The 221,536-nt window shown below is 40.9% G+C and overlaps 7 protein-coding genes across 13 annotated transcripts; 4 read left to right on the forward strand and 3 right to left on the reverse strand.

Moving 5' to 3' along the window:
• Positions 1 to 4,049: 4,049 nt before the first annotated feature.
• On the forward strand, positions 4,050 to 10,562 carry LOC122867739. 2 transcript variants are annotated; one of them, XM_044178903.1, is made up of 6 exons: positions 4,050 to 4,539; positions 4,691 to 4,790; positions 7,466 to 8,198; positions 8,375 to 8,468; positions 9,832 to 10,033; positions 10,181 to 10,562. In XM_044178903.1, the coding sequence occupies exons 1-5, from the start codon at positions 4,515 to 4,517 to the stop codon at positions 10,020 to 10,022; spliced, it is 1,143 nt and encodes a 380-aa protein (XP_044034838.1). In that variant the 5' UTR covers positions 4,050 to 4,514; the 3' UTR covers positions 10,023 to 10,033; positions 10,181 to 10,562. The 2 variants fall into 2 exon arrangements, with proteins under 2 accessions (XP_044034838.1, XP_044034839.1); XM_044178904.1 differs by lacking the exon at positions 7,466 to 8,198 and having other exon boundaries at positions 4,388 to 4,539.
• A 2,749-nt stretch (positions 10,563 to 13,311) lies between these two features.
• bhlha15 (basic helix-loop-helix family, member a15) lies at positions 13,312 to 15,568 on the forward strand. Of its 2 annotated transcripts, none has more exons than XM_044178804.1 (2): positions 13,312 to 13,475; positions 14,200 to 15,568. In XM_044178804.1, exon 2 carries the CDS (start codon positions 14,260 to 14,262, stop codon positions 14,827 to 14,829), a length of 570 nt encoding a protein of 189 aa, XP_044034739.1. In that variant the 5' UTR covers positions 13,312 to 13,475; positions 14,200 to 14,259; the 3' UTR covers positions 14,830 to 15,568. The 2 variants fall into 2 exon arrangements, with proteins under 2 accessions (XP_044034739.1, XP_044034740.1); XM_044178805.1 differs by lacking the exon at positions 13,312 to 13,475 and adding an exon at positions 13,504 to 13,932.
• Positions 15,536 to 31,438, reverse strand: tecpr1a (tectonin beta-propeller repeat containing 1a). 2 transcript variants are annotated; one of them, XM_044178803.1, is made up of 24 exons: positions 31,281 to 31,438; positions 29,484 to 29,723; positions 28,708 to 28,890; positions 28,479 to 28,601; positions 28,104 to 28,223; positions 27,434 to 27,608; positions 27,244 to 27,344; positions 26,757 to 26,858; positions 26,484 to 26,632; positions 25,121 to 25,728; positions 24,390 to 24,535; positions 24,061 to 24,216; positions 23,641 to 23,790; positions 22,904 to 23,061; positions 22,506 to 22,736; positions 21,853 to 21,949; positions 21,592 to 21,671; positions 21,402 to 21,458; positions 19,814 to 19,988; positions 19,296 to 19,431; positions 19,027 to 19,119; positions 18,783 to 18,889; positions 18,217 to 18,336; positions 15,536 to 17,864 (listed from the first exon to the last, which is right to left on the reverse strand). In XM_044178803.1, the coding sequence occupies exons 2-24, from the start codon at positions 29,706 to 29,708 to the stop codon at positions 17,715 to 17,717; spliced, it is 3,642 nt and encodes a 1,213-aa protein (XP_044034738.1). In that variant the 5' UTR covers positions 29,709 to 29,723; positions 31,281 to 31,438; the 3' UTR covers positions 15,536 to 17,714. The 2 variants fall into 2 exon arrangements, with proteins under 2 accessions (XP_044034738.1, XP_044034737.1); XM_044178802.1 differs by having other exon boundaries at positions 28,479 to 28,604.
• Positions 31,439 to 32,821: 1,383 nt separating this feature from the next.
• Positions 32,822 to 56,967, reverse strand: baiap2l1a (BAR/IMD domain containing adaptor protein 2 like 1a). 3 transcript variants are annotated; one of them, XM_044178759.1, is made up of 14 exons: positions 56,697 to 56,967; positions 55,180 to 55,255; positions 54,885 to 54,971; positions 46,987 to 47,048; positions 45,610 to 45,681; positions 45,219 to 45,353; positions 41,945 to 42,097; positions 41,708 to 41,851; positions 41,040 to 41,163; positions 40,714 to 40,927; positions 38,070 to 38,129; positions 37,830 to 37,974; positions 34,923 to 34,963; positions 32,822 to 34,781 (listed from the first exon to the last, which is right to left on the reverse strand). In XM_044178759.1, exons 1-14 carry the CDS (start codon positions 56,745 to 56,747, stop codon positions 34,709 to 34,711), a joined length of 1,437 nt encoding a protein of 478 aa, XP_044034694.1. In that variant the 5' UTR covers positions 56,748 to 56,967; the 3' UTR covers positions 32,822 to 34,708. The 3 variants fall into 3 exon arrangements, with proteins under 3 accessions (XP_044034694.1, XP_044034693.1, XP_044034695.1); XM_044178758.1 differs by having other exon boundaries at positions 37,830 to 37,977; XM_044178760.1 differs by lacking the exons at positions 54,885 to 54,971; positions 55,180 to 55,255; positions 56,697 to 56,967 and adding an exon at positions 47,426 to 47,471 and having other exon boundaries at positions 37,830 to 37,977.
• A 1,697-nt stretch (positions 56,968 to 58,664) lies between these two features.
• tmem130 (transmembrane protein 130) lies at positions 58,665 to 64,136 on the forward strand. The gene is made up of 8 exons (XM_044178762.1): positions 58,665 to 58,791; positions 58,874 to 58,956; positions 59,032 to 59,203; positions 59,292 to 59,437; positions 59,848 to 59,932; positions 60,495 to 60,697; positions 62,619 to 62,716; positions 63,314 to 64,136. Exons 1-8 carry the CDS (start codon positions 58,784 to 58,786, stop codon positions 63,443 to 63,445), a joined length of 927 nt encoding a protein of 308 aa, XP_044034697.1. The 5' UTR covers positions 58,665 to 58,783; the 3' UTR covers positions 63,446 to 64,136.
• A 2,469-nt stretch (positions 64,137 to 66,605) lies between these two features.
• On the reverse strand, positions 66,606 to 72,749 carry nptx2b (neuronal pentraxin IIb). The gene is made up of 5 exons (XM_044179497.1): positions 71,682 to 72,749; positions 70,780 to 70,999; positions 70,085 to 70,329; positions 69,675 to 69,854; positions 66,606 to 68,203 (listed from the first exon to the last, which is right to left on the reverse strand). The coding sequence occupies exons 1-5, from the start codon at positions 72,117 to 72,119 to the stop codon at positions 67,973 to 67,975; spliced, it is 1,314 nt and encodes a 437-aa protein (XP_044035432.1). The 5' UTR covers positions 72,120 to 72,749; the 3' UTR covers positions 66,606 to 67,972.
• An 8,109-nt stretch (positions 72,750 to 80,858) lies between these two features.
• On the forward strand, positions 80,859 to 163,836 carry LOC122867527 (transformation/transcription domain-associated protein). Of its 2 annotated transcripts, XM_044178429.1 has the most exons (73): positions 80,859 to 81,006; positions 81,569 to 81,752; positions 82,544 to 82,593; positions 82,879 to 82,989; positions 83,420 to 83,524; positions 83,818 to 83,901; positions 84,392 to 84,448; positions 84,620 to 84,745; positions 85,277 to 85,354; positions 85,802 to 85,890; positions 86,479 to 86,575; positions 87,209 to 87,347; positions 88,026 to 88,104; positions 88,771 to 89,005; positions 89,113 to 89,449; positions 89,605 to 89,702; positions 89,862 to 90,056; positions 90,227 to 90,418; positions 90,510 to 90,675; positions 90,804 to 91,060; positions 91,491 to 91,691; positions 92,979 to 93,130; positions 94,915 to 95,114; positions 95,391 to 95,608; positions 95,766 to 95,963; positions 96,182 to 96,442; positions 96,696 to 96,857; positions 97,247 to 97,343; positions 97,727 to 97,848; positions 99,996 to 100,166; positions 100,869 to 100,937; positions 102,113 to 102,133; positions 102,682 to 102,801; positions 103,481 to 103,600; positions 103,781 to 103,945; positions 104,188 to 104,369; positions 104,966 to 105,164; positions 109,309 to 109,437; positions 110,497 to 110,763; positions 111,222 to 111,428; positions 114,432 to 114,590; positions 115,070 to 115,207; positions 116,575 to 116,685; positions 117,472 to 117,618; positions 119,456 to 119,669; positions 119,921 to 120,049; positions 120,939 to 121,088; positions 122,650 to 122,849; positions 123,321 to 123,442; positions 125,519 to 125,732; positions 126,009 to 126,188; positions 126,490 to 126,636; positions 127,033 to 127,152; positions 128,763 to 129,050; positions 129,492 to 129,629; positions 129,959 to 130,071; positions 130,922 to 131,057; positions 133,335 to 133,526; positions 136,092 to 136,287; positions 137,038 to 137,156; positions 137,310 to 137,456; positions 138,600 to 138,700; positions 140,730 to 140,931; positions 142,516 to 142,677; positions 146,940 to 147,030; positions 147,351 to 147,556; positions 149,250 to 149,511; positions 154,804 to 155,029; positions 155,351 to 155,568; positions 156,490 to 156,674; positions 157,702 to 157,905; positions 159,624 to 159,818; positions 162,551 to 163,836. In XM_044178429.1, the coding sequence occupies exons 2-73, from the start codon at positions 81,653 to 81,655 to the stop codon at positions 162,833 to 162,835; spliced, it is 11,553 nt and encodes a 3,850-aa protein (XP_044034364.1). In that variant the 5' UTR covers positions 80,859 to 81,006; positions 81,569 to 81,652; the 3' UTR covers positions 162,836 to 163,836. The 2 variants fall into 2 exon arrangements, with proteins under 2 accessions (XP_044034364.1, XP_044034365.1); XM_044178430.1 differs by lacking the exon at positions 102,113 to 102,133.
• Positions 163,837 to 221,536: the final 57,700 nt, after the last annotated feature.

A 221,536-nucleotide genomic window follows, 5' to 3' on the forward strand; every position in this document is an offset into this window, starting at 1 on the left:
TAGTCCCTCATTCGTCCAGGAGTGTTCTATCGTAGAAAAGGTTTCAGTCGTAGTCATCTGGACACTGTTTTCAGAATCAAGACGTTTCGGCTCCCATCCGGAAGTCATTCTCAATTTGTTTAAAGGACATACATTTTTTTAAACATTGCTATTGCTTTGCCTTTATTTTTCCAAACAAGTTTCACAGTTTGTGTGCTTGTGTGTGAAATCCTCAACTACTTTAATCTTTTACTTTATTATCCCCACTGAGGCTTACTGCTACACTCTACTGCCTTCTAGTGGTAGAACATTGCAATGACTAACCAAATAAAATTTTTGCTCTTAGTTGTCATGTTGATGGATCTCCTCTTGTATTAATCTATACATGCAGAAACTGAAGAAATAACACATTTGTCCTATAGATCCATCAATATTTAGGTGCAGCAGCCCTTTCCATCAATGTAAGTGTAACTCTTGAACATTTATTTGGCCCTGATTTGATTTTTCACTTTGAAACCGCAGCACGCACCTCAACACTTTAATTTTTATCTTTCAGCAGGGTCTTGTTCTGCCTGGTCAGACACACTTTCTGTAAACAAGATATTTATTTCTCCCTCTGTCATGAAATGGATTCTATATGGTGAATGATGGAGTAATAAATGACTCTCAGTGATCCCATGTTCTTATAACAACAGGAAATTAGTAAAGACAGACTTTTCCCCCCACCTGACCATGTTCTCCCACCGACACAGACCCACACTCACACAGCTCTCTCTCCTCCTGTCTCTGTCTCTCCACACCTTTTCATACAAACACACACTATCCTTCTCTTTACGCTCACACACTCACACTTCTCCCAATATGGCGTTGCCCTTGGCAGCAGTTGTGCTAGTTCAGGCGGGCAGTGTTCCCAGGTCTGGACTGGGGAAGAGCAGGTGTACTGCTGTCAACAGAGGCTCATAAATACTCCGCCAGCGATCTGAGATGGATTACACATTTATGTCATCATATTAAAGACACTCTGTCAGCAAACACCTTTAAGACCCTATAATCTCCCGCCTAAGAGAAAAGTCTTTTCTCCCTACAAAGGGAGTTTATGGCGTGGCTCACCGCTGTGCAGCACAGCGAGTGCTGATCTGCAACAAATTAGTCATTCAATTCACAACCAGCTGGCTTCTGTCATTTAAAATGTAAAGGCTGCAAAGTTCCCCCTAAGTCATAAGCTTAGTTTATGTGCTTATGACAGAGGTCATTACAGTTCTATTACTGGTGAAGCCACCTTGAACAAATATGTACACAACAGTGACATATTTACCACTCTGTATGTTGTCATCTTAGTGTCACATTTCACTTCCTCTCAGGCCTTCTACTCTGCAGCCGTGAGACTCTGCTGTGTCCAAATAAAGGCTGAAATAATGGCACTACCAGCGTCCTGACTGGATGTTTCGCTTCCCCATATTACCCATAGAGTTTTGCAGTGCCCCATTTCTCTGCCATGGGACAGTGACTTTAGAGACTGGAGCTCCATATGTTCCTCCTCAGGCCTCGAGCATGGTGTATTCTGCATGCTCAGAATAAGCCCAATCATCTCCAATTACCCTCCTCGCACGGATTGTTTGGTGTCACTCGCTGTCTGCCGGCTGGATAGGATGATTCTGCGCCTGCAGTGTAAAAGGATAGTTCTACACTTCTTTTGGCACGCACTGTGCACGTTACAGCTCAATTGGAGCAGTAAGATGTAGCGGGACCAACCCAATTAATTAGAAAATTCAAGCTGAAGTGTCACCTCGGTGCTTGGGCTTGTTCTCACCCTCTTTAACACAACAGACACATTCTTTATTCTAGTTCACCTGTTGATGCCCGTGAGGTCAGGTTTCCCTGTAGGCCTATGTTGCAGGGAATTGTGGGATTGAGCCAGGCAAAAGAGTGTTGGATCACTGGCTGGTTGGAATCCAAATTAACCAGCTTGATGGCGTTCAGCACACCTCTGGCTAAAGGAGCAGAGCAGATCAGTGGAGAAATGATATGGAGTGCTTTATCCTGCTTACATAAACTACAGTAGATAATAAAACACAACTATTAGGCTTCCTCGGCTTCTACCCAGTCAGTCAGAAGGCCTGAAACCAAAGATGTATCACTCTTTCATCTGATATTTGGATGCAGAAGTTGTCGAGATATCAGATTATGAGCAACTCAGATAGCACACATCAATCATTACTCCAATGTGAAAATAGAAAGTGGAACAGACCTGAACAAGCTCACATTTTGTGCCAGCGAGAAGGCTTTCAGCTCAGCGACTGTATCACATCCTCATATGTACTGCTAAGTCCAGTGAAAAAAGAGTTGACTATACTGAAACACTGTACTGTAAGCAGTCAGAGTGCCCCGGCTGACCTGATATGGATCCATGGGTGCAGGTTGCTGGGTGACGCGATGCCTCGGAGGACGACTGTACAGGGACGAACTGGGAGGAAGGGAGAAGGTAGCAAAAATGAGGAGAAGAAGAGAAATGCAATCACCTTCCTCATTTGGAATGGAAACACCATCTGTCCATCTCTACTGCTCTTTTCCCATCTCTTTTGCTTCAGTAGCCTTCTTTTCTCTTTCATTTCCCCTCTCTTTGAAAGCAGAGGTGGACTGAATGGTGACATTGTTGCCTCCTGGGAACAACATCCTGATGCTGTCTGGGTGTAGAAAGCAGAACTCCAGCATCAGTGATTTTGTTGCCAGGGGGAGGACTATACCAGCGGGAACTTCCTAATACATGTGGGTACTTGGAAGTTAAATGATGACAATGATGATGATAAATAATATTACAGTACGACTGACAGCAGCAGCAGCAGAAGTAAAGGATCATGGTACAGCAGCAGTTAGTATTAGTAGTAGTAGTAGTCATTATAATATATAACAGTAGTAATGATGTAGTATCAGCAACATTTCTGTTTCTATTAGTAAAAGTTGTAATAGCTGCATCAGTGGCAGCAACAAATGTAGTTAAATGTGTACATAGCAAGCCAAGTATTTCATTATTATATCATAACTTTATACTTATTTGTCATTTATATCTCTTAGCCAAATTTATGAAGCCTCATTGCCTGAGAACAAGCTACAGTAAGAGCTGTGCTGCAGTTCTCTCTTCTGCCTCGGTGCTGGCTACACCTGCCTGCTATTCTGCTTTCAACCTCTAGAGACAGACAGAGGGGCTTCCCAAACATTTAGCCCACACATACCATATAAACTCTTAGAACCCACAAAACCATATCGGACCAAGGTTTTGTTTTACTTGAATGCAATTGTATCATAAATCGGATCATTTTAATGCTAAAGAATTGAAGACATTCTGTTTAGTACACAGCAATAACGTTATTGTGACAACAAAAACAAACTAAACATATCACATTACATTAAAAATGTAAAACAATCAGTTACAATTTTTTTTTAGATTATGGTCTTCCTTTAGACTGCACTCAAGTCAGTTCTAAGATGTATTCAAACTAAATGATATTCATCATATCAAAGGTGGGATGAAATGACAAATGGCAAAATCATGCATTATAAATCCTTAGCTTCCACACAAAATGAATCTAATTTGATCAGCCATTCATATAAAAAAAATTATAAATTATTGTGATAACTATTTGTATTTATTTATGTACACAAAGGACGAGAGAGCCGGGGCACAAGCATTTCACTGTACTTGTACGTGACAATAAGCTTGAACTTATTGAAGACCCACCCAAGTTCCACTTTGGGAACCACTGATCTCCATCTCGTCATATTATTTGTCTGGTGAAAACAGACTCTGTCAAGTTGTATGTGCAGGTAATGTTTGAAGAGGTGAATCCTCAAACTTACTGCACGTGGCTTCCAAACCTTCTTAAACCCTCTGAAATGTGAAATACAGACACAAGACCTGGGCCTAGACATTATTTTAATCATATCAACTCACCTGTCTCTTGAGAGTAATTTAAAGCCAGTTTCCAGAGACTTCCAGCGAATGACAAATGAGAAAAAGAATGGACTTCTTTACAGTTTATACTGTTATGGAGTATGCGCAGGAGTTTCAATGGTGCTATGGAATCATTTCACAATAAGGCATAAGTATCAAGTGGTTATGAGTAATCAGTAATTACATTATAAATGGTTAATAAACTTCTTTTTATAAAAACCTCCTCTTAGTTCAAACTGTGTATGAAAGAGGTTGTTATGACTAGGAACAGTAACTGTTGCCTATGTCAAGGTGACATCCGCTCTGCTGTGAATCATTCAGGCAGTTGTGTTACATTAGACCAGATAAGTTATTGATCCCCACAATGCACTCTGCCGCTGCAGAAAGGCCAGCAGCCTCCAGGGAGTGTACTGTATATTTGAGCTATTTGTCCTCTACTCCCCTTATTTTATCCCCCCTCCCCTCTCATTCATTCACTCTCTATACCCCCCCCCCATCGCTCTATCTCCTCTCTCTGTCCATATGTTTAGCTTGTCTCTTTCGGTGCCCTCAATGAGGTTTCTGTCGCGCAGTAAAAGCCAGGGGAATGAGTGGAGTTCGCAGAATGCAAGGTAGGAAAAAGAAAAAACATGCTGGTGTCATGCATGGCGGATGCAGAGAGATTAAGCGTGTTGCAATGCATTTTGCAACGTAATGGTGCAGGAAGGTTTTAAAGCAATGCATATCAGTTGATACACATGTTTCCTCTCTTTCTTTTTACAGAGTTAAAATACTTCAGGGATGGAGCAACGTTGGTGATTTCACTGGATGGTTTGAATTGGCTTTCGAAAAGGAGACGCAGTGACAAGGGAATCAAGAAACGGTATCATTTAGATTTTTAGCACTGTGACTGATGGCCGCTCTGTGTTTGTGGTGGTGGGACTTGAGGTTGTCTGTTTGTGTATTGGCTGTTTGGAAAAGTTATTATAATCTGTCTTTCCCCAGAGCCCCTCCACCTGTTACACAGTGAGATGTTAATTTACCCGAAACAGGGCAGATTAGTGGTTTCACGGCCTACTGCATACGTGTGTGTTTTTGTGTGTGTGAGACCATTCAGTGGTGCGTGTGTGTGTGTGGCTGTGTCCTTTTACATCCTTAACGTCACAGCTGCAGTGAGTCAGCTCCTCTCTTCCTTTCCTGAGTCACTCATCCAGCGGTTGCTTGGTTACTGCAGAGCGGCGAAAGTTTCCTATTGCGTCTTTGTCTCCGCGGATGGATGGGCCCCGATATTTATTCAGGCTCAGGAGTGAGTGGCCAAATAATGTACGCGTTTGTGTGCATGCGTGCGTTTGTGTACACGTGTGTGCGCACTGTTTCATCCAATGGGCAAAGGCTGACAAATCAGTTTGAGTACATCCTGTTGTTAACAGACACTGCAGTTTAAAATGTCCAATGAATAAAGACAAAGCATTGAAATGGAATTATATTTGTGTGTAAGAGGAGATTATCTTTAGACAAAGCCTGCATATCATCTTTTGGTCAAACTGCCCCAACAACAAACATGGTTGTTAAATTCTGTTGAACTGGTGGCTCCATGTAACAGAGCCCATCTCATAACTCAACCTTGACAGGCTCCATCCCCAAACCAGCCAATGTACAACCAAGTGCTCTTTGGCCAGGCACCAAACAGTCACTTTAAACATGTAAGCAACTGTGGGCATAATAGGCTACTTAAAAAGGCATTTAGTGCCTGAATACTAAATACCTCATTCTCAGTGGTACATGCCAACTGACACTGTTGACTATTGACACTTACAAACAGCATGCCGTCCAATGACAGTTACCACATCTCCAGGTGCCATATAAAACTGGTATCTTATGTCATTATTATATTGGCAGATAATCACTCCTCAGACATAACAGTCACTTACACAGTTCCCTACTGTAAGTGGTAACTAAGTTAGCTAGGCAGACCAAGCTAAATATTAGTCACCTACAGCTAACATAGTCAGTGTAGGCTGTTAGACTCAGACAAGGTTTGAATGACCAAACAGTAATTTTAATCTTATATGTATTTGACCATTTATTTAGGTTTTGTTAAAGTGGTCATATTATGGCTTTCTCCCTTTCCTTTATTGTGTTATATATGTTTTTGTGCATGTAATAGGTTTGTACGGAGCCCCCTAAAGGTAACAGCGAGAATTTTTTTGAGGACTGCTTTTGCATTCCCTCGCAAAATGTTTTGCGCTACCTTGCAGTATTTTTGCGTTATGTAATTAGTGAAAGTAAAATTAAACGAATTCCTGGATCAAGAGGATTCACTCGGTAGCTAAAGCGGAGCGTTCAAGACTTTTTTGAAAATTAAACCATGTAAACCTATTCTGGTAAAACCCCAAAATAAAATTAGGAACCTGAAAATTAGCGTAATATGACAACTTTAAATTTAAATCTCTAATAGCAGATTTTCTTTGGCCACTTGGGACAGTGGAAACATTGTGAACACAATATTGACATATCATCACATTTTAAGTTGATATGGCGAACTTGTTAGCAAACATGCTATTTTACACATCTAGCAGTTCGAGCAACATTATCAATCAATTGGTGAATGTAAGTTCAATATTCAATCTCTTTTAGCTCTGTTTTTGGTCTCTACCAACTCCTGAGGGAAATATCTGACTCTTCAGCTGTTGAATGCTCCACTATGTTCACCAGTTGCTAACTGTACCTGTTTGGTGTTGGGCAAGTTATGTATAGGGTTTTTTTAAGAGCTTTTTCACTGAAAATAGCTGCCCACTTTGGCCGAAAACAATGCTATGAGAGCAGTGAGAGTGAACCAAAATGCGAAAGTTGTGGGCTAGACAGCTAAACAATGAGCTGAAACTCACTATAAAGCTGTTGGTAATTATCACATTATAATAACAATATTGCTAAAGTCATACATCAAGTATGATTCTGGTTTAACACAACTTGAGTGTTATTTTTGTAGTAGCCATCATTTCTACTGAGTATGATAACTTTGTACTCACCAAAGTAATTGCTGTAATCTATGAATGCCTCTACATCGCTGCAACGTAGTCCGACGGGGCAAGAAACATGAGCGGTAAAACAACCAGACAAACAAGGCAACAGTTTTGTCAGGTTACCTTTTTAGCAGAAAATGTGCACACCCAAAATATCAGCAATAATCCATCAATGAGCTGAAAACCTGTGTGTGCACATAACTATGGCAAGTACAGTAACGCTAGTTTAAAGTTGAACCAGTGGGCTAAATCGAATTCAACCACCATTTTCAGTTTTATCATTTACACCTGTGCTTGTCCTACTGTGACATGTCAAAATGTCTTCAGTGAAAAAGGCCTTTTACAAATAAAAACAATGGCCAATACTAGTTTTAATATGTTGGAATTATTCGTTAAGCTCTCACTACTGCTGCTTATCATACTGAAATCTATGATGATGTTCAAAAATAATTAGATTTCCTTTACTTGTGATGATGAACAGAACCAATTTAAATACAATGGAGTCTCAATGAGTCATTGTGAATCACTCATACAGGGATGAAGAGCATCAGTTGTTGATGCCTTCCGGTCAGATTATCCAGGCTGATGAGGAGCTGCAGCCGATCACCTGCGTCTGTATCCTTGATCAAAGAGGAAGTGCAGCCACTCAGTTATGGAGGAAAAGTGACCGCAGATCAAGCTTCGTAACACGGGCACCACCCTTCTCTATCCCCCCTCGCCGTTGTTGTCTTCCGGAGGAGCCCACACGACATTCAACATTCACTTCTTTAGCTTCTTTTGTCTCAGAGTGCCTGAAGGAAACCCCATGGACAAGACTTATTTTAAATATGCAGGACATTTTCAGTTTGATCAAAAAGAATTTAAACATTGTAACCCAGCAGGACACTGTTACAACGAATCGGCATACTAGCTTTTTAATTTTCTGTGATGAGGACATACCGCTACAACTTTTTGGTGACACTTGCCACACTGAGGATTGTAGGATGTCTGTACAGGATGCTGGTTGGCATATCAGTGATAACAACGTGTTAAGTGATTTGAAAAACCCTACTGCCCACTGGCCCCACAGTCCCAACACCATCATCTCTAAGGGGATTCAGCATGAACTGGTTACAAGAGACAATTTGAACACATGCAACTTTAAAAGTCTTCTGAAATCCTGTCAAATCTACGATGCTCCAGGCGTATTGTCTGGGATAGACACGAATGTAAAAAAGAGGAAGAGTGTGTCCTTTGATGATGATGTCACAGTCTACCTGTTTGATCAGGTACTGTTCACCTTTTGCCTGTTTAAGTGTAGCTTGGTGGGTTTTTGGCTTTGTTTCGCACTGGGTATATGAAGGTTAAATACTTGCTGATCATTCTACTAATCCAAACCAAGGCCATGACACTTCCTTTGTTTCCTGTTTAATTACCACTGACTGTCCACTGTTACTGTTCTTAGGAGAGACCCACCTCGGAGCTGTACTCTGGGTCCTGCACATCTCTGCCAAGCAGCTATTCCTGCAACCTGCCGGATGTCACATTGGAAGACAGTGGTACTATTTTGAAGGACTATACCAGTGATTTTGCATGTTTTATCCCATTAACTACATATTGTGTACTTAACATTACTGCTGACCATTTTGCACTGGTGGAAAGTAACTAAGTACATTCACTCAAATAATGTACTTAAATATTTGACTTTTTACTCAACTACATTCATTTGACAGCTATAGTTACCAGTCCATCCATCCATCCATCCATTTTCTACCGCTTGGTCCCCGTTAGGGGGTCGCGGGTGACTGGAGCCTATCCCAGTGACTTCGGGCCTTAGGCAGGGCACACCCTGGACAGTGGCCAACTCGTCGCAGGGCGAACACAGACACAGACAAGGACAGACAACCATTCACTCACACATTCATTCAATACGGGCAATTTAGAGTTATCAATTAACCTACACATGCATGTCTTTGGACGGTGGGAGGAAGCCGGAGAACCCGGAGAGAACCCACGGTAACACGGGGAGGACATGCAGACTCCACCCAGAGAGATTGTGTGATGTTGGTCCGGTCCGGGAATCGAACCCACGAACCCACGATCTCCTTATTGGGAGGCAGGAGCTGTAGCCGCTCTGCCACCGTGCACCCCTAGTTACCAGTCACTTTAGAAAATATGATGTATTGTTATAGATTAAACCACCCAACAGTATATTAATACAATTAGCTACACCTCGACTAGTTAACAGTGAAATGGTGCTCCTTTGATACTTTAAGTATGTTTTACTAAAAATACTTTAGAGTATTTTCAAAGTAACATTTTCAATGCAGGAATTTTTACTTGTATCGGGGTATTTTTACAGTTTGGTATTGCAACTTTTACTTAAGTGCATATGATATGCCATTTTCCAAAGCATACCATATGGATAACTTTATTTTCCTTTCTACCAAGAAGTCACTGGTTTCAGTTTGTTTCAGTATATTGTGCTTAAATGAACATCTGCCTTCAGTATTTGGATGTATTTCTGGGTGATGTTGGAACAAGATATCAGGAGGGAGTATTGATCAAAGTTACTATTTAAAAATAAAGACAGTTCTTATTGAAGGATTGAATATGTTCAAATCTGTGATGGTTTTATTGGTTGGAAATATATACAGTATATGTAGAAATTAAATTTTTTTTAATAAATAAGATAATATTTTGACACTAAAACTTGGCCTACAATGTGGAAAAGTCATTTTTCATTTGATTATGTCACAAACTACTTCAAACAGAAAGTCTTCTGACACTGTAACAAGATCAGGGTGGGACACTACAAGGGTTAATTAACTTTAAGGTTTGTAAGTTCTGCTAAACCTGGATGCTGCAGGCTATTGGCACTTTGTTGTCACTAACTGTGTGTTTGGTTGGTTTTGCCTGCAGGCTTGGAGTGGGAAGACGACTTCTCAGCCTTGGACTGCCATTTTCAGTGTGTCAGACACTCGGTATCTCAGCGCTACCACCTTTCCCTGCCAACACAGAGCTGCACTGCTCTGTCCAGGCCAGAGCGTTTCTTTCTGTCTCAAACCTTCCTGTTCCTCACCCATGTCACCGAGTCAGACCTTGAGCCCTGAGATTAGAGAGGGTTAGTGACACACACATACACACATATTGAGTTGTAGGTGCTGATTTTTATGGTGGCAGCCTTTCTATCAAATCGTCTGCCTTCAGCCAAAGGCCATCTCATTGTTACCATGGCCTAATGTGACATCCACACTTGTTTTTCTTTCAGACAGTCAGCCTTGGCCTAATGGAAAAACTGACTAATCGCCCAGATCTCGTCCTCCTCACCTCTAACTCATCTCCCTCCTCTTTTATGATGAGTCAGGGATTTTAATGGCTTTTTTTTCTCTCTCCGCTCCAAATGGATTCAATGCACCTGCCGTTCATGACATCACAGCCATGCAGGACTGTGTGACAGTGCATTCAGCTTTCACAGTTGTTGGTATGACACGATCACTGGCTATGATGTTCTTAAAACAGCCAGTTGCATAACAGTGCTGGTACCTTTCCAGCTGTAAACCTCTTTGGAAGCTGCCAGCTTGTGCCCTTGGACCTGAGCTGTGAAATAGAAATGTTGTCAATTCCAATAAATTTCATTTAATAAATTGTCATCTGTGTCTGAAATTCCATTTTATCTTCAAGTTGTTGTATTCAGCAAATTCCAGGTTGATCTAGGAATACAAAGAGTATATGTTGTTTATACAGTTTGTTTTGCTCAAACAGAGCATGCTTGTGGAGGCCCTGTTTGCTCGCCTCATTACTGAAGTGTATTCAGCTCAGAATTTATCAGTGGCTGTGACTAAATAAACAGTGTAAGCCTTAGGGCCAATGGAGGCAGAAACTGAACAAACTAAAAGTAATAGATAATGTTTCCACAGAGCCAGCATCAGCAAGGTTTGGTTGATTAGATACAGTGTACCTATGGAGGAAAGGAAACCTGGCAGGAACAGTCTCACTCACACACACACACACACACACACACACACACACACACACACACAAGCTGTTCAAGGACACCAAAACCAAAAGCTAAAAATGTTTGCCACTAAGAGCTGGGAGCTTCACACCTGTACATTGTTATTACACGTTCATGATATTCAGTGTTAATGTTACTAGCCAAATTATACTGACGTTCTTAGACTTCATTCATAAAATACTCCTGTGTATTTTTAACTGTAGGCTACCATAAAGTTTCTTTTTATTGTAAAAAACTTCACAAATTTGCTATTGCAGGTTTTCCTTAAAGCTAACGTGCCACTTAGCCTTAAATGTGTTGCATTGAAAAGGAAAGCATCTTAATTATTTAACACTACTCTCTATTGTGGCAGTAACTGAACAAACAAAAATGAATTCATTAACATTTCCCCTCTTTAATTCATAAAATATTTTACTTACTGTTGCTACACTGTTACTACATTTTCTTGTTAAGCTGAGCTTGCTAGCTGCTAGCTTACGTGTGGCTTTTCTTCAGAGTCTCAACGTGGCTCCTAAACTTCATGGTTTTGGTATGAAAAACTAACTTAAGAGGACATTTTAGGAGCGTCTTTTAGTTTAGTTACTAACTTCACGAACTTCATTGTAAAAGTAATGTAAACATGCATAGGAAGAACTCTACTGCGTTCAGTCTGCTACCATCAGCAATAAAACCTTTGTTGTTTTGAATATTAAATGCATTTCTGAAACATTTAAGAAGAAACATTGTTAGTTATTCCACACAAAGTCAGATATCAACAAATCCAAATCAAAATGGTAGATACAGAGAGCAGTATAAGTCTATAATAGCTAATTTTCTAAAATGTGTTTAAACCATTTGGTCTTTTTACTTTAATTTTAAAACAAGTATCCTCTCTTTAAGTTAGGAGTTTTGAGAACTTTACTTTCAAGTATTCCATTTAATCTTAATTGTAAGAAAAGGATATTTATAAATATTTTTTGTAGCTTTTGATAGTTTAAGAACAAATATATGGGAAACGTGCTATAAAAGATGTAGAGAGTTTAGAAAAGCTTCAAGAGGCTGTGTGGTATTTCTAATTACCACCATATAAAACATGCCGTGAAACATCATTTAACTATATGAATGGCCGGTGAGTATATCTCACTGCCATGACACCACCCGATCTCTACTCTGCTATCACAGAAGGAATGGGCAATAATCCAAACTGCTAACAGTTGTGTTTGGGCCCCAAAGTCAAACAGGCAAGGTGGAATTACTAACACTAAGTGTTGAAGGGGTGTGATGGTGATTATTCAAAAAGGTTAATTAAGTTACTTATGTTCTGTCCTTATATGTTTAAAGGTTAATTAAGTTACTTATGTTCTGTCCTTATATGTTTGGTATCTTTGTTTCAGTTTACAGTAGTTCAGGCACTAGACGGCATCTAGTGATCGAAGTTTAAAACAGTTTGTCTGGTAAAAAGTTAAAAATGTGACAAAGTTTAAATGAGACATTCAGGTGTAGCCTAGAGGACTGTATTCAAATGAAGCAGTGGAAGGTGATAAGCCACAACGGAAATTACATTAACTGCTTGGAGTTAAAGGAGGACGAGGAGCCAAAATGCAGTGTTTCTGACTCTGGTCTCATTTTACTCCTTACAATAGACCAAGAAAACCAGCTCGCTTCTGCTGCTTCTAACTGAAGAAAATGTTTACATTCAGCTGAGGAACAGTGAAGAATAAAATACTCTTCTGCACTTGGGACATGTACTTTAGTATTGTGGTAGAGCAGTATGTAGTAGAGTGGTACAACGGCTCATGTTTAAAGTAAGCAACACATGACCAAACACTTACAACATTTGTAATTTGAAACAAAGACATTTTTTCAGCATATTACAAATGGAGCCCAATATCAGTTGTTCTTTATAATTAAATATTGTATAGAGACCAGTTGGAAGCCATCCACCATCTATATCACTGAGGATACTCCCTGACAGCAACTATATATAATGGAAGGAAAACACTGAAACATTGCATTTTTTGTATATTTTATGCTGATTATCGGAACAAAAGTAACTAAGAACATTCACTCAAGTACTGCCCTTACTTATAATTTTGACTTTATTTGAATATTTCCATTTTATGCTACTTTATACTTCTACTCCACTTAATTTCCGAGGGAAATATTGTACCTTTTACATCTGTACATTTATTGAATAGCGGTACTTTTCGATTTTACACACAAAACATTTGCTCAGTTTCCTTTCTTTTCTATTGCATACAGCCCATTTTTGCACAAACGCGGTAAGAACACTGCAGTTGGTTTTTAAAGCACATCGTTTTTGTAGTGTTGTGACATTTGTGCAGCGCTGGAGGGAGTGGGCTGGCTCTGTGATTGGCTGAGCAGCGCTACGTGTACATCAGTCAGCTACAGGTAGCTCACATGTGACAGTTTTCTGCGTGTGTGTGTGTGTGCGTGTGTGTCGGCTGCACGGCGACGCTGCGCTGCTCTTTGCTTTGAATGACCGGCTGCATGGTGACGAGTTTTCTGTAAACACTCAGGAGGAGGAAAATTAGTTTAAAGCTCCAAGGTAAGGCTTTTTATAATCATGTCGTCCTGTTTCATTGACTTTCATAGGCACAGTGTATCATTTAGCCTGCTACAGTGAATGAAGCTGACTTTAGTTTATCTCATATCAGCCGCAACACTGCCGTTGGGGTGATTAAACTTGGGTTAGGGAAATAAAGAGGGAAGGGACGGTGATGGAGAAATACCCTGGAGTCTATATGTCTCTAACTTATGTAAAACAGCTTTATCTTATAAGTTTCCGCACTGGCACATTCGTGGTTTAAAGACATTTCCTTTGCTTTTGAACCCACTGTGGTAAATTCACAACTAAAGCTACAGCACTTTTCAGCATAATGACTGACTTCAGGAAGTTCATTCATCCATAAAGCATTTGAAGCTAAACATCTACTGATAGAAATTAAGCTAAAGAGCACTGGAGGTGAATTAGCAGAGTGCTGCTGGCTGGTCTCCGTGTTTTTGTGAGTGTAACCTTGAAATTGGCATTATCGCAGGGCTGTGGAGATAAAAGAGGCGTAGATTAACAGAACAACATCATGGAGTTTTCACACTGCAACAGGCTGATTAGATACAACAGGATGCAAGGCTGTTTGAATTGGAGGGAATTATTCAGTAGCTAATTTGGTATTACTGGCTGACTGGGAGAAGACTGTATAAAAATACTTTCTATATTTCAGAAAAGTTCAGCTTTTTCTTCCTTTCTCTAACATCCCCGTCTTTTCTTCCAGGCCTGTTGAAGCTGTGAGATCTACACTGTCAGAGAGAGGGCAGGTGAAAGAGGCAGCAGGATGAAGTCCAAAAGGAAGGCTGTGAAATCATCTAGGACGACCTGGTCTGACCCCGAGCCAGAACTAGAACCGGACACGGAACCAGAACCAGGCTCCAGTGAGCAGGAAGGCTCAGAGGCCTCAGTCCGGATCGGTGGCTCCTGGAGGGGGTCGCTGAGGGGCGGGAACGGAAAGCGTCAAGGAGGAGTGGGTGGAGGCCGGAGGCGCAGGCAACGCGGCTCCAGCAACAAGGAACGCAGCGTCCGGCGACTAGAGAGCAATGAGCGGGAACGCCAGCGCATGCACAAACTCAACAACGCCTTCCAAGCATTGCGCGAGGCCATCCCCCACATCAACACTGACAAGAAGCTGTCCAAGATCGAGACACTGACCCTGGCAAAGAATTACATCAAATCCTTAACCAGCATCATCCTGGACATGTCAGGGGCCTGCCTGCCTGCTGGTGGGGTCCCTTCAGAGGCCAGCGCTGCCAAGCTGCTCCAGTGCTACCAACAGCACCTGGAGGAGGAGGGGGAGGACGATCTCACCCAGTACCTCACCCACGTGCACAGCTTCAGCCAGCGCAGCTAACAGTGGTTGCAAGGTGGTATGGAGACAAGGAGAGGCTGTCTCTAAGGCAGAAAGAGGTGTAGACTTTTAGGGCCAAATCTCAAACAATCTCCAGTTCTTACAGGCGCACTGCTCTGGGATCTGGTCAGAAGTGGTGTTCTCTGTTGGAACTGGGTCCAGATCATAGTCCTCTGACCGTAAACCCATGCTTGACCATAGCAAGAGGTGAGCTCTCTAGAACATGCCATCATGCAAAATATGGAATGATATGAGGAGCATTTGCAGACACAAAGACTGCAGACTGGACAGTGAAAACGAGATGGATCGTGGTTATGAAGAGTGAAAAGACTCATTTGTTGTTGTGCTGAAAAAGGAATTATTTGTCATCTTCTATGGTTTGAGCCAGAGCAGGAACTTGTTCTCTTTTGTGTTATCTTGTGATCTTCTTGTTTTTCTGTTGAGAAACCTGCTGAGCGTAGCCTGTAGTCATAACTGTCACATCTAGGAAGAGAAGAAAGGCAGGCCTAAATATTGACATGTCGAAGCTAGAAAGTGTGTTTGCTCATGAGGACAATCTACAACAATTTGAGAACACGATTTACTTGTCTTCTTACAGGTTGTGCACCCATAGCTGGAAGGCCCAGATGATGTTTAAAGTGTCTGTTATTTGACTTTTGTGCCTCGAGGCAGGACACTGTAGTTAAAAAGATCAGGAGAAGAGAAACTATTTGAGGAGTATCAATAAACATTTATTTATTGACAAGGACTGTTATTTTGACCATGCACAACACTTGAGAAATGTACTCCACAATGTCAACAGCACTGATGTGTTGCACACTACAGTAACATAGTATGTTATTCACAGATAATACAGACAGATCTCTGTACACTTTCAACATTTACAAATGTTGCATCATATTCAGACAGTACATTATGATATGGGGGAATTTAGGCAGCTGTTAACATAAATTAATGCCTGAACAGATGTAATTAATCCATGTGTGGTTTATGAATATTTATTAATGGAAAACTGTATTTTGAATTAATTGATCTTTGTCAAATGTACAAACACTACTCCACCTTAATATATTACCACTATAATTACTGTATAATACTTATACTATAATAATCTTATAGATTTCTAACAAAAATATAGTGTTTTTTTTTTAACATTTTCATTTCATTCTACAACCATCAGTCCAAAGGAAGTAGATGTCATGCAAATGCAAATGTTCTCCTGAGAAAGAGGAAGGTCCAGTTTTAGCATTTCAACCACAAGACTTTTACAAGTAATCCACACTTGTCCCTTATTTACAACACTAACCATTGCAGATACTCCATGACAATAACAAAACAACATTAAAATCTTTATAAAACATCGCTCAACTGTTTGTACAAGGCAAGCAACAACCACCACAGGTAAATTAAGCCAGAGCATTTGCTACAAGCTGGCTCAAAAAAATAAAATAAAAAATAAATAAAGAAATCCCACACCAACTGTACTGAAGTCAGCGGGAAAACCTCCAAATAACCTGAAATAAAGTGAAATAAAGTGAAGTGATTTTTATATTTTAAGTTCGAGTCTTAGTTGTACCATTACAGGTCCAGTATATAGGATTTAGTGGCATCTAGCAGTGAAATTGCAGTTTGCAACCATTTGAATACCGCTCGCCTCACCCTCCCCTTCCAAGCGTATAGGAAAAACTATGTTGGCCGTGAAACTCGCGAAAGGCCCTATCAAGAGCTAGTGGTTGGTTTGTCCATTCTGGGCTACTGGGCTAATGAAAACACGATTCTCATTTTCAGGTGATTAAACACTAATGAAAACATACTTATGAATATTGTATTCCATTTCTGCTAATACCTCCTCTTAAATGTTGCATACTGGACCTTTAAAACAGAAGGCTTACAGACAAGTATGATATATATATATATATATAAATAAACACACACACACACACACACACACACACACACACACACACACACACACACACACACACACACACACACATATATACTGTTGCAACCATTCAGCTACCAAGGTGCTCCAAGTATGTTTTGGGGTGCATGCCTTGATTTGATTTACAGCCTATCACACTTGGGTTGCTTCTCACACAGGTTTCACCACATTACCCTAAATTGGATTTTCTGGCTCCAAACAATTGGCAGGATTGTTGCACACAATAAACCCAAATTTAGGCTTCAAGAAGTCCTTTCAGGAACCTACGAAATTAGAAACCAACAGGGGATACACAGATGCTGCATCCATGTTTTTCTGCAGTCTGTGGTATAACATTTTACAGCAGTGTGTCAGATCAGCAGACAATAGAAGGAGCTGTTTCCAGAGTAATTAGGCTTCACTCTGTTGTGTTAACAGACTAAAGTACACTATTTTTTTCCCTTTTTAAAAAAACTCATAAAATATATTTTAAAAAACATCACCCTTCCATCTTCACCTTAGATATGGTACCAACAGAAACATCAAATCTTGATGAATAAATAAAACAAAATGCATTAAGACCATCAAGTTCAATGTCAGTGACAAAGACAAACAACAATGGCAAAAGAACGAGACAGAAATACCGGTACTGAGGAGATGAATGCTTGGTAATATGAACAACATTCAGATCAAAAGACTAGAGGTTATCTTCAGACAGAAGGAGACAGGTTCAGCTCAGCATTTAAGATTGTTCTGAATGTCCAAAAGTCACAACTTTCTGTTTCACTGACAGCAGTGATGTGAAGACTAAAGGCTGTCCTCTAGAGTCTTGAGTTGAATTATCATTTCTGCTCCTCCAATGTGAAAAGTGGAAGTGCTTTTAAACAAAAAATTACTACAAAGGAAATATGGTTTAGGATGGCTATGTATGTGTGCGCCTTTATTTGTATGTTTATGTCTGTGTCTAGCATCCCACAGCATCGCCGTTGACCTCTGTGTTCCTGACAGGGAGGGGGCTCCGAGGGGCTGGGGTGGACCGGTCTGTTAGAGAGGGAAGACAGATGCGGGGTGGCTCCATGGAGTTCCCTCTCACTGTGATGTGGTCCCATCCACCCTAAAAGACAGGCACTTATGTTTGTAGCAAGTAAACCTATTTACTATCTGGCTTTAAGCACAAAATAGGATTGAAAAGCCTCCTGCAGGACAATCCACCATCAAAACTATCCCACTTAACATCTCCTGACAGCCCGCAATCTGATTCAAAAACATTGTATAACTAACATTACTGCCTACATCAGGCAAAATAAAATATTTAAGACTTTTGCAAGCAAATTAAAATACTTTTTAATACCTTCTAAGGTCTTATTTTGAGGAAACTGAAGTCAATGCTTTTTAAGGCTTTTCAAGACATGCAGACTGTGAACACTGTATAACAGTCTTGACAGATAGTTTCTTTGGTGCCTTACCCCAATGCCGTAGTCCCACGACTGTCCTTTAGGCTCCATAGGTTGGACTCCGAGTCGATGACACACTGTTCCACAGCTCAGACTGTGGCTGCCCTGCACCTTGTCCGCTATGATCCACACCTATACCCCCACAACAACAAAAATCACCCACCCAACATCATCACCCACCCAACATCATGCAAGTTTATAACCTCAAAATGGTATTTCTTGTGACGATTTTGGTGGATTCATATGATGATACATACATTTCGAAATATATTAATTTTGAGAAATATATTCTGATCATTCGCTAAAGTCGCATACTTTCACATTAGAAGCTCCGAATAATAAAAACACAACTGTCAAGTCTGAACTTCAGTACCCAAAAATGACCACAATTCGTACCACATAGAATATCAAATCGACAAAAGTGACATCACACACAAAAAAAGGCTCAGAACTGCTGATATACCCAATATGATGGCTATATCATCCACATCTATCTTTTACTTCAACGTAGACAGTAACAAAAGGTGACCAAGAGTGAAAAAAGTTCAATATTGCTGTAATGACATCCTGGTACTGACCTGGTCCAGAGGCCCTACGGAGACCTTGCGTACATTATTAGAGATGTGTTCCCAGGAGGAGCCCTGAGGGTAGCTGGGGGTCACACCCTGCCGGTACCACAGGTTACCTGGACAGGAAGTAGCCACATCAGACACATGATCAAAATATGTCAAGAAACATAAACATCAGATATATCAGGTATCTGTTTATTAAAATTAATGTTTGTATAAATGTAAGCTGTAAATACAAATGCAATCGCTTTACTATTTTCATCTACTGTGTAGACTGATGTCCTCCCAACAGACACCTGCTTCAGCTTCTGTTTGGATGGGGAGGGGATGTGATACCAACAGTCTCCTGCAGAGGGAGACACACACATAATGTATAAGTGATAATCATAATAGTTTGCAGCATCAGAGGCTGACAAGTTTTGTTTCCTGATCTCTACTCATTTTTAAGTATTCAAATGTGACTGTGGCATGAATGATATTCTCCATTCTTCCACGCAGAATATCACGGTTTGTCCCACTGACCTGCTGGGCTCTGTGTAGAGACAGATCCCCTGTAGAAGGCAGAACCGTCCCTGGCGATGGCCCAAACCTGGCTAGCAGCCCCGATGGAGATGGACTTGAAAGGCTGGTCAGTTCCCACGTGGAGCCACGAGGATCCCTGAGTGACCAACAAGAGGATGTTAGAACAAGTACCTCCCAAGTACTTTTTAAATTGTTTTTTGGTGCAGCTACACTGAAAACATCTTTGCCTTGTCCATGTTTAGCTACTTATCAACAGGAATTAGACATGTCTAATTGATGTCCTCCTGCACTCTTGATTCAAAGTCATGAATGATAACTGTGTCAGAAAAGCCTCCATGAGGGCTAAAGATAAGGAAATAATTCCACACGCTGTCCAAAGCCAGGAAGGACAATGTGGTACTGTTCTGCACAGTTGCCATGAGAATAGGAAAATGGCTGTGAATGTTTATGGGTGACTCACAAAATGGTGGTTATCCTGTTCATGGGGTACCTGCATGCGTACAGTAAACGTGACTCACAGTAGGTGTCAGAGCGGTGACTCCTAGTCGGCAGAGGACGTCTCCCTTGTTGCTGATCGCCCACAGAGGAACCACATCCACGCTGCTCTCAGCCGCGCATGGCAAGATGGTCACATCACTCAGTGGTATAGGCGGAATTTCTTGCCAGGGTCCTGTGGTGGTCAATTTACACTTCCTGTGCAGGAGGAAAAACACAATGCTCACAGGTGCCCGTCATTGCAATATCTGCAGCTAAAGATGCTGCTGGAGTATGAGGTGTGGCAAAAAACTAGGGCCCAGTTCTTCTAACTCAGGCTAACATGCTTATATCAGGCTAAAATAATCCTGTTTATTCTCATCCAGAGACTTGAAACCATGATCACCATTCATATGATTGGTGATCATGGTGAGTGCTGATCATGTGATTGTAGTTACAAGAGGTAGATGTTTTGGGAACCCTCCCAGAATGTACTGGGGCAAGATTCATGGACATTTTGTTCTACATTATGCTCCACAATGTTTCCACACTTTCATCACTGTTAAATATTAGATATTCCCAGTGAATGTGGTCAGACTACGATTGATGTTGGGTGCATGATTGGTGGGGGTTCCTGATGGATGTGCAAGAGAAATGTCAGTGTGCAAAGTGAGTTCTGCAGTTAATCATTTAATTTAAAGTTTTAGTGTTCAAAAGACAAATTCCCATTTTAGTGTCAAATGAAATGCCATATGTTCTGGTTTCTCAAACTACATTTGGCTAGGTTCTAGTGTACAAACTTTTATTTTGTTTTATATTTTACTGTTAAGTCAGGTAACTGTTCATTATGAAAATTTTACACCAGCAGATCATAGTGATTTCCTGATAACCTGCAGAATTATATCAACACTCTTTCAATATAAATCTAAGAAGGCGAGCCAGTTGTATCTGAAAATTAGTTCACGTGTGGGTTTCACCATAAAACATCTTGGTCATGATCCAGCTAACTTTCAATAAGCTAATAAATCCAGACTTATGTCAAATCACTTAATAATAAGTTATCCATGTATGAAGAATGGGCCCCAGATCTGCATCTAAAATTAACCAGCCAATCTGCCAGAAAATCCACTGTTAAGAAGCCAACATGACTAAATACTCATGTTCCAGGGCTATGGTCACCTGTACCTGAATTGAAAACCACATCTGTACATTATGATACAATCTAATACAACACCAAGTACTATCCACAATTTGTGAGGCTTGAAAAGATCAGTGATTGTAGAAGATGTTCATTCTTCTGTTTTCAACACCACAATATATACCAGTCACATATTCAAAACTATTTAAAGATCTATAGTAAAAAACTTTGTGATTAGCATGTTAATACATTTAGCTAATTATTGCCTACTGTTTAATCCTAAAATATATTTTCCCACACTGACTAAAGATCAACTCCTGTCAGAACTCTTTATTCTGAGTCTCTGCTCTGTCTCCTCTGCTAAGTCTGTGTTGACTTTTTAAAAAACCTACACAAACACACAAACAAAAACTGCAAATGTCAAGTTCACTCTGTGTACCTGCTGAACAAATATACTGGAGAGAATAATATGCCAGTGTTGCTTTTTATAGTACCTGGCCCATCGCCTGCGACGCACAAAGTCCTTCATCGTTTTATAGCCATGATATGACCTGCATGGAGAGATGGGGAAGAAGGAAGAATTACAGGAAAAAATAAATAAACAAAGGTCATAACTATGAGGGCAGTATAGTTTGAACCAAGGGACACAGCAGGTGAGTTGGAGGAATGGAAAATGAAACCTACGCTGGAAAATCAGCTGCATATTGCCAGCCTTCTCTGTCTGTCCCCCCAGAGACACTGTAGTCAATAGCCCAATCAGACACCTGAAAAGGGCAAACATGGGAAGTGAAAATCTGTCAACACATCTGTATGTTTGGCTACACACCTTGTCTGTGATAAATCAAGACCAAATATTTATAGTTTCCGGTTAATCTGTGCACCACAGGACTGGTTTCAAATCACCACAGGGAATTTCCTAGTGTCTGTGTATGTAGCCGTACTTACCCATGTCCACTGAGGGGAGGCAGGTTTCATATTTGTTTTTGTGCACTCATGTAGTCCTGATGCATCACTCCACATGTAGCGGTCTGTAGGTAGCCCTCTAAAATAAACCAAACACACTTTAAATGAGTTATGAGTGACTTCAAAATCAAAAACATGTACTTCAGTTGTGAGTAATGTTTGGATTTATTTGTCACATTATAGTGTTATAGTAAAGGTTTAGATGTTAAGAGAAAAAAATGAAATGTGATAACACAGTTTCATCAAACTGCAGTGACAGGTAGACTTAGAGAGTGGCTTTTTTTTTTTTTTTACAGTATTTGTCACATTTTTATTTTCATGAGATGTTAAGTGTAAACAGTAAAAACGGAAATGCGTAGTCACTGCAATTTCACCACAGTTCTTAAATGTGAAAATCCAATTTCAAGACTCCCCGGTGTCTGTAGACACTCAACATATCATACATCCAGCCATATTAGCCTGGACATTTCTGTGCTGGAGACAATGCAATTATGCTACCAAAGAAATCAAATAGTTCAGCAACAGATTCTACTGACAAAAACTAGGCAGATGTATTTCATAGATGCAGGCTGTGAAAGTACAAACTCCCCTCTTTAACATGAGCGTCAGCATTGCCTGGAGCGAGTTCACTCTACCTGTTGGTGTAGCCGGTGACAGGGTTCCACCTCTGGTTCTCGTAGATGTAGACACTCTTGACATCCGTCTGTGTGTAAATGTTGTCTGTGCTGCTGGCCAGTCCCTGGAAGAAACCTCCTCCATAGCCCCCGGTGTAGACCCAGGCAGTGTGGTCGTAGCCAATCCCCCACACTATGCCAACACTGTTGCACTCCACCACACGTAGGTGACCTCCAACCTGCTGCCAGAACCTGCGAAAAGGAAATAAATGCTTCATAAAGGCTGAGTGATTTATGAAAAAAAAAAAACAGTGGCAAATATTAGAAAAGAAAAATTCTTAACAATTATTTATATCCTTATCTATCAGAAGTTTAACATGATATTTTTTCTCCTGCACGCGAGTGATGGTTAGTCTTACATCTGGTCACAGGGTGTGGGGTAAGGCATGGCCTCCAGACCAGGAGAGGGCTCACTGACAAATATGTCTCCTTTACAGGTGATGGACCAGATGGCCTGTTGGGAGGGAGGACCATGGATCCCCCTGGAGTCGCAGCACGACACACTCAACAATGCCAGCTAGAGACCAGGAGAGAGGTGAAGGCAGACAGATTGGGTCAGAAAGGGAGGAAGAGACAAATGAGAAGTGATTAGAAGAGACAGAAAGAAGGCAATAAAAAGGAAATGGTAGAAATATGTGTGCATATCATTTGGGCATTTAGAACACCTAGAAGATTGGTTACATATGTAAATCTAGTGTTATTTCAATACATTAGAGATGTCTTCAGATAGTCCCAGTTGGTTCTAAAACCTTTTTTTCCCCCAGGGCGAAATCTATGCAGTCCATGAAAGCAAATAAAAAATTGTCTGCCTTTGCACATGAACACACAAATTTATTATGAGGCATTGATCATCAAATGTTTTATGCCTCACTAATGCCTGGTGAAGCTCCTTGACTGAAACACTGCCTTATAATGAATAATTTTTTAGTGCAAATACAGACTGTGAAATCACAGAAATGTTTTATTTTTGTATAATACACATCTTGACATATGACAGCAAGAGATGGGCTACAGTGTTTCACGTCAGATGAGATAAAAAGCAATATGGAAATAATAAGGTTTTTCTGTAAAAATGCTGTGTAGTATCCATACAAACCCAGTCACGCATCTCTAGCTCTGTGGCTGCTGCCAATCTGATTGGCCACCTCTGTTTGGTCCGCTCAGGAGTGTAGATGGCAAAAGTGTGTTTGGAGTCATTTAGCACAGGAACCAGGATGGTGACCTCGTTGACGAAGGCATGCAGGTACTGGAGAGAGTGACAGCAGAGAGGGATGAGGAGGAAAAAGGAGATAGAAAGTTAAAAAAGTAAATAGAGGAAGAAAGAAGAAGAGAAAAGCAGTAGTGAGTGCAAGAGAGGAACAGCAGTACAGATTAATTTGTATGGCTCATTCCATTGCTAGATGTGTCAATTGTGTTAACAGGTGCAAGCATTGTGGCAATCTGACCTTGACACTGATTTATCACAACAACTATTTCCCTCAAAAAGGCATATGAAACATACACACTTCTTCCTCACCTTCTTCTCTTCATAAAAGTTGTAATAGACGAAAAGGATGCCATCCTTGTTGCCCTCTGGTCCTGAGAACTGCTCCAGGGCAAAATGAACATCTATCCACTTATGTGGCTTCCAGTCTCTCCACCACTGCATGGTTCCCTTCTTCACCCACACAGACTGCATTGTAGATAAGTGTTCAGGCAGACGAGTGAATGAATTAATGATAAATAAAAGAGGGAGGAAAGACGTAAAAAACACACACAAAGACAGAGACAGAAATAAGTAGAAAAGAACAAATATCCTGAAGATCAAGTATAAATGCTCCTGCTGTTTTCCTATACTGTATTTACCTGTTCTATGGCTTGTTCATAATGTCTGAAATGATCCATCTCTCTTTTGGTCCTCTCACTGAGTTGCTCAAAGATTTGTTTCCGCCAGGCTGCCGTCTGAGCTGCGGTGACAGACAGACTCATGGACTGGACTGACTGCACCAAAGCTGGGAAGGACATAAAGGAAAAATCAATAACTGATAAAAGAAACGGAATCATGCTAGCCTTGACTTTGGAGCTAAGATGTCACATGAATATTCACTCTATTATGTGTTCTGGTACTCAGATGTCATTGAATAATTATGTTACACCACTATCAACATAGTTTGTGTCTAGTTAGAGCTCTCTTTTATCTCCAGAATGGCCTAAATTCTTTGAAGCCCCCCCCTCCAAGCATATAGGAGAAACAACTGTGGCCGCGAAACTCATGAAAAACACAGAAGGCACGAAAGGCCCTATCTAGAGCCAGTGTTTGGTTTGTCCATTCTGGGCTACTGTAGAAACATGGCAGCCTCTGTGGAAGGGGACCCTCTCCCTGTAGATATAAAGGGCTTATTCTAAGGTAATGAAAACACAACAGTTCTTATTTTCAGGTGATTACACACTAATGACATGCTTATAAATATTATATTCCATTTCTGCCAATAGCTCCTCCTAAAAGTTATACACTGGACCTTTAAGCTAAAAAAAAAAGTAGTCTGATGAGTCTAACAGCTCAATCAATTACCAGACAGCTATCTAGTTTAACTCACATGAAGTGTTCAAAGAGCAGCTGAACCAGTTGAGTTGGGAGTGACTGTCCACAGAGCAGCCTCCTCCACTGACCCACGCCCACATTGGGTGCTCATCTGCTTCATACGGGTCCTCCATGGCCAGAGTGTATGTGGCCACTGATGACAAGCTGCAGGTGTCAGCTGTGTCCAGTAATGCTCCTGTCTGGGCCTGCTGGCCCTGGGCCTCCTCCAGATCCACGTTACTCCACTGGGGGTCAAGAGGACCTCCAGACTGGCTGGGGGAAATAGCTACACCAGCACAGGGAGCTTTGACCTCTCCTTCTTCGGGGATGGTCTCCTCCTCCAGAACAGCTGGACCGGCAGATCCACCTTCTGTTGATGTCTTTACTGGTTCTCGGTCAGAGACGAGTTCAGAGATGAAGCTATCGCTGGTGACTTTGGGAATGCAGGGTTTGGGGGTCTCAATAGGTTGGTCAGAGTGGTCTGTGGGGGCATCAACAAAAGACTCTGGGGAGGTGGAGGTGACGAGGCAGCTGGCTCCATCTGTAGATCCTTTCTCTGTGTCTGATTCCACATCACTCACTACTGACTGAGCACGCACCTCACCACAGAAGAAGCATCCAGCACTGTGAAATGGAAGGAGAGAAAGAGAACTGAATGAATTTATTAATTTCCCAGCAAACATTTTAATATTGCACATGATGGCCTGTACTGTATGTACGTCTGTAATCTACTGTAACGCTAGTTACTCTATTAGCGTTAACTATACACTTGATAGTAACTGAACTGACTACTTTCGGGATGTGGGTAAAGCAAGAGCACTGGACAGCTTCATTTGTGTAACTTGGTCCACTAATGTTTGTTTCAACAGTAGCACAACTGAACACTAACAACAAACTTGATACATCACTTCACAGTTTTACATCATATCACTCCGCCAAAATTAACCATCACTAGCCTTACAGGTAAGGTGCACCGTATTATGTAGTTTCTGATCTAACTTAAGGAACATACAGAGTATATGTAGTTACCATTAATTAAATTATCCAAATTCTCTTAATAAACCTGAGAAAAATAAGGTAATCTACAAAATACATCTTCACAAAAATAAATTTCATCTTACATAATTCCCTCTCTTCAGATGAAATGTCTTCATTTCAAAGGTTATGAAAAATAAATATCATCTTACACTACTATAGCAGCTTTATGTGATTATGGAACCCTAATTACATCAAGTTAAGACTGTTTGCAAAACAGTTTGCAAAAGAATCTAAATCATGTCATGATATTATATTGTTAATACTCCCTAAAATGTTGACTGAAATCTGTCTCTATCCATGTGTTTGTCTAAGTGTAAGTGTGTCCACTGAGGCCTCTCCACCTCTGCAGGCTGTTTGTGCTGGCACTGGAGTGGGATCGGTCTCCGTCCCGGGGGACACTGATGGCCTTCCAGGTTTTCCCACTCAATTCACTAGAGGTCACACCTTGTCGAAAGTACACCGCCCGATCCCCACAGCTGATAGCGAACACCTACACACAACAGCAACAGGTTGACTAAAGCTAATGCTAAAGTAACCAGCAGAGAGGAAGGTACTTGATATGTTACTTCCTAACAGTTTTACGCAAGATGTGATGTAATGTGGCTGTAATTCACCTGGTCATTGAGTCCTACGTTGATCATGATCATTTCTCCCACCATGTTGATCCAGCCGGAGCCACAGGGGTTGTGGGAGTTCACACCGCGTCTGAACCACACCTGGAAAAGCAGGAGAGTGGGGAGAAAACTGTTCTATAGCATAACACACATCTGTTTATATACTAAGGTTAATGACCAGTTTAGGCTTAGTTTCCCAGAGTATTCCGTTCCTCTTTGCTAGTGCAGTTTTCCTGTTACATTGGCATATTGTATAGGTAAAAAACTTTTAGCTTTAGTAGTAATAGATAAGAATTGGGAATAACTATTGTGAATCTATATATACACACAGTTATGTAAAGGTAAATATAGGAATGTAAAACAATATGTAATTAACAATTAAGGAAGATATTGGATAATGGTAATAAAAATAAATCGTGTATATATATATTTTACATGTTTTCAGTAGTATTCCAATCATGTAGTGCATCTTTAAGAATTTTCTTACTTTGTTGTCCTTGGTCAAAGCCCAAACAACGTTGAGTCCCACGGCTACATGTGTGGCTCCCACATCAGGACTGGGAGAGTCCACCACCGCCCAGGAGGTACCTGACATGCAGAAAATATTGTTCTCAATACAGACAATAAACACGATCACACACAAACCACATCCTCCTCCCACCAGTGAGCCGGCATACCTTTGGGGCAGTCTCGGCCGATGCCCTCCCTGACAATGAGCTGCCCCTCCCACAGCACTGCCCAGACCAGATCCCGCGGGCCACAGCTGATCTGGACCACCTCCCCGGGGAGAGGCACCTCCTCCCACAAAGAGCCCTCGGGATTGTGGTGATAGATTCCCTCTCTGAACCACACCTGGGTGGAGAGAAAAGGAGGGTTAGATAATCAAGAGTGATAGCAGAACAGTAAGTGAGTAAAAAAAAACTATTTGCATCAAGAAATGCAAATACAGTTGTTTATCTGATGTGACAAGACTGTGTGTGTGATCTGGCTATGGGCAATAACAAGGTCAAAAAATAAAACACAAACACATCCTAAGAATGAGTATAAGTGTGTATATAACACAAAATCTTCAAATCCATTAGACAAATGAATGACATTAGATACAGTTAATAAAGGTTCTATTTTACAAAGCATGACAGGTTTTATGTGCTGCATGACAGCAAAGGTTTAGTATACAAATACCAGAAAATGTGTCGCAAAATGCATGAGAGAAAAGTAAAATGCTGTTTTCCCACACTGTCACTGACTTATTTTGTGCAAATTACAAACTAATCAAGATTTGAAGTACATTGCCATGGATACATAAGTCTAAGGTGTGTGTTGCGTGTGTGTGTGTGTGAGCTGTACCTTGCCCTGCAGGGACACAGCCCACAGTGACAGCCGGCCTCTGGGCTCCTCACTGATCTCCCAACCTCCACAGCTGATGTCGCTGAAGGGATCTGGCAGAGTCATCTGCTGTGGGGGGATCTTTCAGCACACACAAAAAACTGAAAGCTTTACACACACATTTTAACAATTTATTTATGTCCACATAGAAGAGAAGAGTACACTCACAAGATCATGGACCAGTGGCATAGGTCTTCACAATACAAAACATACAGCAGTTCTCAGGGGTATAAGTAGCAGCGTCTACGCCATATATGACGGCTTCCAATGATAACGGAGGCAGTACACTATTTTGCAAGCTGCACCACACAAACACACACAGTGTGTAACACCCACCTTAGCCCAGGTGTCCATGGCTTTGTACCTCCTGTAGCGGAACCATCGCCTGCGACGGACACAGGAGTTCCACTTCTTATCTTTGGTGTAGGTGGCGGGAAAGTCAATGGCGTAGGTCCATCCCTGCTGATACAAACACCTCAATCATTTAACACAAGGCAGGAATAGAAAAGACAGACACTGATGCTGAACTAGGGAGATGCAAGCTAAACAATAATTTAACACTCACCCCTTTCTCTGTGGGCTCTCCCTCACAGTTTTCATCCACGTACCAGTCGCCCTCCCACTCCCAGCTGCTTGAGGGAATCCGGTAATTGTCCAGAGGTTGGTGTTGCAGACCCGTGACATCACTCCACTGCCAGCGGTCGCTTGGCAACAAACGCTCAGAGAAACCATCAACAGGATTCCATCGCTGACAGAAAGACAGAGACAGTGACGGCATGTTAAAGCACACACAGGGTAAAAACAAGGTGCTCTAGTGGCAAAGAACACTTTTGTTGAGATGAACACTGGAGAGGAAGTCACAAGAACAGCCACTACAGAGTATTGACCTAATGCACATAACCTGACACAGCTGTGTGACAACAACCTGATGGTCCAAAAAGTTTGCAATCATTCACAGGAAGCATGAATCTAATAGGTATTTTTTTCTGCCATTTGAGTTCCACATACAGTATTACTTTCACTGTATCTGGTATTTTGCTTAAAAACTGGTTCAACGTGCTTCTAATGTGCTTGTTACACACACAGCTGACAGCTGACTGGAGTTAGCAACAGAGGAAGTGCGACACTGCTGTATGAGGATGTAGCACTTGCTCTTTCAGTCACTCAATCACACAGTACAAGGGGAACTCCTTATTCACTTGTTTAGTGAAAGGAAAAATAGCATGGCTTCCTTTCTTTCTGTATTTTTAACCTTGACTCAAATAACAATAACTAATTTTTTTTCTCCCAGAAGCAAACTCTGTGCAAACAATGACACCATAATTGGTGGACGAGACCCACTTGATTCTCGTAGGTCTCCTCCTGGTAGCGGACTGGCAGGTCAGAAGCGTGGACATTCACATAGATGTTGTTGTCACAGGCGATGCCCCAGCAGCACTGCTGAGCTGCCGTCACCCGCTTGAACTCCATCTGGGCATCACGGCACTGCTCCCACTGCTGCCCCGCTGTGGACAGGCTGTAGACCCGCCCGTACACATCCACTGCCCATAGCTGGGAGACGGGCATGGTCGCACAGGGAACCTGGGGAACAGGGGGAAGAGAGTTGGTGACTGTAGATAATGTAGCTTTAAAGTTACAAAATGTTTTTCTCCGCAGTGAATGACAATATCAGGTATATCATCTGTATCCGTTAGTTCCAGTATGTCTTTGGAGATAATATTCACAACTAAGACACCATTATTTATTGCTGCATCATTCCTGTATGTCAAATGAAATTATTCAGGATGTCATGTGAATCATTTAATCGTGTTATTATTTGTTATAATGAATCCAGCAGCGTTGGAAAGGTTAAGAAGGAAAGAGGCTGACAGAGAGAAAGAAATAGATTTAGTAGGCCAGAGAGATAAATAAGAAGCTGAAATGTTATGATGGAGAGAATTAAGTGGAAGGATTAAATTAGCATCTGCAATAAAATAACATACAAAGAAACACACATGAACACAGGAGAAACAGGAGAAAAGAACACATAAAAACGAATGACCCCTGCAACCCAGGGGTCATCAGGAGATCTCACGGTATAAGACAGTGCAGCTCTCCAGGACATTAATGCACTCAAAGGATGCATGTGTGAGGGCCACTAAACCAAAATCTGTGCTTCCTCTTCCCTGTGCAAAGACCAGCTGTTGTCAGAATAGGTTTTTTTCTGACCAGACATTTTGACTTATCATTGCAGGAAAAGCACTGGTGTTACTAATAACATTAAGATGACACTGTTCTATTCAAGTGTCCGAGTGAGCCATGACAGTGAGCCAGCATGAACAATACCAGGACCCTGAGAGCAGCTAAATGAAATCCAGCCATTGTTAATGTAATCATTTCCATCTGTTCTCTTCATACACACACACATATATATATACACACACACACACACAGCACAATATGTGTATTGTATATGTGAGTGTGTGCCCATATAACTTGGGTAAGCAAAACAGGGATGAAAGCATTACCTCTATATCAATGCTAAAAGTCCCACTTAAAGCAGAGCTGTACACATTAGTTGTTTGTGTTTGTTTACACCACTTTTGCTCCACTTTACTGATCCATATTCTACTACGGCATCATAACATTTAAGCCTTCATGACAAATGTGAAATGACAGTTAATACAGTAAACAATGCAAGGGTTGCTAAAAGCTTGCTCTAAGTGGTCTCCATTTCACAACATTGCGTAAGCATGGATGCTGCTGCTAAAAGGCGTATCCTCTGTCACCTATATTAAGCTCATGTTGACAATGATAATAATAAAAAATTAGATATCACCTAGGCCTACATACACACTGAAAGTACCGACACAACGACGCTACAGTAAAATAAACAGCAATATGTTTGTTTATACGTGACGTTTGTTACTGTATAACAATGTAGCTGCATATTAGCATTGTGCCAACGACACGAGCTACAAATTAGCCTTAATAGGTAATATACTGCAGGTGTGTGAGAGAGAAATGTAAGCTGTAATGCTCTAAACGTACGCTGTACAGTAAAACCAGCTTTAGCCCTTAACTCAGCTTGCTTTTGGCGCAGGCTTACAGGCTTAGCCCTCTAGAAATAGCAAATTAACAGCGTTCAAACACACCAACCTTGAGTTTCCTCTCTTAAACCGTGAAACGGCGCAGGTGGGGTGTCACCGCTGTTCATTCACTAAGTAGAAATGAATGAACAGCTGTCTAAATCATTATGTGTCCAGTAGGTAACCTCCGATAGTCACATCATAACTTCTCTCCTACGTGAAACAGGAAGTGCTGCAGTTTCTTCATTCCTATTGGCTGTTTCCGTGGCAGCAGATGTTTGCAGCTTTAACGTCCAGCAGGGGGCGCTGCTGGCTCATATTTCAGACGTGAGGGTGGAAGACTTCTAAAACTTCAAGGGCCCCAAGTACGAATAGACTCATTCAGTGGTGGAAAGTAACACTACTCGAGCACTGTACTTCAGTGCAGTTTTTAGGTGCTTGTACTTTACTTGAGTATTTCCATATTTACAGTACTTTATACTTGTACTACACTACATTTCAGATGGAAATATTGTACTTGTATTCTGACTATGGTTACCAGTTACTTTGATTTTACACACAAAATGTTATGATCAGCTCATAAAATATGATGCATTATTAGAGATCAAAACCCTTGCGCACCCACACAGGTATTTTCAGTCATATGGCTGATTAGGAGTTTACATGAGGTCATCAATAAGAATGATAAAGTTGTAACTTATCCTGCAACAAAGCTAACAATAGAGCTCTGTGACCCTGAAAAATAATAAATTAATTAATCTTGTTTTACAAGATAATAATTTATGCCCACAAAATATTATGAGGTTAAAGAAAAATCTTTCAGGAGGTTGGGAGTGCCATAATTTAACACTCTGAAAGCAGACAGACAGAAGCAGTCACATTTAACTCCATGGGAAAAAACAATCAGCTGTGCTCCAGGTCAACCTTTGTTTTAGATTTAAAAAGGCACACTTTGGTGTCAAGTGTGCTGCAGTACATCTGTTGGTGCAGTTGGTGCTTGGTAAGTGTTTTTTGTTAACAAGTTGCACAGTTAGATGCAGCTTATTAAATGTGAAATTAAAAAGCCAATTTTAATGCTCACAGCCTCGCTAGAAAATAAAATGATAACATGTTGAAATAAAAAAATGGGAAAAGAATTTAAATAATTTTCAGGCTGGATGTAAGAATAAATTCTAAACATGAGGGAGGATCTTATGAAAGTGTCTTGCCACTGGTTTCAGATCCCTGATGTAGGCACTCCTTTCTCCTTTTTATCTATTTTTATAAGTTATTTATTATGGATCCTTAATGCGTCTGATTTTACAGCCCACACACCTAAAACAAACCTCGCTTTTCCTTTAGATATCTCTGTTTCTCAAATAGTATTTAAACTGTATATTACATTTTTGTATGGCAATTGGTTCTACAATATTCAACTATGACACACAGAGAGTAAAAACAGGTATACATTTTCATCCCAATGTCTTCCACAAAATATACAACAATGTGAGGCGTTAACATTTGTCATATTGGAAATCATAGACAAAACCACCATCCTTGTATCTCAGCTGAATGAAACATAAAACAACATGTTACGGAAGCCAGTGAGAGGAAAACGCAACTCAACATTAATTATGCAGAGTTTTACTTTACCTTGTTTTATTGAGAAAAAAAAAAAGACTACATTGGTCAACAGTGGAAAGGTACTCTGAAGAAAGCACGAGGCAATAACTTTGTCAGTATGATGGGTTCACTTACACACTTAACATCAGTGGGTCTATGAGGATCAATAAACTGTTCCATCAATCAGTTCCTCATTTACATTTACATTCTGTAAAGCAAATACATGACAAAAAATTTCCTCACAAAACAGTTAATACTTTGTAGATTTCAGACAATGACCCACTGTATTCATACAATACAAATGTCTACTAGTAAGGTACATTTTTATTTTGCATAAACTGTGCACTGTACACAGAATCTACATTAAACAGCAGTGAAACCATGAGGAGTGAAAAATATTCCCATCATCAAAAGGTCATTTTGCCCATTTAAAAAACATATCAGCAGTTAAATCAAAATCAGTGTGGGATCATGAGCACAGTGGCTATTGTATTGAAAGGGGCACTTTCATAGAATGAACTTCTGTATACATATTTTATTTAAATATCTCATACAAACTTAATGTATATAAATAGCCTTCTCATTTTAAACAGTGACATACTGTTTTGCCTTCACTCAAATGACAAACCCTTTTCTCAACACGTCACTCTCCCTTCATTCTCACAACCGTTGTATATCACAATGCCTCAAAAAAAAGAAAGGCAAAAATAATTAACAAAAATAGAAATAACAATATATTTTTTGGCAAGTCAGGAAGACAGTCTGGGTGCTGGTCTATCATTTACATCTGGATCTCTTCATTCTGCATTCAAACACTGCACTGACTGCAGTACAAACAAGCCTGAAAAGACCTTATGACACTGTCTGAGCAGCTCTTTTCCTCTTACAGAAACTATCTTAAAGGGACAGTTCACCCCAAAGTGAAGATTCAGGTTTTATCTCCTTGTTAGCATGTTAGTAGAAACTCTTGGTATTTGTGGGACCATCAGACACACAATAAGCCCCAAAAGGTTGATCTCTGCCTTCTATTACAATGCTGAAGGCAGTTTACATCTTCAAATACAGTAGACCTACAGGCAGCCAAAAGACTCAACAGATGGGTCCCCCTCTTTTTTGATTGTCTACAAAACACTTGGATTGTGGTGGAAAGATGTTTTGAGGAAATTTGGAGAAACTGGAAAGTTTTTGGTTTTTACACTCCCATTTTCAATTAGCTTGGAAGCTCCTTTCAGTACTTTGGAAGAAGGCTGAGATGAAAATGTTTACAAGTTTTAATTATTTCCTGTATTAATTCTTAAAATTTTCATGAAATCAAACATCATTTTTGCTACTATAGTATATGGTCTGCATTTTTCTGCAATAGCCATTTAATGTATTTACATTCAGTAGTTACCTCTCTATATCCTGTAGTAGTTTTTATTGGTAGTGGCGGAGTCTGCCATTCCCGTGCTGGATTCCGATTGCCTATGCACAAGGGCCTACTGCCATTGCTTCACTGTTCAACTGCCAAAACATGGGGCGGCTTTTATTGTGAAGCAGCCACAGGAAACACAATGTATTTATCAATTTGTTTACAACTTTCAGAGATTAGACAAAGTCAAAATTTTGGGGTGAATTATTACTTTAACACTTAATTTACCACAAAGTACTTTCTTTGCACTACAAAACTTTTCAGAATTCCTGCTTCTCCATGTGTTGATTATGCAATGTTTCCCTGTTGTGGCTAACGTAAAACACACTGGCACAGTAAAACACACGAGCAGACTGGTACTGAGAGAGACTAGCATGCAGGCTGGTGAGATGTCAGGTTGGGGTAATATTCAGTGTGTCGCAGGGGTCTCATGTTGCATGATTCCCCTGAAGGCATGACAGTGGTGAAAATCCTCCTCCTCTGTGTTATATGACTGGCGCTGATCTGTCATTCGTGACAGTTGGTCTCAGCTTGACCGTGGCGAACGGATTCCCTCCTCTGCAGGAAGCGAATGGGAAAAAAATCACAATGCTGGCAGTAACATCTTTAAATTCTTCATCATCTGGTTGTCAACCAATGTTTTATTACACAAATCTATGAAAATCTGTGAGTTTTTACTAGTTGTGTTAGATCACTCACCCTAGAAAGGGAGCCTTTGCAGTCCCATTGACTAAAGAAACCTGTTGTCAAAAAACACAGAAGAAAAGAACCTTAAAGATCCAGTGTATGAAGAGAAATAACACACAACATTCAGCACACACCACAACAGTCACCATTTATCGACACCCTGCCTCCAGCTGTTAAGGAAGTCAGTGTTGCCAGACTGGTTTGATAAGATTTCTCATCATCAGTTGTCCCCACTCCCTCCTTCCTAACCGGCGCAGTGGAGCTTTGACACATACTTAAGCTACAACCTCAGACCTCACCGAGTCTGGAATCTAGACAATCTAGAAAGGCTCCTCTTTTTCTCTCTTATCGCCTCCACAGAGCCAAGTGAGCATTAGGGACGATAAAGGTAAAGAACATAAACACCTGAGCTATGTGCCCTGAAGGCAACTGTAGCACATATTTGCTCAGAAAATGCTGTAAAGAAAGGTTTTAGGGGCACTACAGCAGGTAATATATATGTCAGAGGAACTCAACACATGAGTTTATAGTTTAGGGTCTTGTTTTCATTTTAGAGCAGATAAGAACATGTAGCTAAACTAAGATTTTATCATTAATTTATTCAGTGTGCATGACAAGAGCTGATAAAGAGAGATAATTTGCTATAGTAACCTCAATTAATTTTATTCTATTTTTCAGATGCAAATCTTTATAACTTACCTCTGCTATCAAGCTTGTAGGAATGGCTGTCATTGCATTCATTACTAATTGTAGAAAAACATGCATTACCCTGCTCTTCTGTTAGAGAGCAGACAACATCCAGACGTCACCGAACATACAGCCACAATTAGGCTTCCGAGACTTTTATACTCAGCCTTCCAGGAAGTACCTCCTCCTAGAATCGCACTCAACATCTCTTATATTCCTCATTTAAGAATAAATCATAAACATAACAATATTTCAGCTTTCGTTGATTTCCTGGCTGTAAAGAGCTCAAAACATCCTTGTTTTTTCCTCACAGATACAAACATTTCAAGTCAAATTGCCAGAAATATGTAAATGTAATTCAGAACATTCAGACATTAAAAATATATATATATAAATAAAATGCAATTTTCAACAATTAAAACTTTTCGAACCACTCTAATCACTATCAACACTTACTTCAGGATTAGTGCTGTTTTCACTGCAAACAAACACTGAATTAAAAAACAATACCTATAGTTGATCCCAGAGTGCTGGCAGCAAGTCACATAACTACAGTACTTAAGCCAATCACTGAAACTGAGACACCTCAGTTTAGGGTCCCTACAGGAGATTTGAATGCTGCCTGAGAGGCTCAACTCAGCGAACAAAAGTCCCCAGAACAATGGTGACAAGGTCCACCTTCGCCCCACAGCCACAATAACAAACCTAAAGAGCACAGTCAGCCTTCTGCTCTCTGAACAAATCGTCAAAAGGAGGGCAAGGACTTATTGTATGTATAGTATGCATGTATGCTATAGGAATATGAGGATGAGAAAAAGAAAAAGTGAAAAGCACTGGGATTCCTCCTGTTGGGAAGGTATCTCCCTCACTGTGGTTTATTTCATGGTAAAACCCTGAGGCAGCAGATACAAAGGACACTGAGTACAGACTGAGCAGTGAGGAAGGTGATGATGAGGGAGAAAGAAGTGTGCCTGGGATTGTCTGCTCAGCTACTAGTTCATTCTCAATCAGCTGACAGTGCAGGCAAGAAATTAAATGGTGTCTGTACCGTCTTGTCCTTTGTGTCTCCCTCTGTAACTCTCGCCTTCTCCTCAAATCTCTCCAAACCTGGCTGGGAGCATTTTTCAGATGTCTTTAAAAAAAAAATTGAGCCAGCCACTCTCTGGTCTGTTTTACGCTTTTCCTCTTTGTCTTACTTAAGTCTGTATCAGTTGCAAAATTGCAAAGAGGCTCTTGTAGAATGCAAACGTAACATCTTTAAGGCCCACACATCCTTTTGGGAAATAATCATCTGGATAAATATATTTCCTCAAACTGGTTAGAGGAATTGAGGTGTGTTTCTGGCTATGTACGTTTTAAGGGTGTGGAGGCAATGACTATGCAGCAAGATGTTGATAAGACATGATTAGCCAGGTAGTCAACGTTTGACATGCGTGATGACATTTTGTGGTTTGGCCGTGCAGTCAGGGATGACTTAAGTAAGGCAATAAAGCTATCCTATCAGGAAACATAAGACCTTTTCTAAAACACGTGATGGCCCACTGCATAGGCATTCAAACATGGCAGCTATCTAGCACAGTCCTCTAAAGTTAGCCACACAACCAGAGCACAAGTGCCTGGCCCAGAGGCACATCAACAATGGCTGAAAAGAAGAGTGTCTTGTATACTAGTTGGATTTGATCTGGTCAGAAACTGGTCACAAACTCATTCCTGAGGTGAAGAGCACGTTTTTTAATAACCAGCATGTTTGAATTTTACAGGTCAGTACCTTCACATTATAAAAAAAACAATACAAGAGTAGCCAAACAAATGATGGATTAAAGGAATAAATAATGTCAAGTTAACCACATCCATAGAATGGCATTCGTTTCGCCACAATCACCAACAGGACAGCATCTCATCTCTTCTTGCGAGACCGTAAATAGTGTTTGCTTAAAATTATAGCATGTCAGTATGTTACTGGACCAAACCACCAACATTAAATCCATGTTAAGAGTAGTCTGTTTTAGTTGTTACGTACTTGGATTCAGTCTGTTTTGATTATCCCTTGTTTTTTTTGGTCCTATGTTTTCCCTAAAGCACTTCTGCACACTGGTTAAAAGGTTTTTTGGTAACTAGGAAATTCAATACCTATAATTCCTGCAACATTACATCATTAAACTGCACACAGATTTAATAAATAAAACTGACGATATATGGTTAGTGCATACTCAGTCAGGTGCTGATACTGACCCTGTCCTGTGGCGAGGGCGTTGAGAGGACCACTGGACTAGAGGGGGCGTTGTCACTGTAGTCTGGTGGTGGCAGCAACACCGGCTCCTCCTCCTGCTCTGGCAGACTGGCCACACTCAGACTACGCACCGGCGTGCCCAGATTGCTGCTAAGACATATGACATAAAGGTTCAGCTATCGAACATCAACTGTAAAACAAATCATTGATTCACTTCCCAGCATATTGTAATGTTTTCTTACCTATTTGATATCACTGGCTCAGTATAAGGTCTGCAGTAAGATGAGGGAAACCAGCCCCGCCTAATAAGAGAGACAAACACACCACAATATCAGAAATATCATAAAAAAAATTTATATAAACAGTCATACTAGATTTTTATTGTTCATTCATTATTTGGATACCCATTAGTTGTTATCTTCCTGGGGTCCATGTAACATACATATAGCTTTATCTTATATTAGCTACAAGTTACATAAATGATGCCCACTCTTTAAAGGATGCGTTCAACATTTTGGGAAATATGCTTATTCGCTTTCTTGCCCAGAGTTAGAAGAGATGATTAATACCACTCTGATGTCTGTATGGTAAATATGAAGCTGCTGCTAGTAGCTGGTTAGCTTAGCATAGCACAAAGACTGAAAACAAGGAGGAAACAGCTAGCCTGGCTCTATCCAAAAGTAACAAAATCCACCTACCAGCACCTGTAATCATTAATTAACGCTTTATATATTGTTTGTTTAATCTGTAGAATCAGTAGTGTAAAAATAACACTTTCTGGTTGTATGGGGTTTATTTTCCAGATTATTTCTTGGTGGGGCACAGTCATTTCCTGGGGTCTCTCAACTTGTATGTTTTATACTTTGTAGGCAGATTTTGTTACCTTTGGACAGATCAAGGCTAGCTGTTTCCCCCCATTTCCAGTCTTTAACCCAAATAATAAAACTCTCTGAGAGTATCAGATGATGTACATCAGTATTTTTTAGCCTGGGTGGGTTGTATGATAATAACGATCTGTTTAAAAATCACTTCTGCTAAAATGATGAATGCCACTTATATATGTTCAGTTGCTGGACAATAATTAGTCATATAAAAGAGTGAGGGCAAGAAAACCGACACTGACTTTCGCCATTCTGTGTGCATTCAAGAGACTGCAAGGAGATCTGTGTTTGGAGGGTTTGTGACTTAAAATAGTCAAGAATCGCTGCTACAGACAACACACTTGAATCAGATGCACATACCAGACATAAAATATATGACAGACAGACAGATTTAGTTCACTAAGACTCAAAAGTTGTCTCCAAGTCACGCCTAGAGAAAAAGATGGCTTATGAGATGAGACCAATGCAATGGATTTGTTGCTAAGAAACAGAATGTAATGTGATTTATCACAACATGTCCTCTTCTTGACAAACTGCCACTGACTGCATTAAAACCACTTCAATTCTCACACACACACACACACACACACACACACACACACACACACACACACACACACACACACACACAAGGAGCAGATAAGGCTTGCATTAATTTGTTTCAAAGTGGGAATGAAAAAATATTCGACACAAGCTCTGTAAGCACTTTGTAATCCTTTCGCCTGCATTATGAGTCCTAATTGATCTGGTGAGGAGCTGAAGATGACTGTAATTACACAGGCAACTCAAAGGCTACTTTATGAATTTGTGCCGCTGTAGCAACATATACAAACATGACTTATTGTACATAATCATTTTCCAACCTGATAATTTGAGCAAACAAAACACACAAAGCTAACAGGTGCGTTGTGTGTTTATATAGGAGAATATTAGGCAGGGAAGAATTTGCTTTAACTTAGAAACATTTTCCCTCTCTACAAGTTCACCTTCATTGCTTTTACAGTTGACATCATCATCATCAGTTGTCAGGCTGAAGAAAAACCAAGGATTTGTTTATTGTTCAGTGAAATATAAAAAAACAGATGTCTCTTATTTGTGTGTGTGCACATGAATTTGTTTGTTTGTGTGTGTGGTGTTGCTGAGCGAGCGAGCAAGAGAGAGAGCTTTACGTCTGTCATGTTAAACATATCCGACATACTCTGTGTTTCTAGGCATGATGTATTAGCACAGCAAAATATTCACAAAGCAGAAACTAGCACTGCTAAACTGAGTTATGTGAAAAACACCTGTGTGTCAGTGCTGATGCATAATTGTTGGAATGAAAGTGCATTTTCTCTTGTGGGTGTGCCAAAGGTTGTATCTAGATTGCATTTAAATCAAGTATGTGAGGGAGGGATTTCACAATAAAACATTCTATTCCATTTTCCCAAGTTTGTATTCATTTCTTTAACACATTATGTAAGACTTAAAAAAACCCACATATTCTATCCAGCTCTTAAGGTTAAAGGATAACATAATTTTATATTTTTGTTATTATCAACAAATCCAAGAAAAAGATGGTGATTGTTGGAACAGTGGAAAGACAAACAAAGACGGTTTTGGTGAGTTTTATTTTTTTCTGTCCAGTTTGAATTAAGTGTCTATTAAGATGTTCAGCGAGGTAAAAGTATTGTTTTTATCAATGGAGTCTGGTGGCGATATAACGGCTGTTTCTGGTTAAACAAAAAGGATCTAACTCTTTTACAAAAAGGTCTAGGACAAAAACAAGGACTTTTAGTGGACGTACTTTGACGGGCACATTTGTCCCCAAGGATTACGTTGCAGCCTGTTTTGCGACAGCCTTTTCACATCTAAGATTTGTTGACAATAAGAAGAAGTATAGAATCACCAGACTTATCCTTTAATACCAGAGATGCTGAAATGAATAAAAAGATGGGTAAACTATGACTCATCATGAGGCAAAGAACCACCAAAACAAACAAAAATCATTCAGTTAAAAACATACTGCTGTGTCTTCTCCAGCTCTCCGTACAGCCAGCCGTCCTTCTCTTCTTGGATGAGCAGGCTGATGATGTCGCCGTCGTCGAAGCTAAGGAGTGTGTGGTTGTTGCCCGCTGTGTGGGGAAAGATGGTCCTAACTCTGGGCTTCCTGCTCACATTGAGACCAGACGACTGGGATGTCGACCGGGACAGGCTGCCCTCTCCAAGACTGCCCTGGTCTGGAGGCAGCGGATGATCACAAAGAGATTAGAGATAATATCAGTTAGATGCCACAGTAATTTGTGGGAGACAGGTATTTTTATGTTTGTGTTTCAGAGAAGCCATCCGTACCTGAGTTGTGGTCTGAAGTAGAGGTGAGTGGAGATCTCGGCTCTGGGTTGAACATGTTGGCTAGCGGACTGATCTGTGCCTTTAGTGGCGGTGCTGGAGGAGGCACCGATGACTCCATGTTGTTCTGAGAAGATGAAGAAGAGTATGTTTAGCAGATGCAATATGTGACAAAATATGAGTTGGCAATAATTAAATTATAACAAGCATTTTGTCTGAATGACCAGGGTAAAGTCCTTCTCAAGGCAATGATTTGTAAACAGTCAATGTAATTGAAGCGTATTGTCTCACTCCTACGCAGCAATAAATAGCCATGGCCAAAAAACATTCAGTGGACTTTAAAAGAACAACAAGCACATGTAGGATTTCCCAGCCAAATAAGGATAGGATCCATCAGATAGCAGCACCTTTGTAAGATAAACTACAAGCAACAAGCTTTTATACACACCTTTTATCTGAAGCATCTTACACGAAGGTAAGTATAAAAAGATAGTGATGAAAAGCAACACAAAGTAATAGATAAATGAATAAAGCTCAAAATATAATATTCTAACATGTAGCCTCATCTCACAGAGCACCTGTGTAATTTTGATGCCATGTTTGTTTATGGTTTAATACATGAATGAATACATACATGGGCATGAATCCACACACGACCAGCTAATACTCACCCTGTTGTAGCGTTCAACCAGCGGTGATTGTTCTGGAGTGGTGTACAGCCCCTCTATCATGGTCATCACTGTGTCCGGCACCTTGGTGATGTCACTGCACTTTTCCTGCCAGCTGGGCAGATTCACGGCCAGCATCTCTTTGGCCTGGAAACACCAGAGAAAGGAAGCGCGCAGGTGTTAAACAGTCCATAAAGGAGGGGTCTGACCGTGCAGGATTACCTCTCTGTCCATGCTTACTTTCTCATGGAAGTTGCCAATTTGATAGGAGAACATGCAGTGTTTGTCCGCCAGGAAACAGAAGCGTCTCTTTTCTTCCAGTAAGGCCTCTCTGCAGCCGTCAGTGATGAACTTCTGCATGTCCATCTGGCGCGACGAGATGGTCTCCAAATACTGCAGACAGTGTCATGGTATGGGATTAATAAGTAGTCAGGTTTCAAATAAGCACTAACATGGGTGATAGGTTGTATTTTATTATATAGTATGGAGAAGATTTTCAACAAGTGACCACAAAGTGCACCTAAAATGAAACCAAGAGCAAGGTGTTTCGCTCAGCGCTTCATCAGGCTCGTGAAAAAGTAGAATGATATTGAATGAATAATTAAAAAAATGATAGATAAATGATAAAATAGAAATCATAAGCAAAAAATCTAAGTAAATTAAACAGAAAAATCCAAAGTAATAATGACAATAATAATAATAAATAAGAAACGAAAGGAAAAAGGAACAAATAAAATAAAAAACATAATAAATAGTAATGATAGGAAAATAATAGCAAAAATAAAAATATTACAACATGAAAAATATAAAATAAAATAAAACAATTAAAAAAGATTATAAATAGAAATTATAGGAAAATAATATAAATTAATATAAATAAAAATGCATTTATTTATTTTATTTTCCCTTTCTTTCTTTCTTTCTTTCTTTCTTTCTTTCTTTCTTTCTTTCTTTCTTTCTTTCTTTCTTTCTTTCTTTCTTTATTGTATTGAATTATTTCTAGTTTGTGTAGCTCTTGGGTATTTTTGTATATTGTATTTAATCACATTTGCACTGCTAACTATCTGTTGTCTGAAGTCAAGCCTGTTGTACACACCTGTGTCACTAATTAGAACACAAACTGTTGTTTTCACGTAGCCTTTGGTGAGCACATAAGCCTGATGACGCATTGCTCTCATCAGCGTTAATGAAACATCCTTGATCATATTTTTACGGGCTGAGTGTGCAGTCACTACCACACACACTTGTTTTTGTTTTTTGACTATATGTTCATCTTGCAGTTGTCAGCACCTCCAGCTCTGCAGTGACTCTACAGTTAGGGGGAATGTGCTGCTTTAACACTGACCTGCGTGGGAAACTGGCTCTTGATGGCTCTCTCTGAGTAAAAGCTACCTCGGCGGCCACAACTTAATGTTTGTGTGCTCAGGTCCAATTCACAAATCGAGGCACTAATGAGCTTTGTAATCAAAGCCTCTGCACTTAGCGACAAGTTTATTTGGGCCCGCCCTCTGCTCGTGGATCGATCTTACCGCAGTGGGAAACCAAATTGGTGTGCTGAAAGACACACCTTCCCCACAGAGAGGCTGAGAGCGATTCTGCTTGTCAAGCAGAGCAAATGGGCGACTGGACCTGACATAAGGCATATCAAACTCTTTAAAATGACTTCTCAACCCACCCCTCCATTCCTTTTATTCTACACCCACTCCCCCTATCTCTCCTATTTTCCCCAGGTTGTCATGGTGACAGTAAAGCAGCCTGTCTCTAAGGGCTCTGTTGAAGACCCTCCTCTACTGTCTGATCTCATTTTCTCTGTCTTTCTCTCTCTCTTTCTCTATGACAGCCTGTCAGACGCTGAATCAAGGCTCTTCATTTCCCATTTTCACAGCATACAATTGTCCAGACTCTCAGCGAGAGGCGGAAGAGCAGACACACAGGGCCGAAGTCATCATTGGCAGCACTACACATGAGAAAGCTGGGCAGTTGTAGCTCCCTTGTAGTCCACCGGTGTCAGTTTATCCGATCATGAAAAAGCCACTTCCGAGAGAGGAGGGGCCCCAGTCTTAGCTTAGACTGCGAGCCAGGCTCAGGCTATTAAACTCCACCCAGATAAGATGACTTATTGTGCAAGTGTCTTTTAAAAGGTGCCATTCAAGTGCTTCTGTGTGTCTAAACAACCCCTTTTACAACCTGCAATCTTGACTTTTCAATTAAAGGTTTTGTTCAATGATTCTCTCAAAAACAAGCCAGGCTTACACATCATCCATCATCAAAGTGAGGCCATGAAAAACAGTTGATAAATTAAAATGAGAGGCAGACAGGAGTTATTAATCAGGCTTTGCAGTCCCTCCTTCATCTCACCACATTGAGTTACAAAGCAAATCGCCGTCTGAGGTGTTAAGACTGCTTGTTGGTAGTGGACAGAAGGACATAAACACCCGGCAATGTGCAACACACTTCAGCCAGTATACTCCGGCTCACTGAACACCACACAACAAACCTACTCAAGCAAGGTCAACACTGACTATTAAAACTTCAATGCCACATGTGTGTACTTCTGTTCGCTCAGCGGTGACACTTGTTTTAGCTCTGTTTGTCATTTTAATGTGATTTTTGAGATGCAACAGATTGGGTTTTATGAGACCACGCTGCTGTTTGTCCACATCTGCTTGTCAAACTTGAGGATAGCTCTCTCTGGAGGGAGAGCTTACTTACTTAGGAACCTGTGTTGCAGCCCTACCAGCTTGAACATGCTTAGTGCACCGCCCATACTGTATGTCCTAGAATATATATCTAGTTACACTGGAAATACAAGTTGATCTGTAACCTCTGACTTTTTAAGGAAAACTTACATTTTTGGTTTCCAGGAATGAAACCCTGAGGTAACCATTTGGTAAAGATTAATCCCACTTGCTGTATCCAATACAACCTGGATCTCAGCTTGGTGTGAAGCGGTGTGTGTGCCTACATACATGTGAGTATTCATGCATTTGGTTTTTCAAATTTGAGTGTGTACGTCTTGTAATAAAAACACAATATTCCATCTGTGGCTGAACACAGTGAGCCGAGCTATAATAGTATCTTTCTACTAAGTGTAAAAACAGAGAATCTGAACAGGCGTGGTGGCACCTGATGGTTTTAGTCCCTTGTCCTATCTAAAAAAGTGTTTCTTTAAGGTATTTAGTGTTTGAACACACACCGCAAATGTTTTTGATCAATGATGCCATGCTCTTATGTAATACTAGAATACAACCGGAAAGCAAAACATGGAATTTTAGTCTTAGGAAGCAACATCATCTTACATGCTCCACACCTCCTCCTTTGCACTGGTATGTGATTATCATGAGAACAATCTTGGCCACACCGTCGCATAAATTATACACTTGTCATATTCTTTTCACAGGCATCAGAGCATAAGCATGCAACAGCACTATACTTGAAAAAGCCATACAAAGTATTAGACACACTATGTTTTGCAGGGAAGGAAAAATTGGGGTCGGTTTGGTTTCAGTCTCACCTCGTTCTCTTTGATCTCATACTTGGATGAGTGCTTTCCTTGGCTTTTCCTCCTGAGCTTCTTCAGGTCTGTCTGAGAGCGCTCCAGGGAGTCCTGCTTCAGCTTGTGCTCTGTCTGGTAGCGCTTGAAGGTGGCCTAAAGTAGATGTTTGACAAGAGAGGCATGAGACAAGTGAAGGGAGGAACTGATGAACAGATGAGCAGTTTTCATTAGACAAATGTTCCTCAGATGCACAGAAGCTGAAACAATCTCTCTTTTTTAGAGTCTAACTGGCAAAATGAAGTTTCGCATTCATGAAATAGGTTTGTATTATAACTCCTATCAGCAGGAGGAGGATAGGTTGGTGGATGCTTGCACTGATGGAATATGAGGGATGCATGAATACACTTACATTCATGTATTTAACATCCATCTCTGTCTTCTTCTCCAGCTCGACAATAACATCTCTGTGGAACCTCTTGAACTGCAGAAAAAGAGAAAACACACACCTCAAATCTGTTGCAACATACAACATCCTGCATGCACGCTGTTCTAAACGCAACGTAGAGTTCAGTCACATGGTTCAATGGCAACGTTACGATAAGAGCGGAGTGACCTGGTGGAATGTATGATAATGGGTTTCTGAGAGGATGAGATTCTACCCACCAGGGATGGTTTATCAGCCTGTTAAGGTTAAAGATTTACAGCTTTCCCCTCTCGTATAGAAATTACAATCAGACCAGTTTTCTTACATCCGACTGAGTGTTGTGTTTCAGTTGTTGCCGTATTTAAACTGGCGACACTTGACTTCAGTTTACCAGCAGGTATCTAAAGCATTTCACCCCGAGGCAGCAGGGTCAGGAATGACTCTGTGGATTTTCCACTCCTGTCAAACTTTCTTTCACTTTTTGTTACAACAATTTCAAACTCTCAGAAATGAAAAGAATGAGCTCAAAAGTTAGTAGAGGTTACGTGTCCAGAAACGACAGTGTAACAAATGGAAAATCTGTCTGATAGATAAGAGTGTTGGTGGCCACATAGTACTTCTAGGAATGGCAATTTTTCACTTCTACCGGCTCTACAGGTGAGCACAAAATGATTTTAATGACATAATTGCAACACAGGAAAGTGTTGCAGTTATGTCTCTTTGTCTCTTTTCATCCTTCAGATCCATTATGTTCTTCTCTTCTCATTATGTTGCCTTCATTCTTCTGATTCAGGACCAGAAATAATGGCACAAAGATGAATGAAACTACTTAAAGAGCTGTGGGCTTTACAGAGAGAAGACAGAGTTATCCATTGAAAATCCAGGCTGGTCATATTCAATATTTTTTGTATTGTCAACAAATCCCATGAATATACAAAAACCTACAATGTGTTAGTCTGTCTCTCAATTCTTTCTGACTTCCCTACTATTTCTGTGGCTCTCAGCCCCAAGACAATTCATTCCTACTGAAGACATAAGTCTTTAAAAACACATTTTCTTTTAAATATTTTGGCAGATTTGGTGCATTAGTGAGTATTTATGGCAGCAGGATGGTGTATGCAGGATCAAATAAATAAACTACAGTTCCCATGTTCATAGTAATGAAGGCACAACCTCATTTATGTGTTTTTGACAACAATGGACATCAGTGGCTCAGAGGAATAAGGCTTTATATCAGGCTTTGGCTACACAGGATATACTTGTAGGATCAATTCATTGTTGGTTTTGGTCTTTTTATGGGATTTGTTTGCAGTAAGAAAAATATAGAATATCACTGAACAGACACACTTCAAGGCTACTCACATTCTTTTCCAGTTCATTATGGACATTCATGTGGGCATCTGCGATCTCCATCAGAACCACACCTAGGAAGACATCAGGTATTTCTTTTTAGTATTTCAGAAATCATTACAAAAAAACGAGAAACTTGTTTTGAATGTATAACTCAAGGGAGTTCAAACTAATACTTGAATACAATAGATTTATTCGCTTTCTTGCTAACAGTTAGAGTTAGAGAGTGGCACATAATCTCCTGTTAAACCACACCGCATTGTTTTTACACTTTACACGGTTTTTGAATAGATTAAACAAACAAGATGTAATGTGTTAATTAGTGAGCATTATGGGGTGCTGGTATGTGGCTTTGTTACCTTTGGACAGAGCCAGGTTACCTGTTTCCCCCTGTTTCCAGTCTTTGTGCTATGCTAAGCTAACTGGCTGCTGGCGGTAGCTTCATATTTACCGTACAGACACGAGAGTGGTATCAATCCTCTTATCTAACTCCTGGCAAGAAAGTGAACAAGCTTATTTCTCAAAATGTTGAACTATCCCTTTAAAAGGAGGTAACAGAGAGCATTTGGAAACCAAACATCCAAAAGCAGTGTATAACAAGATGTAGATTCAGGTGGAGATCAAATATATGATCATTTCTGGAAAAAAGCCATCAACAATAAACACTTTCCAAATTTCCTGTATAAACGCAACCTGTTTTTCATAAAGCCTGGCATACACATTTTACAGATGACTTATCTCCTTTCAATATTTGAACAGTTGTCAATAAGTAATCTCAATGAAACATTCTGTTATTGTGCAGTCAGATACAGAACAGTCTCCATTCATAGACAGGCTACAGCGTAGATAGAGCAGCATATGACATGAGACAATGGGAGTGAGTCAATACTGTAAACAGAAGTAGACAATTGTAGCTATGCAGTTTATAGTGCTACCTCTATAACAATAGGGTGAAATCTAGACTTTACTCTAGGTTTACTATAGGACAACCTGTAAAAACAGTATTGGACATCATATCTGGACATGTGATAGCGTCACTGTGAGGGAAAAGAGCAAAAGTGAACAACCTGTAAGACTTTCAACACCTTCAGTAGTAAGTAAAGAAAGCACAGTTGTCGGGTTCCCTTTGTGATTTTTAGGTGAAAATATCTAAAAGTTGCCCATGTCAGCACACTCATACACATCTGACCCAACACCTGACATTCCTCCCTGCACGCCTCCACTCAGAGCAAACAAATGTAATAACCAACTGATACAGAGCTGTACTTCTGTGATCCAGCAGGCAGCGTCCAGCTACAACAACATTGCCCTCTGAAGGTCACCAGAACTTACTGGTAAATGCTGCCTTTGTGCTTCGACTGGGAGGGGTGGCGCTGGGCTCAGGGGCTGTTTGTACAGCCCCAACAACAGAGTGCGTGGGGTGGAAGGGGGATGCTGAGAAAGGCCAGGAGGGGGTTCAAAGAAGCTGTTGTATACCTGCAGGTTTCACCTTTGGGGTTAACAAGGTGTGAAAGTAAATGACAGAAAGTTATCACAACTCTGTATATATAGGCTGTACTGTGAATCATGAATCATGAAAAGAGGGTGAATTGGAGTTGAGAGAGACAGAGTATAGTGTTGTAAAGAAGTCAGAGAACTGATGCTTGTAGGCTTTCTCTCCATGGAAATAAGGTGTGAGAGCTGAGGTGTAAAAGTAAAAGTAAAAATGGATTCTCTCTAGCTAACGTGTGAATAAGAGACTATGGAAAAGAAATACCTGGCAACACAAACTTTTTAGCATCTACAGGGCTGAAGTGGACAGCTATTCAAGTTCATCACCTTAAAAGAAAAACATCACAGGGCTGCTTTTTTTCTTATCTTATCCTATCGCTGTCTGTTCCCGGTGATTTGTTCTCTTTTGAGGATTTTGAAGTGCCAAGATAATCTAATCTCGCCTCAACGATTTCAAATATACAATGCCATGCTCACATGGATTTCTACGCAGGTTGGTGCAGGGTTGATAAAAGATCTGTGGAAAACGACACCATCCATGATTCACTCATATGACTTGTGATTCACTATTATGAAAACTTTGCCTATGCTCTCCTCCACTTCCTCATCCCACGCTCAAATTTACCATAGTGTATAATGATTCAGATGCTGTAGCTCACAACTAGATAAGATGAACTTTGACCTTTTTATCCAATGCATGTAGCTTGGTAGTCTGAGCTTTAAACCTGGCTGAAGACCAGGGGGATAACACATTCATAACCCAACAGTGCTGTTGACCATAGGTCACAGTGAAGGCATTTCTTTTGGTGTTGTAATAACTAAGTTGGTAATTAATTTGCATGGGTTCTTTGCAACACCTGTATGAAATGTCTGTTTTACAAGAGTGCTGATAGAACGCAGAGCAACGCCTTTGACATTCTCAACAGGTAATGCCATTTATGAGCTGGGAGTGCTCTGTGCCAACTCAACCCCTGGCTATTTGGTGTTAGATAAGGAAGCTGTACAATATGAGATGACGTTGGCAGGGCAAACACTGGCTCACCTAATTCCACCAACTTATCTAACTGACAGTCCTTCTTCTATAGTGTTTATTCTTGTATCCAAGTACAAGCACCATCTGAATTGGCGCTGAACTTGGCAGTGCAGGCTGGTCATCGTCTTGTAGCAACGCTTCATCGCTGAGATGCATCACTGGGCTTGTCCACGCAGGCTTGCAGTGTGTGTGTGTGTGTGTGAGGAAATGCGAGAAAACCTCCTATGTGACTCAGGATCGAATGGTATCTCAATTACACACATTCCAGTGCAGGTGGGGAGAGACTGTATTGCGGTTGCCATAGATTAGCTACTCCCTTCCTGTTATCATATGATGTCACTGTGATCAACGGTAAATCCACTGTGGTAGATGCACATGGAGAGGTGAATGTGGTTTAACTCCCTCTGGACTTAGTGTTCATTATGACACAGGTTGCTCCAAAAGAATTCAGATCTTAGTAACTCCTCTGTCATCCCATGTGGGGTAAATTAATATCCTGTCATCTGATGGGAACATCCCTATCATCATAAAAACTTCACAACTCCATTTTTATGATTTTCACCTAGTTGAACCAAACCAACCACATCTTACAACTCCTAGGACTTAGCACACCTTTGCAGAACTTATTGTATAAACAACCAACCACTGCATCATGATATGATCGAAAGCTCCAGATCAGCTAATAAATGAATCTTGATGTGAGACTGTTTTGTAAACTGCTGTTTTCAAATTCAACAATGAACTGAGACTTAAGCCAACATGGACGAGAAGTCCTTGAAAAGCTCCAAAAAAAAAAAATTAAGGTGACATCTTCAAATATCTTTAGTTCAACCAAAAGTCCAGTATCATATTTATATATCACAAAGATGTCAGGAACCAGAGCATATTTGGCATTTTATTACTACTTTTGCTTTAAAAATGACCTAAACGATTAATCGATTATTCGACAAAAATTGTCAACTAGTATTTGTCTGTCAATCGACTAATCGACTTATTATTTCAGCTCTACTGCACTCAATTCACACACAAACACTAAAAGACCTGTGTACAGAAGAGTGTATGTGCTTAGAGCACTTTGGACATCACTCTGCAGTCATTATTACCAAACAAATATGCCACCTTGAATATTGATCATCCGTTTATTACACTGATGATGAGCAAAAGTGACCTTGTTTGGTTTGCATTAATTTATTATTGTTTAGTTATTTAAGCATCTACTGTCATTAAGCATGTCTACTGTGTTTGCTGCAGCTCAATAGCTGTGACAGCTTCCTTAACATAGAGTGATGACCTGATATTGCACACAGCACATACCATAATTTATTACTAGAACACATAAATAATAGTTAATACAACTGAAGGCAAACCTTAAAAATAACCTTAAAAACTTAGACTTAAAATGTGCGCCTCATATGTTCTTTATGTGAAGAGAAAACAAGTTGGTCTAAAGTTTTTATGGACAGTGATTTACTGGTTGAAATCTATAATAGCTGATAAACGACTTCAGACGCCGAGCAAGCAAAGGAGGATTCAAAAAGAATCATGGGGTATTTTTGTGAAAGGACTGAAGTGTGACAAGGTTTTAGATGCTCCAACATCACGATTTATTGAGCGTTAAGTGAGTCTCTGGTCTCTTTAGAGGCCCCTTGTAGAAAACTCCCAGTGTAGTGGAGAGCCTTTAGTTAAATGGTGGATACCGGACGAGGGTGTTTGAGGTCTGGGATCATTAGAGAGCTGTGGAGTGTGACGAGAGGAGTCATAACTGACTGAACAATGAGTTGACTATTTGAAAACAACCTCCACCCTCCTCTATTTTACTTGTTTTAAACAGTCTATACTACGCTTCTGGTGATATTGTGTCATGTACTGATGATACAGGCAATACTGTGTGTCAAGTCTAGAGAGTTAAATAACCAGATGTTTCAAATGTCACAAACGCTTATTAACCATAACTTCAACCTCCCCTGAGAAGAAATGGCTCCTCTCAAAAGCCAAAACCTGTTACAGAAGCTATCGGCAGAAAACACTAAACGGTCTCTCCGTTCTGAATCCTCATTCTCTGAGGAGAAAAAAAAAAACACTGGCTGACATTAAAAAAATTTTCATGCTGACTGTACTTCAATATTTCCAAAAACAATTTCGACTGAGACGTGACAAACAGCGCAGAGAAAAGGTGGAAGGGGTGGGGATCGTGCTTTCTCCTGTAACATTTTCAGTCCCTCACTACCTGCTGCTTTTCAGAGTGAAGTGGCAACTCCCTGTGGAGTCCAGTCATGTGCTAATGCACAGGAAGGTTCTAATTGTACACCCACTGAAAACTATGACTTTTAAATATACACAGTGATATATGGCACACCAGCCACACTACCATGGCACTGTATTATAAATGAATGACGACATAAAGAAATCTATTTACTGCTGTCAAGCTATAATCAGCTGTGATTTCACATGTGAAACTAGTTTTTGCTAAACCGTGGCCCCTGTGGCCTCAAAAACTAATGGCACATTCAGTTTTCTTTAATTTTCTCAGATTCTCTCAGACACAGGTTATAGGCTTTCACTCATCTGTGCATACTCTTTTAGGTTTCCTTCAGGCAGTGTGACATTTGACTAATAGTCTTTCCTTATTACGCGTACACTTTAACCTCCATTATAGCATCAATCTGAAAGAGAAAATGTGGACAAACAGTAGTCCAGGAGCGGTATGAAGTAAAAGCCTCAGGTAACTTTCTGCAAATACCTGCCAACCACTGTGACGCAAATGCTTTTTACCCCAGACCATTCACCGAGGGAAGAAAAGAAAAAAAAATCACTTCAGAGAAAAAAATTGATTGGAGAACTAGTCATAACAAACAACACACTAATGTATTTGGTCATTCTTGACAGTGGTGCAGAGTTGGAAATTATGCTCAATTCTTTGACTCTTATGCCTAAATCAAGATCTAAATCGAGATGGAATGAAGGTTTAAAGATTCACTAGAGGCAATAATAAACACCCGTAAATCCTGTATTTACGCCATTGTTTATCCTTGTCTTATGTCTTTTGTTTTGTTACATTGCACTATACTGCCTGGCCTACACAAACAGACAGTAAAGACTGGCAGTGGGTTTGGTGAGGCAGATGGAGGAACAGGGGATGATGAAGATCAGTGGTGGGAAGACAGTCTCCTCTGTCTGTCTGTTTGTTCAGCGTGTTTGCTACTCTGCTCGCTGCACTGTGTGAGAGAATTCACACCGTCTTGTTGTCGTCTATTCCAACGTCAACGAATGACTGCCGAGCTGGGTGTTCAAGACTTCATGTGCCTTTTTACTAGAAGTCATTTTAATGTTGGGACGGATTCTTATGATTGGGGCAACATTCTCTGACTCCCTTTGTTATTGTTTTTGGCATAAGGTAAGATTGCAACAAGTTCAAATTTAATGACATACATGTATTTTTGTCTTAAACCAGAAAGGCTTCATTTTGGAAATGCAGCAATCATATGTTCAAAGATAAAGATGGTGGAGCATCTAGTGTGGTATTTGTAAAGTTGTTTCAACACGTTTTTGCTATGCAGTGAAAATGTCACCAACCAACCATGTAACATGAACATATTATTTCATGAAGCAATGAAGTACTGACATTGTTAACTGACAGGTGCAGCCCGACAAACTTGATCAACATTGCATAACAGCAGAGTATGGAGATTGTCTCCAAGCTGTAAATGTTTCACTGCACCCTGCCAGATCAATAAAAATTCTATCTCAATTTCAGGAGCTTGATTTTTTGACAATGCGGCCCATTTAGTATTATGAAATGTATTCGTCATGGTTTCATTTTCAGACACTGACTCTGATGTGATGATCAGCTATGCTTCCTTTATTTACATTTTCACCAAACGTGACAGACACACCTAATCTCATTCAGACAGTAACAGCTCTATTAAAATCACCTCACCTATTGTGACATGTCATCAAATTTTGTTTATGACTGGAAGAAATGCAAATGCCATGTAAAAGAAGAGAACTTAGTCAACAATAAATCCACAGCTAGTTTTCAAAGATATGTATCATGATGTAAGTGGAAGTAATATTCACTGTGGTCACAGTTTTCCTTTAAAAGACCAAAGACTAAATGACAGAGCATTATCTTTCCATTTTTACTGCCCTACTCTGATTGCCTGCCTGTCACATCAACCTGAGCTTACATGAGGCCAATTTATAAACCCCTGCATTAAGGAATGATGCAACAGAATACAAAAAAACCCAAAAAAACAATGTGATGAATTGTAATAGAGCATAATTAGGACCCCTGGAAAAAGTAAGTCAGCAACAAATTTGAGCACTAATAGAATAATTGGAGATGAGTCACGGGATGGATGAAAAACAACCTGTACAAGCTTGGCAGCCTCAGAGAAGAGATAGAGGAGAGGAAGCACTTCCATCATAGCAAGAGGTAGACAGCAGACAATAATGAATTTCTGCTGCTACTGTGCCATGAGGGTTCAGTCAATGTTAAGTCCAGATGTTTACATAATTGACTCGCATTTGGGATGATGGCTGCATTCAGGCAAAATATGTCACCATGATGAAGTTGCATAGAAACAGCATTTTGATGGTGTCCAGCATACAGTATATGACAGGATGATTGGGTGAAGTTAGTGAAGTCATTATTTCATGGTGACTTTAAAGTATCAGTTCGACATATTGGGAAATACACTTATTCGCTTTCTTGCCAAGAGTTAGATGAGAAGATCAATACCACTCTGTTGTCTGTATGATACATATGAGGCTACAGCCATCAGATTGTTAGCTTAGCTTAGCACAAAGACTGGAAACAGGGGAAAACCTGCCTACCAGCCCCTCTTAACCTCACTAATTAACACGTTATATCATGTTTGTTTAATTCGTACAAAACGGCATGTTGTGGTTTTACAGGGGGTTATTTCTTGGCCGGGAGCAGTGACTTTCATAAGTCTTGTCGTCACCGTGAGGTTGCCAGGTAACCACATGGGTTTTTTTTGGGTTTTTTTACAGCTTTTACACTTTGGTTTTTGTATAGAATGACATATAATGTGTTAATTAGTGAGCTTTAGAAGGGATGGTAGGCAGATTTTGTTACCTTTGGAGAGAGCCAGGCTAGCTGCACTCTTTGTGCTAAGCTAAGCTAACCAGCCGCTAACTCTAGCTTCATATTTGCCATACAGACATGAGAAAGGTATCCATCTTCTCATATAACTCTCAGCAAGAAAGTGAATAAGTGTATTTCCCAAAATGTCAGACTATTCCTTTAAGTACATTTCAACAGAAATGAAGGTGAGGAATCATTATCTTTTTCAAGCTCTAGACCCCCCTTGAGATTTCACTCACTGTAGGTAGATGTGACCTGGACTCGCATGAAACTCACCAAGCTCTCTGGAGACTGGAGACACGATAGCATTCTGTCCAACCTTTGAGACGGCATCAAAATAGGCCTTTCCAGCAAGAGTCATCGCTGCGTGGGGAGACAGACAAACATTATCAAGTTAATAGCTGGGAAAAGTAGAACTTGCTGGATCATTTTGTGTTCTGGTGAAACTTTATTCAAACCAAACCCTTTGATTGAGGTACACTGAGGCCAAATTCAAAGTTCACATTAAGACTTATAGATCAATAGGTGCCATCCTACATTTGTCCTGTGTGAGGGTGAAAGCTGTGTTTACCTGTGACTGCTTTCTCATAGTTCTTCCCGAGGTTGACCAGGTTCCTCAGGCCTGGATTGAACTGATCCATCACAATCTGGGACAAAGAGCAGAGATTAAAGGTTGTGGAGAAAAACAGCAAGCACAAATGCTTCCGTTCCCAATCTAATTATACAGTTCCACACAGCTTTGTAAGTCACTTTCTCTTTTGCTTACTCACAAACATCTCTCTTTTTTTTCTTGCCGAAAGTAATAAAACTCATGAGGTTATTTTTGTGGGAGTGGGTGGAGAAGAGAAATACATGAAAATAAGTGCGAGTGCTTTTGCTCTATAAATATCACCATGTGAGAACAATAAAACTTTCAATCTTTAACATGACCCCTCACATTTGCTGTAACTCCCTCAAAAGAGCAAAGTCCCACACAAAGTCGCAGCTATTTGCGGCATGAACCTCATCACGCTCCCCTCCCATCCCCAGCCCCCCTTCTCTCTCTCTTTCTGTCTATTGAAATGCCTCAACAATCAAGTGCTGTTCACCTCCTTGTCTCTATTCCCCTGGCACACCCTCAGTAGAACAATGAAGGGGCAGGTATGACTTTACATGAAGAAAAGAACAGAGCAGAGGAGAAAAATAAGGGAAACAGGTTCCTTGTTTTCTTTTCTCTCGCTCCCTCTCCCTCCCAGCTGAAACTGTGGCACACTGTAAACTACAGATATGACTCTCTGTCTCTCTCTCTCTCTCTCTCTCTCTCTCTCTGTCACACACACACACACACACACAGAGTTTGTATTGCTAAATACACTGAGCGATACAACTGCTATTATTATTGTTAAACCAGGGAGGACATTCCACTGAAAAAATGACATCTAATCTCACCTGCTTATCACATGTGAGAGGCATTAGTGTAAACTTGATCAGATTAATCTAGGCTGACTAAACAAGTTTGATCACATGATCAAATAACTATTGATCAAACCACTTTAAGTCCAAGCTACAGCAGGTTGATTGATGGGAGAAACTTTCTTCTCTCTCATCACATCAGGTGGACAGGAGGGCTTTGACTGCACTGGTTTGCTGTGATTTATGCATCTTCTAATAATTTTGTGACAGGGTGTGTCCCTCAACTGACTTTTTTGTTGTTGTTGGACTTTACAAGCTGTTATTAGAGTAAAAAAAAAATACTTTACTTCCCTTGTAAACAACAACAGAAAGTTTCGGTTGCTCAATCAGATGATTTTTTTTAACAGTGTGAAAGCAAAAGAATGGGTCTTTTATCATTATCATCATTATCATAACGTGTGATAAAGTCCCAATAAAAGCAAAGCACAGCCACACTATAACTCTCTCACAATTGTATTGTGTTGGTATCTCCGTGAGCTATGGTCAGGGTTCAAATGCAGTAAATCTGAAAAATAACCCAACTATGAAAAGATTATTTCCCCTTCTTAGGCTTATTCAGAAACCAGGGTAATAGCCTATTTATCAATTATTATTATTACTACCGTATTTCCTTATTTGCTATATGACTTCACTCACCTTGTATGTACTTTCGGTAAGCTTGCTCACATCATCTGGACCCCGAAACATGATGGCAGGTTGTTTCTCAAGCCCAGAAGTCGAAAATAATAAAAGAAAACAAATAAGAAAAACAAAAATGCTGTTTCGTAATCCAGGTGTTCACTCACGCCGAATGATAAATCCCACAGCCGTTCCTGCTGCTTGTCTGCACCTTCACTCCGTGCATATGGGTAGGGAGACGCTCAGCAGCCGGCGGCGGACGCACTGACTGACAGGAACACCGAGAGACTTCCCCATGCGTTTAGGGCTGATGAGGAGGGCGGAGGAGCGCGAGGGAGGGCGCCGTGACGTCATGAGTGGTGTTATACAAATCGTGATTGAACTTCTCCTGTGGTGTACTAAAAAGTTATGAGATAGTGTGACTCTACATGTCTGTTATAAAATAAACAAGAAGGCATGACGTATTTTTGCACTGTGTTCTGGTGTTTAGATAAACACGCTCCGATTGGCCTACAGAGGGCGCTATCAAACAAATGTTTGTGCGGTAATGTGATCGATTCAGTGGTGGAAGCTATACTGTATTTTCAGATCCTTTATTGAAGTAAAAGTAGCAATACTACAAAATAAAAACACTCAATTACAAGTCTTGAATTCAAAGTAAAAATATGTAAGTATTTAAAAAAATACTTATATACTTTGTAAAAGAGCTCATGTAGAATGGCCCCTATCACCCTGTTTTATTATGGTGTAAGATTATTAAGTAATTAATTAATGCAATAACACGATTGCATTATTTACATTTGGAGTTTTAATCACTTCATACACCATTGTTGAGCTGTTAATATAAGAACATTGCACAATATCATATTAACTCCTCATATTTTGTATGTGAAATCTTTATCTGTAATGTAACTAACTGTAGCTGTCAAATAATCTGGTGAGGTACAACATTTCCCTCTGAAATGCAACGTAGAGTAGAAGTACAAAGCATCATAATATCGAAACTATCAAGTAAAGTGCAAGAACCTTAAAAATAGGACTTAAGTACAGTACTCTGTTGTGACAAACTCACACCTGAATGGGCCACGTGTTGGTTTTCACATGTGAAATGCTATGTTTATACTACCTGATGAGATACTAAAATATGCAATGTCTAGGCTAAGTAAAAATATTACATGATGTTAAAAATTTGGAGGAAAAGTTAATTTTGGCAACATAGATTGGCATTTACTGGAAAACATTACTGTCCATGGCCTGATGGGGGCAATATATCCCATCAATTGAAAAGCTACATGTGCAACATCACCAGCCTGTTTTTGTTGAGACTTAAAGGCATCATATGTCATGGTTGGGGTAAAGCTGTATCATCATTCATATACATATTGAGTTTATTTTACATACAAGCATGGCCAAAAAATATAGCACAGTCTTCACATGTGCTGTTGGCAACATATGTATGCAAACATGGCTGGATTAACCCAGGTTGGGGGCCCCGAGGCATCTAGTAGTTACTACTAGTTACAGACAAAGGACTTAGGATGCATCGATTCAACTTTTTCTCTCCCAATACCAATTTGAATCGGTGAATCTTATTATCATCTAGCTCTGTTACGGCACAGGTTGTTAGGAAATCTTACCTCTGAAGTTGCTAAAAATTTCATAAATCATATTAATAACCAGTCACTTTAAATAACCCACTTTTTTGGTAATTCTTGAGTTGTTAGCACCACCATGTGGATATCTGCTGTAGCAAAGTCATATCAATATACCTCCACTGTCCTATCCAGATTTGGAATTAGACGTTATTTCTGTTTTCAGAGAAAAATGTAGATAAAACTTGCCTCATCTTAGAAAGATGTCCCACATCATGGGAATGTGACCTCTCCTGGTCAAAGGCTGATTGTTGTTCCAGAGCCACATGATTGAAACGCATGGTGACAATTTCAAGCCTTTACAGCTCTCATATGCATGCTCTGAATCTCACAGCAAGTCGGAAGGAGCCTCATCACCCCCTTTCCTCCCCACGTCCAATCACTCTGCCTTCACGATTCACTTTATTTCTACTCGAGGTCCTCCCATTAGCTCCTGTGAGAGGAGCAGCAGATATGGACAGGTAAATGAAACATCTATTACGTTTAAGACATTTGACATTTGACATTTGATCCCTTTTTAAACTGTGGGATGTGTGCTTACAGAAAAAAAGTTGTATGGATCTTGATGCTCCTGCGCCTGGTCATCCTGGGTGTGGCAGAGACCATAGACCCTTTGACAGATTTGGGTAGGTCATCTAGCATTTCTCATTTATACTTTTCTCACAGCCGTCATAACTAAGTATATCCTTTGTTTTAATCAGAAAATATTGCTGGGAAGTTGGTTTTCTATCAGATGGAGGGAAATGCCACCTATGTGAGGGACAAAGGAGAACTGGCTTCAGATGTTCCCACTGAGACCATGTTTGAACTCTTCGATCCCCAAAATAATTTCAGCAAGGCAAAGTTCACCTATACATGGGATTTAGGGAACGGGTACGAGGATTTTTCCATATCTGAAACATAAATGAAGGTTTGGGATACTTTTCTTTATCTTTCATCCTACTTTTGATCTCTTACGCAGAGAGGTGATTCAAGGGACTGAGCCGGTTGTTCGCTATCATTACTCAGAATCAGGGAACTACACACTGCAGCTGAAAGTAGGAGTGAATGTGACCAAATATGCACCTCTACTCACTGACGTCTACTCCATGGACGTCCAAGTGCTCGGTTTGTACTTTTACATTAATACATGAGCAACTAGTTGCAGTTAGATGAGTTGAAATGTACAATGTTTACAAAAAAAGTTTCATATTCAGCCTTACAGCTTTATTTCCTTGAAACAAATACAAATGATCAGATGATTGGGTGAAGTAATGTCACAGGTTCCAAGTGCAGTTTTAAAAAATGTCAATGAAACAAGGCAGAATGAGGCATCCATAATCCTAAAAAATCCTTCAAAAGATTACATTTGAATTGTGAAATTATCTCACGTAACTTTCATTAGTACGAAATAAACTGTTAAAATGTTTTATAAAAGTACTTATATAAAAGTACATGCTGTATTTTTTCAAGTAAAGTTGTACCTAAATTAATCCTAGAAAGTGATGAAATTACTAATAACTGAAATTCATTTGTAGATGCCATTAAAAACATCGAGCTGAAGGGGCCTTCAGATTATGAGGTGTCTCAGAACACCAGTTTGGCTTTTCATGTCGATGGAAGGTATGCTCCATTTAGTTATTTTATTTTCTGTTTATTGCAATTAAAAGAGAAGCAAACATTCTCAATAACATGTCATAGTTTTGGGGTTTTGTCCTGTTATTTCCTGTTTTATTTTGTAATATTCTCCCTCCCTCTTGTGTCTGTTAGTTTTGCTTCCTGTCGTTGATTGCTTCCAGTGTTTTCACCTGTGTCTCGTCTCCCTCACCAAGTTGTATTTAAGTCTGTGTACTTCCTTTGTTGTTTGTCAGTTAGTACCAGTTGTTATGTAATGGTTGGGTTGGGTTTGGTTTCGGTTTCTCTGATGTTGGGCCTTTTAGCTGCCTGTTACTTGTTTGGTACCTGTCTACCTACCTTTACCTGCTAGTAAGCTCTATTAAATCACTTAAATCATCGTGCTGCCTCCTCTGTCTGCATTTGGGTCCTTTCCCTGTTCGCCAACACTGTAACTTAACGTTTTTTGATCAATGCAAGTTAAAAATGAAAGAATATCATTCTATCTCCTTTCTTCTCTTTCATGTTTAAAGTAATGTTGCAGGTAAAACATGTATGTGTGTGTCTTTAGTCCTCCCATGTGGATGTGCTGGCGTTTCCTTCCCAACTGTGTGCCGGACATGATGGGGGGCTGCACGCTGACCATGATGTATGAAAACACCCTGCGACTGAACCACACCTTCACCTCTGCCGGTGTCCACTGCTTGGACATCAGTGTCCGTAATGACATCAGCAAGATGCAGAGTTCCTTCAGCCTCTACGTTAAGAGAAGCAGTGAGTGGCGATACACACACACACATGACCCTGCAGGCTAACAAGCTACTTTCTGTAATAAAATGATGGAAGGACATAGAAAAGGAGAGACAGGATCAAGATGGGCAAGAAAAAAAACAGGCAGAAAGGTAGAGGATTGCTTACTGAGTGGTGCTTAACGGCATATTATTGTTGTGAAAACTCCAGTTTTGGTGCTTTTCATAAGTGAACATGGTTTCTCTGAGGGTTTAGGAAACCATTCCAAAATCCATTAGATAATGCCCAAAGTGCATTGTCAAGAAGTTACCAACAAGGCCGAGGCTCTATGTTCGTGTAGATTCTTCTTATTCATCCACTTTACTATACTGGACTGCATTTGTACAGTTTAAGATGTTTCACCTCTAGTCCAAGAGGCTTCATCAGGTCTACTGAGTAGTGGGGAGACCTTTAAAGCTTTAAACTGACAAAACCAAACTCCCTCCCCATAAATGATAGGAGTTGTGATTTATGAAGAGGATAGATGGTTTGAATGACTTGTAAAAGAGGCCAAAATATCAAACTGGAGAAACACTTGTTGAACAGGGATGGTGACCTGTCTGCTGCTGACAACGCTGCTGTAGGATAACCTAAAGGCCCAGCCTGGGGGGGTCTGGACATCACTTGGAGAATGGACGTCACATTCAAGGCACCTTACTTTTGGTGCCTTCTGAATAGGGATTTCAATTACCTATACTGCCATTGTGACCCTCACAGTGACAACACAAGTCACACCAAAGTCTTGTGGCTGTCAGTATTATAAAAACATGAATAAGAACAAGATGTCACTGCACTTAACATGGGAAAAGTCTACACACTGGAAGTTGTGTACAACTGTGTATTCATAAGAATATGAATTTGACATGGATGTAATGCATTTTTACGCTTAGTAGCAGCCTATATGGAGGACCTAGAGAACCTTGCAAAAGCTTTAAGTGATTGTGATTAATCAAAAGGATTAGGATACAAATGGAAAGGTAAATAGGAAACCAATTGGTAAAATGCAAATTGTGTATAAATGTGTTTTTAATTCATTGGATTATTTCACTTTTGTTTATATTATGTCCTTTCCTTTGAAAACCGTATAGACATATTGATACATGTATTCATTTATTTCACTTATTCAAAAATTTATCGATGTGCCTTTTTTGATTGAGCAGTTTGTGAATTGGGTTATTTTATTTGTAAAATCTTATTAATCTATCTTACTATCATCCAATTATCCATACCAAGTTATTTTTTTAAATACATTTTCTATAGATAGAGATTTTAGCTCTAAGCTGTTGAGCCCTTTGGAGGTGTTGTGGGCCTATCAACGAAACACCAAGGAAGGAGGGTGCCCACCTGATGACTCCAATGAAGTGATTACCCCTACCCCCCACTCACGATGTCAAGAAAGTGCCGATTATTCTAAGGGATTGTACCATCAAGTCCTATATGCTCAACATTAATCCCTCTTTACTGTCCAACTAAATATAAATCCATTAGCAACTTTATGACCATTTGCAAGGCTCTCTTAGCCCTCCATATATTTCAGTGCATAGACTTTGCTCTAACTGAATACCAATTATTTAAAATCAGTGACTCTTCTTTTTACAGTGATTCATCCATTTGATATAGTGCAGGCACACAGCGAAACTAAGAAGCTGTGCCGCATCATGAGGTGTTCCAGATAAAACTTATCATGTGCCATTTAGCTGCATTAGTTCCACAGACAGAGGGAACAGCGAAAATGGAGGAATCCAGGCATACAGTGATCTGACTACTCAGCGTGACTGCTGTGTTCAGTTGGTGTGATCCAACTAAAACTCATAATAACCAGCTTTTAGTGTCAGATTCTTAGTAGTTAGTAGTTGTTAAAATGTTGTTTTCACTTTATCATGGTTATTTTTTGTGTTAATTGCAGATAACACCCACATGTTCTTCATCCTGTCGTGTGCTGCCGTTCTCGTAACCACCTTCACCTTTATCACAGTCATCGCCTGCCGCCCTCGTCATCACAAGGTACAGAAATTGAACGTGTTGCAACAATGACAACTTACATTATTTGTATAACTTTCTTTTGCAAATTTTAAGTATTCTTTTATTTCAATATAATTTTTTGATACCAGGGGTTTAAAGGGGTGAGAAGTTGTGACTAAGAGCTGAATGAAAGACATGAAACAGAAAATAAATGTGGTGCGATAATAAAACTGTATATAGCACTTTTCGAATCAAAGTTACAAAGTGCTTTATAAAATAAAGTATAATAGCGTCAATTAGGTTCAATGCATGGATGTGAACTTGGGAAAGGTTTCAGTAAGGTACGTATTATGTGCTTTATTGTGTTTAGCAGTAAATAATCACTGTTCATTCCCTCGAAGTGATTGCACTTGAATGCAGCTTATGACCACAAGGAGGCTGTCTGTGCCCAAAAATAAATTGCACCTGAGCAACAGTGTATGTATGTGGCACAGAAACGTCCAGAAATGTCAACATAAGTTGTCATTGGACTGACTATCATTCTTCACAGTTTAAGAAACTGTATTTAATTTGAACGCTACTTGAAAGAAATGTTTTACAACTGACTGACATTTGTATGGACACATGCGTTTTTTGCAGATTGTTGCTTCCACTAACGCTGTATTCCTGAAGAACCAAGACTCTGAAAGCACAATGCTTAACTTATCCAATGTGGTGAGAGGAGAGAAAGAGCCACTCCTCTTGCAGTATGGGACTCAAAACTCCTCTTAACAGTCTGTTCCAGCATACTGTGGCTACATGTAGGCAGAAGAAAATGCACAACTGTTATAGAAGTAATACCAATCTAATCTTGCATACACCATGTTATCGATGTCTATAGCTAAATCTGTGATAAAGTTGCATAAGCAGTGCCTGTATGTATTTTGGACCATGGTCTAAGCTGTGTTAATGGTTTAGTCTCTAATGTTCAGTAAGCTAGTAAGTCAAATGCCTTCTGTATTTTCCATAAACTAGGTAATAAGGTCACTTAATGGGTCACAGAGCTTAGGCTGACATTCAAATAAATTCATAATAAATTAATAGAGCGTTCAGGTCATGTTTAAATAATGAGTGCTAATTTGAGCATGCTGTGAATGGATCAGACTACTCATTTATTTATGTTTTGTTTCATATTGATGTATAAATATGCACCTTGCTTTGCTCTGCTTTCCAGAAAAAGAATAAAACATGTCCTTTTTTAGAACCTGTTTTCTAGTGCTAAATATATTATATACAGTAAGTACTACATCCTAATTGTCATAGTATGTACTGTTTTAGCAGTTAGTATATGAAAATATCAACATATTTTACCATTTTATACTAACAGATAATAATACAAATTATACAATATGTGCAACGTCAGACGTCAAACTGCAACTTTGAAAAGCTACTGCCAATAAAACTTTACAAAGAGAAAGCACAATTTTTTCCCCCTAGATTTGACACTTTCTTTGTTTTCAAGATTTCTTTTGCACTGTTTCTGTGAGCTGCTCCTCCATTTCCTTTGTGCACTGTGTTGTGGGAGAATAGTGTGCATTAACAGCACACTCTAAATCAAAGGTATTTAGTATGCCTATGGTCTGCTTTGAGGATACTTTATTTTGTCACTTTTCCAGTGGGAACACACTCCATACTAAAGACTTGCTTAGAATAAGTATATATTATGGATTTGGGACTCGACGAAAGAGTCTACAGTCATGCTATCAGCTCTGTGAGGCTGTACCTAGACACAGCAGCGCGAGAGATAAATGCTAATGTCAGCATGCTAACATGCTGATATTTAGCAGTGTTTACCATGTTCACCATTTAAGTTTAGCCTGTTACCTAACATTTGCTAAGTTTTGTATTTGGTCATAAACTAAAGTACTGGACAAAAATCTGACTTGATGACGGCGTTGGAAGAAAAGTTAAGGGATCACCAAGGTTACTACAAGCCATCCTGATATATGATATGATTATCTATACCAGGTTTTATGGCAGTCCATCCAATTGTTGAGAAATTTCACTTAAGAACACAAATGTAAAGCTCATGGTGGTGCAAGAGGAAAAGCCTGGGGATCAAAGTCATTAGGATTCTTCCTTTGGACACCATGAATGTCAATTTCATGGCAATCCATCCACTAGTTTTTGAATATTTCAGCCTGGCCAAAAGTGGTAGTATTGCCACCCCAAAAACCACCCCTTTACCAAAACACACTTTTTCAAAATGAAGAAAACTGAGCCTTACTGGTGTAAACACTCAGAGATGCATATCATAATACATATTGAACTCTAAAGATAAGATTTGTTGCAGTACATGACATTGAAAGACTCATATGGCACAAAGTAAAGGTTGCCAATTATCAAATAAGAAAACAGTGTCGGGAGAGAAAGGGTTGAATAAAATTAACTAAAAACGAGAGACATACGATACAATTACCTCACACAAAACAAAATCCTCCTGATCTTTTCCAACTGCGCTGACGTCAGTCAGATTATTTCTGTGCCGTTTATGGTGTTTAATGACAGCTTGTCCTCTGTTAGAGATGTCACAACATTATTAATTGTCAGTCTCCTGATGAATGCCAGCTGTCTGAGACACTGTTGGGAGCTGCAGGTGCTAAAATGAATACGTCACTTCTGTCAGAAGCCCGACCTTGAGCTAAAACACTGCTGTGGGTAAAGTCTGCCATTGTCCACAGTTTTTAGAAGAGTAATTAAATCAGCATTAACTTTTTTCTTTTTGACATTTGGGGGCAGCTGAACAAGCTATGAACACATCACTGACATATTATCACCTTATGAAGCTGATATGGTGAATGTTTTAGCAAATGGTTGGCTGCATCCAGCAGACGTGGAGCAACATTAGCATTCATTGGAGTTGTGTTTCTGGCCACCTGATGAATTTAAATCCAATAATCACTCCCTTTGTAGCTCTTTGTTGATTTCCATCAGCTCCTGAGGGAAATATCTGGGTCTTTAGCTGCAAAATGCTCCACTGTGTCCACTCGCTAACTTTGTCTGTTTGGTGCTGAACACTGATTGTCATGGTGTTTTTGTGTTTGTGTTCTGTTTTAGGTCTTCATTACACCTCTTCTTTATGTTTCTCGTATCATTTTTGATAGATCATCAACTAACCAACCAACTATTTACCAACCAACCTGTTTTTTTTTATCCAGTTCTCCAGCTTGTAAAATCAGACATAAAACACAAGCTAATAAAGTATGAACAGTTACAGACTGGCCTTGGACATCTTCTTTTCCATTTCCATGACCATTATTGATTGAATTTAGCTCTGAATAGCCAGATGGAGACTTTTATGTTACTGCTTTTTTCCCCTTTCAGCCTAGATAAAAGGCTATAACATACAGAGCATCATGTGTCATTGGAAAATGACATGTTGTGAAGAAAGGAACAAAGAAGGGGCTTATGTTGACATAAACATTCAAGCGGCATAAATTCTGTCCTCAGACAAGGCCACCTGAAAAACAGCCTGTGTGAATTATACAAATTAATCAGATGACTTCTCTGAATATCATAGTGTGAAAGCAACAAAATCCAATTCCTGCTTTATCTGAGGGAGTGTGTCTGTGAAACCATCCCTGACCTTTTGGCCTTTCTCATCTGTTAAGCATCGCTAATGCCACCTAGGACACCTGTTGTTGTCTTGACCCAAGCCATCTGAGTCTAGAAAGATCCTGCTCACCCTGTGTAATTAACTGCTCCTGTCACTTCTGTGTCACCTTATCAACTTGACAGCTACGGCTAACAAGAGACAAGGTGATTTTAAACTGGTGTAGATCTGCCATATGGTTAAACAAAGACTGCAACACATTCACTGATCTGATGGATGTACTGATTAGCAGGAAACTTGTAATGTAGTGGCTGACAGATAAACACAGACATTTGTAAATCAATTTTGCAGCAATCATTTTCTTTATTTTCCACATTTTCATTTATTGGCAAAGTAAATAATTTTCAACACTTAGGAAACATTTAATGGCACTTAAGTCTCCATTAGAAGGCCATAAGACAAGATGGACGATGCCTTATACATGTGCTAAAAATAGAGATTACATAAAAAAACTATTTTTTTTCTGGACAGAGACACTACACAGACATGATTAATATACAAGTACATTCAAAATACATTCTTGAGAGTTCTGATAGTTCATCTTCTTTTGAATGCTCGGTTAGACAATCCACTGCAACAATATTATAAATCACGAGTAAAAATATTTCACAACATTGAAGCTATGAATATATTTTCAACATGATTTTCACCATTTAAACAGGTTTTGTTCAAATGTAAAAGGCAAGGGAAAAAGCACTGTGATAGATTCACTAGTATCACTGGTATCAGTTATGCATGCCAAGAATAAAGCTTCCCACCAAGGTGAAGTTTTCGCTAACTCATACATAAGCTGGAAAACTAAATCAACAGCAGTATTTCTACCAGAGAAATAAGTCCATTGCACACATGATCCAACTACCAGACAGTACCACATAACAGATAAAGTGCCAAATTGTAATTTTCCATATATTATATTCCCTTTAAAAATGACTGAACATGTCAGGATCAGAGGTTTGATTGATGTTGGCTCTAAGGCCATTCCCTAGTTAAGGAACAGACATAACATTAGCCAGACCTTTAATCTTTCCTGCTACTCACTCCCACACAACACGCAACACCAACTCACATGTCAACGCCGAACTGTCAGCTACTCTAAACCTCAGTGTATTTGTAGTAGTAGCAGTACATGCGTGTGTCTGTGCCGGACTAGAGTGGATTTTCATTACTTCAAAGCTTTTGAGTGTGGAGGGAAGGGTGTGTGGGAGACTGTGTGGGGATGAGGATGTATATTATGTCTTAGCACCAATACCTGAGGGGACCTTTTACCATGGTGGTGGGTGTGTTGACGGACTGAAGTACCTTAATCATGGTAAAGACAGAAATGTTGATTGCCACTAGAAATGAAACAGCCACCAGTCAGTGATGGTATTCAGCCTCCACATAACAATTAGAACTTTGTTCCCACATTCAATGCTACAGATCAAAATGTTACAACTGTTACGTGAGTGCACACATTTAATTTCAGAGATCCCACCTGGGTCACAAATCCAAAATATCTTTTTGTGCAAAGGAGATAAAACTAAATTGTTACACATCAATGTATAACATAAAGACCATAAACTGCCTTACAGTAAGAGTAGACAATGAAAAAAATGCTGAATGGATGGAAACACCAGCTAGTCTAAGGAGAGGCAGACAGACGAGTTTTAAGTATTGGGCAGTCGCTCCTGACACATCTCCAAGGGCCGCTTGAATGCTCCCCTCCCAAACACTTCAACATTGCTTGCTAGCCAGGAGATCACATTCCCGGGGATATAAGAACTGCAGTTAGCCATAGACTGGACCTCGACCGGCTTCAGAACGCGGTCCCAAATGTTCACCTGACTCAGCTCGCCCACGAAAGCCTGTCCGGCATCAAAGCGCCCGCCCACCACGTCCTGTAAGGGCCATAAACAGCAGGATGTAAATTTAAACAGCACCAACAATAATATAATCATAGGCAATTATCTTTCTGAGGTGGAGGAGGCAGTCTGTGGGACTATATGTTATCATTTATTTCTTGTTCTGTTCAATGCTGCAAATGTTGAAGCACCTAAAGTGACGCTAAATTTGTGTAAATGTCTGAAGGTATCTGAAGACTAAAGAGGCCAGTACAATGCTTGTTTAATTGTCCAAATATCACACCATGTTACACACAATGGTCTGTCTGAATTGTGATCACATTCCACACAGTGTGTATTGAATACTACAGTACACTATCAATGCATACTATCAATATGTAGGATGCCGTGTGCAGTGTGTATTATGTACAGTTGGACTTGTGAAAGTATTATTATATGTGAAAGTGACCCTTCATAACATCATCTGAACAACTTTGTCACCTTCCAATTTAGCTTTTTTATTGTGCTAACACCATGCCATGCTAGCAGCTCTGTACTTAGCGGTTCTTTGAGTTATATGCTAATGTCAGCATGCTAACATGCACACAAGGACATGCTGATGTCTAGCAGGTGTAATGTTTAGCATGTTCACCATCTTAGTTTACCGGTTTCTCATGCTAACATTTGATAATTAGAACTAAACACAAAATACAGCTGAGGCTGATCATTAGTTTTCAGGTATTTGGTCAAAAACCAACATGTTGAACAAATTTGACCTGATGATGGATGTCTGTACAAAATTTCATGGCAATCCATCCAATAGCTGTTGAGATATTTCACTCTGAACCAAAGTGCTTGTCCGACAGACCAACATTGCCATTCCTACTGCCATGCTGCTAGCATGGCTAAAAACACATTTATATCATTCAATTGTTAATAAAAACATCAAACTAAATTTGAAATTGCTGCTTTTCATACTTTGCTGTCAGTCATGTAGCTAGAAAATGTCAAATAAGAACAGTCTTCAAACCCTGTTGACTTGATTTCCACAGAACTTAACAGACTGATGCATCTCATTCCTCCATTCTAACATTTTTAATCACGCACAGATTGGTCCAGAGGAAGACCTCAGCATCTGCGGACCGTGACAGGTTGACTGTCTTGTTAATTGTTTTGTCATGATAACCTGCCACCATCTTATTACTGCTGCTTCAGGTTGATTTTCTTGTTTCCATCTGCAGTCTGCAAAGATGCTCCATAAATAACACTCCTTATTAGTAGAACTACTTGACATCACACTTTTGTGTTTGCCTTGGGATAGTGTGAACATGCTGCACTAGACAGTTGAAGGTACATAGCTAGTGTTCTTCACTGTCTGTAAAAAAAACAACAATAAAAAACCATTTCACTTTATATGGAAGAGAAGCCACTGGTGATGTAATTCCAGGTAAGTGGCTGCGGAGAGCTACAGTGATGATCTACAGATACAGGCATGCGTCAAACACAAAGGAGTACTGCACTTCCTTACCTGCTCCTGCCCCAGGATGATGACTCCCCCGGGTTTGATGGGGTGCCAGGCTGCCAGGTTGTCGCCAGTTCCCAGCTTCTCTCCATCTTGGTAAGCCTCCCATTGTCCATCCCGTGTGGTCCAGGAGATGCAGATGTGGTGCCACCTTCCATCACGTACCTCCAAAGGCAACTGGGCAACCTGTGGTCAAAATACAATACTTAGTTGTGGTTTGCTTACAAAAAGCATGTGTGTAGTATGGTTGTTGGGTGAAGTTAACTTTTGGACCCACACAGAAGGGTTGGATTTAGTTAGCTTCCACTGACATGAGGGTAGGGAGATCAACATTTTGGTATTTTCATTTTATGAGTTATCATTTTATCATATAACCATAAAGGTTTAGTAGATTTAGGAAACCAGAAACTACTTGCCTTGTCATTGATGAGCAGCTCTATTGGGTTATTGCCCCATTCAATCAGCACAATCTCATTCGCTTGCCCTGGTACACCATAAGAGAAGGGCGTCCCTATGCCAGGACTGGCGCTGGACTTGATCCACATGCAGAGTGTGAAGGCATACATTTCTGGCAGGCTCTTGGTGATGCGGCCGTACAGGTAGTTGGTCCGCTGGGGGAGGGACAGCTTGAACTGCTCTGGGGACTTGAAATCCCCTCCTCCTGTAATGAGACAGGAAGAGGGGGGGGAAGCGAAAGGGACATGGCAGGAGAGGTGAGAGGTGTCCCATAAACTTGTTTATCGCTGCCTGGGGATGAAAGCGAGGAAACAACAGCATCGCCTCCCTTTATGTTTAATACGCAGACAGTCGTGACCTAAAACAGCCACAACAATGGTCTTTTTTATGTATAAAATGTGCATGTGCACCCTTATTTCGCCATCTCTGATTCATCAGACCCTCTCAACTCTTTTATTTCCCTGAGTGCCTTCCTCTGCCCCCTCTCCAGTAGATGTACAGTAGGTTGCAAGCTTTATGTACTATGTGAGTTACCTAATCCTCTCAAAACAATATTTCATACTGACTTTATCTGTACATTTATGATGATGTGAATTTGGCAGTGGTGCAGCTGCTGAATGACACAGTGTTTTCCTTCACCCTCAGACTGCATTACCTTTCTCTAGCTCACTGATCCTCTCCACCAGGGCATTGAGCGTGCTCTCTGTCTTCAGCCTGTAGGCTGCCGTGGCATTGGAAAGCATGCTCTTTTCCTCCTCCAGGTTGCTGACTTTCTTAAGGAGCTGCTTCTCCAGCTCCCCGAGCCGACGCTGCAGCAGGTTGCGGAGCTCACTGGGGAACGAGGCGCCGGACACGTTGGCCCGCATCTGCTGTTGCTAAGGAGGGATGGACAGGACAACATGAGCAGGAAGTGCACTGAGATAATCAGGGACAATGAGCCCCCTGAGAGCTGCAAGTGATGCTTTACATCATTGTTCTATAATTTGTTATTCTTCTGTATGACTGACTGACCTGCCTGCAAATATTGTTTCAGGATTGAAATATTTTTGTGGAAATGTGCATTGTTGGTCTACTGTTTAAGGTTTTGGTCAGTTTTCTAATCCTGTTATTTGATTATCTTATTTTGACAATTATGTTTAATTAGCTGTGGCAATAAACAAGTGCCAGCATGTGCCTTTCATGTAACTATAATGCAGCATAGGCCAGAAATAAACAATCAGAGTCACTGACACTTTCCAAATTGTCATTTTAAGATGGTGAGGAAGAAGTTGTTCGTGCTTTTTAAAGTAGGTCTACAGTAGTTGGTCGGACAAGCATAATAAACACACAACATATTTGTCACATAAGACCAATTAGACAGTTAATCTCTTTGCCACAGACACCACTGGTTGATCTCCATGAAACGTACTCTAGTGATTCTCAGAGGTGCCAGTCTGCTGCTCAGCAGTGAGTCGAGAATGTGTCCTAATCTTATAAATCCCTACTGAGGATCAAACTGTGCTTTTACGCATGGCTTTGGCACAGGGGCTAAGCTTTGCGCAATTGGTTCTGACTTACCTCCAAGTTCTCCAACCGGTCCTTAAGCCCCTGCATGGTTTTTCCAAGACTGTCAATGGTGTCATTTGGATCTCTGGGAACATCCCCCATTGTATTTTGCTTTTCTTTGCCCCAGGAACCCTTGTCATACTTCTTATCGTCGGTGGCTGAAGCGCAGAGGGACAGCTTGGTGGTTAGCTCATTGATAGTGCCCAGCTGTTTGGAAATATTTTCTTTCTGCTGTAAAATTGTCTCTCGCAGCTGCATGACAGTATTTCTGAGCTCCTCTTCCTGGCTCCCGGCGTTTAGCTCTGGTAACAATGTCACAGGGCAACTGGCATCGCCGCTGAGGGGTATTGCCCGGCAGATATATCGCTTTCCATCGTCTTGCTGGCCGCTCGCTAGTTGACCACAGCCCAGCGCACAAAAACATAACAATCCGTACAAGAGTGAAAACATACCGGCGGCGTTTACCGTGAAGAAAAATCAAGGGGAAAGTGAAAAGCTAAACACTAAACCCTTAACACTCTCTAACGAAAGTCACTTTTAAGTTTAGTAAAAGCGTAAAAGTATCGCAAACAGGTCTACCCAAAAAACATCAGCTATAATTACTTCTACAAAGGAGCGCCATGTCTGACCAGCAAAATCAAGAAAAAAATGAGCAGAAAATCCGATCAAGGGTGACTCGGTCACTGTAAGCCCAGTTAATGTGGCTTGTGTCGACGGAACTATTCCTGGCAGATAAGGTACAGTGTGGTGCTGATCGGATAGCTCCTCTTAGGAAAGAGGATTACCAAAAAAGGTGAAGCTCTTGGATTGGTTGTAGTAGGTTGATGTCACCGACCAGCTGGGTCAAACATTTGTTTATTTATTCATTTGGAAAGTTAATTAAGCATATTTATTCTCACTTCTGTTTATTCTGATGATCTTTTCTGGTTCTCTAATTAATATATCCCTACCTCCTAGTTGCTGCAAAAGTCGTTAATTCAATATTGAGTTATGGTCAGAAAGGTTGCCATATGGTTGAGGTCGAAAATTTTACTTTGAGTCAACATTTTCACAGCAATCACAGTTTGTATGTTGAAAAAAATGCCATTGTATAAGGTAAAAAAAAAAACAGGTTGTAAAAATGCATGTAAGCAGTTTTTAGTTTTTTTATTTAACCAGAAATGTCCCATTGAGATACATTATCTCTTCTGCAGGGAGTCCTGGTCAAGATGGGCAGCAGAGGTTAAAACTCCAGCAACACTTGTATATAGAACAACTTTATTGTTAGACCAATGCAACACATACAGCATCAGGGGCTAAAAAGAATCATGTTAAGCATCTTGGAAAAGATTCCAAGTTAAGCATGCCTTGCAGCTCATTCCAGGCGTGCGGGATGTGAAAGGAAAAGGCAAATTTACCCAGCTCTGTTCGGGTGGTTGGGACCATGATGAGAATTTTCTCTGATGATCTAGTGTTACAGCTATTGGAGTAATATGTAAGTAAACTGGATATGTACTGATATTTACCCAGTAAAGCTTTTGTAATAAAAATTAACACATGAGTTTTTCTCCTTTAACACGATGAAGTCCACTGAACCATTTCATATAAGTTACATTGATGTATACAGATGCTTGCACCAGTTACAAACCGCAAGGCAGCATGATAGACTATATCCAGTTTTTTTTTCAGAGATGAAGATGCATGCATATAAATTACATCAGCATAGTCTAATACTGACATAAAGGTACTTTGGACTAATTTTTTTCTAGCAGTAAAAAGAAAACATTTGCTGCTAAAAAAAAATTATGCCAGCTAGTATTAGGCTAATGTTTAAATAGGGTTTCACTGACACCAGCAAATACCAGGCTTCTGCTTAAATTACAACCACATAATGTAAGGTTTAAGATAGCTTCTAGTAATGTGGTGAAAACACATTTTTGCTAGGTTAACAGCAAACTTTGTAAAAAAAACTTAAACTCATACTTACTGCAGTTAACTGTACTATTAAATGCCGCTGGTAGTTGGTAGTTGTGCTAAAACTAATACAATTCTATAAATCAATTGTTATACTTTTATATACTTTTATGCTAACCTAAGGGATGCAAATGGATGACTGTCTATCAAAAGCACAGATTTATCTGGGTAGTTTGACGATAAGTCCTTTAGAGAAACAGAATTCTTAAAAAACATTTTAAAGTAATCTTTTCAGTTAAAGAGAAACTTGCTGTGGGTCCTTTTTCAGGATTCATGTAAACAGTATCTACAATCCAAGCTGTGTGCTGTCACCTCCTGCGAGACTAGTGGGAGCTTAATATTGGTAAGTGAAACAGATTTTAAGTTAAAAAATAAATATTTCACAATATTGTATTGTGGAGAGCTGCTTAAAATGTCATGTTTGCCAAGTCATTTTATTTTGTATAATTACAATTATGTGTTTTCAAAGAGATGCGAGAATTTAGGTCAGTCAGTACCACACAGTACCACACCCATGGTCCACCTTCTCTCTCTGATCTGTCAAGGTTGGACATCGAAGGTGATCTACAGAATACGTCCATCACTACAAACGGTCTACCGTCATCTTCAGGTGGGAATACATGGCAAACAAGAGGCCCTTCAAGGAGACACTAACTAAAGACTTAGATTTAATGCCCCCTTTCAGCCCTATTAAGATAAAGTATAAGATAATTATAGTGGGTTTTGTTAAACCTTGTCTCAGATTTGTTAGCAAGCAGTTTGAAATTTTAGCAATGTATGCTGACACCTGAACACAATGTGACTGTATTCAGTAATGTGAATGATGACCTGTGTGTTGACCATCAACAAATTGAACAGTGCTCTGTGATTTCTTGTGGTGAATATTGAATAAACTGTCCTTGCCTTGAGGGTTTTTAAAATGTAAAAAAACAAACCAAAAATCTTGGAAATGAAGAATGTATATAAAAGATCACCTCAGTTCATATATAATTAGAGTGGGAAAGTCAGTCTATCAATGTTAAATTCTTGCCTTTAGTTGGTTTGGTTTACTTCTTGAGTTAAGATGTTTACATCTTCTGCACTTATTTAAATATCTTTTTTTCTCTTTTTTATTTTTGCCCTGTGAGGACTGCGCTGCAATACAAAAAGATATCACAGCGGACCTTCAGCGATTCAGAGAAGAATTTGGAGAGCGAGGCTGAGACAAAGATGACAGGAGGAAGAAAGGATCAACTTCAGATTAAAAATCATTTCTACAGGTGTGAAATCACATGAGGTGATCTCATTAAGTATTTCACTCACTGTTTCATGTGTAAGACATGCTGTGATATTATATTTCACTTCATATATTTGATCTGTAAGTATGGTTTCATGAATATTACAAGGTATGTTTAATCATTTTGTTAGTAAACATCATGTCAATTTAAATTGACCCTGCTGTCATTTACTTTTTGGAAATGTTTATAGGATAACGAATTCATTTATTTATTTTTAATAAAATGTTTTCTTGAACTTTATTTACATGTAGAGAACAATATCATCTTGTACAAATGTTGTATGTCACTCGCAAAGAGAACCTCAACATCTTAAGCTCTGCTACCTCAAGAGGCAGAGCGGGAGGTAGCAGAGCTTAAGATGTTGATGTTCTCTTTGGGAGTGACGAGGATGGACAGGATCAGGAATGAATACATCAGAGGGACAGCTCATGTTAGATGTTTTGGAGATAAAGTCAGAGAGGCCAGATTGAGGTGGTTTGGACATGTTCAGAGGAGAGACTGTGAACATATTGGTAGAAGGATGCTGAGGTTGGAGCTTCTAGGCAGGAGGTCTAGAGGAAGACCAAAGAGGAGATTTATGGATGTAGTGAGAGAGGACATGAAGTTAATTGGTGTGAGTGAAGAGGATGCAGAGGACAGGGTTAGATGGAGGCACATGATTCACTGTGGCGACCCCCGAAAGGGAACAGCCGAAAGGAAAAGAAGAAGAAGAAGACAAATGTTGTATAGATAAAGAAAATGTTGTGAAAAGATCTGGTTTCTGGTAGTTAATTAGTGTAACATTGTTTCAGTATATCAAATATATATCAATATTGATTCAGTGTCAGTCATGATTGAAAGTCTGACATTTAATGTCAGGCATCAATGTAGATTCAAAACTGTCTGACAATATTTCACTGTTGATTCAATCATATTTTGCTATCTGGGTGATAGTATGTGTGAGATGTGTCTAAGTTTTGGAGTGTGTACAGTGTCTGGATCATAATTAATGATAAATGCAGAAGAGAATTATTTGATAAGATCAGTGAAGTGATATTTACACTAGTAAAATTCAGAGCAGTAAGAACAGATATGCAAGCATGTAACTATGCATGTATAAATATATTTTGTTAAAGTTACACCAAGTTACAGAGGCCTCAAGGCCATTTAAGGCCAGAATTACAAGTTTTCCCAGTTGGCAAAAACATGATAACTCTTTCTAAATGCAGTGCAGTCTCTTCAATAAACCGATAGTGAAGAAACAGGATGTGGTGGTAAACAATTAGCAACAGCTGCCTGCCTGGCTGTGAAAGGTCAATAAAGCCTGGTGTGCAGACTCGAAGACATACCACTGTGCTTTGAACATGGCTTCCAACCATGCTCCACATCACACAGTGCTTATTTTTTATGACACTCAGGGATGACAGTAGAAGCAGTTTGGTTTTATTCACTAAGTACACATTGTTCAATTTTGGGCTTTAAAACAGCAAGGAACTCAGTAGTACGAATCCTAATTTGCTCTAAATGAATAATCAAATAAAGACATTGTTATTCAAGTAATTACATTCAAAGTTGTCACTTAAAGGCTACCAATGTTACAAGCAGTTTCAGACTGACTAACATCAATGCATCACATCAGCACACTGTCCTGACTGAGTCATGTCAATAAAATATTTATATATTAGGCAAGTTTGTACCATTTGAAATGGAAAGCCTTATTCAGTAGGTTCTCCTCACTTACTGTCGATTAAAGGAGCTGTGGTTGTCAGCCAATCAGTGTCCTACATTGTGACCATTCTGCCCTTATTCACTAAATACCCTTTTAACTAACCCACATTAATATGAAAAGCTTGGTTTTAATTCTCAGTGATGAAAGAAGTATTTAGTCTTTACTTAAGTAAAAGTACTAATACAAGGATATTGTTAAATACAGTATGCTGATGCATCAATGCATAAGAAGCATTTTACTGGAACTAGTTTTAACTACTGTGCATACACATAGGTAGTTTAGTCTATTGGTTCCCAACCTAGGGGTCGAGCCCCCTTACAAGGTCATGAAATAAATCTGGGGGGACATCAAATCCTCAGGCCTTGAACATTTTTTTGAAACCATCTGAGAAGAGGAGGGGATTTGTCTCTTTGGTGGAACTCATAACAACTCATAGACATTTGAGACATAACAAGGGGCCCAAACCAGACACATCTTTTTCATGAGAGGTGACAAACCAAAAATGATTGGAACCATTGATTTAACTTAAATAATACATTTTATTTTATAAGCTTATAATTGTCGTATGATGCGTAGTGGTATGTGGACCCAAATGCAGATGGTCAGGAAGCGGAATGAGGTGAGGTAGCCAGATGGCTACAGTTTTTATTGGGGTTGATGGTTTACAGGCAGGTACAGGCAGACAGACCAGTAGGCAGACAGTGCAACAAACAGGCAAAAGGCAATTAGGTTATTGGCTTGTAGTGGTGGAAGCAGGGAAGTGAGTCCAAGGTGGCAAACAGTTCAAATAGGGAGCAGGAAAGTTACAAATTCCAGGATCCAGCCAAGGTCTAAGGGAGACAAAGAATCCAAAAACAGAACTCACTGTAAAACTGCCGGGGAAATGGTCACTGGAACCAGGTACAACAAAAAGTGCACCAAATGGCGACACACACAAAGGTCAAGAACACTCACAAGACAGGAACAAAAACTCAAGGCAGGAATCACTCAAGGCAGGAATCACTCAAGGCAGGTGAATCACTCAAGGCAGGTAAAACACCAGACAGGAACAACAATGACCCAACACTGAACAAAGACAAAGACACGGACTAAATACCCTAGGGGAGGTTAAACAACGAGACACAGGTCCAAACAATCAAGGAAGGGCCAACAATCAAAACTGGAGGAAAAACAAAGACAGGAAGTAAAACCACAAGACACACAAGTGAAGGAACACACTACAAAATAAAACAGGAAATAAAAAACCTTAAACTACCACAATAATATGTTCTTTAAAATGTAAAATATTAACACGAAAGTAACTAATAACTACGTCTGACAAATGAATGTAATGGAGTAAAAAGTAGAATATTTCCCTCTGAAATGTAGTGGAGCAGAAGTATAACGTAACATAAAATGGAAATACACAAGTACAAGTCCCTCAGAATTGTAATTAAGAACAGTACTTCAGTGAATGTACTTATTTAGCCTACGTTCCACCACTATTAGTTTCAGTAGATTAGAAAGCAAAATTAAACAGAACAATATGAAACATTTAAGACTGTGACTAATTTCACTGATTCTAGAATTTGTTTTTGGATTGTACAATCCGACAACTACTACACAATTGTACATAAATAATTTTAAATACATTTAAAAAACACAGCAGAGATTTTGGGTGTTGTGAGTAGAGATAGAAGAAAGAAAGAAAGAAACTGAAAGAAACAGGTTCTGGCAAAATGTACACAGGGTTTGGTAGTTTTGCAAAGCCTGTACAAACCAATTACCATCATCAGTGACAGGCTCGGCCTCCCTCGGGTTAAACACAGAATATTTTACTCTGACTTCACACCTATTTTCTGGTTACTGGGTGACAACGACAAAAGGTACCTGCCAGTCCAACTAAACTCCAGCTGATTAAAAACAGCTCCTGGAATTGGAGAAATCAACTTTAATTACACTAAAGACAACATTCATTATGAAATTAAGATCTCCAATAACAATCATATTCACAAAGTTGGAGGACTGTCTGGTCTGAGTCTTTTACACAACTGTTGGTTCACAGAGAACATGTCCTCTCCTTTTGCAGACCTCAGGAGTGCATGTGGGTAAAAACAGTGAATGTGCATGGGAGCTTTAGATGCATGAATAGATTGTTGATGATTCAGACTCAGTCTCAAGGAAAGTGCACTTCTTTCTATATGAGAAATAATGCAAGGCTGATCCGGCTTCATCATGAGGGCATCAGCAGCCGCAGCAGTGCGCTGAGAAAACACAAATCTAATGGACAGATGAGTGGTTTTGGAAAGATGGAGAACCAGTGTGTCATCCACTCTCCCCTCTCAGGATAAAGCCCCTGTCAGAAAAACCCCCACTAATGAAACGAACAGGACAGTGCAATAAGCCAGAGACAAACATCTTTTAGCAGATCATTATTACTTAGAGAACAGAGAGCCAGAAAGAGAATGAGAATGTCACATAATATGTCAAATTACCTCTTACATTATATATGACATTCAGTGAAAGGAATATCTCATTCTGCAGTCTTTTGCCAGTGGGTTCACTCTATGGAAGGAGGAGGCTGTGAAGGAGAGAATTATGAATTAAAACCCATTAGCAAAGCAAGTGGGCAGGAGACAGGCTTGATAGATTAGGCAAGATAAATAATGACCATCTTTCAACCAGACTTCATTATTTCCAAAGCTATTAAAACAAGCATTATGAAAAAAAATATCTCAAGCCATGTTGCAATATATATACACTTTCATGTGTGAACCACAGGAGTGTGCATGACAGCAAGTTAATATGGTGACAATGAAACTTGGGAGCAATCTTGAAAATGATCATGAAATGTAATATACTCTGATTTTAGATAATGACTGATTTGCCTGTATGACTGGCCAACAGTGCAAGAAAGAAGAGGAAAAAACAGTCTAGAATAGAGGATCAGTGAAAACCACAACAGCAATTAAAAATCAACATTTTTTTGGCACCGATCCTTTCAAATATTTTCAAACATAAATAAAAAAGAACAAACAAAAATACAAAACAATAAAACACAGTCTAATATTGACTATATGACAATATATTTGACCCCCTCCGATTTTCTTAATCATCTTATAAACCTGTAGTTTCTTGAGCCATATCCCTGCAAAATTATTGAAAAAACCCCACAATACTCTCTACTCCAGACTCCTGGCTCACATGTATTCATGTTGCACATCTATCCTCAAGCACATGCAAGTCTGAGTTATTTAAAAAATTATCTCCAAAGATCAAGATCTGAGACCAATTTCCTATGTTTCATTCTTATAAAAAAAAAGCACATCAGTTTATACCAGGCATCAGATAAGAAAATCATGTGGAAGTTCTATGTTTGCAATACTTCATGCCAACTTCATTACCTGTGCTGTTCAAAGGGGTCCTGCAGCCCATGTTCAGGGCTCAGATAAAGAGGGGAAATGCAATCCCTGGTGTTTTATTATTCATAAAAGGTTGGCATTATGTTTGTTTTACTTTGAGCACATGGAGAGTTGACAGACCCATAGTCTCTTTCAGTGGGCTGCCATCTTGTGGTAAAAACAAACCACGCTAATTAATGCAACTGCATGAAGAAATTAATTAAAACAAATTAACTTAATTCTGTTCCAGTGTCATTCCATCTCGTGACCCATCCCTACCATAAGTCTTCACGTATCAGTTATTATCCATTAATATTAAGATCTTTTTGGTTGCCAGATTGTGAAACACCCCACTGACTGGTGTTAATTCTCCTCCAGCATGACACGCATGACACATTGTATTTTGAGCTCTTTAATTCATCAGGAAGACCCCTCCACTAAACCAGTTGACCTCTGACCTTCTGTAAAAGAACTGCAGAGCATCTGGACCAAAAATTATTTAACAACACATAAACATTTACAATTACAGACTTGGATTGATGTAAAAAAACATTCTATTAATTCCTTACTGGCATTTATAACTGCATACTTATTGGCGTATTTGAATGTACAACATTCACGATTCATTATTAATTACTTTATTCACATTGCAACTTCAGAATGAATGACGCTCTTAAAAGATTAGACCCATTTTCCTCTACTAACAATCCTAGGAGCCAGAAGACCATCGAAAACGATGGTCTTATATCCACTGGTTTCACTGTGTATCGTTCCGCTGGTACTAGAATAAAATGTTTAGACCAATAAAACCCTCGCAGAACCGAACATCAATTGTATCGCATATCTGCATAAAGCTATATCAATCAAACATTATTATACTGTAGTTAGACATCCATAGTGAAAATATAACACTCAATACGCGGAGCGATATCACATCTTTTCTGGTCTCAAACCCAGAGCAGCAGCAGCAGCGCGAGCGCGGCGGATACAGAGCGACAGTTTCCTGTTCAAGGTGCTGGGTAAGTGTAAATGGTTCGATTTTTCTTATAAACTTTGGTTAATGTTAGGTGTTTTCCACAGCTTCCTGTATACGAGTAGCTTTTGAACATGTTCTTGTCTGAGAAAAAGGTGCTTTCTCCCTAGGGCCTGTGTTTAATTTCTCTTTAACGTTAGGGGATGGGCGAGCGCTTTCTTTCTTTTGGGAAGCTAGCTTATTAGCTAACGGTTGCTAATGTATTTTGCAAAATTAATATTATGTGCCTTTTGTGGCTATACTGAGCGGATGCATAAGCGTGTAATGCCTCTTAATAATAGAATGCTTCCCATTTTGACGCCGAAAACCCCGTTTTTAATTCATAAATACAATCGGAGGGTCCAGAAATTGTGTTAGCTGATGCTTGTAATGATGTCATCACTGTGCGCCCGTTAAGAGGCATGTTTGTGTCTGTTACCGGCTTGGTTGTCAACCACTGATTTCCCCGTTACAACTCTGATTTTTGCCTTAATGTTCAACAAATATAATTTTCATTTCTCCATTTAGATTAACGATTACCGATCTCTTATTTCCTCTCATTTCTGCAGTGTACATGAGACCACACTGAGATCTGTGCAGACTGCTGTCTGCCCCCTTTCCCCACAGCAGCCCAGTCTGTCCCAGCTGCCACCATGGCTTTTGTGCCCGCGCCCAGCCCCACTGTGGTCGACCAGACTACACTTATGAAGAAGTACCTGCAGTTTGTGGCAGCACTCACAGACACTAACACACGTAAGTTCATAGACCTCAAAGTGCTAGACCTGAGTAATCTAGACAGGGTTAGGGCTACAGTAAATGTCAGATGTCTGAAAAATGGCAGAAGACAGCCCCAAAATGTTGCACTTTACCTGCACTGATTTAGAGCCAGAGGATTTCCATTTTATCATGTTGTTTTTGCTTCCTTAATGCTAACTTCTTCAGAGCATGAGCAGGTGATCAGATGCAGTATGGATTAGTGTAAATACAACTTATCCCGTTTGAGTGTCAGTTACTTTAAATCAACTGTTTAAATATTTGGCAATAATCAAGAGTAGTAAAAATATGTTTGTATAATAAGAGTTGATGTTAGAATTAATGTAAATATTCCCATAAAATAGGGTCTTGTAATGTTCATGTTTGTATTTGATTAATTAAAGTTACAAATTCAAAGAACACATTTCTCATACATATTAATTAATTGCATGCACCTCGTCATTGCATTGAATTTTTTTTCTGCTTAGTGTCATCAAAATAAATAAATGATGGTTCAGATGAGGCACTTGTGCTTAGCATGGGCGATGTGATGAGAGCGATATGCTTTAGTCCAGTCAAAGGTACATGTGTCTGGGAGAGTGTTTGTGTGTGTGTGTGTGTGTGTGTGTGTGAGTGTGTTTCTTAAAGTACCTTTTGATCAATCTGGACGCTGAAAGTAAAACTGATAAGATCTGAGAGTCCCAGCTGAGCACATGGAGATGGCCATGACAAGTGGAAGTGTATCATTAGCAAGTCTGATTAATGGCGACATTCTGTCCTTCAACTTCCAGCTGATGAAACTAAGCTGAAGATGATGCAGGAGGTCAGCGAGAACTTTGAGGTAGGTTTGATGAATGCTCTCAGTGTGTAATGGAGAGGATTCATTTTCTTTGTTTCTGCTGATGGATGATAATGGATTTTAGGAAGTTTTATAGATTCCACAAAAGTGTAATTCTCTAAGGACTTTTTTGAGTTGTAACTGATCCCAGGAAAAATACTGTATTTTTTTTGATGTAGTGAAATAACCCTGCAGCAACAGAGAAAAAACTTTGATAAAGATTTGCACAGCACTGAATGCAGGATATACTGAGTTACTACATGACACAAAATGTCTTGTTAATTTCAGAATGTGACATCTTCGCCTCAGTACTCCACCTTCTTGGAACACATCATCCCCCGCTTCCTCACGTTTCTTCAGGATGGAGAGGTGCAATTCCTTCAAGAAAAACCTACACAGGTATGTTGCTAAAGACAAGGGTCTGGGTTTCTTCCTACACTTGCCAGTTTTAATCTTTTCATCAATGTTCAACAACTGTACAGACAGAAATCCAGCATAGCAAAAATACCGATTTGGTCACTGACACTAGTCTCAGTAATAAATCCACAAGACATGTTACATTAAGTAGCAGGACTGCAGTCGTAGACATGATCCAACATTCACCATCTAAGCTGACCTGCTTGCTATGATTATAATCCCATACACTCACTTCTGATTTAAAGTAAGAAGTTAATTCTCTTTGTATTGGTGTTTGTTGAAAGTGATTTTCAAAAATCACTTTCAGCACCAAGTCACTGAAGTTAATCACAACACATCCGGTGAACAACACTAGATCGTATCAAATGGTGTAAGTGTACACAAAGCTTTAAAATATTATCCATTCTTTCAGCAACTGCGGAAGCTGGTGCTGGAAATCATCCACCGCATTCCAACAAATGAACACCTTCGTCCACACACCAAGAACGTCCTGTCTGTGATGTTTCGCTTCCTGGAGGTATGAGTCCTATTCTCTTACAGCAGAACATTTTACATTTTATTATCTTGCATCTTTCAGTTACTTTAAAACTGTATTGTGAGTATTTCTACTGCTAGTAGTTGATTTGCCTTATTTTCTAACAACTAAGAAGTTGCCAAAGATATTAACCACCTCCCAAAAGCTGCAAAGCTGTTTGGACTTTACAACTCACCGTGGGTAGTGGGCAAAAGAAATTAACAGTTATTCCATACATACAGGCGCCAGTGTGTGGTAATTTCACATTCATGTTTTTTACTTGTTTTCTTTCACAGATTGAAAGTGAGGAAAATGTGCTAATATGCCTTCGCATCATTATTGAGCTGCACAAACAGTTCCGGCCTCCAATCTCTCAGGAGGTGAGAAGCTCAGCCTTATTGCTTGAAAAAAACATTTTAAGTTTTGAATTTTTTTTTTTGAAAGTGACTGATAGGGCTGTCCTCAACTTAAAGGGACAATTCACCCCAAAATCAAAATTACATATTTTTCCTCAACTGTTTGAGTAACCAGGTCATGATTTCTGCAAAGAGACATTGCTTTTGAGTTTTTCTATTCTTTCGAGCACCACAAGCCGAGTTCCATATAGTCCCATTATATTCAAAAAGGCAGACAACTGACCTTTTTTTTTTTTTTTTTAAACAAGACCTGAATGACAAACAATAGGGGCAGCACTACATATCTGATACTTATGAGGACAGAATTTTTCTCCTTGGCTGAAGCCAGTAAAATAGAACTTAGACATTAAAGAACAATTTGTTTTCTCTCATTCTTTATGAAAAAGATAAGGAACATTTGAACATTTTCTTGAAGTCTTAGATTAACATGTTTTCCATATTCCTCTTTTCTCAGATTCATCACTTTCTGGACTTTGTGAAGCAGATTTACAAAGATCTTCCGAAAGTTGTTGTAAGTACGATTCCACAGCAGTGTCTTTGCTTTCAAGTGTTTGGTTCTGATTTGATTGAGTTTTTACTAGAAGCACCGAGTAACTTGCCATTGTCTTGCCCTCCTTGCCTCTCTTCTTTTCCACCTGTGCCTGGGTTTCCTCTAACCACTGTCTCCTTCTGCTCCCACCAGGCCAGGTACTTTGAGAACCCGCAGGTGATAGCAGAGAACACGGTTCCCTCCCCAGAAATGGTAGGGATGATCACATCGGTGTTGGTTAAGACTGCACCTGAGAGGGAAGACAGCGAAACACGAACAGTAAGATAACCATCAGTTTGTAGGAGTTTATATCGCCACTGTTTAATCACCATACTACATACTTTTACAGTACTGTCTGTGACCACCGGATGGTAGTAGTGCACCGTGTTTGCATACTAACAGGAGAGAAAACTGCCTTCTTACTTACCCTCAAATAGAAAATACATAAAAAGTACATTATGCTCTCTTTCAGCATACATTTTTCAAACTAAAAGTTGTGTAACACATGCACTTTTGTCAGTTAAACATGATGTCTCATTGACGAACTTGGTCCTTTATTGCCTGTTTCTTGAAGATTCTTTACCTTTTTAAAATTAATTTTGGTCTTCATTTTATAAAGGAAAATGTACAATAACTGCCAAGGATTCACTTCTCTGACCATGACTTTGTTTACCTTTTGTTTACCAAGGCAATAGTCACTTCATTTGATATGGCTTCAGTTGTAGATGGGTGTGACAAGTGTCCAGCATTTACATCATTCAGTTATTTCAGTCATCCTCATTATGTTTCTCTCTTTGTTTCTGCCTCTAGCACACCATCATCCCACGGGGGTCCTTGTCTCTCAAGGTGCTGGCAGAGCTACCTATCATCGTGGTGCTGATGTATCAGGTTAGTGACATACTCCTGAACTTCTCTAAATATACCCCTCACACAGTAACCTTTGGTAATGTGATTCAATAACAGGAAAAGGGATTAAGTGAAATGAGTTATTGCAAAATGTGTTATCTGCTTTTTGCCTTAAAATTGCAATTTAAATGCAAAGGAAATGCATAAAAATGACAGTGAATTACAAAGTTTAGGGTAAAATATACTTCCTTTTTAGGGGTGGAAATTAACTTGCCATTAATTTCAAAGATTTTGACACTGCTAACTAAATTGACTCATCTGCATTTTTAGATAATTGGAGTCATGGACGTTTTAGCATATTTTCCCCTGAAAATACATACAAAAACATGGAGTTTTGGAATTAATCACTTCAGCTGTAATAATGCCTGTGTATTAAAATGAGGTTAGTTTTTCATTAACTGAGATTGTGTGTTGGCTCTGTCCCCTCAGCTATATAAGCTGAACATTCACAATGTGGTGTCAGAGTTTGTGCCCCTCATCATGAACACCATCATGCTCCAGGTGTCTCCGCAGGCCAGGTGAGATGCATCTGTATATGTGTCTGTCCGTGCACACCCATGTATGTAGGCTCTGCGAGTGTGTCTCAGATAGGAGTGCCTTTAACAAATGTCATTTTCACTTTAGAGCCTTCAAAATGGGTTTGGACATGTTCAAGAGAATTGCTTTATTTATTTTTTTTTTTTTCTGTCCTCTTCCTGTCTCGCACTAAGTTTGCTGATGGTATTGCTCGGCACTTTGCCTGCCAAAGCCAAAGTTAATATCCATTTAGGAAAGTTAAAATTGTAGAAATTGGCTTAGCAGGAGGTGAAACCTCTCAGGGTAGGAAGAGGGTTGTGTTAAGCATTCCGAACAGGAAGGAAATGGAGCAGAGTTAATTTAGAAAAAATACCTCAGCAGTCTCTGGCAGGTATAGAGAAAGTTTCTTCTTGACGTGCAGTAACAGCTGTGATGCAAACAAACAAGTCACCCATGTAGAATTGAGTCCCATATGGAGAACCACAATTTCAACCTCTATAATTGCCACCTACTGCAGGTATACAACATTATTAATGTCTTTGATGGGACTAAATGGCTTTTGTATGTAAATCGTGCTGTTTCCTTTGCAGGCAACACAAGCTTTATAACAAGGAGTTGTATGCAGACTTTATCGCTGCGCAGATCAAGACTCTGTCATTTCTAGCCTACATCATCCGAATCTACCAGGTATACCTGTTTGATGGCTGTGTGTTGCATTAGTTTTCACTGTCAGTGAATACCAGTATTTTGCAATGTGTAATGTATGTTTCTTTTGTTTTGTAATGCATCCACTTGTCAGACCTTGCTTAACATGAACTACTAGCTAAGATCCCTAGACTATAAAGATGTAGTAAATCAAGCAGACATGTTTTGAGGGATTGTTTTCTGAATATCATTTCTTCTCGTGGGTGTCAGGTTGCAAAAAGCAACATAACATAATGTGCTCACTGATTTGAAGACAACAATGGAAAAATTAAATTAAGACATTACATTTACTTTAGTTTCTCACAACTGAACAAGAATGAATGGCACAAATAGCTTCCTCTGGAGCTATCTCCTTCTACACTGACTGTGACAATGTAGAAGGAGACATTATCAGGAACAGAGTAAAAGACAATAAAAACTAATACCATAAAAAGGACTAACCCACCTAGAAGAATGATATTAGTAGGGCAGTTAGTATACTGTTGTTTGTGCTGTTACAGACACGCTGCCTGTCCAAAGTAAATTAAAAGATATCAAATTACCTCACTGTACAGCAATTTAAAAAATTAATTGTGCTTTTAATCATGTTGTATGTGTGTGTGTCTGCCCTATCAGGACCTGGTAGGGAAGTACTCTCAGCAGATGGTAAAGGGCATGCTGCAGCTGCTGTCCAACTGCCCCTCTGAGACTGCTCACCTCCGCAAGGAACTGCTCATTGCAGCCAAGCACATCCTCACAACTGACCTACGTAGCCGTATGTGAACACACACACACACACACACACACACACACACACACACACACACACACACACACACACATATAAACTAGTGTAAACAGGAAAGTGAGAAGGCTGGGTGCCGTTTTTTCCCCCACAATGCATATACATTTTTTTAAACACTGTTTTAGGCTAATTGTAAAACATTAGCAGCCTAGATTCTTGCCAAATCACACTTAATTTTTCACATTTCACACATTTTTATTAGCTGTCAAACTGTGACTGTAGAACCTCATTTTGGTTTGGTGGCTGAGCGGTGAAAAGTGAGACTGAATGAAATGGAATAAAAGCTCAACCACCCATCAGTGAAATCTTGAGGCAACGGTACACATTTTGGATGATTCTCTACATTATACTGCGAGTTCCTTCTGCTTCTGTGGCTCAAACCATTTTCAGTGATTCATCTCTTTTTCTGCTAGAGATTTGACATTGTGAAGTTGCAGAAAACTGAGGAAACCATCTAACCACAATTAGGAGCTTGAGTGACAATTCAACTGTGTTGTTATTATTATATTTAATAACAAACGGTTCTATTATTTTATGTACATTTAATATTCTCGTCATGTAAAAATGTATTATTTAACCCCATATATTGCATGGGGCACACAAAAATCTTTAAATCATGCCATAAAAATGTATCTTATTGTGTTTCAGAGTTTATACCTTGTATGGACAAACTTTTTGATGAATCCATCCTGATTGGATCTGGTTACACCGCTCGGGAGACTCTTAGGTGAGTTTTGTGTTCACGTCACGATCTCTCTCTCTCTCTCTCTCTCTCTCTCTCTCTCTCTCTCTCTCTCTCTCTCTCTCTCTCTCTCTCTCTCTCTCTCTCTCGATTGCTCAGCCAGGTGCATGTTAAGTGTCCTAGCATATTAATCAGGCAGTTCTCAGTGCTGCTGAATTTCTCAGAGAAGCTGACTCCCAACACTGCAGTGCAGATCGCACTGTCAAGTTGTCATGTACACCCGCATCTCCAGAGGGCAGGCTGCTTGCACATTCTCCCTTAGGTCGATTTCAAAACCTCATTGACCCTCTTCAGATGCCAAACTAGCTCACCTCATCAACAAAATAGCTGTCATTTCACATTAGTACTACATGGGAAACAAGGCAGTTGGCTGAGACCTGGCAGGACTATCAGTGTCACTCATTAGCTCACCTTCTCTCTCTCTTTCTCCCTCACATCTTCCTCACAGTTTCAGTTGCATCCCAAAACTACTTTACATATCTGTCAAGTTTTTCCTGACTTCTGCTTTCCTGATTACTACCTTTTCTGCCTTTTTAGAAAATGTCAGTCCACTTGAGCACAGCCTTTTCAGTTTTCACTTCTATGAAGTCATGAACTATGATTATAATTCTGCTCCAAATGTCATAGTCACATGTCTCTCTTTCTCTCCAGACCCTTGGCCTACAGCACACTAGCAGACCTGGTGCACCATGTTCGTCAGAACTTGCCCCTGACTGATTTATCCCTAGCCGTGCAGCTCTTTGCCAAGAACATTGATGACGAGTCACTTCCCAGTAACATCCAGACCATGTCCTGCAAGCTGCTGCTCAACCTGGTAGACTGCATCCGCTCAAAGTCAGAGCAGGAGAACGGCAATGGGCGGGACATCCTGATGAGGATGCTGGAGGTGAGCAGCACAGATCTTGGATCGATAGAAAAGACACTGATGTATATTTCATACACACTAATTAAGAAACGTTGAGTACATTTTTCCCTCTTTCTCCTGTAATTCAGGTGTTTGTGCTGAAGTTTCACACCATTGCACGCTACCAGCTTGTCTCCATCTTCAAGAAGTGCAAGCCCCAGTCAGAGATGGGTGTGGTCGACCCAGGGGTGTTACCCGGGGTACCAGCAACACCCACTCCATCCACCACCCCTGCCATTCCACCTCCCGCTCCTCCCACGCCCGTTACTCCGGCGCCTCCACCCCCAGCAACGCCCTTTGACCGACCTGGTGAAAAGGAAGACAAGCAGACGTTTCAGGTGTCTGACTGCCGCAGCTTAGTTAAGACACTGGTGTGCGGAGTGAAGACAATTACTTGGGGCATCACTTCTTGCAAGGCCCCAGGAGGTGAGAGGACACAGATCCATGCTCAACAACCATGATGGCATTAGGCACTTTGTTTAAAAGCATCTACCTAGGTGTACAGCATTTAAATGCATATATATCAATAATTGTTTGATGAAATTTGGACTTTCTGTTGTTATTTTTTTTACTTTTTCCAGAGGCTCAATTCATTCCTAACAAGCAGCTTCAGCCAAAGGAGACACAAATCTACATAAAGCTGGTAAAATACGCCATGCAGGCCTTGGACATCTACCAGGTACAACCAAAGATCTTGACTATACCATCAGTATTTTTATTTGTGCAATGATGATAAAACTAAAATAACGTTTGTGGAGGTGCAAGCACATGGCTCAATGGCAAATGGCTAACAAATAAGCATATGTATTCATATGTAGCCCATGTTTCTCCTGACCAGGTACAGGTTGCCAATAACCAGCAGACATACATCAGGGTGGCCAACTGCCAGACTGTACGCATGAAGGAGGAGAAAGAGGTTCTGGAGCACTTTGCTGGGGTCTTCACCATGATGAACCCTCTCACATTCAAGGAGATTTTTCAGACAACTGTGCCATACATGGTGGAGAGGATCTCCAAGAACTACGCACTGCAGGTAAATGCTATCTCGCATTATAAACAAGAAATGTCGTTAGTTTTGTATTAGGGGTGATACATTTTTCTTATAGTCAAGTCATTACATAACAATTCAGATAATAGTATTAATTAAGGCTTAATTCATCACTTCTGCTCAAATTCCATTTCTTGTTTTCTGTTGTTTCCCAGATTGTGGCAAATTCTTTCCTGGCCAATCTGTCAACGTCTGCTCTATTTGCCACCATCCTAGTGGAGTATCTTCTTGAGAGACTGCCAGAGATGGGCTCCAATGTTGAGCTCTCAAACCTTTACCTCAAGCTCTTCAAACTAGTCTTTGGCTCAGTGTCACTATTTGCTGCTGAGAATGAGCAGATGCTCAAGGTAAGTGGGTGTTTTTGTATTTTTTTTGTGAAGCTAGTGTTTTCTTTATCTTTGTCACTCTTTACTAATATCACTGTCCCTGTTTCCTCAGCCACACCTCCACAAGATAGTGAACAGCTCCATGGAGCTGGCTCAATCAGCTAAGGAACCCTACAACTACTTCCTGCTTCTCCGGGCTCTCTTCCGCTCCATTGGTGGAGGCAGCCATGACCTGCTCTACCAGGAGTTCCTACCCCTTCTACCTAACCTGCTGCAAGGTAAAGCCTCACACACCCATCACTCTGAATTGAAGTTGAGTCGTATTTGACAAGTGTAAAAAAAAGCATACCCCTCTGTAATACTTTCTTCTCACCTAATTTTCAATCTCCCCTTTCCATGCTATTAGGCCTGAACATGCTGCAGAGTGGCCTTCACAAGCAGCACATGAAGGATCTATTTGTGGAGTTGTGTTTGACAGTGCCAGTGCGTCTGAGCTCCTTGCTGCCCTACCTACCCATGCTAATGGATCCCCTGGTGTCTGCCCTCAATGGCTCTCAGACTCTGGTCAGCCAGGGCCTTCGCACCTTGGAGCTGTGTGTGGACAACCTACAGCCTGACTTCCTCTACGACCACATTCAGCCTGTCAGGGCGGAGCTCATGCAGGTGGGGGGTTGTTCTCATCATCATGACCAATCATTGCACTGCCCAATGCAATTTTTACTGAGCTGCCTGGCAGGACGCTTTTAGATCCGAAAAGTAACTCTCAAATTCACTTAGCATATCTGCCCTCTAGTGGTCAACAATGGACATGGCAATATCCGCTGACAATAGCTGAACCAGGATCACTCACACACCTCTTCACCACAATACTGCAAACAAAAATTATGACTGCAATGCTATCAACATACAGTAGCTAATAACCTACAGCGACTTATTAACTTTCCCAGCATTTTGTTTATGTTTAGTGTAGCAGTAATGATTGTAATCTCTCATCACGGTTTTGACAGTGATCAGCTCGTTTAATTCCCTGCTTCTCTTATTTCCTATCAACACGGAAGCCTGTCATTTCTCCCCTTCTTTTCCTGTGCTGCAGGCCTTGTGGCGTACCCTCCGTAACCCAGCTGAGAGCATCTCTCATGTAGCCTACCGGGTGTTGGGAAAGTTTGGTGGCAGCAACAGGAAGATGCTGAAGGAGTCTCAGAGGCTGCATTATGTGGTGACTGAGGTCCAGGGACCTAGCATCAAGGCCGAATTCACTGACTGCAAGGCGTCCATACAGCTACCCATGGAGAAGGTAAGACCTCACTGTTATTATTGGTAGTGAATGCTTGAATGATATTCTCTTCTTCCCTCTGAGGAGGAATGTTTTTGGATGATCATACTCAGTCCCTTTCTCTTCCTTTTTACCTTTTTGTATTTCAGTTTTAGAAAGAATTAAACCTAAAAGAGCTAGATATTCCTCATTATTGTGCCCCACTGAGAGCAATATATCCTTGTCAGGGGTTTGTGTGTGTGAGAGAGAGCGAGTGAGGGAGGAGATGTGTGTGTGTGTGTGTGTGTGTGTGTGTCCTCCAGGTAATTAAATTCATCTCCTGTTTCTCCTCATCATCCCCAGTCAGTAATCATCAATCTAGTGTGGGCCACCATGACGGCATTATTTACTCTCACTAATGGCTGCTCCTTCTTTCTGGCTATCCATCTGTGTGTTTGCCATCATCATGGGCACAGGCAGCACACACAGACTCTCACACTCTCACATGCTACACACCCACATGCACAGGCTGAAGGCATGAATCTCTAGCAGACTCCTGATACAGCCATACGGTTAGTTGGCACATTGAGAGAGAGAGACAGTTTAAAGTGCTGTATGGTAGACAAAAAGATCAAATAACAGTGATCTGAATAACTTGAATCTCTTCAAGGTAGTACAACATATAAAAACACTCACATGGGATTTGAGGTACACATCTCTGAATTTCTTTTGCTGCTTTTACCTTTAAAGCTCCTTTCCAAATCCATTTTACCTCTTGAATCTTATTTTTTACTGACCACTTCAGAAATATTTTCCAGTAAGTCTGTGCTCTTAAAAAGGCTCAAGAAGAAGGCTGTGTTTTCTTAGAAGTTTGCGTTCAAAATATTCTTCTTTTTCCATTCAATTTCATCTCTAAGTACTAGTAATAGAGTACTTGTCAGAGTCTCAGTCCTGACAAAAATATCCTGATATCCTACTGACAGGTCTACAATTCAATTCTGCTGTGCCCTCTTCTGTTCTTGTATTCTTTTCATCTTCTCTCCTCTGTTCTGAGTGGCATTAATTAGCTGAATTTCTCCCTTTTTGGCATTGCCTGGCTGTTGTGGCTTGTCAGCTCATAATGTAGAAATCATATTGACCTTTGCTCGGCCAGATGGCGCCCCGCGTGACACCCTGCAAATTAATCACATATATAGTCGTATTTTGCAGTTTAATTCCCATATTAATTATTTAGGAATATTGGCATTGTGCAACATAGAAACTTGTCATTTCAGAATATAAAATGGTGAAGATTTTGAAGTAAGATTTGTCTGGTATATTCCTTCCAAGGCGATCGAGACAGCTCTAGACTGTCTGAAGAGTGCCAACACAGAGCCCTACTACAGACGACAGGCCTGGGAGGTCATTAAGTGTTTCCTGGTGGCCATGACCAGTCTGGATGACAACAAGCACGCTCTCTACCAGCTTCTGTCTCATCCCAAGTAAGTAAACATTCTGGTTTGATTTTGACTGTAGCATGTGCCTATATGTTATGATTTTTTTTTAAACAATGAATTAATTGATTGTTATTTCAGTTGTAATGCAGTATTCAGTCCTTAATTATAGATGTTACTCTTTTTTTTACCACAGAAAACATAATAGGAACGTCCTTTACAGTGCATTTATCTACAAATATTCAGTTGACAATGTTATCTAGGATAAATGTAGCTTCCATGACCTGATATATTTTGATTTACTAGTTATTCAGGACATATATTTATATGTTTCATTTTGCTGTATCAATACTGCCACCATAGATCGCTACTGAAGTCTACACAAATGGCAGGAGGTGATAAAATTACATCTCATGCGTTTGACGTTGAGTACATACACAGCCAGGTTTCCAATAAATCACCCCCTCTTTAACCTTGACTTGACTCAACGTGACCTTGACCACTGCCCCTGCCCACTGCTTACCCCACCATTCCTGTCTGATCTCTCCTAACCCCACCCACCACACCAGCTCTGTGTATATTGTCCCACCTCCCCATTACCTCCACCCCTCTGCTGTCATGCCCTGCTTTCAGTCTCTCACGTCACATCTTCACCCCTGTCCCCACCACACACTGCCTCATCAATTCCATCTCAAGAGCGGGAGTTGCTAATTACACACTTGCAGGCCCCCCACCCTCTGGCAGGCTTCACTGCGAGGCGGAGACACATACATGAACAGACAAACAGGAAGGGGGGGTTGGTTGTCGGGTGGGTTAGTCACATTACCATCATTGATCCCCGGGCAGGGGCTAATTGACTTTCCCCTGTCTGTTTTCGCTACACCATGCCCCTTACACTCTCCTGTCATTACGCACTAACACACACTTGCACACAAATACATACATCTGTGTGCACATTTCTGACGGGATAATGAAGTGTGTCAGTTATGATCAGGGGCCCTGCACCTGCCGCCTCCTCTTGTCAGATGTCTTGATTTGCAGTGTCCTCTCTCTTGAAAGATTTTGTCTCTTTTTCTCTCTCTCTCTCTGCCTCCCTTCATCTTCTTCACACCATCTCTCTTTGCCTCAGTATTTGGTCACTGTAAGTATAGCCTTCCAGGCCTAAAAGAAAAAAAGATACATGGAGCAAATTATGAAATGCCAACTGGGGAGAATGGAGCAGCCGTGGAGTGGCAGTCCCCTTAATGAGTGAAGGGCAATTGATCTGACATTCTGTCAACCATGCCACCCCCACTTTCTCTAACCCGCCACGTTCCTCGCTTACCTCTTTCCTTTCCTCTCAGCCCCCCTCCCTCCCCCCACTTCTTCTCTCTCCTCCTCCAAAGAGTAGTCTTTTAAATGGCAATAATGAAATGAGGCGATCCATCAGGTCTGCCCCTGGCGTGTGGCATTATAAAACACAAGCTCAAGCATGGAGAAAACAGCTGCTCAATCACAGCACGGCCCAGTTGCCTTCATCTGCAGTAAATAACAAAAATACCAACAGGGGACAAAGAGGGAGGCAGAGGAATAGAAAGGCAGAAGGAGCTAAGAGGAGAGAGAGAATTTAAGGATAAAGAGAATCAGAGTTACAGGTTGGGGACTGCGGACAGGCAGTGTGGACATGGATCTGCTATTCTGCAATATTGGGCGAATGGGCTGAAAACAAACCATTAAATGATTTTTAGGCTTTCAGCTTGAGGAAAGTTTCAGTACCACTGCCACATGTTATTATATTGTCCTTGTTAATATGTAATCCTCTAATTCATTGTGTGGGTTTTCTCCCCCATTAGCTTTACTGAGAAGTGGATCCCCAATGTCATCATCTCTCACCGCTACAAAGCACAAGACACGCCTGCCCGCAGAACATTTGAACAGGCCCTGACTGGGGCATTCATGTCTGCTGTGATAAAGGACCTGAGGCCCAGCGCGCTGCCCTTTGTAGCCAGCCTGATTCGCCATTATACCATGGTCGCTGTGGCTCAGCAGTGTGGTGAGGGACTGCTAGTGCTCTTCGTACTCTTTACATCTAATATTAGCTTTGTGTTTTGCCCTGGCATTGACACTTATTCCCAGCTGCGCAAGAAAATCTGTCACTTTCCAATTTATTTTCTTTCTCTGGTTTTATTAAAAATCTGGCTTTTTCATTTAGCATTTGACACAACACAAAAATATCCTGAAATTTAAAAGTTACATGTAATGTAGTTGTAGTTGTAACATTTCACATTAAACTTAATTCCTTTCCTCTTGTACTCCCCCTTCATCCCAGGCCCGTTCCTGCTGCCGTGCTACCAGCTGGGCAGCCAGCCAAGCACAGCCATGTTCCACAGTGAGGAGAACGGCTCAAAGGGCATGGATCCGCTGGTTCTGATTGATGCCATAGCTATCTGCATGGCCTACGAGGAAAAGGAGCTGTGTAAGATTGGCGAAGTGGCCCTGGCCGTCATCTTCGACGTGGCCAGCATCATCCTTGGCTCCAAGGAGAGGGTAGGTCGCTGGGAGGAGGGTGTTGGAGGGTTCAGTTATTTGTGAATGTAATAAAGACATTGGCACTTATGCTCATTGTGCCAATTATTTTGTAGCTGTGGTATAGTTTTTAAATGGGAATCAGTTAATCATCCTGGCCTTTTATCTACATCTTCAGGCATGCCAGCTGCCCTTGTTCTCCTACATTGTGGAGCGTCTATGCGCCTGCTGCTATGAGCAGGCCTGGTATGCCAAGCTTGGTGGTGTGGTGTCCATCAAGTTCCTAATGGAGAGACTGCCTCTGATCTGGGTGCTACAGAACCAGCTCACCTTTCTCAAGGCCCTACTCTTTGTCATGATGGACCTCACAGGAGAGGTGAAACGAAATGACTGAATAATCTAATATTTAGCAAATAATTTCAAAAGAAGTAGATTTACCTGCTTACATTTGTTGTCAGCTTTGTCTTCACATGATGTTTTACAAAGGCTTGCAGCAGGTGCAATGTAACAACTTTTAACTTTCCTCTCTGTCTTACCACTGTACTCTCACTGAAGTGGCCATGTACTTACTACCTTATTGATTTTCACAAAAAGGTATCAAATGGAGCAGTAGCCATGGCTAAGACCACCCTGGAGCAGTTGCTTGTGCGCTGTGCCACTCCACTGAAAGATGAAGAAAAGACTGAGGAGCTGCTGGCTGCCCAGGACAAGTCTTTCCACATGGTCACGCATGACCTGGTCCGAGAGGTCACCTCCCCCAACTCAACCGTCAGAAAGCAGGCCATGCACTCCCTGCAGGTGCTTGCCCAGGTCACCGGCAAGAGTGTTACCGTCATCATGGAGCCACACAAAGAGGTGAAACCAAGGACTGTGAAATTTTCTATAACTGTATATCATGATTTCATGCTGTGCTAGACAAGACTTTTATGTAAAATGCACCTTTTCATCTTAACCACAAAATAGGCTACAATCAAGGAGTGTGTTTGATCATCCTGGACTGATACCTTCTAAGAGTCTCTCAGTTTTAAAACAAAACTTGAAAGTGAAATACAAAATGTCTTTTAATCCGCAACAATTGATTGTTTTCTTGGGGGTTTCTTCTTATCAGGTGTTGCAAGATATGGTTCCGCCCAAGAAACACCTGCTTCGCCACCAGCCTGCCAACGCCCAGATTGGCCTGATGGAGGGCAACACCTTCTGCACCACCCTGCAGCCCCGCCTCTTCACAATGGACCTCAATGTCATGGAGCACAAGGTCTTCTACACAGAGGTATGCAAGATGCAGAAGTTGCTGACATTAATCAAATCTACTTTTCCTAATTGTTTTCTTAATATTTATCTCATATCTATCTATATATTGTTCTTGTTTTTATGGCTATTTATACAAACACATTCAAGCACATTGTAAGCTCTTTTTTCCCAAATTAAAATATATATTTAAATGACATCATTTTGCACAATGTTTTATTGTGCAAAGGCATCTCAGGCTTAGATCTTTTCTTTTCACAAAAGATGAAAATGGAGAAATGTGTGTGCTTCCACCTTAAACATTTTACAGACAGTGGACTCTATCAAACATAAATATCTTAAATCACCACTTTAGCACAATGATTATTGACCCCTGACCTTTGTGTTTGTATCCCCCCCCCCTCTTTCTAGCTGTTGAACCTGTGCGAGGCAGAGGATGCTTCTCTGATGAAGTTGCCCTGTTACAAGAGCCTCCCGTCCCTGGTTCCCCTCCGCATTGCTGCTCTCAGTAAGTAGGCTCTGCTGAACTTTATCGGTCTCTTGTTTTGTTGGAATTTTGTAGTTGATGTTTGTGTTCACTGCAAGCTGTTGTGGATGAAGCAAATACCTGAAATTTGCAAACTACTCATAATTCATTATAATTTTATGGTCTAACCATGGTCATGTTAGCAGAGACTTTTTGGATAATTAACGTTTACCACATTTTGTCACTTTATCTTTGTTTTACCACTGTGTAAATTTAAATAATAACTATTTTACTAACATTTTCAAAGTATTTACATGCTCTGATGACTTATGTTTAAATTATGTTATTGATTTTATCATCTCTTGTCTGTTTCTTGTCAGAAAGGAAGCGTTTAATGTCATTGATGTTCTTTCTTTCCTGATTAGATGCCCTGGCAGCCTGTAATTACTTGCCACAGTCCAGAGAGAAGATTATTGCTGCCCTGTTTAAAGCCCTCAACTCCACCAACAATGAACTGCAGGAAGCGGGCGAGGCATGTATGCGGAAGGTCAGTGCAGGCACATTACGTCATGACCATAACCAATCTCGGAACCCATTGGCTATCCTCACGACAATTTAGCGTCATGTGGGGGCAACGGCCAATGTTTCGGGGCTTCTGGTGTAGCCAGCCAAGACTTCCTCTTCCGTGTGCCGGCCATTGTTTACAGTTCGATTAGCTATCTCGGAACTTATCGGCTATCGTCTGATGACTATTTGAATGCAGATAAATAAAAATAAAGCTAATAAAAAGCTCTAGGGTTCCAAGATTGATAAAAAGCTAAATTGTCATCAGACGATAGCCGATTGGTTCCGCGATTGCATTTCGGCCAATGCGTTCCACCTCTTTTGCTCCCCACACGGACTATTTACCTTCATGCAACCAAAGCTTGCTCCACCGTGATTGGTGAATACTACTCGGACTACAAACGGAAACCAGAATGCCTCTGATACCAAAATCTTATCCCTTGCCTACAGATTCTGCATTCATATGCAGATATCTGTTTATAGAGATTACATCATGATTTACAGGAAATGTCACACTTGAAATTGTTTTCGCCCCTCAAACCCATCATCTTTACCAAGTCTAACCAGTCCATTTATGTTGTAGAATAGACACGTGTAAGAAGTGAATGAGTTCTCATATTTCCAAAATCACTTAGGACACTTAGCATATACAATATCATGATGTCATCTTAAACAAAGCTCAACAGGCTTTTTTATGGTTTACTTACAAAATCCCAATGCTATGGAAATTTTCAGTGAGGCTGCATTTTGAAACGTACAAATCTTCATAATCCACAATGTCTACCACCTGTTGCAAGTTTGTCGTCCCGTAACACTGTCTTTATTTTACTCCTGTCTTACCATCTTTTGATATTGGCTCCCGGTTTGTTTTTCAATTGATTTGGTATTAATTTGAAGATGTTATTGATTAGAAAGCTCACACCTGTGTTATATCACTCGCATCATCTGCAACTCCCTTTGAGCAAAAACACAGCCTGAGACCCACAGACATGACCTTTCTAAATCTGGATTAAAGACTGTGGCCTGAAACGGTCTACCCAAGATCAGACTAGTGAATTTGGTGGCACCCTTTAAATCTTTTCTAAAATCACATTTTCTACACCTTTTTGAAATGGCCTTCTATTGTGTCCCCCTTATGCTTTCCCTTCTTAATTTATCTGCTTGTATCATTTGTTCTTGTGTTATTTTGTGTTTTGCTTGTTTTTTTTTATTTTTTGTTTTCTAAGTATAGTTTATCTTGTTTTCCATTGTTCTCTTCCTTCCTGCTTCATTAGTCTTTTATCTGTATCACTCATGTCATTTGCCATCTTAGAAGTCCTTTGTTAATCCTCCCCTCATACCATTTCCCCACCCAGTTATCTTCATATGGACCTCCCTCTGCTTTATCACACTCTCCCTGAACCAGTCCTGCCTCTATTCATCAAAGTATCCATACCATCTCTGCCTCCATCAATCTACCCTAAGCTCTTTGTCTCTTTTTCCTTCCATTTCTGTGTCCTTCATTTTCTTTCTTTACCACTGTCACTCCTTTTCACTATTCTGGGAATTTTTTTTTTGCCTAGCCATTCTCTGCTCTCTCCATTCTTTCATCTCTGTCCTGCTAGCACTAATGAGTGTTGCCATGGCCCGATCGATACAGGATGGAGTGTTTGTTCTCAGCACTGAGAGAAAAATGAATGTGGCTGCCATGCATCATTCCCTCCCGTCCGTGTGAGGGTGTGCGTCATCAGTGTTTGGTGTTGGCATGTGTGCTTGTTTATGGCTGGTCATGCCCTCATTTGAGTAGCCTTAGTTCCTTAATGGAGACATTAGTGGTAGTGAGCAGTTCACAGGGCTAGAAAACCTGACAAGACCAGGTTTAATGCAGAAGGGAAATTAAAATGATTTGGTTTAACGCATTGGGGGACAAAAGATCTGGTCACAGATCTGAATATTATTTTAAAGCTCTAACAGATTTGTTTATGTAAGGTTTGACAACATCCAAGCAAAACAAGCCTGTATTCTAAGTTATGAAAATAACATAAGAAAATTCTGTAGAGGCCTATATTTACAAACTAAATCTCAATTTTTTCAACCGTATCTTGTTTCTTTTAAGAGTTGTAAAGGACATTTCCCTGTACTCTATTTAAGTTCCTGGAAGGTGCAACCATTGAGGTGGACCAGATCCACACTCACATGCGTCCTCTACTGATGATGCTGGGTGACTACCGCAGCCTGACGCTCAATGTGGTGAACCGCCTAACCTCTGTCACACGTCTTTTCCCCAACTCCTTCAATGACAAGTTCTGTGATCAGATGATGGTGAGTAACTTTAACCTCTGTCGTCTTCCTCCTTCTCATCTCACAACATCATCTATTCCAAACACCTGACAGCACAAAATGCAGCTCATCATGGCATCAACATGGCAACCAAACCTTAACTGTGGCAGTGTTGGTGCTAGGCCTTAAACTATAAATTATTTTAGAGTCTCTAAATATCTAATTGTTTTAAATAATATTTTACTAAATAATAATAATAATAATAATAATAATAATAATAATAAAATATATAATAAAAAATGTATTCATATTATTATTTACAGCCACAATAAGCAGTAGTAAAAGTAATAGTATAATCATAAAAACATAATATACAAGAATGTGGCTCAATACTTGCATTGCTGTTTGCATGATACAATACTGCAGATATGATTCTTGTTGGTGGCTGTGACTTAGATTGATATAATTTTGGATAGCAAAGCCAGCAGGGCTCACATCGTTAGTACAAGGTTTCAGGTCATGGTGTGGCAATGATTATCTGCACACTTGTTTGCTGTAATATAGTTTCATGATTTAAAGAAAGCTTTGCAGCACACATTTTGTTTATTAGTATGGAAATGGGTTATTTATTACTTCTAATCTCTTGAGGAAATATTCAGTCCTTGCTTGTGAGCTAGACAGGCGTGCACACACACGTACTTCACCAACACACAGTCTCAATCTTATCTCTCTCTGTCTTCTCAGCAACACTTGAGGAAGTGGATGGAGGTGGTTGTAATAACACACAAGGGAGGCCAGCGCAGTGATGGCAGTGTAAGTATACACAGTTCAGACAGACCAGACAGTTCCACACACACCTTACAGCACTGAGAAATGTAATACAAATGTGAAGCTTTCATCACTCATAACATATAGCTATTTCTTTCATCTACTTTTGTAGAAATCTTGTTTGAATGCAGTACAGAAGCAGTCATAGCCTACAGAAGCAGGTCAATACAGCTGTGTACTTTTTGTTCAGTTGATCTGTCCTGCCTAAACCAAACAGCACTCACTGAAATGGCAAAGGGGCAGAGAAATTGCCCCTTATGCACATAAAGCCATAGTCAATGTAGTCAACACCTCCTCAATGTGGCCTCCTCCCAGATGAGTTGTGAGTGGCCGTATTACAATCAATGATTAATTAGGCGCCAGGCAGGCGGTGGTGGGCCCAGCGCTGCGTCTCCTCATTATCTCCCCGACAGATAACCTTGTAAAGGCAGAGAAAAGGTGAGAGAGAAGGAGGGGAAAAAACAGCTGCCTCTCTCTCATAGAAATAATGCCCATTTTTTTCCTCCCTTCTCTTTATGTGCCGCATCTCAAAATGGTGTGTTTAAATAGATGCAAATTGGCCCGTTGTCTTTCCCTCCCTCCAACTCGTGGTCTTTGTGCGTGTTGACAGCAAGGATGGCAGTGACAACAAAGCCAGGGTCAGGGGGTCAATTAGTTAAGCCTAATAAAGACAAAAACTGGAGGAAGAGGGCTGGAGCAGGGCTGAGGAGGATAGTCTGAAGACATGTAGGCATGAAAGAAGGTTCTGACAGAGAGGAGGAGAATATGGAGTGGAGTAACGAGGTGTGACTAGTACAGAGCTTGTATGAAAGAAAAAGAAAACTATTTTACTTTGACTTTTTAACAAAAACAAAATGTCAGTTTCTGAATTCATGGCCTGATATCTGTCAGAAGAGTGTTTTTCCTCCAAATGCCACAGATTCTGTGTTGCTTGACTAACATTCCAGTATGGCCCCTGCCCCGTTATTCACCCAGTGCCGAGAAAAGTTGTTTTCTGAGGTCACTCGCAAAGGTTGCTGCTGTCTCCCCATTCATTTCATTATCACCCTGTCTTATCTGCTCACCTTCCATATGGAACAAAGACAGACAACACACAACCACACAAAAATGCACACATACTGCTCTGCTGACTCTGATCATTGTCTCCCGTTCCGGTACAGCCTGCGTTGGAGGGTGTTGAGGTGAGATGCGACCCGGTGTTGCGCCCTCTGTTGGTGACTCTGTCAGTGATTTAAACTTATTTGAACCAATGTTGTGCTGGTGAATTGAACCAATGTCTTGGTAGTGGTGCTGGTGGAGTTTCCCTGTATTTCTGTGTCCCTGTGTCTGTGGTCGTCTTCAGAAATGTTGTTGTCACCTCAGCCTCACTCTAACTTCACATTTTGACTGTTTTAGAAATGTCCTGTTCTCACCCGTTCCCTTTGACTTTTGCACCTCTAAGATATCAATAATACAAGGTTTATGAAAATTATTACGAAACTGTTCTTTATTTGTTTGTACCCTGTGAGTGTGTGGATGTAATCCAAGAACTCCTGTTTGGAAGTTAACAACCTAATGAGCACAGATTGCATTTTCAGTCGTTTGACTAAGATTCATCCTCGTCTTTCCACAGTGGCTGTCCATCAAGACTGTCTGTTAGAAATTATGTCATGTCTAGTTTCATCATCTTTCCAAGAATTTCATCCACTCCCCTCTTTCCTCTGCTCTTTTTCTCCAACTCTTTCTCTAGGAGATGAAGATCTGTTCTGCCATCATTAACCTTTTCCACCTGATCCCAGCTGCACCTCAGACTCTGGTCAAACCTCTGCTGGAGGTGGTCATGAAGACAGAGAGGGCCATGCTCATAGAGGTAGGACACCAACTCCACTTTTTAGACAGACTTGTAGGGATTGTCCAGTCCTACTTCAGAAGTAGCGTAAAAATACATCATAGACATGCAGACAATGAAGGCAGTTGGAGAAGATTCTAGAGTACCTCCCAAACAGCAATTCAAGAAAAGGAAAGCTTTACTTGTTTTTCATTTTCATTGACGTGTTATTATAGAAAGCAAATATTATTTTGAAAAAGATGTGTTCCTTTCATTGTTATTCATTCTAGTGTTCCTTGGCCTTACAAGAGTAGGTGTGTCGTGTAGATGAATGAAGCAAGAAAAGAAGAGTTAGAAGAATATAAGGAAAATGGCTTGAAGATAAAAAAAATGACCATAGTTATGCTTCAAAGGATGTTATAGCTTGGAAAAGGGTCATTGACATTACTTAAGACATATTATAGGCAGAGATAATGATATTTTTACAGTAAATACTTAAAAACTCTCTTGAAAATCTCATGATATTAATGTTTCCATCCTTCTCTCCAACTTCCTAATCCTATCTGATGTATAGTGTTAATGGCACAATAAACTCTGCTGTTAAGTACAGATCTTCACAAGAAAGTGATAGAATCTAAATCTGCATTTGCTTTGATGAAATCTTTCCCATCTTTTCTGCGTGTCCTTTGCTAACCCCCCCCCCAAATCCCTCCTGTGCCAGGCCGGCAGTCCATTCAGGGAGCCTTTGATCAAGTTCCTGACACGTCACCCATCTCAGACAGTGGAGCTGTTCATGATGGAGGCTACGCTAAATGACCCCCAGTGGAGCCGCATGTTCATGGTCAGCCACCGGCAGTTCTAAATTGCAGTCCCTTCAGTCTTTTCATTGACACATTTTACATTAACACAGCATTTTGTATTTTTACAGTTGTTGATCCAGTGCAGCAAACATGGTTCTCTCTAATGTTACTATATATAATTTTGTGTTATAGTTACAGTATGTGTATGTGTTTTTATACAGAGTTTTCTGAAACACAAAGATGCCAAGCCGCTAAGAGACGTGCTGGCCTCTAATCCCAACCGCTTCGTCCCCCTGCTGGTTCCCGCTGGCACTGCAGCAACTGTTCGACCTGGATCTCCCTCCACCACCACAGCCAGATTGGACCTACAGTTTCAGGCTATCAAGGTACACATATTTTCATTACAGTTCTGTCAATTTATACATCCTATAGGCTACACACACTTATTAAACACAACCACATCTTGTCAGGCCAGGTGTGTGTGTGTGTGTGTGTGTGTATATACAGTTAGATGTGTAAAGAAAACCATCAGGTGTCAGTAGTGCTTAATCCTAATCTGAATACTACATAACTCTCAGTAATTCCATCATATGCCTTCTAACATTTCTTCGTCATCCCTTCTGCCCAGATCATAAGCATCATAGTGAAGAATGATGAGGGTTGGTTGGCAGGGCAGCACTCCCTGGTCAGCCAGCTGAGGCGAGTCTGGGTCAGTGAGGCCTTCCAGGAGAGACATCGCAAAGACAACATGGCTGCCACTAACTGGAAGGAGCCCAAGCTGCTGGCCTTCTGCCTGCTTAGCTACTGCAAGTATGTAGACTTATTCAAATTGTAATGGGGATGAAAATTGCCTAAATGTTGGACCGAGTTGTTGCAAGACCTGAAAATGAACATTTTATATGAAAATCTGGGTTAAGTGATGAGAAACAATATGCCCTCTCTCAACAGTTACTGCGAATGAGCCTTTAGGCCAAGAGTTAATCTGAAACAGTGCTACCATTAGAGTTTAAAACTTGAAGACTTAAGTGACCCTTTGAGTACCGTATTTGAGATATTAGCTTGTATAAGGACTACAAACTAATAATGCAATTTTTAGTGCAATTTTAACTAACTTAATGGCATTCCAATCATGAATGACCTTCTCACCCCACCTCTCTCTGAGCACAGAAAAAGTGCTAAAACACTTGGTGCACCAGGCACTTAGCAGTGACCCTGCAATTAAGTGTATGTGTTCAGTCGACCTTCTTTTGATAAAAAACATTAATTTTTTTATTTTGTGTAAAACTGGCTAATTACCCAAGTCACATTGTTATCCAATATTATTTGAAAGTTCTGTCATTGTTGTTGACATTAGACATATCTCTTATCTGTGCCCTGAACTTATTGACCCCCTATCTCCTTAATAGGCGTAACTACTCAGAGATCGAGCTGCTGTTCCAGCTGCTGCGGGCCTTTACAGGTCGCTTCTTATGCAACATGACCTTCCTGAAGGAGTATATGGAGGAGGAGATTCCCAGGAACTACTCCATTGCCCAGAAACGGGCCCTGTTCTTCCGCTTTGTTGAGTTCAATGACCCGCACTTCAACGATGAGCTTAAAGCTAAGGTACGTACACAGGCAATCAGAGCAGAAGAGTCAGTTTGTGACTTCATGCCACAGGCACCTAGCCTGGGAACCAAACGAATCTGCTGAGCTCATGTTTCATGAGCTCTGGCAGGTACGTCTTGCCGCTCTCCCATTCAAACAGATTTCCATCCGTCCTGGATTTGGTCAGGGCAATCACTGCTTATCTAATATGGGGCGGGTTTGCTACGATGACTGACAGAGGAGTGTTACCAGTCCAGAGTTGAAGTCACATGTCACTAATACGCATTTGCGAATTTAACAGGGACCTGAAATTCCCAATGACTTTTACAATTTTGCAAACCATCTTTTGGAACTGACATTCAAGTGATGGTCGGAGGTATAATGCACAGTTTTACTAATCACATGTCCGACTCCGGTAGGAGGTTCAACACCAAAACCAGCCCACCATTCAAGAGTCCACCAGTTGAAATAAGGAGAGAATAAGATTGAATTAGTTTTTTGTACAATGTGTAAGATGTTTAATTTGATTTGGAAATGGAGTTGTTATAACATGTGAGAATTGGTTATTTTCAGTGAAACACTAAGAATTCAAGGCAGCGATTAAGGACTCTTATTACTATTACTGCTTATTACTCATTTTTGGTCTTATAAAACCTGCTAAAGAAAAAATATATTTAAATAGATATGCAAATTTAAACCATAGGACACATGTAGGCCTTAATTGGAAAAAAAAATAGAAATATGCTTTGGACTTTTTGCATTGTGCTGGGAAAATAGATTAAAATCTTGGATTGTCCATAAGCTTGCAGAAAAATTGAGAATACATTTTTTGACCATATTGCCCACTCCTAGAATGAATGATGCAATATATATCATGTTGCAAAATTCTTTGAGCATCTCCTCAGCTTACTTACTTTGCTTCCTCAGTGTTGGACCTGATCTTTGTGACTTTTATGGTTGGTGTGTTTTGTACCAGAAGTTCTTTGATAGAGTCAGGAAGGTCATTTTGTCTGGTTCTAGACCCTCAGAGGCTCACAGATGAATGCTTCTGTCCTCTCTACCTGACCTGCGGCTGCAAGCATTACAATCATTCGGGCTGCTTTTTAATTAAGCTCACTCTCCCGCATGCATGCTCTCACGCATACACACACACACACAGACAGACGCGCACACACACACACACACATTTTGCACAGCTGTAACAGGCACACAAGCTGGCACAGAGGAGCAACAGCACTGCTGTTAAGTACAAACGGGTCAGTGGGGAAGGCCTGCCCTGGCGCACTATAGCACATAGCCAAATGGCTGTGTGGCAAGAACACACAACTGCACACAAACACACACACACACACACACAGGAAGCTGGCAAGTGCAGACCCCCACATCCAAGGACATACACTTGTGTTTATGATGTTGCACTCCACCCTGCCCTTTTTGCTCATGTTCAGTTTGTGTTGTTTCCTCGGCATATGTGCTGTGTATTTCCAGGCCGAAATGCTGCGTTTGAATTTTTAGCAGAGCAGAGTTAGTCACTCAGCTAGCGGAGCCGCAACACCCCCACCCCCCAACAGATTTTGCTCATATTGTTGTTTTTCCCTTAATTGTCCTCCTCTGGTGTGCAGCAGATGCTAGCTGTGCGGCAGAGAGTCAGACGGACAGACAGAAAGAGTGTTTCTGTGTGAATATGTTTGTGTTGATTGGTGTATGAGTTGTGAGTAAGAGAATGAATGTGGGAAGTTACCTCCACTGACATTTAAATAATTGCCTTTAGAATTTCCTGGAAGCATAATATCACACGGAAGTGTGTGTGTGTGTGTGTGTGTGTGTGTGTGTGTGTGTGTGCGTGCGTGCGTGCATGCATGTTTTTAGCATGCCTGGGAGTTAGATAGCGGCTCTTGTGTAGCATCACAGGGGTCTGGGAGAATATTTCACTTTGATCGAGACACAGAGGAGTGAGTAAGAGAGAGCAGAGAGACAGTGTGGAACAGCAGCAATGAATCATCTATGATGGCACAGACTGACCTCATGCTGCTCCTGTATTGCTTCTTTTGTTTTATCCAAACTGTTCTTTATAGAAAACCGCTTTTGAGCTGCTTTTTTGCTCCAATATGTTCAACGATTAGATTTCAAGCAGACAAGCAAACAAACAAGTGTATGAAATTTATGAAGTACAACGCGTCTGTTTCACATTCAGCTACTTCTTTTTTTGTTCCCGACATGACATACAGTGTAGCAGAATTTTCTACAACATCAGAATGGGTCTACATGCTGTGCTAGTATCATCTCCTCAGCGGAGATTCAAATCAAACTGCAGTGTTAAATTGAAACAACAAATACATATTTTTGTTAGTACCTGTACCTGTTATATGCCTCTGTATAACTTCTGTCATGTGTATATGAACAACAATAAAGTAGATTAAGATTATAGGAGCAATCCAAATTTACAAGCAAAGACATTTCCCTGCTTGAAACCAACAGCTGTGTGTGCTAGGTGTGGGTGAAGATGCAAAACTGCATCAGTTTTTCACTCACATTTTATTTCATGTTTACAAATGACAAATAAACAATAACACAGAAAAATAATGCCAAAATACTTTTTAAAACAGGTGTTGATCTTTTTAAACACTGTACTTATTAATTAAACGTGAGCGCAACTGTATTATCAACACAGGTTAATTCATTGAATAAAATAATTACTGAAGCAAAGTCCTTATAGTCTGCTTGCCTTGATTATGTGAGGTTTGGGGTTTGTCCAGAGTGAAATAAGATCCTGAGGCTCGTCACCTAACCGTGTGGAAAACTGATCCACTAACTAAAGAGAAAAAAAGTGCTTAGAATATCGACAAATATAGACTATAAGACCACCTTTATAACTTATAACTAACCTATGTGACTGGTAGTGGCTATCATTAAAGACTTCCTGTGGCTACTTGACAATAAAAGCCATACATTATTTGCACATTACTGTGTACTTGTGTATGGGGGCATAATACATATTCTGGGCCTCCTTTGCCACTCCCTCCTATTGTGTTTGGAGAGGATCCCTAGTGGCACTGCAGCACGCACACACACGCGCACACACACACACACACACACACACACACACTTATTTGTTTACGGGTGTGGAAATGGCACTTAAGATAATTAAGACACCTGCAGAACGAGATCTAGGCTACTCGCCCAGAAGTATTGTGTGTGCACACATGCACTAACACACACAGCATGCAGGAGCACAACATATAATGGCATTACAGAAAATACGCTGTTATCTCAGAGAAGCTTAGAATTAATAGGAACAGATGAGACTGAAGAACAGACTGGTGCTCCATGCATTTTCTTTGTGTCTTTGTTTAGGGGTGCGTGTGTTTCTGCATGCCTGTGAGTCTATCAACTATGCATGTACATTGTGCAGTGCGTGTGTGAATAATGTGCTAATGGAAGAGCTTGAACATATGCTGCCACAGCTCGTTCTCCACTGAGCGATGCCCTGTCCGCCCCAATGATGGATTGAATAGGAGGGTTCATTAACAGATAGCAGCTTCTTTAATATATGCAGTTGTTAGCTATATTGTGGTTGGGTTATTCTGCATTGTACTAGCTAATCAAGCCTTTGTCTTCATTTGCAGATACCTAGTAACAATCCCTGCAGGTTTCAGGGTGTTAGGAAATTGCAAGTCTTTCCTCATCAATAGTTTGGAATTTTCTTTTTGCTTTCAATGCTTATGGATTAATTAAGAGAAAATGTTAATTTTCTTTAGTGTTATCTCAAGAGTAGAACTTGTTTTCTTCTGTGATTCTTCAAATGTCACATCTTTTTTCATTACATTGACATTGCTGTGTTCTTTTTTTCACTTTAATGAAATCAAAGTTTTTTTCCCTGTTATTATCAATCTAAGGGGCCTATGTCCCTCTGATTTTAGAGTAGATTACTACTTCATCACTTAATTATGTACCGTGGAGAACTGAGAGTGTGCAGATTTTTCTTTTATGCAGCTTTTGAAAGACCACACCAGGTGATTTCACTGATTAGTTTGTCCTTTCTTGAAGGTGTGCTATCAGTGAAATCTATTGTAGTCTTTGAAAATCTGTTAAGTAAGTGGAAAAATGTTTTGGGTTTTTTTTCGGTAAAATCATTTCATCGTGTGCTTTTCCTGTTTCATAGGTGCTGCAGCACATCCTGAATCCAGCCTTCCTGTACAGCTTTGAGAAGGGGGAAGGTGAGCAGCTGCTTGGACCGCCCAACCCTGAAGGAGACAATCCTGAAAGCATTACCAGTGTCTTCATCACTAAGGTACACATGCACACATACGCTTGCAGATATTCCTTTTCCTCCTCTCAACATCTGTCTTCACATTCAGCCTGCTCACTTCTCCCCCCTTCTTCTGTTCATTACTCTACAGCTTTGTCTCTCCATCCATCTCTCTGATTTCATTACCTGCTGCGTTTCCTCTCATAATGTCTTATCAGTCTACTACATCACCATACTCTCAGTCTTCATCAACTACATCCCACTTAGTCTGATTCTTCTTCTCTCATGGCCTCTACACATTACTTGATCACTTAATTGCTGTCTTTCCATCTCTCCTTTCTTCCTTTTCATCTCTTCCATCTGTCTTTGTTTTTCTTTCTCCTCCCACCATCCCACAGGTCCCTCTTTCCATCACGTTTCATTCATCAGGCCAGACTATAATTCCTGGTGTAAATGTCACAGTGTGACCATGCTAAAGGTCAGCATGTTTGTTTGTGCTGTGGCAGATCTCATCACTGACTAACACCAGTCCTAATGGCTGCTAATGGCTCCTCTATGGTCTGGTTAGAACTGATTCCCTCACTCACCTCCCTCTCTCGGTGTGCTCTCCTCCCCTCTGTACCTCCCTCCAGCAAATTCAGATGGTGATGGGTATTTTGAAGGGGGAGCTGTCTTTTTGTAAGAGGTTTTCAATAAGTGAAAAAGTATATTGCTGTTGTCATGTGATGTCAGTCAAATGTAATTTTGGGAAGTAAATATTAGTCAGAACTGCAGTATACTTAGGCAATTCAGGGAAACAGTATATTCAATAGAATGTGTTTCTCTTTTTTTATTTATGCACATAAGGTGCATTAAGTAATCTTAAAACTTCTATTGACCTCTGTCAGCACCTGGTAAGAATTACAGCTACACCAACATGTCTCAGGCACTTTAGTTTTACACACAGAAAATTGTATGTTTTATACACAAAACATGTCACCACCTAGAAAAAAATAATAGTTGATTTATGTTATTGATCAACTCTGCTCACTGTGTGGTATGGGCAGCAAAAACTGTACCTATATCCCCTTAAACTCCATATCTTTCCCATTCCTCTCCAAGGTTCTGGACCCAGAGAAGCAGGCTGACCTGCTGGACTCATTGCGAATCTGCCTGCTGCAGTTCTCCACCCTGCTGGTGGAGCACGCACCCCACCACATTCATGACAACAACAAGTCACGCAACAGCAAACTGCGTCGCCTCATGACCTTCGCCTGGCCATGCCTACTGCCCAAAGCCTGTGTGGACCCTGCCTGTAAATACAGTGGTCACTTACTTCTGGCCCACATCATTGCAAAGTTTGCCATTCACAAGAAGATTGTCCTGCAGGTGAGGAGGAATGCAAAGAGAGAAGAGAAACTGAGTGGAGCGTGGGTTTAACTCAACACAAAGCTAAAGACAGATCAAAAATGGCAAATTTGTGTTGCAGATGTACAAACACCCAATGATCTTGTAAAATTAATCCATGCAAAAACAGACAAAATGAGGAAAAACATCAGGATGACAAAGACTCAACTGAAATGAGATGAAAAATAAGAAACTTAAAATTAGATGAACAAGAAATATGCAAGTAGTACTCAGACGAGAGAGAGAGAGAGAGAGAGAGAGAATATGTGCCTAAGAGCTTAGTTATATTCTGTTTCATATTCTACATCCAATGTAATATCAATGTATTGGAAGAGAAATACAGTGGTTGAACGGGTCATTAAAAAAGGAATAAGAATTAGTAAGCATCAACGGTACAGGAAAAGGTATATTAAAAAATGTATTACCTTTCCTTTGTACAGGTCTTCCACAGCCTGCTGAAGGCCCACACCATGGAAGCCCGGGCCATCGTACGGCAGGCCATGGCCATCTTGACCCCAGCTGTGCCTGCCCGCATGGAGGACGGCCACCAGATGTTGACCCACTGGACTCGCAAAATCATTGTGGAGGAGGGACACACGGTACCGCAGCTGGTCCACATACTGCATCTCATTGTGCAGCACTTCAGGGTGAGCAGATATAAAAGAACACACACACAGATATTAGACTTGGTCAATAGTGCACTTCTCTCTGTTAGCCACTATTGAATGTATTGATTCCCAGTATATTCATCCAGGCTGGGTGGGGCAGACAGAACAGTAAAAGTAAATCTGATTTCTGTCCCTGTAATGTACAATAATCATGAGGGACTAGTCTGAAAACTTTAGGGTCATTTACGTTCTGTGGTGTTTATCCCAATTTAGACCACACTAAGTAATACCTTTTTGAGGATGACTAATTACTGACTATTGAATATTAGCATCTTACACTTTTCACATGAAGTGAGAGGACAAACTGCCACTCTTGTGTACATCCACGGCAATTTGTTGCTGCTGCCAGCTCCCTGCTCAGTGTGGCTTCGGCAACTTCAGGGAACCACATGGGGGGGAAACAGTTGAGAAGCTATTTTTACTGATTATCTGAGTGCCATGAATTATATGATGTCTCTTAACTAGTCCTAATGGGAATGGAGCAGCATAATTAAAAGTTGGATTATCTTGTATGGCCCAATTAATAGTTTTTGTTGGTTTAGTTAGTTAACTAAATTTGAGTTTCATATTGACAGTGGCCAAGATAATGGTGTTATGCACTGTTGCTTCCTAGTCAAAAGCTGGATCATTCATCACTGTACAGTGGAGCATGTCCCCTGCAATTTTTCAGAATTGCAGGGGACATCAGTATTGGACCCCTACACTTTTTACAGTCCGAAAACGAACGTTATATTTTTTTAAAAAACTGGAGAAACTGCACACATTAGGACAACACAGAAACAGCTCGCCCTCTAGCTACCAGTCCTCCTTTCAAGCAATTAGCAATGTCCAACACCCCTGATCACCCCAACCCCACCACCACACACACACACACACACACACACACACACACACAGAGTGTTGCCAACTTAGCGACTCAAAAGTGACTAGTGACAAATCTAGTTTTAAATCAAGTCGGCAGCGTCTCTCCCTCTCATCTTGCGCCATGTACACGCAGGCAGGAGTGAGAGTGAGTTATTATGGATACGGGGAAGCTCTGCGTCTGTCGCTCTGAAACTTCGGGACAACACAGAAGGACAACAGGGTGGGGTGGTAGAGAACATAGTTGCAGCAGACTTTGTAGTGATGAAAAGATCGTTTCGTTCACCCGCCACTAGCGAACCGACTCATGAACGACTCTTTTGGTTCTGTATTTTTTAATAGGCTACCACCCACCCCCCGTAGCGCCAGCTGGGAGATGTTTATTGTCCCTCCCAACAGTGACATGAAATATCCGCTGCTGGTTCACTGCCTCACCAGTCAGAAAGTGAAAGTCTCTTAGCAGAAGACTGACATTTTCCTCAGCTCCCCTCTCTATCTCACTGACAGGCTGCTCTCACTGGGCCAGATGACTAATCTGATGTAATCACATCAGCATAATTACACTGGGGAGAAGATAATGACAGACAGATGAGAGACTTTGTGCGTGTGTGTGTGTTTGATGAAGAAATGGAGAGATTGTGTGTGTGTGTTTGTCTGTGTGCACACGTGATGGACAGGGCTTAGCCACTCCGTCATTAAGGGGCTGTGAAGCCCTGCTCTATCGACTATAATTACCCTCAAAGTGAGAAGCTTTAATATTCTTTGACACTGGCAACAGCCCTCAGATAGACATCTCATCTCTTGCTCTTTTGTCTGCGTGTGTCTGTGTGTTTGAGAGTCCCAGTTCAGTTTGCGATGAAGCTAAGTGACTCTTGAGTGTGACGCTTGAGAGTGTGAATTCTCTGAGCTAAGTGTGTGTCATCATGTCCTTGAGACTAAGTGGGAATACGACTTCAGAGTTTGCCTCTTCTAACTCAGTGTCTCAAAGTGATTGAGCACCCCATTTAACTTTGCATGCGTTATCACCCCAAAATCTAGAGCAAAGTGTCGGCAATGTAGAAAAGATTACATTACATGTAGTTGCCTTTGATTCACTTTTTATTTTTGTCAACATTCATGATAATGTTGCTCTGTGGGCAGGCTGACTGGATCTTTTGCAGCAAGATGGAGCTGACACCAGGCAGGGTTGTTGTCTGTTCATGAGGCTCTGTGTTGACTGGAAACCTCAGTTTTTAGGCAGTTAGACAAGCAGCGTCTTCTTAGGCAACCTTAAGTTTGGTTCTATGGGAAGAATAGCACAATAACATGGATGCAGCGGCTTTTTGAGATACATAGACTGGCAACATGTCTCACTCTCATAATTGTTTTGTACGATTGCTAAGGCAATGGAAGCCACTCTCTTTTATATGTGATGATACTGGCAAGACGGTCCATTTAACATGAAGTTGAGGGAAGGCAGAGGTTCTCCTTATCTGTGGCTGCTTTGAGAACAAGTTTGCCAAAGCAGTAAATATTAAAACCAATGTGAAACTTGCATGTTTATAATTTTTATAAAATTGCATTTTATAATTCTATAAGTGTCTTCGAGTCGATGTGTTTGGGTTCACCATCTGGTAGGCATGCAGGCAGGAAGGAGGAGTGTTTTCTCTCATGCAAAACAGGATTGTTTGTAAGGGTATAAACCTGCAGAATATATCACTCTCTTTTCCCACTGTTCCGAACTTGGATTCTGCATGTGGTGATTGCAAAAGAGTGGAAGCTCAAGTTGTGAGATGTCCACATAAAAATAAAGAGTGCAAAAAACAGGCCCCAAGCTACGATGGCATTTAATGTTGAAGTCTAGGTTCTTTACAAACTGCTCTGTCATCTGTTTAGCCTTGCTGGCTATCTTTGCTCATGTGTACTTGCTCTGTTTCTTTTAAACTCTGCCATTGGCATCAGTGACCATCTGCCACTGGTAACAATGCAGCAAAGTCCTACCTGGCACTTTGTGTTTGAAATGCCAAATATGGACACTTTCGTGAACTAGATATTCAATATGTTGAATAACTACTTAATTTTATATTATTATATTAATTTTACATATTCATTAGAATTTTACTTACTGTGGTCTCTTTCCAGGTGTACTACCCTGTGCGCCACCACCTGGTGCAGCACATGATCAGTGCAATGCAGCGCCTGGGCTTCACCCCTAGTGTGACCATAGAGCAAAGGAAACTGGCTGTGGACCTGGCTGAGGTGGTCATCAAATGGGAGTTACAGAGGATCAAAGACCAGCAGGTGTGTTCATGGATTGCCATAAATACACACACACACAATCACAACAAAATCCAGGCAAAGAGGCTGTCTAAACTACACAGTTATTATTGACTTAAAATGGTGTCAACCTTATCAGTTTGTGACGAATAGAATGGAGAATAGAGTGTTGTGGCCATGTAAGTTGGCATAACGGTGCCACCAAATGATGTCCATTACTATGCACAGTATTTTATTTTAAAAGTTTCTAATGGATTAGTGCCCACTTGAGATGATTATTATTTCACAAGAAAAAGACGTTTATCATAGAGATTAAAAAGTGTTCTTAGTCATATTCCATAAATACTCATGACTCATAATCCTGTAGGAGCTGATCAGAAACCTTGACAAGATATATACAAATGTTTCATTCTGTAAACTGTAATTATGTTAACTTATGGACTCATCATCACCGCTATCCTCCTCCTCTCCTCTCCTGTCTGTCCCTCTCTTCGGTGTGGCAGCCGGAGTCCGAGGCTGAAGTAGGGGCTGCCGGTGAAGGGACTAGCGCGGGTGCTGTGAAAAGAGGACTGTCTCTGGAAGCTGCTGCTGCTGGACAAGACGTCAAGAGGTTCCGCACAGCAAGCGGAGCGGCCTCCACGGTGAGCTCAGTCCACCTTAACTCACAGGCCAGTAGAATGTGGCTGAGTGCGCCAAGTCACTTTAGCCAGGGATTGGCTATACAGTACTTCATACTATACAGTCCCTGTGTTCCACGCTTCTCTGAATGATTGCAGGACAGTTTGAAAGATACTTTGATCAAACAGCCATTTTTACATCTGTCTGAGACAAAAATTGCCAACAGGAGATGTTGGCACGATTGTTGTTGCCTTAATCTATTTTTCCTTACAAGAGTATAGCAGCCCCACTCCTGTTTCACCTCAAATCCTACTGTGATCTGTTGTTTTTGCAGTCTCAAAACTGGATGAGTTGCCTTTGTTGCAAGAAGTGCCTGTTCAAAATCTAAGTTGTTGAATTACACTATGGTCAGTCTCTGATACATACAAAAACTAATCTTTCAAAAGTCCATTTTTATTTAGAATAAAACTTTTAAATTGTCTGTTAACTCCATTAGCTTGCTATTACAGCCCTCTACGTTTTGCTAGGCATGCTAATGATACTGTCTGAGTGCATCTGCAATCCCCCCCCACAGTCAATAGCATGTCTGTGTGGCTGTGTGTTGTAGACTGGACAGCCATGAAGCAGTAAAAACACACTTGAATAAAGTTTTATATAGAGATATTTCTCTTGATGAATTTAGGCATTTGTAATGAATTCCAAAATGTGAACATTCTCATTGAGAATGTTGAAAACTTAAACTCAATCAATTTGTCTTTTGTTGCAGATGATTCTGAAAAAAAAATAAATAAATAAATCACCACAGTACATGTGATCTCAAAGCCTATTGAATTAGTATTCCCGTACCAAAATTGACTTATTAACCAACATAACAGCATTTTGACTGTCTCTATCTGCAAACAGCATCCTGCAAAGCAACTCATATCGTAGATTGTATTTTAAGATGGTTTGTTTTTTATTATGATGTGTTAAAAATCACTTTAATATTTAAACAAAAGCTATTGAAACTTTCTGTTCGCATGTCTTTGTAAATGCAGTATTAATGACGGTGTAATTCCCAGCTTCTTTTACCTGATGTCAGGAGAAAAACGCAATATCAGCATTTGTCTCTGCTTGAGCCAAGGAAATTGTAATTGCTCAGAAAGTTATAAGGATAAATATCAGAAAATCGTAGTTGTAGCCTGTTCTTTACTATAAGCAATGCAGGCAAAAAAACTGACTAGGTGCAGGCTCTTTGATATTCCAGAGTTTTATTATGAAGTCTGTTTAGTTTCTTAGCCAATGAAAGTTTAAAATGTTCTTTGTTTATAGAATCTTTCTTGTCTCTCTATTCAAACAAAAAAGATCTTGATCATATAAATAATTATAATGGTTGTTTGTGTGTTTCTAGGTGTTTGGCCGTAGCCAGTCCATGCCAGGTACAGAGACCATGCTCACCAAGCCTGTCGAGAAACAACATACGGACACAGTGGTCAACTTCCTCATCAGGATTGCATGCCAGGTAACACCCCCACCATAGCTGACACACACACCAGGTACAGTTCTGCCATCCATAGCGCCTGCCAGGTAGAACAGAACTATCCTAACCCCTCAGTGGTGAAGGTAGGACACACCTGGTGGCTGTCCTAAACGCATCTCTACACACACACACACACACACAGAGTCCTTTATGTGTCACAAAGCTGTCCCTTGGTCTAGTGGCATTGATGACCTTGGTTTCAGGCCTGAAATAGACTGTTGAGATTCTACTCACCTTGACTTAAACCTACTTTCTTTTTTGGGCCAAGCTCCATTCTCACTGTTCATCCAACCATCTCTGTTGAATACAACCTTCTGTGTAACTGCTGCGGATCACTCACTGCTCACAGAACAGACTAAAGAAACATAATCTTTTCTTTGTATTCCACTTGATAACAGTGTATTGTGATACTAAATTGATCACTGCAGAAAAATTGTATTTTTCACTGGTCCCAGGGATTACCATCAACCAAAGAACACCATACCTAGAGATGTTAAGGATTAATTGTCTTGCACAAGGGTGTTTCAGCAGGGTGGATGCTTTTCAACATGGTGCTTGTGCAGGGCGTTCCTGATTGCAGGACTCTTTCCTGGCTGTGCCTGTGTTGAACTCTAACTGCAGGAATGAAATTACAACATATGGTGACAGTCCTTGTCTCTTCTTGCCCTGTGTGATTTCACACCTCGTCAGGACACCATTGAGATATTGAAGATGAAGACCCATTGTCATTGATAATGATACCAACCCTTCTCCCCATCTCCTCTCTAGGTGAACGACAGCACCAATGTGGCTGGGTCTCCGGGGGAGCTGCTGTCACGTCGCTGTGTCAGCCTGATGAAGTCTGCCCTCAGGCCTGACATGTGGCCTCGCGCCGAGCTCAAGCTACAGTGGTTTGACAAGCTGCTTATGACAGTGGTAATATGGCATATGCCTTCAGAATGACTCAGTCAGTCATTATGTACCTTTATTAGGCTGCCCTTTATGTTTCATATAGCCACATTCATGCTTGTGTAGGTGACAATTTTGGTGCTAAGCTGTTGTTACTGCTGTGTTTCTGCCCTGCATTTCCCAGAGATCACTTGTCAATCACTGTGACTAGACCTGTAATGGCTTTCCCTTGGATTTTCCATTGCTGAATATTAACTTTCTAAAAGTGTCTGGCTTATCTGTTCTACTTTTGGGGGCTATTGCTGTTCTTCTGAGTCCAAAAACATTTGTTTATGTGAGCATGTCACAGATTATTTGAAGTTGCTAGTGCAAGTGTATGTCATCAACTGTGTTTTAGGCAAACAAGTTTGAATAAAATTCAAAATATTCAGGCTTGTTGTTACAGCGCCAATCAACAGGCCAAGCAGCTAACAGTGAAGGATTACTAATGCTTCTCTTCCGTTCGTGTTCCCAGAGGCTGCAGAAGTTTCCCTGTCCCTGCTTAAGCTCTGTCTTGGCGTTTGCTCTAACGTTTCCGAGTCCTTTGTCTGTTATCAGTAATACATGAAGTGAGGCGCTAACCACCATAATGACAAAATAATGACAGTGGTGAGATAACAGGAGTCTATCCGGGTTGGCCTGTGCCTTCCCGTTCAACCCCCCACCCCTCTTCATCCTAAACTCCTCATCCTTGCCTTCTGTATCACCCTTGAGTCTCTTGCTGCCACTTCCTCCTCTCATCTCTTCTATTCTTTTCAGCCTCTTATCGTAGCCTCTCTTCTTTCTCTCTTTTTATCTGTTGCTCTTCTCCTTCTCTACTCATCTCTCTGGTCTGATTCAGTGCCACTGTTCAGACAAGGTTATCACCATGCACTGGCAATTGTCACGTACTTCCCTTGTTCCCTTTTGGAGATCGCTGCATCAGCCGCGCCTTTCGCTGTGCTTAGACACACACACACACAAACCCAATCAGCCCCTGCAGATCCCACAGGGATGGTCTGACAAACAAGGCTTTCTGTAGGTCTTATGCAGATGCACACACACGGGCCCTTTCCCCTTGGGAGCATGCTCTACCTGCCTAGCTGTCTTACTCAGACTAATGAACAATGCTCTAAATCGGATTACCTTTTATCATCTCATTGTACTGGCATGGCAGTGATTAAGAGTCAGGAGGAGTGGGGTGAAAAGGCAAAAGAGGAGGGGCAGGGGACACACACACAAAACAGGCACACATTCACACGTATGCCCTATCTGCACGGCTCTAGAGACAAGGTCCCATTCTGTTAATACAGTGCCAAATCAATACTACCCTAATATCTACCAGTTGCCTTATCACAAGAGTCACCTTGTTCATTAGGCAATATTAGTGCTATGGATCTGTCCCAGATTGTCCTCTTGGCCCTGCCATTGTTGTGAACCTCGATTGCAATTTAGACAAATTAGGACCCGCTGTTGGCCAATGATCTTTAGTTTAGCTGTGATCACATTAGCTTGGTTCTTTTGTGTAAGAAATACCTCTGTGTGTAGAATATTAATTTATGAGTTATCTGGAATTTGTATGGAATTAAAACTTGAATGATTAATGCATCTACTGATGCACTATAGTTTTTCTTGCTTTGTTTTAGTGTTGTATACTTGCATCTAAAAAGATAAGCCTGGGTATTTTTCTTGATATGGGGATCACATTTAATTTGGAAGCATAATAGGTGCTAAATTGTTCTGTCTTTTGTAACAAAAACTAAAAGTGACACTTGACTACTTTATTCATGTACACACTTCTTCTACTCCACTGACCTCCTGGTTTCACTGTTCTCTGTGTCCTCAGGAGCAGCCAGCACAGGCTAACATCTCCAACATCTGCACTGGACTGGAGATTCTCTGTTTCCTTCTGACAGTTCTGCAGTCCCCAGCCATCCTGGCCCATTTTAAACCCCTCCAGCGGGGCATCGCTGCATGCATGACCTGCGGCAACACCAAAGTCCTGCGGGCTGTCCACTCCCTCCTTTCTCGCCTCATGAGCATCTTCCCCACTGAGCCTAGTAAGTTGCCAGTGCTTAATGCTTAATTTCTAACTGGAACTTAGTCAGGCAAGCTATACCCATAAACTCAGGACAGCACTACATGTCTGAGCTGTCTGAGAAAATTGCTAACTCCTTTCTGTGTTCATTGAAGACATGCCAAAATTTGTGGACTCTTGCTCTGTTGAGTGATGATTGAAGTTTGCTTTTGTAATGCCATGTGCTAAAAGCAAGGGATTGAGTTTGAAGCAAACACTGCTCTCTCCTTCTAGGCACATCAACAGTGGCATCTAAGTATGAGGAATTGGAGTGTCTGTATGCTGCTGTGGGCAAGGTCATCTATGAGGGACTTACCAACTACGAAAAAGCCACAAGCAACACTAATCCCACACAGCTCTTCGGTAAGACCTTCATCTCTTCCTTTTTTCCTTCTTCTCATTTATCCCTTTCTACACCCTGGTGCTCTGTTACTCTCACTTTGTTGCTCATAAACCCTGTATTTTTTTTAAATACATTTTCACACTCCCACTCTTTTCCCTACAAAAGTCAAGCTACCTCAGTCACTTTTAGCAATTAAGCCAGTGAGTGGGTCGTTAAAATGCAAGCCGATGGGCCTCGCCGCTCGGGCTAACATCTGGTCTGTTTAAACACAGGCCACAGTCCAGCGGTTTGGGAAAGGTTGTCTCGGGAAGGATTGCTGCTTTCGGCCACCCTCCCTGTACGAACATTACTGTTATCCGCCCAGATGTCAGAGAGTATTTATGGAAAAAGCTTACAGTAAAGCTTATTCCAAGGAGACAGTTATTTGATTTTTTTCTTTCTTTTATTTGAAATATACAGTAGCTTTCCAAATAAAGGGTCCTCAAGGTGACAAATGGCTATTGGAGAGCAGTCTAAAGGTAACGCTATTTGATACGGTTTCCCAAAATGGCACTTGTGGTCAATAAAAAGCTTTTGGTATCCTGCTGTCGCAGAGAGGTAGCACTCGATATGATTTGGGGGTTAACATTTTAACATTTGTCTCCCCTCCAGGGAGCAGCAACAAAGAGGGACATTACTCATACCTATCCCTGCCTCTGTGACACTCTGGAACTTTTGTTAGATTCCCTCAAAAAAAAAAAAAAAAAAAAAGTCAAGTCCTTGTCATACTGTGTAAATGAACCCAAACTTGACTGCAGGTGTGTGCGTCTGTTACCTTACCCCACAGAGGTTATGGTTCTTGTCATATTATTGTATTTCCCATTTTTTTCTCCTTTCATCCTCCTCCCTTCCCCTTCATTTGTCTTCCAGGAACACTGATGATCCTGAAGTCAGCCTGTAGTTACAATGCCAGCTACATCGACCGCCTCATCTCGGTGTTCATGCGCTCACTACAGAAGATGGTGCGGGAACACCTGAGCCCCCAGCAGGCCAACCCAGGGGTCACCGAAACCAGCACGGGTACATGCATGGACATGAATTCAGTGGAAAGATATAAAAGCATAAAGAATGATCACATACAAACACACTTGGACAAATGTATGTACAGTATATATGTATAGCTTTGAATTGAGCTTTTAAAAAATACAAGTTGTTTTGTAGTCCACAATACAAAATAGATTCTGACCATTACATAAAAACAGTCAACTAAAACAATTAGTTTGATAATTAAGAGGGGCAAGAATTGGCTGGTCGACAATACAGCAGTACAGGAATACCAACAATTAAGTCTCCCTGTGTGGCTCATTTATCTAACCCAGACTGTACACCAGACATCAACTGCCATTTCAGTTTAACTTATTCTACAGGGCTACAGTTAACCCTGGCTCACATTATCAGGAAGGCTAGTGTGCGTACTTTCCCCAACCCTGATCCAACAAGGGGTTCACTGTGTGTGATTTCAGGTGTACACAACACACGCACACTCATGTGGTGACCTTCCTCAGACTCAGTTAGACCTCAGATATCCTATGTATCTCAGCAGTTCCCGGCTCCATACAAAGACCGTATCAAAAGTTCTATATCAATGGCTGCAGCTGTGTTCTCAATAGCTGTTGTGGTCAGGGGAGATCGACTCCACAGATAATCTGGTTTCACAGGAATGTTCCTCAGCTCTAGTTCCCACTCTGTATTGTCTCTCTGGATAAAGCAAACAGATGGTCTCCCTGTGCTGTTTTGCTTTGGGTTCAAAAAGGTAGATACTGTTTGACGCGGAATTTCTTGACAACTTGCCTTGTGTGTAAGTCAGCAAGGGTAAAGAGAAGAAATTCACAAGTTTAAGTGTTGTTGTTTAAGTGCTTTAGGTTGTTTAGCTGTCTCATGACTATAACAAAATTCATCGAGGTTTCCTGTTCACTTTCTTCTCTGAGCTTGGCTTCACCAGGTTTATACAAGTCAGGCAGTACATAATTCCTGTTGCTACTTCTCAGTTGGGTGGTAATGGCTGTAAGATGCTATCAGTGCTTTAAATGGGCCCCTAATGACTATATTGGGGAAACAGACATTTACCCTCCAACAGGAGCAGTTACAGTCACTAAGACCAAAGGCTATCTGACCAGCTAGGCCTTTGCCTCTAAAGATTGTTCATGTGTCACTAATCTAATAAACTTAAGTAGTTCTATCCTGATTTGTTTTGAAACTGTTTAGTGGCTGGTATCACCTTTATTACTATTAAAATATAGACATGCACATAGCAAATGCTGAATTGGTGATGTGAGCATAAATGTGTTCAAGGCCAGCTTGAGTCTTGAGGAAAATAGGACGCAAGCTGAGATGTAATTTTCTTTTGCAGCTCTTAGATTTTAGAATTATATAAAAAAAAAAGAAGAAAAAACATTTCCTATATGGTTGTTGCTTACCTAAGTGATACTGAAGACAAACTCAACTGAGCTGATGGCTTTGAAGCTTAATTATGCAAAAACTTATACAATCATTTATCCACAAATGTCAATAAATGCTAATCATCAATATTAGTACTAAAATTGCTAATACTGTGACTCTGTTAACCTCTCTGTTCTCATAGTGACCAGTGAGCTGGTAATGCTGAGTCTTGACCTGGTGAAGACTCGACTGTCTGTCATGAGCATGGAAATGAGGAAGAACTTCATCCAGGTCATCCTCACTTCTCTGATTGAGAAGTCACCTGACCCCAAAATCCTCCGTGCTGTCGTCAAAATTGTTGAAGAGTGGGTGAAAAACAATTCTCCCATGGCCGCTAATCAGGTAAGAAGGAGGCTTTTCTCAGTGAGGTAGTTCAGAATGTCAGAAACAATGTAAAGTTAAACAAATATAGTGATTCAGCAGATCATCGCATTATTTCTGATAATAGCAGGTGTGAATCAGAGAACTGAATCAGCAAAGTACATTTTAAAAGGTGTGAAACCTTTGGACAAACAACAAGCAAAGCACATTTTCTAAACCCAGTGAGGTGAACATTAGCATAATACCCACAGAGGTGTCTTTGGTCTTTATTTTCTTTTAAGCTGTAGAAGGAGAGCAAGCAGTAAAGGGCTGAGGTGGACAGAGATGCAGACACAAGAAAGCAACTGAATATCTTATCTGTTTTTTTATTTTCTCCCCTCTTCCTGCCCTCTATCTCTTTAATTTTTATAATACCGTTTCCTCTATCTCTGTTTTAGTAATATAATTCCTCTATGTCTCTAACCGACATCCCTCTTTTCCTCCCTATTCCAGATGCCCAACCTACGTGAGAAGTCCATCTTGCTGGTGAAGATGATGACCTACATAGAGAAGCGTTTTCCCGATGAACTTGAGTTAAACGCCCAGTTCTTGGACCTCGTTAATTACGTCTACAGGTAATTACCGCCATTCATCACATGGCCAAATGGCCGTGCCACTGACGCCGTGCCGCCCTTGCATCCATCTTAACAGGAGGGATGAAGGTCGGAGGAGTTTGAGGCGGGGAAAGACACGGGAGGTTGGGTCAAGGAGCAATGGAAAATTGAGATGAGAAGGAAGGGGGTTTGAAGTATGAGCAGTGTACCATTCTTGTTTTGTTTTTGTTTGTTTTTTATTGAAGTAAGGATAGGGAAAAATAGATCATGAGAGATAGATGGAAATTAGTAGAAACAGTTGGTGGCACATGGAAGCAAAGGAATTAATTAATAGAAATTGAAGCTGTGGGTGGAAAAAGGTGGAGAATAGGAGTGTGGCATTGTGTAGAAGGGGTCAGAAAGACAGCAGGCTGTGATAATGATAAATAATGTGCCAGGGTCTTTCACAGGGCTACAGTAGTGTCAGGACTCATGACAGGACACACAGCAGGTGGGGCCAGAGGGGAGAGACTGTCTTACTGCCCACTGTTCATCAAAACATGGCTGTCTTTCTGTCTTACACACATACACATTTAATCAGCCAAATGCACCCTGTATCCCTCCAGCCCATCTGCTCGTCATGTCAAGAGATTTAAAATGAGCCGTAAAGCCATGATGGACAGCGAGTAATGATAATGGAATGATAAAGCAGCTGTGCCAGAACAATGTGTGATTAAGTGAATAGCGCAAATAGGGGCAATATGCAGCTGTGGTAGCCTTGCCTTTGTTGTCGCTTTTATCCCACCTTCCCTCTCTCCTTCTGTTTTGTGAATCATACCCATGAGGCCCATTCAGCGCAGCAGGATGATGTAGAAATGATGACATTTGTTATTTAAGTGTTTAATGCATGACCGTTAGTGCTTTACTATCACTGGAGTCTCCACATCAAAGATACTTAATTTCACCCAATATTCAGTGTTAACTGCCATCTCCTCACACGTCAGTGATCCTCAGTATAAATGACATGGCTGTTTAAACATGGTGGCACCTTGCCTTTGAATGTTGCTATGAGATTACTTTTTGTGCTTGTAATATGTTTGGAATCTTACCTGCCTGCCATATTTGTAAATAGCCCCTTAATCTCAATTGGTTAAATTTGATTCTGCTAATTAGTAGTATGTGCAATTATGTCTACAGTTACACAGAAATACCAGAAAGAATTGAGCTGTGAATATCAATTACTTTCATTGTATTCTTTGGATTATATTGACAGTTAATCAAGTAATCAGACAATTCCTTCAGACATTTAAAAAAAAAAAATGTGATAGTAAAGAGAAAAACCATGTGTGTCCGTGCCCTTTATAAAATGAAAACTACTTGTTTCCATGTACAAAAAATATCATATGATATTTAGTAATATAATTAATTTACAAATGCAGGTAACAGAAGTAAAAATAAAAGTCATAAAAACATAAAGAAGGTCTCAAGTCTTCTTAAATTACTGTAACATATCTGAGTGTTGTTTCAGTGGCATATGCCAGTGAGTATTGGCATACATTACTGCTATTCTCTTGAAATGCTACTCAGCCCTTAATGTCACAATGGTTATTGTCCAGTGCAGTTGCAGCCGTATAAACGTTGCATAGTAAAATAAAGCTCCGAGGCAGCAAATTTTGAATCAAGGATTTTTAATACTCAAATTACTCAAGCAATATGAGTAATTGACCTAAACACAATACACCAACAGCACAGATGACAGCTTCCAAACTGACCATAGAGTTGAATCAGCACATCTCTAATATACTTTCAACAAAAACTGAATATGATAAGCTTTTTATTTCAGGTTATGGGTGCTCCCATTTTTCTGTTATTTCGGTGTTTACTTTATTGTTTTGTTAGATATTGTGACTTTTTTCCCCATAATTGTCTTTCTGATGTTTTGGCTCTTGTACCAATGCCTTGACTACTCTAAGTTACAGCAGATGTTCTAGGTGAATTCAATTTTTCATTATCAACAAAATGCCTGTATTCTGCCTTCATGAATCATGGAAGTAAAATGGGTAAGATGCCAGCATGCAAGCTCCGTCAAAATAATTTTTTGTCCATCACATTATTCAGGGATGAGAGCCTCTCAGGAAGTGACATCACATCCAAGTTGGAGCCAGCCTTCCTCTCGGGGCTTCGCTGCACTCAGCCACTGATCAGAGCCAAGTTCTTTGAGGTGTTTGACGCCTCCATGAAGCGGCGTGTCTATGAGAGGCTGCTCTACATCTGCTGCTCTCAGAACTGGGAGGCCATGGGCAGCCACTTCTGGATCAAACAGTGCATAGAGGTAAACAGTGCTGCCTCTGATCTTTCAGTAGGCCTTTTAAGCCTTTTATCCAACATTAAAAAGAATGTATTGTTGGCTCATAAAACAAGTCTTTCTTTTGTTTATCTCTTTTAGCTAGCCTCTTATCATGCCCGTCACTTGCCATGTCATCTACGATCACTGATCTTCTGTTTTGCGTTTTGCACTTGTTGGTCTTTGTCTGTCTGTCTGTCTCTGTCTCTGTGTGTGTGTGTGTGTGTGTGTGTGTGTGTGTGTGTGTGCACGTGCGCTTGTTAGCTGCTACTGGCAGTGTGCGAACGAAACACCATCATCGGCACCAGCTGCCAGGGATCCATGCTGCCGTCTATCACTAACGTCATCAACCTGGCTGACAGCCATGACCGCGCTGCCTTCGCCATGGCAACGCATGTCAAGCAGGAGCCCCGTGAGAGAGAGAACAGCGAGACCAAGGAGGAGGTGGGACATGGACACACACACACACCACAATGCGTCAAGAGACATGCTCTCTCACATAATTTAGCACATTATCCCATTAGGAATGTGTTACATACTGTGGTCCTGAGAAAGATTAAAGCCTTGCTTCTTGGCTTAAAATTAGTCTCTGTTCTCATCCGTCACCCATTACCTAGAAAGCTGTTGATGATTAATGTCATAAAATGTCTTTTCAAAACAGCATTGTGTCCAACGTGAAAGACTAAATATCAAAGAGCTCCCAATAGACGATTGCTTTCTTCTCTTCTCTTGTGGTCTCTGGCAGGATGTGGAGATAGACATAGAGTTAGCACCAGGTGACCAGACAGCCATCCCCAAGAGTAAGGAGCAGGCTGAGAGAGATGCAGGCAACCAACTGCACATGCTTACAAACCGCCATGACAAGTTTCTGGACTCACTACGGGAGGTGAAGGTAAGGTTGATCCTTCTGAAACCAGCATGAACTCTGTCCTTCAGTTCCGAGTGCACCGAGGGGTTGACTATTTTGACAAAGCTGGGGGGAATGATATAGCTAACTATTATGATGAGGAAATTTCAAAATTACCCTAATCACCCCGGGGCTACTACTGGCAATATTAGAGAATGCATACTGTGCATCTATACTGTGCAGGCGTTTTTCATGATCCAAAGCCCTGCTGATTTTTATTCTAGCTATAAAATCAGGAACTGATTTTGATCTGGGACATCAGTCAAATACAATTAACCACCCAGTAGTATAGTAAATCAGCAGTACTCTTGAGTCCTGACGACATTAAGAACCACTGCCTTGCTGAGTCAGCAGCTGTCATTTCTTCCTGCTCTGTGTTAGACGGGGGCACTTCTGAATGCTCTGGTCCAGCTTTGTCACATCTCCACACCGCTGGCTGAAAGGACCTGGGTTCAGCTCTTCCCTCGCCTCTGGAAGATCCTCTCCGACAGGCAGCAGCATGTGAGTATAACTTACTGCTCTCTATCTAGTTACACCCAGAGCAGAGAAGCACTGAGCTAGTGTATTGTGAATATACAAAAAAGAGAAAGAAATGCATGCTTCTTTTTCACTTGCCTGAGGATTTTTTTTAGCATCAGCAACAACAAAATGTCCATCCAGCTTTGTGGGGAAATATATCATGTAATTTTGCATGTTAGGTATTGCCAAAGTATTTTACCTTTGCATGACATAGCTTGCATAATGTATGGCTCAACCCACTACTTCTTAAAATCCAAAATGTGTCCCTTGGTTGGAAAATACAAAATGACAGTTCAGTCTCTTTCAGACTATAAATCATAAAAACAGACGCACACTTATCTCTACTCTCCCTCCACAGTATTTTTGACTTGCACATTGTCTACACTCATCCACTCCCTTTATCCTTTTCTGTATCTTATCAGCGACGTTAGTAAGCAGACAGTAACTCTGACCTTGGCCATCCCATTTCTGTCTTAAAACGTGCCATTCCATTAATGAGGACAGATTCATTTATGCTAAATATGGAAACAAGAAAGCTGAGGGAGGAATTAGTTTAACGAACCAGATGCATATAGAGTATTTTGAGACTTGAAAGGCCTTGATTTGAAGTGATTGAGCTCTTGAACGTTTGACAGATGCAGTCAATAGAAAGATGGTTTCGAAATGATGATATTTTCTTCCTGTGACAGGCATGAAGTCACAAATATGTCATATGTGTTTATTCTGTTGCCTGCCTCAGCTCTACATTTCATGCCATCATTACACCATATCAATTTATGGTGAAAATAGTGATTACTGCTGCTCAGGCTTTATGTCTCTGGGCTGATTTATTACATGGGAATGATAGAAAATCACATTCTTCTTATGAAGGAATTTACTTCTGTTCACAGATTGGCCTTCTCCACCAGCAGCCTAATTACAGTGACCATCAAGGCATTGATTATTCTATGCTGTCAACGGGCATTGAAAATTATATTCATTACCAATACATCATTTATTTCTGAGTGTGTGTCAGTCATGATTATCAGAGCAGTAACTCCGCAGGCACGCTCAAAGTCTATTCTGTGGACGTTCTGAGACGCTCTGATTGCATAGAGTGGCCCTGTGCAATTCAATCAAGCAAATACTGCTTTTTTCTTTTCTTTGGATTACCTTAAATATAAGTACAAGTGCTAAATAATTTGCATTAATTGAAAATTACTGAGTATGACTCGGTTAAAATGTTTTAATCACTTTCATGATATTAATACTTTCCAATATTGACTATTTGTACATATGTATCTAAAATCACACCATTCCTAATGTATTTGAAATCACATGTTGCGTTAATGGATTTCCGATGACTTGCCGATCATGTTTCTTGTGGTCTGAATACACAAGAAGGCTGCTTACAATTTGTCATTCGTCCCTTCCCAGTCATCTCAGCTGTTTTCTCTTACCTCTCTTTTCCTGTTTTTTAACAGCTCTCTTACTGGAAAAAGGCATCCTGTTGCATCACATACATGCAACAAAATGCCTTTATCAATATGCTATATCAGTGCACTGCTGCTTAAGTGAAACTGGGTAGTTGATGAGCTATCTCCCCTCTCCAGGCTTTGTCAGGAGAAATGAGTCCTTTCCTGTGCAGTGGCAGCCACCAGGCCCAAAGGGACTGCCAGCCCAGTGCCCTAAACTGCTTTGTGGAGGCCATGTCCCAGTGTGTGCCTCCTATTCCAATCCGCCCTTGTGTACTGAAGTACTTGGGCAAGACACACAACCTCTGGCTACGCTCCACTCTAATGCTAGAGCAGCAGGCCTTTGAAAAGGGCCTCAGCCTGCACAGCAAACCCAAGCAGAGCACAGAGTTCTACGAGCAGGAGAGCATCACACCACCCCAGCAGGTAATGTATTTTGATTTAAGCTTGGAGTTGGCAATATTTGTTTTTCTTAAGGCCAGTCAAAGACCTTTTTTATTTTGGATAGTTTCCAATAATATTTATTAACCTGACAACTGACAATCTTCATACAATGTTTATGTTTCCTCCAGGACTATTTGTCGGGGAAGGAAAGCCTCAAAAACAGACTAAAGAAAATCTTTTAGGCTTAGCTTCTTAAAACTGCTATTTTTTTATTTTATTTATGCTTCTCTTTCACAGTGGAGGTTCTGGAGATATATTTGTCGTGTGTCTTGCAACCTCATGTTTGAAGTTGGCAAATCTGCCTCTTATCCTGTTTGAACTAGACTCATTAGCAAAGCTGCTCTCATTCAATTTACTGTTTGATCACCACAAATTTTCCAATTTGTTCTGCTGCCATCCACATTTTGTTCTGCTTCGCTATAGGAGATTTTGGACTCCCTGGCAGAGCTCTACTCTCTGCTCCAAGAGGAGGACATGTGGGCCGGCCTGTGGCAGAAGAGGTGCAAGTTTCCTGAGACTGCCACAGCCATTGCCTACGAGCAGCATGGTTTCTTTGAACAGGTGAGAGAAAGGTTGAAAGGAAACTACTGGCCACTTTAAAATGTATGTATGACCTTACTTAGTATACACTGTTGCCAGTTTATTGGGTTCACCGACCTGCAAATAAATCCTTCATGAAGGTGTCATTTAACTTTATGGTCATTTTGGTGGCTGTAATTTGTGGTACTGCATTTCACTGAGAGGTGTTTCTAATATTTAGTCCAACCCATTTATATCAATGAGGATAGACAAAATGTTGCGGCAAGTTGCATCGAGGCAGGCATGTTGCACTGATAAACATTTTATTAGCCTCAAAAAGCTTGTACTCAAAATTTCATGTGTTTGTTCAGGCTCAAGAAAGCTACGAGAAAGCAATGGAGAAGGCTAGAAAAGAGCACGAGAGGAGCAACGTCTCCTCGGCCATCTTCCCTGAGTACCAGCTCTGGGAGGACCACTGGATACGGTAAGATTACTGGAACAGAAAAGATGCTGTTATCCCAGAGGGTAGTCTGTCTTACACATCGAGAGCCAGCAGAGCACAACACCATAGTGGCTTTTTACTTTAATACCTTCATATATATATATATATATATATATATATATATATATATATATATATATATATATATGTGCACCACTGATTGTACAAACCAGATAACATTATTCCATTCATCACACAATTTATACAGCAGGGCATCCAGAAACCACAATATTTGAAGAATATAATGAACAAACTTAATTTCTGTAAGATATGTGTATTTTTCTACTTTGCAGGCCTAAATATAATTTTTGTTCATATATGGATAGGTGCTTTCACTGGGAAAATATGTATGTCAGCAGGGAAATTTCCATCAAGTCCATTTTCTTTGTGATGTATCTGAATTAAACAGCTTCTTAATAACAACTTGTCACAGTCTAGGATGACCACCATGCCTCCCTGTGAACTAAATGACTCTTTCTGTTGTATGTCTGTTTAAAAACCACTATTGTTATTTTACATAGGGTCCAATGATTCATAAAATTAAAATGATTCATAAAATTAAAAGGAGATGAAACTATATGGGTGAGACAAAGAAACCCAAAGGGGCCTATCCAGATGTGAAAAATTCAGAGGGGATTTTAAAAAGCCAAAATGGTAAACAGTGAATTTTTAGCCAGGCAGACCTCCCACAATGACTGCTCCAAATGATGCACTCTGAATTGGACTCATAAAAATGATACATGTTATCGCTAAAATCTTAATTAGCACAACTGTAGCACATTTAAAAGCATAAACTGTTGCCTAAACTGTCCATCTCCGTTGTCTTGTCCAGCTGTTCTAAAGAACTGAACCAGTGGGAACCGTTGACAGAATACGGCCAATCTAAAGGCCACTCAAACCCCTATCTCATGCTTGAGTGTGCTTGGAGGGTTTCCAATTGGGCTGCTATGAAGGAAGCTCTGGTACAGGTGAGGAGTGTGCAGTCACCATGTAAAAATGTATTCATACATGGATATTTACACACAGAAACACACATCCACACACTGTCTCCCAAAGGTTGCAATAACCCCTAACAGTTTGACAGAAAATAGAAACTATAACCACAAGTTCTCACTAACACAATAACAGACACACTGGAGACTCTAGGCTTGAACCCATTGAACCAGAGACTCTACTTTTTTCATTTTACTCCTGGTTTCCGGTATAGTGCTGTATATTAAGCCCAGGCATCATGTCAGTGTGAAGAATAGTAACTTGATATTGGGACCGCCCGGCCCCTCCGCAACCCAACACCCCCGGGGAGAATGAGAGCGAGTTGGCTGTAAAGCTGTGGAAATGCAGTTCAGCTGTTTGGCCTGTTAATTTATTGGCCTCATGTTTCCTAAAACAAAGTGTAGATGGGTGGTGAGTGCGTGATAGTACATATAACAAATACGCCTGCTTTGCTCTTTCAAGGAGACTTGGAACCAATCCATTGAGCCGCTCTGTCCTAAGGGTGACACCTAATTAAATTGTCTGGATGGCAGCACCAAGTCCACTATATCCCTTCCTCTGTTTCATTCCTTCCTTCCTCTGTGTACCCATTTCTCCTTCTTTTGTCTCTTACTTCTCCAACTTCTCTTCTTTACTTGGTTTTCTTTTTATTTCTACCCTCTCTATTTCCACTTCCACCTCCATCTCTTCATCCCTCGCTCTGTAGCTCTGTTTTTAGCGGCTAATATTTACGACAGCTGCGTGCGTGAATAATTACCCTTGCATCTGCTGCAGGGTGATTTGTTTTATGGTGGAGGAGAGGAGTGAGGCTTTCAGTTGCCTGCCCGCCGCTCACCACCTCAGAGGCGAAGTCCAAATGTCCCCACATTCAATTAAAGCTGGCTCTTGATAAGGGCGGTCCTGTCTCCAGGATATTCATCAAGTGTCACCCCTGATAAGTGCGCTTTGACCGATCACTGTAATTTTCTCCAACATCGGAAGAGCTTACACAAATACACACCTAGGCTTTCTCATTCTCTTGCTCTTTTTGGTCGTGTCTCATTCTGTCTTTCACTCACTTCTAAACACACAACAACGAACCACAGGAACAGGTTTGACGTAGCAGGCTCCCCTGGGCTATTGTTTGTTTAGTGTGACTGCACTCAGAGTTTTAATCAGTAGCAGGGCCTTTTCCTTTCCTCCACCTGCGTGTCAGACTTGTCCAGTTGATTAGTCATTAGTACAGAAGTCCTGCTGAAACCATTCAGAAAATGAATTTGAAACAGTATTGTTGTGTATTTGTCAAAGTACTAAATTATGCAAGGAAGTGTCATAGGCCCTTTCCCCTCGGATGATTACATTTAATTAAAGCTGCCACACTCACAACACTGCGAAGAATGCGTTATTCTGCTTGACGACATGGGGACAAACACACACAGAAACAGCATGCCACATGCACCAACTGTGTTTCGGTTTCTAGAGAATATGTCACCAATTCCAAATTTGTCTTCTTTTTTTGCTGCAGCTAACAGCAACTGTATGTCAGTCTGTATGTCAGTCTGTCTGTCAGCTGTTCCCAAAAGAAAAATGTGGAATTCTGACATCAATCAATCTTAACATGTAGACAAAACAGAAAGATATGTCATCTTTCTGTTTTGTCTACAGGTACACTGTAGGGAAACTGAGAATAAAAAAATGTATTCTGTATTGTTACCTTAAACAAGATATTTATTGAGGAGATTGGCAGCCTTCTCAGGCTATCAGCATGGATTTTGCAGAAAAACTCATGGTTTGCTTCAAGATATGAAAGAGCAAGATGAAGCTGTTTTCCAGTGTGAACACAAGTAAAGCTTGATTTTCTAAACTCTGGAGTTTGTAAAATAAGGAAAAGACTCATGGAAGAAACAAATTACAACACATTTATGCTCTTTAGATGAACGTAGAGGGAAATCAGCAAAACTCCCATTTCCAACAGCAGCAGTGAATCCTCTTGATATGTGGCATATTAAAACCACTTTTGTCATGAGACTGAGCATTCTGACCATGAGCTCATCTTTTTATTGTAGTTATACCAAGGTACACTAATTAATTTGATTGGTATATTAATCTTAAAACATCTTAATCATTGCCTACCAATTATCCTTTAAAAACAAATGTTAATTATATATTAAGTCATAATCAAAAATCATTGATAACTATGTTGTAGCTGCAGTCTTTTGCTACTATAAATTTGTGTTTAAATGAAGAAATTGACTTTCTGTGTGAATTTTCAGGTGGAGCTGAGCTGTCCTAAGGAGATGGCGTGGAAGGTGAACATGCACCGTGGCTACCTGGCCATCTGCCACCCAGAGGAGCAGCAGCTCAACTTCATAGAGCGGCTGGTGGAGATGGCCTCCAGCCTGGCCATCCGCGAGTGGAGGAGGCTGCCTCACATCGTTTCCCATGTGCACACGCCGCTGCTGCAGGTCAGTATACAAAATGCATGAGGAGTTTTTTTTTGTTGAAAGGCTCCGTTTAGACTGACGCGGCAGTCAGGAAGCCAGGATGAGTAGTGAAGGGAAGTCAGTTTATTGTGATAAGCGCTTGAAGAGATACGTGTCGAGAGATCATCAGTAGCCCTGAGACGTTGTGTTGTTGAGTGACGCTGATAACGGCCTCTATCTCCCTTTCTCACTCCATTTTGTAAAATTGAGATAGATGATTAAAAAAAAATCTAAAAAACCTTTAAGCCTCTTTGATTCCACCATGAGAGATTACAATAGACAGGGGCAAAGATGAAAAAGAAGGGAGAATAAGGCGATGGAAATTAAAAAAGGTAGCGAGTGAACAGAATGGGAGGACACCGGGAGAAAGAGGAGGGAAGAAAGAGTTAGTTTAGAATGGCTGTAATTACTTCCCTGCCATCAGATACCATTTGATTAAATACCTGCAGCAGAATTACGTTTACATGATGAATGGGATGGTCTGAATGAAGGTTAGAAATGGGCCATCAGCTGATATTAACAGATAATTGTGAAAAATATTTTATGGCCTAATTTATTTTGTTTTGGGAGATTTGATTTCGGGGGGGGGGTTAAGTCTTCAGCACAGCTCTGATTCGCTACATTTATCTTTTCAAATTGGGTATTTGAATTGGGTGACTACGTTCTTTGTTATTGTGTGTGTGTGTGTGTGTGTGTGTGTGTGTGTGTGTGTTTGTGTTTTGGTGTGCGTGCGCTCGCATATGTGCAGTCCAATTATTTACCCTAGCCGAGGGAAAACAAGCTATTTATTCCTCTACCCAGCCAAGCGGCCTGTTGTAAATCTCCATTCCAAACTCTATATCTCATATTCACGACTCCATGAGCCTTGGAGAATGAGAAGCCCAGACTCTGCAAATACAGTGGCGTTCAAATACCATTTGAATCAAGTTATCATTAAATCCCAGCTCTTAGCAGTGACTGACGATCAATGGATTGTCACCCACACTATCGATTATGAGGGTTGGCATTAATATTGATTGATGAGTAGTTATAATGGAATGATTGATTATATGTTCAGAAAGTGGCTTTGGGCCAATCGATGAGACTTTTTTTCACAGAATGAGATAGAAAACCTTGCTTATCATTCTCAGATTTTCCCATCTCCTTGTCCTTTTTTTCTTTGCCATATTGGAGCAGATTAGCTATTGAAGCAATGTAGGAAGACATAATGATTTTAAAAAATTATTGCTGGATTGTATTTCTAATGCAAAAAATGTTGTGTGTTTTTGTTCCTGTGGCATTTTCACTATATGCAGGATCCCAAGTTTCTTCAACTAATTATTCAATCAAATTTGCCTGAAAAGAGGAAATACACAGCATGTTAATGTTTGGCTATGAGAAGGCATTACTTTTTCTCAGGGCTGTTAAAGAGCTTCAGGTCTAGCTGTCCTTAGAGGTAAATGTGTTAGGTCACTTTGATCCATCTTGTTTGTGGAGGCTTTCAGCCCCTGGGATTGTTCAGTATGAGTGTTAAGCCAGTGAGGAGAACAGCCCCAGCATTGTCTTTTGTCATCATATCTGTCAATACCCTAACAGTAACAGTCCTCTTTTTCTTATTATTTCAGTCTCTGCCTTTTACTTCATCTTGTATGTTTTTTTTACCTTATAGTCTCACACAGTCTGACTCATTTTTTCCATTAACGCAGCAGTCACACAGTCTGTCTCTTTCTTTCAATCTTCTTTCCTCTTGTTCTATCCATCTATCTGCTGATCCTTGTTCTCCACATCTCCCACGCCATCTTTCCCCCTCTTAACTAAAACCTGATCTCCAGACACTCCATATCTGCTTTCTAACCATGTTATCACCCTATCTTCTTACTCTTTTTCTGATCCTCCTCCATTACCTTTCTTTTCACTGAATACATTTAGATACTTTAGGGATGTTCTGCTTCATTGTGCGGTACACCACACACTGAAGACAACAAGAAATATTGGGAGAGAGTTGAGGCAGAAATGCACAAGACATTTTTGATGGCTCACTGCACTAAAAAACTTAGTATGCGTGCCAAAACACCCTAAAGCAAGCAGTGCTTAAAACTGTGTTTGGTTCTAGAGCATCAACAGAACACAAAAAGAAAAGGAACAATTTACATGAGATTTTTTAAACTTTAAAAAAGTGACTTTCACTGATTGACGGCAGATGGACACCATGTGTGTAATGCAGTGCACACTAAACGGGAAACTTGGCTAGTAGCATACATTTGTTGAGATGTGTAGACAGAATATTAATAAGATTAAGTGCAGCTGGTATACTGTCTGGACCTAATCTTTGAAGCAGGCTGTAGTGCAGGCCTGGGAACACAAAATGTTAACAGTAAACAAAAAGTTAGCCGTTGCAAGCTTGAGAAGCATTTACTATTTGGCTGCTGCTTCAGATCTGCCACCTTGCATGCACCACAGAAGTTTAAAGTTAGTCAGAGTCAGGTGAGTGCGGTCAAGATTCTCATGTCACTGTATGGAAGATACGAAAAGGTCCAGAGCAGATTTTCACCCATAATTTCTCCCCAGGCAGCACAACAGATCATTGAGCTGCAAGAAGCTGCCCAAATTAATGCTGGGCTTCAGCCAGCTAACCTGGGCCGCAACACCAGCCTCCACGACATGAAGACTGTGGTGAAAACTTGGAGGAACCGACTGCCCATTGTTTCTGATGACCTGTCCCACTGGAGCAGCATCTTCATGTGGCGCCAGCACCACTACCAAGGTATGACACACACTCTGACAGACCCAGTACTGCCTGTCAAGTTTAACACCAGTGATACTGAAACTTATATTCATGTTCACATGCATGACTTTTTACACATTGTACGTGTATTACAGGGTGCCACTCTCATGCAGACACACTCTCAGATTGCTGCTTATGTTTCCGCTAGTTCCAGAAAGGGGTCTTCTTTAAAAGGCCACGATGTGCAGAACCCCCTCAGGGTCTCTGTACATTTCCAAATGTCAGCTCACTAAAGCACTCTCTCTCTCACTGCAGGACATAACACGCACGCATGCACTCTGGCACACACACATATTTACCTTGCTCAGTGCTCAGCTCTCTCCCGCCGTGACTTTGAAACCATTCAGAGAGGCAGCCACTGCAAAATGTGATGTCTCAAGCAACTTGAGCTCCAACTCGCACTGTGAGGTGTTAAAATAATGATAGCACTGGTTCTGCAGCACCATGCCAATAAAATCCACTTCATTTATATGTGACAGCCTTCAAACTTATGTTAAAGTGAAATAGAATTGTCTTAATGAAATTCATCGCCATGGCCCATTTACTGTTCAACATGTTTACTGTCCTCAGTGCCCTCCTCTGCATTATGACAGCTGTGCTTTCAGAGTGCTAGAAGACCCCCAATGTTCATACTGCTCTAAGCGCTCCTCTTTTTGTTTACTACAAATATGACTTAATATAATATAAAGAGAAAAGCCATGTTCATTACTGTTTTCTCTTTATCTACAGCTATAGTGACAGCGTATGAGACGAACACGCAGCATGATCCAAACAACAACAACGCCATGTTGGGAGTTCATGCCTCGGCTTCTGCTATTATTCAGTATGGCAAGATAGGACGCAAACAGGTACTGGTTTGGGCTTATGAGCCCTTTTTAGTCAAACAAATTCAGAAAAAGTGTGAATCAATAAAGATCATTAAATTCAGTATTTGTTTTTGTCAGTTTCCTTCAACCTTTTTAATTGTGTTTGTGAAACCACATCACACTGTTGTCACCCAGGGTTTGGTGAACGTAGCTCTGGACATCCTGAGTCGTATCCATACCATCCCCACAGTGCCCATTGTTGACTGCTTTCAGAAGATCAGACAGCAGGTCAAATGTTATTTGCAGCTGGCTGGCGTCATGGGCAAGAATGAGTGCATGCAGGTAAGATGGAATGTGACCTTCTCTCCTATGCTATATTTCAAATTAGAGAATCACTATTGCCTATTTATTTATTTGGCCTATGCACTCAATATGAATGCATATTACGCATTAACGTACTTATTCTGCCCACATTTCTATGATGTTTTACTGATGAAAACATTTTTTCAGAAAATGAAAACTTTCAGTGAAAGTAAGTGTGGTATTGCCATAAAAAAATAGTCACACTTAATTGTTATAATCTCAATACATTTGAGTCCCAGGATTGTTGGGTACAAGTCTGCCTATAATTAATATGTTACAGATTACTCTTGGTTTTATTAGCAAATACGTCCATTTTTATTTCAGCTTGTGAGTAACTCGTGAAATATTTTATTGGCAAAATCACTCTAGAAAGAGCAAAAATCATTTAGTTTGTATAGTCTAATTATGTATGATCAAAACAAGATAAATATATCGTACCCATGTAACACCTGCACCATAATGCAGCACACAGCTGCAAGAGATTTGGACCGTAGTAATGCATGCTCCAATTTGAAATAAGCCAGCCTCTACTGAAGAACAACACATTTGATGCATTTAGTGCGATTTAAGTACTTAGGTTGATTTCTGTTAGTAGTAGCTGGAGGCGTAGTTAGCGGTACTTTGAGTGGGAAAAGTAGTAAGTGCAAGAAGTGTTTGGGGTGGCTCTAGGTGACAAGTTATAGCAGAGAGAATTATAAGAGTGTAACTCAGGAGCTTGCTCTTAAGCCCATGGAGTACTCTGATTAATAGAAGCAGTTCAGCACGCCACAAGTCATTAAAAGTGCCAGTAGACACTCTTCTCTCTCTTTCTTTCTCTCTTCTATCTCATCTCCTCTGGTTCCCTCGGTCTCTCTCTACCGCTACACATCGTTTGTCACAGCAGTACATGGGGGACACCTAATCAGAGCCTCACCATAATGGAAGTTTAGTTCCCTTAACACCTATTTTCTTACTTGTTAATGAACACAGAGCAGTTTGTTTGTTTTTCACCTGTGATTATGGCCCTGTCTAAAACAGAATGTCGTGGTATCTTCTTCGCGATTCCTCTCCCTAGCATTGATAAGTTTCTCTACTGCAGTTTAGTTTGAAGTTAAACCTGTGTTGTTCTTCCCTGTCTGTTAGGGTTTGGAGGTGATAGAGTCGACCAACCTGAAGTACTTCACCAAGGAGATGACTGCTGAGTTCTATGCTTTAAAGGGCATGTTCCTGGCTCAAATCAACAAGTATGTCCATCAGTGCTCCAGCTGTCTGGTCTTTGACTACCTTTACAGCTTTGGACAAGCATTGCCACTTTGTAGCCAACTTTAGATGTAGCTTCTTTCACCTTTTTGTTGTTTACAGTCTAAATCTATCATTCTGTCTGTCACTGTTTTCCTTTTGTTCATTATAACATTGTCCTCAATCTGTGTAAGTGGTCCCTTACCTCTGCGTGGGTGTTTTATCCTGTCAGGACATGGCAGTCATATTTAATCTGCACTTCTTGCCTCAAGATGACGCACCTCTGAGATTATGTTACTAGGTTACCCCTGTGACGTGGCTTAGATGTTAATGTACATCTGTGTCATCAGTTTGCGACAGTGTCAGTAATGTGTTTTCGGCTGCAGGGATTGCCTGCGGAGCATTCGACTGCTCTCTCCATGCTTTGCTGGATACCCGCAGCCACACTCTTTAACACCCCTTCAGCACCCCATTTTCACCCGTCATCTTTGACGTGACATGGCGTCCTGAGGGGTGAAAGACAAATTGAGGAAGGCTTATTAAATGTATATGCAGCTCAATAATTAACTTGAGGCAATTTGCAGGAATCTCTGCGATCAGCAGAACTTGCCTCCACCTCAGCAGGGTTTATTGCAATCATTAAGTTTCCCCTACACCGGGGGAGAATTAACAGCAGAGTGGGGGTTAGGGGTTGAGAGAGTCGTGTGTGTGTGTGTGTGTGCGTGCATGCGTGTGCATGTGTATGTGCAACCACATGTGCTAAGGATTTTGGGATCATTCAATTAAACGGGTGTCAGAGATTTGACAGTCTGTTGGGTTCCTGTGCTCCTGTTGAGCCGGGTAGTTGAAACTGTTAATGTACTTTAACACTGGCAAAGTGACTGAGGCAACCCCATTAAGTATTACTGGAGGGTCTTCAGCTCTGACTCCCATAGCAATCAAGCTCCCATTTCTTAATCACATGCCAAAATGCCTTTTATAATAACACTTTTTAATTGATTGGCTTGGGAGACATTTCACTGTAAGGAAGTGGGAGCAGTCCTAAAATGGAGGTCTGTTTACCAACTGTAGCTCAGTAAGACTTTTTCATTGACAGGCCTGTCTCCTTGTTTTGACTGCAGGATAGTGCTTCTTGGGGTGCCTCTTGCATCTTATTTATTAATCAAAGGCTGAAAGGTGTGTAAAAATTATTCAGACTGCGTGCCAACGAGTGGTTAGACGCTGCTTGTCGTGGTGAAAACAGCTGATGATTCAGAATATATTTTCCCTGTCAGCATAAATGGTCCAGTCAAAATTTGGGGGCCCTGCCAGATTTAACCTGTCTATTTCTTTGCCTGCTATTTAACAGTTTCTAAATCAAATACTCAAAGTGTGACTGCTAGATTGCAGTACCAGGATAAGAAAATCCCAAGGATTCTCAAGTTTATCAGCCTGCAGATTTCTCTAAGCTGTAGCAATGCTCTTCACGGTCAATGTATTTGTATACAGATAAATATAGCCATTACGCTGAGGTTTTTACCTTGCACACTGTCATTTCTGATAAAATAGGAAGATGTTAAGCTCATATGTCACCCAGTATTAAATGGATTGCACAGTACGATAGAGTTGGGTTCAACTCATATTACAATATAGCAAAACGCCTGAACCCTTGCTGACATTAATTCATGCTGGGTTAAATGCTTACTCTGTAATGCCGAGGGGAAAGGCCTTGAAGATTACAGCAAATGAAATATGGTGCTTATTGATGTGTAGTACATAATTCAAAATATGATCATCATAATCTGTCTCTTGCACACTCCATCTTTCTCCTTTTCTTTCGCTCCATCTCTTTGCATCCATCTCTTTCAGCCCTCCCTTCTCTCTTCAGTTTCCCTCCTTATTTTGTATCTCTTTTTTTCCCTGCTGACTTCCGTTTAACCCCATCCTATTTCTTCTCCTTCCCCTCCAGCTACCTCCCTCTGCTCACATGCCCTTGACACTCGGTGTTGCCCTCAGTCTCTAACGCTCGTCACCTTCCCTCTCTTCTTGTTCCAGGTCAGAAGAGGCCAATAAGGCCTTTTCAGCAGCAGTACAGATGCATGATGTCCTGGTGAAGGCCTGGGCCATGTGGGGCGACTACCTGGAAAACATCTTCGTCAAGGACCGCCAGCTCCACTTGGGAGTCTCCGCCATTACCTGCTACCTCCATGCATGCCGCCACCAAAACGAGAGCAAGTCCCGCAAATACCTAGCAAAGGTGATAAGGGAACTGGGAAGGAAGCTTTTTGTGTGATTATCCATGTTCAAGTGTGGTAGGCAAAACGTGAAGACTTCTTGTGAAATGCTAATATTGGCAACCTAATCTCTGTTTATCCATTGTTGTTGAGGATTCATGAGTTGAATGATTTTTTGTTTGTTTGCTCAGAAACAAGCATGTCAGCAACCACATCTGCACCTAACCCCTGTTTCTATAAAAACCAGTAGCCTCAATCAGGCCTTTTTTCAGGTCACCCCAGTTTCCTGACCCTATGTAGTCCATACATTATTGGTGCTGATGAGAAGAAAGGCATTCTTTTTTACCCCTCTCAGACTCTGCCACAGTTACAAGCAGAGAGTAGTAATTTGATCGATTGTAGTCCAGCGGTAGACAGTGTGGATGGGTTCCCATGGCAGATCGATGGTGGAGTGAAGGCCATCCTCTGGCTCCGGGGGGTTAACAGACTAATGGCCTCCCCTGATTCTCCAATCTCATGACCCTCTACATTTGCAGACCTTTCTCTAACAATCAGACCAGTGCTACCATACTTACCAGTTGTGTAAGCCCTGTGTGGAATGTAAAGACATGGACTCCTTGCTAACAAGCACCCCACCTTCATACCCCCCAGAGGTACAAAAGACATCTATATGCTCTTATAATGGGTAAACCACTGAGACCTGCTGTGCTCTGCCATACTGTACTCAGGTCAGGTGGTTCTTAATATCAGAAAAAACGTCATAGCACAAAATGTAAGAACATTTTTAGCTTCATTAAAAACACTTTTACAAACTGAATCTTTTTTTTTCTATTATTTATGAACAAACTGGAGGGGGCTGAGAGATTGTAAAAACTCTACTAAACTGCTTGCTGGATCTCTGCTTTCAAAGAGCCACAAGAGAGTCAGATTAGAGAGACCCCTCCAGATAGCAAAAGACCAGCTACCTCTATGTGTCAGGCTGGATAAATAATAAATATGGTCTTGCCACATCCAATGTTGGCATCAGGCATTACTATCATTATCTGTTCTAATAATGGCTGCTACCAGCTTCACATTCCAATTAGATGTTTTTCTGGTGACCCCCTGGTATTGTGCTGCCAAGCTGGGTTGGCAGCGCTTAGTCCTGATGGGTGAAGTGAGATGACCAGTCATTATCAGTAATTATACACAATCTGTGTACCCGGGTTGGCTTGCTGAAGAGAGCCTGGGGGGTTGAGTGGGGTTAATGTCTTCATCATAATGTAGATGCACACACAAGCACACCAGGGGAGGAGAGATCACCTCCACATTTGCTCAGCTTTGATCATAGTAAGGATTGCCAAGATGTACTCGTTCATTGCTCTGCAATCCCCCTCCTGCTGTCAACAGAACCAGGGAAGCAGCAGTGGTCTGATTAATGAGTGTCTTACAATAGTTACTTTATTGTAAAATGTATGGAATATTTTAATGTGACTGCCTTGGCAGAATAACCAGTGTTGCATTTAATATGGTTTTTATGTTTCTTTCTTCTTTTCTTCTTTCCTGTCTCTCCTGTTGTCTTCACACACACATTTTTTTGTGTGTTTTTTTTTTCTTTTCATCTGTAGGTGTTGTGGCTACTCAGCTTCGATGACAAGAACACCCTGGCAGATGCTGTGGACAAGTACTGCATAGGAGTACCGCCCATCCAGTGGTTGGCATGGATACCGCAGCTCCTGACCTGCCTGGTTGGTTCAGAAGGCAAACCTCTGCTCAACCTAATCAGCCAGGTGAGGCCTATCCCATAGCCAGATCTAGATCCCCATTAAGCTTAAGCCAAAATCCTCTTGGTCTACGTTATCAACTTTTTATCAATAAAAATAGCTTTGTCAAATAATCTTACCATTTAGAATGTTTTAAAATCATCTCTTTCCTCCCCTTGTTGCTTTTTCATTTTGCCTTTTTCAGTTTCATGTCTGGATGTCTGCTCCACCCATCAATCATTCATTTTTTCTCTGGGCTTCTTTCATCTATTTGGGGCAGCACATCTGGCTGGTGTGTTAGCATTAGTGCTCATGCACGTCTTTCTAATCAAGATAAATTAACTGCATTCACGCCAAAGTGGCCTCTCTCCTGCTTTCTATTTACCAAATTAAGCATTCAGATTCTTTCACTGTCCCTTTTACAGCAATTTATTGGCTTTCACCAGTCCCTGGTGAATTGGTTTTTAAATTATTTGTTCAAGAAATGATTATAAAGTTAATATCATACGCATCCGCACTGCGGGAACAGAGCTAGTAATTAAACCGAGGACTAATTTGCTTTGCTTAATGGAGTATTATTTCCGCACAATTTGAAGAGGGTGATCTTCAAAGAGTAGTCTGCTATAACAAACAGCCATCCTCTCAACAGAGCAGGAATATTGTATAGAGGATATGAAGGAAAGGGTGGAGGAAGATAAAGAGAAGAGAGGGAAGAGACCGGATTTTTAAATTACAAGTGGGTAGTGTAAGAGATGTAGCATCATTGAAAGACAGACAAAGTGTGTGATGGAGTGATGACTACTTTGGGAATCCTCTGCTTTTTAGCATGCAGATGAAGAGAAAACATCACACTGATGATTGGCTGTTCAGCTTATTAACAAACATTAATAAAAGTTAGCTGTTAAATAAATTAACACAGCAGTAGAAACCTACTGAATAATTTGCCTTTGTTTTTATCATTGAATTTTTATATAACGCGTTCATCTTTTTAGGTGTTTTGTCTCTCTATATCTAGAGGACACTTGAAGAGGACTCATGGTTATTACAAGGTTCAAAGCTGTGACCTCTTGGTTACAGTTGAGTCACTTAAACCAGCACCTGCCTTTTGCACGCATATTAATGGGTGTCAACGGGTGACTGTAGAGATTTCCCACCTATGGAGATCCAGTCCTCCCTTTGGTCTGACTCGTCACCCTGTAATGATTGAAGGGTAAAAGGTTGACACCCTTTTCTTCCTCCCCTTTTTTATGTGAAGAGAAAACCACATTTTAATGCCTGGCAGGCTTTGTCTCTGCTGCTCAGCTGAATTATTTAGAGTTTCTCTGCGGCGGCGGGATGTTTAAAAAACGTATGTTGAAATATTTATGAAGGTGAGGAGAAGAGCGCCTGGGGGCAGGCGGGAAGATGAATCAGAAGTTAACCGAGAATCTCACCACCTCTCCCCACACGCGCTCTCACCCTCCCTTGCTGCTTCCTCCTTGTCTACCCTCCGCCCACCTCAGCTTCGCCAAAATATGACATGTCTTATCTGCCCATTAGTGGGCTGATCTCTGGTTCCTCCTCTTCCTCTCTGCCTTCCTTCCTCTTTCATCTTTAATGCTGCTGTTAGCTGCCACTTAGAAATCCCTCTTCCCGTTACTGACTCTAGTCCTTCACTTCTCATCTCAATAGCGTATTTTTTACTTTAAATCTGTCTGTCCTCTCTCTGTGTTTGAGCACTGTGAAAACAAGAATCATGCAAATTACACATTTACTGTATATGCAGTATATAAAATTGAGAAATATCAGATTAAGAGAAGGTAGTCTGTAAAAAGTTGCAGAATACTTTATATGTATTGGGCTTGAAGCATGTGCCCACATTCAATTAAATAAATCTGCAATGGTGTGTACACGGTTTCCATATACTGTACGTGTTCACTTCACTTAACAGATATGGGTAGTTTATACATTTCTGCAAATTTGCAGGAGGAGGAGGTGACAATAACTTATTGAGTTTTTTATGGCTGTGGCTTTTTGTACTGGAAGCATTGTACAGATGGCTGTGCTTTAGCCACAAAAGAGCAGTTTGGTGATGGCTGAAGGTGCTCCATAGTTAAATTACTTCACCACTGAAGAAGTGGAAAGTGTTTTCCTAGATGTAGTTCAATTTAATAAAGGTTTTCGTTCTTCCCTTTTGAATCGTCTCCAGGCTGTCCAGGCTTAGACCTACAACAGCAGCAGCCTCTTTCACCACTTAGTTAATCCTATCTGTCTCCCCTGCCTTGGTGCTGCCTTTAAATCACACCACCACTGACTGACTGACCATGTAGAGCTGTGAGTTACATGGATTGAGGGAGCTGAGTCTCTTGAAAAATTTGAGACCTGCAGAGAGCTGGAACAGCTCTTTTAGTAGTCCAGTGTAAGGAGAACTACACTATATGTTCTAGTTAGCTGTGTGCCGACCCATTCTCACCATTGGCAGCTTTATGCAGTTTGAGAATCCCTCTGAAGACCTGCGCTAGATGTCAGAGCATTGTGGATAGAGTCCGAGAAAGCTTAGAGGGTCCAAAATCCATTTAGCCTTAGGCTAAAGTGTGAAAAAAGCTTCTTCTCTTTCTTTCTCTAGCTCTCTCCTGTATCCCCCTCCACCACCACCATCCGTCCTCGACCCACTTTTACTCATATTGGGCTCAGTTTTGTTGTTGAGATGTGGAGGTATCCCTTTCTGCCCTGCAGGCGTATAGAGGGTCTAGAAGGGATCAAGTAGCTATGTAATTGCAACCTATGATATTGTGCTCCGAGACCTGAGAGAACCTTGTGGTTTGGTCTTCTACCAATATCCAGTGGGCCTAAAGCCATGCTCACAGATCTGTCCCATGCAGAATTTCAAGGAACAATCTGTTTTTATTTTTATACAACCTGGTTATTGTTCATGTACTTTGTCATCATTTCTATCAGTTTTAATAACATTTTACATACATCACTCTAACAGTATACCATGGCAAAGACGAACGTGAGTGGTCAGACAATCCCACATGTTCTAAACAGAAGTTGGCCATATTTTTTCAAACCACTTATTTGGAGATGAGACTAAAAGTAAGCATATCTGAAATGTTGATTATAATCCCTCATTTATATATATGTTACATTTGGATTATATAAATGTTAAAAAAAAGAACTTTTCTTTAAGAGCACCACCATTGGAAATGTTCAAAAAAGAAAAGCTGCGAGCAGAGCTTGTTTTACCTCTGCTTACAGTTTAAAAAAAAAAAAAAGGCAGATCTTTATTCTCGCCTCTGTAGAATTTTAGGGAGCTTTGTCACAGCTCATGCTCTACCTTTAGGCACTCGCTTTGTGCAGTCACATACACAAATATATCAGTGTTGAGTTTACCTCTCATTTACAATTTCTGAGTGTGATGTGTCAAATCACGCATGTATTAGAATGTCATTTGGTGACAAGTGTGGAATTGGTATTTATAGCCGCATGCATGTTCAAGACTTTATATAAGGTGTTGAACAGTGTGTGTTTAAACAAACACTTTCCATATTGACATCTGAGCTTGCAGGACCCACATGAATGGATGAAAGAAACCTACAGTAGGTGAATTTGCTTTTACTGAGGAAAATAAAAACAGACGCAAAAATACCTACCAAGTATGCTGTTAAGGTAGCTTGCCAGCTTTTTTTTTTTTTTTTTTTTTTTTTTTAGTTCATTTCTTGGTTTAGTCTCAGACATTTTCAATGAATACAGAATTTGATTTCAGAAAATGATCTAGCTTGAATGCTGAACTACAGGCTATGTCGCTAACTAATCCTACCTTCTCAGTGAACTGTGACCTTAGTCAGATATATAAATTATACACCAAAGGTAGACACTGAATTCACCTGCATTACTTATCAAAGTAATTCACCAAGTTTGAGGTGAATTCGCTATGTGTTTAAACTTGAAATCTCTTATGTCCTGACTTCAACCATTAAGCCTTCCAATGTTGTCAGTGACTTTTCTTGAAAGTCTTGAGGGCAATTTCATCATCAGTCACATTCAGTTTTGTAATTCAGCCATGACGTGTTTTTAACTTCCCTAACTCCCCTGACTCAAAGCTTCAAACACGCCCTCTGTTACAGCGGAGGTCTCTGAATGTATCAGTATGATCTCTCTCTCTCTGATACACAAACAGTATCTCTCTGTCCCACTCTCTCTCCATCTCCTCTCGCTCCATCTCTGCCTGCCACCTGTCTCTCTCTCTCCTATGCGGTCCTGAGGGAGAGTCTTTGAAATGTAATCTGTGACCCTCTTTTATCTGCTAGGTGGGACGAGTGTACCCCCAGGCTGTCTACTTCCCTATCCGCACCCTTTACCTGACACTCAAGATCGAACAGAGGGAGCGTTACAAAAGTGGTAAGTAAATATGGCTGATTGTAGTGTGTTGCCTCATTACCACCAAACTGAACATTAAAAGCTCTTTAATTATTAAATGTAAAGGGGGGTGTGTGTGTGTGTGTGTGTATCTGTTCTTCAAAATGGTTTGTACTTAAAGGAACTGTAGAATTTGCCTCTGCTTGTTTTTTCCCCTCCTCTTTGCTTTCCGATCCTGATTACCCTCTACTTTTTTTTTACCCTTCTTTCTTCTCTTTGCTGTCTGCCTCCTGTTTTCCTTCTGTCACATCTCCCTCTCCACCACTCATCCTTTCCTCCTCTTACCCACTCTTCTTCCCCAGATGCATCTGGACAGCAGCAGCCCAGTTCAGTGGGGGCCCAGCCTCACTCAGGGGCCTCCGACCCGGGGCCTATCCGGGCCACTGCCCCAATGTGGCGCTGCAGTCGGATCATGCACATGCAGCGGGAGCTACACCCTACCCTGCTCTCCTCCCTGGAGGGCATCGTGGACCAGATGGTGTGGTTCAGGGAGAACTGGCATGAAGAGGTGAGAAGAACAAAGGTGTTTGTTTCGTGTGTGTCTGACTTTGTTGCTACGCGTGTGTTTTTTAGTGGATCAGATGGTGAGAAAATAATACAGCTGGCTGTGAGAATTTTCATGCATCTTTGCGTATGTGAGAAAGCAAGTTGGAGTGCACATCTTGTGTATATGTGTGTCACACCACCTGGTCACCCAGATGACCACAGTTTGGCAGATCCTGTCTCTCTGGTGGGCCGACACATCTGTTTAGTCTAAGGTGTTATCCTGACCTGTCTGTGAATAGTTCGTCACTTTCTCTTATTCCCTGACTCAACTAGTGTTGTCATAAACATGTTAATGGCAGATTATATTCAAGACCAGGGCTCCAGACTAACTTTTTATATTGGTGGCACTGGTGCGCCTAACTTTTTCATTTAGTTGCACCTAGTGTTGGGCGGTATGGCCTAAAATTTATATGACTGTTTAATTTGAAGCGCGAACAGTAACGGTATATATATATATATATCACACTGTATATATGTGTTTTCTTAAAATTACAGTATAAATGCTTCTGAAGGGGTAAAGCACTGGATGGCAGCTATTACTGTACTCTTAACTGTATTACTAGGACATATTTCACACAGTGCAGAGGTATTTTAAGAACATTTATTGTGCAAAACTGCAATAATAAATAGAAAAAAATACAAAACCTTAAATATTTGTCTATTGAATAAATATATATATATATATATATATATATATATATATATAAATAAACATAAAACATTAATACATTACCCTATTTCTAGTGGGTTATTTATTGTTTCACCATTTCAATTCTATTTAATTATCCACCTTATTTTAGTGTTTACTCACAAACTACTTTAATCTGCTCAACTCGAATGGAAACTCGCCGTTTCCATTCACTTTTCTTTAGTAGTCGCACTTGACAAATTTTTGGTCGCATGTGTCTGAAGACAGAATTGCCAGTAGACTCACGTACATTTCAGATAGTGGATTTCCCCCTTAATTTCATTATTTCTTCGCTGGTATTTTCTCAAATCCTTTTTGTTGAAGCACATGTCGACTTAAATCACCCATTCAGCCAGCAGCGCTTTTCTCCCTAGCTAATTGTGTGGGTGTCCGTGCAGGAAACTCGCTGCCACAAATTTTTTTAGGCATGCTAGGCAGCCTCCACGAAAGGTAGCTGGTCTGTGGGTGGAGGGGAAGACTGGGAGAAAAAGGAAGCAGGAGAGAGGACTGAGACAGGTGATGGATGGGTGCAGTGAGCTTGTAGGATGGGGTAAGGGATTTAGGGCCGGAATTTTGTTGGTGTGTGTGTGTGTGTGTGTGTGTCTGTGTGATTATCTGTGATGGTTTGGGGCACTCGGTAGCAGCTGCAGGCTCTATGCTTGGTTCCACAATGCAGTCAGGGGCAGAGGCATGCTATGCCATCATCACCTTCCCTCTCTCCCTTTCTTTGGTTACTGTATGACATCATATCGTTGCACCTTTGTTCCCTAAGGAACTTGTGTGTGTCTCTCTGTTCCTTACTTGTATGTTCATTGAGGACTTTGAGTTATAAAGTATTTCAGAGATCAGACTCAACAGATACCTTAAAATAAAATGATTCGGATTGGAGAAAAATGTTGGGACATCTCTAATAAATATTACTGAAACTTTTTCTCACTATTTCTCTTCCTTCCTCCTCCCTCTGCAGGTCTTGAGGCAGCTCCAACAGGGCCTGGCTAAATGCTACTCAGTGGCCTTTGAGAAGAGTGGTGCAGTGTCTGACGCCAAGATCACACCGCACACACTGAACTTTGTCAAGAAGCTGGTTAGCACCTTTGGTGTTGGCTTGGAGAACGTCTCCAATGTTTCCACCATGTTCTCCAGCGCTGCCTCTGAGTCACTAGCCCGTCGGGCCCAGGCAACAGCCCAGGATCCTGTTTTCCAGAAGATGAAGGGACAGTTCACAACAGGTTGGTTGACTGTTATACTGTTATAAAATATACTCATGACTGGCTGTATTGACATAGAACAATACAGAACAGACAGAAAGAAAAACAAGCGTTGAAGAGCCCTTTCATTTTGAGGTTGTTTTTTTGTGTTTACTCTTTGAACTTAGTCGTTTGTTCACTTTAGTTTCATGGCTGTCAGCCATGTTAACTTTTAGCGTCACTGGTTTACCTTTGCAACTTCATCATAACACTTGGAAATTAGAAGAGATATAAAATATATCTTTTCAGACAACCAAAAAGTTTCTTCTTTTTTTTTTTGAGTATTTGACAAGGTGCGACAATTGGCCGCATAGTGAAACCAGCAACACCTCTTAGCTCTTCTCCATAAAGCTCTGCATCAGACATCAGCCACCTTTCAGCGAATAGCAGCACTCGTGTTACTGTATGTCTACACTAGTTCAAATGATGAGAAGGGTGCCCACTGGCCTCTGTAGCCCTTTATTGAACCGGACAAGCTATATTTGCGCGGACACTTGTGCTGCTCATATCAGCGCTGTCAGGACAGACTGCACTGTTGCTTGGAGCAGCTGGGGCATTGGTGTTCTGTAATGTAATTAAGGTTTCAAACCAGATGATGATGATTTCAGGGGAGGGGTTGTGGCTGGTGACTGGTCAGAAATAGGTGTGTGTCTGTTTCTGTCTTTATTACACTGTGTGTGCACACGTCTACACTGGTTTTGGTTATACCCAAGTTAGCTGCATTTCAAATCTAAGCTGAAGCAGCACTGCGGTGCTGATCTCCACAAGCACGAAACCTGTCCATGTTGGATCAAATACAGTAGAAGACTGCTGAAGCTATGAAACAGCGACCTCTGTTGAAAAAGTTCATTTTTTAGTCTCAGTCTGGTTTAAAAGTCTGCAAAACATTATTTACACTACATCTCTCTACTGAAACTGTAATGAAATTATTTTATTTCTTGGTAGCTTTTTATATCAGGGTGAAATTCAATGCAGGTTTTATATACTTATATATCCACAAGAGGCTGATTAAAATGACTTCCACCATGTTGGCACTGGGCAACTCTGGCCATTTTATATTGAAATGTAAGTGTAGTGTAAACCCAGTTAGGCTACCAGTACCACCAGTCAACTGCTGTTTTATTGTGGTTGGAGCTCTACAATGTGAGACTAGAAATTACACATTAATGTCAAATGTCATGCCATCAATGATGTGACCCATTGACAGTGTGAATTATAGATGGTATGCAGCTTGTATCTTCAAACTGAAATCTTGAATCCTCAGAAAATTCCTAATTGCACATTTTCTACTTTACCAATCTTCTCCCTGAGTAGTAGTATACTGACGTGACATCAAAGATTAGGAGTTGGAAGACACACAGCAATGAGAGACAGTTCTCTGATCCATCCCCAGTTTTGGATTAACACATTTCAAAGCAAAAATTCTGTGATGTTCATGTGCTTGTATGCTTGTAAGGCAATAATGAAGCCTCCAGTCATTTTGGCCTGCATGTTCAGATTCATGTGCAAGCTGTGGAATCCAACAGGACAGGTGCAGTTCTAGTTTAGCCAAGGCCCCCTCTGAGACATTTTTCTCAAAACAATCATTCCCCTGTTTTTGGAAGCCACGTGTCTGTTTTCCTACATTGCATAAGGGAGTTGAACCACAGTTCATTGGATTTCGTTTAAACAAGGACCGTCTGCAGCTCCCCCAGCTCAGAGTTCAAATAAACCTCTTTGCTGACTCCTTTTCACACCTATGGACTGACTGCACATACATGTTCGCTGAATTGCACTCAAAGTAAACAGCCCAGTCTCTCCTTTTTATTGCATTTTCACACAGCAACTCCTCCCTCTTCTTCCTCCTCCCCCTCTTTGCTCTTCAGTCTCTCCTGTGCTTTTCCCCTCCACTGGTCCTGAGAGTGGCCAATAGAGCTAATGTGTTTGGCCCTGGGATAGAGAAGGACAAGGACAGCGAGTGAATGAAAAGCAGCTAGGGAAAAAATTATTACATGACTCAGAGAGAAAAAAGCCATAATAAGGATGAGCCAGAGCTGACAAGCATAGAAAATTACAGAAAGGAGCGTAAAAGATGGAAGAGAGGAGATTAGCAAATAGAAAACAATAGGAATAAGAGTCTGAGAGGAAACATGAAGACAGGTGTGATGGCATTAGCGAGCAAAAGCATGGGAACAGCACATGGACTGACTGAATGAACAACACAAACAAGAGTGAGCGAGACTTGGAGTGAGTGCTGTGCTGATGAATCTTACCAGATGTTGCAGTGCCAGCTGTGCTCACGCAGCCAGCCATCACCAGGGCTTCTGCCTTGCAGGGTGTCCGTCGACCATCGCTACCCAGCTGTCCCCACGGCGACGTGGGAGCAGGGCAGACAGAGACTGAAACCACACAAGCCTTCCAGAGCGGAACAAACAGGGTTTACAGAGCTGCTGAGCAGCCAGGCTCCCATTCCCCGCACCACGTTAGGGGCTCACTCGCTTTCACAGGGTTTGTGGGCCGGAAAATATGGGTTTATGTGTGCACATATAACATTTGGCAGCAGGGAGGCATTCAAATCCAATTACGGCGAATGCTATTTGCATGAGTTACTGTTTTAGCAGTGGATCTGTTCCAGAGACTTTTGTCAGAAGAGCAAGTTTCCTGGCTTTTAATTCTATGCCTATTGAATAGTCATTTGTCATGCTAAAATAACATTTAGCATAGTTAAATGTAACTCAGTATAATTATGAATAGCAATTTGGCTTAGCACTTATGTACCTTCAGTTAGTTGTCATAATCTTTAAATGTGAACTTTTATCGCCAGAAACCCCTCTACCCCCATATACATACTGTGATGACCTCTGAAATGCTCAAAACTTCAGCTCACCAATCAGACATAGTAAAGCTGAGTTGGCTGCATCCCATCACACACCTTCATACAATCCCATACTGAGTCATAAGGAAATGATTGTTCTATATACAGAGGTGGCCCACCTCCTGAGTCTGGATCCATAATTTGGTGCAGCAGTGCAGATCCTCTGCTGTGGGCTGTCAGGCAGGCCAGGTAGGGCAGAATACCAGCCCTTGTTTTCACACACAGGTCAGAGAGCAGCCTGGCTACTTTCCACACCACACTCTTTCTCTCAGCATCCTATTTCCCCAGCTAGCTGACAGAGCAGGGGTCAAAGATTGAGTTCAGGGGGACTGAAAATAACTCTCTTCTGGTCTTGCTGGATGTATTGCACTTACCACAGAGCACCTCTGTAGTTTCTCTCATAAACTGTCTGCAGTTTTAATATAGTCACACATTTAAGGATCAAGGTTCAAACTAAATAAAAGTGCTTTGGCAATGTTAATTATAATATTGTGTCTATTCTTGTTAAAAAATAGTACTCTTATATTAATGTCAGAACACCAGTTAGTCCATTTCGACAAAGTTTGCATTAATATATTAGATGTCCTTAGGCCAATGGATAAATTAGAAAAGTCAGTCACAATGCACCACTGATCTGATTTTAATCTGTGGAAGTGTTGCAGCTGACCACTGCAAATGAATAGAATGTCCCAAGTTAAACCTATAATTATATCTCAAAACAAGGTGAAATATTGGTTACTAATTGCTTCAGATAATGTCTAAGGTCTACTTTAAATAATCAGGTATTTTTACAAGTTGTAATAACATAATGCCTGCGTCTTAATGTGAAGCTGTCTCCGGATTTAAACAGGTCAAATGTTTTATATCCGATAAAGATGGAATTATATTACTATACTGCTTCATGGCTGGAGTGGAGCATGTGTCGCTTTTTCTATTTGTAAGCATTATACACTTTTATGGTGCTGAATTGTGGTCGGGTTGCAATTCCTCAGGACTGTTTCAATTTTACCTCAGCTATCGAGGCAGGTGAATTGCAGGCAGGCGGATAGCGAAATAGGGCCACTCTGAAAAGAACATTGGCTGTTTTAAAGGGCTTATTTAAAGTATTAGGAGGTCTCACTCTGGGAGAGATTGAACAGGTTTGAAATGGCAAGGCCTTGCAGTTTCATGGATTCATTATAACAGGCAGCACAACAGGGTGTACTGAAATAGGAAAGGTAGGTGTGTGTGTGTGTGTGTGTGCGCGCATTCATGTTACAGAGGTGTCCTGGGGGCTTTACTCTAAAATGGAAAACCTGCCTGTCTCACCTCGCCTCCTTCCATTGTTATTGCTGCAGCTCATCACAATATGGTATGTGCAATATGAGTTGTGACTTGAAACAGGAATTTAATACTTTAAGACTCTCATTTTTATAACTCTAATTTAATCAGCTCCCAGCCTCCACCAGGGAGTTTTAAGTCGATAGAGCAAACAGTTCTCCTTGTGCTGCCAGCCTGCCATGAATAACTTATCCATGAAGTTCCCTCAAGCAAGGCATCACACTGCTGGAGTTGAGTGGGCAACAGTGCAACACAATATTTAGAATGGACATTTCCCAGATGTAAGTTTGTGTAACCGCTGCCCTCCCCTAAGCCATCACTGTGAAAAACAAGGTGTTCTCAGTCCATGTTACTGGGTAAATAATGGTAAAGTTAATACCCAGATCTCACTTTAATTAATCCTAACCATTGGCATTGAAATGCCATCTGACCAATAAGCTTTCAAACGTTATTCTCTTCGATTCTATTTATTCCGTTCTATTTTCTTTAGTCATATTTGACTGTACTTTGAGTACCGTCCCCTGTGTTTGTTGCTTGCATGTGTTTTAACCCTTTATAGTATTTTATTTGGCAAGGTTACTTAGAAACATATGTGTATTTATAGCACACATCTGGGAGCATATAGCTGTAGGAGAGGTTAAAGGTCACACACACACGCACAAACACACCTTGGAGCTGCCCACTATGTTACAGTCTTGTACTGTTGGCGGCTGAGAGCAGCTCCACTGGAACAGTTGGGGGGTTAGTGTCTTGCTAAAGGGCATTTTGAGGATAGTTTGTTAGGGAGGGGAAAGTGTAATGCATTGACTCTCCCATCCAGACTTGGGGGGACTGTGGATTTCATCTGGCCACTTTAAAAGCACTGGCAGCCTACATCTGCTTTTGTATTTGCTGTTTTCTTCTTTCTCAATTTCTCAATCACCTTCTGCTTTCAGTCATTGATACTAAATCATTAAGTCTACCAAGCTCTTGTTATTTAAAAACCATTCAACAGGAAGGATGGGTGCCACTTGGAGAGTTGGGGAAATAAGGAGATGAAAGGGCCAGTGCTATAGGGAGATTCTTGTTGTAACAATTACTTTTCTCTTCGCCCGTGCCAGACTTTGACTTCAGTGTGCCAGGCTCCATGAAGCTTCACAATTTGATCTCCAAGCTGAAGAAGTGGATCAAAATCCTGGAGGCAAAGACCAAGCAGCTGCCCAAGTTCTTCCTCATTGAGGAGAAGTGTCGCTTCCTCAGTAACTTCTCTGCACAGACAGCCGAGGTGGAGATCCCCGGGGAATTCCTCATGCCCAAACCGACACACTATTACATCAAGATAGCAAGGTAAAGGAATACACAAGGACACCTGGGCCTGGTAAACAGGATGTTATATAATACCAGTCATGGGAATTTCTGACTCCTCAATGAATGACCAATGCTGCTCTACCTGCCACTTTCACATGTTACTATTTAAATATAAAATAGTTGGTGAAAATGTTTTAAATGGCAGATGAAGGTAAGACGTTTACCTGCTTCTACTGCCTGTGGATAAAATAGGAAACAGACAGCAAATACACATGGAATCACACAGGAGAGTTGTACCCACATATCATTCCTCCCACGTTGTTTACCACTTCAGTTCTGTCTCTCTGCGCCTCTCTCCAGGTTCATGCCCAGAGTGGAAATTGTTCAGAAACACAATACAGCAGCACGTCGTCTCTATATCCGCGGCCACAATGGCAAGATTTACCCTTACCTGGTGATGAACGACGCTTGCCTGACCGAGTCACGCCGAGAGGAGAGGGTCCTGCAGCTTCTCCGCCTCCTCAACCCCTGTCTGGAGAAGAGGAAGGAGACCACCAAGAGACACCTCTTCTTCACTGGTAGGACCAGGGATAAGAGATATGCGTGCCTGTGTACATGAGGTTATATGGGGATGAGGGACAAAATTTCACTAGGATTATGTTGTTGTTTTTGTTTTTTTTACATTTTCTTCTTTTTTTTTTTAATATGAGTTTATTACCTCTATCACTACCTGAGTTTTTGAATAAAAAAATAGTAAAGTATCTCTCTTTTTAAAAAAAAAAAAAATTTATTTGTTCATCGTGTGATCATCATCAGAGCTTTCTGTCTTTGGAGATCAGAAACACATTGTCACCTCTAGTGCTAATGTTCACTGAGAACAATTGGCAGTGACCCTCTCCTTTCATTTGTCTCTTCTTTTCTGTCTTTGTCTCACTCACACACCACACACACAATTTCAATTTGCTTTCAAGCGCTGTTTCCTCTCCTGTCATCCCCTTGTGGTTTGCCTCCACCCAGATGTTTGCCCACTCTCCATTTATGCACTTGATTGGTTTGTTTAAGGGGAAATATGGACGGGGAATTCAACAGTCCCTTCCAACCCATTTCCTCCCAACTCGAATGGCTGATATTGATTTGATTTGGGGTGCCAGTGTATGTAAATGTTTAGACTGCTTTCACTGGGCAACCCATGCACAGCCTTTTACCTTGTTTGACCCTGCTTGTTGTTGAGAGATGGCTTTCCTTCAGTGCAGCTGTTTCCCAACTCTGGAGTATTTTAGTTGTAGGTTTACATCTGTGGTTTACTCTGTGGTAAAAAAAAAGACACTGTTTGCTAGCAAGTGCAGCCAAATGTTTACAGTTTGTGTCATTAACTTGGTTGTTTTCCCCTTCCCTACTACCATTCTCTCCTCTTCTTATTTCTTCACTCTGCTCTCCCCTCCCTTTCTCTTTCCCACCTGTATCCTGTCTTCTTCCTCTCCCTCCCTCCATCTCTCCAGTGCCCCGAGTGGTGGCAGTGTCGCCTCAGATGCGGCTGGTAGAGGACAACCCTTCATCTCTGTCACTGGTGGAAATCTACAAACAACGCTGCGCCAAGAAGGGGATCGAACATGACAACCCCATTTCCAGATATTACGATCGTCTGGCCACTGTGCAGGCCAGAGGCACACAGGCCAGCCACCAGGTATGGAGACGATCACATAAACAGATCTGCATGCTTACACACATAATATAGACAGCGAGTGGTGGCAGTGTCGCCTCAGCTGTGATATGCATACTGGGTGATAGAAATGTAATTTAACAGTAGTTTTGTGCAGCCATGTCGTGGTCACCTAGGAAGCATTTGAGCATTTTGTCACTGTCCTGAGAAAACCCTGCGTCTCCCAAATGTCAGCATTTCATGAGCTAAGAAAAATAGCCTTGTTTTCAGCCTTGTGACAGTGCGTTTTTCAGATAGTCCAATTTGTTTTTAAATCGTTTATTTAGCGTAAGATATAGGATCATTTTCTCAACCTGTAAAGGAACACTTAATTTTTCAGTTCATTTGGAATGTTAAAAAATTACCATATTTGGAGATAGTTTCCACTGGACAGGGACAATTTGCTCTGATTAGGGAAGTTGTTTGTGGTGGTCAGTCAAACTTAATTTGCAAGCTACTATATCAACCAGTCAACAGATAATAGATGTGTTCGTCAACATGAACCCTTCCTGCACCTGATTGGCTGAATTAACCACTAGCCTCCTTCAATGTGGCAAACTGTAAAATTATGGTGGCTGTTTCTGGAGACTGATTATCCTAAACCATATACCAAAAAGAAAAAAACTAGCGGCTGTGTTGCAAATTATTTTGTTCAATTTTATTCTATGAAGCTCTTTTTGGTGGAGAAAATGCATCTCTGCCTCATCTATGATGGATGTCTGTTTTTATAAACATAGAGAGCCTTTGCACTCTGATTCTTAAATACAAAAGCCTGATATTTATCATTGATATTTTAGATAGCTGGAAAATGATCTGCTGTCAGGTCGTCTACTTTTGGCCGCTTGAATAAAAAAATCCACCATCAATTGTGGTGAACTGTGGACATTGAATCATATCTAACAATTGCTATAGGCAGCAGGCAGAATAAAGTATAACATGAATGTGAGGCCCAATATTTGCTGGACCACGGCCGCCTACCTCACCTCTACTCCCCCCTCCTGTCTATTACCAGGTGCTGCGGGACATCCTGAAGGAGGTACAGGGGAACATGGTGCCTCGCAGCATGCTGAAGGAGTGGGCTCTCCACACCTTCCCCAACGCCACGGATTACTGGACCTTCCGGAAGATGTTCACCATCCAGCTGGCCCTCATAGGCCTGGCTGAGTTCATGCTCCACCTCAACAGGCTCAACCCCGAGATGCTGCAGATAGCACAGGTAGGGGACACATACAAAGATACACAAGCAGAAACATGTTGGACTGTCTGTCAAGGGCAAGTGGGATCCATGTGACGGGGGCTAATTCAATAAATGTACACTCTCATAGATGCATTACGAAATCACCATTACCCTCTCCATATCTGGCCGTATGAATTACCATTCTCCCCCATGACTTTCACGCTAGGCCTATCAGTCAGCCAGCGGCTGTCAATGCGAAGGATGTTTTGACAGAACGTTATATTCAGTCCCTCTGCTCTACAGCTATCAAAGACGTTTCAATTTGAAGAGGCCGTGTTTGTGTGTGCGTGCGTCTGCCTCTCAGTGCACACACATCCGTCTGGCACTCGGGGTCCGCAGACAGCTTTCTCAAAGTCATTATTAAAGATGATTGTGTCAGTCGGCCACCCCTCCCCTCTGATCCTAATCGGCCTTTGCTGACAGGCGTTCCTCCGGGCAGCTAAGCACTGGTATTAAGCCCCCTCTCTGCCTGTTCCACACCGCAGATCCCATTAGACACAGGAGGATTACGATACGGAGAGTGTACGCACACACAAACACACATACACAAACATAGAGAGTGCAAGGACAGGACATCACAGCCATTGCATTGTGCCCCACTCTGCCTAAATGGAGACCTTGACGTCCATCAAGTTGGCACTTATAGAGCTTCGAGGCATCAACAATATAGGCACTGTTTTGTGGCGTTCATCAGGCCGTAATTCAGTTGTAGACTTAATTCTTTCAACACCTGTCTTCATAAAGTATCACATCATCTCTTGAGAATCTGTTGAATTTCCTCTCCTTTAATATCGTTGACATTTGTTCTGAAAATTACCCAGTATCTGTCATTTCTCACAGTCAAGTTCACAGCCACAGTCACTACACGTGACACATTAGTGTTGCGCCATCCCATTCACATCAGCCCCCAAATGAAGCCATCGCTGGCCGCTAGTGTGGTGATTTAGCATTCTGAGCGCTGCCTCCACAGCCAACTGTCTGCAGGCTTATCTGAGCCTCCTGGGGGTAGCTGGTGTCTCAGCCCACTGCCTTGAGGCCCTCCGCTGGGGCCTGGAGGAGCAAATGACAGTAGGAGAGAGAGAGACGGAGGTGGAGGGAATTAAAGAGAAGGAGGGAAAGAGGCGAGACAGAGGAGGAGAGAGAGCAAGAGCTGGAATGAACTGCTCTGCTATAAAGCTGTCAGAGCCACTCACCTTTTCATATAAGGGAGCTTATCTTCTCCGGAATGGCTGCTCGTGTAGCGGCCCTCTTGCACATAAATGCAGGGTTATGGATGAAAACTTGGCTGTATATATTTAAGTCAGCGGGGAGCGGCGGGGGAGAGGGGAGTGCGAGTGAATTGAGGATTATAGATGTTCTGCTGCTGATAGTTTGACGTGTTACAGTGTCTGGGGCACGCAGATCAATAACTGCAGCCATTTCATTGGTGTGTGCTTGTTTTGTAACTCCGCTAACCTTTCTGAAGAAGACTTATTTTCTTGCAGGGCTTATGTGGTCTAAGGACTGTGGAGAACACTGCAGAAAGGAATAGATAATTTTTCTTTATTTGCTAATGGTGCTATTTGCTAGTGGTTATGAGCAGGTACTTCTGAACAATGGTTTATTTAAAATGTCCTCCCTCTTACACTCTTGTACACACACATGTTTGTAACACTACTGACATGTACTTTAAACTTGACCTTTTACTCTGTTTTTAGGACACAGGAAAGCTGAACGTCTCCTACTTCCGCTTCGACATCAACGACGCCACAGGCGACTTGGACGCTAATCGTCCCGTTCCATTCCGCCTGACGCCAAACATCTCCGAGTTCCTGACCACCATCGGTGTCTCCGGTCCGCTCACTGCCTCCATGATTGCTGTGGCACGATGCTTCGCACAGCCAAACTTTAAGGTAACTTGTCTGATCTACAAATTGTTATATTATGATGATGTTATATTACTACATCTCAGAATAAGAATATTTTATTTTACAAATAAATATAGGGATTGAATATAGCATATGATCAGAGGCTTATCTGTTCAAATATTTCACATTTTATGTGAGATTTAGGATTTTAAGGGGGATTTTGCAATAGTTTATAGTAGTTCAGCCAGTCACACTTGAGCCTTTTTATACAATATATATCAATCAGGCATGTGTACATAAATTAAAATGGGAATTTCTCTAATAAGTCTGATTTGAAGCGGCTTTAATCAATACAATGTACTGTATGTGAAAGGGGTCACTCAGTGACAAACCCACAGAGGGTTTTCACCCAGCTCTGCAGTTCCCCTCAGCTCTGAAGAGTGTTTTAGCATCCTTCTGTTTTGGTTTTATGGCCAACAACTGTACTGTTTTGGTTCAGTCTCAATGCTCTCATCAGCATTGTTTCCAGATACAGCGGACTGCTGTTTTCAGCTAAAAACATTTATGGTGCGGGGCAGGTAGCATTCAGGGGGTTTATCAAAAATACCAGACAGACAAAGTTAATGACTAGTGAACATAGTGGAGCATTTAGTGGCTTAAGAGCCAGCTATTTCCCTCAGGAGTTGGTGGAGACCAAAACAGAGCTAAAAGGAGAGTGAATATTGGACTTAAGTTGAGGAGGTGGCCAGTGAAGGCTAATGTTGCTCCTGTTGATATGTGACACATATCTGCTGGATATGTACAGTAAATAGGCAAATGTTTGCTAACAAGTTTGCCTTATCAACTGTAGGTGATAATATGTCAGTGTTGTTTACAGCTTGTGTCCACAGCTTGTGTCCACTTCCCCCAAGAGGCCAAAGAATTAGTTATTGCAGGTTTAAGGGGAACATCTTTTGCATCCTGTGAAATGTGCTAGTTTTGTCATGAAATGTTAAATCACCCTGTGTTGATGCATTCAAATGTTAAAATAAGTACACTTGAAAAATTACTCTCAACTTGACCCAAATGACATGAGTCTTTGGAAGAGTTTTAGGAGAAGGATGTATTTCATTCTGTCATGAGGACGCAACAGTTTGTGGTCAAATTTAAGCTCCAGCTGAATTCTCCAGATATTGTTTAGCGCTTAAACATAGATAAACCCGGAGAGGTTCAATAAGGCACAACCAAACAAAAACAATGCAATGAAAACACGAACAGTCAGAGGGTTATATCATCTATCTGCAGCAGAGCAGTAATGACAGGCATGTGGTGTCTATGTATAAGTCTGGCTCATACTTAAAGTCTGGCTGATGTGGAGGGAGCAGGAGTGCTTAAGATGCAAATAAACAAAACACTCGACTATGTGAACTGGTTAAGGCCGAGTACCAGAGGCCAGTGCTTCTTGTGGTCAAAGAAAATGGACGTTTCCAGGGGAAACAACAAAACACAACAAGCACGTAACAATCACCCACTCAAATATACCTCAAATAACCCTCAAGCCATACAACACTTAAGGTAAGGGTAGGGAACAGTGTGCACCTAGTTAGGTGATGATTGCTAGTGTTGTGGCTCCATCTTGGTTTCAATGGTTATGTATTTCAGTTCTGTGTCACCATAATAAGCTGCTAACAACACAGAGAGATGACAAGCCCTTAATTGGACTTAACAGCTTTGTTTTATGTGTATGTTTGAGATTGGCTTTATATAAACTGAGGTTTTATCATGTTTCATTGCTCTCATTCCCATGACAGACACTTTCAACACCTGGCTCAGGAAAGTCTCCCCAGAAGATTGGCATATTCTGTATATACACTGTAAACAGCATTCCTTTGACACATATTTGAGAACTTCGGATAGATGCAATGGTTATCGAATTAGCAAGGAATCTCATGAACAACTATAATGTGTTAGCCACCACTTATATTATATTGTTATGCTACAGTGCTGTGAAAAGGTTTATACACCATTTGAGTTTTTGCATAATTTCTTGCAACACAGATTACAATGAAAAGAGGTCTGGGAAATCTTTTTTAAAGTGTGTAAATTTGACCAAAAACAATGCTGACAAAAGGTCCACTTACATGCTTTTTCTGGGGCTTTCAACCACATCTTTTGGTCTTCATCAGTAGAGTGAGTTTGCTCAGTTGTCACCATGTGACCCAAGTATGAAACTTATGTGACATGCGGGGAAATCATAATCCCTGTCTCTGTTCAAAGATGGTCTTTGATGCAAAAGATCATCTTCATCTTTAGAGGAAGACTGTAAGATGTGGTTGAAAGCTCTGAAAAAAGCAAGTAAATGGACCTTGACGTTTAGGTTGTTTTTTATTTTTGTTTGTTTTATTTGTCAAGCTATTGTTTCCAAGGTCAAGAAAGAACTTTCTCGCTCAGTATGGAAGTAATTTTCTTATGTTCTTGTTGTCAAAATGGATTAGAAGTAAGTAAAATTAAGTGAATTAATTATATATATATATATATATATATATATATATATATATATATATATATATATATATATATATATATCAAATAAATTAAGTTAAATTAAGTAATTTTCCCCCAGACTTTTGTCAATACTGTTACAAGACCAAAAAAAATTACTTTTTCACATTTTTGTGATCAAAACTTATTGCTTGTCTGAGGATCCAGTTACAGACAAAATTTTAATGTTTATTTGTACATGTTTGTACACCATTGATTCTTAAAATGTACCTCTTCTTTTCCTCTGTCTCTGATAGGTGGATGGGATTCTGAAGGCAGTCCTTCGCGATGAGATCATTGCCTGGCACAAGAAGACCCAAGAGGACACGTCCATGCCTCTGTCCCCAGCCGGCCAACCAGAGAACATGGACTCCCAGCAGTTAGTCTCATTGGTCCAGAAGGCTGTCACGGCCATCATGACCCGCCTCCATAACCTGGCTCAGTTCGAGGGAGGAGAGAGTAAGGTCAACACCCTGGTGGCTGCAGCAAACAGCCTGGACAATCTGTGTCGCATGGACCCTGCCTGGCACCCCTGGCTCTGAGAAACCAGAGAATAAAAGATGATGTGACACTATGGAGGAGAAGGATGAGACGAGATGCAGGGCAAGAAAAAGTGTTTTTGTTTACCTTTATTACATATCTGACAAAAACGGACAAGGGTTGTAAAATGTATGTTGCTCATCACTGTAACAGAAGCCTGATGGACTCTTTCTCTTGATCAAAGTACACTGAAATTGTTTAAGTGGAATCAAGTTGAAACAAAGGCCCTGTGACAAAGACAGTCACATTGGTAGTTTGAACAGGGCTTGCCTGTATTCTTAATAGTTATATCTGGACTGATAGAATCTTTTTATGAAAACACAATTTCTCCTTCAACTTATATTTATTTTTATATCTAAATGACAGGGACTCTATGTGTGATGCCAGTTGCCCTGTCTTCAATATGACAAGGAGACAGTACAAATATTTGTGTAGGTATCATAATGAGCCACTCACTCAAGCTTATGGGAGTTTGTTTTGTTTTTTTTATTTAAAAGATTGGGAAATCTTCTGTTGGTTGCTTAAGCTGTGTCTGTGTTGTATTTCACCTGCATTAAGAGCTTACAATTGTTCCACTTTTTTTTTTCTATTTTTTAAATTTAAACCGAAAAATGTATAGCTTTGTTTCTATCCCTGCTGAATGAGGAATTTTATGGTCCTATGAATAACACATGATGCTCTTTCTTATTTTCTTTTTTCTTTTTACCCACTGCCTGAACTATATTAACATGTCTGACTATTCCAAAAGCCATTTTACTTTACAATTGTTTTGTCTTTCCATCAATCCAGTTGTAATGTAATAAAGTAAAACTACTGGGTGAATTAACAGTTGAATAATAAGCTATTACAGCTGTAATGCAAATATGTCATTCCCGAGCTGGCTGTGTATGCATATTCCTCCCCTTTTTGTAAAGGCACAAAGCCTTTTCCAATAGAAATATTATCTCTTGCCTTGTAAATAAGCATTTTGTTTTAATAAAATGCTCTTTTTTTTTTAAATACAGACGCTGTGTTGGCTCTTTTACGGTAACCTCCTGCAGTCTTTCTTTACGTTGTATATTAGGACAACTTAAACCAATGAATCCAAAAAATGATTTTCAACTATGCTCACAATTACCATAAAGCAAAACTCACAATTGGTTTTCTTCCCGAGTTGTGTTTTTTTTTTTTTTTTTTTTTAACCAGTTGTAAAACAGCAATAATAACCAGTAATCCCCATCTGCGCCTCACATCTACTGCATCACTGTCACAGCCATAATCACCCTGAAGGACGCACTCTTGGATATTATTGCGGTAATAACTCGTGCTGTGAAATGACTCCAGACAATCCATTCTCTGACGTTAAAAATTCTATTGCCATCATCCTTGCGGTTCACAGTTAGTAGACATTTATGGAGAGGCATTTCAACGCAGCAGTGTTGAATCAAAGTGCTGCTCTGTCTCGTGGAGGTACAATAACCTTGTGGTCATTCCCTCCCTCTGGTTAGAAAGTCCTGCGGAGGTGTGTTGAGGCGTTTCTCTCCTCCCCTGGTGCTTGATTAATGCGTGCCAGTAGATCTCCGAGTGGGCTGGCCTCGCTTGACTTATACACACTGTCAGCCACCCCGCCTGCACTCATAAACAAAGGTTATATCTCTGTTCGCCTCTATACAATCCACATACACAGCCTCTGCCTCTCAACATGTTTACACACTGTCTCTAACATTTCTCTTCCTCTCTGATCCACACAAGAAAGGAAGCACTGTTTTGTCTAGAAGTCTCAGTAGCTGGTAGTTCCAACATTGACCTCCTATTTTCATGAATGTTTTACTTGCTTTGGGAAAACTTCAACCTGTTGGTGGCGCTAGAGGAAAACTCAGGACATCACCAGTGTCAGTAGGATTCATCCTCTGGGGACTATGAACGTGTGTAAAAAGAATTATGACAATCCATCCAATAGTTGTTGAGATATTTCAGTCTGGACCAAAGTGGTGGACTAACAGACATTGCCATCCATAGAGGTGTGATCTGGAATCCACTGGGGTCGAAATTGTAGGGTCAAAATGTTGCCTTTTTTCAGTCTAATAAAGTTTTGGGAGCTTTAATCCAGTGTGTGTATAGTCTGGATTTTCCCTTCACTGAACCTGTAATCCTGCACCTGACCTCAATATAGGACTGGTTGTGCACAACTACCTTTCTGCATCTACAAACCATACCAGCACAACTTATTTTAATTGCAATATTTACTGAAATGGAGACGTGAAGAACTTTGCGACCTTTTGGCTTCTTTCTCATTTCTATTGTCTTCTAACATAAGGAAGGCACTCAATAGTGTTTTCCTGGATACATCACTTCTCCAGCAGTCACACTGGTATTAACAGAAACCAGGCTGACCCCATGACCTGGAACCAATGCCTCTCTCCGGAAAGAAGAAATGACAGTCATGTTAAGTCTAAGGCCAAAGCATGATGGAGGGATTTAGGTTCTCAGAAACAGACACACATCCAGTGCGTTTTGTTCAGAGTCCGATTGAATGATTGTGTTTGAAGTTCTGGGTGCCCTCTGTTGGGACAGACATCCATTTCACGCCCCAGGTGTCTGTCCCGATTTGAGAGAGATTAGGTGAAATACAAAATCCACAACAGCAGAACACACACACACACACACACACACACACACACGCCCTCCCCCAAAGATGTGTCATAGTTTGCCTTCTGGGGTCTTTTCTTGGCATCCTGAGACTGCAGACATATCACAGCAGCAGAGATGCCGGCTGCAGCGATCCCACCTCCATCTCCTTTTCTTTCCTTTTCTCTCTGCCTGATATGAGTGAAGTGGAGGCGAAGGCTTCACCACCCCCAACCCGCATATCTGCCTCCCTCTCCAGTGGTGTGAGAGGAGTGGAGGTGATTGATGTGCTCCGGTGGGAGTGGAGGTGTAGAGCCTGGATCATCATCAGCCCTGGCACAGAGCAGAGATCTCAGAGGACACACCAAAGCAGGAATAGATCCTGGCAGGGCCTGATGATGAAATCTTCCCCCTCCAATGATCCTCATCCCCGCAGAGGATGGCTGAGGGGGAAGGAGGAGGAGGAGGAAGGGCTTAAGGGAGGAGTGGAGGAGGGATACTTTTTCAGAAACTTGTCTGTTTGGTTTATGTGGCAACTAAGCTGTCATATTTCTCAAGAGATGCATTTGGATACAGTGTAATGAAAACTTACAGTAGACATGCAAGTACACAGATCAGTGGTTGTAACACTGAGTCTGCTGAATCACAGAGACACGGATGAAGCTGTTCTGAGTGTAAAGAGAACAAAGGTGAAAAAGTACTTTACCAGCAATCCACTTCTTTCCTCTCTTCGCAATTCATCATTCTCAAGACCAGGATGCCACAAACTCACAGCCAGCATCCAATTATACAGTATATCACATTGTATCCGGCATATTAGCGCAGTAGGGGGAGACGCTTCTTTGTATCTTCATGTAAACAAACAGTATTAATCAAATAACGATTGTGTGCTGATCGCTAGTCTGGGAAGCAGCACATCTCATATCTAGCAACTGAGGATTTGTTTTGTTACTCAGTGAAGGAGCCCCATTAGGACTTCTAATGGCATTTCCACTCAGAAGAGTTGAGCTCATTAGTTTGGTGTCTAAAATCTGCCATTATGATTTTAATTGGCCAAGCTGTACACAGCAGTATGGGAAACAATCAAAGTCACCTTTTTTTTCTTGGTGAGAGTGATGCAGCAGCACATCAATAGCACACATGCTGATTTAAATATGTACTGATACACTTTGTATAGAAAGACAGTGCAGGGGTTTAGAGTGATAAGGGCTTAAGTGACAATTTCAATATTTGATATTCCGCTCAATCAAACCCTTCTTTTCTTTACTGAGCAAAACTGATTTTCTGTAAACTAACCTGATTTAAGTAGTATTTAATCAATAGAGCTTGTGATCACACATACTGTATTTCCAGTATATTTTCAATCAATCAGTCAAGGCATCCGCCATGAGCAAGATAAAAATTCCTGGGTTGTAATGCTCCAGTTGCATTGCAGGGAAGTTTCTGTTCAAAGCTACTATTCAAACCTTAAAGGAAAGTTCCACATTTTGGGAAATACACTTAATTTGGCTTATAGCGTAGCGTTAGATGAGAAGATTGATACCACTCTCATATCTGTAAATATAAGCCTTCATCCACCAGCTGGTTAGCTTAGCTTAGCATAAAGACAGCAAACGGGGGGAACAGCTAACCTAGTAACAAAGTTGCCTATTAGTCTTGTAGTCGGATTTTGTTACCTTTCGACAGAGCGAGGCAAGCTGTTTCCCCTTGTTTCCAGTCTTTGTGCTAAGCTAAGCTAATCTGACAATGACAATGACATCATTCTTCTTCATTGTTGTTTATTGCCAGTTGGTAACATCAGCTGTACCAGAGTGTGGAGCAGTAGAGCATGATTAATTATGGAGTACTCTTGGCACTGAATACCATGCTGAAGTGGTATTAGTTTAAGTGTGCATGAAGTGTTGGTTAAGGGTTTTTCACATTGGCATTTTTAAACATGGGACACATACTCAGTGTAAGCACATAGTTTTGTAGCCAAGCTTTTCCCCTCAAAATTAACGAAAGTGTGTATTTGTTCTAGATGCTCATTTTACTGTGCAATTACTGTATTACTTTGTTTAATATTAGACTTGTGGCAATCTTCTGCTTTGGCTCCTTTATAGTGTAACATGTGGATAAGTAGGTTGCAGGTGGACGAAGAAAAGCTAAGAGTCCAGATTTGGAATAGAACAACATTAAAGTGAGCTAACAGTACTGACTAGGACAGAAAGACCTGAAATATGACCTGAATAGTGTTTTAGTACTGTCTGACTTAGTAGTCAGTACTAAAAATGAGTGTTGCTAAGTTTTTCACTTGTTCCATCGAGTGAGCTTTATGTAACATCATACTTTTGTTCTCTTCCATTCTTCAGTTTCCTTAAGCCTATTTCTTGCTTACGTTGTTCTAATCACACAAGTGGCTGGCTGAGTGGTGTTCACATGACTCCTGATGTGAAGCAGTATTTAGCACATCACAGTTCTTCGGAAATCAATTCTTGTGTGGTAGGGCTCGGTGTGAACCTTTCTGCTCCTGCTGCACACATTGATTCAGTGCTACATACCTGGAAATGTGCTGGTTGTCATCAATGTTACTGCGTGAAGAAAACAAGGAGGCTCTCCAACCAGCAAATCAGTTTCCGATGATGGATTTTGGATTTGAATGAACAAGCTCTGTCAGAAGGGTATCTAACGGTCTCCTGGGATCAGTATGAGGTGGTGTGGCTTCAGAGTACACATAATCACAAGTCCTTGGCTTTCATGCACAATTCAGATGCTGCAGAAATAAAGTAGAACATTTACTTACTACCTGCTTTCTGAACCACTACTGCAGTTTTATCCCAGAGGGAGTGCAAGTGACCAGAAATGGTCTAGTTACAAATAAATTGGCCTAGACACTGTAAAGTTTAGAACTATAGCATATTTACTTGATTCGACTGCATCATTCCTTGCAGTACTAAGAAACAAGACTAAGTCTACAGCCATGCTACCAGCTGTGTGAGGCTGTACTAAGAACAACAGTGCTAGATATTAACGTTGGAATGCTAACATGGTCACACTGACAATGCTAACATATTTAGCAGATATAATGTTTACCATGTTCACCATCTTAGATGAGGGTGTGAGCGTGCTAACATTTGCTAATTAGCACTAAACACAAAGCTGAGGCTGATGGGAATGTCATTAGTTTTGCAGGTATTTGGTGATAAAGTATTGGACAAATAGAAATTTAGAGCCATTGACAGCTCTGGATAAAAAATTAAGGGATAAGTAATATAGATGCAGCAGAAAGCAGCAGCATCCCTTGAATTCCTCCAACTCTCCTTTGACTACATGATGTAGCTCAGTTATTACATAAAATGTTTGTGTTGAGTTGCCAGTTCATTTCCTCACTTTGGTAAATACAATAAATAATGGCTCTGCATTTAGTAATTTATATTTTTACCTCCATTCAGAAATAAATTTATAAAATGAACATCCAGAGACGCGTCTGTCTCTAGGATACAAGCTCATATCTGACTCATGACCACATTCACATTATATTTTTCCCATTAGCTTTTATAGCAATGAGCGGTGTTCTAATAAAATTTAAACTTCACTCAGTGGGTACTTCACAGATTATTCATCAACTTTTTTTTCAGGTATCTTTCCCAGGTGATGAGATAAATTTCATAGCTTTTTTAGTTAAGTGAAAAAGTAATACAGAGAATATACAGTATATAATATATGCCAGCAGGAATAAGTCAACGAACTAGTTTTATTTGAAGAAAATTCCACCTCCTGATACGCTTACTGTTATGATCAGTCCATTTCAGGAGTGATGAAGTGTTGTAATATACTTTTTGGTGCACTGATTTTCGCCCAGCCTGCCTTATCTGCTTCAACTGAAGTTAGACATTTCCCAGCTTTCCTAGAATTAACTTCAGCAACAACCCCACCATACCTGAACTTGTTACATTGAGCTATGTTTTATATGTTTAGCCAGAGACAGCAAAAGCCGTAGTGATGGGGATAGGCAAGTTTTTCACTAAAAAAAAAGTAAGTTGCATAGCGCTTGTTATTCAAAATGCATGCAGCCTGACTTTGGCTAACACTGCATTATGTTTTTCAAGTTGCTACATTCACGTGGTGTCCCTGGTCTAAATCATTCCTTATTAAACGTGTCAAATGAAAAGCAGCAGGACTGGAGTCAGGAAGTTCTGTTCCGGTCGATTGAGAACACTGTTGGTGGGGAAATTGGCAGCTCTGTTTCTTCGGTAATGGATTTCTCCCTGTATGATAGTTGAACATTGGCAAGGAGAAAACAACGTTTTATGATTATTATACCATTGCCTTGTACCATTGATGCATTTAATATAATAACTCATGTGTAGCCACACTAGTGGCTCTAGGGATGATGTCAGTCGGTCAGTCCACCATTTTGTTCCATACTTAAATATCTGAACAACTATTGGATGGATTCCCATTAAATTATTGACTTATTGTCCCCAGAGGATGAATCCTCCAGCTCCTGTGGCCCCTTCATCTCTAATAAGGCCTTTAAATGCCCGCCATCATGGCTTTTTCATGGACATGGTCATCCCAAGCCAATTAATGATTCTCCTCCTAGGATGTCCTGATCAGACCAGGCAGAGAGCTGCTCAGCCGGGTTGACAACTGTTCCCCCTCCTCCCTACCTGCCCTCCACCCAGCCATCCCAGCATCCTCAGCACTCTCGCTCTCCCAACCGCGTGATTTAATTTGTTTGGTAATATCAGGATTGGCATGTTCAGCCCAGCTTCACTCCAAAGTGAAATTGGACAAGGGCATTGGAGCCTCACCATGTAAAACTACCCCACCTTGACAGCTGTTTGAGTGGGCGGCGGATTGCAGTAGAGAGTGGAGGAGGAGAGAAAAAGGTGGGGGGTGAAGGATGTACCTGAGAAGAAGGCAGACACCAATTCACTTCTCTCTTTTCCACAGGGGAGTTTTGTGTCAGGAAGGGAGCCAGCCATGAAGACGGAAGCTGTTTAAAGTGGAGACAAAGCACCAGGTGCTACTGGGGACTGATCTGCTCCACAACAACATGCTGGAGCTCGTCCAATCTGTCCAATAAACTACCAAGGAGACTCTGGCAAGACAGCCCATCCTGTAGTGTGTGATGGATCTTGTTGTAATTTGTCACATTTATTTTGTCAACTCAGATCTTCAAACTCTCTTGTTTGACTGTAGATATCAATGCCAATGATGTGTACAAGAAAGCTACTTATTTTTTATGTCCAGATTTACCCAATCCTCTCATAATCCACATTGCCATTTATTGGCAAAAGTTGTTCTTCTTTGTAGTACTCTAAAAGATTCAAGATTCAAGAACTATTTGTCAAATGCACATGTAGGATGTGCAGTGAAATGAAAAATGGCAATGCCCATAGAGATAGTGCAGAACACAGAACAAAAATCAACCACAATAATAAATAAATTACAATATTTACAATAATATTAATATATACGTACATTTATATTTTTAATATATATAAAATATGAAAAAATATGTTCTGTCTCTGCGTACTTATATGTGTGTGCATGAGATGATGAGTATGTGGAACTCGGGATGCTGGTGAGATCAGTGTTCACAAGCCTGATGGCCTGAGGAAAGATTCCGCAATAGCTGGAACAGTCCATTGTTGGGGTGGTGAGGATCCTTCATGATCCTACAGCCTCTGGTTCTGCACCTCTTGGTGTATAAATCCTGCAGGGAGGGGAGTGTAGTTCCAGTAGTTCAGCCTAACACACTACTTTCTGCAGAGCACTCCTGTCCTGAGCGGAACTGTTGCCAAACCAGGCAGTGATATTTCCTGTCAGGATGCACTCTACAGCTCCAGAGTAGAAGGACTGAAGGATCCTCAGACTCTGAACTTCCTTAGCTGACTGAGATGGTAAAGGCACTACCTTGCCTTTCTCACCAGTGTCTGTGCTGTCCATGTCAGATCCTCTGTGATATGGACTCCCAGGTATTTGAAGCTGCTCACCCTCGCCACAGTAGTCCCATTAATCCTCAGTGGCGTGAACGTGCTCCGTTGTTGTACTCTTCTAAAGTCCACAATCAGCTCCTTGGTTTTGGTGACATTCATGAATAGGCTGCTATCCTGGCACCAGTGTGACAGGTCAGCCACTTCCTCCAGGTAGGCCTTCTCATCGTTGTCGAAGATCAGGCCCACCACCACTGTGTCATCAGCAAACTTAATGATGCAACTGGAGCTGAACCTGGCCACACATTCAGGTGTGTACAGGGAGTACAGTAGGGGGACTGAGGATGCAACCCTGGGGGGATCCAGTGCTCAGTCCAAGAAGTCCAACATCCAGGCACACAGGGGGGTGTTCAGTCCCAGTTTAATCAGCTTACCAGCAAGTCTGGTGGGGACTATGGTGTTGAAAGCTGAACTGTAATCGATGAACAGCAGTCTCACACAGCCCCCCTTCTGGCTGTAAAGATGAGAAAGAGTGGTGTGCAAAACCTAGGAGACCACATCATCCATGGATCTGTTTGGCTAGAATGCAAACCTTGATCCTTGTAGTCCTTGATCGGGCTCTCGAAACATTTCATGACCACTGAGGTGAGGGCCACTGGTCGGTAGTCATTCATGCACGCTGGAGAAGCATTCTTAGTCACAGGGACAATAGTGGATTTGTTGAAGCAGGTGGGAACCACGGCCATGACCAGGGAGAGGTTGAATATTGTGGTGAACACTGGAGATAGCTGATTAGCAGAGGACTTCAGTACTCACCCACATATGCCATCTGGGCCTGCAGCTTTCCTGGTGTGCACACGCGTCAGAGCCCTCCTCATATTGTGCTCACAGAGAGAGTGTGCTCATTCCAAGCAGTTGAACTAGCTAGCAGTGTTGTTGCCAGCCTTAAACCGTGCATAGAATGAGTTCATCAGATCATCGGCTAGGGAGGCAGCGGCACTCACAGTTGAGGAGGGGCGGCCATGGTAATTGGTTATAGTCCATAGCCCCTACCATAGGCATCTGGTGTTGTGATGCTCCATCAGCGACTCCACTTTGTCCCTGTACTTTCTCTTAGCATCCTTCACTGCCCTTCTCAGTCTGTAGGGTACTGCCTTGTAGTCATTCATGTTGCCAGATACAAGGCCTGAATTGTAAGTAGCAGTGCAGGCTTTCAAAGTATCGTGGGTGGATCTATCACCCATAGTTTTTGATTAGGAAAGGATCTAACCCTTACCGTGGGGATGATGGCGTTGGCTAGCGTTGCTATGAAGCCTGTAACAACATCCATGAGATTGACAGATGCTTCAGGTTTGACAAACAGGAACAGGAAAGAATCTTAATGTCCCTGGGGTTGCACCAGTTGAAGCAAACCCCTTCACCCTTGGATTTACCACTCTCCCATTCAATCCCCACAGAAAACAGAGAAGGACTCAGTTGGACATATGACTTGATCCAGCACCAGCGGGATCAGCCATGTCTCCGTCAGACAAAACATTTTAAAGTCCCTTATGCCCCATTGAAATCTAATCCTCACCCTTAGATCAGTCAACTTATTTTCCAGAGACTGGACAATATATTTATTATTTATTATTATTAATGATTAATATATATTAGCAAGATGGACACTGGGCAGAGGTGGACAGTGGGTTTGGGCTCTCAGCCTGGTCCGGATAACGCTCCACTTTCCTCAACATTTTCTCCTTCGTTTTCCATTGTTGTGGTTATGATTCGCTTTTATGATCTCTGCCGGCCATGACGGGTACGAACAACTTTGTTTTAAACAAAAGTCATGTGTTTGTAGCAAAAAATATATTAAAAATAACCACAATTACTAAAAAATACGCACAATCTTTTCGGAGCTACCACAATGGCGACTGAACACAGCCACGACACTCTAGAATTCCAAGCATTTCAAGCAGAACAGCAGAACAGTCACAGCATGTTTACACTGGAGTTCGGTAGCACTAAAGTAACAGTAAATCAGGTTTTTGCTTCAGTCTTCAGCATTGAAGACCAAAAGGAGCTTCTTCCCAGACTCAGCATTTCACACCAATGTTCCCAAGGTTCAACAATTATCATACAAGGTGGAATCCAGGTATGTCAATATGCTAACTAGCTTTATGTAAATGCACATTTGATTGATGGTAACTCATTCTGGGAACTATTGAAAGTCACCAAAGGAAAAAGTAATTTGAGGGAACGTGGTGAAAAAAACTAAAAAACTAAGTCAGTGAGCCTTCAGTGAACTTCACAGTTCAATTAATAATTAATTCATGTTTTATTTGTTTTTGTTCTTGAATGGCAGTTTAATTTTGGCCATTCTCAGCAGATTCTCTCTGATACTGCTGCCACACATCTGCATTATTGTAAGTGATACCCACCAAGTTGACTTAACATTATTATCCTCACACAGCAATCCTCCTGAAAAAGGTTTAATAAAAGACTGCAGAGGCTGAGAGGAGGAGAAACCGTGTATATGTCGAGAGTGACAGCTTAACAACCCGGCAGACAGACAAGACAACCAGTGAACCTTATTGCACATATATATGGAAAGTCCAGGTCCGTGCCTCGGCTTCTCCATTGCAACTCAAACTGTAAAAGCTCTTGGACTAGAAACATGCTGAGGCAGCGAGGAGAGATGGTAATCAGATTAGTTTTCTCAAAACTTTCATGCAAGGCAGATGGCCATCATTTGTGACTATGTCACTCTATCAAGGCCTCTGTTGATCTTGATAAGTCATGAGGGCTTGATGGACAGTGATGTAGAGCAGGAAAAATGTGAGGCCCTGACTGTTTAGCTGACTCCGCTGCTTCAGAGCATCAAATCAGCCAGAGAAAGAATCGAAGGTAAATGGTTTCAATAAAATTGCACTGCAATTGATCATCCTGTATTTTTGGAAAGTTGAGGCTTTGGCTCGCAGATATACACACGTACGCGCACATATCCTCTGCTCACACCAGTCACGTCAAACAAAGTGAGATGGCCTAGATAGGTAGACGGGGAGACAAGCAGGGTGTTAGAGGAAGCAGAAAGGCACAGGGATCTGAGGCCAGATTCATTTCCACCTCCAGTGGAGGGAGACCACCTATTTAGCCTGTCTGTGAGAGGCCAGGCCACAGGGACGATAACAGATCACAGCCTAACTGATGGCCTCGAGAAGAGAGCTCATGACTGCATTTCACGAACTTACAACTTCAATTTCCATATCATTAAGCTTGTCTGTGTTTGTGCATTCCAGTTTCCATAAATCTACAGCAATGCATAACAAATAACAGTTGTCATGAATCCAACAATGTCAGTCTTGTGTTGTTTATAAGTTTATATACAAAAATGTGTGCATTTAAGCCCATTTTGTCTGTCATGTTACCAGCATATAACTTTGTTACACCTTCAGGTACACAGAGGAATATTTTTATGTGTTGCTCGTATACGCTGAATGATCTTCCTCTCTTGAAAGAATGGAGGAGGAGCCCCAATCTCTTGTCTTCCCACCTCATTACCCACACCTGGATAGGACTGGGGGGGATCCTAATTTAAGTCACTTGTTAGCAACGTCCTAATGCGTTCTGACAGCAACAAGAGAAGGGGATGGAGAGAAGGTGAAAGAGAAAGATCGAAGGGGAAAGAGGGTGAGGGAGGTAGAGGTGGCACAGAATTGTCTTGACAGACAACTGCGGGGCAGAAAACCAGGAGGAGGGGAAGCATCTGTGCGTTACAAGAACTATTCTTATTTCTTGCTTTGATTTCCATAAAATGAGCATCATCCTAAATCATCTGAGCACTCCGCTGTTGGCCTTGTATGCATAAACCATTAGATTCCTTTGCTAATGCACATAAACTAATGAACACAATATTGTTTTCCACTACTGTACGTCGCAGCACAACAGGAAATCAAATAAAACCCTGTTTACCAAATACATTCTTCTGTGTCTGTTAGGTTAGCCTCTGGTTGATTGTATGTTTTGCAGCAGACGCAGCTGCACGGTAGCTACAAACAGCACAACACATCAGCATGCTGGGTAATGGATCGGAAGAAATTATCAAGGGAGTTGGGGTAAATTTGACTTCTGAGAGTCAAGCGTGGTGAATTTACACATCCAAATGGGTTTGGAAAAAGGTCGGAAAGATTTTCAGTGAAAGTAAATCCCTTTGTCTGCCTGAGAAGTGGAAGGATATATCCTCCATTACCTTACAATTGCAAGAAACAATGTTCACTTCTAGCACAAATCTCATTTCACCGCACCCAGTGAAAGGTTTTACAAGATTTCCATATAAGTCCAGTTATATCCCATATTTAGTAACTGAAAGTCAATGAATGTCTCTTCCACCAGACTGCTGGTAAAAGACAATTGTATGATGCATTTGAGGGGAAAAAATGTGGTTTGTAGATCTTTAACAAGTGAGGCAGAGAGACATTTAGTAACAGTATAATGTCTAAAATGTCTTAAAGCATGCTGAAAGCACCGATTTGATATTTATCATTTATCACTAGAGAGTATTTCTTTCTAAACTTTCACTTGATTGTAGCAGAAAGTAGAGACCAAAGAAATGTCAAAAGGAAGTAGTAGGTGTCTTGGGTCAACTGAGTCCTTAAGATGGCCATTATTTCTACATATAACCATCCCAAATTTCCATTTCCTGTGATATTTAAAAGTCTGAATTTTTTGTGTCTAAAGGCTGACTGTCAGTTTCAGTCTGAGGCAGTTTGAGTGAGAGCAAGCGCAGCCACGAATACCTCTAAAACATGGGACAACAAACTGAATAAGAGAGGAGGTTGGAGAGGCAGGGGATCAGCAGGTTCATCTTGATAAATATGAGGAAAATGTTCCAAACCCACTCATTAGTTCTGACCTGGAGTATAATCTGGCTCAGCCGCCTGTCGAAGCAGTGCGGTAAAAGGCAGAGGAAGAGACGTGATAGGAGAAGCGCTGAGGAAAAAAAACAGCTGGTGACAATACACATTCGCATTTGCAGATGAAAAGAGACCCTCTGACTTTAAAGGCACTACTGAAAGATGAGTGTGAGAAGAAAAGGAAGAAATAATAAAGTATCAGAATTAATGGACCTGCAGTAGATAGCACTGGGGACATTGACACTTGTTATTATTGATAGCAAAAACTAAAACCATGGAGCCCTGTAAATAATCTCTTACAGACATGACCTCTTATAGAGTAAGCTTGTTAAGATGTAAACATCAGGAGATATTTTTATTTATTTTATGTCATATAGGCTATACATTTTTGGTCTTGGCAAATAAACACGGACACCAAAATCTAATTTGTCCCAGGGCTTGTGAGTTAAGTACACTGACTATAGGTCGACCGATGACTATGACACTTAAAGCTGCTAAATGGTAGGTTGTCTGACATAACATGTGTCCAGTCTGTGTAGCAGTTGTGAAATTTAAAGGAAACAACAGGAAAGTAGTGTATCAATTTGAACTAGTTTTCTTTACAAATGTGTGCAATAGGAGACTGTCAGGAGTCTTTATTAAAGCTGCTGAACGTACATTCATCAGGTGGCCAGAAGCACAAATCCAAATGAATGCAAACGTTGTTCCGCATCTACTCAATGTGTAAATACGTTTTCTAATTGTCATGGTTTTGAGTTATTTCCTGTTTTATTTTGCAATATTCTCCTTCCCTCTTGTGTCTGGTAGTTTTGCTTCCTGTCTTTGATTGCTTTCATTGTTTTCACCTGTGTCAATTGGTTTCACCTGTGTCTCGTTTTCTCCCCTGCCTGAGTGTAATAAGTCTGTGTGTCTCCTTTGTTGAGGGTCAGATCGTCATTGTACCTGTGGCTCCTGTTATTCTTTGTGTTGGTCTTTTTTTTGGATTACTTACCTGGACTTCTCAGCCGCTCTAAGTTGTGTTGTGTTGCTGTTTAAGTAAGGAATAAACTCATCTTTTGTTCATCAACCTGCCTGCCTGAGTCCTGCATTTATGTCCTCTTTTGAACTGAATGTGACACTAACACGTTTGCCATATTGTTACCCACATTTTATTAATTGTTTTACTTACTAAGCATTCTCAAAAAAACATGTGTAATATGTGTGTAAGCATGTAAACTCCTCCTCAGATCCTCAATGGTAGCTACGGCCCTGAATCATTCAGGCTCCTGTATGTACAAATTCTAAAATGCCATTTGACAAATGAAAAAGGACTACTAGAAAAGGAGGAATACAGTGACATTTACACGGGCAACTTGAAATTAGATTACTGACCTGATGAACCAAGTACAAACCTCCCTGGTGCAGCTAAATAAAGACCCATTTTAGTGTCAAATGTATAAGATTTGACCCTTATCTATCACTGAATGCATGTCCAGCAGGTGCAACAGACAGCTGGTTTCAGTGTCACTTGCTCCTTTCAAATCCTGTGTGAATGATAACACCACAAGCAGCAGCAGCAGATCACATATTGTATCTTGCTTATGATGTTTGGTTACAAGACAGTGTAAAACTCAAATAAATAAACTTTAAAAAGATTATCTGTTCTGACTGCAATATATTTTTAGTGCTGATATTTTTGAGACTTTATAGTTGCAGAACAGGAATAAGGGCTCTTTCCGAGCAAAACCTGCATGCATTTCAGCAGGTGAGATAAATGTGAATATACAGTATAAATAACTACACAATTAATATTTATCTTGTCCTTACTGTACCCTCCCATGCTGGTAATGCAGCCTCACCGTTTACAAATATAACAGATCGCCAGTCAGACAACACTGAATAATTCTCTAATAATTTCTGATTGGAAATAATATTGGGAAGCCTGGAGCACAAAGATATGAGTTTTAATTTAGTTTGCTGATGCATTCTGAGGGATAAACAAATAGATAGCGGTGTGATCTTAGACAGGCAGAGATGGATTTCCTGGTTACTTTTTCATGGTTGACTTTGTTTGTGTAATATGCTAGTAACACACTGGTAATGAGATTTTTAAGCCAAAATGACATTCAAATACGGGTACATATCAAGATGGGTAAGGAAAGCTAATGTGAAGGGATCATTCATAAAAAAGTTTGAAGTTAGTAACAGTTCTGTATGTTTACCTTTAGCTACCTGCAGAAGATGAAAAGGGTTTATCAATTTACCATTAGCTAAGCCCGTCCCCCAAACAGCGATTGAACAATAGCTTAGCAATGGTAACTCAGGTAGTGTATTTTTTTAGCCTTTCCAAAACCAAATACACAAGAGCAAAAGTGTAAAGAATGGATTAAACAGTTTTAAATGTTTCCTGCTCTAATGTAAGCTACAGTAGCATGTCCGGCTATCTAGCTTACAACTGACTGTAGTAACCAAACATACTGTTACTTCCAAGGCCAAGGAGCAAAATAACTAACATTAGTTAGTATATATATATGGGGGAAGGAGCCTGAGCTTGTGCGGGAGGTTGAGCGTTACCGGCTAGATATAGTCGGCCTCGCCTCCACGCACAGCCTGGGCTCTGGAACCCGTCTCCTCGAGAGGGGCTGGACGCTCCATTTCTCTGGCGTTGCCGGCGGGGAGAGGCGGCGGGCTGGTGTGGGCCTGCTCATAGCCCCACAGCTCAGCCGTCCACGTGTTGGAGTTTACCCCAGTGAACGAGAGGGTCGCGTCCCCTCCGCCTCCGGGTGGGGGACAGGTCTCTCACTGTTGTGGCGGCCTACGGGCCGAACAGCAGTGCAGAGTACCAGGCCTTCTTGGAGTCCCTGGGAGGGGTACTAGACAGTGCACCACCCGGGGACTCCGTTGTTCTACTGGGGGACTTCAACGCCCACGTGGGCAACGACAGTGACACCTGGAGAGGGGTAATCGGAAGGAACGGCCCCCCTGATCTGAACCCGAGCGGTGTTCAGTTGTTGGACTTCTGTGCTAGTTACAGTTTGTCCATAACTAACACCATGTTCAAGCACAAGGGTGTCCATCAGTGCACGTGGCACCAGGACACCCTAGGCCGGAGGTCGATGATCGACTTTGTTGTCGTATCATCTGACCTCCGCCGCGCGTGTCTTGGACACTCGGGTGAAGAGAGGGGCGGAGCTGTCAACCGATCGCCACCTGGTGGTGAGTTGGATCCGCTGGCGGGGAGGAAGCCGGACAGACTTGGCAGGCCCAAGCGTGTCGTGAGGGTCTGCTGGGAACGTCTGGCGGAGCCCTCTGTCAGCAGGGTCTACAACTCACACCTCCGGGAGAGCTTCTCCCAGATCCCGGGAGGTTGGGGACATTGAGTCCGAGTGGACCATGTTTTCCACCTCCATTGTCGATGCGGCGGCTCGTAGCTGTGGTCGCAAGGTTTCTGGTGCCTGTCGCGCGGCAATCCCCGAACACGGTGGTGGACGCCGGAAGTATGGGATGCCGTCAGGCTGAAGAAGGAGTCCTATCGGGCCTTGTTGGCTCGTGGGACTCCCGAGGCAGCTGACAGGTACCGCAGGCTAAGCGTGCTGCAGCCCGTGCGGTCACAGAGGCAAAAACTCAGGACTGGGAGAGGTTCGGAGAGGCCATGGAGGAGGACTATCGGTCGGCCTCAAAGAAATTCTGGCAAACCGTCCGACGGCTCAGGAGGGGGAAGCAGTGCTTCACCAACACCTTGTACGGTGCGGGTGGAGAGCTGTTGACCTCGACTGGGGATGTTGTCGGACGGTGGAAGGAATACTTTGAGGATCTCCTCAATCCCGCTGTCACGTCTTCCGAAGAGGAAGCGGAGGCTGGGGACTCGGAGGCGGACTCATCCATCACCCTGGCCGAAGTCACTGAGGTTGTTGGCAAGCTCCTTGGTGGCAAGGCTTCGGGGTGGATGAGATCCGTCCCTGAGTATCTTAAGTCTCTGGATGTTGTGGGACTGTCTTGGCTGACACGTCTCTGCAACATCGCGTGGCGGTCTGGGACAGTGCCTCTGGACTGGCAGACCGGGGTGGTGGTCCCTCTGTATAAGAAGGGGGACCGGAGGGTGTGTTCCAATCACAGAGGATCACACTTCTCAGCCTCCCGGTAAGGTCTATTCCAGGGTACTGGAGAGGAGAATTCGTCCGATAGTCGAACCTCGGATTCAGGAGGAGCAGAGTGGTTTTCGTCCCGGTCGTGGAACACTGGACCAGCTCTATACTCTCCATCGGGTGCTCGAGGGTTCATGGGAGTTTGCCCAACCAGTCCACATGTGCTTTGTGGATCTGGAGAAGGCATTCGACCGTGTGCCCCGGGCGCTTTGTGGGGAGTGCTCTGGGAGTATGGGGTCCGGGGCCCTTTGCTAAGGGCTGTCCGGTCCCTGTATAACCGGAGCAGGAGCTGTGTTCGCATTGCCGGCAGTAAGTCAGACCTGTTCCCGGTGCATGTTGGACTCCGCCAGGGCTGCCCTTTGTCACCGGTTCTGTTCATAATTTATATGGACAGAATTTCTAGGCGCAGTCAGGGGCCGGAGGGTGTCCGGTTTGGGAACCACAGGATCTCATCTCTGCTGTTTGCAGATGATGTCGTTCTGATGGCTTCTTCAAACCAGGACCTGCAGCATGCACTGGGACGGTTTGCAGCCGAGTGTGAAGCAGCTGGGATGAGAATCAGCTCTTCCAAATCTGAGGCCATGGTTCTTGACCGGAAAAAGGTGGTTTGCTCTCTTCGCGTGGGTGGGGAGTCCTTGCCCCAAGTGGAGGAGTTTAAGTATCTCGGGGTCTTGTTCACGAGTGAGGGACGGATGGAGCGTGAGATTGACAGGCGGATCGGTGCAGCGCCTGCAGTGATGCGGGCGCTGTATCGGACCGTTGTGGTAAAGAAGGAGCTGAGTCGAAAGACAAAGCTCTCGATTTACGGTCAATCTACGCCCTGCCCTCACCTATGGTCATGAGCTTTGGGTAGTGACCGAAAGGACAAGATCGCGGATACAAGCGCCGAAATGGGCTTCCTCCGCCGAGTGGCTGGGCGCTCCCTTAGAGATAGGGTGAGGAGCTCAGTCACACGGGGAGCTCGAGTAGAGCCGCTGCTCCTCCACGCGAGAGGAGCCAGCTGAGGTGGCTAGGGCATCTGATCCGGATGCCCCTGGACGCCTCCCTCGGGAGGTGTTCTGGGCATGTCCCACCGGGAGGCGGCCCCGGGAAGACCCAGGACACGCTGGAGGGACTATGTCTCTCGGCTGGCCTGGGAACGCCTCGGATCCCCGGAGGAGCTGGAGGAAGTGTCTGGGGCGAAGGAAGTCTGGGAGTCCCTGCTTAGACTGCTGCCCCCGCGACCCGGCCCCGGATAAGCGGAAGAAGATGGATGGATGGATAGTTAGTATATTAGTTTCTAGTGTTACAGGTTACATTAAAGATAACCTCATTCACAACTAGTACATCCACTCTGTTGCATTTCCCTACTGTGTGAAGCTAGTCCTGTATGCTATCAGAGTTTTAGGCTAACGTTAGCGGCTCTGTAATGCTCTTTTTTTGGATTTGAAGAACTTTAAATTCCAGAAACTGCAGCATATGTCACCTGAGATGGCCTTATGTTTGCCATACACATTGATCAGTCCTCATTCTAAAAGCGTTTTCTTTTGTAATGTTAAAAGTTAAAATATATTGTTTGAAAATATGAACAATATAGCTAAGTAGCCAAACACAGTTGGAACAAAATAATAGTCTGATCTTACATTTTCCATGTCTTCTACATGGATCATCAGCTGGTGAGGATGATGACTTTTTGTCTGGGGCATGCATCTTTAGCCTTAGTCTTTTAACACGATATCATATGACTAAGTAGTCATCAGATGCATATTTAAGACACCTTTTACAGGATTCTTGTTTTCAAACATGTCAGCTGGACATGTCCAACAAACAAAGCTTATAAAATCTGCCAGTGACAGTTGTAATTTCAGCCAACAAAATTGGCGGACTAAAAATGACAAGCCAGCTTTTGTCTTCCTATGTCTGAACTCAAGGACCCATTGTTTAAAAATTACTAAGAATTACTATGGTCTATGGTCTGGTATATCTGCCAACGTTGTAATTTTAAAACTGCACATGTGCCGTGCAAGAATGTAAACCTTAGCAACAGCAACTAAGGCTTAACGAACAGTCAATTCAGTGCTTCCTCAATCCATTTTTAGTTGAAAATCAAATCTGTGCAGTGGAGTTTATGTCACTTTGATATTATGCTGATCGGCCTCTGATTCTGTACTTGCCCACTGTTCAGAAACACCTTTTAGGCATATCCACAGTCAGTGACACGAGCCATATTCTGCTTTGTCCTTGTTCAGTGTACCTGAGTGTGTTTCCAGCTAGTTGACCTCTGCCACTGCTTAGAAGGCACTTTCCAGCTATTAGACTAATTTGTTCTGGGCTCCTGCAGTCCTGCAAGAGGAGCAGTGAAAAGGTTTCAGAGTACAGTGTACCTTCACAGTAGGGCTGTAATTAGCACAGATTGAAGCGCTGTGCCTTACCTACCCCTGTGCAGCATGACAGATGCCTTGAATGATAAACACAGTGTACCAAACATGTGAGATTGCATTTACAGTTACATTTTAAAAATCTAAATTAACATGAAATATGAAGATTGTTGACATTTGGTTTATGGAAGGATATTACAGTGTGAGTAGGATCACTTAACCTTTTCATTTAACCTCTTAATGTTTTTTTTATTGAGTTCAACTGAGGTGCAATTTAAAAGGGGTCACCCCTTGACCTTCAGCTCCTGTAATAGTGTCAGTATCTCACTCAGAGGAATTGTAACACTGGCTGGAAGATTAAATGGGTTTAAATGTGTGTGTGTGTGTGTGTGTGTGTGTGTGTGTGTGTGTGTGTGTGTGTGTGTGTGTGTGTGTGCTCGTGTTTGTGAATGTGTGTATGAGCATGTGTGTGAGCGCATGTACTTTCCAGTAGGACGGGTCAATGTCACTGGATCACTGGGAATAGCCTTCTTATCTACCTGCCGTTGCTATTCCACTTGACACAAGGGACGGTTGTCAAATGAATCAAAGTTTAAGGGCCTCCGCCACAATAAGTAACCCCATTACCTTTGTGGGAGGATTGAGAGGTGACTCCCATGGACTCTTCCCTATTAATAATTAAAAACACTGATGCTGTTGTCACTTTTCATAAATCAAATTTAACAGTATGGTGATGGAGGGTTTGTGTGCATGCATCAGTGTGCACTTTCATGTTTGTGTGTGTGTGTGCGCTGAAAGGTATAAACTGCACGAAATGACTTACAACTGCAGGAAATGACTTACAACATGACCTTAGCTGTTTGATGATGGTTTGCCGTGTTGTTTAACATCCGTAACTTAATTATTTTGATCAGCTGCTGACAATTGGACAACTGGTTGCTTCCACTGGGTGTGAAAAACTAAACTTCATGTTACACTCACTCAATAAATATGCGCCTGTAAAAATGAATCAACGGCCAAAACATAATTTGTTTAATCGGTTTTTATGCTAATGTTGCGTAGCGCCAAGAAGTGAGAGGTTTGTTTACCTGCAAAATGAAAACTAATAGAATAAAAAAAACAAAACATGATATTTATAGAAACCAATTTGCAGGCCACTCCACAAACAATTCAGTAAATTAATTTCTGCCTGTGAGTGTGTGTGTTTGTGAGTCTCTAAATGAGCCATACAAAACCTTCCTCAAGGCACTCAGTGTTATCATGAAGGACAGTGAGGTAATGTACTGTCACAGTGACACCTGTGTGTCTTTGAGGCTCCATGCACGTGTGTGACTTTGTGTGCCAACCGGTACATTTGTGTCCATACTTTTGTGTGTGTGTGTGTGTGAGTGTGTGTGAGCGTGCATGTGTGCAATCACATCCAGCCTCTGTGCAGGAGCCCATGGGACCTCGGTGATAAATTGTTGACAACCTGCAGTAATTACTGATCTGTGCTCTGATAGCTTCAGCCACCAAGTCTGAGGAGGAGAGATGAAACAGCAGATAGTTTTCAATCTACCAGTTCGTCATATATAATAAAGAGATTGTCCCTTTTGATCATCACAGAAATCTGCTCAAACAAATGAATATTGGACTCAGTTTGTTCCGGAGAGCATTTTTTTTGTTGGAGGAAAAAAATTGAACACTTTCCTTGGCTGGAACTTTTAACTTTGCTTTTCCAATTTCTCTTCTTCTGTGAGTCCTTTGACAGAGTTATAATGGCACCGAGATGAAAATAGATGAAAATAATGAATTCACCGTGCACATTCTCGCACAAGGCTCTGTAGCTACAGTGCGCCTGATGACATTTAGATAGTATTTGTGTTTCTCTGTGGGTGACCCGTGTCAAAGAGCAAATCTTCTCTTTTCATCTCACTGAATCTCTAATTACTGTGCAGTGAATCATGTTATTTCCTGCTATTGATATCTTCTCACTAACTCATTCACAAGCCTGTTCAATTGCAGAAGGAGTAGGAAATCAAGTAAATTGTGTATCGCTGATGTTAAGGATGTGATGCCTTTCTTGTAGCATCTGTTTGTATTATCAGACCACATCTTTTCAAGCTTCTTTTTTCCCCAGCCATGGCTATTTTGGCATGGCGTGTTAGCCATCATGCTAGCAAGTTAGCCTAATGGGAAATTATCCCCTCAAAGGCAAAGAAAACACTTTGGATCAAACTATTTGAAAGATGAGGCAGTTAAAATGTAGACATGAATGGGTTAATTGGGATAATTTGGGGAACTGTACATTCACACTTATTCTCTAATGTGTTATAGTGTATATATTAATTAGTGCAGCTTTAAACATCTTTATCTTTCATCACAACTCAGTTCACTTTTTATCTTTCATTGTATGCACTAGTATGAGCATCTATCGTTCCCCAAAGACTCCCACTTCCACTTCATAGTGACTTTTATTTTTTTAAACTTCCTTTTTATTGCACTTCATTCGCTTTATTTCTTTATGCTTTAATACTTGTAGCCACCATACTGACACCAAAAATGTATTAGCAAATAAATAGGTGCACTAACATTGCTGAAGGGAACGGAAGTCATGATGCATCAGCTTGACACAACAACATGTTTGATGATAAAGATTCACACCAGTGCAAACATTTAAAGATAGTGAACAGAGCTATGATTTAAGATAAAGATGCTTTCCAAATTAAGCCTGTTTTTATCAAATGCTGTCTTTTCCAAATCAAGTGGCTTTTAATCAACCATTCATGTCTTTATAATAACATTTTAAACTTTAAGAGCAAATTTATCAGTTCAGTTATACTTTCATCAACTCTGTTTTTATCATTTCATTTTCTTGAGTTGCTCCCGTCATTGCGGCCAACTATTTTTGGCCAACGAGTCTGTTCTCTGTCATCATGTTGGCTGAGTCTCCCTGCTCACTGAGCTCTGTAGGAAATGAATGGACCTCTAGTGACTTGCTGATCACGTTGCTCACAGTGGGAACATATGGTAACAGCTTAGAAAACTGAGAGAAACATGTTACGTCAACATAATCGGATTTGCAAAGGTCACTGTGTTTTGCCTCTTGTTTCCGCATTTGTTTTGTAATTACGCAGATATCACAATGATGCATTAACGGATAGGGATATTGGACAGAATGCAAAATGTTAAAAAGTTATTTTCCATACAATTACAGTTAATACAAATCATCTACTCTGTGTACAATATATTTTGTTGTTCAGACTGCGTGTCCGTTCTGTTCCTGTGTTACTTTGTGTTTATTCTTTGCCAGAATCAGTCGCTGGGTGAGGCTGAGTCTGAAATCCCTCTCCACCAAATCTATGGCTTTAATGTAACAATTAACACCCGGTCATGGAATCGATTAGCTGGCAATCACACCACTGCAGCCTGGTAAAGAGCTGTGATTAGAAAAGTGAACATTTCTAGCAGTTGTGTTGAACACCCCGGCTAGAAATATGAACAATTTAAGTAGTGTTTGGATTTGGTTTTACCAAACGAAACAACACCCACAGTTTTGACTGCATGTGCCAACTGCATTTAGGTTACAGTTTGTAACATAACCTCTTTCAACTTGCAGAACTGTTTCCTAAGGCAATGAAAGGTTCATGTTGTCTCTGGCCTCCACTTGACACTATGAACATTTCTCTGCACTCCATCCACTTCCTGCCCTCCTGCTCCACTGCCAAACTGTTTGCAAACCCTGCACCGCTGATGCAGGATAGATGTGGACTCTAACAGACCTCTCAAAACATCCGCTCAGGCGAATATCACATCCAAGAGTGCCAATTCGATAAATAAGTCCCGGTAGAGAACTCGCTCGTCTGATGTGGGGGAAAACAAACTTCTCAAGAAAGTGAGGAACGAGAATATCTTTGTTGTTTGCAATGTGTGTTTTAATGTGACAACATCAGTTTGGACAGAGCTGTTCCCGCACAGAATGCAACTGGCTCTACACAAACACTTTAGTGCTGTTTGAATGTGACGAGTCTCAAGGTTTTCTATTCCTCAGTCACCATCTACAGCATTAGCCAAACAAACATCCTGTCCTTATGTTATCATTTGGCTGTGTATGTGGGCTGTTGGATATTGCATCAATTAATCATAGAGGACACAAAAACATGTACTACGAACTATCTAGCTGAAATGATTAGCTGATTAATCAATTAGTCTATCATCAGAGAAATTTTCGGCAACTATTTTGATAATCGGTTAGTCGTTTCAGTCATTTTTCAAGCAAAGATAGAGAAGAACAGAAACTGTAAACTGAATATCTTTCAGTTTTGGACTTTCCTTGAAGAAGATGACACGCTGTGCTATGGGCAGTTGTGATGGATTTTTTTTCACCATTTTTTGACATAGACTACACGATTAATAGATGAATCGGAAAAGTAATCGGCAGATTAATCGAAAATGAAAATAATCGTTAGTTGCAGCCCTGTGACATCTCTTTCCCTTCTCATCAGCATAATAGATTGCGAACCACAAGTTAAAATATCAAATTTGATTGATATTTTTGATTTAGTGGAGTCATAATCAGTGTGACCAAATGAACATATAGGCCCATGGGTTAAAATGTATTTTTTTAAATCAATCCGCTTTATTTAGTTCCTGTAGCAAGTTTCTGATTTCTCTCACATGCTGTAATTAGTTGCATCTGTTTGATTGAATTGCTTTAATGATTTTATTTTAGAAAGTGGAATGAATTGATAAGTATGATAAACTCAGATGATGAGTTAAATCCTAATATATCATTAGTCTGTATACTGGAGGGATTATTGGTGATTATGAGGCACAACTACACATGAAGGAGGAGGTTTTGTTGCACTGGATGTGTGCACACATTAATACTTTGCTACCACCACTGTAGGGGCTTACTTTCTTAGTGATGGCCACTACCAGGCTCTGTACACAGGTGGCAGACAGAGCATACAAATTTGAATGCTTATAGTGTATCCTCTATCTCTCTGATGCTACAGCAGCTGTGAACCGAGTCATGATACAGCCCCTAATTAGACATGATGGCTTAATCAGCCTAACAAGCAAAGTCAGTCAGTCACTCCGACAGGCTCCTAATGAACCAACAAGTGTTTGTAGTGAAAGGAAACCTCATACTGTGCGCAAACTCTCTCTCAGTTGTGTGAATGGATGGAGAAGGGAAGTCTTTTGACTGGATTTCTTTTTTCCTTACTCGCAGCATGTTGCCAAAAGCTGATAGATAGTTGACAATGCTGATAAAAGTATAGAAGAAGCAACTGATTCTTGGTCAGCAAGGGTCCCGAGGATTATAGAGACCAGTGGGAGAAGAGGAATAATGCAGACACCTACATGATTCAATATAATATCTGCAGATGTCATAGAGAATGTCCTTTGCTTTAAGGAGGGCTATTTAAATAAATCCCATTATCAATATGCTGAGGCAGTTTTTACATCACAGAGAAAAAGACGTAGAGAAAAAGTGAGCGTGAGGAAAAAGACTGAATGACAAAGAGGAGTCGGATAGACAAGGAGAGGTGGTGTCTAACAGAAATGAGAAACAAAGAAGGAGGGGCGGAGGGGTGAGGAGATATGATAATAGATTCACCACAGAGCCAAACCAATTTCCATTCTTAACCTCATCCAGACCAGCTGATGATTAAGAACACAGCCGGGGTCACCTTGCTTCTGCTCTCCTTTCTCCATCCCAAATTAGAGACACTTACGGATTCATGACATGCATACAGTGGATAGAGTCACTCTGAATTATATGCCAATATATAAACCAAGACGCTCAGCGTTAATAAGTAAGACTTGCCAAGATAGCATATGTATGAGAGTATGTAAAGGAGGCAGAATGATCGAGCTTGATCTATTTCTGTGCTGCATGTGGAAGGTTAGAGGTTAGAGATCCAAATTCATAATCAGAAGACTTAAGTTGTGTTCAAGAGGTGCTTCAAGTTCACCTGCATGTGACCTTTGAGCGCAAAGTTATTTTTGCACTTGACAATGCGGATTGAAGGCACTCCAGTCATCGAGTATTACACTTCCAAAAAGTTGAGGGGCTTGTGAGAGACAGATTTTTAAAAGAATAGTTGGACATTCTGGGAAATACACTTTCTTGCCGAGAGTTAGATGAGAAGATTGATGCCACTCTTAGCTACTGGTTAGCTTTGCTTAGCACAAAGACTGAAAACAGGGGAAAACAGCTAGCCTGATCTGTCCAAAGGTAATAAAATCTACCTACCAGCACCTCTGAAGCTCAAGCTCACTAAATAACACGTTATATCTTGCTTGTTTAAAGCAGCTGCAAGGAACTTTCATTTTATGTTGATTGTGGCGGCCCCTGTGGACAAAAGCGTTAGTGTTTCCACCACCTGTGCCATAAAGATCTTGATCTGGCTAGCACGTGTATTTGTTTTGGAAGCAAGTAAATGAAAGATACAACTTATTTTTAATACTATTTTTCTTTTTTAACAGCTGTTTGCAGGATGCATAGCAATGAGTTAATGTATCTATTTGTGTAAGATTAATAACCAACCCGTTATCATTCGCAGGGAGTCACATACCCATGTTTTGTCTTGCCCCTCAGCGTTGTATAGAGACATACATGGTACCCTTCTGTGTCTGTAGGAGACGCCTTCAGAAACTACTTGGTTAGGTAATTGGAAAACACGTGACATAAGCGACGTAAGTTACGTGACTTCTAAGTCACATTGTTTTTTTAGGCAACAAAACTACATGGATAGGTTTTAGAAAGTCACATGATGTGACGTAAGTGACATAAGTCACGTGACGTGACTTGTAACGTAACATAATTTAAAACTTTTAATAACTCAACGTTAACTTTTGGTTTCATTCGGGACATGAACCCCAGTCTTCTGGGTGAATGTCCTGTGTTTGTTTGTGGCATCCATCAACAGCACCACCTCCACAGGTAGACTTTCTCGCTCCTTATGGTGCTCATTATACTACGTTATCTGATTTCCTTAAGGCTTTCTTGCAGCCCTGTGCGTCCCAAACAAACGCTAAAGGGTACCTTGTGCGTCTGTATACAACAAAATGTCAGTATTTGTTAAATTACGTTAAGTTTAAAATTGGTGGAGTGCTCCTTTAACAGTATACAGTTTACATGTGAGTTGAAGTTTGTCTTGAAGTTTCTGATGGTGGTGCAGTTTTCTTTGTTTTTTCAGTCATGCTGACTCTCACTGCTCATGCAAACTTTTCAGTTCGTCCTCTAATTACTCCAAACAAACCACTTTTGCTGCTTTGAAAACTTCATGTGCACGACAAGATTTGAAACTCCTCGAGCAGCTATATTTCTTGCATCACTCCAGGACCTTGTTAGAACAGTGTGGTAGCAGGGTTTTGTTTTTCAGGACACCAAGATTCAAAGCTGGTATTCAGTGAAATCTCACACTGCACTGATCTGACTAAAGTCTGTGTTGCTACAACCAACAGATCCATCCCTTCTTTCATCTGTCCCCCTACTGACATCCTTTTCTTCTGTGGGCTCATTTATCCCATTTGAGTGTAGCCTAGTGTAATTGACTCCAAGTGCAAAGTAGAGCTGAAATTGTTCACAGTAGCACCACAATTAGCAGGAAAATGGCATAGAAAGTTATTTTTCTTTTTGAATCATTGCAGTCATTTTCATTACAGTAGGTTTGACTCCCTGATGTGAGCTTTGTCTGACTCTGTGTAATCCTTGAGAAATATTTTATATGCATTTGTTGTAACATTTTACCTTATAACCATGTAAGCTATAGCCTCCTGTGCTGTAAGATTCTCATGTAACATGAGTCCTCTGTTTAGCTTTCGTGACAGTAATAATAACTACATTATCACTGTAAAGCATTTGGGACTGTTGATCTTATCTTTAATATTATAATTAGCTGAGAACATTTAAATAATCCCCGAAATGGTCAAAAAACAATGTACAGTAAAACAAATCCAGTCCAGAGGAAAAAACAATTAACAGCATAATCAGTGGGGCCTACTAGCAGCTCTCTAATTGCTGCCTGTTCTTACTGACCTTGTTATCACACACACACTCACACAGAGGTAAACTCTCTGTCTGGCCTTACACTGATGCATGTTAGAGATATTTCCATGACTTAATGTGTTTCCCATTATGTTGCGGTGAAATGGGACCATAATCTAATTAGTTTGGATAGCAAAAAAACAACACTATCAGTTAAGGCCCGGCCTCTGGACAGAAAATTAAACGTGAGGACCTGAGAGAGACTGAAGTGGTGTTTCAAATAAATGAGAGTAATCTATTGGATTATGTTCCTGATTACAAGTTTGATGACTGTAACACAGGCAACCATGTATCCTGGAGTCCCATGGACACACACACCACCTCTCGATCTTATTTAGCTCCACCTGAAGGGCACATATTACATGATTTCCATTAGAAAACACCACGTTACATCCTTCCTCCAGCATCCAATTTCCTTGCTGTGTCTATGCGCACCAATGGGTTAATAGGTTCAGCGGTAACTCTGTGGTAAATTGGTTGCTCTGCAGTGGTTAAAAGAGTAATCTAAGTGGCTGATTGTGGCCCACTCACCTGTCCTGATCCCCAGGGTCGTACCATCAAACGGGCTGGTTACACTGCTGCCGCTGACCAGGCTAGCAGATGGCTAATTGAATGGGCCGGGGCTTTCAGAAAGGAGATAGAGGAGATGATAATAGCTGAATGAGGGAGTGACAAAGGACAGAGTTAGGGAGAAATGGAAGGAGGGATATAAGGTCAGCAGCAGATTCTGAGAACCTGTAAATATGGCACCAAACTGAAAGCTGAGACATCAGTTATTGTCCAAAGTTGTATGGTGCATCATGTTGTGAATCTATGACTAAATGCCTTTTGTAATCAGTTTAACCATTTTTTTTCAAAGCTGTTGGAAGTACCAAAAAAGTGCTAAACATAATATCATGATGCTTGTTTTGGATAACAAGGAGCTTAATTTTTGCACATTGCTGTCTGTGAAATATTCTCTGGGAGGGAGTGAATGCAGACAGATGTGAGGACAAGAAGGGAAGAGAGGAAAATGAATGGAATATTAAAGCAGGGAGGGAGAGAAAAGTACAAGTGAAAAAAGTTAAAGATGTAGGAAAGAGTGTGCAGACAAACCTCATGGAACCATGTGACTAACTTACTTCCTCACATGCAGTATAGTTAGCAACAGAGACAATTTCTAGTCCCAGTTGAGCCAGCCAGCAAACTTGAGCTAATGGTAATGCTTTCTATCTGCTATCTGTGGGATTTCCCAAACGGAAAAAATACCACACATATAAACACAAAACTGCATTGCTAGCTCAATCTTGTTGTAACTAAGAATATGTGCAGAAATGATTTTTTCTATGGACAGATGTAACTACTACATCTGCGAACTTCACATGCATTTTTAAGCTAGTAGCGCCATGTCAGTGACTCACCGGCACAGCTGATGGAGGATGCCAGAGCATCTACTAACACCAAGGCTGCACAGTTTCCATGTGATCCAAACATTTCCAATAACTCCAAAACGTTGTAAAGTCCGTATGTCAAAATGTATTTGAAAAAAAATAGAGGTAATAATTTCCACAACATGTTTTTGTCTAAAGAAATATTCTGCTTATTTATTCTGCCATATTTGTTTGCGTTTAGCCTTTCAAAAACAACATTTTCACTGCGGTCACAAAACTGTTTGCTCTCTGGCTTGCCGCACCCAAGGGAGGCACACACCTGTATTAACAGAACTACTTGTATAATTTAGGGTAGATAATCTTGTTGGCTTGTGTGAACTCTCTTAAAATAAAGTCTCTTGCCTGGTCCGAAGTGATGTGGCAATGTCCTAGATCTCAGCTATTACTTTGGTAAGTACAATGTTATAATATCAAATAGAAATTGTAATCGTATCAACATTTTGGGAAATAAACTTATTTGCTTTCTTGCCGAGAGATAGATGAGAACATTGATACCACTCTGTATGTACAGTGGTTTGTGTGAGTATTCTCTCCCAGAGTCTGAGGATGAGTCAGACAGAGGAAAAGATGGAGGTAAGGACGAATGACAGGAAGAAAGGACAAATTTTGCCTGGACCACATTTGCAAGGTTAATTTGATTGAATTTATGCTGTTTACTTGTTTTAATGGAGAATCGTTGAATGCTTCAATTAAGCTAATTAAGACCTAACAGGGTTTGTAAATTGACCAGCGTTGTTTAGATAAGTTTGAATGCTCCCCAGCATACAATATTGTTTATTGTGGCAGAGATACTGATATGTATGCTTGTAAGGAAATATTACATGGTACTGAGAATGTATAGTAGCAGTAGTAGTATAGTACAGAGTACTGTAGAAAATGGCAACTTTTAAATGTATAATTGGAATGTATTTATGTAGCATTCTTTCTAACATATTACTCTGTTTCAGTTTCAATTTGTTCAATTAGACCTGAAGGAATCCAGTAAAGAGTGAAAACCATTCCAGCCTCAGGTCTTTATTAGACTCTGTAAGCTATCTGTCTAGTATGATAATGGACCGTTAGATGAGGACAGAATACTGATCTTCATGTGTAAAATTGGTGGAGTGCTCCTTTAACAGTATACAGTTTACATGTGAGTTGAAGTTTGTCTTGAAGTTTCTGAAGGTGGTGCAGTTTTTTTTTTGTCTTTTCAGTCATGCTGACTCTCACTGCTCATGCAAACTTTTCAGTTCGTCCTCTAATTACTCCAAACAAACCACTTTTGCTGCTTTGAAAACTTCATGTGCACGACAAGATTTGAAAGAATTTCGAGGAGCTATATTTCTTGCATCACTCCAGGACCTTGTTAGAACAGTGTGGTAGCAGGGTTTTGTTTTTCAGGACACCAACATTCAAAGCTGGTATTCAGTGAAATTTCACACTGCGCAGTCTGATCTGAGGATGAGTCAGAGAGAGGAATAGATGGACGTAAGGAAGGATGACAGGGAAAAAGGACAAATGCAGGTAAATAAGGAACAATAATGAGAAAGTACAAGTTGAGAGAGGTAGCCAACAGGATGAGAATATATACAGGGTGAAGGTTTACAATAGAGGAGAGAGAAACAGTAAAATATAGGATACTTTTAAATATTATGTACAGAAGAAATGAGGCAGGCTGTAGGGTCATTCAGTCAACATGACCTATAGCAACCTTTTGCAACATGCCAGCAAAACACTGTTTGACTAACCACTGCTTTCCTTTCACCCAACATGACCCCTGGGCTGTGCCTCTGAATATTTATAGAGACAACATGCAGAGGAAGAAGCTTTGCTGCACATTATCCCAGTGAGAAATTTGTCTGCTATTCCCTCTTGCTGCAATAAATGCTTTACAAAGCATTTTTGACCTAATAAAAAAATAATAATAATGCACCACATGCAATTTTTCCCCCGGCGAGAGATCCATTTCGGCGCGAGCTGTGGCCAGTTTCCCTTGCTCTGATTATCACAGTGGCACTGAGCATTTCACCTTGAATGTCCAGTCATATGTGCAGTAAACCTGAAGTAGTTAATGACTTTGGTTTGAAGGACATAAAGTTTAAAAGGAATGATTTGCAATGAACCACGTGGCAAATGAGGTGTTTTCAGAGACGCTCTGTCAGATGCTAATTTTATTTTGCTTTGTCCTGTTTAATTTTTACCATTTGATGGGTGATGGCAGGTTGTACTAATCATTTGCCAAAATAAAACCGTTAATATCAATAATAGATGTTCCTTTCGTCTCCATTTTCCTGTCACTTGATGTGATTGTGTGTGATTCAAGTTCTAGCTCAACACAAGTAGGCGGGAAGAGAGACAGGTGTGCACTGTCAAGTAGTCGAATGTTCAGGCATTTGGGGAGTCAAGCAGACAAGCTATCAGACAGACAGGTAGTCACGCAGCCTTCAGGCAGAAATTCAAATGGTCAGGTTTTCAGTCACAAAGGCAGACATTTCGGAAATTCGATGTTGATGCAGTCAGACAGGCAGTTAGACTCAATCAGGTGTTCAGACAGGTGGTCAGTTCAGCAGTCAGGCAGACAGTGCAGATATTTATGCCAGTCGGAGAGACATACAGGGCAGTTAGACAGGTAGGTAGGCCGCTGTGTAGGGAATACAAATAACATTCAGTCAGTGCTGTTACAGCCTTACAAACACAGACAGCATGGCAGATTAGCTACTCTCCGCTGACCAGAAGCTCCGGACGAGCCAATGGAACCACAGAGAATGAATGGATCATTTAACAATAGCTCCCTCATCCTGGAATGGGTGAAGGGTGGGTGGGGGGACAAAACGACCAATATGCCTGCCAAAAAGACAACTGTGAACACTGGAGGATTGAGCATGGCGAGGTTTGTCTTGGTTAGGAATGCAGGATCTAGTGATGAAATTTGGGGAATGTACGAGTTAAATTTTGTACTTTACGTGATCACAATGCAAACTGAGGGTCGAGTGTTGATTAAATTGACTGGAATGGTGCAGTTTCAGCCTCATTAGCCAATCACTGCCCATTAATTCTATTAGAATCAGTGTTGTGATGCAGAGTTTCTGGTGTGGACATTATCCATGACCTTCTCTTCAACAACATTAGTGATCAGGCATTCTTATAATAGATCACCATCGTTACTTCTCTTCTCTACGCAGTAGGCGTAGAAGGAAATTGTGACAGCATAGTAAGAGCAAAACAGCAGGTTATTCTACTCAAATATTTATTTTAATATACAACATGACCTGTGGTTGACTAAGGCTACTGTGGGTGGAGAAATTGATATCTCTGTCTCTTATGTGATGGGTTTGTATCTGTTGCTTTTTGATTCTGAGGGGCCAATGTCACCTGACATTTAGATAGCAGAAACATAGACAGATACACATGAAATATGTCAAACTGACACCATGGTATTCACATTTAACCACCAAAGGGTGGAAGTTTCAATAAAATTATGGTTAGTACCTGTCATGGTTTGAGGGTTTATGTATGTTATTTCCTGCCCTCATGTGTCGTGTAGTTTTACTTCCTGTTTGCTTTTGTTACTCCCGTTTTCCTGGTTCCCCTGCTTGACAACCAATAACAGCACCACCCTGGAGTTGCTTGCAGCACCTGTTCATTTATTTATTTTATTTAACCTTTATTTTACGAGGAATATTCCCATTGAGATTCAGAATCCCTTTTACAAGGGAGTCCTGACCAAGATAGCAAACTACTCCTATAACTTAAATGTTTAATAAGTGGAAACGCATCCCTAAATTAAAACAGGTTGCACCAGACAAACTAGTTCTCATGTAGAGAAAGTTGACACTAAATATTTGTACTAGTAACTGTTGAGCAGCTAATTGAATTAGCAAACTGGCAAAACTAACATTAGATTTCTAATATATGATTTTAAATATATATATATACCTCAAATTGCAAATCACTGTCTAGTGTTGGTTTCGTTAGCATAATCCAGCTCATTCTTCACAGCATGAATACTAACTGTTAAACGCACATATTTCTTCATGTATGTATGTCATACCTACACTTACACAGGATTGACAATTAAGTTTATTGTATGTGCCTTTGTTAAGCTGTTATTTTTGGCAGTTATGTGACAGCTTGTGCTGCTGCCGATTTTGACATTTAGACATTTCTTAAACTAGCTAGTACAGTTACTGTACTAAGAACTTAGGTAGTGAATGAAGGCAGACAAAATGGCAATTGCCATTTTCACAGAAGACATTTTGACTTGTCATAGTAGGAAAAGCACAGGTGTTACTATTAATATTAACAAATTCCTATTCAAGTGTCCCAGTAAGCCATGAGTGTGTGACAAAACAGAAATCAGCCATGATTATTTTTATTATCTACACCTGTTTTTCCTACTGTGACATGCCAAAATGTGTCATGTGAAAAAGTCCTATTATCAGGCTGGGTCGGCACAATATTACTGCAATATGCAACACGAGTTGTCTTATTCTGCTTTATTCTGTTCTTTGGATCTGTGCTTTGAATCTGGACAGTTAGCAGACTTTTAAATGTATTCAAAACCCTGCAAATGTTATTAGCTCCTCTAAATTCTCCTCACATACCTCCTTCTGCCAGGTTGTTAAGGTATTTTGCCTGCTCACAGCCGCTAAATGATAGAGAGAGATTTATTCCAACTCCTGCTCAGGTCAAAAGCCTTGTTTTGCTTCCGGATGCAGTTTAATAATGCCTATAACGAGGGCTGACAGAGAATTAATATAAATTAAAATGGACCAAAGAGTACCTGCAAACTTGTCTTCATTAATAGGTAAGTGACAATATAATTTTTGTGGGGCCAACAGGCTCATACAATAAGCTCTATGCAGGCTGCTGTCCTATGAGTTATTTCATTGTTTTTGAGCATAATTAGCTTTTGATAAAGCTTTATGAGGGGGTGTAGACGAAGGCAGGAGAGAGGAAGGGTAAAATAAAACTGCTCTAACAGGGTATTAGCCTCTGGGGGGTCTGGGCTTTTCACGTTATGTATTAGGTTACATTAATTTGGAGAGCGGTATCTCTTGCAGTGAAGGGGGGCCTTTCTTTGATGTGTTCTCCTCTGCGGTTTCCCCTGAACCATTTTTCATGTGGGTGCTCCACTCCGTATTGATTAGGCCTCGTAAATTGTGAAAGAGTATAGGGCCGATGGAGAGGCCTAAAAGCTGCCCTAAATAGGTTAATGCTGGGCAGCGAGAGCCAGCAAAGAGTAGAGCAGCAAGGAGAGCTTAATCTCAGAGTGGCTCATTTGAAGGCACTGCTGAGACCATATAATCCCCTTATGAAATTAACTAAACATGCAAGGAGCTCTTTATCCACGTCTGCTTTGTCTCATACAAATACAGATATGGGCTATGTGCGCACTGCTACTGAAAGTCTGTTAAGATTTTGATATACTGCAGATTGGATGTTTATCATCAGTATGAAGAGCAAAAAGATGCACAGAGTTTTTCAGTTCCATGTTGGAACAAATGAATGTGGGATCCAAATATTATCCCAACACATTTACACATTTAGCTTAACCTTAAGGCTGTGTCCTAAATCACTCTCTTGTTCACTCATTCACCATTCCCTACATAATAGACACTCAGTAGTGTACTCTATATATGTGTATTTGATAACTCAAACAGAAATTTGGCTGTGTTACCATAGCAACACACAAATATCATGCCACTTTTAGTTGCTCAGGGTGTGATTTTTAAAAGATAGATATAGCTAGATATAGAGATCTAGATTGAATACCAATATTTTGGGTATTCCTGGCAGGATTTACTCTAAGTTCAATTTACTCTATCTAAGCTGTAAAGAGATTTGTAACTGAGCTAAAACTTTCAGAGGCAATTTAGTTGTCAAAAACGAAGAGCAGTTTTCATAATATTATTATCCTCAGTTTGTATAGAGATGGTTTCTCCTTTTCATGCTAGAGGAGGAAATCATTTTTGCCTCAGTTTTTGGTTCAATACAAATCGTGAGGTTTGTTCAAACGTATTCTTTCACTGGTAGGTAGAGTCCCTATCTTTCTCAAAACGATTGTGGAGCAGAGACAGTCAAATTAAATATTTTTACTGTTGCTGTATTTCTTTGTTGTTAAATGACAATGACATGACAATAGAAAGAAGAGAAACTTTTTCAGTGCTTGAATTAAGTAAACGCTTGTAATATCTAATGCACATCTCTTTTATAACATAATATAAATTCGGTTACATTCTTGAGTAGATATGAAAATGTAACCATTCGGAACAGTCAGATATAAGCAGCAGTCTGGAACTGAGTTGTGAATGAGGCCGCAGATACACTTATTGTAACACACGCAGTCATTCATGTGTACTGTATATCTTTCCTGCTGTTTATGTCGTCTGTCAAAACTGAATATATGCTCACAGTGATGTGTTCTGATCCCACAGAAACTGACATATTTAGATTAAAACCACCTCTCTTCATTTCCCTACACCACACTAGACTGGACTGCTGGCTGTCACTGCTATGTTAGTGTGGAGAAGACAGAAAGATGAATGTCTGTGTTTGTTTGGTACAGTATATGAGAATGTAGGCTATACCCCTGTGTTTGTGGTGAATGTCCTACATGCGTGTGTGTGTGTGTGTGTGTGTGTGTGTGTGTGGGGGTCCTCCATCTCATCCCGTGCATGGAAATAAGGTACGAGTTGTAATGGGGAAGCAGGGAGCCACAGTCATCTGTCTTTGTTCAACACTGATGTCCTGTTATATATCAGAGGCAAAGATGAATGCAGTTAATAGACTGTGACACAGCCATTAACTACAGCTGTAATAGAAGTGTAATGGAATCAAACACCCATTTCTCCCCTCAGTACAGGCAGGCACAGGTAAATGTTTAAAGACCAGTCGCAGTTGAGGCACCTGTCTCTTCCTTTCTCACTCTCGTTATGTTTCTCTTTTATCTCATCCGGTCCTTGCTCTTTTCTCTTGCGTATGTGCACATTTTCACCCCCTCCGATCCCATGCATCAGCCCCACCTTCCCCACCCCTCCTCAGTCCCTACCCTCCCATGGCGTTGCAGTTGTCCTTGAACCTCCATCAGCCTCCTCACCAACATCAAAGCCAGCAGATGTAAGTGTCCAGTTGTCCATTTTCCTACTGATACTCGCTACCGCTAGACAGATTCACTGATGTCTGCTTTTATCCCCAGTGTCTTGGGGATACAATGTGACATATCCCCCCCCCCATAACCCCATTTGTAATTCCTTGTATATTCCTGTATGAAATTACCGTATTGATTGGTGAAATTGTCGTTTATGGTCGAGCTCTTGAGTTTCAGGAGATAATGGAAGGCGTGTTATGCACCAACCTGGACAGAAAATCATTGGAAAATGGAGAGCAGTCATATCTGCATGATGATAATATCCATGTATGAACAATGCAGGGAAGAGTTATTGCAAGCTTATATGAGTTTTTCAGTATCTGTATCAAAAATGTTCATTATTAGTGTTGAAATCCTACTTTCATGTGATTTTTGTCTTGCTTTTGTGCATTACTGTGGCCTAAAGGTGTTCAGTTATATACTTGTGGAGTTTTCTTGTAAACAAACTAAAGTTATGTTTACATTCAGAGTAATTTTGGTTTAGTCACCAAAACACATTGTGTGTATCCTTAAGGTCTAACAAAACTGTGTTGAATGCATTTCCTTCCTCATAAAAGATTTGCAAACTGAATATTTAAATATTTTATATTCCGCTTGGTTTACATTCATGTTTGCTTGCTAGCAGTCTTCTTCACTGCCTTTGTTGGCGTAGCGCTGCGTTTCTTGTGTGTTGACCACCAACTTTTGTTCAGCGTGAAACCGATGCGCAAGTGTGTCCTTGTGCACGCATGATACCAATAAAACGGGGGCCCACAAAAACATTACTCCAAAGCACTGCTAGTGGTCAAAGACCTAAGTACCTTAAGAAAATTAATTGTATCTCATTTGCCCATGGGGATCTGTAAGGGAGACGATGTGTTACGAACATTTTTAATTTAATTAAAAAAACTGGACTTTTTTCAGTTTTTCATTGTTGCCGTGTCATTTAGTCCTGTACCGGAAAAGAAAATTATGCACATCTTTAGCCTTTTTCCAAATAAACAAACACAGCACCTCACTAGGGAATGAGATGTGTGACAGGTTATGTAATCTTTCAGGTCTAATCTTCAAATATGTTTGACATAAAAAAGCCAGATTTTGGTTTGTGCTTCTGTGTAAAATAAGAGTGATACTGAGCTGGCCAAAATGCATACCAAGTAACCGTGATGTATGTTTTAATCCCAACCATTATTCTGATCTGTGTTTGCATGTCTATAACCTGAGAAATATTTTCAAAATTAAATACTGTTGATATGCCATGTAGGCTGTCATCCTTGGAGACGTGCTTGAAATAAAAATAACGTCAGCTTGATACTTTATGTATCTCATTACAATATGAGAAGACGTGTGCTGAAAAGATAAGATTTGTGTGACTTTTTCAGTGCCATTGGCCTTGAAGGACAGTATTAGATGTCAGTGGCTTGTGAAGCAGTTGATGAGATTTTTATCGGAAATGTTCCAAAGTGGCTAGAGTTATGCTTTAAAAGCAACGCTTCAAACTAGACAAAAGACAAAATCACTCTCCACAACCATAAAACTCTTCGAAGAGATTTTCATGTTTGCATGCTAACAGGGACATATTTCAGAAATGATTAAGGGTGAATAAGCTCCATCCTGTCCAGCTGAGAACAATCATGCAGTGATATATGAATTGTGTCTGCTTGGTGTTTACCAGAGCTGTGTAGCTGCTTCCTGATTAATCAGACTCACCTGTTTTCGTCCCTGTCTGGGACTGGACAAACCGAGCAGCGCATCATTACCTGGTCTGATTAGACCTGGATAGCTGCAGACAGCCACCACGGGGCTCTGCACCTGCTTCTTCTGCCAGGTAAAACTGCATCATAACTTCCTGCTGCTCCTTCATTTAGCCAGTTAGCTGATTGGTTCACCCATCTTTCTTTCCCTCTTTTCTTCCATCTTTAAAACAAATCATTTTAATTTCACCAATTTTTTTTTTTTCAGAATTTGTGCTCTGCATTCTTCTGAGATGAATGCAAAATAATTCATGTTTAGATGCAAACAAGACCAAAGCATGAAGTGAAGACTGATGTTAACATCTCAGCAGGCAGAGCGGCTCCACTGGTGGCTCAGAAGTAAATCAAGCTCAACTTGTCCTTCCACCTACTGTATCCCCATCACTGTTACGAGTCATTGCTCTCTGGAGCACAATCCACCATTCTGGCTGCTTATGTGGCTGCCTGCTCGGGATTTAGTAGACTTGTAAATGATGTCATCCATAGTACACACACATACACACTCAAGGCCTCTGTCGTTTCTCGTGTCGAAAAGTCCTGTTAGTCTGACCGATGGAGAATTACAGCCCTGAAAATCGTGGTTTGCCCACATTCTGCAAACAGTCACTCAAATGAAAACAACCTTCGACTCGGACAGGAGCACACAGGCGGAGTCAGATTAAGATGTTTTTGTGTCAGATGCATGGAGTTAAACACAGGGTTAGAAATATCAAGGGCTCAAAAATGCCCTTGAGTAAGATATCGTAGAAATTCCATGTTAATATTAAGAATTAGCTCTTTTTGCCACCTTGTTCATATTTTATTCATTAACCCGTAAATATTTACATCAGGTTAATTCATTTGTGCAGATATAATCCTGGGCTTCCTTCTACAGGGTGAGTACTTTTTTGATCAGAAAACAACTGAGTATGCAGTATGGTGTGGAAGGAAATGTTGGCACCATTACAGTAGAAGAAAGTGCCAACTCCACACAAACCACTTTGCTAGCAAAAAATTTACCAACTAATATGGTTATAAAACTTAAGGAAGATAGTTGGTGGCGGAGAAAAACAACAACATCCTCTTCTATGAAGCCTGCTGGGAGAGGAACTTCTACTTGCATACATGTTTTAAATCATATTGTAAAAAATGCCTCCTAAAAACCTGTTGACTTTAGTGCTGGTGCAGACACACATGTATACACACACAAATGGTACAAGAGAGGAGACTATAGAGAATGAAAAGCAAGCATGCACAAGCACACACACACACACACACACACACACACACACACACACACACTTGCAGACAGGAGCAGCGAGGCAGGCAGGCTCACCTTGCTGTGTACTCTGTGAATGAGATGTGAATGTGCTGCTCACCTTGCCACCGCAGGCTCCCGCTGTGATCAAAGCGTTTATAGAGACATGACTGCTCTGCTCACTGTGAAGATCTGCTCAGAAGAATATCACTGCAGGTGGAGACACGGGCAATTTAATTACATTGTTTGTGTACGTGCATATGAATGTGTTTGTGCGTGTAATTTTTGTACGTACAAGTGTTCATATTTTGTGTGTTTGCATTCTAGCATTTCTTTGTGTGTTTCCGCACGGTATATGTGGGTTTGATTCTGTGAGTGTGTGTGTGTGTGTGTTTGTGCATGTGTTAGCAGGCTAAAGTGTGACTCCAGGCTGCCAATGGTATCTCAAACAGGCAGGTGGATCTCTTAGAAGCTTCTTTTTTTTGCAGCAGCCACAGTGCTCAGAGGCTCAGCCACCTGCTGTTTACATTACAAGCCTCCAGACCATAAAGCATATCATGCAGGTCTTTGTGTCAGCATATTTAACAATGTTTCAGACTCCTAAAAATGCAGTATTTTGGCCGCTTTGACATATTTTGTCGTTCACCTTTGCAAATTCATTTGAGCGTGAAAGGTTGTGTGAACTATATCTGGGTGGCGACGGATATTAGCAACTTCATAAATGGTTTATGACACCGACACAACAACAGTATATGAAGCCCATGACTCAGAAGGAGCCTAGAGACAGACAGAGAGAGAGACAGAGAGAGCGCTGCCACAAAACTCTGCGGTGTCTTGAAGATAGTCAAACAATTTTCAAGACCAGCAACTTTCAAGTCTATAAAAATTGATCTGTTTGTCATGAGAGGAGACCCATTTGGGATTTCTCAAGCGTGAAATCTTCGTGAAATGGGTGTATCAATCAGAAAAACAGAGAGACAGAGATTGAAAGATGATAGAGGGAGAGAGAGAGATGAGAAAGAAGGAGTGAGTGGAAGAACCAGAGAGAGAGAGAGAGAAAGACCACATTGCTTTAATTTAGTCATTGTTTCAGCTTTCCAAAATCCTTTCAAGAAGAAAGGCAGTCTTCCAGCCATCTCTTTCTGAGCTTAGAGCAGCAGAATATCACCGCACTGTCACAGCAGATATGAAAAGCAATTGGCTCCTGTTACAAGTACTTCCTTATGTTCCTAATAATGCAGGGCTGCTGTCAGATGAATGCTTTGTATTCTACAGCATTGGCGTAGCATCTGTTTAACTAAAAATGCATTGCAACTCCAAGCTAGGCTGATTCTTCTCTGTAAATGCTGAGCTCAGATACAGGCGGGACCAAAAGCAGCTCAACAAGCATCTGCTCATGTTTGCGAAGCTGCCAGAAAACATTATTATCACCAGCAAAGTCACATTGTTGACTCTGATTTTGAGAGCTTCTAAACTGAGGTGGATGAAACCCCAGTCATGGGCTACATTTGTACGTCTACAAGACTCAGTAAGTTTTCAGTAAGAAAACGTCCATTTATAGTGTGATGATGAGAAACCCAATGAATTGTCCGCAATTTACAATGACAATGGCGGCAGATTTATCACTAAAAATTCACAGTACTTTTAAAAAAAAATGGTTCTTCAAGATTTCGAGCAGAAGTAAACAAAAGGAGGCTTCTCTCTTCTAGCCGACAACAGTGGAATTTGTCAGTTGAAATGTTGACAGCTGTAGCTAACTATAATAAGCTAATGCTAACGCTAAAACTCTTTGGTTGAAAACTTTTTAACTTTGTAATGTTTCCAGCTTATTTGTTAAAAACAAAAAGCCTGTAAATGCATCACAAGTGTGCACATGATGGCTACATACATGATAGAATGCAAAAATACTCAGGCTAAAGCTACAAGTCTCAGTCAAAAAGTCCTAATCGTTGTCAACTGATGATCTAAAAATATTTTGCAGGCTAGAGCTAGCCCTGGTATTAGTGCAGTATAAATAAAAATATAATGAAAACGTTATTCGTTCTAAGATAACCCTTGGATGGTTGCATGCTTGCAAAACATACATGGAAAAGCAACACAGTGATTAGATTTATGCTTTATTGTATTTTCAAACAGCATGCTTTACTTTAACAAGATAAAATGATTTGGGGATGTGGAATGGCCGATGAGTTTGGCTGGAGTTAAGAGAGAGTAAACTTATGCTGCCTTAAATGGAACTCGTGAGCTTATGGTTACAACATGGAAAGTCGTGTACAGGATATCCAGTACCATCCACCGAAAAATGAACTTCCACGACCTCCGTCATTTCTGAAAATGTCAGCAAACACGTCACAACTCGTGAACTTGGAGCTTTCAGAAATTTTTTTTGTTGAGGTTGTGAGGGGGGGTTCATATGGACTGTGGTATGGGTGATGGACACGGTAAACACAACCCCATTTGAAGGCAGCATTACCCAAACCAAACAAAGAGCAGAACAGAGCCACAAACATAACTCATATTCTAGCAGCTCCCAGGCAGTTCATGTTCCAGTCCTGAACAGGTATTTTTCTAATGTAACCTGTAACCCCACATAATGATATAGTTGGCTAATGAGATGCCCCTAGCCTTTGGAAATAATGCTAGCTTATTAATGTAGGTAGTAAGCTGGACATGCTAACATACGCATCTTATGTTAAAGCAGATAAACACAGTTTAATCTATTCATTACATGGTCAATTGGGAGGAATGGCATAATTGTGGCTTTTAAGTGTATAGTGGATTACAATCATTACAAATTTCTGATTTACGGGACATAATATTACGTGGAATATTGAGCATTTTGAATGAACCTGTACTTGAGATTTGATATTGTACACACATACAGTAGCTATATGCCACTTCTCATACATATCTACTGTATATGCAACTCACCAAGAAGCAACTTGAGATATTAGCAACTCATGATCCTTACCGTTAACCTTGTTTATATTATATAAGTTCTTTCTTAAAAATCTAGCTTTAGCTAGGCACTCTGTGTAGAATGAATATAAAGGACTTTATTAAGGGGGGCAAAGGACTACAAAACACAGACATTTCAGCTCTTCTTTTTATCTGTACTCTTAACCTAAAAATAGTGTTAGTCTCTTTTTTATGGTGTTTTATGCACCTATTAGCACCTGTCAAGTCAAGTTGATTTATATAGCACAAAATCACAGGTTCGTCTCAGGGGGATTTACAATCTGTACAACATATGACAGACTTTGATGCTCAAATCATACGGAAATATAAGGAAATATCATAAGGAAAAACTCAACAAAAAATACTTTAACAGAAAAAAGAAAGGGGAAAACCTTAGAAAAAGCAACAGGGAATGGATCTCTCACCTGTGTTAGATGTATGAGATTTGAATCTACTCTTAGTGTTGTATTGTTTGATACAGTGATGTTAAACTGCATACTGTGGCATTTAAACAATTCCATTCATCCACTCTTGCTTTTCAGTGTCTGCACAAACCCTGATGCACACAGTGTTCGTGAGAGATTGCATCTTGTACCGAATTGTTTGTTCTTCACCCCTTTGAATGATCTGTCATGTTGCGTGAATGGATTCATTTTAGTAGCTTGCCAGCACACTAGCATTGGTTGAAAAGAGGCAAACAAACAAAGAAACATAATACTTCAGGGTTTACCAAGTGTCATCCTTCTTAATATATTCGCTGCTCCTCTTAAGAAAGAACATGGCGAATCTTGCTTGGCAGGTACAACAAAATCACAAAAAAGGAAAATCACATCAGTAGGAAAACCAGGAAGAGCAAAATACTGTTTTGAACTGGCAACGATGCACGACCGTCATTCCAACAGTCTTGTCAAGTGTCAACACATCAGCTTTCAGTTTTCCTCATCTATTCAAGGAATCAAATAATTTCGGTCAGATCATTCAGACTTTGAATGTTGTTGGGAAAAGCATTTCAGCATGTCAACAAACCTGAAGAAGCAGCTAGATGACCTGCATACGTTGGTGTAAACCTGCTCTATTATGTCTTAAAACAACAATCATATGGCACAAAGAATGATTAAAATGATTTATGAGGTCAAGTATCACAATTGCTCATAATCACTATACCCACAGGCGCTTTCAGGAGACACTTTAGATAATTGGATTTTGGATCCCTGCCTGGTTTGAATAAAGTATCAGATGATATCTATAATGTTTTTACATACAGTTGTATGCCATCATCAGATTACACAGTATTTCCTGCAATTCAAGATTTTTACTACATGATGATTTGGAGTACATCAACACATCTTCATGCAGTGGAGGATGAAGGCAGACAGAAAGACATAAGGTAAGAGAATTTCTGTGATTAATTTGCTTTATGTTATTCATGAGGATTGGCTGTGGTCCTCTGTGCTGCCACATCTTCACTTTGAATGTCTGTCACGCTCTCTCAAGGTTGTGAATGTGTTGTCAGGATCAGCAGTATGATAGTCATATCCTGCCTCTGTCTGAGAGGAACATTCAGTTGATAACAATGCATCCTTACTTGAAGCAGACAATGAGCTGCCATGGAGACATAATGGCAAGCCATAACCACACTCTCCAGCCATTATGGTCACAAAAAGTTCATAAAACCTTATAAACTTAATGCAAAATGGGTAAAACAATCATGAGCAATTGGGAAACTTGACCTTGAAAGGTATTATGATAATATTTTTCACTTGTTGTTGTTATAAGACATTATTACCACCATATAGCACTATTATAAATGCTATTGCCATTATTATTGTCAACATAACTAATTTCCCCATAGCAGAAATGATTGATCTATTCAGTCAAATAGCACTGACAGCTTGACATTGCTCATACTTTTTTTCACATTATTACTGAGATCAAAGCACTGCATGTTGACAGGAATATTTGGTTAAATGGTCAATTCACCCACACTTCAATCTACAGATAGTTTTGGTTTAATTTGTCCAATTTTTGAGATATCTATGTCAGAGAATTACATAAGCCTCAACTCCAATACAACGCTGGTGAATGGAATAGAAAAACATTTAAACATTTAAATATACATTTATTTAATAGACAGACCTCAGTGTTAATAGTTTTTCAAACTCATTTCTACCAAAGAAATGGTATCCGTGATAATTATTGACAGTGACATTTGTGGATTATTCAGAGAAACAGGGACACTGTTTCTGGCTGTTGAGCTTTTTTAAAGTTGAACTGAAATTTCAATTCTCCTGACTTTTTATGTAAGGGAACATAAACAATATTGATACTGCAGCTATTGTGCATATTTTGTCATTTTGTCATCGGAGCAAATGTTTGCTGTCTGTCTTTCCTGGGTTCAAATGTGGTGATGGCAAACAACAAGACTGTCAAACTCCAGAGTAACTAATGTACAGAGTCACGAAATAACGTACAGGATCACAGAGTAACGCAGGAAGTGCTTAAATCACAGATGGGACTAAGCAACAGGTAACAACGGTTAACAGTGCTAGTCCCCCTGGTTAACTGCCTGTGCGGCCATGAAGTGATATAACAAACTATTTTTAGTGCCCGCCCAGACAGATATTGCACTAATGAAATTACCCTTACAGAAATCGTCAGTCGGTAGCAACAATTCAGGCTCCCTGGGGAACACTTTGTAGGAGGCGCTGTTACTGCGAAAACATAAATAAATAAAAGTTTTGAAAATTACAGTTTTGACAAAATACTGTAAGTATACAAGTCAAAACAAATGCCAAGGACACACACACACACACACACACACACACACACACACACACACACACACACACACACATTATATATTGATCTCTTAGCAAAAATAAATTTGAATTTATGTTTGATCTAAATGTCAAATTTATCCAAACTACTGTATATGTTTGGCTAGATACCACTAGAGGTGAGTGAGAAATATGTTTTTTCATGTTTTGGGTCAACAGACCCTTTAACTGGAATATTTGTGGAGACAGAGACACTCAGTTACAGGGTTAGTTGCAGGGTAGGAAAGGTGCACAGCTCAACCAGAAAAAGATCTCACTCAGGAGGAAGCAGAGTATGACCGGTCGCCCCATCGCTATAAAATGTAGCCATTAGGTCTGATTTTAGGAGCGAAGAGTGGCAGCTAAAAGCCCTAAAAACTGTCAGTGCCTGTGGTCAGTGCCGCTCCCCCACCATAACATGAGCTGAAATGAAGCATGATAGCCCCCCCCACCACCACCATCACCATTACACACACACCATCAGCACCTGCAGCACTGTTCCTCTTTCTCCATTTGTCATCAGCCTGGGAGAACAGAGAGAGAGAGAGAGAGAGAGAGAGAGAGAGAGAGAGAGTACCTGAAAATGAGTGTGCTGGTAAAGATATAATTGCTTTCTTGTCTTTTTCGGTTCCCTCCCAAAAGGAGGAGGCATAGCTGTGAGTGACTGAGGTTATCTTCACCGCACTATCTGCTGAAGAAGCACATTAATGAATAGTGCATTAAAAGTTTGACTCTGTGCTGCACACAAAAACACACACACTATCCTGCAACTACTGTAATTTAAAAACCACAATAGCCACTATGCAATCTTGAAAATGAAAAATAAAGGCCTTCAGGCATTGTGCACAGAATTTCTTTCTGTTCAAACGAAGCAAAGAAAAAGTAACATTCACCTATCTGTGGTTACAGCCTAATTGATTCAGCCCACAGTTCTTCAGTTATTTTAGAAGTACACACTTTCCTACCGAGCAACACACCATATAAGCAAATATACATTCAGCTTAGCACAGAGATTTTTGTAAGAGAAAAGAGGCTTGAGCAAATAATTCAAACCAAACAGGGCTGCGGTGGGGATCCGGGTAAAATAAATAAAAAGTGAAAACATGATAGAAAATGAATGTGAGAAATTCAAGTGAATAGAGGTAATGTGGTGCCTCGTACGGCACCTTGAACCACGGGTGTAAACTGGTTGAATGGCTCTCTGAACTGAAAACCCAATTACTGTAGCATGAATGCTTGTTTAATTAGCCTTGTATGATAGGCTGCCCATCCATTACGTGGCTAATTGCCATCCTATCAGACCAAATAAAACACGCTATCACACTCCGGAGTCTGCATCATTGCGCCAGATGATATAATTTCCTTATGAATCATCTGGATAACAAAAAGAGGAGAGCGAAAGACTGAGCAGGGGAACTAAATGTGAGTGTTTGTGTGTGGTTGTGTACGTGGATGTGCACGTGGAAGATGGACTGCAGTAGGAATCCAGAGCTATAATTCAAACCTTTGAGCTGATTTGACAAAGTAGCCATAGCAACGGCTAGCAAGAAGAGTTCATCTGTCTTAATCGAGAATGGGTTGTGTTTTCTGTGTGTGTGTGTGTTAGGACCTCACCAGAAGGCCACTCTTTCCCTCCTAAGCTCCCCATGGAGCATAGTGTGGGTCTTGAGCTCATCTGAAGATAGATCTGCACTGCACAAACCCTCACATACAAACTTACTTTATCTCCACTGCAGCCAGCGTTACTGCTCAAATATAGGAACTGAAAATGTCTCTTCATTTACCCTCATATAGATACAATACAAAGTAACCTGCCCTCAAATCAGCCAAAAAACTCCTTAAGCCCTGCAGTCATTTACTCCCATATTTGCTCTTTTAAGGCCCAGCCTCAGTGTATTCTCCTGATGAAATTGCAGCAAAGAACGACTATGAGTAGATTTTCACATCGGCCAGCCCATGTGAAGTAGAAGAGACTGTCATTATGCTGTTCAGTAGAGCAGCAATATCTCTAGCTGCTTGGGGACATTGGGTGCCTGAGCATAGCCAGCCTGCCCTCCTGCCTGTCTGCCTGCCCGCCTCTAACTGTCTGCCTGCATGTCTACCTGCCTGTCTGTCTGTCTGTCTGCATGGTTGCATGTGTATGTGTGTCTCTCTGCTTGTCACATTATCTGTCTGTCTCTTAGTCGTTATCCTGTGTGTAGTTGTGGGTTTACCTGTGTGTGCATGTGTGTGCCTGAGGAGAGTCACGAGCTGTACCCCAGGGATCGAGCCCTGGGCTGAAGAGACAGCATGGCAGATAATAGGAGCTTCTCTGGAAGATTACTGGGCCTTGTTCTGTCCGCATCAGCCTCTCAGTTTCTCCTCTTGTCTCAGCTCCTGTTTTAAACCCAGCTGATAAGGTTGTCCAAGCAATTAAACCGACTCCCTCTCTGTCCCTGTCACCTTCTTTATTTTTATTTTTCTCACTCTCACTTGTGCTCACTCTCCATCCTTTTCCTCATCTTCTCCTCCTACTTCCCTTTTCCAGGTACTGTATATAAATTGGCAAAGGTTTCAGGAAGAGAGAAATTTGACATCAGCCACTTATCCTCGTCTTTCTCCTCATTCCTTCCTTATCATCCTTTCCTCTCTCCCCTATCACCCTATCCTCCTTTATGTCTTTTAAGACCTTGACAGCTGTCCTCATGGAGAAAGCTGCAGCTGAGACTGAGACAAATACAGATTCTGTCCAGTCCCATGATGCATTTTGTGGCAGTATTACTGCACAGGAGACCTGATAAACGATCGCTCTATTTGAGTGTAATTTCTGGCTCTTGTGTTGATCTGCTGCCGTGGTTTCTGCTTTGGAGAATTCAGTAAAAACAGGCTTCCTCACTTACAAGTACAATTTGAAAAAAATTCAGGCATTGCATTCATGCATGAAAGCAAATTCTTAAAGGGGCTATAATCAATGTTTTTATATTTACAAGGGATCACATGACTAATTTCATGTGAAAGGGGTCGTTCATAGTGATGAACCCATTTTACAGTTATCACTTGACTCTGCAGTTGTTGTCAGTTCTACTGGCCAGAAACACGTCTCCCAGTGAATGTTAATGTTGCTTTGTGTCTGCTGGATGTGTAAAAAGCCAACTTTTTGTCTGCCATATCAACTTAAAAGGTGATATGTCAGTGTTGTGTTTACAACTTGGTCCACCTAATGCCCCCAAGTGGCCAAAAAATCTCTTATTGGAGGTTCAAATATATTATTATTATTATTATTATTATCATATTTTGGGAAATGTACTTATTTGTTTACTTCTGTAGAGTTTTATGAGAAGATTGATACAACTCTCATGTCTATGCATTAACTATGGAATGATTATCTTAGTTTAGCATAAAGACTGGAAGCAGGGTTAAACAGCTAGCCTAGCTCTGTCCAATGTTCAAAATATGCCAAATATTATGGTTAAATCCGTACAAAATTCTAAATGTAAAAACGACATTGTGGTTGTGGTTTAATGAGGAGTTACGTGTTGTAACTATTTCTTGCTGACTAGCGGCCAAATCCAGGAAGTCACTGCACCCAGCTGCATAAGTGCCAGAAAAAACCCAAATTGTCATTTTTACATTTCAGTTTGTGTACAGGTTTGAACATACAAGATATGTGTTCATTTTGCATTTTGCTAAACTAAATGACTCCTGCCTCTGCCTAAATAGTTAATGCACAGGCACGAGATTAATATCAATCTTTTCATCTAATTCTCATCAGGAAAGCTAATTAGCATATTTCCCAAAATGTCTGCCTCTTCCTTTAAACAACAATGTGCCTTTTAGTGGCACATGGTAGAGTTGAGGGCAGTTCTTGTGCTTTGGAGCTGCCATGTGAAATTCATTTACATACTGTACTGTGCAAGAAAGAGAGATTATGGAAGTTTAAAATGCTAAAATGTTCCACATGTGACATACTTAAGTAAATATTCAATGTAAGTAAAAATCCTTCAATTGACACTTATTACACTTACAATTATTCTGAAATGGAATGTACTAGCTGACGAGTCAGTCAATCAACCAATAAATCAATCATTTACTGAATAAATAAATACATTCATAAATTAACTAATGTACGCAACAAACAAATGCACAAATAAGCAAACAAAAGAGCAATGTCAGGACATATCAATTAATTACATGATGGATCAACAAATCAATCCAAAAAAGTGGAATTAACAGTGCTGATCACTGAAAAGCACTGGCCACGGATAATCGGATTACATACTCATTCCACCCAGGCCTATCAATTTCCTTAACTGTATATTAGAAACACTTAGTGAAATGAGGATTAACTAATGAAACTAAAATTATGGAAAATCTGCGCCTGTGGCCTTCACAAAGTCAATTGTTTATCCACCAGGGCTGAGATTATATTTAAACGGATAAAGCTAATGGAGGTACTAGTGACATTAAAAACCGCCCTTTTTAAAACATTCTTCAACTCATAGTGAGTTTTTTTTCTTCTTCTTCCCCTCAGTGCTAATTCATACCCAGTGGTCCTCATCCTGACAGCCAATGAAATCAAGTCTGGCACCCACAGCCCAACATTATTAGCAAATGCACAAGAAACTCTGCCTTTGCCTACTGGGTCTGTCTCTCCCTCCATCTTACTCTCACTCAACACACCAAGGCTACAATTCCCTCTGACAGGTTTCCAGCCCCAGTACGTGTGTGTGGCCTTGTGAGTGTGTGTGTGTGGAGGAGGGTGGAGGAGGGTCTGAGTGTCATGTGTGCCATGATACTTGCGCCACAGTGCAGCTCTTTTGCTAATTGCAGCTATTAGGCGTCCAGAGACCGTCTAGAGAGTCTAGCATGGTTAATGAGGAGAGCACAGTGAGATAAATGAGACATTGTATATCTCATGTTGGAACAATGATAGAGTGACGTTAGATGTGCAGTCGAGGGGCACATGGAGCAGTTCTGCTCCTCATTACCCTTGTCCTAACAGTGTAGAAGAGGTATTACTTAAAAATGTTTTTGAATGGCAATAATTAAGGTTATTATTTCTTTTTTTGGGTGCTGATTAGGTCTTTGTCATAGAGATTTCTCATGTTTTGCATCTTGGCCACTGACGCTGAGTATATCCACTTGCTTTTTGATAGGGTTTCATAAGCCAAGGGCTGGAGTGTGTGGAGTCCTTCAATTAATGATAAGATATAGTCACTGTCAGGTGAAAAGAAAATCTTGCAGCTCTAAGATGTTCCTTTTCATGCAGTAAAAGTAAGAGACATATTGAGTTTATTTAGTGGGGTTTTAAAGTGTTGTTAAAGCCAAGATTTCTGAGAATTTCTCAAACCATAAAGCAGCATATGATCCTTTACTTTAAGTGAAAAATGGCTGTACAAACCACTCAGGGTTTTCACCTAGCAGCAACAATATGAGCATCACCAACTGACAGTGAAAGGGATCGTATGTCATTTTGATGTTCAGTCATATTGTTCATATTCATGCAAGAACCATATATTATTGGACTGATGGTGCTGACAATAATGAATGGGTGACCTTTCTACACATGTTGTATCTCTACAGGTAATGAATGGACTTTTAGTGACAAGGCGATCACGTTGCTCACTGTGTGAACACGTGGTGGACTATGTATAGGTGCAGTGTGGACAAGTATATAGGTCTAATAAGCAGGGACAGTGGCGGCTCTGGGGTAGCGGAATGTACAGTCGAGCCCTTGGGAGCTGTCCTTGGTTTAATTCAATGACACATGGTGCCAGTGTGATAACTTCACGACATGTCCACCTCATCCTTTCATCCAACATCCAAACCCAGTCTGATCTCGCAACACCACTTTCTGACCCAAACAGCTGATCTCCGGCCAAGTAGCGCTCATGTGTAGGAATATGAAAGTTCTAAATTGAGGAAATGTAATGCCAAAGGAAATGGCTATCTGACAGCAAGGTAAAGCGCTGAAAATATTCACGATACAGCATACACTTAAACTGATATTGATTTTTTTTTCAGTGGCTTCTTTTAGGTAGCTAAAATACATTCTGCGGCTGACCCTGTCCACAGCAGTACATTGCTTAGCTTCCATGCCGGTACAATTCTCTGCTTCTCCAAAGTGGGGACATGCCGACCGCCATCTACTACAGGTAATACACTGACTATGGATAAGTACCTCATACAGCCCCACTTTGAAAACCCCAAACTATCCCTTTAGCTGTGTGTGTTTAATGGAATTGAAATGATGTTATGAACTGTTTTCAGGGTCTGCCCACACAGGTATTGCACCAATCAGATTACAGTACCAATGTCATCACTCTATCAGGGCAAAAAAAAACAGATACAACTTTTATTTTGGTAATTACACTTTTACAAATTACAAACAAGTACACAAGTCAGAACAACCACCAATGATATACTGATTTCTTATTCTATTCATTTTTTTCTTCTACTCACAGTACAGACAGTATAAACGGTGTTGTCCCTCTTGTCACAGTACCTCATACATTCCTGCCAGCACAATGTTTGCCACTGGTGAGATGGGAGAAAATGAGAGATTGTTTTCTAAAGGAGGCAGATGTATTTTTTCCATCTGCGATGGATCAGGCTCTCACAACCTGCTAAGTGAAGAATGGCAGCACATACAGTGTGTACATACAACACCAACTGCAAATGAAATGAGGAAACAATCCGCTTGAAGAGGTGTGACATATTAAATATTTAGACCGACATCTTAGCTTATGTACTTATATTCATGCTAATTCTTAGATGTATAGAAAGTATAGAAATGCTTAAACAGGATTTCTGGAAAAGTGGGAAACTGTCTGACGAATTACTTCCAATTTGCAATCAGCGCTCATGTTAACACTGTGCAGCTGATGCTCTCAATGATGGTTTTAGCGATGATGATAGCCACATAGTAAGACACGCTAGAGCCATTCATCCCTGTCTCTATTCTCAGTCATAATAAAGTTATGCTCTTCATTGTAACAGCGGAGATTGAGAAACATCAAAGATTCTGTTCTTTGTTCCTTCTCAACTCTAGATGAATATATTCATTCCTTCCCTCTCAATCTGCTCCTTTTCTTTCTTGGCAGTCCTTCTCTGTTCTGCTTCTCTTTCAGGCTTAAATCTCTTTGCTGTCGCTGATGTTGCCAGTTTTTTGCTCTGAAACTCATCGCCTTTTGGGATTTCTTCAACAAATTCTTCTTTCCCATCAAAGACCCTCTTCTTCTGTCTTGCTTTTCAAGACTAAATCAATACCTGGACACAGCAGGAGGTGGGGAACCAACCACCGGCAGCAACAGACAAAACTATTTGTATCTCTTAATTCAACTAAGAGGTCATCTGACCTGAGGCTTGATTTTTCATCCTCTGGACAAACAAACCGATCAGTTTAAAGGCTAGCTTGACAGACAGACAGGGCTGTGGTTGATCAAAAGGCCTCATTAACATTTCAATCTGCCGCTACCCAGATAAGACAACGACAGCCATTTTGAGATGGGCACCGTCTGTCAGACGTGCTGGGCGGCTAGTAATGATGGTGATATTTCATGTATGTTATCACAATCTCCATGCGTCTATCTTTGAAATAACAGATGCCACAGACTTAATGTGTCTACCTTCCTTTTTAATGAAAACATCGGTTACCGTAGGTGTTATGGTTTGCAAACAGATTTTTTACAAATTCAGAAGATATATTGAGTAATCACTGCTTTTAAGTGAAGGGGGAAATCAAACATTAGCCAGGGTTTCATAGGCTTTTAAAATCTTGAATGTTTATGGATTTGAGAAACATAAATCAATTCATCAATGCACGTCAACTCTCTGGACTTCTTTTCATCTGAGGATCAATAATCCACATCCTGAGAATAAAACCATAGTATGGATTTTTACAGAGATTTAGCTTTTATGTATTTATTTTTTGTTTTACTGAAATATCTTCACTTGACAAGATCATGTGAAAAACAAGGTGTTCAATTTACTTCAATGCCACTGAAGAATCAATGAATACGATGCCTGATTTGTGAATCAAGGTGGACCTGTAAATGTTGTACGTGAACATTTCAACATGACATCACTTCTATTTCATCCCGTGACTGTTTATTAAATCTTGAGGCATGACAAGAGGCAGGTCCATGTACAGCATCCCTCCAGCAGCTGGGGAAACATGTTGACAGTCTGATCAAATTAGTTATTGAGTCTCTTACCCTTTCAGCGCCGGATCTTACTAGAATGGAGAGGAGGCATGTCATAGATGGCGAAAGAGAGAGAGTGGAGGAAGAGAGGAGAGAGGAAGATATGAGGCAGAGACAATGTGAGACAGAAGGGCAGGGAGATAAAAAAAAAAGAAAAGAAAAAAATCCTAACCTAAAAACTCTGAATGTGCTGGGCTGGACTTGTCAAATCTCAACAACGCAGCCCTCTGATTAATATAGATATGATTTCACCTACATGTCAACCAATGGAATTATGATTGCTCTTTTCTCAAGGCCAGGGTCTGCTGTGTGTGTGTGTGTGTGTGTGTGTGTGCGTGTGTGCACATTTTTGACTTGTGTGGCTTGGCTGCCGTTCAACTAAAACGAACAAGTCTGAGTCTTACTAGACACAATAATAGCAGGCTGAGGAGGGCTGCAGATGCACAGGGAACTGGCTTGCAGCTCAACTGGTCTGACCATTCAGTGTCACCTTCCTTGTACACAATAACGAACAGGAAACACTTGCACTTACACAACACTTGCAAAACGTAATGAAATCTGGCAGATCTGTTATGGTGTAGGATGTTTTCCTGGCATCATTTAGCTCTACTTACAAGGACCAACAAGTAAGACTTTTATTGCCCCATAGAACAAAATGGCTCTCCAGCCAAAAAGCAAAGCAGAGCAGTGTTATGCCTGTGGTGTGCATGGTGATATATCACCCTCTAACTAAACATTTCTGTTGTATTCCAACTGGTCCAATGGTCTTTTGATATTTGTTAGTGAATCCAAAAACTGTTCCAACAATATGTGCGTGTATGATTCCTCTTACTAATGCTAATTCCCCTGTAGTTATAGCTGCATATATATATGATCAAAGATGTTTTATGAAGACAATTTAATTGGTTTAGTTTGGATGGGTAGTTTTAACCAAACTCCAGTAAACACATCAAACCTGAATTGGTCTTGATTGCCCCCCCCACCACCACCACACAATCACTGAAATCAGTCCAATCAGACCAGTGTGCAGCGGTTAAACAGGAAAGCCTACATTTAGTGGGTTTTTCTCATTTAAATTATAGGAGCTGCTGTGGTAATGTGAAGTCTTAGCCATCAAATTCATTCACTATAAGTAATTTTCAAGCGTGTGTCTTTGTGTGTGGGGGTGCATGCTACTGTGTCTTATTTTCTATTCGGGATACAGACTCTGTGAGATGCTAAGAAATCAACATATATTTCAGCATGTGAGTGTTTTATTGATCTCTGCAGTGTTGCATTTCATGCTAAAGGCAGGACTGTGGGTAAACCGGGCAACTGAGTGGTGATATGTACGTCTCAGTAGATGGGGGGGGGGGGGGGGGGCTCTGCCGAATTATCACTGTTAGGAACAACAGAAATACTACCACAGCTCCATCAAACGTGCTTTTAATCAACTCCAAATCCTCAACACCCATCACATATTCTGTATTTAATAGGTGTACAAATAAAAAATTAGACATGTGGTTTACCAAGCAGCCAGCCTAGTTTAGAGGTTTAGAGGTATTTACTTATCATCAACAGCTATCTTAACGTTAGCCCCCTGGGACTGCACACCTAGAAGTCCTGTCCTCACAGTGAAGTCTCGGGCTTCACACAACTCTGAACTAAACCCATCTGATTCCTGAATGTAGGCTTAACAGTGGAGGGTGTTGGCAAGCCAGCTAAGAACACGCAACTTTGGAGTTACCGGGAATCACGTTTCTTCTATTATGGCACATGCTAGCAATCTCCCCACACCTCCAGCCCTGTGCCAAGCTACGTAGCAGGCCAGTGAATGAGAGACCAAACTGATACCAACCCTCCTTTTATGACTTTACTGTAATTACTGAAATTAAATTGTAATCCTTTACACTTCTCATTATTGAAAACAGTAATGTGATACTGCCCAACACTGCAGGACTGGATACTCTGTAACTGAACAGGTGCCATTGTGGCCTCAAGTGGCAAAAATGGAATAATGGTTAATGCTAAAACATAGTTTAAAAGCACAAGTAAAGAAAAGTCAGAGAAATATCAAGCTAAAGTTCAACGTCAGCTAACATTAGCCACCATAAGCTAATGATAATACCAGGCAAAGATAGGCTGTAGCGGCAAAAACCCAATGCGTTTTATTGCATATGAGTTCAACTTTTAATTTTCAAGAGAATGAATGTGCCATTCTAGTTTCAAAAATTACCTAGTCTCACTTTAAATGTAGTTTGTATATGTGTGTGTGTGTGTGTGTGTGTGTGTGTGTGTGTGTGTGTGTGTGTGTGTGTGTATTTAAGGGGTGAACAGAGCTGTGGAACTCAGAACTGTGCATCAACTAAATCAGCTCCTGTCTGTCCCATTTTCCCAATCAATCCCACTTTGGATACTGCAGCAGCCCTCCAGATATTTCCTCTGGCTGGGGATCAATAGTGGGATTGAATGATTGAAGACTACTAATCCAATTTACTTTTTTACCCCCATTTGACCACGATCTACTTAGAGGCCCTGAATTGTTTTCTCTTGCTCTCCTTAATTTAAAGTGGGCTAAATGACAGATAGAGACAGAGGGTATTAGTGTCTTTGGTCTTGATTGTGATCACTGGCCACAGAGTACATCTACGCTTGGTTTGAATTTGTCATTGTACACAGACTCTGCTTTTCAGTGGTAGTGAGTGGTATCCATTTAGGTGAGTGCTGTTACAAATCAGCTGGCTTTCCACCGTATTTACCTTGGCACAGCATCCATTGCTCTGAGATGCATTGGACGCTGTAGGCACTTCCTTTGAATTCAAGCCTCTTTGAAAGTCTCGAACATAAAACAGAACACGGCTCTGACTCTATTATGTTCAACAAACAAGCAGCAAGTATGAGCCCTGCCGAGAACCTTTTCAACCTCATCCCAATTTTTGGGTGATTGCTAGTCATGTATATCTGCGCTGATGTAGAGCAAGGAGCTCTGCAGCCATTGATATTTAGATGGACACACAATCATCCAAACAGTCGGAGAGACCTTGATCTCAGTTCCAGCCTGCTTGGACCACTTGGAATTAAAAAGAAGACCCTGAATATGTCCATCCTTGTTCTACACAGACTTCAAGACCTTGGTGGCTCACAGTAACCCATCTGAACCACCTTTCTTAATACCCTGTATTCATCCTCTGCCTTTTAGTGTTCCGGTCGCGTCTTGTCATTGAAGAACCGTCGGTGGAAGGAAATGAGATGCGGCAGGAGGCCTGAGAGAAAGGCTTTTAACCGGTTTAAGATCAGCCACAGGTATTAAGCTGCTCTCAGGGCCCAACAAAGCTCCAGCAAAAAGCCCAGGCAGGCAGGTGGGAGCTCAGACAACAGGGAATCAGATAGAGGGAAATCATTGAGATATACTGAGGCACGGTAATCTGGGGAAAACAGAAAACTGAGGCTTTAATGTTTGCTTTGTGTTCACAGGAAAATTAGCGTCGCAATGTGTTGCCATTTGTTGTCGGAATAAAGGATCAGGAAATGCTGATAGTGAATTCATATTTTGCTTTTTTCCTTCATGTTCTCTCAAGCTCATTCCCATTCCCATTACCATGTCTATCTCAGCTTCATCTGGCTCTATTCTCACTCTGCACCTTTAATCCCACCTCTGCCTCCGCCCTCATACCATTCTGTATCTCACATACTTCAGAGGTTTTCCTTTTGTTTTTACTGGGAAACTGCTGGCAGGTGGCAGGAAACGAACTCTCTGCCTTTTTCTTCTCCTCTGGCGCTTCAAGCTCGTCATCAGTCTAATGCAATCAAGGCCGGCCACCTGCCCTGGTCACCGCAAACCACCACCTATTACAACAGAGCTTTTGTCTTTTATGCACAAAGACACAGAGCCTCTGTTTTTAGAAGGACTGGGCATGGAGAAGTGGAATGAAGGAATGTTTGTGCGACCTTTATGTTAAACTAAATGGGATTAAGTCAAAACACACACATTATGAGCACACCTAATTCACCAGAATTTAATTTCAAAGATCTTTTACATTTTGCTTATGTTTTAAATTCAATTGAAGGATTACATGGTTCTTTATAGGTTTAGACAATTCAACACCCTCCAGCATATGAAACCATTTCAAAGAGAAAATAAATAACTGTCATGCTGGGAAATTAACATTTTTTACACGTGAAGTTGTCACCTAACAGATGACGTGTCCTGTGGGTTACGAGGATGAAGCCAAAGGTGTGTTCCTGAGTGTGTTGATTAAGGGTAATATCTACAATATCTACAACATGAGCACAAGGAGCTTTAGTCACTGCAGTCTTGACGGAAATAAGACAGGAACGATTTTGTGTAAAGCTAAATCATTAAGTCCTTTGAATTGCAAAAACACAGACGGCAGAGGTCTTGCATGCGCTGTCCATTTGATAGTGTTAGCAGTAATAGAGTCTGTATATGTTTTATGAGGCAATAATACTTCAAGGTTTGTCGTATTTTACTCCAACTGATCATATCCTCCGCCACCTTTGTTGCAGCAGATGTCATAAAGCAAAATCCTTAAGCTGCAGTATAAAATCGCAAAAACAATAAAATTATGGATGCACAAAGCGCAGGCATAAAGGCATGCATGTTTCATGGCTCATATTACAAAGCATTAAGGAGTACATTTGAACATGTCCCATACCCTGAATGGTTTAAATTTTTTAATACACTTACCGTCCCTAATGCATTTGTATGGTGAGACTATTTCTGTAAAAAAAAAAAAAAAAATCTGTTAGCTCTCCAAGGTTGAGAAATGGATGAGGGTCAGACTTTATCACAATTTTACCCGACATTCGATAAGGAAAGTTGAGGAGAAACAGCCGCCCTTCTTTCTCTCACTCCCCCATTCAATAAAGCTTCTATTGAGGGGACGAAAACAGCAGAGGCGCCTTTTCTTTTTACCCTGAGGGGAAAGTACCTCACATTGAGGCTATCACTGAAAGGTCAAGCCTCTCCGAATCTCATGGAAACTCCATTTAGGATACACACTTCCCGTGCCATACTGGGCTCCGTCCAGCTATCATCTCTGTTACAATAACATTTCCAAGACCCGGCGGGGGGATATGAGCTCCAAAGGTGTAGAGAATGTCAGGACAACGCTTTGACCTTTTGATCATCGTGAATATAGATGGGCATCTAACACTCTGTTGATGTCAGAAATGCAACCTGTGTCTTTCGCATTTACAGTGCCCTTTCGCTCTGTCGCTGCTCTGTGTGTGTCTTTCTTTAATACACCCACATTTAACATTTAAGCATATT

Source organism: Siniperca chuatsi, linkage group LG20, assembly GCF_020085105.1.
Source record: "Siniperca chuatsi isolate FFG_IHB_CAS linkage group LG20, ASM2008510v1, whole genome shotgun sequence".
In the NCBI taxonomy this organism is placed as follows: Eukaryota; Metazoa; Chordata; class Actinopteri; order Centrarchiformes; family Sinipercidae; genus Siniperca; species Siniperca chuatsi.

Coding starts and splice junctions, on each gene's coding strand:
- tmem130 (XM_044178762.1), top strand. Junction 59,933..60,494: donor GCTTTTCATGTCGATGGAAG/GTATGCTCCATT, acceptor GTGTGTCTTTAG/TCCTCCCATGTGGATGTGCT. Junction 60,698..62,618: donor CCTCTACGTTAAGAGAAGCA/GTGAGTGGCGAT, acceptor TGTTAATTGCAG/ATAACACCCACATGTTCTTC.
- bhlha15 (XM_044178804.1), top strand. CDS start 14,260: ATGAAGTCCAAAAGGAAGGCTGTGAAATCATCTAGGACGACCTGGTCT.
- LOC122867527 (XM_044178429.1), top strand. CDS start 81,653: ATGGCTTTTGTGCCCGCGCCCAGCCCCACTGTGGTCGACCAGACTACA. Junction 95,115..95,390: donor CGCTGTGGCTCAGCAGTGTG/GTGAGGGACTGC, acceptor CCTTCATCCCAG/GCCCGTTCCTGCTGCCGTGC. Junction 97,344..97,726: donor CCTCCGCATTGCTGCTCTCA/GTAAGTAGGCTC, acceptor TTTCCTGATTAG/ATGCCCTGGCAGCCTGTAAT.
- tecpr1a (XM_044178802.1), bottom strand. CDS start 29,708: ATGCCCGTCTCCCAGCTATGGGCAGTGGATGTGTACGGGCGGGTCTAC. Junction 21,950..22,505: donor GTCACCGGCTACACCAACAG/GTAGAGTGAACT, acceptor GGTTTATTTTAG/AGGGCTACCTACAGACCGCT. Junction 17,865..18,216: donor CGTGGGACTACGGCATTGGG/GTAAGGCACCAA, acceptor CCTGTCTTTTAG/GGTGGATGGGACCACATCAC.
- nptx2b (XM_044179497.1), bottom strand. CDS start 72,119: ATGTTTTCACTCTTGTACGGATTGTTATGTTTTTGTGCGCTGGGCTGT. Junction 71,000..71,681: donor ACCGGTTGGAGAACTTGGAG/GTAAGTCAGAAC, acceptor ATCCCTCCTTAG/CAACAGCAGATGCGGGCCAA. Junction 70,330..70,779: donor GATCAGTGAGCTAGAGAAAG/GTAATGCAGTCT, acceptor GTCTCATTACAG/GAGGAGGGGATTTCAAGTCC.
- LOC122867739 (XM_044178903.1), top strand. CDS start 4,515: ATGAGTGGAGTTCGCAGAATGCAAG. Junction 4,540..4,690: donor TGGAGTTCGCAGAATGCAAG/GTAGGAAAAAGA, acceptor TTCTTTTTACAG/AGTTAAAATACTTCAGGGAT. Junction 8,199..8,374: donor CAGTCTACCTGTTTGATCAG/GTACTGTTCACC, acceptor TACTGTTCTTAG/GAGAGACCCACCTCGGAGCT.
- baiap2l1a (XM_044178758.1), bottom strand. CDS start 56,747: ATGTTTCGGGGTCCAGATGATGTGAGCAAGCTTACCGAAAGTACATAC. Junction 34,964..37,829: donor CGCCCTCGCCACAGGACAGG/GTCAGTATCAGC, acceptor TTTTGACAACAG/GTTTCTTTAGTCAATGGGAC. Junction 34,782..34,922: donor GCAAAGGCTCCCTTTCTAGG/GTGAGTGATCTA, acceptor CGCTTCCTGCAG/AGGAGGGAATCCGTTCGCCA.